The sequence below is a fragment of the Oncorhynchus mykiss genome, chromosome 8, assembly GCF_057628025.1.
Source record: "Oncorhynchus mykiss isolate SJ-2025 chromosome 8, ASM5762802v1, whole genome shotgun sequence".
NCBI lineage: Eukaryota > Metazoa > Chordata > Actinopteri > Salmoniformes > Salmonidae > Oncorhynchus > Oncorhynchus mykiss.
The window spans coordinates 59,207,094-59,494,080 of NC_143029.1; the positions used below are offsets into that span (position 1 = coordinate 59,207,094).

Below are 286,987 nucleotides of genomic sequence, written 5' to 3' on the forward strand. Positions count from 1 at the left end.
CCACACAGTGTCAGAGCAGAAGTGTAACAAAGGGTTGAAGGACGATCAAAACGTAGACCAATGTTCTCCAGAAGTTCCACTACGGGAAGAACTAAAGCGAGAACAATTTGTGAAAAGGGTAAAAGATAAGTCACAAGGACTAGACAGGGAATTACCAGACACCAGGTCTGCAGGAATTAACACCCATAGCAAGGACGTTAAAGTTCAAATTTCTGCAGCTCTCAGTCAAGACCCTACAGGGACTGCTTGATAAAGAAACAAGCCCCCGGGCTTTGTCTATAGACTATGTTACAAAGGTTGTGAAGAAAAAGGTCAAACGCTTTGTTAAAGCCAAGCCCACTCAACATCGGAAAAGTCAATCTGCTTCCACCTTAAATAGAAATGGCACATCACGTCGTTGCGAACGACCACTCCACTTTGTGGGGAATATGTCCACTAACCACGAATCTAAACGGCCATACCTGGAAACAGTCCTGGGGGACTGCTTAACCTGTCATGCGCTAATTGATTCGGGTGCGACAATATCACTCATCTCTCAAACATTGTTTGATCTCAAAAGGGCTTTGAAGCCAACTAAACGTTGGTTAAAAGTGGAACGATGCGACACTACACTTCGAGGGGTACCTCGTCTCTCACATTGAGTCATGCTGAAACTACACTTCAAGAACGTATCGCTCGTTCACCCTGTGAATGTTACCAGCCTTGAAACTGTAACCCTGCTACTTGGAGCAGACTTGATGGATCGGTTACTCCCATTGATGGATTGGAAAACCAAGCAGGTATGGTCACAGGCCACCGTGCCTTCTCCACTGACCACACTGTCTTCCCCTAACGCTAGCTGCAACGCAGTCATTCACAAGGGGTATCTGTCGAAACCACCCCTTGGGAAAAATGTTTTAAAACCTCTTGGGGCAGAATCCGATCCAAGGAGATATTACGATATCTCGACACATTCCATCAGCCAACCTGATTGACCATTCTGTTTGTGATTTCGAGCCAGCTGTCTCTGTGAATAAGCAACTTCCCTCCTTGCAGTCGTGCAATACGGTAGTTGAGATGAACTCTTCTTGCCCTTCGGACACTTCCGCAAGCACTGCGGCCGTCTCGGCAAGAAAAACATTGATGCGCAGAGTATACTCTGCTTCCGATGATACGCCTTCTGCTTTGTTGGGGACTGTCACCCCTTACAATGATACTAATGGCGTCAGTCCAGCAACTGACCCAATGACTCCCACTGGCGAAACACTTTGCGATATAAGACCCATATCCTCATCTCAGTTCGCAGGTACTGAAGAGGTTTACACGCGGCCGCGGTGGTGAATGACATGCCTCGACGGCCACTGAGCGTTTTGAAGCACAAACACCAGGAGATTTGGTTGAAAGGTTACAGCCATTCTCATAACGCGGACGCTGACAACTCGTACATAGGGTCCGACCTTTTCGTTTGCACCTCGGACACCAACACCACCCACTAATGGGGGGGGTCCGGAGACACAAAGGGGGGGAATAGTAGCCCAGACCCATGATGAGCCTCATCGAGGCCGGTGGTGGGGTCGAGACTACGGACGACACCGTACAAGGCCGCCAGAGCATAAATTAAATCTAGTTAACTCCCCTATGAGAACAGGGAGGAGCAGACCGGCCCCTAGAGGGAGATTCTTAGAACACATCTAAGATAGTACTGAGGTGTACCACACTGGTCGTAAAGGAAGTCCAGTGGACTTGTCCACCTCCAAAACAAATGGCAACAATAATCATTCCTTGCCATGTGTAGGTTGAACTACAATACAACTAGTAAAATGCTCCAATCATGTGTTCCGGTAGTATAATATTTCAGAATAAATCTGTAGGATAACTGGTCCCTTTGAGCACCAGTACCAATACCAGCGACAGTCAGTCTAGCTACAATCAGTAAGAAGACCTAACCAATCAAATTACCCTTGACAATAGCGACATAGGAGTCACTCAGAGTGCAACCCGTGGAAGGGAATCTCCAGTGCACTCTTCCAATGGTTAACAGACATGTCACAAATAAATAGAATCCTCCATTCAGGAGGAAAATTATTAGAATCATTAACCACGATCGACTGGTCTAATACTTAGAGTACTTCCGTCGTGAGGTTAGCTCCTCCGTGGATAACATGGGTATGAAGTCTATTTCATAGCTATCACCACTACAATAGTGGAAGACAGTGACTTGTAGTAAAAAACTTTTACAGACTTCCTCGACACCAATTCTGACTGACCTCCAGGCATTGACCTGGAAATTACGTCAGACTCATTCTGAACAAGTTGTAATCTGCCAGGATACTTGGTTTTCTTTCCTTGACATGGGTGCTTGTGTAAGCATAAACGCAGATGCACAACGGAACATCCAATTAGGATTTGTGCTAGGATCACTTAAGGGTCCAAGCAAAATACCAGCCTTAGTAAAGTTGAACATTTACTTCTAGGCCTTTGACTCTACAGCACTCACCAGTTTCTTCCCGGAAGTCCATAGGTCAGCCCTGTAAACTGCCCAAAACTAGTGCCGTACAGCTGTAAACTTATCATATCGTTATCAACTTAGGATAGTGCCTAAGCAGCACACCAAGTAGGAAAACCACATATATGGCATTGGAGACAATGCCATGATAGTCATTTTGCCATAACATTGGACGTATATAGAACACAGTCCAATTAGATAATTTTTGTGTGAGAACTATATTTTGTATATATTTTATTTATGCTTTCATTCCTTTTCGGTTCAGTTCCTTTGACACTTCGGAAGTGAGATCCATAAACAAAGTCCCCATACAACACTTAGTGCCACAGCGCTGATCATTGGGGAATGAATGTAATTACATATATTTCATGAGTGTGTGTGCGTTGTTAACATCTGCCTAAGTTACTGCCCAGATCTTCCAGTCTGGACGACGACCAGATGACGGGTCCGGAATGGCGACGCCAAATCCGGACACCCACGGTCCATCCTTGTGGCGGCATGCCCCGCTGTCAGGGAGCCTACCAAGGTAAACCACCGGGGGGGGGGACGCAACGGCGATCACCAACCAGGACATCCCCTGGCCCTCCCTGGGGTACTTTGCAGCTTCCAAGGAACCTACCAAGGTACATCACTAGAAGGGACCGCAACGTCGATCACCAACCGGACATCAACTGCCATCCTTGTGGTGGACTGCTCCGCTTTCAGAGAAGCCTAACAAGTTCAACCACCAGAGGGGACTGCAACGATGATCTACAAACAGGACATCACGTGTTCATGATTTTATGTTGATTTGTAACTTGCAGGACAAACAAGACCCCCCCCCCCCTGGTGGTTTGGATATGTCATGACGTTGGCCTCTTTGGGTATAGCAAGCCCCATCCCCCTGTCCCTGCCTCCTCCTTCAACTAGGTTGCTGTGGTAAGAGAGACGTCGTAAATTCCTGAGGATCTCCTCATAGACACACAGTATAGAGTACATTTTCATAGAGGACAAAGGAAATCCTTCCACCTCACAGAACTTGAGGTACGAACAAATGTCATGTTCCGGAGAAAGTATAAAAGATCGGTGAAGAATCCAGCTACGAACTGGTCCGTTTGTCACAACTTGGGGAAGCTCATGGGAGACAGTGTGGCCACATTACCATAACTCTGTTTATATAACCGCCTAAGAAATGAGGTTTACATCTAATTGTTGTATAAGATGAATGAGTGAGTATGATACTGTTTGTATAATTGTGTAATATGACTTTGGACTGTTTACTGAAGAAAAATACAATTCTCTTTTGATTTGAACTAAATCAGAGGACCGCCCCTGAGCCCAGTTAGGGTAAGGCCTCCTGGGACAGCCCTTTTTCGGCCCTTCCAAATAAAACCCCCACCTGGGTTTTCGATCAGCAGACCGAGCTTACCTCAATTACGAGATGGCTAAAGGTTGCAGACCATGCTTTTCTCTATTAGGAGGAGACAAAGGTTGTAGACCATTGCTGAATCTTTTAACCATACCACGTGGTTAAACTCTTAGACTATCGATACCAACAGAATAAGAACAAGTCTTTATCAATTACTAGTCTGCAGCTAGGAATTCGGTATCATTGAACGCGAAGAACGACAACCGCCGAAACATCCACTCCAGTGGTTCTTAACCTGGGTTCGATCGAACCACAGGGGTTCGGTGAGTCAGTCTCGGGTTCGGCAGAGGTCAAGACACATATCCGACTCATGATTCGTGATGACACGCCCCGCTTGGCCATCATTGGCTGCAGGTGATCACGCTACATCGCTTGGCCTATCTGTGCTGCAGGGAATTTGGTGCGCTCAGTAGTCGACTTGTGACTGTCGTGATGGTACGTCTTGTGATTTCTTTCTTAATATTTTAATCCCTTCATACTTACTATGTCTAGCAAAAAAAGAAAGTGGTCGGACGAATATGTACAATATGGATTCACATGTATAACGGAACGTGATGGGAGTCAGCGTCCTAACTACATGATTTGCAATGCCAAGTTGAGAAATCCTAGTCTAGCACCGGCAAAACGAACACTTCCTTAAGCTGCATGGAGATGGAAAATACAAGACCACAACGCTCGCTGAATTCAAGGTGAAGAGAGCCAGATTTGATGAAAAGGCTACTCTGCCTGTTCTCGGCTTTGTACCCATCAACAAACCGATCCTCACAGCATCGTACGAAGTTGCTTACCTGATCGCAAAGCAGGGCAAACCACACACCATTGGTGAAACACTCATAAAACCAGCTGTGTTGAAGATGGCAAATATCATGCTGGGAAAAGAGGCTGAAGTTAAGTTATCCCAAATTCCTCTTTCAAATGACACCATCAGCGACAGAATAGAGGACATGAGCCAAGACATCTTGGCTCAAGTAGTTGCAGATCTGATTTCAAGCCCGGCAAAATTCAGCCTTCAACTCGAGGAGACCACAGACGTTTCCAATCTAAGCCAGCTTGCTGTATTCGTGCGCTATGTGAAAGACGACGTGATAAAGGAAGATTTTTTTTAATTTTGTAAGCCTCTTACAACAACTAAGGCAGCCGATGTGAAGAAACTTGTGGATGACTTCTTCAAAGACAACAATCTTTCGTGGGATATGGTTTCTGCAGTTTGTTCGGATGGAGCTCCAGTCATGCTGGGAAGAAAGTCTGGTTTTGGTGCGCTACTGAAAGCCGATGCACCACACATCATTGTTACGCATTGTATTCTGCACAGGCATGCGTTGGCAACAAAAACCTTGCCTCCAAAACTGGCAGAAGTATTAACAATTGTAGTGGAATGCGTGAACTATGTGCGAACTAGTGCTCTGAGGCACCGCATCTTCAGTGAGCTGTGTAAAGAAATGTGCTCTGAATTCGAAGTACCATTCTGTACCATTCTAACGTTCGGTGGTTATCCCGGGGACAGGTGCTGAATCGTGTCTTTGCCGTGCGTGTGGAATTAGCCCTGTTTTTGCAAGAGCACCAAAATTGTCATGCAAATTGCTTCAAAAATTATGAGTTCATTCTCATTTTAGCGTACATGTCTGATATCTTCGCAGCTCTCAATCATCTCAATCAAAAGATGCAGGGCGGTGGAGTCAACATCATCGAAGCGAAGGAAAACATGAAGGCTTTTCAAAAAAAGCTACCGTTATGGAAACGACGAACAGAGAACGATAACTTCGCAAACTTACCCCTGCTGGACGACTGTGTAAGTAAGATCGAAGATGTATCTGGAATCGGAGACATTTCTGTACCCGCGAAACTAAAGCAAGCAATTGCCACGCACTTAGATGAGCTTGCAAAGTCTCTCGACGGATACTTCCCTACAAGAGTCATATCCAGCAAGGGTGAGACAGCCGTTCACGTTTAGTGTTGAGACAACAGATGTCAATGATGAATACCTCGATGAAATCATTGAAATTTAGCTGAGCCAGGTTCAACGGCAACTCTTCAGAACAACAACGCTTTCAACATTTTGGTGTCAACAAATGGTAACGTACCCTGTTATTGCTAAGAAAGCTCTGGAGATTTTCATACCGTTTGTTACAACATATCTTTGCGAGCAATCCTTTTTGAGGATGCTGGACATAAAAAATAAGAAAAGGAACAGACTTTGTTGCGAAAATGACATGAGTGGCACTTGCCAAGGTGAAGCCGTGCATTTCTGAACTGGTCTCTGAAAGGCAACAGCAGAAGTCACTGATTTGCAGTAAATATTCATTATTATGTTTTTGTTTTTGTGTGAAAATCATGTTTTCGTGATTTTGTTCTTTGAACACAGTGATGTTGATGCACGGTTCATTTTGTGCACCAGTGAAATATATACCTATGTTTTGAATTTGAAAAAATCATATTTTATTTTTCCAATTAAGAAGGGTTCGGTGAATGCGCATATGAAACTGGTGGGGTTCAGTACCTCCAACAAGGTTACGAACCACTGATCCACTCCTATAATGAAACGAATGAATGTCACTGAACTATCCACTATAACCACGAGAGGGAGAGAGACGGACAATTCTACAAAATAAACTTTTCACCAGCGGTCAAGTCGACACACTGAGCGTAAATATATATACACTGCTCAAAAAAATAAAGGGAACACTTAAACAACACAATGTAACTCCAAGTCAATCACACTTCTGTGAAATCAAACTGTCCACTTAGAAAGCAACACTGATTGACAATACATTTCACATGCTGTTGTGCAGATGGAATAGACAACGGGTGGAAATTATAGGCAATTAGCAAGACACCCCCAATAAAGGAGTGGTTCTGCAGGTGGTGACCACAGACCACTAATCAGTTCCTATGCTTCCTGGCTGATGTTTTGGTCACTTTTGAATGCTGGCGGTGCTTTCACTCTAGTGGTAGCATGAGACGGAGTCTACAACCCACACAAGTGGCTCAGGTAGTGCAGCTCATCCAGGATGGCACATCAATGCAAGCTGTAGCAAGAAAGTTTGCTGTCTGTCAGCGTAGTGTCCAGAGCATGGAGACGCTACCAGGAGACAGGCCAGTACATCAAGAGACGTGGAGGAGGCTGTAGGAGGGCAACAACCCAGCAGCAGGACCGCTACCTCTGCCTTTGTGCAAGGAGGAGCACTGCCAGAGCCCTGCAAAATGACCTCCAGCAGGCCACAAATGTGCATGTGTCTGCTCAAACGGTCAGAAACAGACTCCATGAGGGTGGTATTGAGGGCCTGACGTCCACAGGTGGGGGTTGTGCTTACAGCCCAACACCGTGCAGGATGTTTGGCATTTGCCAGAGAACACCAAGATTAGCAAATTCGCCACTGGCGCCCTGTGCTCTTCACAGATGAAAGCAGGTTCACACTGAGCACGTGACAGTCTGGAGACGCCATGGAGAACGTTCTGCTGCCTGCAACGTCCTCCAGCATGACCGGTTTGGTGGTGGGTCAGTCATGGTGTGTGGTGGCATTTCTTTGGGGGGGCCGCACAGCCCTCCATGTGCTCGCCAGAGGTAGCCTGACTGCCATTAGGTACTGAGATGAGATCCTCAGACCCCTTGTGAGACCATATGCTAGTGCGGTTGGCCCTGGGTTCCTCCTAATGCAAGACAATGCTATAGGACCTCATGTGGCTGGAGTGTGTCGGCAGTTCCTGCAAGAGGAAGGCATTGATGCTATGGACTGGCCCGCCCGTTCCCCAGACCTGAATCCAATTGAGCACATCTGGGACATCATGTCTCGCTCCATCCACCAACGCCACGTTGCACCACAGACTGTCCAGGAGTTGGCGGATGCTTTAGTCCAGGTCTGGGAGGAGATCCCTCAGGAGACCATCCGCCACCTCATCAGGAGCATGCCCAGGCATTGTAGGGAGGTCATACAGGCACGTGGAGGCCACATACACTACTGAGCCTCATTTTGACTTGTTTTAAGGACATTACATCAAAGTTGGATCAGCCTATAGTGTGGTTTTCCACTTTAATTTTGAGTGTGACTCCAAATCCAGACCGCCATGGGTTGATAAATTTGATTTCCATTGATCATTTGTGTGATTTTGTTGTCAGCACGTTCAACTATGTAAAGAAAAAAGTATTTAATAAGAATATTTCATTAATTCAGATCTAGGATGTGTTATTTTAGTGTTCCCTTTATTTTTTTGAGCAGTGTATATTGATTGCAATTGTTCCCGAATGAGTGAGCGTTCAAGTGCAAAGGATTAGCATTTCAATTGTTATAATTATCACTCTGTAGTGACTTCTTAGTCGACCTCCATTTCCCCTTTTTGTCTAACAAGCCGCGATGCCGGTTTAGCCCACTAGGGCACATTCTCCTATCATTTCTTGTAACCATATTTACTGTTTATGCATTTCTGTGAATTACTTAGTTAGTAATAAATTATTTAAGACAATTGATGTATGGATGACTCATAGTGAAGACTGAGTTCGTGCAGATAACCAACAATTTACGACGTTTGGAATAAGACTAACGTGAGGTAAATAATTCATTAATCAGAAGACTATGGATCAGATATGAAAATATCTGAAAGGTTATATTAGGAAATTATAACCTTGTAAAATAAATATTTTTCTTTGGTGCCCCGACTTCCTAGTTAATTACATGTACATGATTAATCAGTTGATCGCGTAATACTAATTACAGAGAATCTTTAACCATGTCTTCAAATTAATGATAGTAAAGACACGACACAAAGTAGCTAGCAGCTCATACAAAGAAGTGTTCACAGAGCATGATGCATGATCTAAGTGGAAAGTATATTATGGTATCCATGTAATACACAGGGAGGATATTAAAGATTGATTCCACACATGCTCCAGAGAGTTTTGCCACTGTGTGGTTCTGACGGCACTACACTGAGTTTGGAGTAAAGTAGTCCCATTCACCAGCAGTGTGTCTGAAGAGGGCCTATAAAGCCTGGTACGCAGTGGAGGGGAATATTGTTTGGACAGTAAAGATCTGTGTCAAGATAACAAGAACAGCAGCGTCTCGGTCTCACTCCATGTACTTTACTTCATATGGAAAACCAGCCTCACACCCTGTTGTAAATTAAAACAGAGGAGATCTAGGGTCTCCCTCTTCAAATTCACAAAGGAATGCGCTCTGTCTCCAGAGATGTTCTAAAGCGAATACCGGAACAATATTTCTCACAGCAAATGTGGGGAATGGTTAGAGGCGAGCTATGGAAAACTATTGTTGGTTATTTTGGGATGTCATTACAAATATTATAGAGGAAATACTGTAACTTAAAGTATATACACTACATGTACGAAGTCTCCATCCATACGTTGTGCATGAAATATGAAAAACAATGAATGTGTTTTTGCTAGGATAGGGATGTGATTTTTGTAGCCATAAGAGAATTTGTTTTCAAAAACTTTGCACAGTAAGTAGCCACGCCCCGAGTGAGGTCAGAGTGTGTCAGCCTGACGGAACAGTCCCTTTCGACCAGAGTGCATAAAAGGATTGGTAAAGAAATTAACATTCAGAACAAAGAGGTGTGTAGCTACAGGTCACGTCCAAAGTGGTTTGAAATCTCAACACGAGGTAGAGACAATATCACTGGTACGGCTGATTAGCTGTCCTAAGTAAAGTTTCTAGAAAAGCGAATTGAAGTGGGACCATTCTACTACTCTTCAAACCATCCTCTTATACAACTCTTCTCACATCACCGTATTCTACTACTCTCATCCCTCAATGGGAACCATCGACACGGCTGGCTAGCCTATCTTCAAAGAAGGGGGGGGTGGGGGAGAAGAAAATCAGAGCATTACAAGCGTGCCGTGGAAAGGCCCAACCAAACCCTTTCCAAGAAGGCTTGGCTTACTCCAAAAGGGAGAAGGTTCATGTGCAAAGTATATGATTACTGTGAGAGTAGTTTATAAATCTACCAAAGTATTATGTCTCAGTCCCTCTCTCTCTCTCCCCCTCTCCATGTCTTTTATAAAAAGCCACCATATAGTGTCAGTCTGCTAGGGACCAGTTTCTAATGTATTAAGTGTGTTTGTTTATCCGGTGTTATCATTTAGTTAGCTAGTAAATAAATAACTAAACCAATATGTGTAGTGCTGTTTTTTTTTTGTTGCAGATGCAAGAGATTATGACTGTTCAGAATGATGATATGATACAAAGTTAGGATGAACTGTTTTGACTCTTTGATGGATGTGATTTAATTCAGGTAACTCTTTAAACAATCGCTCTCATGGTGCCCCAAATTCCTAATGAGTTAATTGTTACATGATTATTTCAATCTGGTAACAATTAAACAAACACAGTTGATTAGATAAATAACATTCATCAGATTAAGGAAAGGAAAGTCATGACACCTACTAGGGAAGTACATCAACTCATTGTTTTGAAAATATACACCATCCACCTATAGTATGTTTCTGGTTATGGATGACCTTCCCTTAAACACTCTATTCTTATTTTATTTATCTGCCCTTGTTGATGTGTATCCTCTTGTGCAGGTGTGATTGTGGCGTGCTGTTGTGCAGGAATATGTGTGATTGGCACCATCCTGTGGTCAAAAAGTGCAATTAAACTGCTCTTTGTGAAAGTGTCGCAGTTCTTATATTTTCCAGTTTAAACATTCATATTTGGTCTATTTTCGGGATTCAAATGTGATCTTGAATATCGCTAACAAACGGATAAATGTCTATTGTGGTCAGTGACGCACCCCTTCTGAAGGCAGAGCCCGCATCAAACATGCAGCCTCCTGATTGGCTGAGGAGATTGTCAATTAAAAAGGGAGAGTTATCGGAAACAAATATGGCTACCCTGTCTGTTGGAGAGCCTCAAGAGATGGAAGGTGAGTGACAATTTAAAATATTGCATCACAAATAGTTTTTCATGAGGGTGGTTAAATATATATTTAACTATTTATTATTGAACCCCCCCCCCTTGCAGGGGATGTTATTTTGTGCTACTTTGCCCTTCCCTCCGTGGACATGCTATCTAGCTAATGTTGTTAGCCACCAGTGGCAGTAGCTAGCTATGTCATTCAATAAGTTGTTTACGTTCGCTAGCATTTATCTAGCTACTAGTACTAGCCAACGTGGTTTTTCTGTACCTAGGTAAATGTCATCCTCCTATGTTGTTTTATAGTTAGCTAACATTAACTATATAACAAATAATGACCGACTCATCCACTTAAAGCAAGTTAGCCTAGCAACTGAGTGTAGTTGAAATGGGAACATCTCATGGTGATTGGTCTATCAAGCTACTCTAGCTAGCTGGTTGGTCGGCCCTTGCTGGCCAGTCACCTAGCGTGGAAATGTTGCTTTCAATATCTTCCAACATCTAATTCAAACTGTCAGACAGACACATACGAAAATAACCATACTAGCTAATGTATATAGTTAACTTCAAAACAAGGTTTAGCTAAGTATAAATACGTTTCTACTTCTACTGATCAGCTAGCAGTAGTTTGCAGACAGCGGGTCCGATCATGTGAGCCTGCTACATGGGCGCTTTAGTTTTCATGACTCATCCATGGCTACAACTGTGATAATGTTCAAACTACATTGAACTGACCCAGGCTGTTCCTTCCCATCTGTTCTGTGTGCAGTGGACCGGAAGGGAGAGTCAGAGGAGTCAGGAGATGATGAGACCAGGAGGAAGAGCATCAACGGGGAGGTAGACCTGAACCAGCCTCCTGCCACAGGTGGGGCCTACCTGTACATGTCAAGGAGGCCGCTTCAATTTCCTAATTTAAAACTTAACTGAGAACCTAGCTATTAATGTTTGATCACTTAATTTGCATAAAGTCTCTTTTGCATTAGTAGGTCATGTATTGATGTATTGTGACTTTTTTTCTACTTGTTGATGAATCAATGCTGTTTTTGTTTGCTACCTTATGTGAATTTAATTTGGGAAATGCGCTCTGCAAATTAAATATTATGTTATGCAAGTATACAGGGTAAGGTTATACACAAGTAAAGTGTCAAGTCATGCTCAGTTGGCACAAACTGAACAAAAATATTTTGATTTGAATCTGACTGAAAGCAGGAAGCACCAGTGACTAGATCAATAAAAAGTGGTCAGATGAAGCAGATGCTAAGCTACAGGACTGTTTTGCTAGCACAGACTGGAATATGTTCTGGGATTCCTCCAATGGCATTGAGGAGTACACCATATCAGTCATTGGCTTCATCAATAAGTGTAAGTGCATCGACGACATCCTCCCCACAGTGGCCGTACGTACATAGCCCAACCAGAAGCCATGGATTACAGGCCTCATCAGCACTGACCTAAAGACTAGAGCTGCCACTTTCAAGGAGCGGGACTCTAACCCATTGTGTTATTGACTGTACGTTTGTTTATTCCATGTGTAACTCTGTTGTTTGTGTCGCTTTGCTTTATCTTAGCCAGGTCACGGTTGTAAATGAGAACTTGTTCTCAACTGGCCTACCTGGTTAAATAAAGGTGAATTAAAAAAATTACCCGGAAGTTAATAGGAAATCCCGCTATGCCCTCAGACAAACCATCAAACAGGCAAAGCATCAATACAGGACTAAGATTGTCTCGTACTAAACCGGCTCTGACGCTCGTCGGATGTGGCAGGGCTTGCAAACCATTACAGACTACAAAGGGAAGCACAGTCGAGAGCTGCCCAGTGACACGAGCATACCAGACAAGCTAAACTATTTTTTAAACATTTTTTTCCCCACCTTTATTTAACTAGGTAGGCCAGTTGAGAACAACTGCGACCTGCCCAAGATTAACTTCGATGCTCGCTTCGAGGCAAATAACACTGCAACATGCATAAGAGCCCCATCTGTTCCGGACGACTGTGCGATTACACTCTCCGCAGCCGATGTGAGTAAGACCTTTAAACAGGTCAACATTCACAAGGCCGCAGGGCCAGGCGGATTACCAGGACGTGTACTCTAAGCATGCGCATTTCACTGGCAAGTTCAACTTCTCCCTGTCTGAGTCTGTAATACCAACATGTTTCAAGCAGACCACCATAGTGCCTGTGCCCAAGAACACTAAGTTAACCTCCCTAAATGACTACCGACCCGTAGCACTCACGTCTGTAGCCATGAAGTGCTTTGAAAGGCTGGTCATGGCTCACATCACTATTATCCCAGAAACCCTGGACCCACTCCAATTTGCATACCATCCCAACAGATCCACAGATGATGCAATCTCTATTGCACTCCACACTGCCCTTTCCCATCTGGGCAAAAGGAACAACTATGAATGCTATTCATTGACTAGAGCTCAGTGTTCAACACTAGTGCCCTCAAAGCTCATCAATAAGCTAAGGACCCTGGGACTAAACACCTCCCTATGCAACTGGATCCTGGACTTCCTGACGGGCGGCCCCCAGGTGGTAAGGGTAGGTAACACATCCTGCCACGCTGATCCGCAACACAGGGGCCCTTCAGGTGTGTGTTTTGTCCCCTCCTGTACTCCCTGTTCACTCATGACTGCACGACTCCAACACCATTCAATTTGCAGATGACACAACAGTGGGAGGCCCAAACAACGACGAGACGCCCTATAGGGAGGAGGTCAGAGACCTGGCCTCAATATGATCAAGACAACGGAGGTGATTGTGGACTACTGGAAAAAAGAGGACCGAACACGCCCCCATTCTCATCGACAGGGCTGTATTGAGGCAGGTTGAGCGCTTCAAGTTCCTTCCTTGGTGTCCACTTCACTAACAAACTAACATGGTCCAAGCACACCAAGACAGTCGTGAAGAGGGCACGACAGCACCTCTTCCCCCTCAGGAGACTGAAAAGATTTGGCATGGGTCCTCAGATCCTCAAAAGGTTCTACAGCTACACCATCGAGAGCATCACTGCCTAGTATGGCAACTGCTCGGCCTCTGACCACAAGGCACTACAGAGGGTAGTGCGTACGGCCCAGTACGTCAAGCTTCTTGCCATCCAGGACCTCTATACTAGGCGGTGTTGGAGGAAGGCCCTAAAAATTGTCAAAGACTCCAGCCACCCTAGTCGTCATAGACTGTTCTCTCTGCTACCGCATGGCAGCGGTACCGGAGCGCAAAGTCTCGGTCCAAGATGCTTTTAAACAGCTTCTACTCCCAAGCCATAAGTCTGCTGAACACCTAATCAAATGGCTACTCAGACTTTTTGCATTGCTCCCCCACCCCCCCTTTACACAGCTTCTACTCTGTTGCATCTATACATAGTCACTTCAATAACTATACCCACATGTACATACTACCTCAACTAACCGGTGCCACCGCACATTGACTCTGTACTGGTACCCCCTGTATATGGACTCGCTATTGTTTTACTGCTGCACTTTAATTAGTTGTTACTTTCATCTTAATCTTATCTGTATTTTTTTTTAAACTACAAAGTTGGTTGGGGGCTTGTAAGTAAACTGTTGTATTAGGCGCATGTGACGAATACAATTTGATTTGAGAACATTTTGTACTGTTGTAGCTAGTACATGCTACTCTAGTTAGGCCTAGATGCTGTGTTACAAATCACTTCTTGAAATGTCTTTTCTCTTTGTACACAGTTAAAGAGGAGTCTCCCGTTGATATGGATACCATAACCTTGGACCCAGAGGAAGAGGTGATGGAGGGATGGGAATTAGTGTTGCCATAACAATTATGAATGGTGTTCCAATTTAGTTCTCTACCTAACACACATACCTCTCTTCACAGGATGTTGATCTTGTCCACTGTAGGATTGGGAAGATTGAGGGATTGGAGGTGTTGAGGAAGGCTAAGGTCAGTAGGTTGACTACTGTCAGTCCTTCACCCATACAGTATGATTTCTAAAAACATCATATAGCTATTTATAGAAAACATATATGAAAATCACCCTTGGGTAAAGGAGACTGTCTGCACAAACAGAATGACTAGATTAACTAACGCTGAATGTTTGCGTGTCTCCAGACGCTCTCTCTAAGGCAGAACCTGATCAAAAACATTGAGAACCTGGAGACGTTAGTGACTCTGAAGGAGCTGGATCTCTACGACAACCAAATCCGCAAACTTGAGAACCTGCAGACCCTCACAGAACTGGAGTGAGTCTGACCCATACAGTACCAGTCAAAAGTGTGGACACACCTACTCATTCCAGGGTTTTTCTTTATTTGTACTATTTTCTACGTTGTAGAATAATACTGAAGAAATCAAAATGGCCACCCTTTGCCTTGATGACAGCTTTGCACCCTCTTGGCATTCTCTCAATCAGCTTAATGAGGTAGTCACCTGGAATGCATTTCAATTAACAGTTCCTTGTTAATTTGTCGAATTTCTTTCCTTAATGCGTTTGAGCCAATCGGTTGTGTTGTGACATGGTAGGGGGGGGTATACAGAAGATGGTTCTATTTGGTAAAATACCAAGTCTATATTATGCCAAGAACAGCTCAAATAAGCAAAGAGAAACGACAGTCCATTATTACTTTAAGACATGGTCGTTCAATCTTAAATTTCAAGAACTTTGACATTTTCTTCAGTTGCAGTCGCAAAAACCATCAAGCGCTATGATGAAGGACCGCCACAGGAAAGGAAGACTCAGAGTTACCTCTGCTGCAGAGGATAAGTTCCTCAGAAATTGCAGCCCAAATAAATTCTTCAGAGTTCAAGTAACAGACAGACTGCGTGAATCAGGCCTTCAGAGTCCAATTGATGCAAAGAAACCACTACTAAAGGACACCAAGAAGAAGAGACTTGCTTGGGCCAAGAAACAATGAGCAATGGACATTAGACCAGTGGAAATCTGTTCTTTGGTCTGATGAGTCCAAATTAGAGATTTTTGGTTCTAACCCCCATGTGAACGGATGATCTTGTGTGGTTCCCACCGTGAAACATCGAGGAGGTGTGATGGTGTGGGGTGATTTTTGTGGTGACACTGTCTGAGATTTATTTAGAATTCAAAGCACACTTAACCAGCATGGCTACCACAGCATTCTGCAGCGATTACATCCCATTTGGTTTGCGTTTAGTGAAACAATGACCCAAAATACACCTCCAGGGTGTGTACGGACTATTTGACCAAAAAGGACAGTGATGGAGTGCTGCATAAGATGACCTGACCTCAACCCAATTGAGATGGTTTGGGATGAGTTGGACTGCAGAGTGAAGGAAAATCAGCCAACAAGTGCTCAGCATATGTGGGAACTCCTTCAAGACAGTTGGAAAAGCATCCCTCATGAAGCTGGTTGAGAGAATGCAAAGATTATTTTAAAGCTGTCATCAAGGCAAAGGGTTTACTTTGAAGAATCTCAAATATATTCTGATTTGTTTAACACTTGTTAGGTTAGTACATGATTCAATATGTGTTATTTCATAGTTCTGGTGTCTTCACTATTATTCTACAATGTAGGTTTGTCCAAATTTGACTGGTACTGTACATAAATGCATGCATACACACCAGTGTTTACCTTCCTATCAGCTGACCTTGCGGTTGCCTCGATGACCAGCTTTTACTAACCATTAAGTGTCCTCTCCTCAGTTACACTGACAACTAAATTCACTTTGTTACTCCATGTGCTATTTTGCACAAAATGTTTCCTCTCAGTAAAGTTGAATTAAACCTGAATTTATTTTGACTCTGCTCTCCAGCCAGCTGGACGTGTCCTTCAATCTTCTGAGGAAGGTGGAGGGTCTGGAGCGTCTGACGGGGCTGAAGAAGCTATTCCTGCTGCACAACAAGATAAGCCACATCGCCAATTTGGACCATCTCACCGGCCTGGAGATGCTGGAGCTGGGCTCTAACCGCATCCGGGTGAGACAGAGGCCAAGGGTCAGGGGTTACAGGGCTTGTGCGACCAATTACATATGCTTAGAATTTGTATGCAGAGATGCAAACTCCTTGCTTTTTGGCGATATTCGCAGTTTTGAAGAAAAAAATACTGTTTGTTCTGTCAAAATCATTGACTAAGATATAATATCAAACACAGTGTGATGTCCTATCACAATGAGTGCCTCATCCAATAATCATGTGACAGCTGTGATCTTCCCGCCGCAACCGCTACCAGCCATTACTCACCTGCTTCTCTCTGTCCATTCTTTCTGCAACTGTAACTAGGCCACTCAGGAACATTCAATGTAGTCATTCAGTGTATATTTGGCCTTGTATTTTAGGTTGTCCTGCTGAAAGGTGAACTCATCTCCCAGTGTCTGTTGGAAAGCAGACTGAAGTTTGCCTGTGCTTAGCCCTATTGTTTATTTTATCATAAACTCCCTAGTCCTTGCCAATGACAAGCATACCCATAATGCAGCCACCACCATGCTTCAAAATATATCTTAAAATCTATATTTTTATTTGATTTAACCTTTTTATTTAAATAGGCAAGTCCGTTAAGAACAAATTCTAATTTACAATGACGGCCTACCCGGGAACAGTGGGTTAACTGCCTGGTTCAGGGGCAGAACGACAGATTTGTACCTTGTCAGCTCGGGGATTCGATCTAGCAAACTTTTGGTTACTGGCCCAATGCTCTAACCACTAGGCTACCTGCCACCCCAAAACAATTGACAGCGGTGGGATTGAATATGAAGCGTGGTACTCAGTGATGTGTTGTGGATTTGCCCCAAACATAGCGCTTTGTATTCAGGACATAAAGTTTAAAAAATTGCCACATTTTTTGCAGTTTTACTTTAGTGCCTTATTGCAAACAGAATGCATGTTTTTGAATGTTTTATTCTGCTTCATTCTTTTTACTCTGTCAATTAGGTTAGTATTGTGGAGTAAGTACAATGTTGTTGATCTGTCCTTCATTTTTCTCTTATCAAAGCCATTAAACTCTAACTGTTTTAAAGTGACCATTGGCCTCATGGTGAAATCCCTGAGCGGTTTCCTTCCTCTCCTGCAACTGAGTTAGGAAGGACACCTGTATCTTTGTAGTGACTGGGTGTATTGTTTCACAATCCAAAGTGTAATGAATAACTTCAACATGTTGAACGGGACGTTCAATGTGTGCAATGTTGTGAGTCATTGGAAAACCTCCCTGGTCTTTGGTTGAATTTCACTGCTCGACTGAGGGACCTTACCATTATTTGTATGTGTTTTGGGTACAGAGATGAGGTAGTCAAATCATGTAAAACACTTATTGCACACAGTCCATGCTACTTATTATGTGACTTGTTAAGCTTTTGCAAAAAAAGCATGTAAGTTATTAATTACACTTCGGATGGCATCCTTCCTAACTCAGTTGCCGGAACGGAAGGAAACTGCTCAGGGATTTCACCATGAGGCCAAAACAGAGTTTAATGGCTGTGATATGAAGCCTGTACAGAATAGAAATATTCTAAAACATGCATCCTTTTTACAGTAAGGCACTAAACTGCAAGAAATGTGGCAAAGAAATTAACTTCATGTCCTGAATACAAAGTGTCATGTTTGGGGTAAATCCCTTAGCTCCACTCTTAATGTTCAATCGTGGTGGCTGCATCATGTTATGGGTATGCATGTCATCGGCAAGGATTGGGGAGTGTTTTATGATAAAAAGCAATGGAATAGAGCTAAGCACAGGCAAAATCCTAGAGGAAAACCTTGGTTCAGTCTGCTTTCCAACAGACACTGGGCGATTAATTCACCTTTTCAGCAGGACAATAGCCTAAAACACATGGCCAAATTTACAATGTGGCCTGTTTTTATTCGGTACACCACCTTGTTCACGAAAATTGATTGCTCCTATAGTCACGTGGCCATGGCTTGCAATCGAACGTTAGAATTGGCAAAACATATGACCTAAGCGACTTTGAACGTGGTATGATCATCGGTGCCAGGCCTGCCGTATCCAGTATCTCAAACGGCCGCCCTCCTGGGCTTTTCATGCACGACAATGTCGAGGGTTTGCCGAGAATAGTGCAACACAAACATTCAGTCAGCGGCGGTCCTGTGGGCAAACAGTGGTGTGTAGAACGGCATCTCGGCTTGCACAACTTGTTGAACCTTGTCATGGATGGGCTGTTACGACCACACCGGGTTCAACTCCTGTCAGCTAAAAACAAGAAGAAACATCACGGCTCCAGTGGGTGCACGATCACCAACACTGGACAATTTGAGTGGAAAGACAAATCCCGGTTTGTTTTAGATGCGAGAGTCAAGTTTTGGCGTAAGCAGCATGAGTCCATGGACCCATCCTGCCTGTTGTCAACGGTACAGGCTCGTGGCTGTGGTGAATGGGTGTGTGGAATGTTTTCCTGGCACAAGTTAAGTCCCTTGATAGCAATTGAACAATGATTTGAACTCCGTGTCCCGACGTATTCCGAGCTGATCTGGCGGCAAAGGGTCCGACACGGTACTAAATGGGTGTACCTAATAAATTGGAGTTGCTTCCCAAACCAACATTGAATGTTCCTGAGTGCCCTAGTTAAAATGTTGACTTAAACCGGCTTAAATCTATGGCAAGACTTCAACAACCAACTTGACAGACCTTGAAGAATTGTAAAAAATAATCTGCAAATATTGTACAATCCAGGTGTGCAAAGCTTTAAGACTTACCCAGAAAGACTCGCAGCTGTCACCTCGCTGCCCAAGGTGATTCCATGTATTGACTCGGGGTTGAATACTTATCTAATCAAGATATTTTTATTTAGACTTTTATTTACATTTTATAAATCTTTCACTTTGACAGAGTATTTTGTAGATAATTTAATCCTACTTTGTTAAGTTACAATGTGGAAAAAGTCTCTAGGGGTGTCACTTATTAAATCCCCTTCCATCAGTGTAGACAAAGGGAGGAGATGGGTTGAAGAAGGATTTTTAAGCCTTGTGACAATTTGAGACATGAATTGTTTGTGTACAATTCGGAGGGTGAATGGGCAAGACCACAAGAGATAGGTGCCTTTGAATGGGGTATGGTAGTAGGTGCCCTGCGCACCAGTTTGTGTCAAGATCTGCAATGCTGTTGGGTTTCTCACTCTCAACAGTTTGCCGTGTGTATCAAGAATGGTCCACCACCTAAAGGACATTCAGCCAACTTGACACAATTGTGGGAAGCATTTGGAGTCAACATGTGCCAGCGTCCCTGTGGGACACTTTCGACACCTTGTACAGTCCATACCCAGATGCTTTGAGGCTGTTCTGAGGTGGTGTGCAGCTCAATATTAGGAAGGTGTTAATGTTTTTTACACTTATGCTCTGCTTACTCCAAGTCTGCACGTCTCTCAATTGGCAGCCACTTGGAACAGAAAGAGTCATTGTTGCCGCAAAGACTTGATTGATCTAACGTTTGTGTGTGTGGCTTTTTGCGTGTTTCCAGGTAATTGAGAATTTGGACTCGCTGTCCTCCTTGACAAGTCTGTTTCTGGGCACCAACAAGATCACGCAGTTTCAGCATCTGGAGGGCCTACACAATCTGACAGTCCTTAGCATCCAGGTACACACACACACACACGCAGTGGCTTAACAGTGTCTGCCACTTCCTCAGTCTTCAGTTTTGTGTTCAGTGGGACAACGAGTCATAGACTGCAGCATTTGTAACACGCAAATGCTTGTGTTTAGTGACCCTATTCAGTAGCAGTACATCTACTCGTGAAGACGGTACAATATTGAAGACAAGTGGATGTTGTGTTGTCGTCTTTCCTCCAGAGTAACCGCATCACCAAGATGGAGGGTCTGCAGGGTCTGGTCAACCTGAAGGAGCTCTACCTGAGTCACAATGGCATCGAGGTCATCGAGGGCCTGGAGAACAACGTGAGTCAACTGCAACCTGCACAACTGTAGGGCCATGCACGTTGCCATGGCGATCAATAAAATTAGAGCAGGAATGCAATATTTATGGATCCCTAATGAAGTAATGTGGTGGGAGTCTGCTAGATGACTTTATGTAAATGTTTAGCGGCTTCACTGCAGGTAGATTATACAATGTACTTTATAAAAGATATGTTTTATCTAAAAAAGAATCATGTCCGATTTACATGGGGGTGTCTAAGGCACTGCATCTCAGTGCTAGAGGGGTCATTATAGACACCCTGGTTTGAATCCAGGCTGTATCGCAAATGGGCGTGATTGTGCGCCGCCCTATGGGACACCCAATTGGCCCAGCGCAGTCTGTTTGGCCGTTGTAGGCGTCATTGTAAATAAGAATGTGTTCTTTACTCACTTGCCTAGTTCATTTATTTTTCTTTAACATGTTGAAGTCGGAAGTTTACATACATTTAGGTTGGAGTCATTAAAACTCGTTTTAACCACTTCACGCATTTCTTGTTAACAAACTATAGTTTTGGCAAGTCGGTTAGGACATCTACTTTGTGCATGACACAAGTCATTTTTACAAGAATTGTCTACAGACAGATTATTTCATTTATAATCCACTGTATAACAATTCCAGTGGGTCAGTAGTTAACATACACTAAGTTGACTGTATCTTTAAACAGCTTGGAAAATTCCAGAAAATGTCATGGCTTTAGAAGCTTCTGATAGGCTAATTGACATAATTTGAGTCCATTGGAGGTGTACCTGTGGATGTATTTCAAGACCTACCTTCAAACTCAGTGCCTCTTTGCTTGACATCATGTGAAAATCTAAAGAAATCAGCCAAGACCTCAGAAAACAAATGGTAGACCTCCACAAGCCTGGTTCATCCTTGGGAGCAATTTCCAAATGCCTGAAGGTACCACATTCATCTGTACAAACAATAGTACGTAAGTAAAAACACCATGGGACCACGCAGCCGTCACACCGCTCAGGAAGGAGACGCGTTCTGTCTCCTAGAGATGAACGTACTTTGGTGCGAAATGTGCAAATCAATCCCAGAACAACAGCAAAGGACGTTGTGAAGATGCTGGAGGAAACCACCATTTAAAAAAGCCAGACTACGGTTTGCAACTGCGCATGGGGACAAAGATCATAGTTTTTGGAGAAATGTCCTCTGGTCTGATGAAACAAAAATAGAACTGTTTGGCCATAATGACCATTGTTATGTTTGGAGGACAAAGGTGGAGGCTTACAAGCCGAAAAACACCATCCCAACCGTGAAGCACAGGGGTGGCAGCATCATGTTGTTGGGGTGCTTTGCTGCAGGAGGGACTGGTGCACTTCACAAAATAGATGGCATCATGAGGGATGGAAAATGTTGTGGATATGTTGAAGCAACATCTCAAGACATCAGTCAGGAAGTTAAAGCTTGGTTGCAAATGGGTCTTCCAAATGGACAATAACCCCAAGCATACTTCCAAAGTTCTGGCAAACTGGCTTAAGGACAACAAGGTCAAGGTATTGGAGTGGCCATCACAAAGCCCTGACCTCAATCCCATATTTTTGGGGGGTAGAACTGAAAAAGTGTGTGAGCAAGGAGGCCTATAAACCTGACTCAGTTACACCAGCTCTGTCAGGAGGAATGGGCCAAAATTCACCCAACTTATTGTGGGAAGCTTGTGGAAGGCTACCCAAAACATTTGACCCAAGTTCAACAATTTAAAGGCAATGCTACCAAATAGTAATTGAGTGTATGTATAAACTTCTGATCCACTGGGAATGTGACGAAATAAATAAAAGCTCAAATAACTCATTCTCTCTACCATTATTCTGACATTTCACATTCTTAAAATAAAGTGGTGATCCTAACTGACCTAAGACAGGGAATTTTTACTAGGATTTAATGTCAGGAATTGTGAGAAACTGAGTTTACATACACCTTAGCCAAATACATTTAAACTTCCGACTTCAACTGTAGTTATTGTAAAATTATGACTTAACATGTCTGCACACTAGTTTAATAGCAACTATTTGAAAATATTTAAAGTGGTGACTCAATTTATGCTGTTTGTCCACATACAGAAAAAGCTGACAACTCTGGACATCGCAGCCAACCGGGTGAAGAAAATTGAAAACATCAGCCATTTAACAGACCTACAGGAGTTCTGGGTAAGAGGGAAGGAGAGATTGAAAGGAGGGATGTAGCATGGATGAGTCATTTTTTAAAGTAGATCACTGTCAGTTGTTCGAGAAATAGATATGTCCAAGGCTGCAGATAACTTCTTTATGTCATATATGAAATCTCTAACACCCCCCCCCTCCCTCCCAGATGAATGATAATCAGATAGAGAACTGGTCAGATCTGGATGAGCTGAAGAGCTCCAAGGCCCTGGAGACGGTGTACCTGGAGAGGAACCCCTTACAGAAGGACCCCCAATACCGCAGGAAGATCATGCTGGCGCTGCCCACCGTACGCCAGATCGATGCCACCTTCATCCGCTTCTAACTGGCCCACGCCCACCGTGCCACATCTCGTACCCCCACCTCAGTGTCCCCCACCTTCCACTCACCGTCCTTCCCCTGCCACTGCAAAATGGATCTCCGCTCACTGCACTAATTCACCACAGACATACTGATACACACAGACAAGGGTTCCCTTTGTATAACATGTCTACCTAAATACACACATTCTGACCATCACTTTTCTCCTTAACGTCTCACACACAAACACGTGCACGCATGTACACACTCACTCACACTCACCACCTGACCGATGCTATTGTGTGACCGCTTATTAATTTATTCCCAGAATTGGACTGGAAATGGGCTGGTAGGAGTGGGGGCTGCAGGGATGTCAAAAAGACCCCATCTTTCCCCACTGTCCTCCCTCCCTCTTTTCTCCTTCTCTCCTCCCTTTTCCTTTTGCATGTGGAGTAGGGAACGATTGCCCTGCCTGATTGGCCTTTGTCTGGATGATAAAAAAAAAAGAAGGCAGGCTGTTTTCTCTTTGTTATTGAAATTGCACTGCACTTGGCAGAGAGGGGGGTGAGTGGTTTTTTAGGAAGGTCTACTACACTCAACAGATATCAAAGTCTTATTTTTTTTATATTAAAGAATTTAAAATGATCAAATGTGTTTAAAAAAATACAAATAATGTGGCCGTATGATACTTAGTTTGCCATAGGGATATTTAGAGCATCACAATGTTGGACTGCTTGCATATTGCAGCTGCATTACAGACACTGCCTCGTGCACGTGGTGTCTTGTTCAAAGTGAAGGCTTGAACTTAATTCACGCCCTGGCACATCAAAGAAGCGCACTCTTTGTGCTCTATCTGAAACTGGTCTGTCTCAGGCCAATAAGGCAAATGTTCTGAATGCATTGTCACCCGAAGGAACAGACCAGGGTTTTTTTTCATTGATTTCTTATAAAACATATTTGTTTTGAATGGTAATCATTCGGTAAACATCCCCAGGAGATCGTCTGCTTTTGATTGTAAATAATCTAATTCTTAGACTGACTCAACATCCTAATTCAAATGAATCTGCAGTCTGAGCTGTTAATCCATATGTCAATCTTGCTGCTGTGAAATGCAACTAACGTTCAGTGATGGTGGTATTCAGCGCTTCTTTCTTTTCAGGCCATGACCCTCAAATGTTTTAAGATAATGTAAAGACAAATATGACAATCTGTTATGATATTTCTAAGTCAATAGCCCATGCATGTATGGAGTCACCTACAGTTGAACACTTACAGGGAAAGTTTAACAGAAGTGAACTGTTTGTGAACAGAAATGGGCTCCTATGACCTATTAACCTGGATCAGTGGAGTGTGTCTGAGTTAAGGTATGTAGAAGGGAAGGAGTGTTTGTGGTGTAAACCACTTTTAACCACATTGCTCAGGACCTTACTATTGCCAATCAATGGACCAACGGGCTCAGAATTTGCCCCTAACCACAGATCTAGGATCAGTTAACCCTTCTGTACCCCCAATCAGATTTGAACTTTAATAGTGTAATGACCCCCCTATCAGTGGTTAGGGGAAAATGTATATTCCCACCTGCAGAGTGAAGGTGGCCCATACAACTGGGGCTTATTCAAGAGGGTGCAACATTTTAGAATGTTACAGATAAAAATGCAATGTATAGAATTTCAACTATTGACTCCCTTTGCCAAACAAGTTGGCAGTTCTATACATGACTTTTGTATCTGCCCCACTAGTCCCAGTCCCTCAGATGGGTTCATAAAACAATGCCACACAACTCACTTGTATTTTTTGCCTTGTTTTTAGTCAAGCTTGGTAGACTGTTCTTGAACTGAATGTATTATAAAATACTAAATAATAAAGTTACTTAAATTTACATGTCACCCTCACAAATGCTTACACCACTAAACTGACATTAGTAAAGAGATTGAAAGCTACTATTGCATGCACTGTATAAATTAGATTACATGTATTGACTAAAACTGCTGTACCATTGTGAATACTGTGAAGAGAAGAAAAGATAACTGTTTCACTTGAAAGGATATGGGCCATTGAGCTGTGGTAGGTGCGGCCTGCTACTCAGCCAACGTAGTCAAACCAGAGATAGGGTAATGAAATACATGACCCACAATCCAACACAAGTCTGTGTCACGCAGCCATCCAGGCAAAGCTCGCGAGTACAGAACGGCAGTACGCACGCGCATGATTTGTGTTGTTGTTGGTGGCGGTAAGATGGCGGCGCTCGGGGACGCATCAACTCCGGGGGTGAATGGGTTAATACAACAGTTCACATCTATTACAGGTAAAATGTGTTACCTTTTATTGTTACAATGTAAATTTTTCACGAGTTAGCTTCCGAAAACAATCATGTCGCCCCAGCATCACAGAACGCTGCGCAGGAAAATCAGACGGGGCATCAGTGCTTACTTACTGCCCCCTCTTGTCACACAAGGGGAAAAAATAACTGGAGATAGCTACGACCGTCAAGTGTGTGGTCACCAGAATGGAACATATCACTTTTAAACATAAAATTACCCCCAGGAAAGACTACTTAGAATTGTCTTGGGATGATGTCTGACACAAAATGGCTTTCTAGAGTTTCCCCAAAAGTCATTTTGAGTATCTAGAGGTGCAATAACTCGCCTTATTTTCTCTCATTTCTGTGGAATGGACGTTGGGTGCAACATTTTCCTCTTGTCGAGCTAACCTAGCCTAGGCTCCACCTTACAATGGCTGAAACATCTCCCGCCTGTCATGTTCAAGCGATCGGAACGGAAGCACCACACCAGCCTCCCTCTGCTAACGTTACCGTTACACAAAGTTTGCATTAAAATTGCAATTTAACGATGCTACGTTTAATGTTATATATATGTAGATGGCAGTTTGGCCGAATCATCCCATTTTTTTGTGTGATCGTATCATGTTCTGTCGAGAAGACATGAAAAGTGAAACAGACATGCGCAGTAAACATGACAAACTCTAACCATCTATATATGCAGACATTTTTGCATGCAAGTTTAGATTGCTTGTAAATTGCACATGTCACACAGTTCTTGATTACCATGCATGGAGATAAAACGTATACATAGTGAAAGTGCCATTATCTTTCTGCCAGTGCGTTCAGTTCAAACAAGAACCGCGCATGCGCATGAGTCCGTTTAAAAAAAAAAGCTTGATCCTAGTTGGTGTACAGATCTCGTGAAACAGTTAATAACATGGATTATGTCAACCAATTAAGAAATTATTCAATGCAACACAATATATTTCAGATGTAATACGTGTGTGTGTGTGTGTGTGTGTGTGTGTGTGTGTGATCCATGCTATTTGTTACATTTCCCCAGGTGCCACAGAGAGTGTGGGGAAGCATATGCTAGAAGCATGCAACAACAATCTAGAAATGGCAGTGACCATGTTCCTGGACGGAGGGGGGATCGCAGAGGAGCCCAGCACCAGCTCCAGTTCAGCAGGGGCATCCAGCAGCAAAGCTCCCCCCGCAGAGTAAGTCAATGGCCTGTTCCACCACACCAACAATTGCAGGGTCATACGAGATGGGGCCTGTGATGAAACAAACCCAAACTTCGAGAGATCGCCAATCCTGGTCTTGTTGTTTTTCATTTAAAGCACGTTCATGAGAAAAAGATCTGCACTCCTAGAATTAAAGTTGAATATTGTCTGTCTGTTTTGCAGTGACGAAGTGCGGGCGCCCATCCCTCAGAAGCAGGACATACTGGTGGAGCCAGAGCCTATGTTTGGAGGTACAGTACTGCAGAGCAACCCCATAATTTATCCTACCTCACTACAACTTGAAGCTCCCACTGTCTCCCCCAATCTCTGTCTCAGTCCATCTAACAGTCTCTCACTCTCTCTACATCTATCACTCTCGCAGCGCCAAAGCGACGAAGACCTGCCCGCTCCATATTTGACGGTTTTAGGGACTTCCAAACAGAAACCAGTAAGTTGCCCACATGTGTATGTGTTTGCATAGCAAATAGTGCCACCCAGCCTTCAGGCATCTGGCAAAGCACTACTTGTGTTGTGATCTTGGTCAGGTTGTGGTATATACGCTAAAGGCTTCTCTGCCCTCTTTAAGTCCGCCAGGAGCAGGAGCTGAGGAACGGCAGTGCGGCGGACAAAAAACTCAGCACCCTGGCGGATCTGTTCCGGCCCCCCGTCGAGCTCATGCACAAAGGCAGCTTTGAGACGGTGAGGATCCCCCTCCCCCTGGACACCCAAGCTCCCTTGACCCGGAGGACTGTCAGTCGACCCTCATCCAAACCATTATTAGCTGAAAGGATTGAATAGGCCTCTAAGCAAATTGTAACAATTCCACCTAGCCTACCAGAGGGCAAGGTGGAGCTATTACCATATTGCTTAATAGCTATCTGGCTCCTTTCTCTCTCTAGGCGAAGGACTGTGGTCAGCTGGAGAACAAGTGGCTGATGATCAACATCCAGAATGTGCAGGACTTTGCCTGCCAGTGTCTCAACAGAGACGTGTGGAGCAACGACGCGGTCCGGACCATCATCAGGGAGCACTTCATATTCTGGCAGGTACGAATGTGCACTCACACATGAAATGTCACCTTCCCATTCAGAAATAAATACTTTGTTTCAGTAGCTAGGTTTCCATCCAGTTTGCAGCAGATATTCATGCAAATGTTATCAAATCTGCATAAAACATTTTTTTCCCACCAGAGATGTTTTATATCAGACTTTTTGAGGATAAAAGGTTGTGCGTGATGATTTAGTTCACATTAAAAAAAACGTATATTCCCATGTACCGAATGAAAAATTCAAGTTAAACGGGTTTCAGCTCTTTTTCAACTCTACTGATGGTTTTGTCACAAACTGTTTTATAGCAAATGTGCCCATTCTGGTCTTGGTACATGTGCTCTGGCCAACAGCTCACAGATACTGTGTGGGTAGTCTACTTACATTATGTGATTATTATGGACAAGAGCAATATTATTTGTAGTTGTAAAACGGCAGCCAAGCATCGATCATCACCAGACTAAGAGCCTCTATATTTATTGGAAATGAGCGTCAAGCTTTTTACCGAGCACTTTCACCACCTTGAAGTTCATCATGACTTATCTGTAGCCTAACAAACTGCATGTTTATTAGGACCACACAACATATCTTGGCGTGACTCCCAAGTTTACTTGGATATGAAGGCTATTATATAAATATCTGCGCATAAAGTAGTTTCCACCGCCATTTATCTCATTTTATTTTACAGACACAAAAAGATTCCACCAAATTCCACAAACATTTTGTCTGTCGGGCATTTATAAAATTGTACCGCCATCAGCTTCCATCAGCCCGGTTGTGATTTTTTTATTCATGTGTCAGGTAATTAATCTGCATGAAATGGTCGGATGGAAATGTGGTTACTGTGACAATTTTTCTCCTTGCTATAAAATCAAATCAAAGTTTATTTGTCACGTGTGCCGAATACAGCCTTATAGTGAAATGCTTACTTACAGGCTCTAACCAATAGTGCAAAAAAGGTATTAGGTGAACAATAGGTAGGTAAAGAAATAAAACAACAGTAAAAAGACAAGCTATATACAGTAGCAAGGCTACATACAGACACCGGTTAGTCAGGCTGATTGAGGTAGTATGTAAATGTAGATATGGTTAAAGTGACTATGCATATGATGAACAGATAGTAGCAGTAGTGTAAAAGAGGGGTTGGTGGGTGGTGGGATACAATGCAGATAGCCCGGGTTAGCCAATGTGAGGGAACGCTGGTTGGTCGGCTCAATTGAGGTAGTATGAACATTAATTTATGGTGGTTTGCTTGAAACATGTTGGTATTACAGACTCAATCAGGGACACGTTGAAAATGTCAGTGAAGACACCTGCCAGTTGGTCTATCATGCATACACAGTACATACGCTGTCACTTCCACACACACACACACACACTGTGTGCCATAGAGGCGTGTTGAGGGGAGCTGACCTGCTGTGTGTGTGTGTTTGCGTTGACAGGTTTACCACGACAGTGAAGAGGGACAGAGATATATCCAGTTCTACAAGCTCAACAAGTTTCCCTATATCTCCATTTTGGACCCCCGGACTGGTGAGGCCTGCTCTGGGTTTCTGAGTGCTTGGTCAGTTACTAACACTAAAAAGGTTTTGGAAAGTCTTACTGACGATGTTTGACCGTTCTGCAGGTCAGAAGATGGTGGAGTGGAACCAGTTGGACGTGGCTTCGTTTCTTGAACAGGTGACGGGCTTCCTGACGGAACATGGCCAGCTAGACGGCCCGGCATCCAGCCACCCGCCACCTGCCAAACGCGCCCGCTCTGTGAGTCACTTCCTACTCTCTTTTTTCAGCTTTCTCTTTGTGTTTTCTTAAATAAGATCCATATTGCTAATTCCAGTCACAATGTAACTTTATTCTCTCAATCTGTTCACTCTTTCTCTCTTCATCACTTCTATCTCTCTTTCACACCTCTGTTTGATTTATTCTCCCCATCTCTCTCTCAGGAGAGTCTGATAGACGCCAGTGAGGACAGCCAGTTGGAGGCAGCCATCCGAGCCTCTCTCCAGGAGACCCATTATGAGTCGTCCTCCGCCCCCGACCTCCCTGACTCCCCCCACTCTGCAGATGCAGACTCGGATGGAGACTCCGAAGCAGAACCCTTCTCTGACAGCGAGGGCCTAATCTCTGTTGACGGCTCGGACAACGAGACAACAGAACCCCGGGAGGGCAGCTCCTACTCCATGGGCGGACACACCCCTCCAGGACCAGCCCCTCCCACTTCTGCAGCCGCAGCCCCCCAGCCCCCGCCACGGCCAGACAGTCCCCCGGCCCGTCACAGGAAGTCCCCCCACAAAGAGAACAGCCACAGGAAAGAGGAGAGCAAAAAGAACCACTTGGAGCCTCCGGCGGCCACCCCGGCCCGCTCCCAAGCCGACCCAGACTCAGAGCATCGTTCTGGGGAGAACCATCGCACCTCAGCTGGCCAAAGCTCCAGATCTGTTAAGACGGAAACCTCCGACCTCGACTGCCTTGATGACAATGGTATTAAAACTACTGTGTTATTGCGCATCATGTTTAAGTGTGTGGCTGTGACTGTTACTCTGAGATTGTAGTCTAGCAGGTAGCCTAGCAGTTAAGAGCATTGGGCCAGTAACAAAAGGTCGCTGGTTCGACTAGGTGAAAAATCAGTCAATGGGCCCTTGAGCAAAACACCTAACCCTAATTGCTCCTGTAAATCGCTCTGGATAAGAGCCTTTGCTAAATGACCAAATGTAAATTGTGTGTATCTATGACTACGTCTTCCTCCATCTCTACTCTGACTGCATTCTTCCTGTATTGTATCGTCAGGTCCCAAGGCCAGACTGATGCTGCGCTATCCAGATGGCCAGAGAGAGCAGATCGCCCTATCGTTCAAGGCTAAGCTTATGGTGAGACTGGACTCTTGTGTTAGGTCTTCGGTTCAATTCATGAGCTGAATTAAGTCCACGTAGAAAGTCCTGGTTAGTTTTCAGTTCAATAATTGATTTTCAATTAATCCTGAGTTGAAATGCAACTGACCCAAACTCCCTGGGACATATAGGACATTATAAAGGATCTTCCATGCCTATAACTACAGTGGCAACAAAAAGTATGTGAACCCTGTGGAATTACCTGGACTTCTGCATGAATTGGTCATACAATTTGATCTGATCTTCATCTAAGTCACAACAATAGACATGCACAGTTTGCTTGAACTAATAACACAAATGTATTGTATTCAATATAGACAAAAAAAAATGGAGAAATTTCAGCACTGTTGCTACTCTCCCTAGGAGTGGCCGACCTGCAAAGATGACTGCAAGAGCACAGCGCAGAATTCTCAATGAGGTTAAGAAGAATCCCAGAGTGTCAGCTAAAGACTTACAGAAATCTCTGGAACATGTTAACATCTCTGTTGACGAGTCTACGATAGGTAAAACACTAAATAAGAATGGTGTTCATGGGAGCACAACACGGAAGAAGCCACTGCTGTCCCCAAAAAATATTGCTGCATGTTTGAAGTTTGCAAAAGATTCTGTAGACAGATGAAACTACAGTTGAGGTGTTTGGAAGGAACATACAACACTACATGTGGAGAAAATAAGGCACAGCACACCAACATCAAAACCTCATCCCAACTGTAAAGTATGGTGGAGTGAGCATCATGGTTTGGAGCTGCTTTGCTGCCTCAGGGCCTGGACAGTTTGCTATCATGGACAGAAAAATTAATACCCAAGTTTATCAAGCCATTTTGCAGAAGAATGGAAGGCTATCTGTCGGCCAATTGAAGCTCAACAGAAGTTGGGTGATGCAACAAGACAACAACCCAAAACACAGAAGTAAATCAACAACCGAATGGCTTCAACAGAAGAAAATACGACTTCTGGAGTGGCCCAGTCAGAGTCCTGACCTCAACCCGATTGAGATGCTGTGGCATGACCTCAAGAGAACGGTTCACACCAGACATCCCAAGAATATTGCTGAACTGAAACAGTTTTGTAAAGAGGAATGGACCAAAATTCCTCCTAACCGTTGTGCAGGTCTGATCCGCAACTACAGAAAACGTCTGGTTGAGGTTATTGCGGCCAAAGGAGAGTCAACCAGTTACTAAATCCAAGAGTTCATATACTTTTTCCACTCTGCACTGTGAATGTTTACTCGGTGTGTTCAATAAAGACATGAAAACGTATAATTGTTTGTGTGTTATTAGTTTAAGCAGACTGTGTTTGTCTTTTGTTGTGACTTAGATGAAGATCAAATCAAATTTTATGACCAATTTATGCAGAAATCCAGGTAATTCTAAAGGGTTCACATACTTTTTCTTGCCACTGTAGTTATCAAGACGTTATTTAGTAAGCTGCTACCATGACTTGTTACTTACCTTCTTCCTCTGTGTCCTCCACCCCATCCAGGCTCTGGTGAGACACGTCCAGTCGAAGGGTTACCCCAATGAACGCTTCGAGCTCGTCACAAACTTCCCCCGGCGGAAGCTGGCCCACTTGGACTATGACATCACACTGCAGGAGGCGGGGCTATGTCCACAGGAGACTGTATTTGTGCAGGAGAGGAACTAAGCCCCTGTTTTTTCTATCTCTTCAGGCCACACCCATATCACCAATTCCCCAGGAGGACGTTACAGACTGCAACCTTTTTGTTCTTTTGGAACAGTGGATGGACTCCATTATCCATCATTCGACTGGGAGGAAGCTGCTGGCTGTGTACTTTGTTAGAGGGCATTTTGTTCATCGTCAATTACCGAAGGCATTCTATTCTGATTTTAGTTTTATTCTGAGGTAATAAACCAATCGGAGTAGAATACATTAGAGATACCGTTAGAAATAAGCTGAGGGCCCGGATAATGATCAGAGCTGGCATCAGAGTTAGCAGACAAAATACTTTTATCCCCTGAGTTGTTAATACTTATTTTTTGGAGTCATGGACACCTACAGCCAGGTAAAGGAGGGGCTTGAACTCTGACCCTGAGCGCCGATGGGTCCCAAATTTGCTCTTCTCCGCGTTGTTTGGGCGAGGAGCTTTTGCAGTAGTGACCGTGAGAAAGGGGGTGACTTTGAATATGGGAATCAATGAGGAGGGGAGGTGAGGGATTTTTGGGGAGAGGGTGAGGTGTCCTTAACTGTCAACCTGCACTGTACAGGGGTGGTGTAGCGATTGACATGTAGTCTAGTTTTTTTCTTATTTCATTCATTTTTTTTATATGCTGCCCCATTTCCAAGAAAAGATGCTGATGCTTAAATATAATCATCAAAACAAAGGGAACTTTGGCTTGTTTGTTCTATTCAATTTCTACCATGTTGTGTATCTGCAATCTGTCTAAATTGTGACCACGAGCTCAGAAGTATAGTTTTGGTGATGATGCATTGAAAATGGCCACAAAGAACCCCAAATTGACCCCTTGAATCTACAATATCACTCAGGTATTTCTTGGTACCCCCGCCCCAATGACCTGAAGGATCTTGTGTAAACAATGGGATGTGGTATTATCACTCTTTCTAGCCCAGAGCTGTTAATTGTTGGTCCTGGAGGGCCAAAACACTTCTGCTTTTCATCCTCTCCTTCTAATCAGGGACTAATTCAGACCTGGGACACCAGAGTGGTATACTTAAGCAATAAGGCACCTCGGGGGTTTGTGATGTATGGCAATATACCATGGCTAAGAGTTGTTCTCTGTCCGACACAACGCTGTGTGCCAGGACACAGCCCTTAGCCGTGGTATATTGGCCATATACCACATATCCCGGAGGTGCCTTATTGGTATTATAAACTGGTTACCAACACAACTAAAGCAGTAAAAATACATGTTTTGTCATACCCGTTGTATATGTCTGATATACCACTGCTGTCAGCCAGTCAGCATTCAGGGCTCAAACCACCCAGTTTATAGTACAAAGCAAGCTAGATCTACTCAGGCTTTTTAAAAGCTAGCCAGCTTCAGTTTGCTTCACATTCAAGGTCAGGCTTTATCCGTACTACAAAGGTGGATATTTCTCGTCAGCCTCGCACGTGGATAGTCGAACGCTGAACTCTTCATTGAGACAATGTTGAAACATCGATCCATCGGCGAGTCAGTGCCACATTTTACATTTTGTGGCGCAATGAAAGAAAAGTCATCTTGTGAATTCAGCAGGCTATGGTGTGAAATAGGCTTTTAGAAGTGACGTCTATATTTTATGGACATCTTTGGTGTGCTTATCAATGCACGAGCACCTTTTCCCCACTCCAATCGCTCCTTCTATCTGTGGAACAGCTTGTTGCATTGTGGCCATAGACAAATAATCCATAGAATGGTTTTTGAACCTCTAACCCTGCCAGTTTGACTGTTAAACTCATGGGTACACTAGCAATGGCTGCCAGTCTTGACTTGAATGGGTACTGCCATCCTATGGATTTTATGTCTATGGTTAGTTGTGGCTTTGGCAAATTTTTAAATCCAATTGGGCAGAAAAACGTACAGTTTGGAAACCAAATGCTGTCATTACTAAATGTGTAATGTGATAGGTATTTTAATATTACAATTTTTTTTAACACAACATTTGATTAATAAAATATTTAATCAGTTGTCTTTCTCAAAAGAAAGGGATGATCACACAATATTTGAGCGAGGGAGGGTATCTAATTTCATTGGTACTCAAGTTATGGCTCAGACACTATTAAGGATCGATTGAGTTAGCCTGCCCCAGAACAGGTTGGTTCTAAAAGGTTTGTTGCCTTTGAAATTTACCTGGCTAAAACGTGAGCCACTTTCCTGGTATCGGTTATCCCGAGTTGAATTTAGAATTGACCAAAGTTATCTGGCTATCTCCTCTAACCTGATTCATAGTATAGGACTCACCTATCTACCAGGTAGTATGATCTAGCCCAGCAGATGGTTGGCGAGGGGGAGCTGTTACAACAACTAATATCTATGTAGTCTAGTCAGATATTAGAGGGAGAGATAACAAGTAGTTTGGGATTGGGACCATGTACAATATTGCTAATCTAACTTTGACCCTTATTCATAGTTTGGATTTGTCTGTCACAGGGTTCCTCAACTTTGCAGTAAGCTAAGAATCTTAACAGTGGGGAGATATTAATCTGTTGAGTTCTGATCTGAGTCAGTAGTTCAACATGGGGTCTTGTTGCATACGACTGTCTTGAATAAATGTTGGCGTATTTGTATGGTGATTTCTAGATTCCCAGAACCAATGAATCCATTTAATTTCATCCAAATCGTCTGGAGCTTCATGAAATGGGTTTCCATGGCAGAGCAGCTGCCGACAACATAAGATCACCATGCGCAATGCCAAGCATCGGCTGGAGTGGTGTAAAGCTTTCAGCCATTGGACTCAAGCAGCGAAAACGCATTCTCTGGAGTGATGCTTCACACTTCTCCATCTGGCAGTCTGACAGACTAATCTGGGTTTGGCGGATGACGTGAGAACGCTACCTGCCCCAATGCATAGTGCCAACTGTAAAGTTTGGTGGATGGGGAATAATGGTCTGTGGCTGTTTTTCATGGTTCAGGCCCCTTAGTTCTAGTGAAGGGAAATCTTAACGCTACAGCCTACAATGACATTCTAGACGATTCTGTGCTTCCAACTTTGTGGCAACAGTTTGGGGAAGGCCCTTTCCTGTTTCAGCATGACAATGCCCCGTGCACAAAGCGTGGTCCAAACAGAAATGGTTTGTCGAGATCGGTGTGGAAGAACTTGACTTGCCTGCACAGAGCCCTGACCTCGACCCCATCGAACACCTTTGGGATGAATTGGAACGTCGACTGCGAGCCAGGCCTAATCGCCCAACATCAATGGCCGACCTCACTAATGCTAGTGGCTGAATGGAAGCAAGTCCCTGCAGCAATGTTCCGATATCTAGTGGAAAACCTTCCCAGAAGAGTGGAGACTGTTATAGCAGCAAAGGGGGGACCAACTCCAAATTATTGCCCATGATGTTCGAGGAGCAAGTGTCAACATACTTTTGGTCAGGTAGTGTATATACAGTGCCTTGCGAAAGTATTCGGCCCCCTTGAACTTTGCGACCTTTTGCCACATTTCAGGCTTCAAACATAAAGATATAAAACTGTATTTTTTTTGTGAAGAATCAACAACAAGTGGGACACAATCATGAAGTGGAACGACATTTATTGGATATTTCAAACTTTTTTAACAAATCAAAAACTGAAAAATTGGGCGTGCAAAATTATTTAGGCCCTTTACTTTCAGTGCAGCAAACTCTCTCCGGAAATTCAGTGAGGATCTCTGAATGATCCAATGTTGACCTAAATGACTAATGATGATAAATACAATCCACCTGTGTGTAATCAAGTCTCCGTATAAATGCACCTGCACTGTGATAGACTCAGAGGTCCGTTAAAAGCGCAGAGAGCATCATGAAGAACAAGGAACACACCAGGCAGGTCGAGATACTGTTGTGAGGAAGTTTAAAGCCTGATTTGGATACAAAAATATTTCCCAAGCTTTAAACATCCCAAGCAGCACTGTGCAAGCGATAATATTGAAATGGAAGGAGTATCAGACCACTGCAAATCTACCAAGACCTGGCCGTCCCTCTAAACTTTCAGCTCATACAAGGAGAAGACTGATCAGAGATGCAGCCAAGAGGCCCATGATCACTCTGGATGAACTGCAGAGATCTACAGCTGAGGTGGGAGACTGTCCATAGGACAACAATCAGTCGTATATTGCACAAATCTGGCCTTTATGGAAGAGTGGCAAGAAGAAAGCCATTTCTTAAAGATATCCATAAAAAGTGTAGTTTAAAGTTTGCCACAAGCCACCTGGGAGACACACCAAACATGTGGAAGAAGGTGCTCTGGTCAGATGAAACCAAAATTGAACTTTTTGGCAACAATGCAAAACGTTATGTTTGGCGTAAAAGCAACACAGCTGAACACACCATCCCCACTGTCAAACATGGTGGTGGCAGCATCATGGTTTGGGCCTGCTTTTCTTCAGCAAGGACAGGGAAGATGGTTAAAATTGATGGGAAGATGGATGGAGCCAAATACAGGACCATTCTGGAAGAAAACCTGATGGAGTCTGCAAAAGACCTGAGACTGGGACGGAGATTTGTCTTCCAACAAGACAATGATCCAAAACATAAAGCAAAATCTACAATGGAATGGTTCAAAAATAAACATATCCAGGTGTTAGAATGGCCAAGTCAAAGTCCAGACCTGAATCCAATCGAGAATCTGTGGAAAGAACTGAAAACTGCTGTTCACAAATGCTCTCCATCCAACCTCACTGAGCTCGAGCTGTTTTGCAAGGAAGAATGGGGGAAAAATTCAGTCTCTCGATGTGCAAAACTGATAGAGACATACCCCAAGCGACTTACAGCTGTAATCGCAGCAAAAGGTGGCGCTACAAAGTATTAACTTAAGGGGGCTGAATAATTTTGCACTCCCAGTTTTTCAGTTTTTGATTTGTTAAAAAAGTTTGAAATATCCAATAAATGTCGTTCCACTTCATGATTGTGTCCCACTTGTTGTTGATTCTTCACAAAAAAATACAGTTTTATATCTTTATGTTTGAAGCCTGAAATGTGGCAAAAGGTCGCAAAGTTCAAGGGGGCCGAATACTTTCGCAAGGCACTGTATATAGTGGGCTCTAAAATTACTGGCACCCCCGATTGGCAATGCACAAACAATACTTAAAAAAAATATAAACAATATAATTATAGAGAAACTCAGAATATAAACATGTGAGAAATACTGTACTTTCAATGTTTCGATGGAACCAACCAAAAGGATTTAATTAAAAATCAATGTCCTCCAAATCAAAGTTTCACAAGTAATGGCACCTTTAAAGGTTATTGTAAATAACATTCCAAAATGAAACCAGGAATTAAATACCACTTATTTAAGTTTATCTAAGTCTTAAGGAACTATATTGAGCCATTACATCACTGTTTCACTAGTGTATAAAAATGAGGTAACACGCATGCAATATCCCTTTGTCATTCAACACCATGAAGAAAACAAAAAAACTGGCAGTTCAAAAGAGACAGATGGTCGTAGACCTTCATAAATCTGGTAATGGCTACAAGAAGATCCACAAACGATTGAATATACCACTGAGCACTGTCAGGGCAATTATTAAAAAATGTAAAAGATATGGAACAGTTGAAAACCTCACGGGCAGAGAAAGCAAATGCATTTTACACCCCAGGATAGGAAGGAGGATGGTGAGAGAAGCAACCACATCCCCAAGAATCACTGAAGGAATTGCAGGCCACAACCACGGGCTCTTTTGATGGGTTGCCAGAAGAAAGCCCTTTCAGACCCCAAGACACAGACGCAAGCGCTTGGAGTTTGCCAAACGTCATTTAAATTATGACTGGTAGAAGGTGCTCTGGTCAGATGAGACACAAAGGGAATGTTTTGGTCAGATACAGCCTCGGAACAGAGATGCATACAAGGAGAGGCAGAGGTGGTTGCACTAAGTACTAAATGAGGAGTGCCAATAATTATCAAACCTTTATTTTGGTGAAATGTATTTTGTATTAAATGATTTTGGTTGGTTCCATCCTAACCTTACCCGTTAGGGGGATAGTATTCCACATCAGCGGCAAGGGGGCAATTTAGTTATACGTTCAGTGCAGGGCAATCAGAGTGATTTGCATGAAGTATGTAGAGGTTACAAACTCCGGTTTCAGTGTTGACAAGCCATGCACTACACTTGAGCAAAAGGCTAGCTTTTGGCTCGCACCTTCGGGAATCTCGTCTTTTGCTCCAGGTCCTCGCTGACGGGACATGCAGGTGTCTCCTCATGGACTTTCATCTGCAAACAGTCCCACATTTTTCTGAGAGAGAAATGGACAGGTGAACACTGCTGAATACACAGTATGGCTGGCATTTGCATTATCATAACATGCATACAGCACTCCCGACATCGATCACAATATATCTTTGCTGATAAGCATATACTGTTCTGCACAGTCAGAAAGGCCTAGTTGACCCATACTGTTAGACCCTCCTCTCCCACTCTGCCTAATAGTTAACCAGTGGGATGATGCAGAAATTACCCTTCATTATTTGCACATGGACATGAGCCAAAAGTTGGTGTAGATGAAGAATAAGAAGGAAGTCAGTGAATCCTTCAGTGAAACTCGAGTTCTGTATATGGTGAGGCTGTTCTCCATATTGACCCAGAGCACCAATTAATGCTGTGAACTTGTGCAACTTGGCCCAGTAACTAACATAAGTCTTTATTGCTGGATGTGTACCAGGAGCTGTCACTGCACTCTGACACTGCTGACTCAGAGGTCACAGGGTCAACGTTCACATGATACTGTGTGTGTGTTTGTGTGTGTGTTTGTGTTTGTGTGTGTCAGAGAGAGAGCAAGAGAGTGTGTGGATGTGTGTTTCCAGCTGTGATTATGCATTTGACCAGCCACTTGGTTCAAATCAATGGTCATGTCCTTGTCAGAATGTTTATAGTTTCCGAGTGTTTCTTTCTCAGCGTGCACTGCGGACAATGTCATCCCAACCCCTGAGACACACCCATGGAAAGGTTGGCGCACAAGGTCAGTTGCAGTGCAGCGCGCATAGTGCAGTTTTGGCCCTTCGCATTTAGGATTTAAACTGGCAAACCTCAGATTGCTTGCTCTAAATTTTAGGCTACCTACCTTGGACTAAAGAGCCCTGGATGTCTCTAATTTCATGGTAGATATAGGGAATGGGTAAATAAGTACAGTATCTGTGGCCACTGGCCACTTTTGAATATTGAGAAGCCAGAATGGAAAGCCCTGTCCCATTTCAGCTGCCCATAGGTTGCTGATCTAGGATCAGGTCCTGTCCATATAATCCTAAAATGCTAAACTGATTTTATATCAGCACTCCTACTCAGACTCTCTGAATACTGGGCCATAAGTTGTTTTGGTGAGGGGGTTGTTTGTTTTGTTGGATTTTTTGGCAGCAGACTTGGAGATTCCAAAATGTCACCACTTGCTGCTCATCCATCCCCTCCCAATACACTCCCACACTTTCTTATGATAAAGATCTATGAAATAACGGCACTTCCAGTCAGGGGAGGCTACAATAAAACTGACCTGTTGTGAAATAATGCTTGATTTTAATAAGTAATAAGTGATTTGACTGGTGCAGGCCGTCAAAACAAAGGCACTTATTACATATAGTAATTTTTTGACGAAAATGAAAACGTGTCAGTTTGTAACCTTCACGAGGTTGGAGTAATAACATGTTCAACTACTTAAGACATTGGCTCGAATCTAGATTGTGTCTTTAGGTTTCGAAAAAATTAACAGCAAAGGAAGAATTTTTCACTTTTCTCATTGACTTCTCAAACCCGAGCTTGTCTGTTTCGCAAGCTCTTCCGGAAGTCACACAAAGATGCGCCTCTGGGTTTAGGAACTCAATGGTAGGGGTCGGGGTTGTTAGGGTATGGAGGGTCCAAGTATTCCGGATAGGCCGACCATTTCTTTTGTCCTCGGCTACAGCGTAGGCTGCCGCAGCTGAAGGAAAGTTGAAATGGTGTTGAAAATTCGGACTACGAGCTGAAGACATGCAATGACTTTTGCAATAGCACGCGTGTTTCATTTATGCATTTCATAGTTGACATATTCTTTTGAGGGATACTTCCTTGGAGTTAGGGCAAAGGTTCCAATTAGCCACAGGAATAATTATTTTCAGCCCAGCACCAGTTGAGATGCTTGCTTAAAGTAAACGACAATGTGATGCGCACATCTAGCGTTCTTTCTCTCTCCCTCACTTTCTCACTCAACGTCTCTCTCTCTGTCAGGCAGGTGAGGCCGATGCCATCACTCGTGATGGAGGAGCCAAGACCGAGCTTAGCCACGAAAAATACTATTCAATTTGTTGATTTGGTTTGTAAGTGAAGTGCTCTGAACCTAGCTAGGATTTTGTTCCCCCTTTCTTGAACCGGCCAAGTGCCATTCTTTGAACGTTAAATATTTCATTTAGATTTTTAGAACGTAAAAAGCCGACTCGTCCTCCTACTCTTCAACCCCACGCTACCACATAGATTTGAACCCCTCTGAACCGATCACGTTTGTTTCTTTCTTCTCTTCCTTCCTTCCTTCCTTCCTTTGTCTATTTATATGTTGTTTCTCTCCTCCCCACAACGTAAGAGGCAGCTGCGATGGATAGTGGGGAGATGTTCACTGCTGGAAAATGTGGTCTGGTCCCTGCCAAGGTGGAACAGTATGACGCAGGTATCACACACACAAACAATACTTTCCTAGATTTTCTTCTCCCTTTCTATCCCTCTGCTCTGCCTCCACTGTTTACGTGCAGCATTCCTCTTTGTCTCCTCACAGGTCTGCGCAGCTTCCCTGGTGGTAAGTACACTTGTTTAAATCTACTCCCTCACAAAACATCCACCATGCTACAGTATTGCTAAGGTAACATAGTATAAAGTATAAATATACAATTTTAGTACTGCTGTCTTAAACCTCTTCCCTTTGTGTCTGTGTGTCCCCTCAGAGGTGTCATCGTACAATGTGGTGGCGGTAGTGAGGAAGGACTCTGGATCTGTTTTGTTACATCCCTTACCCAGCTCAACTGTTACCTTCTCAAAATGTTCAACGGCTTCTCCGGTCAGTGCTCACTACCCGTATATCGATGGGCGGTGGTGGACAGAACCCCTAGATAACGTTATAGTTCTGAAAACTCAGCTCACACATAACTGGTTGGGGTATTCATTCAGACACGCACCTCTTTCACACTGGAGCTAGTCCCCTGACAGCTCTCATTCACTCAGTAGTTAATAGTGATAATATCTCTTATCTAAATCCTCTTATTATCCAAATTTCAATCCTCAGCGTATTATCCACATTTCAAATCAGCTTAACATGTCCTTTCCACACTCACCCAGCTCTCACATCCCCATTCACTTAGTACTATTCCCAAACGCACTCAGTAATCCTCCTTATTACCATCTCTGTGTATTTTCAACGATTCTTGTCGTTACTTGCTATACATATAAAATAACATCACGTGCTCAATAACACCTTGTGCTATTTGTAGTGGCTGCAGACCACGTAGACACTTCAATAAAGGCCTACAGACAGCTGTCAGCGGGACTTTCCATGGTACCGTTACTCGCCCTCGCTCTAGTCTTCTCACCATAAGACTAGTTAATAGCCTTCTCATTAGACTATGGGTACCTTTTATTGTTCAATTTAGTTGGTTTTATGATATACGGTACCAGTAGAAAGTTTGGACACACCTACTCCTTCAAGGGTTTTTCTTTATCTTGACTATTTTCTACATTGTAGCATAATAGCATAATAATATTTTATATTCTTCAAAGCAGCCACCCTTTGCCTTGATGAAAGCTTTACACACTCTTGGCATTTTCAGCCAGCTTCATGATTAATTATTTTCCAACAGTTTGAAGGAGTTCCCACATATGCTGGGCACTTGTTGACTGCTTTTTCTTTACTCTGCGGTCCAACCCATCCCAAACCATCTCAATTGGGTTGAGGTTGGGTGATTGTGGATGCCAGGTCATCTAATGCAGAACTTCATCACTCTCCTTCTTGGTCAAATAGCCCGTATACAGCCTGGAGGTGTGTTAGGTCATTGTGCTGTTGAAAAACAAATGATAGTCCAACTAAGCACAAACCAGATGGGATGGCGTATCGCTGCAGAATGCTGTGGTAGACATGCTGGTTAAGTGTGCCTTGAATTTTAGTAAATCACTGACAGTGTCACCACCAAAGCACCCCCATCTTCATGCTTCACGGTGGGAACCACACGTGCGGAGATCATCCGTTCGTTCACCTACTCTGCATCTCACAAAGATATGGCGGTTGGAACCAAAAATCTCAGATTTGGACTCATCAGACCAAAGGACAGATTTCCACGATCTAATGTCCATTGCTTGGGTTTCTTTGCCCAAGCAAGTCACATCTTATTGGTGTCCTCTAGGGGTTTCTTTGCAGCAATTCGACCATGAAGGCCTGATTCACGCAGGCTCCTCTGAACAGTTGATGTTGAGATGTGTCTGTTACTTGAACTCTGAAGCATTTATTTGGGCTGCAATTTCTGAGGCTGGTAACTCTAATGAACTTCTGCAGCAGAGCTAACCCTGCGTCTTCATTTCCTGTGGCGACCCTCATGAGAGCCTGTTTCATCCTAGCGCTTGATTGTTTTTGAGACTGCTTTTGAAGAAACTTTCAAAGTTCTTGAAATTTTCCACATTGAATGACCTTCATATGTCTTGAAGTAATGGACTGATGTTTCTCTTTGCTTATTTGAGCTGTTCTTACCAAATAGGGCCATTTTCTGTATACCATCCCCACCGTCTCACAACACAACTGATTGGCTCAAACGCATTGAGGAAAGAAATTATACAAATGAACTTTTAACAGGCACACCTGTTAATTGAAATGGTTTCCAGGTGACTACCTCATGAAGCTGGTTGAGAGAATGCCAAGAGTGTGCAAAGCTGTCGTCAAGGCAAAGGGTGGCTGTAAAATAGACACTGGGAGTCAAGAAGCAGCTGGTACGTTTAATATAACAAGTACCATGGACCAATACAACATAGGAGTAGAGTCTAGACAAGAATAACAGAAAAATGACTGCCTGGGAAAGGAACCTAAGGGAGTGCCAGATAAAGGGGAGGTAATGGAGTCCAGGTGTGCTTAATGATGAAGCGCAGGTGCACGTAATGATGAAAGCCAGGTGCGCGTAAGGATTGGTCCCAGGACCCGAGGTTAGTAAACCAGCGGCGTCAAACGTCGGCGGGTAGTAGCGGGAGTACACATGACAGTGGCTGCTTTGAAGAATCGCAAATATATTTGTTTAACACATTTTTGGTCACTACATGATTCCATGTTCCATTTTATTTCATAGTTTTTATGTCTTCACTATTATTCTACAATAGTCAAAATAATGAAAAACCCTGGAATAAGTAGGTGTCAACTTTTGACTGGTACTGGATATTTATCAAGTAATATATTTTGTTTGTCAGACATGGTACCCAGCTATGGTTTCTCAATATTTAGTCTATTGCCATGATTCATTTAATTTTACACATTTGTGACCAAATAAATAGACTCATAACAAAATGCACATTTAAAGTTGTCCTAACTAGGGATGCTTCTACATTAATATCGTAATCATTTTTTACCTTGGTTTCATCTGGCTGTGAACACATTGGACAATATTGCATACAGAGTCATTGTGCCTTGATGTTTTTCAACTACTGCCAACCTCACTTGGATCCATTGTAACATTTGCCACCCACCCAACTGTCCACTGGCCTGTACAGGAAACTACATCCCCTCCAAGGTTCTTCTCTCCTGGCTGTCATACTGGTTATACAGCCTCCGCTGCCTTGCTGTTTTGATGGGCCCCTGCATTTCATCGCATTGAGTAAGTCACCGCCCTCTCCTTGCGGTTATGCTGGTGAGTTTGTGTGTCCTAGTGCTGGCTGGATTCTAGTCTGTGGTTTTGTCCTGCCTTGCTGCCAATAACTGTGGTGAGCCTACAAACTGTGATTCAATCTAACTGTCACACTGTGTGCATTGATTGACTTGTCTGATTCCTCGCCAACTTATTTTATTTGCGTGGATTTTAACAGAAAAATTAAAATGCTGTCTACCAATTTCCACCATAATGTCACGTTGTGTAATGATCGGAGACAAGTTTTTTTTTTATTACTCCACCCAAAAATACATGTCATGGAAAAGGCATGGGGACGAAGCCCAAAACGCGTATATATAATACACAGGAATGTATCCCCTAAAAAAGAGTGAGCTTTAAACCTCTAATAATTACACGGGACGAGACCAGTAATAACGAGTACACAATACACTCAGCACGAAAGCCGAAACAAAGCACAGGTACTCACAAGACCAACGGACATGGGAACAATAACCGACAATGGGGAACAGAGGGTACGTATATAACATACTAATCAGGGGGGAATGGGAATCAGCTGTGCATAATGAGACAAGACAGCCCGGGGATGGTGGTAATGAATCCAGCTCAGTGAGGCCTAGAAATCCGGTGAAGCAGACCTCCAGAGATGGTGAATGGAATGAGCAGCAGTACGGGGATCCGTGACACATAAGGTGAAACTGTCTTCTTCCAGATTGGCAGCAATGTGTCCTCTGTCCTCCATCTCTCTTTGGTCCCCAAGGAGGCTCAGAAAAGGCCATCCATCACCATTGGTAGTTCCATGGTGAGCCACATCTTGGTCCCTGGAGCAAATACCCTGCGCAACCCGGGGGCTACGGTGAAGGATATCACAGTGCTTTTAGTTCAAGTTTCAAGTTTTAATGTCATATGCACAAGTACAGTGAAATGCATTTCTTGCGAACTCAAAACCCAACAATTCCATAATCAATAACAATGTAATACTAGGGAAAATAACATGAGAAATATGAAGAAATATGAAGAACATAGTAAGTAAGCATACCGGTACTATATACAGGGTCAGTTCCAAAACCATATTTACAGTGTGCAGGGATACTGGAGTGACAGAGGTAGTGATGTAAGGGGTTTTAAGGTGACTAGGCAACAGGATATAAGATAAACAGAGTACCAGCAGCTTGTATGTGAGTGGGTGTGTGTAGAGTCAGTATACATGTATGTGCATATAATGTGTGAGTAACCAGATGATGGTGTGAGGTTGTGTGTATGAGTATGTAGGGCCCTATGAGTGTGCATAGACACAGTGCAAAATCAATAAAGATACAAGATTACCTCAGTCCATGTAGCTATTTTTTGTAGCTATTTATCAGTCTTATTGCTTGGGGATAGAAGCTGTTCAAGAGTCTGTTGGTGCCAGGCTTGATGCACGGGTACCGCTTGCCGTGCAGAAGCAGAGGGAGTAGTCTATGGCGTGGGTGGTTAGAGTCTTTAATGATTTTTCGGGCCATTCTACCACACCGCCTGATATAAATGTCCTGGATGGCAGGGAGCTCGGCCCCAGTGATGTACTGTGCTGTCCACACCACCATCTGTAGCGCCATGCGATCCAGAGCGGTGCTATTACCATACCAGGCAGTGATGCAGAAAGTCAAAATTCTCTCAATGGTACAGCTGTCGAACTTTTTGAGGATTTGAGGGCCAATGCCAATCAATGTCAACGACTGTGCGCCTGTGTTTGGACCCATTTAAGTATTTTTTGATTTGGACACCGAGGAACTTGAAGCTTTTGACCTGTCGATGTGGATGGGGGCGTGCTCTCCCCCTGTTTCCTGTAGTCCATGATCAGCTCCTTGCTCTTACTAATGTTGAGGGAGAGGTTGTGAATTCCAAAACCCCCTCGGATTTCAAATCACGTAGATGGATTGGGCTGTTGCACGATAGCAACCAAAGCCCATGCAAGTAAATGTATAGCATTCCATCATTGGTTACTCTGAAAGTTCCTCATATTGACATTGGCTGCGGCCTCAGGCCCTATGGTGCTAACCTTGGAAAAGTAATTCAATTTTCTTCTCCTTCCTTTATTGGGAGCTTACTTCCTAAACTGGATTGCATCAAGATCTGGGCTATGCAGATGAATCCGGATATTCTGGTATCGACTGAAACTTGGCTCTCTGGGGACGTTCTGGACTCTGATATTAATATTGAGGGCTATCATGTGTTCAGAACTGACAGACAGGGTAGAGGTGGTGGAGTGGCTATATTTATTTACAATAATTTCTCTATCTCTTTACTGAAATCCATTTCTCTTGCCCCCCCAAAAAATATAACTACTATCTTTAAGCTTTTCTCTGGGGAAACATTTATCCATAACTGTTACAGGGGTCTTACCATCCTCCATCGGCTAACCTTTTATGCACTCAAGGAGTTAACTAGCTTGTTGTCTTCTTTTACTAAGTCAGAAGTTATTATCCTGGGTGACCTAAATTATGATTGGGAAATGCAGGCTTCAGACAATATAAAATACATGTGTAAGGATCTAAACCTAACCCAGCTGGTGACTAAGCCTACATGGCCCAACCCTAGAGATCCTTCAATGTAATCTCTGATTGAACTTATTTTAACGAATAAACCAGAGAAATATGTTTCTACCGGTGTCTTCGCCCAAGATATTAGTGACCATTGCTGCCCAGTTGTTTGTGTTGGAGATGTGAGAATACAAAAATCGAAGCCTCTTGTCATCACAAAGATGATCTTTTATTTTAGTGACCCTGATTTGTATTTCAGTTATCCCTGAACCTGATTTATCTTTGACCCTTTTTACAGATGTCTTGAATACTATTGTGGATAAACACGCTCCCTTTAAAAAATGACGGGTAAAATGTAGATTGAATGCTTGGTACACTCCGGAATGATCTGAAGTCATTCACCAAAGAGATGATGCTTTGGTCAAGGCCAGGAACACAGACAGGCCCAGACTGGCAAGCTTTTAAGCAACTGAGGAATCATTGTAAAACAAATGAGAAAGGCTAAATCTGTTAATTATGTAACTGCTCTTTCAGATTGTAATGAGAACCTGACTAAATTCTGAAAAACTGTCAAATCCTTGAAGGGTTCTACTTCCTCCTCTCTGCCACAACAAATTAATTCAGACACTGGCCTCATTACGGGGAAAAATGCCATCATTGATGAATTTAATCACCATTTTATTTCTGAAGGCTATCTCTTTGAAATAACTTCTAAGCCTATTCACAATGATATTGGGCTGGATGCTGACACGGGAAACTTGATGAATGATCAGAGAAATAATAGTCAAAGCTTTTCTTTAAGGCTATTTACCGAAAAATAAGTCCTGGATGCTTGGCTAGCAATAGACAACAAGGGGCCAACAAATTGCATCCTGGTCTGCTTAAGTGTTCCGCGCCCATCATTGATGCCTCAATAACCCACATTTTTTTATTTAACATTGTTATCAGGAAATATTCCAAAAGTATGGAAATCATCTTGTGCTTCCTGCCACTCCTTAAGGACGGGGATAGTAGACATCTTGTCACGTTCTGACCTTAGTTCCTTTGTTTTGTTTTTTTGTTTTAGTATGGTCAGGGCATGAGTTGGGTGGGTTGTCTATGTTAGTTTTTCTATGATTTTCTATTTCTGTGTTTGGCCTGGTCTGGTTCTCAATCAGAGGCAGCCGTCAATCGTTGTCCCTGATTGAGAACCATATTTAGGTAGCCTGTTTTCGATTGTGTTTTGTGGGTGGTTGTTTTCAGTCTTTGTGTGTCTACACCAGACAGAACTGTTACGGTTGTGGCGGTGTTATTCAGTGTTCAGTTTTCATTAAATAAGATGAACACTTAAAACGCTGCGCTTTGGTCCTCACCTTCTTCCCACGACAGCCGTTACAGATCTTAATAACGATAGTCCCATTTCAAGGCTTCATTGTTTAGCTAGGCTTCTTGAATCCTTGGTAAATGTACAAATTTGCTCTGATTTTTTGTGTGTGAATCAATCAGGGTTTATGCCTGGGCATACCACTATTTCAGAAACCCCTTCAGTTGTTAATGATCTCGTCAATGCTTTAGACACTAAAATGAAATGTGCTGCTCTGTGGACCTGTCCAAAGCTTTTGATACTGTTGATCATGCTATTTTATTGATTAAGTTGTCCTCGATAGGCCTGAGTTCTAACACCTGTTCATGGTTTCATGATTATCTTCGTGACAGAACTCAGGCCGTCATGATGGATGGGGTTAAGTCTGGATTTCTTGAAGTACATAAATGTGTACCACAGGGGTCAATTTTGGGACCTGCTCTCTTCACTATTTATATAAACACCATTGGTCAATCTGTTAAATAAAAAATGTAATCTGTATTTGGATGATACTATTATGTATGCTATTGCCCTGACTGTTGATCTGGCTGTGTCAAAACTCTAGTCAGATTTTAGAGCAATGCAGGAATCCCTTGCTGATTTAAAACTTGTGCTTAATACAGGCTAAACGAAAGACATGTTTTTAAATTCTTGTAAGAATGTTTCCGATGAATTACATGTTCACTCATTAGATGGTTCTCCAATCTAACGTGTTCCCGCATATAAATACTTCAGCATTTGGATTGATATGGATTTGATGTTTAAAAAATATATTGATGAGCTGGTTAAGAAGGTAAGCTTTAAAGTTAGCTTTTTCTAACAGAAACTTCAGCATTTGGATTGATATGGATTTGATATTTAAAAAATATATTGATGAGCTGGTTAAGAAGGTAAGCTTTGAAGTTAGCTTTTTCTAACAGAAACTTCAGCATTTGGATTGATATGGATTTGATATTTAAAAAATATATTGATGAGCTGGTTAAGAAGGTAAGCTTTAAAGTTAGCTTTTTCTACAGAAACAGATTGTGCCTTTTCTCAAATCAGTAGGAAGCAGATTATTCAGTCAACCTTTTTATCTGCTCTTGATTATGGCGATATTATTCATCAAAGTGCAGCTGCTACTACTCTTAAACCTTTGGTTCCCCTCTACCATAGTGCCCTTGGTTTTGTTACTCATCACTGTATCCTATATCAAAAGCTTGGCTGGACTTCGCTAAAGACCCACAGATCTCTACATTACTCCCTTTTTTTTCACGGCCGACTTCATAACCTTCCGTCTTATCTAACTTTGCTGTGGAAGTGAAAACACCGGACATGCCTAACCCGTTCACAGGATTGGTTAACTCTTGAGGTTCCTAGGGTCTCCACTGAGCTAGGTAACTCTGCTTTTAGTTTTAATGCACGGTATTGCTGGAACAAAATTCTAAATACATTTCTTCTTGGTGTTCTGGTGCCGTTTGGGCAATTTATAGTATTGATTGGGGATTTATTTGTGAATGAATGTAACAGTTTTTCTGGGTAATTTGTGATGTTTTATTTGTGCTTACCATGACTGTGTTTTTGTATTCTAATGTGTATATATATTTATTTATTTTGTGTTTAATGTGTATTTTATATTGTATTATACAGGGCGTATTTGGAAAAGAGACCTAGGTCTCAATATGTCTTCCCTGTCAAAATAAATAATACCAATCTGACTCATCTCTGAACGTTGAACAAGTTCCTCTGAAGATGATGAATGTGATTGTGACTGTAGAACCAAACCTGTATGGGTGTCTCAAGAACTGTTGTGTGTGCTCTGGGGCCATATTTATCAAGCCTGTCAACGAAGGAATGCCTTTTAGATTCATCCACAATTAATAAGATTACATGGACAAGGGGATACCTGATCCTAGATCAGTGCTCCTATTCTGAGACACTTTGATACATACAGCTTCTGGTGTTTCTCACGTGTTTGAAGCACAATGCTCCAATCCACTGAGCCATTTGAGAGCACAGTATGAGAGGAAATCATTTTAAAATCTTCAGGTCCAAAGCAACTAGGCAAGTGCTACTTATTTTGTTCTCCAGAAGCTAAGTAAGAGCAGTCAAGTTAAATGACATTTATTATATCAATACTGCAGTTGGAAATCCATTTGGCTTCACAGGTTTGTGTGACCCCTGAGAAAGATTGAAGGATATACATCAACCACCATTCATTGACACATTCTTATCACTATTTACTTCTGCATTGTGCCACCTCTTCATTGAAAAACTCCTGTATTATATAAATTAATAACGTATTGACTAAATTACATATTCTTATATGTGTAGGCCTACCACAGACATGTCAAGTTATTGGCCTTGATCAATTACAAACAAATGTCTACTCTTGAGATTGTCATTTCCTTGTTTACTCACAATAATCTAGGGAGTGTAAGTGACAAAAGAATACAACATTATGCAATAATAGCTCTTAAAAATAATTTATACAACACGCAACACGAAGTTTGTGTACAGAAGCGGAAAAACGCAAATGTTCGTGTCCACTGTCACATGACGGAGGATGCGTCATCAAATAATGATTTTCCCGGAAGTACCCATGCGACTTACCAGGCGCACGGTCCGGCCGGCTCCAGCGGACGAGAATGCATCGCAACATGGCCTCGCTGTAAACCGAACGAAACCCCAGTAGATTGTGTATTTGACCGGCAATCCGTCACCATCGGCGCCTTGATCATGGACCTCCGGTCCAGAGGCTTTTTCCGGAGGCATTGGAGTTGTGAATAATAATCTTCAAGTGCTATATTAATACATTTTATGCCCTACTCACTTTTGCACGCTCCATGGATTTAAAGAACAAGTGACAGCAATAGCACTCACCCCAATAAGGGCACCACTTTCCATTTGGAGGAGAGGACAAGAAACTACACTACAATTTTTAAGTAACGGACGATCGGGTGTAATATATATTTTCCACTGTTGATTCCAGTCTTCGCTCATATCCCTCACAGACACAATTCATAACCGGTAAGAATCCAGTGTGCGCTACCTGCTATCGATCTTTGAAAGACAATTGGATGAAGGCCCTGCTCTTGTCGGTCCATTTACAAGGTTAGCTAACCTAGCTAGCTAGTTTAGAAGAGTAGCTAATGTTAGCTAGCTACATGTAAAACCGCTGGCTAGCTAAAATTGAATATTGGCTTTGGCTGTCTGTGCTGATCAAAACGAGCTTGATAAGCTAACCTTTTGAGTTGAAACTAATGCCAGTTCATGTCGGTGTTTTAAGTGGGTGAAGGTATTGGTAAATTAGTTAGCGAGCTAACGCTAGCCTGGAATGTTTCTAGCTTCCTAATCTTCCCTCTTTTGAACGTTCAATATGACAGTTCCCATCGAAACAAATTGACTAACTATCTAAACCATTTCGTTAGCCTGTGTTTTACTTCAATGCCGGTCTGGCGATTTACTCTTGAGTTTCTTAAATCACACTTTTAAAATATCTAACGTTGGTTAATCCGACCTGTCAACATAGCTAAATCTAGGTAAGGCAATTGTCATGCTGGTTTTTCTATGTGTGAGGCTTGGTTGGGCCTACAACGAATTAATTCTGATCGCAAGACTAGCATACCAATTAACATATGAAAGTGTATCAACTATTGGATACCAAGAAAGTAATGTCTTTAATATTGCGATGCACAAATGATGTGTCGACATGTCACTGCAGAATGTATCGGTCACTCGACATTACTACGAGAGACACGTAGAACTACCACACAGGCTAGCTAGCTAGCTAGCGCGCGGGTGGGGTGTGTTTGACATCCACCATCATTGGCATGCTAGAAGGCCTTCCCTGCAATTTGACCCATCAGTAATGTTAGTTGTACCGAATCGAGCCACAAACCGATCGTGTTATCATAGGGTTATTTCATGGTCTTTATTTGTATTTAGTGCCTAAAATGTGTTTACCAAATAATGAGCTAGCCACAGATGGGATAACATGGCTAACACCGGGTACTTGCTAGCTAGTAGTTAGCTAGCCATATGACACGTCTTCCTAATGTGGGATCGCCTCTTTAGACCATGTGATAACAGTTTGACACTACTTCTTTTCATGCTTGAATTAATGGCAACACTGTAGCAATAAGTAATGGGAATTTGCGAAACCTCTTACATGTCTCAGTAGACCCATGCCTGTCTACAACCCACACCACTCAAATGTGGAATATATTGCTTAACAGTAAAAGTATACAGAAAATATAGAGAATCTCAAACTTTGTAACCACTAACCAGCACATATATATATAAAAACAAATTGGGAAAATCTGTTACAATCAAATAGAGGGTACTGGCAAGTGAACTTTGACCAGAAACAATACATTCTCTGAAACTAGCTAACCAGTTAGTTCAATTGAGCGTGAGTGAATGTACCAGCTCAGGCCAGCGTGAGCCTAATCCCCAAGAACGGATGCAGAGAAATGAATATATATTTTAGATTTTTATTTAGCCCTTATTTAACAAGGCAAGTTAAGAACAAATTCTTATTTCACAATGACGGCCTACCCCGGCAAAACCCTTCCCGAACCCGGACGACGCTGGGCTAATTGTGTACCGCCCAATGGGACTCCCGATCACGTCCTCTAGCACTGAGATGCAGTGCCTTAGACCGCTGCGCCACTTGGACCCCATGACCCCATTAACTGGTTTTTCGCCATTTCTAATCCGCATCCATGTGTCATGTCAAATTCATCTCCCCATCATTATGTGAGTTGACAATAGTCATGGTGCAACGTAATTTTTTTATTGTTATCTGCCAGGAGGATCAATAGATGGTTCAACTGCCCCTAAAGTGGAGATATGGTAATTACTCGTAACCCAATTCAACCCCAGGAGGGATGTGATCTCTCTTGTTTCAGGCCTAAATAGCGGTTAAGAGGTATATGCAACTTTCCCCAGCTGAAATAGGCTAAACCTAGAAGATTAAGTGGAAAGTGAAGGAGGGATATAGGGAGGTGAAAATAAGTGTGTATTGGCGCAAGGGTACAGGGAGGAGGCATTACTGTTATCAGGGCAGGGTCAGTAAACACCACCCTTGCTGCTTGGCGGGACAACCTTTCTATAGCGCAGACAAACCCACTAACCGATTTCCAATTTTGGAACTCGCCTCAACAACAATGCTTTCACAAGTTCTGACATCCCTGTTAGTGGAAGCCCATGAACTTCATAGGGAGTTAACTTGAGGCTGATCGGTCAGTGGGCATGGTGTCCAGGTTATTATTGTATATCTAGTCTACTCACCATAGTCTGACCTACCCAGTATCAAAATGTAGATTGTAGTCTTCCATGGTTTTTTGTTGATTTTAGATTTTTTTTTTTTGTTTTGCTAACTCTTCCTCCTTCTCCTCAGATCGGCTGGCAAGTCAGCGCCACCCTAATGCAGAACCAAGTGAAATGAACAAACCACCGCAGCCTATAACGGGACCCACCTCTGTCCCACACCCCTCCCCCTCCCCTGGACTGACACAGGTGAGAGCCATTGACAAGACCCAGTGTGTGCTGACTGGTCAGGGTAGCATTCATTTGGACAAAAACACGTGAGAACGTTTTGAAACTGGGACATTGCTACCTGAACTTGTCCAATAAGGATGCACATTTTTGTTTTATTACATTGTACCCTATTGAACGCAACCCATCTCTGGCAGAAAATGATCTAACTAACGTAGTTGTGTTTCTCTCCCTCCCTTCTCTCCCAGGCTGCCTATGCCCCAGGTCAGCCCCCTTCTCTCGTCTTCGCCACCCCACCACCTCAACAAATGAACTCTTCACCGCAACCGCGACAGGTATTGCCCTCTCCATCTCTCTCATTCTATTTCCTGCTCTTTTGCTCACGCTCTCTAAATGTCCAAGCTTCTGTTACGCTGTTAACTCCAACTCTTGCTTAACTGTAACGCTTTGGTCCAACCTGTTTGTGTTTAAGTGTCCCTGGCTACCAACCTTGATCTCTTGCTCTCTTTTGCTGTCCTCCCTCCCAGTTCGCCGCAGGGCCTCGTGCTTTACACCAACAGGTACTAACTCCCCTCACCTTCCCCAAAATGTCTGTCATCTCGACCTGAAAGTAGACCGCTGTGCGTGAATGCAATTTAACTTCAGAGAAAGATGAGGCTAAACAGCCATTCTAGTTCTGATCAGACCCAGCTGTAACTAGATGTAAAACCACCTGATTTTGAGTGAAATATTTCAAAAAGTATCAATTCAGGCCATGAGTAGAGTGCCGTGCTATAATCCTCAGCCCTTTTGTGGCTCTCCAGGACCAAGGATTTCATTAGTGATGTGTTCAGGCTGCTAATTACATAGGTTGCCCTTGGTTACACCTGATTCCACCCACTGTAGGACTATACGGTAAAGTTCCTAGGCACCAGGGTTTATCGGTTTTTACATTTCACCTGTTCATGTATAAATTAGTTTCCCTAATCAGGCAAAGTGCCAGCCAACCCATCAGCCAGGCCTACGATCAACGGTAGTTCCTTGTGGATTTAACTCTCTAGCTTTATTTTTCCTTGATGGCTTCATATTTTCTGGTAGTCAGCAGCAAACTGTTAGTGGCTGAGTGATATACTGCTTCTTCTCATTCTCTCGTTCCTTCTGCTCTCTCTTCTCTTGTCCTCCTCCTCTCACCCCCCCCCCCCCCCCCCCCCCTCTCTCTTGCTCTCTGCTCGTGTGTTGTGCGGCTGAAGGGCGGATACAGGGCACTGCAGGTAACAGCTTCTTTTCCTTCTCACCCTCCTCTCGGTCCGTCGAACCTAGCCGTAGTTTAGTCTGAGTCTAAAGAACTAACGTCCAAAAGTTTACTCTCGACCCTTGCCCGAGGGCTGACAATAATCAGTGATCATCAACAAAATTATTTTGTTGAGTAGATGCTAGCTATGATCATTGTCGAAACTTGTAGCTGATCCTGCTTCAGTTTAATCCTGCTCCGTCCTATTATAGCCTAGTTCCCAGTTTGACCACCTTTTGAAATACTAACCAGAGCCTGTGTCCACAAAGTGTCTTTTGACTAGGAGTCCTGATCTAGGATTTGTCCATAGAATCGTATTCAATATTATCGAAAAAGCCAAACGGATCCTAGATCAGCACTCCTACTCTGAGACGCTTTGTAAATACTGGGCCAGGATGGATATAGCGCCTCCCTGTTAGTCATGGGGGATTCTCATACTCGCTACTCTATGAACATGCACCCATGAGGTGTCCAGTAATTCACAACACAGGCTTGTAAATCCCAAACTAAACCCCCCCCCATGGCAGTCATCGTGTGTGCAGTGTGTTCAGCTCTCTGGAGTCTCGACCGACCTCCACCATCTGACAGTTTCAACATGTGACATTTTAACACCGCAGTACACACAGCTCACCATTTGGCTCATACACACACTCAAATATACTGTAGAAATATACTGACAGTTTCTCTCTCCCCTCCATCTCTCTAGCCCTACTATGCCAACAGGGCCACCATGTCCACCAGTGCCCCCCGGGTCCAGACCAGCAGCGGGCCTCGTCCGGTGGGTCCCACCCACGTCTACCAGCCCAGCTCCCAGATGATGATGATCCCTGGGCAGCAGCTGTCCTTTGCTGGCTCCCCTCAGGGCTACTTCATCCCCCCTGGACAGGTGCCACAACCGGTCATGATGACTTTATGTTAATGGTTAACTTCACTTGAATATAGGGTTGCAAGATTCCATAAAATTCACAGCTTTCTGGAATGTCGTGGAAGTTTTGGGAATTTTAAAATGTAAATCGTATAACACCTCTCGTACAGTATTCCAGCACCAAAAAGTCTAAAATCAACATAGAGTTGTAGCTATACCGAAACGCAGCAAACAAGAAGCTTGACCCCTTTAGGACAGGTAACTCACAGTCCTATACCTTTAAACAGTTTTAAGTGTCCTGTCTGCCCCCCCCCTCTCTCTCTCTCTCTCTCTCTCTCTCTCTCTCTGTAGTACCGGGCTCCCTACATGCCACCCAGTCCACAATACCCTGTCACCAGTGGCACGGCAGGCTTCTACCCAGGAACCAGCCCGGCTGAATACCCCACCTATGGTAAGGGGCTCCACTCTGGGCCATGGCTCAACAGCCAAGCACAACCATGACCACAACCACAATCTGGATTTGAACCACAGGCACGACTGGATCAGCAGCTGGAACTCGAACCAAAACCTAGTGTTGAACTGCAATCAGATGCTCTTCGTCAGGGCATAAATGTAACTTTTTGGTCCACCAGCCACTGTGGCAGGTAGATAAAAAACAATACATTTTACCTGCCAAAATATTTTTGGCCTGCAAAAATTCCACCAGCAAAACACAAAAACGAACAGCATGCTTTGTAATGTTTCTAGAACAATACATACAACAATACAATACATTACTAGTAGGGATGCAACGGACAGTGGGCCCACGGTACAGTTTCGGTATCTTTATATTTAAGAAACATAACACAGCACCGTTTAAACAATGAACTCTTTTAGTTTGCCTATAGACAAATAGAACTTTCCATTCAGAAAAATGGCACCATGACTGACTAGGCCTGGTTTCTGTCTCTACTGTATGAAGTCAAGGGGAGAAAAACCTTCAAATGAAAATGGCTTCTTAGCTTTGACGACCTGTAGGTTCTTTGCCTTCTCCATTTTAAATAAACAGGGTACATACTTGTATAGGCAATATTTAAAAGTAAAAATAACAAAGTGCAACATCAAGTTGGTACCCTGAATGAGATATCTGTTCCTTTATGTTGAGGTTCTTTTTAGGTTCTTCTGTGAAAAGATAAGCACGTCCAACATTCTCTGAAGCAAGACGGGAACGGCTTGTACTGACGGCTTTCTCCCCTGCGGTGGAGAAAACGCTCTCACTTACAACAGAGGTTCCCGGGACACCGAGACTCTGTTGTGCAAGTTTTGTAACATGGGGGAACTTTGACTGGTTTGTTTTCCACCACACAAAAGGATCAGCATCCACATGAAGGAAATCTGCTGCCTTGTATGAGGTGACCACCTCAATCATTTTGGGAAAGGGCTTGGTCTGTTCCTCTGCTTTGAAAAGCTTCCCAGATAACGGCCATGGCGATCTTCTTTTGAGGAGGGGATAATGATGGCTGTTCTTCCTCTGTGGATGGCCCTGCTTGAAACTGCAAGAAAAATGGCTAGTAATAATAATACAATTTATTATTAAGTGACACACATCTCATCACATTAACGCACATGATAAAAGCAATATCATGAGAAATCGTTTAAAAATAGATAAAATACCTGATGTTTATGCGTCACAATTTCTTTGAGGTCCTTGTCGACTCTGTCGCAGCAGGCTGAGCAGGGGTTTAAACCTTGGATCAAGGGCTGTAGGTCTTTGAAGGTACTCCAGAGGATCCCGGTCTGTGTATCTTCTCTCCAAGTCCTGAGTGATGGCTGCCTTGGTCCTCCCTGATGGTTGCACTGTCCTCAGGACCCGGTGCCATGGATTTGATAATCATTGACTTTAGAGGGATCATTGATGAGGTTTCACTGCTCGTGAGAGTTGTCATTGTTTTCAGGGGGTTGAGTAGCCAAAATGAGTTCTTCTGCCAGCTTCAGTTCACTGTCAGTCAGCATGGTTCACAGTCGGTCTTTGACCGACTTCTTCACCGCCTACTCCAATACAGCAGAGTAGCTGGCCGGTTGCTGTTCCACAACGTTCCAGCATGTCATGAATGGTAGCGGTGGTGTTTTTGTGACCTTCCCCAGGAGGCGGGACACTGCCTTGAGAGAGCGAGACTGCCCTCTTGGCTGCAAGGTTCAGGATGTGTGCAAAACATCCAATGTGGGGGCCCAAACCCATCAGCTTCATGGATGGCATTCACTATCTTTTGTGCATTATCTGTAGTGGCTGGGATTGTGCTATTTGGTCTCTCTTGCTTCCACTCTGTCACAGCGTTCATTAGTTCAAGGGCTACCCCTTCGTCAACCCAATCCAGTACATAGTGAACCGTCACAGTGAGGTAGCCTTGAGTTGCTCTGGAAGTCCAACTATCAGTGGAGAGAGTTAGATAGGGTGTCTGTCAATTCCTATCCAATTTCTCTCTGATGATTCATGGAGTTTGGGAATTACTTTGCTGCTGAAAAATGTGTGGGAGGGGACATTTTTCATCAGGTGATGAAATCCCGAGTCAGTAACCACGAAATAGGGCTGCAAATCTTTGGCTGTGAATACTCCCACTGCTTTCGTTATTTCTTTATTTTTCTGAATTTGTCTCAAATTGTTGTTGGAAGGCAGCAGCAAGAGGTTGTTGTGTTTTTGCTAACGAGTGGACTCTCCTTGCTCCAGCTCCACCTGCAAGGGATACGGCCGGGTGATGGCGACTTAAATTACACATGTTAGAAGTGTTTCCACTCGAGTAGCCGACAGTGGCAAGGCAATGGTTGCGGACTGTACTTTTGTTTACGGTCTTCTTACCCTCATCATTGTATTGAACGCCAAAATGTTCCCACACAGCGGATTTGAAAGACTGCTGTGCCTCTTCAAATTTGCTTCTCTCTGTTTCGCTAGCGCTCGCCATTGTCACGTTGGAGCTGAGAGAATATTTGTTTTTAGTTTCCTCTCTTCATGGGGCCACTTTAGGGAGGTTTCCTACTGAGATGTCATTGCAAATCGTCCATTGGTTGTTTTAAGGGGGGGGGGGGGGTTGCAGTCACTGCGGTTGCCACATTTTGAGCCATTGCTGTGAGGTAAAGTTTGTCAGCCCTCAGGGGTCCCCTAATGTCCTGTGGCCCCAAGCAGTTGCCTGCCAAGCCTGTTCTCAAGTTGTGCGTCTGGTTCTGTGGATCCGAATGTACAACGTGCATGTAGTCTGCAGCGCAATAATTACATTTGGAAATCATAGGAAAATGGCAGGCATATCGTAATTCTGCGGTTCACGTGTGCGTATTGAACTGTAGGGGGCGTACTGAACGGTTCGACAACATACTGTCTCATTGCATCCCTAATTACTAGTAAGAAGTAACTAATGTGGTATATTAAATAATATTTTGTTGTCACCTGAGCCCATAATTTTTCCCCCGGAACGAACATGACCCGTCAAACCACACTTGTTAACCCCCGCTCGCTTGACCCGGAAGCCAGCAGCACCAATGTGTCGGTGGAAACCCCTTTCAACTGGTGACCGAAGTCAGCTTGCAGGCGCCTGGCCTGCCATAAGGAGCCGCTAGAGCATCTTGAGCCAAGTAAAGCCAAACACTCCCCTAACCCGGACGATGGTGAGCCAATTGTGTGCCACCCTATGGGACTTCAGGTGCCGCAACACTGCAATGCGGTGCATTAGACCGCTGTGCCACTCGGGAGCCTGTAACCTGAGTCTTTTAACCAAAATACTGTATCACAGATGAGACAAATGCTCACCTGCCCCTTTAAGGGCGGGAGGTTACTGTGGTAGCGCAACTTGTCATGTTTGTGCCTGTGAGATTGAGTCTGACTAGTAGAAGCGTTTTCTCTTCCCTAGCAGTTGAAACTCAAAGAGAGAGAAACAACCTAGCTTGTGAACAAAACAATGTAAATAGTGAAGAAACAAGGGCAGTCTCACTTCGGTGGACTTTAGTTTCAAGTAAATTAGACCAATTTATATGCCTGTGGGTAGGCATCTAAAAATGTTTTTTTTTTTGAATTTTTACCCCTTTTTCTCCCCAATTTCATGGTATCCAATTGTTGTAGTAGCTACTATCTTGTCTCATCGCTACAACTCCCGTACGGGCTCGGGAGAGACGAAGGTTGAATGTCATGCGTCCTCCGATACACAACCTAACCAGCTGCTAAAAATGAATCTTTGACTCAGATCTTCACATGCACAGAGGGCCACAGCAAGGCTGTGTTGCAGCGCAAGTGGAATGAGCTTCAGTTGACGTCAGAAGTTTACATACGCCATAGCCAAATACATTTAAACTCAGTTTTTCACAATTCCTGACATTTAATCCTAGTAAGAATTCCCTGTCTTAGGTCAGTTTGGATCACCACTTTATTTTAAGAATGTGAAATGTCAGAACAATAGTAGAGAGAATTATTTATTTCAGCTTTTTTATTTCTTTCATCACATTCCCAGTGGGTCAGAAGTTTACATACACTCAATTAGTATTTGGTAGCATTGCCTTTAAATTGCTTAACTTGGGTCAAACATTTCAGGTAGCCTTCCACAAGCTTCCCACAATAAGTTGGGGTAATTTTGGCACATTCCTCCTGACAGAGCTGGTGTAGTTGAGTCAGATTTGTAGGCCTCTCTGCTCACACACGCGTTTTCAGTTTTGCTCACAAATTTTCTATAGGATTGAGGTCAGGGCTTTGTGGTGGCCACTCCAATACCTTGACTTTGTTGTCCTTAAGGCATTTTGCAACAACTTTGGAAGTATGCTTGTGGTCATTGTTCATTTGGAAGACCCATTTGCGACCAAGCTTTAACTTGGTCGCAAGACTGATGTCTTGAGATGTTGCTTCAATATATCCACATAATTTCCCTGCCTTATGATGCCATCTATTTTGTGAAGTGCACCAGTCCCTCCTGCAGCAAAGCACCCCCACAACATGATGCTGCCACCCCCGTCCTTCACGATTGGGATGGTGTTCTTCGGCTTGCAAGCATCCCCCTTTTTCCTCCAAACATAACAATGGTCATTATGACCAAACAGTTATATTTTTGTTTCATCAGACCAGAGGACATTTCTCCAAAAAGTACGATCTTTGTCCCCATGTGCAGTTGCAAGCCGTAGTCTGGCTTTTTTATGGGGGTTTTGGAGCAGTGGCTTCTTCCTTGCTGAGTGGTTCAGGTTCTATCGACATAGGACTCGTGGATATAGATAGTTTTGTATCGGTTTCCTCCAGCATCTTCACAAGGTCCTTCGCTGTTGTTCTTGGATTGATTTGCACTTTTTGCACCAAAATACGTTCATTTCTAGGAGACGGTATGACGGCTGCATGGTCCCATGGTGTTTATTTGCATACAGATGACCGTTGTACCTTCAGGTGTTTGGAAATTGCTCCCAAGGATGAACCAGACTTGTGGAGGTCTACCATTATTTTCTGAGGTCTTGGCTGATTTCTTTTGATTTTCACATGATGTCAAGCAAAGAGGCACTGAGTATGAAGATAGGCTTTGAAATACATCCACAGGTACACCTCCATTGACTCAAATGATGTCAATTAGCCTATCAGAAGCTTCTAAATTCATTACATTTTTTGGAATTTCCCAAGCTGTTTATTAAATGCACAGTCAACTTAGTGTATGTAAACTTCTGACCCACTGGAGTTGTGATAGTGTGAATTAAGGGAAATAATCTGTCTGTAAACAATTGTTGGAACAATTACTTGTGTCATGCACAAAGTAGATGTCCCAACTGACTTGCCAAAACTATAGTTTGTTTACAAGAAATGTGTGGAGTGGTTGAAACACTTAGGTTGGAGTAATTAAAACTAGTTTATGTAAACTTCCGACTTCAACTGTATATAGGCTTCGTCGTTCTTTGACTGTGCGATTACATTTTCCAGCTATAGTTTGAAAACAGCTACAGCAGAATTAATTTAACTTTCAAAGTTTTCACACTTGACTATATTTGTTAACAAATGCGAGTGAAATGCTTGCACTGTTGAGCCCTGACCAACGTGGCTGGTGGAGTCTTACCTGCCAATGCCGAAATCTACCCGCATTTGGCAGGTGGCGGGTGTTAATTTTAGGGCCTGATCTTAGTTGATCTTACAGTTGGTCAGTCAGTTGATCTTAGGTTCTTTACCGTGTGGCTTTGCTGGTTGTTTGTTGTGGTTTTGCCTGGCAGGTGTTTGTGTGTATGGTGGTCTTTGTTTCTCTTAGGACCAAGGCTGTGTGTGTTTTTTCTGGCTTTGGTTCGGCTCTATCAGTCTGTGTTCTGTCTTCTCACCTGCTGCCTCTTACTGCCTTAACACCCTGCTTACCTCTGGTTCCCTTCTCATTCACTCACTCTGCATCTCTCTTCCTGTCCTCTTTCTCTCTCTCTCCTTTTTCTCTCTTCCCTTCCCTCGCTTCCTTCCTCTCCTCCCCCTGTCGTGTTCAGAGCCCTCTCTGGCTGCGAGGGAAAGGCGGGGGGGTGGGGGGAGAGGGGGCGGGCGAGAGAACGGGCGTCTCTCTCTCCACGGTGCTCCTCTCACCTCCCAGCGCTACCCCGGTGAGTAAGTGTGTGTTGCACGGTGTGTGCGGGGCTGCATCTTTATCTGCATGTTTGGTTTGTAGTTTTGTGTGTTTGTTTGGTTTGTAGCTGCCCCACCCCCCCACCCATATGTATACATAGTTTTATTTTGCTCCGGGTGCATGTGGGTCAGGGCTTAAAACAAACCTTTTGGTCCCCCAGCCACTTAACCCCCCCCCCCCCCCCCCCAAACCTGGAGGAGCATGCTTCTCAAACAAATGTATTACTAGTAATCAGTGATGTGGTATATTGCTCAATGCTATTTCATTATTTGTGACATCGGCTACATCTTCTAGCAGTTGAAGCAGACACATTGGAAACAACCTGGCTTGTGAACATTGAACAAAACATTGTAATAGCCAAGGAACACAGTCTCACTGTAGTAGACTTTAAGAGTGAATTAGACCAACATTTATGCCTGTGCTCCGCGCTTCTAAAATCAGTCTTACTTCAGCACTTCAATCCCAGTGCGCACAGCTCCCCAGCCAGGCAGTGTGGGAGCTGGCATGTTTTAGGGTTGGTCGTTTTTTGTGCGATTTTAGCTGCCAGCTCTTTATATTGCTGTAAATGTGCTCGTTCTTCACTTCTAACTCTCTTCTTATTCGCGAGTGAAGTGCTTGCACTGCCAACGTGGCTGGGGAAACAGACGTCTTACCCGCCAATCTACCCGCATCTGGCGGGGTTTTTATTTTAGGCCCCGTTGTGGTTATTTTAACATGTTCTATTTCAGTGTGTGGTTATTTCAATGCTTGTTTAGTCTGTATGGTATGTTTGTGGTCATTTTAGTGTGTGATTGTGTGTTGCTTTTTGTGCTGTGTTTGACTTGCCTCCCTCCTCTCCCCCCCCCTACAGCAGGTGCCTACTACCCGGCCCAGCCCCAGTACAGCCACACACCCCCTGTCCAAACGGCGCCTGTCATGTTAAGCCCCGCCCAGCCCCAGCAACAGGCCCTGCCCCCTCAGCCGCCGCCGAGCCAACCACTGGCACCCAAGAGGGAGCGCATAGCGGTACTGTACCACAAACTAATCTTGCTTTTCCACTTTAAGACTGTACCCCTGGTGTTTGGCCTGAAGACGCAGGCTTTTGACCCTGACATGGGGCCAGACTGGGACTTGGTGCGTGAACATGGCAAAGGTTAACTGTTAGCATATCAATTGGGCCTTTTCCTTATAAAAAGCAACTGTTCAGGGGATTCAGAAGTTGTTGATGCTGCTTTTAACATGTCGTTAGTGTCAGCCCACACTGAGAACACTTTCTCTAGTATAATACCAGGATATATATTAGGAGTGGAACAGCCCTATAAAGGTCAGAGGGCAGCTGGTATACTATGACCTCGCTGCTGAGGTCAATGCAGTGCAGGAGTAGTACATCTTGCCCCTTACCGCTTATACGGGGTCAGACACGGATACCTTCTCTCCCTCCCCCCTTATGGTTAAAGATAGAATCAGGGGGATGGTAATCTGTTCCTATATCAGAATTGGCCTCAGGGTAATGTGACCCTAGATATGTGATTAAAGGCAACTAACCTCATGACACAGATGGAGATTGAACAGCGGGAAAGAAGTATAGGTTAGTTTAGACGGTAGGAGGGATGACTGGAGAAGAGAAAAGGGGGCTATCATTTATTTAGGCCTATTTAACTAGGGTTGTATTCATCAGTGTATACCGTAGCAAAACGTTTTGCAATGGGGAAAAGAAAACGGATAGCCAGTCCCTCCCGGTTTCGGTGCATTTTTCATCTGTTGGCGTCTAGTGAATACTGCCCAGGCTAGTCGATTTTTAATGTGAAGTAGTCTGACTGTCGGCTGTTCAACTTTCTCCTCTTCAGATCAGAATACGAGACCCCAACCAGGGGGGCCGCGATATCACAGAGGAGATCATGTCCGGGGGAAGGGCCACCTCCACCCCCCCATCACAGGTATGCCTCGCTACCCACTGGGGCCTGCCTGTTCAGGACAATGTAACCTCACAGACCATTCAGAAACGTTGTTGTCCAATGATTAAAACTCTATTGCTGTTCACATCCTGAAACTTTGTGATTGGTATTTATCATATGAGGACATCAAATAAGCTATGGGGGGGAGCAGAAATGTATCATGTAGAACAGATATGAATGTTTCAGACAGAGCAGTGTCAGCTGTATACATTCTAGTTCTATACATTCAACTCTAAATGTTTCACATCCCTCAATACATCCCCTGGTTTTGCCACCTCCTTGGGATCATTCCCAGTGATGAGCTCACAATGCAAGTTTGGAATCTTGTGTCTTTGAGATGATTCCACAGAGATGATGTCATAGAGGAGACTAGGAAGTTTGGAATGGAAGCCAACTGTTCCAGAACGGTTCCATTTTGTTAGTGTTTACTTTTAGGTTGTTTCTCGTCTCCAACTCGACTTGTTTTGATCAAGGCAATAGGATAGCGTTAGAAAACACTGTACAACATATTTGTGTTTATTATTTTTTAAATCTAGTGTACGCTAGTTTTGACGGTGCTCCTCGTTTTCTGCCACTAGTCCTCCACTACAGAGGGAGAAGGTCCTTCCCAGACCAACGGAGAAGTTACAAAGCCCGTCACCATGATGACGAGAACAGGTGAGCGTCCTCCCAGGTCTTGTGGTACTACAATGTCTTTACATGGTGATATTTGCCACATTACATAGAGATTAGAAGAGCATGAAGTAAACGATGAACTTGATCTTCAATGATTGAATGATATTACGTAATAGTTCCAAAACGGTTCTGAACGGATTATGTATTTTTTCAGATGACAACACGGAACCTGCAGAAACAATGGCCGCCATGACCCCGCCTCCTGCGTTGGTGACCCCAGAGCCTGCCACCGCCACCGTCTCAACTGAGGCCAAGCAGGAAAAAGATAGCCAGGCAGCCCCACCTACCGAACAGGTCGTCAGCCAATCGGCTGTCCCAACGGCTGTGGGGAAGGCCGAGGAGGCCATTCCGCCAGAGGAAGACCAGGCCCCTCCCCCATCCCCCTCGCCCCCGGCAGCTCCTACCTCCGTTCCCCCTGCAGAGGTGCAGACACCACCCCCCATCACCACCATCGCTCAGGTCAGTGACACGGTGGATGCCGGTGTGACCCTGGCGGGAAAGGCAGTGACTCCTGAAGCTCCTCCCATTGAGGAAGAGCCTTCGGCCGCCCTAGCAGCCGTCGAGAAGCCTCCTGCTCTGGTAGCGGAGAAAGAGGAGGCAGAGAATAAAAAGGAAGAAGTAGTGGTGGAGGAGGAGGAGATTGTAGAGAAGGTAAAGGAGGAGCCTGTGCTTACCACCAAGCCAGAGGTAGTGGCGCCTGTTACGGTGGCGGTCGCTAAAGAACACACTAAGCCCGCTCCCCGACCTTTGACCCCCGTCGCCACAGCAACGATCAAACACTCTGCCCCGGCCGTGAAGCCGGTGGTGTCTGTGGAAGCTCCCACTAAAACTGAGAGCGTGGTCGAGCCGACAGCGCCGAAACAGGAAACTGCTGCTGCTGTGCCCGTGTCTGCCCCCGTTCCTGCCGTCACTCCCTCTGTCCCGGAGGCAGAGCCCGCCATGGCCCAGAAGAGGGAGGCGCAGACGCCCCTGTCCAACGGCCTCCCCCAGGAGTACCCCGACGAGGTAGACGCCCCCGTGCCCGCACAAGAGCGAACTGCAATGCCCAACACCGAGCCTGCCGTTCCCACACCTCAGGAAACTGCTACCCTTGCAGATGCTGCCGTGGCAGAGGAGGGGGAGAAAGGGGAAGATGCAGCCACGGTGCCCTTGGCCAGTAGCCCTTCAGAGGACACGTCTATGCAAGGTGAGAGGGGAAGGTTTTTACTGGTCGGGATCACTTGGTTAGGAAGTACTGTGGGCACCAAGGGTTTGGCTGGTGCAGACGGCTTCAGGTTTTGACGTAACAACTTCTGGATGTAACCCTCCTCTCCTAGCTGCTGTGTCTGTGCCAAAGAAGAAGAGGAACATGAAGGAGCTGAACAAGAAGGAGGCCATAGGAGACATGCTGGATGCCTTCAAAGAGGTGCGTTTCTATCTACTCATGTGCCTGCTTGCATAGAGCTGAGCGGCCTTCTAAAGTCATGAGCTATTCTGAACAGTTGTCCGTGACCACTTGAAGGTGCACCAGTGGTAAACCTTGAAAAACGTGTAAGATTGTTACTCCCAGCACTGCAGTCCAGCTGCTACTCCGGTTTGGTCAGTGCAAGAGCAACTTGGCATATGGCACCGTTGGTCTTTGTGCCTGGAGTCCTGGTATATCTGTCGACAATCATTTCACTTCCCAGCAAGTTTTCGTCAAACTTCCCGTATGCGAATTTGAAACTTGTATTCTCTCACAACAACAAAATAAAATGTATCAAAAAAGATTGTCACCCCAAATCCTGACGGCGTTGTAGGGGTCTCAAATTCATTCTACTCCGTCTTACCCCTCCAATTGTCCTGTCCCTTCTCCCAACTCTCTCATCCATACAGGAGAAGGAGGCGGCGGCTGCCCCCGAGCCCTTGTCCACTCTGGCGGAGCCCAGCCCTGTGGCCCCTCCCCCTTTGGCGACCGCCGACGCGCCAGATGAGACCTGGGAGGAGAAGGAGGACAAGCAGAACGCCGACACGCCCCCGCTCAAACCAGGCGACCTCAAGTACCAGTACAAAGGAGGTGGGTGGCCCCCTGGAAATAAATGTGTCTGTAGGTGACCCAATTTTCATCTTCGTTGACGCCCGACTATCTCTTATGTGAAATATCTCATCGTGAATGGTCAACGACCCCATTGTGCAGGTGTATGGCCAGCGTTATCCCTCCCGAAATGAATGTCTCTTCAGGAGCAGTCTGATAGATTTGGTTGAATGTGTCCCAGCAACGGTTAAGCAGTAGAAAGAGTCCGTCGCCCGTTCAAACTCTCCCACTCCTCCACCCTTTCCTCCCAACAGAGCAATGGAAGCCTATCGACCCGGAGGATAAGAAGAGGTACGACAGGGAGTTCCTGCTGGGCTTCCGGTACATTGGTGCCAGCATGAACAAGCCCGAGGGCCTGCCTCTTATCTGCGATGTGGTGTTGGATAAGGTAAACAATATCATTGAAGGAAAGAAATAACAATTTAATGAGCCAACATGGGTATATATTTGTTTTAATAGGCATCCAGTTTGAAGTGTATTATTCACAGCTAAGTGAAGTGATTATGCTCCCGTAGTTCATTCGTGTGCTTTTCGAGCCTGTCCCGAATACTAATTTCAATGTCAAATTCATAGGTTCTTAATCCTCTCCTCTCTGTAGGCCAATAAGACCCCCATGCGCCCAGCGGAGCCGGGTCGCAACATGATGAACGCCGGGCCAGACTTCACCCCCGCCTTCATGGGTAACCTGGGCAGACAGTCCTCTGGAGGTGGGGGAGGGGGACCACGGGGCCCTGGAAGGGACCATATGGGAGTGAGTATCGCAGTGTTTGTCCGTGTATGGAGTTATATAGTGGACACTTAAAAAAATATATATATTTATTTTTTTTATTTTTTTTTATGGGGTAGATCATATTTAATATTGCAGATGGATGGAGGCTTAAGTGGAAAAATTGGTCTCCATTTCCAATCCCCCATATTTTGTTCTTGTAAATATATATATTATTTTTAATACACAAAGGTATGTGGATTCGGCTATTTCAGCCACACCCATTGCTGACAGGTGTATAAAACCGACCACACATCTTTGGTAAAACGGGTTATATCCATCCAGATGCCTCTGTAAGTGCGTAGAGATCCTATAATTCAAGACCAAGATCGACCATTTTTTTTGGTCCCGTGTGGGCTGTTGTCTCTTGGAAAGCATTAGTCACAGTTCAAAGTATGTTATTACCTCACTCTCCACATGATATAAATCAATCATTTGTCACACGTTGCTTGAAAACAAATGGTTTAATTGGTTGACAAGCAGTAATTTATTGTGAGCATTTAAAGATGACCATTGAATAGTGTTCTAAGACTGCCAGTGAGTGGAACTGGTGCTGCTCTCTACCTTGTTTATGTCTAAAGCTGGGCTCAAGTTGTGAGTAGATTGACAGCCCAGTTTGTTTGAAGTTCATAGACATCATTTCCCTCTTATCTGCTCTACATGATGTTCTTTCTCTCTGTTTTATCCCTCTACCCCTCACCCATCTTGCTTTCCCCCCTTCGCTCTCTCTTCTCTCCCCCCCCAGCCCCCAGGACCCCGGCGCTCCCAGCAGGGCCAGCGCAAGGAGCCCCGCAAGATCATCATCTCCTCATCGCTAGGCGGTGACGTGGAGCTCAACAAGGCAGAGAAAGCCTGGAAGCCCGCGGTGAAGATGGCGGGGAGCCGCGGGACCGGCCCCGAGGAGGAGGAGAGCGACGACCCCGAGCAGGCCAAGACCCAGGAGCTCTTCAAGAGGGTCCGCTCCATCCTCAACAAGCTGACCCCTCAGATGTTCCAGCAACTGATGAAACAGGTCACAGAGCTGACCATCGACACGGAGGAGCGGCTGAAGGGAGTGATCGACCTCATCTTTGAGAAGGCCATCTCCGAGCCCAACTTCTCCGTGGCCTACGCCAACATGTGCCGCTGCCTTATGGGGGTGAGTGACGTGACTGACGACGTTTGGGAATTTTGTGTTTGTCTTTTTTTCTTTCGTTCTCTCTGCCTCTACTTTGAGCCATGTGTTTGGACCAGTGCAGTAGGGAGGTAACGTGTCACCGGTACGCGTTGGTACCCGATTCAAATGTTAAAGATACAAGTGCATCAGTCAGAAAGTTGATTGAACCATTACAAATCGCCGGTTAACTAAAATAAATGTTGCTCATTACATTCTGCCTTCTGAAAATACCTCATAGTTTGTGACAACCGAGTTGTGCTGTTCATTGGCTATGTCATACATTACTAGCTCAAACAGTTAATGTGCAAAAAATACATGACAAGTTCTTGTAGTGGGGTGGTAGATGCCTTATCTCCTTTATGGCTCAGATCAGGTGCCTACGTACATCATTACACACACACACAGAAGTCAGCTCAGACAGGTCCAGTTGAGAGAGGCCCAGCTCATGAGCTCCATCAGCAGCAGACTTTTACGTCCTCCGAAACATGACCCGCCTAGCCGCTCTTCTTAACACCCTCCTGCTTCACCCGGAAGCCAGCTGCACCAATGTGTTAGGAAACACCGTTCAACTGATTACCGAAGTCAGCCTGCAGGCACTCGGGCCCGCAGCAAGGAGTCGCCAGAGCGCTATGAGCCAAGTAAAGCCCCCCCCCCGGCCAAACACTCCCCTAACACGGACAACGCCGGGCCAATTGTATGCTGCCTTATGGGACGCCCGGTCATGGTCGGTTGTGTGACAGCCTGGGATCAAAGCCGGGTCTGTAGTGACACCTCAAGCACTATGATACATTGCCTTCCACCCTGCGCCACTCGGGAGGCCCTAGCAGATTTGAATTTAGAATGGAAAATTAATGTTTCTATTGCAACAAACGTTAGTGCATCAAACTGAATCACACCGAATCGTTTCAAACTAAAATGTATCATTTCGGGGCCCATGTATCTAGGTGTGTATGGTGTCGTCTTGAAAGGGAAAGATGCACATCCATACACTGCAGTATAGGGATGGAAATGAAGAACTCGAGGAGCTGAGAAGCCCTCTTTCGTTCCTTTTCTCCCCCTCTGTTTTAATTCTGTCTTCATCCATTTGTTTGAGTGTACTTTTCTAAGCCAGTCCCCCACTGAACATAAACAAAACTGACCTTGAACTAAACATGACTTGTTCCTTGTTTCCTTTCCTTGTGTCCTCCCAGTTGAAAGTGCCCACCACAGACAAGCCGGGAGTGACTGTGAACTTCCGTAAGCTGCTGCTGAACCGCTGTCAGAAGGAGTTTGAGAAGGACCAGGACGACGATGTGATCTTTGAGGCCAAACAGAAGGAGATGGAGGCCGCAAAAGAGGTACGACATCACATCCTGTCTACACAACAGATGCGTTCTGTTATATTCATATCCAACCCATGTTCATATTGCCAATATCACAAGATTGGTCTGTATTCCTCATAAATTCTAAATCCATTTATTTGACTATTCATTTGACTTGCTGTTTTTCACTTTTGCCGAGGTCTGTGGTTGAACTAGCAAAGATAGAATCACATTCTGTTCCGTCCCGAACCCTCAAAGAGCGGGTACATTTTGGGCAATACAGCTTTCTTTACTTTCAAATGACCTTTTGACCTCTCGCCTCCCAGGAGGAGAAAGCCGGTCTAAAGGCGGAGCTGGAGGAGGCGAAGGACAAGGCGCGCCGGCGGTCGCTGGGCAACATCAAGTTCATCGGCGAGCTGTTCAAGCTGAAGATGCTGACGGAGGCCATCATGCACGACTGCATCGTCAAGCTGCTGAAGAACCACGACGAGGAGTCGCTGGAGTGCCTCTGTAGACTGCTGTCCACCATCGGCAAGGACCTGGACTTTGAGAAGGCCAAGGTATGCAGAGAGAGAGATACAGACACATAAAGGCATGCCAATGCACAGGGACACACACACACATACTGATACCTGACATATTTCCTCTGCAGAAATATGAATGGCCACACACACACCAGTCTGAGTGTCCCTCTGTTTGTCCCTACAGCCCCGTATGGACCAGTACTTTGCCCAGATGGACAAGATCATCAAGGAGAAGAAGACCTCGTCCAGGATCCGCTTCATGCTGCAGGACGTCATTGACCTCAGACGGGTACAACTACACCTCCCTCCATCCCTCTCTGTGCAATGTTCTCTCCATTTCTCATTTTCTCTCCCTCTATCTTTCTGTATCTTCCTCCCTCTTTCTGTCCTTCACGCCATCCCCTCCTCTCTCGCTCTCCTCTTCAGCGCTCTCTTTCACTTCTTCTTTCCTCTCTGTCTTCTCTGCAATAGTATCATTACAGTCATGGCGTCACAGTAATGACCATACTCTAATTCATCCTATGGCTCTAAAGCCTTTGTGAATTCTTAGACTTTAAAAGAGTTCTCTCCCTCCACCAGAGTGGCTGGGTGCCCCGGCGAGGGGAACAAGGCCCGAAGACCATAGACCAGATCCACAAGGACGCTGAGCGAGAGGAGCAAATGCAGCTGGTCAAGGTCCAACAGCAGCTTATGTCAAGGAATGACAGTGGTGGTGGAGGAGGTGGTGGTGGAGGAGGTGGTGGAAGAGGAGGAGGAGGAGGTGGTGGTGGTGGAGGAAGAGACGGCAGGGGGGGAGACCGAGACAGAGGAGGAAGGGATCAGGGGGGCCGTGGGGGCCAGCACGGCGGCCAGGGGGCTAGGGGCAGCCAGCCCCAGGACGAAGGCTGGAACACAGTGCCCATCTCCACCAAGAACAGACCCATCGATACCAGCCGGCTCAGCAAGATCACCAAGGTGAGCGGTGGTTTTAAAGTTCGCAACTAATAAAGGACCGTGTTTTTAATTACTAAACCAACACAAATCGGGTTCCTAATTATGAGGGGGCAGGTAAGCAATAGTGTGTATTGATTGTATTTCAGTAGCTCATAAGGATGCTTTTTTGCGATCACATGACCAGGTGAAGAGTTTGTGTTCTCAGGGATTTCACTTGTCACTTAAGTAGCCATTTTTCGTCATTTTGTTTTACGAAGTCGAGTCCCCATTGAGATGGATATACTTATGTCATCACCTCTGTTCTCAACCTTTAACCTTTTGACCTCTCCCCCCACTAGCCTGGTGCTCTGGACTTCAACAACCAGCTCCTTGCGCCCCAGCTCGGGGGTAAGGGCATGTGGGGCAGCTGGGGCAAGGGCAGCAGTGGAGGCACCACAGGAGCCAAGCCTGCCGCCGGAGCTGAACCGGGTAGGGCCACATATGGGCGCGTGCCGAACACAGGGAGTCGGGTAGAAGCCTACTTCATACAAACACACACCGACATCCCTCACACAAGTGCAAAATACCCAACAAATGTGTCACACTGTACTATACACACTTATAGTACACACTGTACTATACACACTTATAGTGCACACTGTACAATACACATTTATAGTGCACACTGTACTATACACACTTATAGTGCACACTGGACTCTACACACTTATAGTGCACACTGGACTCTACACACTTACAGTGCACACTGGACTCTACACACTTATAGTGCACACTGTACTATACACACACAAATGCACGCATGCACACCTACATATACAGACTTGGCATTTGTGTGATATGCGTGTATTGATCTCTCTCTCGCTCATTCCTTCCTTCCTTTTGTTCTCTAGCAGCGGAGACTGGCCGTCCGGCCACTGGCAACCGTTTCTCTGCCCTGCAGCAGTCTGCTCCACCAGCGTTGTCCTCGGACGCTGACCGCAGGGTACCCCAGAGGTCAGTACCTCTGTTGCTGTTTTGCTTTCCGTTTCGCCTCATTCTTCCTGATCTTTCTCTCTGCCCCCCCGACTCTCGCTTACACGCCTTAATTTTCTACCCCCTCTTCGCTCTCCAATATCTCTCTCCTTCTCCGTAGGTCCAGCTCCAGTCGTGACCGCGGCGGGGACCGGGACAGGTTCGACCGCTTCGAGCGGCGCGACAGTAGTCGCGACGCCCGCCCGCCTGTCACCAAGCGCAGCTTCAGCCGCGAGACAGAGGAGCGTAGGAGCGATAGTCGCACCCCTACGGAACCCCCCGTCCGGCGCGTAGCCAGCATGTCTGACGACCGGAACAGAGGCAGCCGTGACCGGGGAGGCAGCGGTAGCCGGGACAGGGCTCCTAGCAAGGAGGCTGTTGGTAAGAGGCTATACACACACACACTGACTCACACACGCTTCTACTGCCAACACATACATCATTCACACACACGCTGGATACATGTGCACACACCGTAGTGTAATATATGTTTTTGTGTACAATAGTGTGTGTGTGTGTAACTGTGTTGTATCTGTACAGTGAAGCGTGAGACAGGCCCCACCCTTCCCCCCGCTGCTCCGGCCAAACCGGCCATGACCGAGGAGGAGCTGGACAAGAAGTCCAGCGCCATCATCGAGGAGTACCTCCATCTCAACGACATGAAGGTACACACACACACAGGCCACATCGACAACATGAAAATGCACACAAACACACACACACACACCATCAGTTTTGTGTCCATGACAAAGATGCACACACAGGCGATTGCATAGCTGACTGCTGTAATACTAAACCCTTGTCCTTCCCCGTCCGGCCCTGTAGGAGGCGCTGCAGTGTGTAGGGGAGCTGAACAGCGCCCCGCTGCTCTTTGTGTTTGTGCGGAACGGCCTGGAGGACACTCTGGAGCGCAGCGCCATCGCCAGGGAACGGATGGGCCTGCTGCTGCACCAACTCCTCAAGGCCGGCACCCTGCCCACAACACAGTACTACAAGGGGTGAGAGGCAGAGAGAGTAGTGCCCTAAAGACCAGGTTGTGTGCGTTTCTCAAATGGTGAAAGAAAGTGTGTGTGTTTTGAGGAAGCATGCAATCCTGTCCACAAGATAGTGATTACTTTGCCTTGTTTTGTGGGTGAGAGAGCACTGAATAATGTCTTTACCTGGTTATGTTTTAATCAAAGGCTCCAGGAGATCCTGGAGGTGGCTGAGGATATGGCCATAGACATCCCCCACATCTGGCAATACCTGGCTGAGCTCATCACCCCCATGCTCCATGACGGAGGCATCCCCATGGGACAGCTCTTCAGGTGAGGCCCAGGCTCTATATAGGTTGCAAAGGCCCCAACTCCCGGCAGTCACTTGCATGTATTAGTGTTGAATCCAGAAAGGCTTTGACTGATGCTTCACTTTGTGGATGAATAGTGAAGAAGTGTTAGGCAAGAAAATATACCGTTTGAGACGGGCGTAAAGAATGAATGAGAAGTTTAAAGGAACGCTCGGTAACCTATTGCTACTGTGTGTGTGTTTCTCCAGGGAGATCTCCAAGCCCCTGGTTCCCCTGGGTAAGGCTGGTCTGCTGCTGGTGCAGATTCTCCACTTACTCTGCAAAGGAATGGTAAGTGTCTCTGTGCAAGCAGCTCTGTGGGGTTTGTGTATGTCCATAAAATATTTTGTGTGTGTGTGTCAATTAATTGTGTATTAATGATTTTTTTTAAATAAATGATTTTCAGACCCATAAGAAGGTGGGTGGTCTGTGGACGGAAGCAGGGCTCAACTGGAGAGACTTCCTGCCAGAGGATGAGGATGTCAATAAGTTTGTGACTGAACAGGTCAGTGTGGGAGAAGGGGTTAAACTTTACAAAAAAATAATAATAATATTTTTTTTAGTGCCACTCGATCTGAATACCATGTAAGATTTAAGATCGGTGGACTGAACATGCATGCGACTGCCCTAAATAAATGAGAGGATTTTAGTTGTTTTGGTTAAGGGAAGTTGATATGGGTTTGCCTTGTCGTTCTAAAGGAGTGTTTAGCAACGAAACCGATGTGTGCAAAACGGACCTTGTTGGCTTTGAATCAAAGGATCATTGACAACAGCGTGAACTATATTTTGTCTCCAAATGTTTATTGAAAACATACAAAAAGATTGCACAATAAGCATTGGTTGACTCCAATTGCGTTGTCACAGTTGTTGGTTAGCTAGTTAATTTTTGCCATATTTGCATAGACGTGACATAAGTCCAAACACCTCGAGACGCGATCTCAAGAAGAAGACACAACTAACTGAAGCAAGCCACCTACGGTTCCCCACACGGCCGCTTCTTATCATTGTAGATGGCTGTTTGACCTTTCAGAATCATAACACGCTGCCTCTGCATTGAGCGCGTATCAATTTTCGTGACGTGGTCAGACAACCTGAGGGATCGGAGTGTGCCTTCCGTAGAGTTCCTAATGTAATTCTATGGTGTGTTCGCTCTTTCCAGAAAATTGAGTTTACCCTGGGGGAGGAGTCGGGTGAGACCAATCAGAAGAAGCCCATGAGCGGGGAGGAGCTTAGCAAACATCTGGACAGACTGATCCAGGACAGGGCTAACAACCAGCGCATCAGAGACTGGGTCGAGGTGTGTGTGTGATGTGATGTGCATATGCAACTTTGTGTATCAGCCGGTCAATTGAAAGTTTAAACACGCTATCTACATGTAACTTTTGGGAAAGCAGGCTCTGTGGTAACTACTTATTTATTTACCCTCACTTACAGGCCAACCTGGACGAACAGCAGGCGGCTGCCAACCAGTTTGTGCGCGCTCTGATGACCTCCATTTGCCAGTCAGCTGTTATATGTGAGTACCGCGAAGCCCATATATCTGGCCCTTCTGTTTACATACCTTAAAGATGCTTCCAACCTCCTTTCTTGGCATGCTGTTGCCCTGTATATTGTGTGTGTGATGGAGAGAAACCAAGGACAGTGCTATGTATTCGGTGCCTGAATGTTCCCGACTTCTGGTTCTATGCCCAATCGCTGGTACATTCTGATATCTGTCTGATTGGCAATGGGGGCATCAAGTTGGGTGTAGAATGAGTGTTGGTCGTTTGGTGCTACTCTAGGTTTATGGATCTGGGTTAATTTTCCTATGAATCGGGTTGACTGGTTGGAGACTACGTTGTAAGAAGAATGGGGGTGGAACATGCATCCATCCTTTCTCCCTCTCTCTCCGCCTTCACTCACTCTAACACGCTCTCCCTCCGTCCAGGTGAGAACCCGTACAAGGTGGACGTGGAGCAGATTACCCAGAGGGCCAAGCTGCTGCAGCGGTACCTGAGTGACGAGCATAGGGAGCTGCAGGCCCTTTACGCCCTCCAGGCCCTCATGGTGCACATGGAGCAACCGGCCAGTGAGTACAAGTACTGTGGTGTGTGTGTGTTTCGCCTCAGTTCTGTGAGGTTGTGTATGATTGTGGGTAGCGAGGCTAGAGTCACGCCTTTACAACCTCATTGTCCTGGTGTGCTAGAGTGCTCGCAGAGTAAACCTCTTTGCCTATTCATTGGCTGTAGTCTCTTGTGGCCCAGCCAATCACCAGCTCAGATACAGAACCTCCGTTTTGATGTTTCTTTTTGTCGTGAATATCCACAGCACTGCAGTTGCTTCCCATTCCGTGTAGATTTTGTGATTGTCGTTCACATTCTGCCCCACTGGCATTGTCTTCTGTCTCGCAAAAATATTTTTATGTAAGATGAACTTTGATTGTGTGAATTAAAATGTTTGCTGAAGGCGTATGTATTTATCCACATTTCTCTATCAGATGGTGTTGTGGCTAGATTCATAGTTCAGGAATCATGATTATGGCTGTGCATCTTAACTACCCTCTCTGACTGTGGCATCCTCCCTTCGCCAGATCTGCTGCGGATGTTCTTTGACGCGCTGTACGACGAGGACGTGATCAAAGAGGAGGCCTTCTACAGGTGGGAGTCCAGCAAAGACCCCGCAGAGCAGACCGGCAAGGGCGTGGCCCTTAAGTCGGTCACCGCCTTCTTCACCTGGCTCCGCGAGGCCGAAGAGGAGTCCGACAAGGACTAAATGTCCTCTCTAATACCACCACCTATGGCTAGGGAGGTGTATTGCAAGGGGAGCCCGAGGAGAGAATTGGACTCTGTGGCCCTTTTTTTTTAATGTGGCGGACTGATATCGATCCTCAACAAGGCTTTTTAGAGAGGGACCTGACATGCAATCACTTTCTCTCTTCTCTCTCACTCTCGCTCACTTCCTCATTCTCTTTTCCCTCTTTTGTGATGGCGTGTGTCCGCCGAAAATGAAATAAATGATTGAGACGGATTTTGCTTGTGTAAACGCGTGGAATAACTACTACGGTCACTGCGTATAAAACCCTTTTGACTTGTTGTTCTCGAGAAAACAATGACAAACCAACACGCTGCTCTTTGTGGTTGTAGACAAAATTATATTATGCAACATACTATATGACACGCAAACGCATAGAGACAATGGTAGAGGTGTCATGTAGCATGTTTTTCCCTTGGAGTGGGGTATCATGCCATGCGTGTGTGTGACGTCCGATCGAACACAGAGCTCTGTCTTCTCTTTTTTTTTGTGTGTGTGTGTGCCCAGCATGGTTGAAGTGTGTTTCTTTTAATGATGTAGACGAGGTATGTTTGCTGATCAGCTGACATCAAGCGTATGTTGCCGACCTATAGAGGCTCTGAATGGCTTTCTGAGCGACGGTTCTTTTCCTTTTTTCAACTTCCTGTTTACCGCAGTACTGGGACTTTGAGGACAGAAACAAGATGGGGGATGGATTGTGACCTTTGACCATTAGCCTCTGACCTTGGCTACTGGAGGACGGTGGGGGTCTTCTATATGCTTCCTTAAAGCCTACCTTTCACTTCCTCCCCCAGTAGTCAATCCTGACTGAGATACTGCGTCTTTTACCTCTCCTGTAGTTACATGATGAACTGTTGGGTGCGTTCTCTCTCGACCCCTGTCGAATGAGAAAACAAACCCCATAACTAGAGGACTCCTTAATGACAAAAATCACCATTAAAACTTGAAACCTACAGAAATCAACTTGATGAAATAAGAAAAACAGAAATGATCCGAAAGCCTTTTCTACTCTAAGTGGAATCACATTTCAGGAGCGTTCTGTACATATATATTAAAGTTGTTTTTTTTGTCAGTTTTATTTTTCAGAAATAATAAAAATAAATTACTGATGTAATGTAAACTATAAAATGCTGTATCATTTTCCAACAGAAGTGGCAGTTTGTCCAGATGCAGAGAGGGGTGCTTTAGGTCATCCATTGATTAGTTTTATTGGACTTTTGTAAATATTTTGTTGCTTTCTTTATTATTTAAGGAATTACTGCTTCTTTTTGCATCATAAACTGGAAAAGATGAGGAAACCGAAAATTGCAAATAAAAGACTTATCAAGTTGCTGAGCGGAGTTTGTACATGCATGTCCCAGGTCTTGCGTTAAGGGTACTGTAGTCCAGGGCTTTTCAAACTTTTCTTGCCCTGGTAAAGTCGGCAACCCAGGGACCCCCATCATATGATAGCAACAAAAATAATGACTTGTATTATCAGGGGAATGAGAATGGCAGGTAGAAGTAATCCATTTCAAAATGAATAGATTTGATAGACTGTTTCATTATTTTCGCCTTCTCACAGTTCATTGGAAGAGGAAGTGTTAGCTAAAAGGGTATATTGGTGGTGAAGAGAATGTTGCTGTTGTAAATAAAATTTTCAGCAATGAAAGATTGTTGAGCTGAGAGAAGTTTGCAGTTTTGAAGCAAGTGATCCGCAATTCTATGCATGTTGTCATGGCTGTTATTTGAGTGTTAGTCCTCAAAGATGGTATCGTTTTAAAATATGTAGTTCAATATTGTTTCGGCATGCTTTTCTTCTGGTGTTGGTCGTTTCAGTTCACACAAACTGTTTATCTATCCTGAACATTACCACCGCCTTATACAGAAAAAAAAATGTAATTAGTTCCAATTACTAATTTCCTCCATATTAATTTCTAACATGTTGGTGCCTATAGGCTTTATTACACCTACAACCCTTATGAAGTCCTTATGTCACGTGAACATTTATGAATTTAAACAGGTGTCCATGTGCAATTCAGGCACTGTGTTTGGATGAGGATTTTTACTTTTAATGAGACGGACATACTGCTCATCCCCGGACCAGGCACAAAGCCTTGACACACGAAAAGGGAAGAGGCCGGCGTGTAGAATACCGGATGAGATTACGTCGGCGAGTGGATAAACCGCCTCTACCCTCCGTTCTATTGGCGGACGTGCAATCACTGGAGAATAAACGGGACAATCTCTGTTCAAGACTATCCTAACAATGTGATCATGGAAAATGTAAATCTAGCTCTGTTTTTCTATACATCGGCAGGACAGAACGGTAGCGTCGGGTAAACTCGAGGGGGTGGTGTGTCTCTGCGCACCAGCTATTAACAATCTCTAATATTAAGGAAGTCTTGAGGTTCTGCTTGCCTGAGTTAAAATACCTCATGATAAGCTGAAGACCGTACTATTTACCAAGAGGGTTTTCATCTATGATTTTCGTAGCTGTCTATAGAACCCCACAGTGGAGGTGTCATAATACCCATAAAACTTAGCGGTCAAAGGGAAATGATTCCAATCATTTTTCCACCATAAATGTTTCCCTTGGAATTTTAGATACACTTAAATAAGGGTTATATTTTGTGCAAGCTTACCCTGGGGTGATGTTTTGGTAACCATGTAAATCTCTCTCAGACAAGGACTTTTAGTTAATTGACTACAGGTCAGTGATCAACTCCAAAGTGCCCTCCAAGCTCATCACAAAGCTAAGGAGCCTGGGACTGAACACCTCCCTCTGCAACTGGATCCTGAACTTCCTGACGGGCCTCCCGAGATGGTGAGGTTAGGCAACAACACATCTGCCACGCTGACACAAAACACGGGGGCCCCTCAGGGGTGCGTACTTAGTCCCCTTCTGTACTCCCTGTTCACCCATGATTGCGTGCCACGTACGACTCCCAACACCATCATAAAGTTGGCCAACGACATGACGGTGGTAGGCCTGATGACGATGAGACAGCCTATAGGGAGGAGGTCAGAGACCTGGCAGCAATGTCAACGAGACAAAATAACTTATCGTGGACTCTAGGAAACTGTTGGCTGAGCACGCCCCCATTCGCATCGAAGGGGCTGAAGTGGAGAGTGTCGAGTGACACTCCCAACATTCGCACATAGACACACTTTCACACTCTTTGCATACGCTGCTGCTACTCTGTTTATTGTACATCCTGAGCGAACCAAGCCTATGGGTTCGTAGCTTCAACCCCGCAGCACACACACACACTTACGCACACCAACTGATTAATGGACTGCTGAATGTATAGCTTTGTTTGCTGTTTTCTATATTATGTCCATCTCTGATAAGCTACCCAGGAAAGGGCTGAAAATAGCCCATATTAATATACAATATGTAGCCTTATAAGGTTCATGAAATCAATAACTTGCTAACGTCAGTTAACATTCATAGCTAGCTATTTCTGAGACTCAATTTATCATTAATTTGATGATACATCAGTAGCAATACAAGGATATAACATTTATAGAAGAGACAGAAATGCTTATGGGGGAGGTGTTGCTGTATATATTCAGAGCCATATCCCTGTAATGCTTAGAAGATCTTATGTCAAGTGTTGTGGTTGCAGGTTCACCTGGCACATCTAAAGCCTTTTCTTTTGGAGTGTTGCTATAGGCCACCAAGTGTTAACAGTCAGTATCTAAATAATATGTGTGAAATGCTTGATAGTGTATGTGATGGGGACCTGAATATTGACTGGTTTTCATCAAGCTGTCCGCTCAAGAGAAAGCTTCTCACTGTAACCAGTGCCTGTAATCTGGTTTAGGTTATTAATCAACCTACCAGGGTGTTTACAAACATTACAGGAAGAAGATCATCCACATGTATCGATCACGTTTACTAATGCTGTAAAACTTTGTTCTAAAGCTGTATCTGTAACCATTGGATGCAGTGATCACAGTATAGTGGCTATATCCAGGAAAGTCAAAATTCCAAATTCCTGCACTTGATTAATTTATGAAATTGCTTCTACCAATTATTGATAAACATACACATTTTAAGAAACTGACTGTTAGAACTGTTAAGGCTCCATGGATTGATGAGGAATTGAACAACTATATGGTTGTAAGAGACAGGGCAAAAGGAGTAGCTAATGAGTCTGGCTGCACATCTGACTGGCTGATTTACTGCAAATTGAGAAATTATGTGTCTGAACTCAACAAAAAGAAGAAGAAACTGTATCATGAAGCCAAGATCAATGATATAAACTTTGGAGTACTTTAAATTATGGGCAGAAACACAAATTCATCTCCATCTTTCATTGAATCCGATGGCTTATTCAATTCAAAACTATTTGATGTTGGCAATTATTGGCAAACTTACACAGGAAATGCCAACAATGAACAGTGAGCCAGTGAGCATTCATGCATTAAAAAACAAATAATGAAAGAATAGCATTGAAAGTTTGAATTTTGTAAAATTAGTGTGGGAGAGGTTGAAAAATGATTATTGATCTATAATGACAAACCTGGCATTGACAACTTAGATGGAAAGCTACTGAGGATGGTGGCTGACTATAGCCACTCCTATCTGTCATATCTTTAATCTGAACCTAGAGGAAAGTCTTTGTCCTCATGCCTGGAGGGAAGCCAAAGTCATTCCACTACCCAAGAGTGGTAAAGTGGCCTTTACTGGTTCTAACAGCAGACCTATCAGCTGGCTGTCAGCTCTAAGCAAACTGTTGGGAAAAATTGGGTTCGACCAAATACAATTTCTCTGTATATAAATGAACAACACACTTTCAGCATGCTTATAGAGAAGGGCACTCAACATGTACTGATCGGTGCAGCCTTGATATGTTTGACCATTTATTTTTATTTAACTAGGCAAGTCAGTTTAAGAACAAATTCTTATTTACAATGACGGCCTATCCCAGCCAAATCCGGACGACACTGGGCCAATTGTGCACTGCCCTATGGGACTCCCAATCACAACCAGATGTGATGCACCCTGGATTCAAACCAGGGACTGCAGTGGCATCTCTTGTACTGAGCTGCAGTTTCTTAGACCGCTGCGCCACTCGGGAGCCCAACAACCTGTTATTGAGAAAATGTATGTGTTATGTGCTTTTCAACCTCTGTCTATCTAATAGAACTTGAAGTTTTTTTAAAATGGAAGCTTCTCTAATATCAAACATGTAAAGTGTGGTGTACCCCAGGGCAGCTCTCTAGGCCCTCTGCTCTTTTCTATTTTTACCAATGACCTGCCACTGGCATTAAACAAAACACGTGTGTCCATGTATGCTGATGATTCAACCATATCATATAATCAGCAACCAGTGCTAATGAAGTTACTAAAACCCTTATCTTATCATATCATATAATCAGCAACCAGTGCTAATGAAGTCACTAAAACCCTTATCAAATATTTGCAGTCTGTTAAGAAATGGTTGGCCAGTAAAAAACTGGCCTGAACATCTCTAAAACTAAGAGCATTGTATTTGGTACAAATCATTCCCTAAGTTCTAGACCTGAATCCGGTAATGAATGGTGTGGCTGTTGAACATGTCGAGGAGACTAAATTACTTGGTGTTAACTTAGTGTAAACTGTCATGATCAACACATATAGATTCAAAGGTTATGAAGATGGGGTGAGGTCTGTCTGTAATAAAGAGATGCTCTGCTTTTTTGACACCACACTCCACAAAGCCTGCAGGCTCTAGTTTGATCTTATATTGATTATTGTTCAGTCATAATGTATGGTCAAGTGCTGCAAAGACAATTCTAGTTAAGTTGCAGCTGGCCCAGAACAGAGCGGCACGTCTTGCTCTTCATTGTAATCAGAGGGATATAATTAACACTATGCATGCCAGTCTCTCTTGGCTAAGAGTTGAGGAAAGACTGACTGTGTCACTTCTTGTTTTTATAAGAAACAATGTGTTAGGAATTCGAAATTGTTTGCATAGTCAACTTACGCACAGCCCTGACACACACACACACTTACCACAACAGACATGCTACCAGGGGTCTTTTCACAGTCCCCAGGTCCAGAACAAAGTCAAGGAAACGTACAGTATTATACAGAACCATGAGAACATAGAACTCCCTTCCATCTTACATAGTGCAAGTGAACAGCAAACCTGTTTTTTTTAGAACAAATAAAGCAACACCTCACGGCACAACACCTCTCCCCTATGTCACCTACTTGTTGTGTGTACAGTTGAAGTCGGAAGTTTACATACACTTAGGTTGGAGTCATTAAAACTCGTTTTTCAACCACTCCACAAATTTCTTGTTAACAAACTATTGTTTTGTCAAGTCGGTTAGGACATCTACTTTGTGCATGACACAAGTAATTTTTCCAACAATTGTTTACAGACAGATTATTTCACTGTATTACAATTCCAGTGGTTCAGAAGTTTACATACACTAAGTCGACTGTGCCTTTAAACAGCTTGGAAAATTCCTGAAAATTATGTTATGGCTTTAGAAGCTTCTGATAGGCTAATTGGCATAATTTGAGTCAATTTGAGGTGTACCTGTGGATGTATTTCAAGGCCTACCTTCAAATTCAGTGCCTCTTTGCTTGATATCATGGATAAATCAAAAGAAATCAGCCAAGACCTCAGAAAAAAATGGTAGACCTCCACAAGTCTGGTTCATCCTTGGAAGCAATTTCCAAACGCCTGAAGGTACCACGTTCATGTGTACAAACAATAGTACGCAAGTATAAACACCATGGGACCACACAGCTGTCATACCGCTCAGGAATTAGATGCGTTCTGTCTCCTAGAGATGAACGTACTTTGGTGCAAAATGTGCAAATCAATCACCTTGTGAAGATGCTGGAGGAAACAGGTACAAAAGTATCTATATCCACAGTAAAACGAGTCCTATATTGACATAACCTGAAAGGCCGCTCAGCAAGGAAGAAGCCACTGCTCCAAAAAAGCCAGACTACGGTTTGCAACTGCACATGGGGACAAAGATCGTACTTTTTGGAGAAATGTCCTCTGGTCTGATGAAACCAAAATAGAACTGTTTGGCCATAATGACCATTGTTATGTTTGGACAAAAAAAGGGGGATGCTTGCAAGCCGAAGAACACCATCCCAAACGTGAAGCACGGGGGTGGGAGCAGCATGTTGTGGGGGTGCTTTGTTGCAGGAGGGACTGGTGCACTTCACAAAATAGATGGCATCATGAGGTAGGAAGATTATGTGGATATATTGACGCAACTTCTCAAGACACCAGTCAGGAAGTTAAAGCTTGGTCGCAAATGGGTCTTCCAAATGGACAATGACCTCAAGCATACTTCCAAAGGTGTGGCAAAATGGCTGAAGGACAACAAAGTCAAGGTACTGGAGTGGCCATCACAAAGCCCTGACCTCAATCCCATAGAAAATTTGTGGGCAGAACTGAAAAAGCGTGTGCGAGCATTGAGGCCTACAAACCTGACTCAGTTACACCAGCTCTGTCAGGAGGAATGGGCCAAAATTCACCCAATTTAATGTGGGCAGCTTGTGGAAGGCTACCCCAAACGTTTGACCCAAGTTAAACAATTTAAAGGCAATGCTACCAAATACAAATTGAGTGTATGTAAACTTCTGACCCACTGGGAATGTGATGAAATAAATAAAAGCTGAAATGAATCATTCTCTCTACTATTATTCTGACATTTCACATTCTTAAAATAAAGTGGTGATCCGAACTGACCTAAAACAGAGAAGTTTTACTAGGATTAAATGCCAGGAATTGTGAAAAACTGAGTTTAAATGTATTTGGCCAAGGTGTATGTAAACTTCCAACTTCAACTGTATGTACTGCCATGTATGTGTAACTGATATATGCACACACACACTACATGTTAATGTTTTTAAATGTATGTCAGTTGTAATGCCTTTTTCGTTATGTGTTGGACCACAGTAAGACTAGCTGTCGCCATTGGCATCGGCTCATGGGGATCCTCTTAAATCTAAAACACATACATACACAAAACACACCCACACATGCATATTGACTCTACACACACACACTCACATATAGACACACGTTCACACTCTTCAGATACGCTGCTGTTCCTCTGTTAATTATCTATCCTGATTTCCTAGTCACTATTACCCCTACCTACATGTGCATATTACCTCGATTACCTCAACTTCCTCGTACCCTTGCACATTGACTTGGTACCTGCTTTGTTACCCCTCTGTGATCATCAGGGTCCCGGTGAAGGGATTTTAAAAAATTGATTAACCACCAGATGTACAGGTTTGTTGGTTATAAAAGCGATAGCCTACAATTAGTGCTCATTTTAGTCTCCAATTAGATTTGGTCAAATACGTAATCTACATTAACAGACAACAGAACAGTAATAGTTTCCAAAAAATATTTCGCAACATGTTTTAAAAGGAGGGAAGAGAATTGTATGGAGGGGGACAGATTTGGTTATGACGCCGCCTTTCCCCGATGACGCGTGCCAACAATTTGGACAGAGCGCATATAGGTAGGCTGTAGCAGCCCATATCGCGGGGCGACAACCTGAGGCTTGTAGTGTGAAAGACGGGCGTGTTGTGCAAGGCTACAAGATAAATCATTTAAAAACCGTGGGAAATAACAACACGGGGCACCACGTTAGCATCTGTTAATGGGATTTGAGACAAGCTCATTGTGATCATGTGCGACGCTCGACGGTGCCGCAACCTCTATTCGGTTTACAGGTAGGTGCTAATGTGTGTGACCGACATTTATTTGCATGCCTTTATTCCCTAAGTAAAGTCCTATATTTTGTTTACCGATCGACATGCTTGCTATCCCTTTTAATTGGCTTTTTTTATGACAATGCGGCAGTCTCTGTAACGTTAACCGGGGCCCGTTACTAAGCCCTCTCCCGAGTCAGGGTCATTGATATGCAGATGTTGTTTCCCGTTGCTTGGAGACATGCCGCATCCTCTGCTCGAGCCACACGGTGTACAGCAACACCGGTACCGGCGTTATTTATTTCTCCTGGCAATTACCGTGCCATCAATCACAGTATGATGTCAGCTGTCGGCCTCGTTCTTTGTTAATAGCCATGTCACTTCACCCGTGAACAGGCAGGGGCCTCACGGTAAATCAATTCTACTCAGAGACGGCATGCTTATTTATTTATCCCTTTCTATAGTAGGCCTACGGTAGATTAAACACCCCACGAGGTGTCAAAAATAAAAGTAGTCCATAGGTCCTATATAGCCTATCTATCCCCTATTCCATACTATGGGATTATTGTAATAGCACTATAACGACCGTGTTTGCTAGTATGGTTTCCAAACACAACAGAATACATGACATATTACCTATTGAGCTATAGGCATTTGGGTTCTAGGCCTACCCTACAATAGGTCGTTATTGTAAATGTGTTCTCAATGATTGTCCTGCATGGTTAAATAAAGCAAGACAGTCTTTAGCACAATCGAACCCAAGGAAACAATAGCATGGATGGAATTAGCCTACATTGATCTGTCCCTGTGCTGAAAAGACGCGTGGGTGCTGAATAGGCGCGTGGGAGCTCGCATATCACCATCTTTCCTTGCTGCTTACACTATGCCAAGTCGAACATATGGCTGGGCTCATGTTTATCCAAGAATACATGTAATCCCATTTACAGAGTGGTGCTGTTGCCTATCAACAAGGACAGTCATGCATGTTTTTCTATTAGGTTATTTGTTTGAATGCTCCATTTCTTCATGTTGTGTTGAAGTTCTATATTTCTGCCCTATATAGGCCCATACACACGTACACACATACACACTTACTATTTTTTTTATTTTACCTTTATTTAACTAGGCAAGTCAGTTAAGAACCCATTCTTATTTTCAATGAAGGCCTAGGAACAGTGGTTTAACTGCCTTGTTCAGGGGCAGAACGACAGATGCTATACTTGTAAGGACTTTTTGAGGACCAATCATTTATTACTTTTTAAAATCCTATTTTCCTTAACCCCTAACACTAACCTTAACCCCTAACCCTAAACATAACTCAAAACCTAAACCCTAACACTAACCTTAACCCCTAATCCTAAACATAACTCAAAACCTAAACCCTAACCCTAACCTTAACCCCTAACCCTAAACATCACTCAAAACCTTAACCCTAACCTTAACCCCTAACCCTAAACATAACTCAAAACCTAAACCCTAACCCTAACCTTAACCCCTAACCCTAAACATAACTCAAAACCTTAACCCTAACCTTAACCCCTAACCCTAAACATAACTCAAAACCTAAACCCTAACCCTAACCTTAACCCCTAACCCTAAATATAACTCAAAACCTAAATCCTAACCCTAACCTTAACCCCTAACCCTAAACATAACTCAAAACCTTAACCCTAATTGTAACCCTAAATCAACACTAACTAAAATAGCCTTTTTATTTGGTTTACTATCCTTGTGAAGAATTCTGGTACTCACAAGTATAGTAAAACGTGTACACACATACACACTTTAGTTTTACTATCCTTGTGGGGACCAAGAAATGTATTTCCAATCAAAATCCTATTTTCCCTAACTCCTAACCTTAACTCTTAACCCCTAACCATAACCTTAATTCTAGCCCTAAATCTAACACTTTAGCCTATAATAGCCCTTTTCCTTGTGAGGACCTGCGAAATGTCCCCACTTGTCGTAATTGTCCTTGTTTTACCATTCTTGTGACGACTTCTGGTCCCCACAAGGATAGTAAATCCAAACAACACACACACACACACATAGGCAGAGCGAGAGAGATATTGAAAAACATAAACATGGTCATGGTGGTCTTGGTCCACTTTGTATTTGACCCACATATTGTCTGCATGGATGTCATTATACAGCGCATCTGTGCGTGCTATGGTCTCAAAAGTGGCAGCTTTCCTGTTAGCTGTTTAAGCGCAAATCTGCTTAGGAATGTCTGGTATTAGCGTGGTCATGTCAACCACGTGTAGCCTAGTTTAGCGTGTAGCCGACTGATTTCCAGCCAATTCCTAGTCTTCTTTGTCCCCCAGGGCCACTAAAGCTCGCCATCATTGTCGGTGACCTTGTCTCATTTTCAACCTGTTGCATCTAGAGCTAGAGGGCCAAAGAATTATACACGTGTGTATACCAGAGCCCTCTGTTTTGTATTGGACTGTGCACCAAATAACAACTTTGTTATTGAAGTATAAATAAAGGAGGCTAAAATCGCTGACCCCCTGACTCCAGACGCACACGTGCATCTCTATTTTAATGGGGATCGTAGCCTTTCACAGCAGGTTGAGCAGATCGGGGTTTCGAGCTGCTTACACAGCAGTAGCCTATTGAGCTTGCCTCGGGCCATATGTTTGTCCGGTCTCTTGGACTCCCTCAAGTTTAACCGCTTGAGCCAAATGGTTTCACCGGCTTACCATTTCTTTGGCATCTGTCGCGGCAGTATAGTCATTAGCAGCGTTAAAACTCGCAGAGACAAGCGGTGGGGTTGATTAATGCGTTGTCTTGTTCCGCGGTGATTCGTCGTCTCTTCGTGTCCAATATGTGGTTGACTTTTCGTGGAGGAGAAAGAGGGGGGCGACAACGAGAGGAGGTAGGGTGGAGTCGTCCTTTGCAGACTTCGTACCAACGATTCCATGGTTCCTTCATGGAAAAGGGCAGCGCTTTTTCATAGGTGTTACTGTTAGTTGACCCACAAATTATGATGGACCCTACTTTCTTACAACATGCAACAACGTGCGTAGCCTACTGCTTGCTTGTAAAATACACTATCATAGAGGCAATATGTAAATATATTTGAACTGTTTTAAATGGTTAGTGCAAAGTCATGGAACTCCTGCGCCATCATACGCTCTGAGGAGCGGTTGCTGTCCACGTGCTGAAACGCACACAGGATTGTCTCTGGTCTTTTCGCCGTTCTCACGCACGTGATGCGCCATTGTCCGATGTTTCATAAAATACACAATTGAATAATCGATGTCATGATATCTTACTGGGCTCTGAGCAACATTTGAGTCCATGAACCTGCAACAGGGATGGGCAACTGGCTGCCCCGTGTCCAACCTTTTGTAGGCTCATGGATACATTTCCAAAGACAAAATATATATACAGATCAAATCAAACTTTATTTGTCTCGTGCGCCGAATACAGCAACTGTAGATCTTACCTTGAAATGCTTACTTACAAGTGTAGACCTTACAGTGAAATGCTTACTTTCAAGTGTAGACCTTACAGTGAAATGCTTACTTACAAGTGTAGACCTTACCTTGAAATGCTTACTTTCAAGTGTAGACCTTACAGTGAAATGCTTACTTTCAAGTGTAGACCTCACAGTGAAATGCTTACTTACAAGTGTAGACCTTACCTTGAAATGCTTACTTTCAAGTGTAGACCTTACAGTGAAATGCTTACTTACAAGTGTAGACCTTACCTTGAAATGCTTACTTTCAAGTGTAGACCTTACAGTGAAATGCTTACTTTCAAGTGTAGACCTCACAGTGAAATGCTTACTTTCAAGTGTAGACCTTACCGTGAAATGCTTACTTTCAAGTGTAGACCTTACAGTGAAATGCTTACTTTCAAGTGTAGACCTCACAGTGAAATGCTTACTTACAAGTGTAGACCTCAAAGTGAAATGCTTACTTACAAGTGTAGACCTTACGTGCAATGCTTACTTACAAGTGTAGACCTTACCGTGAAATGCTTACTTACAAGCCCTTAACCAACAGTGCAGTTCAAGAAGAGTTAAGAAAATATTTACAAAAAAATACCAAAGCATAACAGAATAAAAAGTAACACAATAACATAACAATAAATAGGCTATATATGGGTACCAGTACTGAGTCAGTGTGCGGGGATACAGGTTAGAGGTCATTTGTACATGTAGGTAGGGGTGAAGTGACTATGCATAGATAATAAACAGCGAGTAGCACCAGCGTACAAAACAAATGGGGGGTGGGGGGGTCAATGTAAATAGTCCGGTGGTCATTTGATTAATTGTTCAGCAGTCTTATGGCTTGCGGGTAAAAGCTGCTTAGGAGTCTTTTGGTCTTAGACTGGATGCTCCAGTACTGCTTGCCATGCGGTAGCAGAGAAAAGAGTGTATGACTTGGGTGACTGGAGTCTCTGACAATTTTATGGGCTTTCCTCTGACACCGCCTATTGTATAGGTCCTGGATTGCAGGAGGCTTGGCCTCAGTGATGTACTGGGCCATTCACACTACCCTTTGTAGTGCAGAGCAGTTGCCATTCCAGGAAACATGCTTTTTATGGGGCAGCTGTATAACTTTTTGAGGATCTGGGGAACCATGCCAAATCTTTTTAGTCTCTTAAGGGGGAAAAGGTTTTGTTGTGCCCTCTTCACGACTGTCTTGGTATGTTTGATATATCGTGATAGATCGTTGGTGATGTGGACACCAATGAACTTGAAACTCTCGACCCACTCTACTACAGCCCCATTAATGTTAATGGGGGCGTGTGTGGCCCACCTTTTCCTGTGGTCCATAATCTGCTCCTTTGTCTTGCTTACATTGAGTGAGAGGTTGTTGTCTTGGCACCACACTGCCAGTTCTCTGACCTCCTCCCTATAGGCTGTCTCATCGTTGTCAGTGATCAGGCCTACCCCTGTTGTGTTGTCAGCAAACTTAATGATGGTGTTGGAGTCATGTTTGGCCACCCAGTCGTGGGTGAACAGGGAGTACAGGAGGGGACTAAGTACACACCCCTGAGGGGCCCCAGTGTTGAGGATCAGCGTAGCAGACGTGTTGTTGCCTACCCTCACCACCTGAGGGAGGCCCGTCAAGAAGTCCAGGATCCAGTTCCAGGAACAGTTTTGAAGCCCTGCCACATCCGTCGAGCATCAGAGTAGTAGGATACAATCTTAATCTTGTATTGACGCTTTGCTTGTTTGATGGTTTGTCTGAGGGCAAAGTGGGATTTCTTGTATGCGTCCGGATTAGTGTCCCGCTCCTTGAAAGCGGCAGCTCTAGCCTCGTTGCGGATGTTTCCTTTAATCCATGGCTTCTGGTTGGGAAATGTACGTACGGTCACTGTGGGGGGGACGTCGTCGATGCACTTATTGATGAAGCCGATGACTGTCGTGGTATACTCCTCAATACCATTGGATGAATCCCGGAACATATTCCAGTCTGTGCAAGCAAAACAGTCCTGTAGTGTAGCATCCGCGTCATCTGACCACTTCCGTATTGAGCGAGTCACTGGTACTTCCTGCTTTAGTTTTTGCTTGCAAGCAGGAATCAGGAGGATAGAATTATGGTCAGATTTGCCGAATGGAGGGCGGGGGAGAGCTTTGTATGCATCTCTGTGTGTGGAGTAAAGGTGGTCGAGTTTTTTGTTAGTCACTCTCACTCTGATATCCTATTAAAAACTGCTAACATTTCTCTCCGCCCCATGGCAAAATGTGTAGAATTGTATGAAATTAGTTATAACATTTCAAAATCTTCCAAAGACAAATGGAAAAATGTATAGATTTCCAGGAAATAAGCTGTAAAACTGAAAAATATCTTCGCCCCATGGTAAAATAAGTACAATTGCATGAAATTAGTTATAACATTTCACAATTTTCCAAAGACAAATGGCAACATGTGTAGATTTGAAAAAAATGTGTAGATTTGCAGGAAATGAACTCTAAAACGTCTATTTTTTTCTCTTCACTGTCAACAGAGAAGCCCCTAAAATGTTTTGCTCACAAGGTGGGGGCATGGATGTGGGTGGGTACGCAGGATCACGAGCCCCTGCCTCCCACCCCCATTTTGTGGCCCCCCACCCCCATCTAACTTGTCCATCCCTGGCCTACAACATTACTATAGAAAACACTTTGTGCTGTGGTGTACGTGACATACTGAACATGACTGCTTTTTTTCCCAGGTAAAATTTCAGGAAGCTGAAATGATCCCCAAGTCAAGAAAATCTTCAGACACGAGAAAGGCAGTCAGCATCCAGGAGATTGCTGCTCTGGCCAGATCCTCTTTAAATGGTAAGGGACAGAAAGACAGACACACACACTAATTCACTTTCATCTCACACATACAAATCCTGCGCAACGATTCAATCCATAGCGCTGAAGACCTGCACTGGAGCACAATATAAATTTATAGGCAAATGTTCCCGCGTTCACGGAGACTGCATTCGCGGTAAAGGCTGTATATGTCGGCACAATCAGAAATTAACTTTACATTTCAATGGCGCTATAGTGCTGATCTTCAGCACTACAGATTGAAGGACCCAGGACCCATCATTTTTAGAGGTCACACTCTCTTTAACCCAGGCCTCATACTTCTCTCTCTCCAGGCATATCCCAGGCGATGAAGGACCATGTGACCAAGCCCACGTCCCTGCAGGGTGGCAGGGTTGCCCACCTCATAGAGTGGAAGGGTTGGCCCAAACCCACAGACTCCCCCACGGACCCCCTCCACACACACTTCAACTCCTACTGCCACCTCACTGAGGGGGAACAGGAGGCGCGCTTCGCTGCAGGTGTGTGTCCCTCCACCAACTTAGCCAGTAAAGTAGAGCCGCTGATATACACCAATTTATAGCAATTTAATGTTGTCCTCTTTTAATATATTTGAATGAATCTTATCTCAGCTTATCTCTCTGTTTCTATTATCCAACTAAATCTGCAGTCAATGGTGTTTAATAACCAATGGCTCAGAAAGGATCGTATCAGGGATGTGTCCTCTGTACAGTACTTTACTCTGTGGATTTCAGCCCTTAGCATATGACGTCCACACTGACGATTTGTGGGTCAATTGGATCAAAAGTAAAGTGGACCACCACCATGTGTTTGTGTGCGTACGTTCGTACGTACTTGTGTGTGGTCTTGACACAAGACCTTGACACCCCCCCCGTCATCCTTACACCTGTCCCACAGCTCCTCTCTAACCCCTGCATATGTCACAGCTCAGATCTGTGCCCCTCCTGTGTCACCTAAGCGATGACGGCCTGTCCTATGAGAGCCTAACAGATGGTAGCCAATTAGACTCTCTTCCAACTGTCACTTCACTGTCCCCTAGTGTTCCCATGGTGATACAGCCTCTCCCCTGTTCACTTTCTAATGATTTCGGAGACAACTCTGTCTGTCTGTCTGTGTCCCACTTTCTCCCGTGCTTGATGTGTGCTGTAAGGTTTTTGGGTGAAAATAAACAGTCCTGTTTTTAGCCTGTGTGTGTTTATATTTGTCCTATTTGTTTGTGTGTCCATTTCCAGGAGTGGCAGAGCAGTTTGCTATCGCTGAGGCAAAGCTGAAAGCCTGGGCTTCTGTGGATGATGATGATGAGGAGGAAGCTGGCAAAGAGTTTCTCCAGAACAACAGAAACACACTCACACGCTCTACCCGCTCAGGTAATCACATACACCCACTTTGCGCAGAAGTACACCCAATATCTATGTCATGCATCTCATCATGTGTGTTTTGATCATAATTTCCAGCTAGGGCTCTATTCAATCCGCATCGTGGAATTTCAGCGTTACAGCGCGATTGAAATTTAAAGGCAGTGTTCCTGCTTTAGTGGAGACTGTGTTCACGGTAAACACTGTATATGCCGCTTAATCGGAAATGACCTTTACATTTCTATTGCAGGATCTGTAACGCATCAGTTTTACAGATTGAATAGAGCCCCTAGACTCGGTGCTATGCCCCAATATCCCTCACTCTCTTCTTTCTTTCCTTCCCTGTCCCTCACTCGTCCTCTTCTCATCCCTCCATCTCTCTCTTCTCATCCATCTCCAGGTGTTCTGACTCTTTGCTCCTCCCTCAGACACCGCAACGTCCAATCACGAGCCCCGAGTGTCATTCCAGGCTGAGATTGGCAGCATTAAAGTTCCACCCTCTATCAGCTCAACCATTCCCGTTGGCTCTAGCAGCAACAGCCTGCACTGTGATAGGCCCACATCTAAGAATGACCCAGCTCCACAGCAAAATGACCGGCCTATTCTAGAGAGTGACCGGGCTAGCCCATTCCCCAGAGAGGGGGAACTAGTGGATGGTGAGGATCAGCCTGTACCACAGCTAGAGACCGGTGGGGGTGTCTGTATCGTCCACAAACCTGACTGGAGGCCAAGGATCAGAAGCAGTAGGTTTGACTCCTGCTATTCAACCTCTCACTCTGAGTCTCTTGGAGAGGAGGAAGCGGAAGAGGAAGACGAAGAAGGGAGTGTGTTTCAGGAAGGTAGAGAGTGGCACTCCTGCCAGAGCCAGAGAAGCTTCTTCTCCGACAGAGGCTCGTCGGGAGTGGCGTCATTCGATGAGGAAGAGTAGGAGGTAGAGAAAGAGGTTGGAGGAGGAGGAGGAGAAAAGAGGGAGCATTAGATGTTGTGGATGTTGTGTTTTTCATCTTGTAGGTGTTCCCCTTGGATAGTCTGTCGACTCTTAGATATGTAACTTAGTGATGGCTAGCCTTTATTCATCTTCCATCCTTCCTTTCCTTCCTTCCTCCTGTTTCTCTTTCTTTCCTCCAATTCTTCCTTCCTTCCTTTTCTCGGCTTGTCTCTCCCTGCTTCCTCTGCACCCTGTTTCTTTTCTCTTTCTCTTCTTTTTCACTTCCTTGCCACTTCTTTGCTGATGTTACGCTGTATTTGAGAGTTGAAACTCGATTCCCGAATACTGTGTTCAAACGGAGAGGTTTTATGTTGTTATTTCACTGGTTTTCTATGGATTGTTATTGTCGTGTTTTCCCAGGACCATGATGTGAAGTCAAGTAATGGGGTTTGTCCTGGATGAATAAAACATGATTTAAAAAAAGAAGAGATTTTCACCGTTTGATCATTTTACCCATCTCTGATATGAGACAAGAAGGAAAATGCCCCCCCCCCCCCCCCCCCCCCACACACACACACACAGAGAATAAACTAGTTTTGAAAAACAGATTTACATCTCAAAGTTTTGTTGAAATTTAATGTACAAAAAAACAATTAGTATGTTTTCTGAAAAATAACAATGGCTGTTGATCTGAAATGCATATTCTCCTATGTACAATGCGTAGATTTCCGTCATAATGTATTTTCATATGTACAAACCATTTACAGGCCGGGGCTATATAAAGGGAGAAACTACAGTCTTATTGCTTAACTAGCGCTGTTAATTACCTTATACACTCTATACATTAGACTCAGTTTACATTATATCTTGTATGGCGAGCACTACTTCACATTCTATGTGCATACAAAAGTAAGACGACAATAAATGGTTTGCGCAACTGACTTTTTTTTTACAGAAGAAAATGAACCGTTAAATTGTAGTTGTTATGGCAGGGTTTTTACATAGAATTGAAATATATATATAATGGCTCAAATCTGTCAACAGAGCTAAGAGAAATGATTGAAGAGACAAATTACATAACATCTGTTTGATGAACTCATTTTATAATGAGACTGTGGAGAACAGTCACACACTCTCTCTACAACAGTTGTTTCAGTCCTTTATAGAGGCTTCTATTGCTCACCAGTACACTTGGAGACTTATAACTGTGCTTCTAAGCTGGTAGTACATATTTCTAAACTGGTTTCAAGGCCAGGCAGGCTGTATTAATCATTTTCAATGTGTGTGTGGTGTGTATTTTCTAGGAGATTATTTTCTATGTGTAGATTTATGAATGTGTACGGTGTTCATTTACTTAGTGCTCGATTCAATTTGTGTTACAGAAGATCCACAGCACAATTGAAATGTGCAGCACTTACCGTGAACGTAGTGTCCGCTAATGCGGGAACATTGCCTTCAAAATGTCAATCGCACGGCAACGCGGATCTTCAGCGCCACGGATTGAATCGAGCCCTTGTGCGTGTACTATTGGCCTATGTGCATATGTGTGCTCACAACAACTGATGTTGTCTCTCTCTCCACATAACCAACTTTTCCTGTGCAATGTAACGTGTCATTAACACTCACATCATTCCAGAAACATGCGGAACACGGTACAGTAGATAGGATACGATATTCACATAACATCCTATCTCAAGAAATGTAAGATACAAAATGACACTGTGACCAAAACACCCTGTTACAAGACAAGAAACTCTCTAACGTCCGTCCGCCCTCCTACCTTAATGCCAGACAAGGCTATATGTACTTTGAGTTAAATTCATGTTAATTACAATGTGCTTCACAAATGCTCTTAACCCTGTGGGATGCCATTTTATGACTGAGCAATGTCAACGTGTTGGCCTTTTCTCAGCTGCCTTAGGGTAGTAACTTATTGTCTTTCTCTTAATATCCCATTTCAGATATGACTGTACATGCACTTATACTGCAATTACAGAATGTCCTTTAGAATGTAGCTGTGAAAATATGTAGATTTTATAGGCCACTTAATCTAAAGTGAGACCCTCCCTTCTCTTTCCTCTCTCTCCTTTCCTTTATCCCTCTGATCTGCTTTCTCTCTCTATGTGTGTTATTTGTAGCTATATTTAGGGGGGGAAATGTAGTTTGGCTCTGATAATCAAACTGAGAATAGAAGTGTCAGCACCAGATGGGTGCATGGGCAAGGTTCCACCAAGTCTCACACACACACACGCGCACGCACAAACACACACACACACACACACACACACACACACCCCAAAACACTTTGTTAAACACAGAACCATGTTGTCACATTCACTCAGTTACTCTATCACTCACACAGGAATACGAGCTCATTTACACCAACACACGCGCACACAATACATTGTGGACACAGACAGATCCAGGTGAACGTGACCTCTAAGGTTGTAGAAACCTCAACGAACCACGAAGCAACTCCTAACTGTCCCTCGCCCCTTCTGTCATTCCGATTGGTCCTCAGTGCGGTTGGGACTTCGCTTACACTGCAGTTCTGATTGGTCCATTTGCTCTATGTTCTGGGGTGTGGTTCCATGTGGTGGGGTTCCATGTTCCTTCGCCGGCTCCAATTGGTCAGTCTCAGGGAGGTGGGAGGGGTCAAAATCACAGGCCAGCTCTGATTCATCAGTGTGGGAAGGGCTGCACTCTAAGATAAACTCCTCTGTTTGGTCCTCTGTTATTGAGAGGCTTTCCTGAAGAACCAATTCCGATGGCGGGTCCATATTGTCAGTGGGGATGGTTTCAAACTCCATATCTGATTGGTCCTGTATGAAGTGGACAGGGGTCTCCTCATCCATAACGTCCAATTGGTCCTCCATGTCGGGCGGGGTGGGTTCCCGTGGTAACGAGAGGCCTCTGTGGCGGTTCCAAAGCTTGTGCAGCTCTGTCACCTCGGAAACACTGGTAGTGTTGCCGCTGTCACGGAAACTGGCCAAAGGGGGGCGAACTTTCACCCCTGTCACCGTCACTGAACCCTCTATGGCCTTACGCAGCTAGAGGTTAGACAGAGAGAGGAGAGGTAGAGCGATTGGAGGGCGAGGGAAAATAATCAAATAGGGAGCAAGGATGAAAAGAGACGGAGGAGAGGATGGAAAGAAACGGGGGAGAGGATGGAAAGAAGATTGGAGAGAGAGAGAGACAGAGATATAGAATTGAACATTATGATGTGATTTTGGATTACACGGAGTAGTGATTCATATTACGCTTTTGATTCCATCTCCAAGCGCACTGGGTTGTTAATCTGCATCAACTTTTGTAAAGAGCAGATTGATTAGCCTTGATTGCTTCTGATTCATGAAGCACAACATTGTCCTTAGGACTGATCTGAGGTGGTGACACTATTCAAACAACCGCAGCCAAAACGTAAAGAGGACATGTTCCTGTGATGTCATATCATGTGTTTGCAGTGATTTTGATGTGAAGTGCACTCAAATCAAACATAGTATGATGACATCCGTGTTGAAAATACAAATAACTACATGACCGTGACATAAGGGTTCTTCTAATGCACGGGAACACCCACCTCCCTGAGGGAGACCACGCCCACCAGCCGCCCTGTACTGGTCACATAGGCATGGTCCAGTCCCAGCAGGGAGAAGATGGTGTGAGTCTGGAGAGAGAGAGAGAGAGAGGGGATGGAGTGAGAGAGGGGGGATGGAGAGAGAGAGAGAGGGGATAGAGAGAGAGGGGGTGGAGAGAGAGGGGATGGAGAGAGAGAGAGAGAGAGTGAGAGGAGATGGAGTGAAAGAGAGGGAGAGAGAGGGGGGATGGAGAGAGAGAGAGAGAGAGAGGGGATGGAGAGAGAGAGGGGATGGAGAGAGAGAGGTGATGGAGAGAGAGAGAGGGGATGGAGAGAGAGAGAGGGGGGATGGAGAGAGAGAGACAGAGAGAGAGGGGGGATGGAGAGAGAGGGGGGTAGAGAGAGAGAGAGGGGGGGTGGAGAGACAGGGGGGTGGAGAGAGAGAGAGAGAGAGAGAGAGAGAGAGAGAGAGAGAGAGAGAGAGAGAGAGAGAGGGAATGAGAGAGAGAGGGTAAAACATAATTGAGAACAAATTGTCTATTAGAAAAATGCCATGGTTTTAGTGCAGAGACTTCTATTTGTAATAAAAGGCTCCTGACTAGTGGAGCTGTGTGTTATCATATCTCTGTCACCAACCCCATCAATCAAAGGGGTCATCAAGGGCAGAGGGAAGAGAACCATTTTATGGGATAGAACTCAGATTTTGTCGGACACCTGTAGCCTGGTTATATTTCTAGATTTTAGTCATTTAGCAGATGCTCTGCTCATGTCTGCCTTGGCAGTGAAACAACGACAACAAGTATCACAAGAAAAACCTTCACAACTAAGACGTATCAGTTGGGTTACTATGTAGACCAGTAAGAGATCGGTAGATTGAGTGACAGGTGAACTGATGACGACACACCTTATGCAGAGATGTCCGCTCCACAAGCTGAAAAGGGGCGGGGTCTATCTTGCAGTTGTTGAAATCCACTGGCTCGTCCAGCTGTTGCTCCTCCCACTCTGCTATCTGTGAGAGTGGATTCAAAACTCAGCCAATAAAAGAACATCTATAAAGATCTCACATCAGTCACTGCATTTTCATTTAGCTTTTGACTGACATGCAAGTTTACCAATGAGAGAGTTCAGTCTTACTTCGTTTGTGGTCATGTCATCCTCTACTTCAGGGGACTCCTGAAAACAAAGAGAGACAGTGGTTACACCCACATACACACAAACACAAATATACAATGAATCCATACCACCATTGCATATGAGCGCAAAAGACTAACAACACATACCAAACAATGAGACTAACACATAACCACAATCAAAAGTGCATGTTTCTGCCCCTGCAGCTACGCTGTTACTCGGCTGGCTTTGTGAGTCACTGCTGATTTAGCTTTTGTTGGCTAAATAATCAGCTGAATCACTAAAATTACTTAACTCAGATTTGGTCAATTGTGCCTTCCTCTCTCCTTCTCATTTCTCTCTCTCTACAAAGTGTTACAAAGCCGCAGTATATTTTGGGTTGGTAGAAGTACCCAAAGCGATTATGGTCGGTCACTTGCTCTATGCTAGGTCGCTAGGCAACGGTTACTTAGCAACGGGCTCTAATGCGGGCGGCAGTCTTACCGCCGCCATGGAGATCCTGACTCGTTTGGGCCCCCTGCTCTCAGGAGCCTCTGGCTCTGCCGGGCTCTTAAAGCCAGGGAGAGAAGGGAGTAACATAGCAGAACGTTAGCACAACGTTAACACAACCTAAAAACAACGTTACAGCAACGTTATACTCTATAATGGTCTTACCAGCTGATAAGGAGAGAGGAGACGGATAGTGGGTGATGTAAATATGAATGCAATGTTACTGCAACGCAGAACGCTTGTTAAGCTTCTCTTACTAAGGAGAGGGAGGAGAGGTGCAATGGCGTAACATCAGCGCAATGTTACGTGACAGCAAAGCTGGGGCTTAAAGTTACCAAAGATTCTCTGAGGACAGAGTGGACGTAAAGGAAGGAGGCATATGAGGATACAAGCATACACACAAAAACATAAACACATGCACGTACACACACTTACACTCACACTCACCTCGAGTAGCTCTCTCTCAGGGTCACCACAGGAAAGGGTCTGCTGAGAGCCTGACAGAGGAGAGGGAGTCGGCGTGTCTCTATTAATTGAGAGAGTATGTATACTGTTCGGTGTCTCTGTGTTGTGAATAGTAGGGACAGTTTTCATTGCAGATTTGAGTGGCAGCTGAGAGTTGGACACAGCTGCACTGAAAGAGGACTCCTCTGTTGAGATCTAGATAGAGACACACAATACACACACACACACACACACACACACACACACACACACACACACACACACACACACACACACACCCTGTAAGTCAAACTTCACAGACGTCCCCTACCAGACACACCAAACCAGCCCCACACCTACTGTACATACACACACACCTATCCTAACACACACCTTTCCAAACACACACCCTGACTCACACATTTTCTGTAAGCAATATCTGTCCATCCACATACATACATTATGTATGGATAACTACCCCCCACTCTTGACGGTAACAGTGACTTTAAGTCGCACGCAGGGCTACCTCCTCACGTGAGCGGGAGTCCGACTCACCTCCGCTACACTCACCAGGAAGCGAACCCCATGGCGTGCGCTGGTATTGGAGGAGTTGGAGGTGTAGGAGTGTGTGTGTGTGCAGGGTGGGCTGGGGGGACTGTCCATGGTGTCCAGGCTGGTCAGGTGTGTGTGCGCGCCCAGTGTGTGTGTGTGTGTGCCGTTGTCCTGGGCGTGCCTCCGGAGGTGGTCGAGCCTGCGCGTTGGACCCAGCTGGAGGGACAGGAGTGACTGGAGCTGGGAGCGCTCTATAGAACCCAACAGGATCATAGAGTCTGAGGGACAGAGAGAGAGAGAGAGGGAGGGAGAGAGGGGAAGAGTGGGATAGGAAGATAGGGAAAGTGACGAAATAGGGGAGAAAAGAGTAAAGGAGAATAAGGGAGAGGAGATAGAGGAAGAGAAAAGGGGTGCAGGGAATAGGGGAGAAAGGAGAGGAGAGAAAGAGGGAACAGTAAGGGAGAGTAATAAGCAGAGTACGGAATAGATGGAATAGGACACAAAAACAAAAGGCTGGAAGAAGTGAAAGACACGGGAGAGAAGAAGGAAAGCGGTAGAGAGGGAGACATGTGTCATGGTGTCATGGAGGAAGGATGCATCTTGGATTCATAGCTGACTACAGATGTGCAGTTGCACACGTACCCTTACCTGTGGACTCAACCAGGGCCAGTGTTTTCAGCTGTCCAGTCATCAGGACCTCCTGTACCTCTCGGTAGGAGGAGGAGAGAGTGATGTAACGCACGTCTCTAACCATGATGTCCTCCACACGGATGTTATACTTCCTGAAGGAGGAGACGAGGAGAAGAGAGCAGGAGAAGGGGTAAGAATGAAAGAGGAGATAGACGAAGAGAGGACAAGAAATTATGTTAAGAAGAGAGAATCAGTCAAGAAGACAGTTGAAAACAGAAGAGAATAAAGAAAAGGGAGTAACAGAAAGCAAGGGAGATAGAGACATGAACAAAGGAAAGATGGACAGACAGACTTACTCGTGGTGCCCCATGCCCAGTTCAGGGAGATAGGGTAGTTTCTTGATCCTGATGATAGAGTCGTATAGCGAGGGCTGGAGGGACTGGGCTACGGCGTTGGCCAGGATCACCGCTATCATCACCGGCAGGATGTGGCTGATCTGACCCGTCAGCTCAAACACGATGACTGCTGTCGACACCGTGTGAGTCACTGCCCCCGACAACGCCGCTGCACCTGGGGGAGGAGGGAAACACAGTATGGATGATGATGAATATGACTTGGCCCAAAGTGGTGGAACGTTTTTTTTTACAACTACAGAGAGTACAGAAAGGCTGTTAGCAGCACAGGGTCAGTAGTGTGTGTGTCCACATTTCATTCATTACATCTCTCCACAAAAAAAACTTGTTTCATAAGCAATAGGTGAACAGGTTCTCAATGCTACTGTACGTTTATTTGTTAGCTTTACTGTTTTAGACAACAAAACAAATGAAAGCTCAAGCTAGCGATGTGATTGTAATAGTTACATTTACATGTTGGTCCTGGTCAGTCCCTGGATGGGACACCAGATGCTGCTGGAAGTGGTGTTGGAGGGCCAGTAGGAGGCATTCTTTCCTCTGGTCTAAAAAATATTGCAATGCCCCAGGGCACTGCCCTGTGTAGGGTGCCGTCTTTCGGATGGGACGTTAAACGGGTGTCCTGACTCTGAGGTCATTAAAGATCCCATGGCAATTATCGTGAGAGTAGGGGTGTTAACCCCGGTGTCCTGGCTAAATTCCCAATCTGGCCCTCAAACCATCACGGTCACCTAATAATCCCCAGTTTACAATTGGCTCATTCATCCCCCTTCTCTCCCCTGTAACTATTCCCCAGGTCGATGCTGCAATTGAGAACATGTTCTCAGTCAACTTACCTGGTAAAATAACGGATAAATAAAAAAATTCTACTAATCTATTTTTTATTTTATTTAAATTTTACCTTTATTTAACTAGGCAAGTCAGTTAAGAAAAATTCTTATTTTCAATGACGGCCTAGGAACAGTGGGTTAACTGCCTGTTCAGGGGCAGAACGACAGATTTGTACCTTGTACCTTCCGGTTATTAGTCCAACGCTCTAACCACTAGGCTACCCTGCCGCCCCAATAATCTATCAGATCAACAAAGAGCAGAAAATGATTTAACTTTTTATTTCAATCCTTAATCCGCTTGTCTGCTTTATCGTAGCATAATATATTTTCACCAGTCACATTCAATAAGGTAGCACAATTGACGAAAATAGCTTCGGCATCACACCCTCCTGCATTTTTCAATCATGTTAGAGAACAGAAAGATCCAAGATGGCTCCCATAAGTAGATACAAAATAGCTGTAATGAGACCTTGAAGATGAAAAAACGGGTTGGTTTTAGTGCAACTGGTGGAGTTCCGCCTGCAGTTTCAATCACATCAGAGAACAGAAACGGCCAAGATAGACCCTATGGTGAAGTATCAGGTTTTGTTTTAAGCATAAGTGGACATGTAAGAGCCGTAATGGTGCCTAGTCGTGCAACTAGTCGTGCACCGCCTGCCGATTCAATCACATCAGAGAGAGCCAAAATGGAGGGGCCTATGGTAAATTCAGTCGTCTCAGGTTCGGATTCAGCCATAAGTGAACACGTTAGAACTGTAATGGGGCCTTGAAAGCAAAAAACAGGTTTGTTTTAATGCAACTGGTGATGTACTCACCCACTACAGCATAGCCGCCAGGCACTATAGGATAGACACTACCATCAGCATGGATGCCATCAGGGAACATGATAGCCATGGTCTCGCCTACCAAACGTCCAAATGCCGCACCTGCACATCCCATACATAAAGTGTTAGTGTACATACAGGTGTTTTTAGTGTGTATGGCTAAATACACAAATTCGCACACACAGCAAGTGTCTTACCAATGAGGAAAACTGGCATGAAGGCCCCACATGGGACAGGCATGGTGGTAGCTACTGCAGACATCCAGAACTGAGGAGAGATAAAGATAGAGACGTAATAGAGGAAACTGAAAACAGACACACTGGGGCAGAACATTTGACATCAACACAATCACAGATTCACACCGAGACAGGCCATCACTGTAAGTAAGAATGTGTTCTTAATTGACTCACCTGGATGAATAAAGGTTCAATAAAAATGATTAAAAACAAACAACATCAGCCTCACCTATCCCAAAACCACACAGAAACCCACTCTCTCGATCTCAAATCAATGAACACGTACCTTCATGACGATGAAGAGGATGAGAGTGATGAAGACGTTAACCTGGGGGTGTTTCCAGGCGTGGGAGTGGCTGATGTAGTCAAACTCCTCGGCAACGCCCTGCCGACACCATGTTCTGTTGTCCAACAACGCCACCAGAGACTCATGCTGCGTCAGCTGAGGAGACAAGGAGCGACAGAACTGTTAGGCATGGGATATACTGTATCAATCGTAATAGTCTAAAATGGTTTCCTTTCCTTGTCTCCTTCCATTATCTGATCTAACAGAATAGGATCGGTGAAGACAACACAGAACTGATCCTTCATATCAAATACTATGAAGGGGACAAGGAAGGAAGGTGTTTTAGACAAATGAAATGCATCCTTGGTCTAATATTTTGAAAAATGTATCATACACATTGTGGTTGACAGATACACAGACACAGATATTTTTTTTAAAGTGTAACTTCTGACCTGTCCAGCCATGAACTGTCCAAACCCAGGGGGGAAGGTGAGGGTTGAGATGATCAAGGTGACCATAGCAGGATACACCAGACGTCTGACATGGAGAGAGGAGCTGTGGGTCATTAGAGTGAGTGAGTGAGTGAGTGTCCCGCTATGATAAATTAATAATACGTTTGCAATATTATTTTTATGTGAACTCAAGTTTGCATTTTCAAGTTGACAGTTCTTGTTCAAAGCCCTATATATATTGCCAGGTCAAACGTTTGGACACACCTACTCATTCCAGGGCTTTTCTTTATTTTTTACTATTTTCTACATTGTAGAATAATAGTGAAGACATCAAAACTATGAAAAAAACACATATGGAATCATGTAGTCCCCTAAAAAGTGTTATATAAAATACATTTTTATTTGTCATTGTGATTCTTCAAAGTAGCCACCCTTTGCCTTGATGGAAGCTTTGAACACTCTTGACATCTCTCAACCAGCTAAATGAGGTGGTCACCTGGAATGCATTTCAATTAACAGGTGTGTCTGTTAATTTGTGGATTTTCATTCCTTCTTAATGCGTTTGAGCCAATCAGTTGTGGTGTGACAAGGTAGGGGTGGTATACAGAAGATAGCCCTATTTGGTAAAAGACCAATTCCATATTATGGCAAGAACAGCTCAAATTAGCAAAGAGAAATGACAGTGCATCATTACTTTAATTAAAAAGGCAACATTCTCAAGACTACTGCAGAATGGTTTCTGTTCAAATTGTGTGGTTTTAAGAACCAAAACGCAATTACATTATGCATGTGGTGCTGTTCTTTGTTTCTATTGATTGAATTAGAACTACACAATAACAAAATATGCAGGCTGTACATGAGTAGCTTTTTGTGTGAAGTAGCCTTTATGAAATAAATGGTTGGAGACCACTGCTCTAGCTCAAACTGTTCAAATATTACCCAGCTTCACCTGGAATGCTTTCCCAACAGTCTTGAAGGAGTTCTCACATATGCTGTGCACTTGTTGGCTGCTTTTCCTTCACTCTGCGGTCCAACTCATCACAAACATATCTCAATTGGATTGAGGTCGGGTGATTGTGGAGGCCAGGTCATCTGATGCAGCACTCCATCAATCTCCTTCTTGGTTAAATAGCCCTTACACAGCCTGGATATTTGTTTTTGGTCATTGTCCTGTTGAGCATTATCCCACTAAGCACAAACCAGATGGGATGGCGTAGCGCTGCAGAATGCTGTGGTAGCCATGCTGGTTAGGTGTGCCTTGATTTCAAGAATAAATCACTGACAGTGTCACCAGCAAAGCACACCCACACCATCACACCTCCTCCTCCATGCTTCACGGTGGGAACCACACATGCAGAGATCATCCATTCACCTACTATGCGTCTCACAATGGCACGGCGGTTGGAATCAAAAATCTTTGGGTCTTCCTTTCCTGTGGCGGTCCTCATGAGAGCCAGTTTCATTATAGCGCTTGATGGTTTTTGCGACTGGACTTGAAGAAACTTTCAAAGTTGACTGACCTTCATGTCTATATGGGATCGGTGTCCTTATACCGGGACGGTTGATGCTAACATGCGCTAACATGCGGTAATGTGACTAGGATGACATTATAAGTAACAACAAACTTTCCAGGACATAGTCTACCCATATACAAAGTGCACAACAACCAAGAACTATTATATAATGACAAGTGATTTGATGCATTCACCTCTGAAGGTAAATAATGTACTTGCATTCAATAATCTTGCTCTGATTTGTCATCCTGAAGGTCCCAGAGATAGAATGTAGTATAGTTTGTTTGATAAAATCTATTTTTATATTCAAATGTAGGAACTGGGTTCTACAGTTTGAACCCCTGCTGTCTCTGGCGCCACACCCTCCCTGCCCGGCCATCTAGATGTGTATAAGCTAATAATCCATCATGTACAGTATGACATTCATGGGAGTGTGTAAACCTTAATTTTGTATTATCATATCATTTTTGCATGTTCTCTATAGTTATGTACTTGAAAATGTATCAGTTGACCAATTTGGCACATTTGGGTAGACGTAATACAAAATACTGTGCAGTATTGCAATGCTTTACTGGATCAATCTGAAACTTTGCACACACACTGCTGCCATCTAGTGGCCAACATCTAAATTGAGCCTAAACTGCAATATTATATTACGGCCTTTCTCATGCATTTCAAATATCATAAAAATAAAAAATATAGAAAACGCATGTTTTTTTGTTTGTATTATCTTTTAACAGATTGAGTGTGTTATATTCTCCTACACATTTCCACAAACTTCAGTGTTTCCTTTCAAATGGTATCAAGAATATGCATATCCTTGCTTCAGGTCCTGATCTACAGGCAGTTAGATTTGGGTATGTCATTGTATGTGGAAAATGAAAAAAAAAGGGTTAGATCCTTAAGAGGTGTAAGAGAAAAAAGGGTTTTACATTTGAACCAATCTGTAGCCTGCAGTTACAGGACTAGGCTGCTAACATTTTTTTTGAACAACAACCACAGTGAGTAGGCTACATATTTGCCAACAAATCGTGAAGAAAAAGTATGAGGAATAGAAAAATTGGATTCCCAGCAAGCACATTCATATTTTTTGGGGCGCGCTGAAGCAATGTCACCATGAAAATGTTTAAAATGAACTTGCTTTAGCAGCATACATATTAGAAATTGCTTATTTTGTACATATTACTTAGGGACAGATCAAAATGTACTGTGGGGGAAGTGTGGTCCAAAATAGGGGAGGGTTGTCAAACGTTTTGTTGTTGCTTTGGTGTGGGGGGGGTGGGGGGTTCCTGATTTACATTCTCTCTTCTTCTGAAGGCAATGCTCCCTGGGCGCTCCAACTGACTCCGACAGTTGAACTTGAGGTGAGGAAGACTGTTTCAGGCCTATAAAATAACAATAGAAATATTTGGATGTAAAATGTACAAATTACCCTCCTTCTGTACGTCTATATCTGTAGAGTAGTAGCCATCTGACATGAAGAAATGCATGTCGGTGTCGTAGCATGCTCTCTATCTCTCTGGGGTTAGGCCTAAGCTTCTCATCCTTTATATATTTATACTCTACCGTTCAAAAGTTTGGGGTCACTTGGAAATGCCCTTGTTTTTGAAAGAAAAGCACATTTCCTCAACTGGCAGCTTCATTAAATTGTACCCGCAAAACACCAGTCTCCACGTCAACAGTGAAGACATATATAGCCTATTAAACTATGATCATACCGTGGACACCTAAGCCTTTGCATGCAATGCCCTAATACATTTAGTGCTCAAATATCTGACAGCTGAACCGGGAGGTGGACAATTATTGTTTTCGAAAAGTACCTAAAGAAAAAAAAAAAATTGGATAAAAAAGTTGCATATTCTACACATAGAAACACAAGGAATAGTGTTTTTTCGTAATTTGATAAAGGCTGTTTTAAAGGACACTTAAATGTGGCCAACAGCCCTCGTTTATTGATGGCGCTGTCTGCGCCAGGTTGGATCTGAATGCAGATGGATGTCCAAGGAATTTCTCAAAGGTCCGGTACATTAAAATGTTGCCTGTCATGTGGTCCAGCGCTGAAATTGCATATTGTTTTTGTGAAGATTTTAGAACATTCACGTGAAATCTGTCGCCAACTGGATGGGAACCTAGCTATATACACCCTAAAGACTATGGCAAGTGCACTAGTCCAGTGTCACTATGATTATGCCTGCACATCATGGTTCACCAGCAGTTCCTAACATCTAAAAAATTATCTACCGGCCAAACAAGCTTTTAAGAATTTTATTTTAAACTCCCCCCTCATACTGATCTGGAGGTTGAGCATGTTTTAGTCGCCATCTTTGGGATGTGTCTGTATCTATGTCATTGCCACAATAGAAATACATCCCCAAACTTTATTGTGCAATGCCTGTCACTTGAAAAAATCTTTGTGTATAAATCTTTGTGTACAAATAAAAGCAATCAATCCAAACTGTGCAGCGGCCAATTGATGAATGGAAAGAGACATCTGTTACAAAACATCAAAAAGTTGAATGACCCTCGGAGATTGTCAAGCCAAGCCTTCTGTCACGGTCGTCATATGGAGGAGACCAAGGTGCAGCGTGGTGGGCGTACATACTTCTTTATTATAAGATGTCGCCAACAAAACAATAAACATCAAACAAAACCGTGACACCAACGTAGTGCTCACAGGCAACTATACATGGAAAACTACCCACAAATACAGGTGGAGAAAAAGGCTACCTAAGTATGGTTCTCAATCAGAGACAACGATAGACAGCTGCCTCTGATTGAGAACCACACCCGGCCAAACACACAGAAATACAAATCATAGAAAAAGGGACATAGAGGGATGTGTTTTCTGTATGTCAAGATTGAAATAGTCTATTTATTGTGTTGTTGAAAACGCAAGCTATGATATTGAAGTGCCGAAGTCAGTACGCTTTGTTTATTGGTTGTGTGGTGCATTGGCACAGAAACCTGTTGGTGGAGAATTTGTTGCATATATTTTATAGAATTATAAATATGGCATCCAAATGTAAAAAATCTGATTTCCCCCTAGCTGATCATTGTCTGCAGCCGGCTGATCATAGTGTAATGAAACAAGCAGGGAGAGTGAGCTCATAGCCCTGCGACTGTACCCATAAAAATATCCATATTTATAAACACAGGGTCGCTACAGTTATTGTTATTTGTGGTCATAAACATTATTTTGAGTTCATTCTATGGAGGGGGGAGGGTGTTACATTTATTTATATGTGGAAATATTTTACTTTGGGAAGGGGGTGCATCATTTTTTTATGACATCTTGAGTTGGGCCAGCCCCTCCCCCCCAGTGAATTTCGATCTGTTCCTTACCAAGCCAAGCAGAGCTGTTTGTTTTTATCGACATTTAGCGCACACATATTGGCTACATTGTAACCTCAAAGCGGCCACGGTGGGCTCACCCAGGACTGTTACTTTTGTAACTGAATGAAAATGTTTTAACAATGTCATTTAACCGATTGATGTTGGGAAATGGATGGCAAAGTGCAGAATGGTGTTAAATGCCTCTACACAGTTTGGGGAGGATTCTCCCCCCCCCCCCCATGCTCATCATGGCTCTTACAGGAAAAGTTAAATTACAAATTGAATTTGTTCGCGGTGCGCACTTCTCAAATGATATGTAACAACACCATGTGACCAACACCGTCGGACATGAAACAACATAAAAAAAACAACAACAAAATAGATTAAAAAATATATATTTTGCAGGTGCCTTTTCATTTTATACACCAGTGGTGCAACTACGGTAGTGCTTTCTAACGGGACTGAACTAAAACAGTGGTGCAACTACGGTAGTGTTTTCTAACGGGACTGAACTAAAACAGTGGTGCAACTACGGTAGTGCTTTCTAACAGCACTGAACTAAAACAGTGGTGCAACTACGGTAGTGCTTTCTAACGGGACTGAACTAAAACAGTGGTGCAACTACGGTAGTGCTTTCTAACAGCACTGAACTAAAACAGTGGTGTGCGGAAGGAAGTAAAACATTCCAGTGGTCAAAACCATTCATCTTGAGGTGACCTGAACGCAAAATGCAATCTGTTCATTATTATATCATATATAACATGGACACACCTACTAGCTCAAAACATTACTAATCATTGAAAATAACAAATTACCCAAAGGATCATGATCATTTTCTGGTTGAAAAAAGTGGGTGTTTGGGTTGTTGAGGGTGCAACAGTGCTGACCTGTTGCAGCCTCGACAACCACTGTGATTATTATTATTTGACCATGCTGGTCATTTATGAACATTTTGAACATCGTGGCCATGTTCTGTTATAATCTCCACCTGGCACAGCCAGAAGAGGACTGGCCACCCCTCATAGCCTGGTTCCTCTCTAGGTTTCTTCCTAGGTTTTGGCCTTTCTCGGGAGTTTTTCCTAGCCACCGTGCTTCTACAACTGCATTGCTTGCTGTTTGGGGTTTTAGGCTGGGTTTCTGTACAGCACTTTGAGATATCAGCTGATGTGAGAAGGGCTTTATAAATAAATGTTTTTAATATAATAATATAATAATAATATAATATGTGTTGCTCAGGTGCTCCCATCCTGTTTTACAGTGTTTATCTTCACTATAATACACTGCTGTTCATGTACGAAAGAACTCAGGGCTTTAGCCTTTTGGGGGCCCAAAGTGAGATATGGTTGGGGGCCTCACACCTCATAACCCTTGGGTCCAAAACATGACTTGAGAGAATGTTAGTTTATTTGTAGTCATGCTGCACTTTGTGTATTATAGAATTCCAACTCTCAAAAGTGTTTTCTTTCAAACTCTCTCAAATTTGTAAAAATATTTTTTATTTTTGTCTGGGCCGCAAACGCGCAGTGTGTGGTCCACGTAAAGGGTGAGCCGGCGCTGTGTGTGTGTGTTTGGTGTGTGTAGCAGTGTATGAAGTTGTGTGTGTGTGTGTGTGTGTGCGCGTGTGTGTGTTAGACTCACTTCCTGAGCAGGAACTTGTTGATTGTCTTCTGTTTCCTCATACATTCTACTATCAGTCTGTTCAGGTAGACAAAGAGAGCCCCACCAAAACCACACGCAATCCTGAGGAGGAGAGGGGACAGTGTCACACACCATTCTAGTTCAATAGCCATTGAAGCCAATAGCCATTGAAGCCAATAGGCAATAGCCATTGAAGCCAACAGCCATTGAAGCCAATAGTCAATAGCCAATAGTCATTGAAGCCAATAGCCATTGAAGTGATCAGAATGAGGAGGAGTCAGACCTGGGCGTGTTGGACACAAAAGACAAACAAGAAACCGTACCCCAGGATGGCGAAGGCTGGCAGCTCCTGGAGGTCAAAGGGGAAGTCCAGGCGGAAACGTGTCTTAAAGAGGGCTGTGATGGTCTCTGAGTGAAAGACAGACATAGAGAGAAGAGAAAGAAATAGGGAGGAATAACATGAGTCACCACCGACTAACTATTGACTCAGTGACGTAGACCCAAAGCCCTTCCCCTTACACACACTCACACACACCTCCTCACCTTCGTCCTGGTTCCACACAGCCAATACTCTGAAGATGAAGGCGCTGAAGGTGGCAGCGAAGAAGCCCCTCCAGTAGTTCCTCACCGCAAAGAACGTAGACGTTACCTCAATGCTGAAGAGCACACCTGCAACACACACACACACACACACACACACACACACACACACACACACACACACACACACACACACACACACACACACACACACACACACACACACACACTTTTGCAGTAACACAATTCTTTCACTTATTGTAATTCTCACCCAAAGTATATTCTAATTACCTCCAATGGGGGCAGCGAAGCAGCAGCCTACCCCCACTGCACACGCTGCTGATAGCATCTCAGTGTTCCTCAGCTCATTCTGTAGGAATAGGAACACACACACACGTATGTGCAAGCACCCATAGTACATACACACACACACACATGTAAACACACATACACATATACACATTTCTGGTAAAGAGGGAAGGCCTAGGGCATTGGAATACAATGGAGTCACAGAGAGGAACTCTAGAATGAACAGACTAACATGAAGTCAAGGGAGATGTCATGTGTCATTCACATAGAATATAATAGGAACCCTTGATTAGAAATGGAATGATGCTCACATGACGCTCCAACATGTGTACATGAAACGTGGAAACTCTGAGATGTGCACATACTCAGACACACGTGCACTCGTACCTTGTTTCCCTCAAAGGGCTCTTCCTTAAGCAGTAAGTGGGAAAAGACAGAAATCTGAGTGAGTACCTAAGAGTTCAAAAGAAGAAAAGCAGAGACCAAAATCTTCTGGGATATTCTCTTTGATGCGTCATTGCGTTGGTTTTTTTTGGACCGAAAGTATATGCAATCTCTTATAGTGACTGGGTTCAAATGGATTGAGCGCTGACACTGATCAATATGGAAGCCCAATAAAGTAGACAGTCTTATTTGACTCTTGCTGACTTGACACTTTCTTCCTTCATCTCCCTTTCCCTCCCTCTCCTTGTTCTCCTCCTCCTCCTTTTCCTCCTCTTCCTCCAAGTCTTGGGTGGTGTATGGCAGAGAAAGTAATCTCTTGGCAGACTGAGAACCATAGACCGGAGCCAGACTGGAGCCCAGGATTGGACTCAGGTGAGTGGAGGTGAGAGTGGGTCCTGGAGGGGTGGCAGGCTGGTCAGACAGGTACCACACAGATACTAAACCAAATTGAGTGGGAGTAAGCGTGTGTGAAGGGTTAAAGGTTAGGTGTGTGTGTGTGTGTGTGTGTGTGTGTGTGTGTGTGTGTGTGTATGTGTATGTGTGTGTGTGAGGGGGGGTCTCTCACCTTGTAGAGTCCACCAAACAAGGCAGCCAAGAACTTGCTCAGGAGGGCTGCACAGAGACTGGCCACATGAACGAACGGGCCCTGAGAGAGTGATCGGAGGAGAGAGAGAGAGAGAGAGAGAGAGAGAGAGAGAGAGAGAGAGAGAGAGAGAGAAAGAGAAAGAGAGAGATGGAGGGGTAGGGGTTTATAGGATGAGGGAGGGGGAAAGGGAGAAAAAAAAGCCAGAACTAAACCAATTTCAGATCAGGGCCCGTATTCATAAAGCCTCTCAGAGTAGGACTTCTGATCTAGGATCAGGTCGCCCCCTGTCCATAACCTTATTCATTATGATCTAAAGGCAAAACTGTTCCTAGATCAGAACTTCTACTCTGAGATTCTTGATAAACACGAACGCAGGAATTTCAAACATATCCCTTTCATTCTGTAACAGTCCACTAGGGGTTTCCCACCTCCTTTCCCAGGGGCATGCCACTGCCCAGAGCACAGGTCAGCCCAATAACTTTGGCCACAAAGGTTTTAAAGGTGAGATATTCCTTCAGCACTACGCCTCTCAGAATGGTCTTCATCTCTGGGATACCCGAACCTGAGAAAGAAGAGGAGAGAAAGGAGAAAGAGCAGAGGTGGGAGAGGAGAGGGCCGGAGGAGGGGGAGGGAGGAGGGAGAGAGAAGGAAGGGGAGTAAAAGGTATATTCATGCATCAACTTCAAGATTATGTATTCAAGGCTGTCAGTACTAGCGGTTTCAAGGATATAGTCAATGATGTCCTGAAGTTGTATAACCTTTGCCAACTACTCTTGTGAACGGAGTCCACTCCATACATCTGTGACCTTTAAACAATCATGCACAGTGTTTCATTCTGTATGTAAATGAGGTATTTACATATATGAGTGTGCATGATTAGCAATGAATTTAGGTGTGAGGTGAAATTGAATGAGAGAGTACATGTGTGTGTGTGTGTGTGTGTGTGTGTGTGTGTGTGTGTGTGTGTGTGTGTGTGTGCGCGCCCATTCATGTAATTGCGTGTGTGTGTATGTGTATGTGTCACACTTGAGCGTGGGTGTGTCTCTTACCCACAGCCTGCGGGGACAGTATCTGTGTGAACCCTGCTGAGAAAGTGATGAGCACCACTGGGTAGGTGACCCATGCCAGGTACTGCAGGAGCATGTTACTGTCCAGTCCCCCGTACATCCACTTCTGAGCTGCACAGACACACAGAGATACATTAAATCGATGAAATAAACTTTTTTTTACACTAGGGGGGCTCGGAATATCTCTCTCACTCTCACGCCAGCTACCTTTCTCTCTTTCTCCCTCCCTCCGTCCCGTTCTCTCTCTCTCCCTCCCTCCGTCCCGTTCTCTCTTTCTCCCTCCCTCTGTCCCGTTCTCTCTCTCTCTCTCCCTCTGTCCTGTTCTCCCTTTCTCCATCCCTCTGTCCCGTTCTCTCTTTCTCCCTCCCTCTGATCCGTTCTCTCTCTCTCTCTCCCTCTGTTCCGGTCTCTCTCTCTCCCTCCCTCTGTTCCGTTCTCTCTCTCTCCCTCCCTCTGTTCCGTTCTCTCTTTCGCCCTCCCTCTGTTCCGTTCTCTATTTCTCTCTCCCTCTGTTCCGTTCTCTCTTTCGCCCTCCCTCTGTTCCGTTCTCTCTTTCGCCCTCCCTCTGTTCCGTTCTCTCTTTCGCCCTCCCTCTGTTCCGTTCTCTCTTTCTCTCTCCCTCTGTTCCGTTCTCTCTTTCTCTCTCCCTCTGTTCCGTTCTCTCTTTCTCTCTCCCTCTGTTCCGTTCTCTCTTTCTCTCTCCCTCTGTTCCGTTCTCTCTTTCTCTCTCCCTCTGTTCCGTTCTCTCTTTCTCCCTGCCTCTGTTCTGTTCTCTCTCTCTCTCTCCCTCCGTTCCGTTCTCTCTTTCGCCCTCCCTCCGTTCCTTTCTCTCTCTCTCCCTCCCTCCGTTCCGTTCTCTCTCTCTCCCTCCGTTCCTTTCTCTCTTTCTCCCTCCCTCTGTTCCGTTCTCTCTTTCTCGCTCCCTCTGTTCCGTTCTCTCTTTCGCCCTCCCTCCGTTCCGTTCTCTCTTTCGCCCTCCCTCCGTTCTGTTCTCTTTTTCGCCCTCCCTCCGTTCCGTTCTCTCGTTCTCCCTCCCTCTGTCCCGTTCTCTTTTTCTCCCTCCCTCTGTTCCCTTATCTCTTTCTCCCTCCCTCTGTTCCGTTCTCTCTTTCTCTCTCCCTCTGTTCCGTTCTCTCTTTCGCCCTCCCTCTGTTCCGTTCTCTCTTTCGCCCTCCCTCTGTTCCGTTCTCTCTTTCTCCCTCCCTCTGTTCCGTTCTCTCTTTCTCCCTCCCTCTGTTCCGTTCTCTCTTTCTCTTTCCCTCTGTTCCGTTCTCTCTTTCGCCCTCCCTCTGTTCCGTTCTCTCTTTCGCCCTCCCTCTGTTCCGTTCTCTCTTTCTCCCTCCCTCTGTTCCGTTCTCTCTTTCGCCCTCCCTCTGTTCCGTTCTCTCTTTCGCCCTCCCTCTGTTCCGTTCTCTCTTTCTCTCTCCCTCTGTTCCGTTCTCTCTTTCGCCCTCCCTCCGTTCCGTTCTCTCTTTCGCCCTCCCTCCGTTCCGTTCTCTCTCTTTCCCTCCCTCCATCCCGTTCTCTCTCTCTCTCCCTCCCTCTGTTCCGTTCTCTCTCTCTCCCTCCCTCTGTTCCGTTCTCTCTTTCGCCCTCCCTCCGTTCCGTTCTCTCTTTCGCCCTCCCTCCGTTCCGTTCTCTCTTTCCCTCCCTCCATCCCGTTCTCTCTCTCTCTCTCCCTCCCTCCGTTCCGTTCTCTCTCTCTCCCTCCCTCCGTTCTGTTCTCTCTTTCTCCCTCCCTCTGTCCCGTTCTCTCTTTCTCCCTCCCTCTGTCCCGTTCTCTTTTTCTCCCTCCATCTGTTCCGTTCTCTCTTTCTCCCTCAATCTGTTCCGTTCTCTCTTTCTCTCTCCCTCCGTTCCGTTCTCTCTTTCGCCCTCCCTCCGTTCTCTCTCTCTCCCTCCCAACGTTCCGTTCTCTCTCTCCCTCCCAACGTTCCGTTCTCTCTTTCTCCCTCCCTCTGTCCCGTTCTCTCTTTCTCCCTCCCTCTGTCCCGTTCTCTCTCTCTCTCTCCCTCTGTCCTGTTCTCCCTTTCTCCATACCTCTGTCCCGTTCTCTCTTTCTCCCTCCCTCTGATCCGTTCTCTCTCTCTCTCTCCCTCTGTTCCGGTCTCTCTCTCTCCCTCCCTCTGTTCCGTTCTCTCTCTCTCCCTCCCTCTGTTCCGTTCTCTTTCTCCCTCCCTCTGTTCCGTTCTCTCTTTCTCTCTCCCTCTGTTCCGTTCTCTCTTTCGCCCTCCCTCTGTTCCGTTCTCTCTTTCGCCCTCCCTCTGTTCCGTTCTCTCTTTCGCCCTCCGTTCCGTTCTCTCTTTCTCTCTCCCTCTGTTCCGTTCTCTCTTTCTCTCTCCCTCTGTTCCGTTCTCTCTTTCTCTCTCCCTCTGTTCCGTTCTCTCTTTCTCTCTCCCTCTGTTCCGTTCTCTCTTTCTCTCTCCCTCTGTTCCGTTCTCTCTTTCTCCCTGCCTCTGTTCTGTTCTCTCTCTCTCTCTCCCTCCGTTCCGTTCTCTCTTTCGCCCTCCCTCCGTTCCTTTCTCTCTCTCTCCCTCCCTCCGTTCCGTTCTCTCTCTCTCTCTCCCTCCGTTCCGTTCTCTCTTTCTCCCTCCCTCTGTTCCGTTCTCTCTTTCTCGCTCCCTCTGTTCCGTTCTCTCTTTCGCCCTCCCTCCGTTCCGTTCTCTCTTTCGCCCTCCCTCCGTTCTGTTCTCTTTTTCGCCCTCCCTCCGTTCCGTTCTCTCGTTCTCCCTCCCTCTGTCCCGTTCTCTTTTTCTCCCTCCCTCTGTTCCCTTATCTCTTTCTCTCTCCCTCTGTTCCGTTCTCTCTTTCGCCCTCCCTCTGTTCCGTTCTCTTTCGCCCTCCCTCTGTTCCGTTCTCTCTTTCTCCCTCCCTCTGTTCCGTTCTCTCTTTCTCCCTCCCTCTGTTCCGTTCTCTCTTTCTCTTTCCCTCTGTTCCGTTCTCTCTTTCTCTCTCCCTCTGTTCCGTTCTCTCTTTCGCCCTCCCTCTGTTCCGTTCTCTCTTTCGCCCTCCCTCTGTTCCGTTCTCTCTTTCGCCCTCCCTCTGTTCCGTTCTCTCTTTCGCCCTCCCTCTGTTCCGTTCTCTCTTTCGCCCTCCCTCTGTTCCTTTATCTCTTTCTCTCTCCCTCTGTTCCGTTCTCTCTTTCGCCCTCCCTCCGTTCCGTTCTCTCTTTCGCCCTCCCTCCGTTCCGTTCTCTCTCTTTCCCTCCCTCCATCCCGTTCTCTCTCTCTCTCCCTCCCTCTGTTCCGTTCTCTCTCTCTCCCTCCCTCTGTTCCGTTCTCTCTTTCGCCCTCCCTCCGTTCCGTTCTCTCTTTCGCCCTCCCTCCGTTCCGTTCTCTCTTTCCCTCCCTCCATCCCGTTCTCTCTCTCTCTCTCCCTCCCTCCGTTCCGTTCTCTCTCTCTCCCTCCCTCCGTTCTGTTCTCTCTTTCTCCCTCCCTCTGTCCCGTTCTCTCTTTCTCCCTCCCTCTGTCCCGTTCTCTTTTTCTCCCTCCATCTGTTCCGTTCTCTCTTTCTCCCTCAATCTGTTCCGTTCTCTCTTTCTCTCTCCCTCCGTTCCGTTCTCTCTTTCGCCCTCCCTCCGTTCTCTCTCTCTCCCTCCCAACGTTCCGTTCTCTCTCTCCCTCCCAACGTTCCGTTCTCTCTTTCTCCCTCCCTCTGTCCCGTTCTCTCTTTCTCCCTCCCTCTGTCCCGTTCTCTCTTTCTCCCTACCTCTGTCCCGTTCTCTTTTTCTCCCTCCATCTGTTCCGTTCTCTCTTTCTCCCTCCGTCTGTTCCGTTCTCTTTTTTTCTCTCTCCCTCCGTTCCGTTCTCTCTTTCGCCCTCCCTCCGTTCCGTTCTCTCTCTCTCCCTCCCAACGTTCCGTTCTCTCTCTCCCTCCCTCCGTTCCGTTCTCTCTCTCTCCCTCCCTCTGTCCCGTTCTCTCTTTCTCCCTCCCTCTGTCCCGTTCTCTCTTTCTCCCTCCCTCTGTCCCGTTCTCTCTTTCGCCCTCCCTCTGTTCCGTTCTCTCTCTCCCTCCCTCCGTTCCGTTCTCTCATTCTCCCTCCCTCTGTCACGTTCTCTCTCTCTCTCTCTCCCTCTGTTCCGTTCTCTCTCTCTCTCTCCCTCTGTTCCGTTCTCTCTTTCTCCCTCCCTCTGTTCCGTTCTCTCTTTCGCCCTCCCTCTGTTCCGTTCTCTCTTTTGCCCTCCCTCTGTTCCGTTCTCTCTTTCGCCCTCTCTCTGTTCCGTTCTCTCTCTCTCCCTCCCTCTGTCCCGTTCTCTTTTTCTCCCTCCCTCTGTTCCGTTCTCTCTCTCTCCCTCCCTGCGTTCCGTTCTCTCTTTCTCCCTCCCTCTGTCCTGTTCTCTCTCTCTCCCTCCCTCTGTCCTGTTCTCACTTTCTCCCTCCCTCTGTTCCGTTCTCTCTTTCGCCCTCCCTCTGTTCCGTTCTCTATTTCTCTCTCCCTCTGTTCCGTTCTCTCTTTCTCTCTCCCTCTGTTCCGTTCTCTCTATCTCCCTCCCTCTGTTCCGTTCTCTCTCTCTCTCCCTCCCTCTCTCCTTCCGTTACGTTCTCTCTTTCTCCCTCCCTCCGTTCCGTTCTCTCTTTCGCCCTCCCTCCGTTCCGTTCTCTCTTTCGCCCTCCCTCCGTTCCGTTCTCTCTTTCTCCCTCCCTCTGTTCCGTTCTCCCTTTCTCCCTCCCTCTGTTCCGTTCTCTCTTTCTCTCTCCCTCTGTTCCGTTCTCTCTTTCTCTCTCCCTCTGTTCCGTTCTCTCTTTCGCCCTCCCTCTGTTCCGTTCTCTCTTTCGCCCTCCCTCTGTTCCGTTCTCTCTTTCGCCCTCCCTCTGTTCCGTTCTCTCTTTCTCTCTCCCTCTGTTCCGTTCTCTCTTTCGCCCTCCCTCCGTTCCGTTCTCTCTTTCTCCCTCCCGCCGTTCCGTTCTCTCTCTTTCCCTCCCTCCATCCCGTTCTCTCTCTCTCTCCCTCCCTCCGTTCCGTTCTCTCTCTCTCCCTCCCTCTTTTCCGTTCTCTCTTTCGCCCTCCCTCCGTTCCGTTCTCTCTTTCGCCCTCCCTCCGTTCCGTTCTCTCTTTCCCTCCCTCCATCCCGTTCTCTCTCTCTCTCTCCCTCCCTCCGTTCCGTTCTCTCTCTCTCCCTCCCTCCGTTCTGTTCTCTCTTTCTCCCTCCCTCTGTCCCGTTCTCTCTTTCTCCCTCCCTCTGTCCCGTTCTCTTTTTCTCCCTCCATCTGTTCCGTTCTCTCTTTCTCCCTCCGTCTGTTCCGTTCTCTCTTTCTCTCTCCCTCCGTTCCGTTCTCTCTTTCGCCCTCCCTCCGTTCCGTTCTCTCTCTCTCCCTCCCAACGTTCCGTTCTCTCTCTCCCTCCCTCCGTTCCGTTCTCTCTCTCTCCCTCCCTCTGTCCCGTTCTCTCTTTCTCCCTCCCTCTGTCCCGTTCTCTCTTTCTCCCTCCCTCTGTCCCGTTCTCTCTTTCGCCCTCCCTCTGTTCCGTTCTCTCTCTCCCTCCCTCCGTTCCGTTCTCTCATTCTCCCTCCCTCTGTCACGTTCTCTCTCTCTCTCTCTCTCTCCCTCTGTTCCGTTCTCTCTCTCTCTCTCCCTCTGTTCCGTTCTCTCTTTCTCCCTCCCTCTGTTCCGTTCTCTCTTTCGCCCTCCCTCTGTTCCGTTCTCTCTTTTGCCCTCCCTCTGTTCCGTTCTCTCTTTCGCCCTCTCTCTGTTCCGTTCTCTCTCTCTCCCTCCCTCTGTCCCGTTCTCTTTTTCTCCCTCCCTCTGTTCCGTTCTCTCTCTCTCCCTCCCTCCGTTCCGTTCTCTCTTTCTCCCTCCCTCTGTCCTGTTCTCTCTCTCTCCCTCCCTCTGTCCTGTTCTCACTCTCTCCCTCCCTCTGTTCCGTTCTCTCTTTCTCCCTCCCTCTGTTCCATTCTCTCTTTCTCCCTCCCTCTGTTCCGTTCTCTCTTTCTCTCTCCCTCTGTTCCGTTCTCTCTTTCTCTCTCCCTCTGTTCCGTTCTCTCTTTCGCCCTCCCTCTGTTCCGTTCTCTCTTTCGCCCTCCCTCTGTTCCGTTCTCTCTTTCGCCCTCCCTCTGTTCCGTTCTCTCTTTCTCTCTCCCTCTGTTCCGTTCTCTCTTTCGCCCTCCCTCCGTTCCGTTCTCTCTTTCGCCCTCCCTCCGTTCCGTTCTCTCTCTTTCCCTCCCTCCATCCCGTTCTCTCTCTCTCTCCCTCCCTCCGTTCCGTTCTCTCTCTCTCCCTCCCTCTTTTCCGTTCTCTCTTTCACCATCCCTCCGTTCCGTTCTCTCTTTCGCCCTCCCTCCGTTCCGTTCTCTCTTTCCCTCCCTCCATCCCGTTCTCTCTCTCTCTCTCCCTCCCTCCGTTCCGTTCTCTCTCTCTCCCTCCCTCCGTTCTGTTCTCTCTTTCTCCCTCCCTCTGTCCCGTTCTCTCTTCCTCCCTCCCTCTGTCCCGTTCTCTTTTTCTCCCTCCATCTGTTCCGTTCTCTCTTTCTCCCTCCGTCTGTTCCGTTCTCTCTTTCTCTCTCCCTCCGTTCCGTTCTCTCTTTCGCCCTCCCTCCGTTCCGTTGTCTCTCTCTCCCTCCCAACGTTCCGTTCTCTCTCTCCCTCCCTCCGTTCCGTTCTCTCTCTCTCCCTCCCTCTGTCCCGTTCTCTCTTTCTCCCTCCCTCTGTCCCGTTCTCTCTTTCTCCCTCCCTCTGTCCCGTTCTCTCTTTCGCCCTCCCTCTGTTCCGTTCTCTCTCTCCCTCCCTCCGTTCCGTTCTCTCATTCTCCCTCCCTCTGTCACGTTCTCTCTCTCTCTCCCTCTGTTCCGTTCTCTCTCTCTCTCTCCCTCTGTTCCGTTCTCTCTTTCTCCCTCCCTCTGTTCTGTTCTCTCTCTCTCCTTCCCTCCGTTCCGTTCTCTCTTTCTCCCTCCCTCTGTCCTGTTCTCTCTCTCTCCCTCCCTCTGTCCTGTTCTCACTTTCTCCCTCCCTCTGTTCCGTTCTCTCTTTCGCCCTCCCTCTGTTCCGTTCTCTATTTCTCTCTCCCTCTGTTCCGTTCTCTCTTTCTCCCTCCCTCTGTTCCGTTCTCTCTTTCTCTCTCCCTCTGTTCCGTTCTCTCTTTCTCTCTCCCTCTGTTCCGTTCTCTCTTTCGCCCTCCCTCTGTTCCGTTCTCTCTTTCGCCCTCCCTCTGTTCCGTTCTCTCTTTCGCCCTCCCTCTGTTCCGTTCTCTCTTTCTCTCTCCCTCTGTTCCGTTCTCTCTTTCGCCCTCCCTCCGTTCCGTTCTCTCTTTCGCCCTCCCTCCGTTCCGTTCTCTCTCTTTCCCTCCCTCCATCCCGTTCTCTCTCTCTCTCCCTCCCTCCGTTCCGTTCTCTCTCTCTCCCTCCCTCTTTTCCGTTCTCTCTTTCACCATCCCTCCGTTCCGTTCTCTCTTTCGCCCTCCCTCCGTTCCGTTCTCTCTTTCCCTCCCTCCATCCCGTTCTCTCTCTCTCTCTCCCTCCCTCCGTTCCGTTCTCTCTCTCTCCCTCCCTCCGTTCTGTTCTCTCTTTCTCCCTCCCTCTGTCCCGTTCTCTCTTCCTCCCTCCCTCTGTCCCGTTCTCTTTTTCTCCCTCCATCTGTTCCGTTCTCTCTTTCTCCCTCCGTCTGTTCCGTTCTCTCTTTCTCTCTCCCTCCGTTCCGTTCTCTCTTTCGCCCTCCCTCCGTTCCGTTGTCTCTCTCTCCCTCCCAACGTTCCGTTCTCTCTCTCCCTCCCTCCGTTCCGTTCTCTCTCTCTCCCTCCCTCTGTCCCGTTCTCTCTTTCTCCCTCCCTCTGTCCCGTTCTCTCTTTCTCCCTCCCTCTGTCCCGTTCTCTCTTTCGCCCTCCCTCTGTTCCGTTCTCTCTCTCCCTCCCTCCGTTCCGTTCTCTCATTCTCCCTCCCTCTGTCACGTTCTCTCTCTCTCTCTCTCTCTCCCTCTGTTCCGTTCTCTCTCTCTCTCTCCCTCTGTTCCGTTCTCTCTTTCTCCCTCCCTCTGTTCCGTTCTCTCTCTCTCCTTCCCTCCGTTCCGTTCTCTCTTTCTCCCTCCCTCTGTCCTGTTCTCTCTCTCTCCCTCCCTCTGTCCTGTTCTCACTTTCTCCCTCCCTCTGTTCCGTTCTCTCTTTCGCCCTCCCTCTGTTCCGTTCTCTTTTTCTCTCTCCCTCTGTTCCGTTCTCTCTTTCTCTCTCCCTCTGTTCCGTTCTCTCTCTCTCTCCCTCCCTCTCTCCCTCCGTTCCGTTCTCTCTTTCTCCCTCCCTCCGTTCCGTTCTCTCTTTCGCCCTCCCTCCGTTCCGTTCTCTCTTTCGCCCTCCCTCCGTTCCGTTCTCTCTTTCTCCCTCCCTCTGTTCCGTTCTCTCTTTCTCCCTCCCTCTGTTCCGGTCTCTCTCTCTCCCTCCCTCTGTTCCGTTCTCTCTCTCTCTCCCTCCCTCTCTCCCTCCGTTCCGTTCTCTCTTTCTCCCTCCCTCCGTTCCGTTCTCTCTTTTGCCCTCCCTCCGTTTCGTTCTCTCTTTTGCCCTCTCTCCGTTCCGTTCTCTCTTTCGCCCTCCCTCCGTTCCGTTCTCTCTCTCTCCCTCCCTCTGTTCCGTTCTCTCTCTCTCCCTCCCTCTGTTCCGTTCTCTCTCTCTCTCCCTCCCTCCCTCTGTTCCGTTCTCTCTTTCTCCCTCCCTCTGTTCCGTTCTCTCTTTCTCCCTCCCTCCGTTCCGTTCTCTCTTTCGCCCTCCCTCCGTTCCGTTCTCTCTTTCGCCCTCCCTCTGTTCCGTTCTCTCTCTCTCTCTCCCTCTGTTCCGGTCTCTCTCTCTCCCTCCCCTTGTTCCGTTCTCTCTTTCTCCCTCCCTCTGTTCCGTTCTCTCTTTCTCCCTCCCTCTGTTCCGTTCTCTCTTTCTCTCTCCCTCTCTCTCTCCCTCTGTTCCGTTCTCTCTTTCTCTCTCCCTCTGTTCCGTTCTCTCTTTCTTCCTCCCTCTGTTCCGTTCTCTCTCTCTCTCCCTCCCTCTCTCCCTCCGTTCCGTTCTCTCTTTCTCCCTCCCTCCGTTCCGTTCTCTCTTTCGCCCTCCCTCCGTTCCGTTTTCTCTTTCGCCCTCCCTCCGTTCCGTTCTCTCTCTCTCCCTCCCTCCATTCCATTCTCTCTTTTGCCCTCCCTCTGTTCCGTTCTCTCTCTCTCCCTCCCTCCGTTCCGTTCTCTCTTTCTCCCTCCCTCTGTCACGTTCTCTCTCTCTCGCTCCCTCTGTTCCGTTCTCTCTCTCTCTTTCTCCCTCCCTCTGTTCCGTTCTCTCTTTCGCCCTCCCTCTATTCCGTTCTCTCTTTCGCCCTCCCTCTGTTCCGTTCTCTCTTTCTCCCTCCCTCTGTTCCGTTCTCTCTTTCGCCCTCCCTCTGTTCCGTTCTCTCTTTCTCTGTCCCCCTGTTCCCTTCTCTCTTTCTCTCTCCCTCTGTTCCGTTCTCTCTTTCTCCCTCCCTCTGTTCCGTTCTCTCTTTCTCCCTCCCTCTGTTCCGTTCTCTCTTTCGCCCTCCCTCTGTTCCGTTCTCTCTCTCTCCCTCCCTCTGTTCCGTTCTCTCTCCCTCTCTCCCTCTGTTCCGGTCTCTCTCTCTCCCTCCCCCTGTTCCGTTCTCTCTTTCTCCCTCCCTCTGTTCCGTTCTCTCTTTCTCCCTCCCTCTGTTCCGTTCTCTCTTTCTCTCTCCCTCTCTCTCTCCCTCTGTTCCGTTCTCTCTTTCTCCCTCCCCCTGTTCCGTTCTCTCTTTCTCCCTCCCTCTGTTCCGTTCTCTCTTTCTCCCTCCCTCTGTTCCGTTCTCTCTTTCTCTCTCCCTCTCTCTCTCCCTCTGTTCCGTTCTCTCTTTCTCCCTCCCTCCGTTCCGTTCTCTCTTTCGCCCTCCCTCCGTTCCGTTTTCTCTTTCTCCCTCCCTCCGTTCCGTTCTCTCTTTCGCCCTCCCTCTGTTCCGTTCTCTCTTTCGCCCTCCCTCTGTTCCGTTCTCTCTTTCGCCCTCCCTCTGTTCCGTTCTCTCTTTCTCTCTCCCTCTGTTCCCTTCTCTCTTTCTCTCTCCCTTTGTTCCGTTCTCTCTTTCTCCCTCCCTCTGTTCCGTTCTCTCTTTCTCCCTCCCTCTGTTCCGTTCTCTCTTTCGCCCTCCCTCTGTTCCGTTCTCTCTCTCTCCCTCCCTCTGTTCCGTTCTCTCTCTCTCTCTCCCCTGTTCCGGTCTCTCTCTCTCCCTCCCCCTGTTCCGTTCTCTCTTTCTCCCTCCCTCTGTTCCGTTCTCTCTTTCTCCCTCCCTCTGTTCCGTTCTCTCTTTCTCTCTCCCTCTCTCTCTCCCTCTGTTCCGTTCTCTCTTTCTCTCTCCCTCTGTTCCGTTCTCTTTTTTCCTTCCTCTGTTCCGTTCTCTCTCTCCCTCTCCCTCCCTCTCTCCCTCCGTTCCGTTCTCTCTTTCTCCCTCCCTCCGTTCCGTTCTCTCTTTCGCCCTCCCTCCGTTCCGTTTTCTCTTTCTCCCTCCCTCCGTTCCGTTCTCTCTTTCGCCCTCCCTCCGTTCCGTTTTCTCTTTCGCCCTCCCTCCGTTCCGTTCTCTCTCTCTCCCTCTCTCCATTCCATTCTCTCTTTCGCCCTCCCTCTGTTCCGTTCTCTCTTTCGCCCTCCCTCTGTTCCGTTCTCTCTCTCTCTCCCTCCCTCTCTCCCTCCGTTCCGTTCTCTCTTTCTCCCTCCCTCCGTTCCGTTCTCTCTTTTGCCCTCCCTCAGTTTCGTTCTCTCTTTTGCCCTCCCTCCATTCCGTTCTCTCTTTCGCCCTCCCTCCGTTCCGTTCTCTCTCTCCCTCCCTCCGTTCCGTTCTCTCTCTCTCCCTCCCTCCGTTCCGTTCTCTCTTTCTCCCTCCCTCTGTTCCGTTCTCTCTTTGGCCCTCCCTCTGTTCCGTTCTCTCTTTCTCTCTCCCTCTGTTCCGTTCTCTCTTTCTCTCTCCCTCTGTTCCGTTCTCTCTTTCGCCCTCCCTCTGTTCCGTTCTCTCTTTCGCCCTCCCTCTGTTCCGTTCTCTCTTTCGCCCTCCCTCTGTTCCGTTCTCTCTTTCTCTCTCCCTCTGTTCCGTTCTCTCTTTCGCCCTCCCTCCGTTCCGTTCTCTCTTTCGCCCTCCCTCCGTTCCGTTCTCTCTCTTTCCCTCCCTCCATCCCGTTCTCTCTCTCTCTCCCTCCCTCCGTTCCGTTCTCTCTCTCTCCCTCCCTCTTTTCCGTTCTCTCTTTCGCCCTCCCTCCGTTCCGTTCTCTCTTTAGCCCTCCCTCCGTTCCGTTCTCTCTTTCCCTCCCTTCATCCCGTTCTCTCTCTCTCTCTCCCTCCCTCCGTTCCGTTCTCTCTCTCTCCCTCCCTCCGTTCTGTTCTCTCTTTATCCCTCCATCTGTCCCGTTCTCTCTTTCTCCCTCCCTCTGTCCCGTTCTCTTTTTCTCCCTCCATCTGTTCCGTTCTCTCTTTCTCCCTCCGTCTGTTCCGTTCTCTCTTTCTCTCTCCCTCCGTTCCGTTCTCTCTTTCGCCCTCCCTCCGTTCCGTTCTCTCTCTCTCCCTCCCAACGTTCCGTTCTCTATCTCCCTCCCTCCGTTCCGTTCTCTCTCTCTCCCTCCCTCTGTCCCGTTCTCTCTTTCTCCCTCCCTCTGTCCCGTTCTCTCTCTCTCCCTCCCTCTGTCCCGTTCTCTCTTTCTCCCTCCCTCTGTCCCGTTCTCTCTTTCTCCCTCCCTCTGTCCCGTTCTCTCTTTCGCCCTCCCTCTGTTCCGTTCTCTCTCTCCCTCCCTCCGTTCCGTTCTCTCATTCTCCCTCCCTCTGTCACGTTCTCTCTCTTTCTCCCTCCCTCTGTTCCGTTCTCTCTTTCGCCCTCCCTCTGTTCCGTTCTCTCTTTTGCCCTCCCTCTGTTCCGTTCTCTCTTTCGCCCTCTCTCTGTTCCGTTCTCTCTCTCTCCCTCCCTCTGTTCCGTTCTCTCTCTCTCCCTCCCTCCGTTCCGTTCTCTCTTTCTCCCTCCCTCTGTCCTGTTCTCTCTCTCTCCCTCCCTCTGTACTGTTCTCACTTTCTCCCTCCCTCTGTTCCGTTCTCTCTATCTCCCTCCCTCTGTTCCGTTCTCTCTCTCTCTCCCTCCCTCTCTCCCTCCGTTCCGTTCTCTCTCTCTCCCTCCCTCCGTTCCGTTCTCTCTCTCTCCCTCCCTCCGTTCCGTTCTCTCTTTCTCCCTCCCTCTGTTCCCTTCTCTCTTTCTCCCTCCCTCTGTTCCGTTCTCTCTTTGGCCCTCCCTCTGTTCCGTTCTCTCTTTCTCTCTCCCTCTGTTCCGTTCTCTCTTTCTCTCTCCCTCTGTTCCGTTCTCTCTTTCGCCCTCCCTCTGTTCCGTTCTCTCTTTCGCCCTCCCTCTGTTCCGTTCTCTCTTTCGCCCTCCCTCTGTTCCGTTCTCTCTTTCTCTCTCCCTCTGTTCCGTTCTCTCTTTCGCCCTCCCTCCGTTCCGTTCTCTCTTTCGCCCTCCCTCCGTTCCGTTCTCTCTCTTTCCCTCCCTCCATCCCGTTCTCTCTCTCTCTCCCTCCCTCCGTTCCGTTCTCTCTTTCGCCCTCCCTCTTTTCCGTTCTCTCTTTCGCCCTCCCTCCGTTCCGTTCTCTCTTTAGCCCTCCCTCCGTTCCGTTCTCTCTTTCCCTCCCTCCATCCCGTTCTCTCTCTCTCTCCCTCCCTCCGTTCCGTTCTCTCTCTCTCCCTCCCTCCGTTCTGTTCTCTCTTTATCCCTCCATCTGTCCCGTTCTCTCTTTCTCCCTCCCTCTGTCCCGTTCTCTTTTTCTCCCTCCATCTGTTCCGTTCTCTCTTTCTCCCTCCGTCTGTTCCGTTCTCTCTTTCTCTCTCCCTCCGTTCCGTTCTCTCTTTCGCCCTCCCTCCGTTCCGTTCTCTCTCTCTCCCTCCCAACGTTCCGTTCTCTATCTCCCTCCCTCCGTTCCGTTCTCTCTCTCTCCCTCCCTCTGTCCCGTTCTCTCTTTCTCCCTCCCTCTGTCCCGTTCTCTCTCTCTCCCTCCCTCTGTCCCGTTCTCTCTTTCTCCCTCCCTCTGTCCCGTTCTCTCTTTCGCCCTCCCTCTGTTCCGTTCTCTCTCTCCCTCCCTCCGTTCCGTTCTCTCATTCTCCCTCCCTCTGTCACGTTCTCTCTCTCTCTCTCTCCCTCTGTTCCGTTCTCTCTCTCTCTCTCCCTCTGTTCCGTTCTCTCTTTCTCCCTCCCTCTGTTCCGTTCTCTCTTTCGCCCTCCCTCTGTTCCGTTCTCTCTTTTGCCCTCCCTCTGTTCCGTTCTCTCTTTCGCCCTCTCTCTGTTCCGTTCTCTCTCTCTCCCTCCCTCTGTTCCGTTCTCTCTCTCTCCCTCCCTCCGTTCCGTTCTCTCTTTCTCCCTCCCTCTGTCCTGTTCTCTCTCTCTCCCTCCCTCTGTCCTGTTCTCACTTTCTCCCTCCCTCTGTTCCGTTCTCTCTATCTCCCTCCCTCTGTTCCGTTCTCTCTCTCTCTCCCTCCCTCTCTCCCTCCGTTCCGTTCTCTCTTTCTCCCTCCCTCCGTTCCGTTCTCTCTTTCGCCCTCCCTCCGTTCCGTTCTCTCTTTCGCCCTCCCTCCGTTCCGTTCTCTCTTTCTCCCTCCCTCTGTTCCGTTCTCTCTTTCTCCCTCCCTCTGTTCCGGTCTCTCTCTCTCCCTCCCTCTGTTCCGTTCTCTCTCTCTCTCCCTCCCTCTCTCCCTCCGTTCCGTTCTCTCTTTCTCCCTCCCTCCGTTCCGTTCTCTCTTTTGCCCTCCCTCCGTTTCGTTCTCTCTTTTGCCCTCCCTCCGTTCCGTTCTCTCTTTCGCCCTCCCTCCGTTCCGTTCTCTCTCTCTCCCTCCCTCTGTTCCGTTCTCTCTCTCTCCCTCCCTCTGTTCCGTTCTCTCTCTCTCTCTCTCCCTCCCTCCCTCTGTTCCGTTCTCTCTTTCTCCCTCCCTCTGTTCCGTTCTCTCTTTCTCCCTCCCTCCGTTCCGTTCTCTCTTTCGCCCTCCCTCCGTTCCGTTCTCTCTTTCGCCCTCCCTCTGTTCCGTTCTCTCTCTCGCCCTCCCTCTGTTCCGTTCTCTCTCTCTCTCTCCCTCTGTTCCGGTCTCTCTCTCTCCCTCCCTCCGTTCCGTTCTCTCTTTCGCCCTCCCTCCGTTCCGTTCTCTCTTTCGCCCTCCCTCTGTTCCGTTCTCTCTCTCGCCCTCCCTCTGTTCCGTTCTCTCTCTCTCTCTCCCTCTGTTCCGGTCTCTCTCTCTCCCTCCCCCTGTTCCGTTCTCTCTTTCTCCCTCCCTCTGTTCCGTTCTCTCTTTCTCCCTCCCTCTGTTCCGTTCTCTCTTTCTCTCTCCCTCTCTCTCTCCCTCTGTTCCGTTCTCTCTTTCTCTCTCCCTCTGTTCCATTCTCTCTTTCTTCCTCCCTCTGTTCCGTTCTCTCTCTCTCTCCCTCCCTCTCTCCCTCCGTTCCGTTCTCTCTTTCTCCCTCCCTCCGTTCCGTTCTCTCTTTCGCCCTCCCTCCGTTCCGTTTTCTCTTTCGCCCTCCCTCCGTTCCGTTCTCTCTCTCTCCCTCCCTCCATTCCATTCTCTCTTTTGCCCTCCCTCTGTTCCGTTCTCTCTCTCTCCCTCCCTCCGTTCCGTTCTCTCTTTCTCCCTCCCTCTGTCACGTTCTCTCTCTCTCTCTCCCTCTGTTCCGTTCTCTCTCTCTCTTTCTCCCTCCCTCTGTTCTGTTCTCTCTTTCGCCCTCCCTCTATTCCGTTCTCTCTTTCGCCCTCCCTCTGTTCCGTTCTCTCTTTCTCCCTCCCTCTGTTCCGTTCTCTCTTTCGCCCTCCCTCTGTTCCGTTCTCTCTTTCTCTCTCCCTCTCTTCCCTTCTCTATTTCTCTCTCCCTCTGTTCCGTTCTCTCTTTCTCCCTCCCTCTGTTCCGTTCTCTCTTTCTCCCTCCCTCTGTTCCGTTTTCTCTTTCGCCCTCCCTCTGTTCCGTTCTCTCTCTCTCCCTCCCTCTGTTCCGTTCTCTCTCTCTCTCTCCCTCTGTTCCGGTCTCTCTCACTCCCTCCCCCTGTTCCGTTCTCTCTTTCTCCCTCCCTCTGTTCCGTTCTCTCTTTCTCTCTCCCTCTCTCTCTCCCTCTGTTCCGTTCTCTCTTTCTCTCTCCCTCTGTTCCGTTCTCTCTTTTTTCCTTCCTCTGTTCCGTTCTCTCTCTCCCTCTCCCTCCCTCTCTCCCTCCGTTCCGTTCTCTCTTTCTCCCTCCCTCCGTTCCGTTCTCTCTTTCGCCCTCCCTCCGTTCCGTTTTCTCTTTCTCCCTCCCTCCGTTCCGTTCTCTCTTTCGCCCTCCCTCCGTTCCGTTTTCTCTTTCGCCCTCCCTCCGTTCCGTTCTCTCTCTCTCCCTCCCTCCATTCCATTCTCTCTTTCGCCCTCCCTCCGTTCCGTTCTCTCTTTCGCCCTCCCTCCGTTCCGTTTTCTCTTTCGCCCTCCCTCCGTTCCGTTCTCTCTCTCTCCCTCCCTCCATTCCATTCTCTCTTTCGCCCTCCCTCTGTTCCGTTCTCTCTCTCTCTCCCTCCCTCTCTCCCTCCGTTCCGTTCTCTCTTTCTCCCTCCCTCCGTTCCGTTCTCTCTTTTGCCCTCCCTCAGTTTCGTTCTCTCTTTTGCCCTCCCTCCGTTCCGTTCTCTCTTTCGCCCTCCCTCCGTTCCGTTCTCTCTCTCCCTCCCTCCGTTCCGTTCTCTCTTTCGCCCTCCCTCTGTTCCGTTCTCTCTTTCTCTCTCCCTCTGTTCCGTTCTCTCTTTCTCTCTCCCTCTGTTCCGTTCTCTCTTTCTCCCTCCCTCTGTTCCGTTCTCTCTTTCGCCCTCCCTCTGTTCCGTTCTCTTTCTCTATCCCTCTGTTCCCTTCTCTCTTTCTCTCTCCCTCTGTTCCGTTCTCTTTCTCTCTCCCTCTGTTCCGTTCTCTCTTTCTCCCTCCCTCTGTTCCGTTCTCTCTTTCGCCCTCCCTCTGTTCCGTTCTCTCTCTCTCCCTCCCTCTGTTCCGTTCTCTCTCTCTCTCTCCCTCTGTTCCGGTCTCTCTCTCTCTCCCTCCCTCCCTCTGTTCCGTTCTCTCTTTCTCTCTCCCTCTCTCTCTCCCTCTGTTCCGTTCTCTCTTTCTTCCTCCCTCTGTTCCGTTCTCTCTCTCTCCCTCCCTCTCTCCCTCTGTCCGTTCTCTCTTTCTCCCTCCCTCCGTTCCGTTCTCTCTTTCGCCCTCCCTCCGTTCCGTTCTCTCTTTCGCCCTCCCTCCGTTCCGTTCTCTCTTTCGCCCTCCCTCCGTTCCGTTCTCTCTTTCGCCCTCCCTCCGTTCCGTGCTCTCTTTCGCCCTCCCTCCGTTCCGTTCTCTCTTTCGCCCTCCCTCCGTTCCGTTCTCTCTCTCTCCCTCCCTCCGTTCCGTTCTCTCTTTCGCCCTCCCTCCGTTCCGTTCTCTCTTTCGCCCTCCCTCCGTTCCGTTCTCTCTTTCGCCCTCCCTCCGTTCCGTTCTCTCTCTCTCCCTCCCTCCGTTCCGTTCTCTCTCTCTCCCTCCCTCCGTTCCGTTCTCTCTTTCTCCCTCCCTCTGTCACGTTCTCTCTCTCTCTCTCCCTCTGTTCCGTTCTCTCTCTCTCTTTCTCCCTCCCTCTGTTCCGTTCTCTCTTTCGCCCTCCCTCTATTCCGTTCTCTCTTTCGCCCTCCCTCTGTTCCGTTCTCTCTTTCTCCCTCCCTCTGTTCCGTTCTCTCTTTCGCCCTCCCTCTGTTCCGTTCTCTCTTTCTCTCTCCCTCTGTTCCCTTCTCTCTTTCTCTCTCCCTCTGTCCGTTCTCTCTTTCTCCCTCCCTCTGTTCCGTTCTCTCTTTCTCCCTCCCTCTGTTCCGTTCTCTCTTTCGCCCTCCCTCTGTTCCGTTCTCTCTCTCTCCCTCCCTCTGTTCCGTTCTCTCTCTCTCTCTCCCTCTGTTCCGGTCTCTCTCTCTCCCTCCCCCTGTTCCGTTCTCTCTTTCTCCCTCCCTCTGTTCCGTTCTCTCTTTCTCCCTCCCTCTGTTCCGTTCTCTCTTTCTCTCTCCCTCTCTCTCTCCCTCTGTTCCGTTCTCTCTTTCTCTCTCCCTCTGTTCCGTTCTCTCTTTTTTCCTTCCTCTGTTCCGTTCTCTCTCTCCCTCTCCCTTCCTCTCTCCCTCCGTTCCGTTCTCTCTTTCTCCCTCCCTCCGTTCCGATCTCTCTTTCGCCCTCCCTCCGTTCCGTTTTCTCTTTCTCCCTCCCTCCGTTCCGTTCTCTCTTTCGCCCTCCCTCCGTTCCGTTTTCTCTTTCGCCCTCCCTCCGTTCCGTTCTCTCTCTCTCCCTCCCTCCATTCCATTCTCTCTTTCGCCCTCCCTCTGTTCCGTTCTCTCTTTCGCCCTCCCTCTGTTCCGTTCTCTCTCTCTCTCCCTCCCTCTCTCCCTCCGTTCCGTTCTCTCTTTCTCCCTCCCTCCGTTCCGTTCTCTCTTTTGCCCTCCCTCAGTTTCGTTCTCTCTTTTGCCCTCCCTCCGTTCCGTTCTCTCTCTCTCCCTCCCTCCGTTCCGTTCTCTCTCTCTCCCTCCCTCCGTTCCGTTCTCTCTCTCTCCCTCCCTCCGTTCCGTTATCTCTTTCTCCCTCCCTCTGTTCCGTTCTCTCTTTCGCCCTCCCTCTGTTCCGTTCTCTCTTTCTCTCTCCCTCTGTTCCGTTCTCTCTTTCTCTCTCCCTCTGTTCCGTTCTCTCTTTCTCTCTCCCTCTGTTCCGTTCTCTCTTTCTCCCTCCCTCTGTTCCGTTCTCTCTTTCGCCCTCCCTCTGTTCCGTTCTCTTTCTCTATCCCTCTGTTCCCTTCTCTCTTTCTCTCTCCCTCTGTTCCGTTCTCTCTTTCTCCCTCCCTCTGTTCCGTTCTCTCTTTCTCCCTCCCTCTGTTCCGTTCTCTCTTTCGCCCTCCCTCTGTTCCGTTCTCTCTCTCTCCCTCCCTCTGTTCCGTTCTCTCTCTCTCTCTCTCCCTCTGTTCCGGTCTCTCTCTCTCTTTCTTCCTCCCTCTGTTCCGTTCTCTCTCTCTCTCCCTCCCTCTCTCCCTCTGTCCGTTCTCTCTTTCTCCCTCCCTCCGTTCCGTTCTCTCTTTTGCCCTCCCTCCGTTCCGTTCTCTCTTTCGCCCTCCCTCCGTTCCGTTCTCTCTTTCGCCCTCCCTCCGTTCCGTTCTCTCTTTCGCCCTCCCTCCGTTCCGTTCTCTCTTTCGCCCTCCCTCCGTTCCGTTCTCTCTCTCTCCCTCCCTCCGTTCCGTTCTCTCTTTCGCCCTCCCTCTGTTCCGTTCTCTCTCTCTCTCTCCCTCCCTCTCTCCCTTCGTTCCGTTCTCTCTTTCTCCCTACCTCCGTACCGTTCTCTCTTTTGCCCTCCTTCCGTTCCGTTCTCTCGTTTGCCCTCCCTCCGTTCCGTTCTCTCTTTTGCCCTCCCTCCGTTCCGTTCTCTCTTTTGCCCTCCCTCCGTTCCGTTCTCTCTTTTGCCCTCCCTCCGTTCCGTTCTCTCTTTCGCCCTCCCTCCGTTCCGTTCTCTCTTTTGCCCTCCCTCCGTTCCGTTCTCTCTTTCGCCCTCCCTCCGTTCCGTTCTCTCTTTCGCCCTCCCTCCGTTCCGTTCCCTCTCCCTCCCTCCGTTCCGTTCTCTCTCTCCCTCCCTCCGTTCCGTTCTCTCTTTCTCCCTCCCTCTGTCCCGTTCTCTCTTTTTCTCCCTCCCTCTGTTCCGTTCTCTCTCTCTCCCTCCCTCTGTTCCGTTCTCTCTCTCTCTCTCTCTCCCTCTGTTCTGTTCTCTCTCTCTCTCTCTCCCTCCGTTCCGTTCTCTCTTTTGCCCTCCCTCCGTTCCGTTCTCTCTTTTGCCCTCCCTCCGTTCCGTTCTCTCTTTCGCCCTCCCTACGTTCCGTTCTCTCTTTTGCCCTCCCTCCGTTCCGTTCTCTCTTTCGCCCTCCCTCCGTTCCGTTCTCTCTTTCGCCCTCCCTCCGTTCCGTTCCGTTCTCTCTCCCTCCCTCCGTTCCGTTCTCTCTCTCTCCCTCCGTTCCGTTCTCTCTCTCCCTCCCTCCGTTCCGTTCTCTCTTTCTCCCTCCCTCTGTCCCGTTCTCTCTTTTTCTCCCTCCCTCTGTTCCGTTCTCTCTCTCTCCCTCCCTCTGTTCCGTTCTCTCTCTCTCTCTCTCCCTCTGTTCCGTTCTCTCTCTCTCTCTCTCCCTCCGTTCCGTTCTCTGTCTCTCCCTCCCTCCGTTCCGTTCTCTCTCTCTCCCTCCCTCTGTCCCGTTCTCTCTCTCTCCCTCCCTCTGTCCCGTTCTCTCTTTCTCCCTCCCTCTGTCCCGTTCTCTCTTTCTCCCTCCCTCTGTCCCGTTCTCTCTCTCCTTCCATACCCTTAGAGCCTAGGCTATGGCCTAGTCCGTCACTTAGCTGACCACTCTGACCAGGGCCATGACTACACCCAAGAATATCTCTCTCTCTCTCTTTCTCTCTCTCCCTCCATCTCTCTCTCCCACTTCATCCCTCTCTCTCTCACCTTGCTGACAAAAGGCGATAGCATAGTCCATCACCCAGCTGACCAGGGCCATGACCAGACCCAGTAGGATGAGAAAGATCCAGTCCTCGCCCACACGCGAGATCAGGAACTTCTGACAGCGAGACGTACACACTGAACAGAGGGGGAGAGGAGAGAGGGAGGAAAGGGAGAGATGGGTGGGAGAGAAAGGAGAGAGGGAAAACCATAGGAAAATGAAGCACAAGATAAGCGAGGAATAGTCACAGTAACAGGCAGAGAGAGAGAGAGCACAAAAAATATAAGAAAAGAGAAATGTGTACAGAAGGAACAGTGTGAAAAGCCAGTGGGAAGGATGGATAGATGCATTCCAACATGTTGAGCTGAATGAATGAGAAAGGGAATGAGTGGACTTAGTGATGGGTGGAAAGAGAGAGACTTAGGCCTCCCGGGTGGTGCAGTGGCTAAGGGCGCTGTACTGCAGCGCCAGCTGTGCCATCAGAGACTGGGTTCGCGCCCAGGCTCTGTCGTAACCGGCCGTGACCGGGAGGTCCGTGGGGCGACGCACAATTGGCCTAGCATCGTCCGGGTTAGGGAGGGCTTGGCCGGTAGGGATGTCCTTGTCTCATCGCGCACCAGCGACTCCTGTGGCGGGCTGGGCGCAGTGCGAGCTAACCAAGGTTGCCAGGTGCACAGTGTTTTCTCAGCTGGCTTCCGTGTTGGATGCGTGCTGTGTTAAGAAGCAGTGCGGCTTGGCTTGGTTGGGTTGTGTATCGGAGGACGCATGACCTTCGTCTCTCCCGAGCCCATATGGGAGTTGTAGCGATGAGACAAGATAGTAGCTACTAAAAACAATTGGATACCACGAAATTGGGGAGAAAAAGGGGTCAAATTCAGAAAAGGAAAAAACCCTCATGAAAAAGGGATTAATTCCTACTAAAATGTAGATGAATCAAAATCCACATAATTATTCACATTTCCTGGATTATTTTCCTGCTGTGAGGAGGGTCAAATTAAAGGAAAGATTCACCCATTTTGAATGTTATATCGTATTTGTGCATCTCTATCGATTCCTGGGGTCATTTAATGTTTTCATGTGTATCTGAACTCTTGCCGTTCACACAGGCAGAAATACAGCCGGTATGACATAGCATTGCAGCCTGGTATCATAGACTGGATTTAACATAGTAAACGTAAATCCGAAACACTCAAATTAGTACGATGTGTTACGTTTGGTGTGGTTACATAAGACAGATGGTTACTTAAGTCAAAAACTCGTGTGGGTGGCTGGTTGGCATATAACGTGAACGTCTAGCAACCCAAAGGTCACTGACAAATGTAGCATTTTAGCACCTTTTCAACTACTTACTACTTTTTTCGCTACTTTGCAACTAAGCATGTTACCTTTCCCCTAAGCCTAACCCTTTCCAGCACCTGCAGATCGACGTCTTAAGTTCGTAACAGCGCTAAGCTAAACACCACGGACTGAATCAGAAAAATAGGAGAAATGAGGTGAACCTCTGTTAAATGACAAATTTCTCGAGGTCGGGATTATCGCAAAAAGACAATCAATGGCTTATTCGAGCGAGAATATAACATCATGAGTTATGACATCGGCCAGTCCTGACATCTGACGTGCGATAGACATTTTCACGATCTAAAAGTCATCTGCCTATGAATTATTATCACAATGCTCAATCTGGTCTCAAAGCATTCGTATTCATATTAGTCTGTACGTAAATCTGAGATTCTCCATTTAGTGTGATATGTTATGTATTCATTTGTTAGCTAACATGCTAAGTAGTTGACAAGTTGGTAGTGAGCTAAAATGCTAAAGTTGTCAGTGATAAGATTCAAACTCGCAACTTTTGGGTTGCTAGACATTCGCGTTGTAATACGACCAACCAGTGTAACCATACCAAACGTAACATATCATATCCATTTGAGTTTCTCGGATTTACATTTACTGTGTTGTTGTTTTGTCGCACTGCTTGGCTTTATCTTGGCCAGGTCGCAGTTGTAAATGAGAACTTGTTCTCAACTGGCCTACCTGGTTAAATAAAGGTGAAATAAAAAAAAATCAAAATAAATGTTACGTCTAGTCCTTAAGACCAGGTTTGCAGGTTGAATATGGTGAGATTGTAAACGCCTAAATTGATAGTGCAGTTTGTTAAGGAGATTTTACAGCTAACTAACTACTATAGCTACTTCACATGCTGATATTGTCTTTGGTATTATTGTTTGCTACCTTTGCTAGCTATTGCATTGTGGGTTTTGCAGTCGACTTAAGACTCCAGCCACCCAAGCCATAGAATGTTCTCTCTGCTTCCGCATGGCAACCGGTACCGTACCAACAACTCTGACACCAACTGGCTCCTGAACAGCTTCTATCCCCAAGCCATAACACTGCTACATAGCTAACAAAATGGCTACACAGACTATGTGCATTTACCCTTCTGTTTTATTTGTTTTTTTCCTCTGACTCTATGCACACTCTACATACTCACTCACACTGAAACACCAACACACACACACACTCAAACAAACACACAATTTGTTCACATTAACATAACACCCACACACATTCATGTTGACTCTAAACACACCACACACACACACACACACACAAGCTGCTGCTTCTCTGTTTATCATATATTCTGATGTCTAGTCACATTACCCCTATACAGTCAGGTCCATAAGTACTTGAACAGTGACACAATTTGCATCATTTTGGCTCTGTACGCCACCACAATAGATTTGAAACAGAACAATCAAGATGTGCTTTAAGTGTAGACTTTCATCTTTAATTTAAGGGTTTTGTCAAAATTATTGTATGAACCGTGCAGGAATTACAACCATTTTTATACAAAGCCCCCCAGTTCTAAGGGCTCAAAAGTAATTGGACAAACTAACATAATCATAAATTAAATTGTGAGTTTTAATACTTGGTTGCAAATCCTTTCCACTCAATGACTGCCTGAAGTCTGGAACCCATAGACATCACCAGATGCTGGGTTTCTTCCCAGGTGATGCTCTGCCAGGCCTTTACTGCAGCTGTCTTCAGTTCCTGCTTGATCTTGGGACGTTTTTTGCCTTCAGTTTTGCCTTCAGCAAGTGAAATGCACGCTCAATTGGATTCAGGTAAGGTGATTTACTTGGCCATTGCAGAACATTCTACTTATTTGCCTTAAAAAAGTATTGGGTTGTTTTCTCAATACGCTTCGGTGCATTGTCCATCTGCACTGTGAAGCGCCGTCCAATGAGTTTTGATGTATTTGGCTGAATCTGAGCAGATAATAATATAGCCCTAAACACTTCAGAATTCACTGTACAGGCTTTTTTAGATGTTTTTGTTGCCAAACTCTAATCTGGTCTTCCTGTTTTTGAGTCTTACTAATGGTTAATATCTTGTGGTAAACCCTCTGTATTTACTCTGGTGAAGTCTTCTCTTGATTGTTGACCTTTGACACAGATACGCCTGCCTCCTGGAGGGTGTTCCTGATCTGGCCAACTGTTGTGAAAAGGGCTTTTCTTCACCAGAAAGAAAGAATTATTCTGTCATCCACCACAGTTGTTTGGTGGCCTTGCGGGCCTTTTGGTGCTCCGGAGCTCACCAGTGCGCTCCTTCTTTTTAAGAATATACCAAATAGTTGATTTGGCCACACCTAATGTTTTTGCTATCGCTCTGATGGGTTTGTTTTGATTTTTCAGCCTAATGATGGCTAACAGCAACAGATTCCAAATGCAAATGCCACACTTGAAATCAACTCTAGACCGTTTATCTGCTTACTTGTACATTAACTAATGAGGGAATTAACACACACCTGGCCATGGAACAGTTGACCAGCCAATTGTCCAATTACTTTTGGTCCCTTAAAAAGGGGGGACATCACATGGAAAAGTGCTGTAATTTCTACACCGTTCACCCAATTTGGATGTCAATACCCTCAAACTAAAGCTGAAAGTCTGCACTTTCAGCTCATATTCAGTATTTCATTTCAACTCTAATATGCTGTGGTAGACAGCTAAAATAATAATAACTTGGTCAATGTCCAAATATTTATGGACCTGACTGTACAAACTGTATCTAGCCCTATCACTCCAGTATCCCTGCACATAGTATGCACATGTATGGTATTAATAATAATATGGTATTGTCAATATGGTATTGGCACTGACCCTGTACAGTTGAAGTCGGAAGTTTACAAACACTTAGGTTTTGCATGACACAAGTAATTTTCCCAATTGTTTACAGACAGATTATTTCACTGTATCACAATTCCAGTGGGTCAGAAGTTTACATACACTAAGTTGACTGTGCCTTTAAACAGCTTGGAAAATTCCAGAAAATTATGTCATGGCTTTATAAGCTTATATAGGCTTATATAGGCTAATTGACATCGTTTGAGTCCATTGGAGGTGTACCTGTGGATGTATTTCAAGGACTACCTTCCAACTCAGTGCCTCTTTGCTCTGGATCATGGGAAAATCAAAAGAAATCAGCCAAGACCTCAGAAACAAAATTGTAGACCTCCACAAGTTCATCCTTGAAAGCAATTTCCAAACGCCTGAAGGTACCACGTTCATCTGTACAAACAATAGTACGCAAGTATAAACACCATTGGACAATGCAGCCATCATCATCATCCTAGAGATGGAGGTACTTTGGTGCAAAAAGTGTAAATCAATCCCAGAACAACAGCAAAGGACCCTGTGAAGATGCTGGAGGAAACAGGTTCAAAAGTATCTATATCCACAGTAAAACGAGTTGTATATCGACATCACCTGAAAGGCCGCTCAGCAAGGAAGAAGCCACTGCTTCAAAACCACAAAAAAAGCCAGACTACGGTTTGCAACTGCACATGGGGACAAAGATGGTACTTTTTGGAGAAACGTCCTCTGGTCTGATGAAACAAAAATAGAACTCTTTGTCCATAATGACCATCATTATGTTTGGAGGAAAAAGGAGGCGGCTTGCAAGCCGGAGAACACCATCCCACCCGCGAAGCACGGGGGTGGCAGCATCACGTTGTGGGAGTGCTTTGCTGCAGGAGGGACTGGTGCACTTCACAAAATAGATGGCATCATGAGCAACATCTCAGGACATCAGTCAGGAAGTTAAAGCTTGGTCGCAAATGGGTCTTACAAATGGACAATGACCCCAAGCATACTTCCAAAGTTATGGCAAAATGGCGTAAGGACAACAAAATCAAGGTGTTGGAGTGGCCATCACAAAGCCCTGACCTCAATCCTATAGAAAATTTGGGGGCAGAACTGAAAAAGCGTGTGCGAGCAAGGAGGCCTTACAAACCTGACTCAGTTACACCAGCTCTGTCAGGAGGAATGGGACAAAATTCACCCAACTTATTGTGGGAAAGAAATAAAAGCTGAAATAAATCATTCTCTCTACTGTTATTCTGACATTTCCCATGCATAAAATAAAGTGGTGATCCTAACTGACCTAAGACATGGAATTTTTACTAGGATTAAAATGTCAGGAATTGTGAAAAACTGAGTTTAAATGTATTTGGCTAAGGAGTATGTAAACTTCCAACTTCAACTGTAGCTTACTTACTTTTGCGTGTTCTTATTAACATTTCTTGTGTGTTTTTGTTCTACTTAATTTTTTAAATAACAAAACATATAGTACTACTGATATTGATTGTTACTGCATTGTTGGGAAAGAGCAAGCAAGAAAGGCATTTCACTGTACTTGTGTATGTGATAATAAAAACTTGACTTGAAAAACAAAACGTGTTGTTCTCACATAGTGTTACTTAACACTGTAAATTATAGGAATTTGTGGTTTTGGGTGTATTTTTCCTTTAAAGGCATGCTCCGGAACTTTGGCGATTATTGAGTATTTTTTCAAACATCCCTCTTTGGGCTGGATGTATCATGTGTAATTCATACATGAATAATGTATTAGTAGAATTACTGTCTTACCTCGATTAGCCACGAAATCCCTAGTTTGAAAGCTCTGCTGCGCCATTTCCCCTACATTTTCCTCCACGTGGGCCAGCCCCCTAGCAATTCGAGTTCTAGCCAATGACAACTCAGTAATACCAAAGTCAATATCAGCATGTGAAATAGCTACAGTTGTTAACTGTAAAAATCATCCTTAAACTGCACTAATCAAACTGCACTATACAAATTGCATTATAGTATATGTTTTTGTAAGGTAAAGTAATATTAGTATCACTGTGGTAACGAAGGGACATTCATTAAATACCGAAAAAGCACAGCAAACTGTGTCAGCAGAACACAGAGTGTCTTGAGGGACAGTCTTTACATTCTCTAAATACTGAACCAGTAGAATTCCAGACGTTTGCCAGTTTACAGAAAAGGAGAATACATTGAGACCAATGAAGCCTCTTTTAGCTGACCTAACTATTTCATTCAAGTTTCTTTCAATTGCTCTATACGTCTGTCTTTGTCTTACTCCACAGACATATCAGCCCATAGCCTCTCAAAGGCCATGTGCCAAACGGCACCCTATTCCCTTTAAAGTGCACTACTTTTGACCAGAGCCCTATGGGCCCCAAAAGTAGTGCACTAGGGGATAGGGTCCCATTTGGGACAGAACCTTTGAGAGGCTATGGGCAGGTATGCAAAATATATATATAGATAAAGTTAGGTCAGTGAAAAGAGGCTCCATTGGACTCAAAGTATTCTCCTTTCTCTATGAACTGGCAGTCTGGTATTGTACGGGTTCCGTATCTAGAGCGTTCGTGGACTGTGTCCCTCTAGACACCCAACGTGCTCTACAGACACAGTCGCTGGACATCTTCTGTACTTAGCCAATGCCCCTTCACTGCCACAAGGACATAAATATGACTTTATCTTTCAATAAATGTGTACTACTGATTTGAAATCCAAACATGGTCTTATCTTTGTGAGAGATGGCGAGAGGAATATTGACGTGGGGAGGGAGAGATGGACAAGTGAGAGAGAAAGATGGAGGAAGAGGGGGAAAAGGAAAGAGATAAGAGGGAGAGGCATGATAAATCAAGAGAGAGACAGAACCGCAGTTAACAGCAGGCGGAGAGAGATATATTATTGTTTACTTCACTTTTGTTTATTATCTACTTCACTTGGCAATGAAAACATATGTTTCCCATGCCAATAAAGCCCCTTGAATTGAATTGAGAGCGAGAGCAAGAGCGAGAGCGGGAGAGAGAGAGAGAGAGAGAGAGAACAGCTGACAGACAGAGAGTGATGGGGCAGGTCACAGGGGGACATTGAGGTCCCCAAGGGAACAGTGGGGAAGCAGGGGCACAACTGTGTTCATGGCAACGTGATAGGCCCCGTTGACAACCGCCAGCCAGGGCACCTGCTGACTGGCACCTCACTTGCCCATGCGCACGGGCGTGCAGACACACTCAGGCGAGCATGCACACACACACATATGCACACAAACACATTGAGTTGGAATACGCGCACACAGGCACACATACATGTAATTTTCTAGGTCCGACAGTGCAGTAACATTGATTACATTGTTTATGACTACACTAGTGTAATAGGACACCTCGTGGTAGAGCCATAGTACTACAGGTTATGGTTGTCAGTCAACCACTGAACATGTGTGTGCCAACCATGCAACGCTTCTAGATAAACGACCATCAACTGAACTGTGTCTGGACATTACTTTATTATTCATGCATATGGAGTATTACCATGGCGACGAGGATTAAAAACGAGATGGATTACAGCAAGAAAACAAACATTCAACTGAATTTTACTTTCGGGCAAGTAAAGGATTTTCACTCGTGATTAGCAAGCTAGGCTAGCACGCTAACGCTTGCAAGCTAACAAGCTGGTAGCTAGCTAAAAGGACATTGAAATGGCGCCAGCAATCGCACAGTTTAAAACTGAAAGTGACCCCAGTTCTGTCGGGACACGTTGGAATAAATGGGTGCAGATATTCAAACTTTACACCATAGCGGCGATGCTAGGCTGAAAGCACTGCTGTTGCACTTAAAAAGGAGAACGAGCGCATGACATTTGCGACACGTTCGCGGTAGAGGCAGATAAGTATGCAGACACAAAACTGAAAAAGAACGTTCAGTATCAATATAGTAAGTAAAGCCACTCAGCAGCAGGGCAAGAAGTCCAATAATGGACTAAAGGAACCTAACGTTAATCCTTATAGTCCAAGGACCTGTTTGGCTCTAGAAGCCAAAACAGCCAAAAACTCCATATAAAAGTGAATCGATTCTCAATTGCGGTATGGTTCTGGAAACATAAATCTTCCTACTTTCACATTGACATTTTAGTAAACACTCTTATCCAGAGCGACTTACAATAGTGAGTGCATACATTTTCATGCGTTTTCATATTGGTCCCCAGTGGGAATTGAACCCCCTACCTTGATGTTGCAAGCACCATACTCTACCAACTGAGCAACATGATGGGACCCATCACATCAAAATATTTTCATAAGTGCAAAATTGACTTCATGTTAACTGGCCAGGTCGCAGTTGTAAATGAGAACCTGTTCTCAACTGGTCTACCTGGTTAAATAAAGGTGAAATAAAAAATAAAAAAATAAAATAAAAACTGGTTTTAAAAGAATTGCAGCCAACAGTATTTTGCAGTAGCAGCACATTTGAGGCATCCATCTTCCGTTCACACACACACAGGTGTTAGGAGACACAGATAGCTAATTAGCACAGGTAGTCGATTCTGTCTTCCGTCTGATTCTGTCTTCCGTAAACACGCGCTGTAACATGGAGATATTGTCGTGTGGGAACACTAACCCTATAAAGGTGTATCAATTGAACCTTTTGTTATTTGAAAATAATTTATCGCTGGTATGAAAGATCGGGTTCTTCCAAAACTGTACTGCAAGAAATGTGTGTTAATGTTCAGACCGAGCATCGGGGCTCTTAACAAACCTCCCCCTTACATAAGACGACTTTGTCCAATGACTCTGTGTATTGTAATGGAACGGTGAGTCAGGATCAAGAAGTAGGCGAGAGCCTAGATACTTACCAAACCAGACTTTGCATGTTAACAAATAACTTTGAGTTTGCAGACATTGACATGGAGATGAAAGAACAATTGATTCAGAGCTGTACCTCGTCCAGGCGGCGCTGTCGTGATTCCTCCTGGCACCAGAGGGCGGCAGAGACCACCCAAGAGACTTTTACTGGACTCAGGTGTGTCTTATTATTTTCGTGATTGTGCCCCTGTTAAGTAACCCTATTTTGAGATGTGAGATATCACAATCTTTTTCAATAATGACAGGAATGTTTAGTTTGGCCTAAACTAGATCGAGGCATGGACACAGTCTCAATGGGGATAACTGAATTAAGTGATAATGCATGAGAATTCAGTGTTTGGAGGAGATATTCATTGAGGGCCAGAAAACCGTGCCAATATATCCTCCAAACATCGCTTTCGAGGGCATTATCAATTTTATATAACGAGTTACCAACATATTCAAATCAAGATTGACATTTTCATTAAAAACTTTATTTTGATTAATTTCTGTCACGCCCTAACCTTAGTTACCTTTGTTTTATTTTGGTTAGGTCAGGGTGTGACGAGGGTGGTATGTGTGTTTTTGTATTGTCTAGGGTTTTTTGTACATCTTTGGGTTTTGGTTTGTCTAGGTATATATAGGTCTATGGTGGCCTGAATTGGTTCCCAATCAGAGGCAGCTGTTTGTCGTTGTCTCTTATTGGGGATCCTATTTAGGTTACCATTTTCCATGTTGGTTTTGTGGGTTATATTCTATGTTTAGTTGCCTGTTCTGCACTAGCCATATAGCTTCACAGTTGGTTTTGTTGTATAGTTTTGTTCAGTTTTATTCTCTCTTTCATTAAAGAGTTATGTACGCTTACCACGCTGCGCCTTGGTCTCCTCCATACAACGACCGCGACAGAATAACCCACCAAACCAGGACCAAGCAGCATGAAAAGAAGGAACAGCACTTAATGGGAAAATGGACCTGGGAGGAGATATTAGATGGAGCAGGACCCTGGACACAGCAGGGGGAGTATCGCTGTCCTAAGGAGGAGTTAGAGGCAGCGAAAGCGGAACGGCGATACTACGAGGAGAAATAAGGGAGAATAGAGGAACAGCGAAGATATGAAGGTACACGGCTAGCACGGAAGCCCGTGACGCAGCCCAAATATTTTTTTGGTGGGGGCACACGAGGAGATTGGCTGAGTCAGGTAGGAGACCTGAGCCAACTCCTCGTGCTTACCGTGGGGAGCATGTAACTGGTCAGGCACCGTGTTATGCAGAGATTGGCAAGGTGTCTCCAGTGCGCTATTCTAGCCCGGTTTGCTCTATTCCAGCTCCTCGCATTTGCCTGGCTAGAATGGGCATCCAGCCAGGACGTATTGAGCCAGCTCTATGTTCTGGATCTCCAATGCGTCTCCACGGTCCAGTACGCCCTGTTCCTCCTCCCCGCACTCGCCCTGAGGTGCGTGTCACCAGCCCGGTACCACCAGTGCCGGCACCAGGCCTCCAGTGCGTCTCGGGAGTCCAGAGCGTCCGGCGACAGTACCCAGTCCAGAGCGTCTGGCGACAGTACCCAGTCCAGAGCGTCTGGCGACAGTACCCAGTCCAGAGCGTCTGGCGACAGTACCCAGTCCAGAGCGTCTGGGGACAGTACCCAGTCCAGAGCGTCTGGCGACAGTACCCAGTCCAGAGCGTCTGGCGACAGTACCCAGTCCAGAGCGTCCGGCGACAGTACCCAGTCCAGAGCGTCCGGCGACAGTACCCAGTCCAGAGCGTCCGGCGACAGTACCCAGTCCAGAGCGTCCGGCGACAGTACCCAGTCCAGAGCGTCCGGCGACAGTACCCAGTCCAGAGCGTCCGGCGACAGTACCCAGTCCAGAGCGTCCGGCGACAGTACCCAGTCCAGAGCGTCCGGCGACAGTACCCAGTCCAGAGCGTCCGGCGACAGTACCCAGTCCAGAGCGTCCGGCGACAGTACCCAGTCCAGAGCGTCCGGCGACAGTACCCAGTCCAGAGCGTCTGGCGACAGTACCCAGTCCAGAGCGTCCGGCGACAGTACCCAGTCCAGAGCGTCCGGCGACAGTACCCAGTCCAGAGCGTCCGGCGACAGTACCCAGTCCAGAGCGTCCGGCGACAGTACCCAGTCCAGAGCGTCCGGCGACAGTACCCAGTCCCTAGCGTCCGGCGACAGTACCCAGTCCAGAGCGTCCGGCGACAGTACCCAGTCCAGAGCGTCCGGCAACAGTACCCAGTCCAGAGCGTCCGGCGACGGGCCACAGACCGGAACCTCCAACGACGGGCCACAGTCTGGAACCTCCAACGACGGGCATGTGACGTGGTAAGGTTGGACCCAGGTGCAGAGAAGAGACCAGACGAGGAACCAGTGGTTAAGGATAAACATACCACTTTACTGAGAAACGGTAGTCGCAGGATCACAGTGCACTTGAAAAACAACAAACACTATGTCTCAAACTCACTCAGGACACAAACGCACCTAGTAAACAATTTAAGCTTATGCAAAGGACCACAGAAAACACACCTCTTTTAATGGTAGATCCCTCACTTCCAAGGCAGTCATAGTCGATGAACTAATCACTGATCATAGTCATGATGTGATTGGTCTGACTGAAACATGGCTCAAGCCTGATACATTTACCGTGTTAAAGGAGGCATCTCCTCCTGGTTACACTAGTGACCATTTCTCCTCTGCAAAGGCAGAGGTGTTGCTAGCATTTCCGACAGTGTTTTCATATGTTGAGCTTCTAGTCATGAAATCTATGTAGCCTACTCAATCACTTTTTAAAGCTACTGTTTTACAGTCCTCCTGGGCCATATACAGCATTCATCACTGAGTTCCTTGAATTCCTATCGGACCTTGTAGTCATGGCAGATAATATTCACATTTTTGGTGACTTCAATATTCACATGGAAAAGTCCACAGACCCACTCCAAAAGACTTACGGAGGCATCATCGATTCAGTGGGTTTTGTCTAACATGTCTCCGGACCTACTCACTGCCACAGTCATACTCTGGACCTAGTTTTGTTAATTAGCTCCCTGGTATGCAGAAAATACCCGAGCCCTGAAGCAAGCCAAAATGGAAGTATTCTGACTAGCTTGGAAAGACAGTACTGTGCAATACTGAAGAACCCTCATTGCTGCTTGATCATCCTATTTTTAAAACCTAATTGAGGAGAATGAGAACAATCCAAAATGTATTTTTGATACTGTCTCAAAACTAACTAAAAAACAGCATTCCCCAAGAGAGGATGGCTTTCCCTTCAGCAGTGATGAATTCATAAACTTCTTTGATGAATAGATCATGATCATTAGAAAGCAAATTACGGACACCTTTTTAAATCTGCGTACTTCTCCAAAGCTCAGTTGTCCTGATTCTGCACAGAACTGCCAGGAACGAAGATCAATGGAGACACTCAAGAACTGGTGTCCTGTGTTCCTTTAAGTAGGGTCCCTCTAATTCTCTCTCTCCTCCTGGAGGACCTGAGCCCTAGGACCGAGCCCTAGGACCATGCCCCAGGACTACCTGGCCTGAAGACTCCTGGCTGTCCCCAGTCCACCTGGTTGTGCTGCTTCAGTTTCAACTGTTCTGCCTGCGGCTATGGAATCCTGACCCGTTCACCGGACATGCTACTTTGTCCCGGACCTGCTGTTTTCGACTCCAGAGCTGACCACTCTGACCAGGGCCATGACTACACCCAAGAATCTCTCTCTCTCTCTCTCCCTCTCTCTCTCTCTCTCAACCTCTCTCTCGACCTCTCTCTCTCTCTCTCAACCTCTCTCTCTCTCGACCTCTCTCTCTCTCTCGACCTCTCTCTCTCTCTCTCGACCTCTCTCTCTCTCTCTCGACCTCTGAATGGGCAACTGACGTTTACTCCTGAAGTACTGACCTGTTGCATTCTATATAACCACTGTGATTATTATTTGACCCTGCAGGTCATCTATGAACATTTGAACATCTTGAAGAACAATCTGGTCATGTACTCTTATAAATCTCCACCCGATACAGCCAGAAGAGGACTAGCCACCACTCAGAGCCTGGTTCCTCTCTCGGTTTCTTTATCGGTTCCTGCCTTTCTGGGGAGTTTTTTTCTAGCTATCGTGCTTCTACATCTGCAGTGGTTGCTGTTTGGGGTTTTAGGCTGGGTTTCTGTATAGCACTTTGTGACATCTGCTAATGTACAACAACACATTTGTCACTGTTCCAATACTTTTGGAGCTCACTGTATATTCTCATTGTTATCTTGATAGGCGAGTCCCCTACAAGACAGAATTTTGAATAAAATTCCATTTCAACTTCCTCGGTTGGTTGGTTGGGGGAATTTGTCTTTGTGCAGGTTGAATTTTCAGACAAAATGTTTAGTGTGCAGGTCCGGGATCAAGGGGTAACATTCTCCTCTCTCGACACACATGTGTTCCCGACGGAGACCGGGGTCTAATCCCTGCGTTGAACCCTCCCATTTTATATCCCCTAATCATGTATATGGCCTTGTAATTCACATTTTTTTCTGAATTTAATAAAAATATATGGGATCCAAAAGGTTCACTGGAAACTATTGTTGTACAGACTTTTCCACAATAGAGGTTGGTCCCAGTGCAGGATGACATTTTTGACTAAATGTTCACAGGAAAGTATTGTCGTACAGACTATTCCACGATATCCCATTGACTAGTGGCACCACTGCTAGTGGTACCTGTGTCATCTCAGGAAGACTTTCTGGCTAACAGATACACACACACACAAACACACACTAGTTTGGCACGTGGTGGGTGGCCCTCTGCCCGGTGCTTGCATGTGCGACTTGGCCCGTCCTTATATCCACAGCAGCGTGACAGACGTCTCCATCTCAATTCAAAACGCACACCGTCTGCCAGATGCACATTTTTATCCCCACGTAATGAATTGCTTATTCTGTTCGTAATATAAATCGTACAAAAATACATGATATAGTGACACGTGGGCCAAAGCAATCAAAACAAATGTGAGTGTAAAATCCCTCAGCGCAAGCATAGGCCACAACAATCACGAGCAACCAGTGACCGACATGGGAAAAGCCCGTTTCATCAGAGGCACTGGCGCATCTCAAAGGAATTCTGGACGAACCCCTGAAACAGGATAAATAAATACCGGAAACCACAACCTGTCATCTGGGCTCTTTCCCCCACAACCCCAGGTTGTAAAAAATAACGATTTCAACACGCGGCCTATGGAAGTTAATGCACGCAGACCGTCACAATAAAAGGCAGTAGAACTACATGTTCAACATAGAACACAGTAGACGGCCAATGGTGGCGAGCGCGAGGAGTCAGTCACGCTGGATTAAGTGTTAGCGTAGCATGTTAGCGCTCTCTCCATCTTCGCTAAGCCGCTTTCGCTCTCTAGAGCTAACCGTCACGATGAGCAGCTCAGCCTTTTTGACGGAGTGTGTAGGCAGGGCTCTCAAACCGTGGCTCTGGATGTGGAGTAGAACAGAGGCAGACACACATCCTCCTACTCCTCCGGTGGGGAGGATGGCTGGGCTCTGCTCTCCTCGAGTTATGCAACATGTACCAGAACGTGGCAAGATCTCGCCGGTACTCAAGAGTCTTAGTGAAGAGAGGCCGAGTTGTGTCCTTTTATTTTACAGACCCGTGAAATTTCACCCTTTGTTATGCCTTTTGCATCTCGGGCCTCATTGGGTTATTCCTCTTCAAGGTTTGAGTGCCAGTACCCTTTTAACTCTATTGATACGTTTTCTCCTAAGCGCCAGCTACCATTCATTCTAGCCTGAACGGAAACCAGGCTTCCTAGTACAAATATAAACACACATATACTGTCACTGTATATTCTCTCTCTCTCTCTCTCTCTCTCTCATAGACTGATAATAAATAAATTGGTCACTGAACACAACAATAGGTACTACACTTGATCAGCAACTACTTCTGATTGCTATCTTATTAACAGAGGAAAAAGTCCCTAAACCAACCACTCTGGCTACATATCTTTTCAGTAAGCTCTTTCCCAGTCAGCTAGAGTATTTACGATAATGCTTTCACCTATCCAATCGTAATCGGCTCAGTAGCCACAAGGGCATGGTGTGTAGGAGACACGGATAGAAAGCAGTTGGAACACAGCCATAAACTTCAGCCTACACAGTCACATGCATTCTAAATCACACCCACAAAGATAGTGATGCTACTTTATTTTTATTTCTCTTTCTACCTCTCTCTCTCTCTGTCACGCATGCACTCACATCCTCTCCTTGTTCCTGTCCCCCATCATGTCGTACTACTCTGGAGAGAAAAGCCAGGAGGTTGAAAGGCGTGACGCAGTAAAGATGAAGGTGACAGAGGAGCTATTGACATGCACAGCAGCAGCCCTCGTCATCACAGACACACTAAGTGACCATTCATTACCAGCAGAGGGGGCTGTTTTTTACATTGGCAGAAGAGCAGTGCCGTCACCCACGAGGCCATGGCACAGGATTGCTCATCGGTCATCATGCTGTGTCATAAGCGTCAACTTTACCCATCTCTCTCATTTAGAGGCTGATAGGATGCACCAGTAACATCAGAACCTCTCTTCAAATGTGTTCTGTGTTCAATAGGGCAGAGCGGTCAGGTCAGGTCAGGTTATGGTCTGGGTTATCTCTCGTGGAAAGACTGGGTGAACATATATGGTACAGCAGATCTGTCATGATATAGCGAGATGCGTGAGATCGCGAGCAACATTAGTTTCGGTGCTTGGGTTTTCCGTCACTGGTTATTTGGACAAATCACGAGTTCGCAGGTGTTATCATCTTTCGAATTTAAGAATGGGAGGGGACATTTGGCCCATAGACATGCCCGTAACTTGCAAAGAGAGAGGGTGGAGCTCTTCGTTCTGGTTCCGATCCCCGTTCTCTCTCTTCTCTTAATTAAAACATATGGACCCAGAACTTTTTAGAGCATCTGACCAATTACGCAAGACTTTAGTTCTGGGTTAACCGAGATTGTGGTCAGTGAGGTGGTTAGTGTAGCATAGGATGATGCTGTCAATTCAGTGGTTGTGGTGCAGTCATAGGAGCACAGTACTCGCTCACTCTGATACTTGGCACTGTAGTCTTTCTGTGGTCATTACACAGGTCAGTAAATATGAGTGGTCATGTTGAGTTCATTAGACATCTTAGTAAATATGAGTGGTCATGTTACCATCAGTCGGTCACTCACCATGACACTTAGCGCAAGGGTCTTTCTCATACTCCAGCAGCTCTGCCGACCGACTGCGAACACTGGTGACCCTCCGCAGCCCCCCGCCATCACGCAGGCGGGCCGCCTCCTCCTTGGCGTACACACCGAGCTCCTGTGTGTAACGCCCATACATCTACATGAGAGGGGGGAGGGAGAGGGGCAGGAAGGGAAGGGAAAAGAAAGAGAATATTAGATAATTTTTAAGTATTCATTATGACCCTCAGCTTACACAACCAGCTTCTGAGTTTTGCTTAATGAAATAAATTAATCACACATGGCAGAGAGAGAGGAGGACAGAGGGATGAGAAGGGGGAGGGCAAGAGAGAATTAGGGAGGGAGAGATAGAAGGGGAAGGAAGGAGAAATAGTGGCTGCATTTCAATAGTCTTAAGGACTAGCTAAAAGGTGTCCCTCATACGGAATCAATGGAATGGCATCAAACACATGGAAACCATTTGTCTGATGTATTTTGATACCATTCCACTTATACCGCTCCAGCCTTTACCACGAGCCTGTTCGCCCCCAATTAAGGTGCCACCAACCTCCTGTGATTAAACACGGGAGAGAGATGGAGAGAAGAAGGGGGGGACAAGAAAAAGATGAGAGAGAGAGAAAGTGAAGGAGACTAATAGAGGATGTATCTCAATAGTCAAAAATGGTGTCCTCCTTCCTCCGTTTGTGCTGAGAAGACTGGGGAAAGGACATTTTTGAATATTGGTTATTTTGTAGCCTATATTCTCAGATCAGTGAAAATGACAGAAGAAGAGGAAGCAACTTTCGACTACTGAGACGGACCCACACAATTGATCAATTTCACAGCATTTAAATTGGCCAGTTTGATAGACACAATCCCTAGGTAATGATCCCTCCCTAGAGCCAAATGAGCCGTCAATGAGCTGCACCTGCCAGGCCCTGACTGATTAACTACCCGGGGCTGGCGACGGCATGACTCTTAACGAGGAGGGGCTCCCGCCAAACCAACACACTCAATCAGGGGTATATTCAATACTCCGATTCCTTTGCAGAACTTTCCTTAAACGGAAGCAAACGGAATAAAACGAGGCGGACCTGCCTGAATTTGTCCAATAGAAACTCTTGTTTTGCTCTGTTTGTTGTCCGTTTGGTTCTTAAATGGTAAACGGTTTCCGTAATGAATACATCTCAGGCATAAAAGCCTCAGCAAGCTACAGAAGTACAGTGGAGTCAGTCCAATATTGTACAACAATGGCAGGGTGGGTTGAAGTTGCAATAGTGGTCGTGTGCTGCGCCAATGTACTTGGTGCACTAATGTGGGAAGTGGGTCCACAGCATCTGACTAGACCTGTAACTTATGCTGTGCAGCCTCAGCAGGTCATCCGGAGCCCAGTGGCTTCCACTCCTATAGAGAAATGCCAAGTAAAGGAGGAAGAGAGGATTACTTGTGGAACCCCTGCGATTACCATTGCTCAATGTGACGCGATCAACTGCTGCTTTGATGGGTGGCGGTGCTACTATGGGAAAGCAGGTGAGTCTACTGTAGTTTAGGTTTTTCCTAATGTATTTTTACAATGTTTGTATAATTTGTACTTCTCCCTGCCAAGCTCTAACTTGTAAGACTCATTTATGGAGTGTTAGTGTCTTCTCTCTGTGCCATCTCCTTCCCCAGTGACTGTTCAGTGTAGCAGAGATGGTCAGTTTGTGGTGGTGGTGGCCAGGGATTCCACTCGGCCCAACCTGGACCTTGATTCCATTAGTCTGCTTGGTGGGCAGGATGCCCCCTGTAAGCCTGTTGGCACCACTACAGTCTTTGCTGTATACCAGTTCCCTGTCACTGCATGTGGCACCACTCTGATGGTGGGTAGCTGTCTTGATGTGCCATGCACTGTGACTCTATGAATCCAATCCATTGTAGGGGGGGGGGGGGGTGTATAATCATATCTTGGTCTGAAACACTGCTTGGGTTCTATTCTCCCTGGTAGTTAACTGGCTAATTATGTAATTACCCAGTGTGCCTCATCTAATGTGAGGATAAAAATGAACACCTGTGTTGCTCTTCATTTAAAGCCTGGCTGTTATATACCCATTGGTGTACACCAACTAAATGCGTTTTGTACCTTTTCAGGAGGACAGTGGCTATGTGGTCTATGAGAACAGCATGACGTCTTCCTATGAAGTGGGGATTGGACCTCGTGGCTCAATCACCAGAGACAGCCATTTTGAGTGGGTCTTCTCTCCAGTGGCTTAATGTTCACCCAATTCCACCCGAGGCTCAATTAAATGCTCCAGCAATTTTTCTTTTGATATCTCTAAGATATTTCAAGGGGACTAATTAACTAAAGACGCTGACGCTAACTGGTATCCAATTTGACGCTCGACTTGTCATACCCAGCAAATGCTAGCTAGCCCACACAATCAATGTTGAGAAACCCGATACTGATGGTCCTAATGTACATCACATAACAGTAGGAATGTTTCTCTCCTAGGCTGCAGTTCCAGTGTAAGTACATTGGCACGGCAGTGGAGATACTGACTGTTGAGGTGAACACTGTTGCTCCACCTGCTCCGGTTGCTGCTCCTGGACCCATCAGCGTGACGCTGCGACTGGCCAGAGGACAATGTTACAACGAGGGATGTGTGGAAGGTAAGTTGGCAAAACGGTTGTGTAAAAGGAATAATAAAATTACTTCATTAATGGCTTGTAGTTGTGTCTGAGGGGAAATTGCTTTGTGGCGTAACATGCCTGGTTCCTTAACTTATCGTCTATCAAGACTTTCAAATGTGTTGCTTCCTGGGTGGAACCAGGGAGTTAACCCCCTCCCCCAAGATGTGTCTTCCAACATTCTTGGGGGAGGGGGTGGTGTAAGCTGGCCAGCACTGTTCTGAAATGTTTACACTTCAAGTGTTTGAATTCTAACCTTTGTCTCCACAGATGTGGAAGCCTACACCTCCTACTACAGCGAGGCAGACTACCCAGTTGTCAAGGTCCTAAAGGAGCCGGTTTATGTTGAGGTTTACATCGAGAGGAGGACTGACTCTAACCTGGTCCTGAATTTGGAGCACTGCTGGGCCACCTCCTCCCCCAGTCCTCTAAGCCTGCCCAAGTGGGACCTCCTGGTTGATGGGTAACTGGAGAACTAAGATGGTTGCCTTGCTGCTTTTTTTTCTCCATATATTGCGCCTTTCTTACTTTAATTTTAAATCTGTGCTTACATGTCAACTAACTGGGGCTCTTCCAACCAGAATGTTAACTTAGGAACTTTAGGAAGATCCTAGAGTTGTACAAACAATGACTTTTTTTCCCCCCCCTCCAGGTGTCCATCTCAGGATGACCGCTACCTGACCTCTGTGATCCCTGTGTCTGGCGTCATGTTCCTCACCCACTACAAACGCTTTGTGGTCAAGATGTTCACTTTTGTGGATGTGCACACCTTAGCCCCTCTGAAGGACAGGGTACTGCATCTTTACTTTACTTTACAGCAGGAGTGTTTCAATCAAGGCCTCGTGGTCTGCTGGGCTTTTCTCCCTGATGGTTGACTGATTGGCCAGGAAGTCCACTCCACTTCCGTCCAAGTCACTAGTTGAAAGCCAGCGGTGCTGTTGACGGCTTTTTAATGGCTTGCATAATTGTCGCTATTTGGGGCTGCCTAGCAGTTAAGGAGCGTTGGGCCAGTAACAGAGGTTGCTGGTTCGACTTGTTGAGTAGGTGAGAGCTGTGCCCTTAAGCAAGCTGCTTAACCTTAATTTCTCCTGTAAGTCACTCTGGAGCCTGTCTGCTAAATGATACCAAGCTAAAGGTTTGCTTTCCATCTGCAGGATGACATTCATTATCAATTATCAAGCATTTTGCACTAGATGGGATGGCTGTTAAGTCAAAATTGGTCATTGTAGAGATTCATAAGCAAATTGGCTGTAAAGGTCAGGTTTGACTCTGTTCCAGCTAGTGACCACTCTGCAGAGCTGCCTCTAGTACATGAATCATCCCAATTAATGCCAACATTCCTTCCATCCAGGTATTCATTCACTGTAGTACAGAGGTGTGCTACGCTACTGGAAACCACTCCTGTCAACAGAGCTGCAACAGGCAAAGTAAGGGCTTTAAAAAATAAATAAATCTAGGGATGGATTTAAATTTGATCATCTCGCTTTAGTAATTTTTAAGTGGTGGCCATCAATCCTGGTCCTAGAGCACTATGGGGTTTACATTTGCACAGACATCAATACATCCTAACCTTAATTTGACCAGGGTTTGAAAGTAGCTGGAAATACTAAACTGTTATGCCTTAGTTGGATTTAGTGCTTGAAGCATTGACTTAATCGTGTGTTCCTCCAGGGAGAGATGTGTCTTTGGATGGAGAGACTTCTGTGGTGTCCAGTGGAGAGCTGATTCTGACCAGAACCACCTGCCAGGCCTGAAATACTTCTGATCCACCTCTGCTTGGGATGAGGGCCTGACTACGACCTAGTAGCAGATACAAGATGCCTATTCACTTTTTATCCACTAGCTTGCTAAATAAAATGATTGATTTTCAATTTGCATGTTGATGTGTTTCTGTTTGACTCTACTGGAGAACTGATATTGCTTTCAACATTTTGGGCACATGGTGGTTCTGATTTCTGCCAATCACCTTGGATCCTTGTTTGGTTGTAGAGTTAAGCCATGCAAGATCACTATAGCAACGCATTGGCTTAATTTCTGAAGGGTTGTCCCTTGTTTTTTTTAAAACTGTATACTTGGATACTGACAGCCTTTCAAGGTAAGTGTAATTGGTCATGTGCCTTGACTACTTGAGGAATTCATTCCAAGCTAATGAATCAGGTGTTCTGGAAACAGTTTCTGGAAGGTAGCTTCACACAAGCGCTGCGTCTTGTCTGTAGATTGGCATAAGACTGAGCCAGAACAAGCAGAAGTAATAAGCTGCTGGAACAGTGCTTGTATTGGAAATGCCTCATGTGGCCATGTAGAGGAATGACATTTGTCTCGCAGATGTGAAAGTGGCACATGTTTCCAGGCGACTGCTTGACGGCAGCGTGTCTCTAATGAAAGTTAACTGGCATGTGTGCCATGTTCTAGGGAGTGTGATCCTACAAAGTGTGACATTAGGGTGATGTCTATGGCGGGGACCCTGTCTGCCAGCTGAGGACTCTTTCCCCCATATACCAACCTGTATGTCTGTCTGGATTTTACACAGGCCTGCACCCACCACTGAATACACATCTAGCGGCACAAGGGTCATCCTTTCAATTTCCTGGTTAAAATGTCTTTGGTAATCAAACATTTAGAGACATGCTCTCTGTATATACCAGTTTATAGGGTCAGTGCAGTGCCTTTCATCTCTGCTCTATTCTCCATCTCTGCTCTCCCTACGCTCTGTCCCCTTTTCTGTCTAAATACAGTGCTGTGATCAGAGCAGTGAGAAGCCAGAGACGCATTGAGATGAGCATCACGCCTCCAGACATTTTCTGCTCTCTACTTTCCCGCTCTCTTCAGCTACCAGCACTTACCTTTTTTCCCTCTATTTCCCCTCTCCCACTCATTGAGATGGGCATCACGATTCCTCCAGACTTGCTCTTTCCGCTTGCTTGAGCAGGTGAGGCACAGAAAGAAAGCTGCACAGCCGTGGCTTCTGTCTTGACAGAAGGATGTCCAATAGCCCACCTCCCATCACTTTACAGCCCATCAGCCTCTCCCTGTTCTACCCATTTAACTAGGGCAAGTCCACATATGACACTGCAACAAATGGAACCACTCTACTGTGTAGGCAGCCAGCTACATCCTGACGAAACGCACACACTGGCTGATAGTGGAAACACATACCTGGTGTGTACAGTACCAGTCAAAAATTTGGACACCTACTCATTCAAGGGTTTTTCTTAATTTTTTTTACTATTTGCTACATTGTGGAATACAAGGGAAGACAAAACTATGAAGTAACACATGGAATCATGTAGTAAGCAAAAAAGTGTTAAAACAAATCAAAATATATTAGATATTTGAGATGCTTCAAAGTAGCCACCCTTTGCCTTGACCGCTTTGCACAGTCTGTGTAGAAAATAGTGAAAAATAAAAACCCTGGAATGAGTAGCTGTGTCCAAACTTTTGACTGGTACAGTAAATCTGTAGGCTAAATGATAATGAACACAATCACGTGCAGGAGACCACACACACACAGTGGTATTAATGCTGCCTGTTAGTGGCCCCGTCCTGGGCTTGTGAGAAACCAATCACACACCATCTGGCGTGCGGTCCCCTGGTGTAGCAGCAGGTGGACTGAAGGACTGTGTGTTAAATGAGCTGTGGTCACCACTACGGTTACCGAAGATATTCCCTGCAACATTGTCAACAGATGAAAAAGCAACAATGACATAGCAACTTAAACAAGATGACTGGCAACACCACTGGAGTGCTTCCCCTACTGCTACTTACAACTAGGCCAGTGTTTTACAAACCGGGGTCCGTGGTGGTCCAAATGAAATGTTTAAATGTTTTACATTTGTTGTTCCAAAAACAATAACAGTTGGGAGTATTAATGTATTATAAGCAATGTAACATTACTTTTAACAATGCTAATTGTTTGTGCTAATAGGTCTTTCATTTGTTCCCTGCTCAAAGTAACTACATTTGCCCGCCAATATAAACTGTATATTATTTCTGGGAAAGAGCTAGAGCTTTTGATGGTGATTCGCTGGTCCCAGGAACGGAAAAGGTTGTGAACCGCTTACTTGTGCACACCTGGTTCAACTCCTCAACTCCTCATCAGGCTGCCTTGATCAGATCACAGTACTTATCTACCTCAGTTGAATCAGGAGTGTCAGAACTGGGCTTGAACAAAAACCCTGCGCGCACATAGAGTGCCCGTATTGCGTGAAAGAACAGAAACGACACTAAAATCTCATTCCACAAGCTGCTCTAGTATTATGATCAAAACACACACCTGCATATTACAAAGTACTGAAACTCAGAGCAGTGATAGAACAGCTTATCCAAAACCCCCAGGGCTCATGGGACAGGCTTGGGAAATTGAATTAGCTGGGAACGTGAGACTTCATCTGTCTGAAGATCTGCATTAATATACAGTAGGTCGGTCATGGAGGCTGGTGTTGGTGGAGTAGTTACCTATGCACACAATCATATCAAGAACACACGTTCACAAGCGACCCCCAAAAACATAACACAACCTCATAGAATTACCTAAGGCATTTGACCTCTAACCTATGTGGTGTGCCAGAAATGGCCATTCCAGTCATTTCAGGAATCAATGCCCTGTATCAAATTTAACTGACACTCAGTCAAACTGAAACGTATCGTTTAAACATGCTGATTTTGCAATACACTATCCTACATGTCCAAAGAGATTGTACCATTCTTTGTCCCTCCTTCACACCTGCAGTATTTCATCATAAACATCAGAGAGAGAGAGAGAGAGAGAGAGCGAGAGAGAGAGAGAGAGATAGAGAGAGAGAGAGAGAGAGAGAGAAGGTAGCTTTATTCTGTCAGAAGCTAAAGTGGAACCGAGCCCACCTCTGTGTGTGTGCAGAGACAGGAATGCTGACTATGACAAGCTACATCCCTGTGATGAGCAAAATAGTCTCTGTGTGTGTTGTGTGTGTGTGACATGGATTTAGAGGTGTTTCTCTCTAGGGCACATCTTCTGCTAATGCTCTAATCACACGCAAGAGTGCAATCACACACACACCTTGCACACACTTGCTCTTTCTCATACACCTATTAATGTACACACACACACCTTGCACACACAAACACAAACACAAACTCGCACGCACACGCGCACACACACCACACACACACACATACACACACACACACACACACACACACACACACACACACACACACACCTTGCACACACAAACACAAACACAAACTCGCACACACACACCACACACACACACACACACACACACACACACACACACACACACACACACACACACACACACGGTGTGAGGATGGATCATATTTGGTTGCATCTGCAGTTCTCCACGGGCTGCTTTTCCTGTTCAGGTTGATCATGACTTTGATCTGTGCAGCAGCCAAATCGTCCTGAACCCCCGCTGGCCATAAGGACATGAGCCTGCTGTGTCTAACATCTGTTCTGACAGAGGCTTACCACACACATATGCACCCCCCCCCCCCCCCCCCCCCCCCCCCCCCCACACACACACACAGTCATGCACATACACACACACTCTGAAGGAGGAGACATCAGTTGGAATGTTATAATACTTAAAGACACCCAAACACCTTCTGTCTAACCATCCCTCTATGCATTCATCCTATGAGTCATACCGGAGGCATACGGTGGCAGTAGCAGCCAGCTGTCCCATCATGCATTGCACCGGACAAGAGTTCCAAAACTCGCTGACCCAGACACCTGTCTGGAAACAGACCTTAACCCTACCATGTGGTGATGGGTAATAGGTGGATTTACATAGCACTTTTATCAGCAGGTGCACAATGGGAACTCACCTCATCTCAACTCACCTCATCCACTACCAAAATGTGCCATCAACCAATGCAACTACATTTAAATATTGTATTTGTTCGTGTGTATTGCGTTGGTTTATCATGAACACTGATGTCTTGCCAAGACTCGAAAAACGGATTCAAAGCTCGAGACTTCCTTCCTGGTAAAGGTTAATTGAAAATCACTAAAAATAGAAATCTGTTTAAGCCAATGCCTCAGCCGCAGTCGATCAGTCTTTATGGCTCTTTATGTTAAAGGCCCAGTGCAGTCCAAAATGGTTTTCCCCTGTGTTTTACAGTGGCAATAAAAAGTATGTGAACCCTGTGGAATTACCTGGATTTCTGCATAAATTGGTCATACAATTTGATCTGATCTTCATCTTAGTCACAACCCACTAATTAGTTAACAGACCAATAAGACAAATAATAATAATAATAACAATAATAACCTCTCTGCCAATAACACATTTTCTGTTTTTCCTTCCCACTCGGACCACTCCCAGACAGTCCTAGCAAAATTCATGATTGAGAAATTGCTTTTCGCTAAGAAGCTATTTTAGCTTATTTTTGACCATTTTAATTGAAAACAATCACAGTTAGGTACTTAATTACTACCCATGATTTAATATTGAGATAAAAACGGCTGAGTTAAAACATTTAAAACATATAAATGGAGAAATAACTTATGAGTACAATAGCTGAAGATGACAACACGACCTCAACCCTGAAGTCGAAGGAATTGTCCGTAGAGCTCCGAGACAGCATTGTGTCGAGGCACAGATCTGGGGAAGGGTACCAAAAAATGTCTGCAGCATTGAAGGACCCCAAGAACACAGTTGCCTCCATCATTCTTAAATGGAAGAAGTTTGGAAGCACCAAGACTCTTCCTAGACCTGGCCGCCCGGCCAAACTGAGCAATCAGGGGAGAAGGGCCTTGGTCAGGGAGGTGATCAAGAACCCGAGGGTCACTCTGACAGAGTTCCAGAGTTCCTCTATGGAGATGGGAGAACCTTTCAGAAGGACAACAATCTCTGAAGCACTCCACCAATCAGGGCTTTATGGTAGAGTGGCTAGACAGAAGCCACTCCTCAGTAAAAGGCACACGACAGCCCGCTTGGAGTTTGCTAAAAAGGCACCTATAGACTCTCAGACCACGAGAAACAAGATTCTCTGGTTTTATGAAACCAAGATGGAACTCTTTGGTCTGAATGCCAAGCATCACATCTGGAGGAAACCTAGCACCATCCATATGGTGAAGAGTGGTGGTGGCAGCATCACGCTGTGGGGATGTTTTTCAGCGGGATGTTTTTACACGTGAACATTTATTTCACTACATCACTAGTTGACACAAGCCCAGAAAGGGTAAATTAGCCAACCCTTGAATGAGTAAAACAAGGCCTATTTTCAGTTTCAGACCCATCTGTAGCTTCGAGTCCTAGGCTATGTCTAAACACCAATACATAGCAGAGTCATATTACATTTCTAACTGGGAGAGCAGAAGGTACAGGGCCCTCTGGCCCCACAGTACATGTCAACTAGCTCTCACATGTTTGGTTAAAATCTGGAGTATGAGCCATCTGTCAGTAGTTTCTCCCTGAGGGGAAAAAGGCCTACCTCCATTTCAGATGATGAAGGGAGTTTCATGTATCACATACCATCACACACATACATACATGCAGGCACACACACACACACACACACACACACACAGACACACAGACACACACACACACACACACACACACACACACACACACACACACACACACACACACACACACACACACACACACACACACGTGCACACACACACAGGCGCACACACACACACAGGCGCACACACACACAGGCGCACACACATACACACACACACACGCAATTGTATAGGCCATGTATTTATTTGCAATGAACTGGAGGTACATAGCCAGAGGGGAATTCACACCCGAGATATGCACCTATAAATGGAACTTCACCTATAAATTGAACTTTTTTCATACACTTTTCTCTCTGCATGCATTCTGACCATGAATTTAAGTATGGGGAAACGTATGAGCCAGCTATGTGCTTGGGGTGGAGATCACAGAAATGGAGGTGTGTCCACCGATGTGTACACTGACCTTGACTTATATCCACCACCTTTTCGTGCGAGGAAACCATGAATAATGTCGGGCAAACCTGTCTGTTCCATGTGGAAAAACATCTACTTTCTTTTTTCCCGCTGGAAATAACAGCATTGTCCACAAGCTGTAATTTATAAATTGATAAGAGCTACAGAGAAGACCTAGGTTTGTAAATTACAATTATTTTAGATATATTTTACCGCATTATCACTGGAGACAAATGTGAAACCAGTCACCAGGGCGGCAGGTAGTCTAGCAGTTAAGAGCTTTGGGATAGTAACCGTAAGGTCGCTGGATCAAATCCCTTAGGTCAAAAATATGTTGATGTGACCTTGAGCAAAGGATTTAACCATAATTGCTCCTTTAAGTCACTCTGAATAAAAGCATCTGCTAAATGACTTAAATCTAAAATATGGCAGGAAACTGAAAAGCATATCAACATTACAGGAGTTCCTGCCCCTTTCCCACAGTGAAGTATGAAAGACTGTGCCGTTTAAAGCCTGGCTGATGAATCGGACTCACTGATATGGTCGGAGAAATATTTGAATCAGTCTTTATTCCACAGATAAAGCACTGAAATGATATACATAGAATGAAAAAAATATGTCTGCTCAATTGCTGTAATATATATATTTTTAAATGGAATGGTTGCCTAAAGAGGGCACTCTACGAGCTGCTCACTGAACATCACTCACCACTAAGTCAAGACGTGAGAGTAGGCATGGTGGTTTGACGGTGAGTAGCTTGCCGCAGTCAGTGACAGCATATTTGAATAAGTAAATCATCAAAAGTACACTTCACCAAGCAAAACAGCCCTATCCTCATCACATTCTCACTTAGTTAACGTTAGCTGGCTAGCTAGCCAGCAATTGAGTTAGTTTCTATCTAGCCAGCAAGGTAGTTAGCCTAGCTAACACTGGTGCCAAAGTGAACACTTATCCTTGATACAAAAATAACACCGCTACTGTCTGGGTATATTATGTTAACGAGTTTATTTAGTTTCCCGAAATATGCAAGCTAAACTAGAACGTGTGTGACTAAAACCAGAGCGGCAAGGATTTTCCTGCACGAACATTCTCAGTCATTTCAAATCATCAGGACATTGTATTTGCAGTTGAAATACGTTTTTCCAATACGTTTTGTATAGATTTTGAATTGAATAACAGTGTTATTTACACGAATGTTTCAGTAAGAAAACATTGTCCTAATGAACAGCAAGTGTGTGCTTGTCATAACAAGTTCTCGGCAGAGGCTATGCGGACACCCCTGGGGGGCGCAAATTGATGACGTACGTCACGGCAGCTTTGAAGATGAATGGATTCAGTTCAAATCAAATCAAATCATATTGTATTTGTCACATGCTCTGAATACAACAGACCTTACAGTGAAATGCTTACTTACAAGCCCTTAACCAAAAGTGCAGTTTTAAGAAATAAAAGTGTTCATAAAGTATTTACTAAAATAAACTAAAGTAAAAAAATAAATAAATAAAAATTTAAAAAATGAAGGAGCAACAACAAAATAACATAAGCGAGGCTATAGACAGGGGGTACCGGTACAGAGTCAATGTGCAGGGACACTGGTTAGTCAGTAGTCCTGATGAGCCCTTCCCACCTAGCTAGTTTATACTGGCTAACTGGCAACAATAGAAGCATGGTGCTAGTTAAAACTTAATTTCGATGGGCGAGTGGTCGAAAACATCTAATAGTGGTAGTAACCATCACCGTGGTACAATCTAATGCTCAATGAGGAGAGTTTGCGCTGCAAGCCGGCAACAAGGCACACTGTCCTTCACTCCCGATTGCCCCAGTAAGCAGAGGGAAGTAGCTAGAGAGTTTAGCCAATATCAGATCGTGACAGATAAAGCTAATTTATTGTAGTGATTTTCACTGAAAATGTACCACTACGGCGTTAACGTCACCGATTAAAACGGAATGATTCTGAACACTCTCCCTAGTCCCAACTTCGGCAGACAAGTTCCAAATTCATGCTGACGTTTCTAGCCACAAGCCTAAACTAGCTACCTGGGAAGGGCTCATCAGGACGACTGACTGAAGTGACTGAACCAAATCTGTTAGTTTCGACTCGGCTCTTGCTGTGCGACATATATCATCAATTTGGGCACCAGACGATGCCATAAAATGTTTCTTTACATGACCTTTGAATGTTATAAAGCACTGCAGTGAATCTACTCAATACAAATGCTGACATCTAGTGTAGACATTAAGAACTGCATGGTACTGCATTTCAGGTTGTGAACAGTGCAGTTTCAGATTTACTTTGAGACAAAGTTGAATTAATTCATCCCTTCTCATTTATTAGTGTGCTTGTGGTGCTTCAGCACAAACACTTCTGCATTCTTAACCACTGTCATAGACAGACAACTCTTTATGTTGTATCTAAGAAGGTAAACTGAAAAAGTGTTTGTGTTTAATTTCGTATTTATAGAGGATATAGTTAGATATAGGATGTAGCTTTTTGGTGGTATCAGTAATCAGTGACTTTTGCCTCCCTAAAATCGGTATCGCACTGGACCCAAAAATCCCATATCAAATCAAATCAAATTGTATTAGTCACATGCGCCGAATACCACAGGTGTAGACCTTACCGTGAAGTGGTTACTTACGAGCCCTTAAGAAAAATAACAATAGCGAGACTATATACAGAGGAGTACCGGTACAGAGTCAATGTGTGGGGGCACCGGTTAGTTGCGGTAATATGTACATGTTGGTAGAGTTATTAAAGTGACAGAGAGTAGCAGCGGTGTAAAAGAGAAAAGGGGGGGGGGTGCAAATAGTCTGGGTAGCCATTTGATTAGATGTTCAGTAGTCTTATGGTTTGGGGGTAGAAGCTGTTAAGAAGCCTCTTGGACCTAGACTTAGCGCTCCGGTACCGCTTGCCGTGTGGTAGCAGAGAGAGCAGTCTATGACTAGGGTGGCTGGAGTCCTTGACCATTTTTAGGGCCTTCCTCTGACACCGCCTGGTAAAGAGGTCGTGGATGGCAGGAAGCTTGGCCCCAGTGATGTACTGGGCCGTTCACACTACCCTCTGTAGTGCCTTGCGTTTGGAGGCTGAGCAGTTGCCATACCAGGCAGTGATGCAACCAGTCAGGATGCTCTCGATGGTGTAGCTGTAGAACCTTAAGGGAATCTTTTCATTCAAATATTTTTATTCTCCTGAGGCGGAATATGTTCTGTTGTGCCCTCTTCACGACTGTCTTGGTGTGCTTGGACCCTGTTGGTTTGTTGGTGATGTGGACACCAAGGAACTTGAATCTCTCAACCTGCTCCACTGCAGCACCGTCGATGAGAATGGGGGTGTGCTCGGTCGGGCTCTAGTGTGGGTGTACAGAATTGTAATTGTATGGCCTTATAACTTGCAAGGATTACATTTGGAGATGCAAGCCAAATTGGATGACAAGGCAAAGAGTCACACCAAATGTAACGGTTTGTGCTTTGTAGAACGTTTTAATCATATACCCGACTTTTCCTGTTTCCTTCAATTTGTAGGCTATATGTTAAATATACCCACTGGGCACACACTGGTTGAATCAACGTTGTAGCCACATCATTTCAATGAAATAATGTTGAGCCAACGTGGGATAGACGTTAAATTGACGTCTGTGCCCAGTGGGTAGCCTCTATCGGTAGCGACCGTGAGTAATTACTACACATATTTAACTGCCAATGAAGTGTTAGTTCCCTTCAATTGGTACTCTACATTTGTATCATTCCATTAGGCCTACATCGTTTGATTTAGTCTACTGTTATGCGTTTCCCCTGTAAACGCTGTCACGTCCTCGTGGCTGTTGCTGAGGGTCATGTAATAGTGGATGCTATTTAAAGAAGGCAAAATACAAATTGCAGTTCAAATAAAATCGGGACATTTAGGCTCATTATGGAGCGCAAAAAGTTAGTTTGAACTTGACGCACACACACACACACATATATGCACACACACACACATGAGTGAATGCATACACTCTTGAACATTGATGTGCACCAAAATAAATGAGACACAGAAGCAACAAAAATATGCACAAAAATATGCACAAAAATACACACAGTTTCTCTCACATGTCCACCGGACCCTCCCACAAATACACCACTAGCATATTGTCCGGGTGTGTTGTTGCCACGTGATGCCTTCCTGAAGAGCATAAATAGCACAAATCTCCTAAAAATGCCCGAGAGCCCCCTCCTCCCTCTCTTTCCACTAATGCATGCTTATAGGAGGCACAGAGACAGACAACTACTGCAGTCTGATATTGACATGGAACGCAGTCTGATAAAGCAGATAGAGAAACAGATCGCAGTCATTCTACCCCCCCCCCCCCCCCTCTCTCTCAGATACACACTAAAAGCTGGACTTCAGTCAAAGAAACACACAGTTATGGAGGAACACATTTATCTCAGTATATCTCTCTTCTTCCTGGTATGATCACTCTCTCTCTCTATCAATCAATCTCTCAAGTAGTCCATCTCTCTGCATCCTGTTCTGATCTCTCTCTCTCTCTCTATCTCTCTCTCTCTCTCTCTCCCTCCATCTGTCCCCATCTATAGATATCCCTATGAAGTGCTCCAGGCTACATCTGTCAATCACACAGTGACATGAGTGGGAAAAACTGGTGCATGAAGCAATTATTATTCAGATCGGATCCACTTTTAGTTCATGTGTAGATTGGCAGATTTAGCAGGGAAATATGGAGGAGGGAGGGAAAGGGGGAAGGAGAGGGAAAGGGGCAGTGGAGATATTGGTTGCTTTGAGTATAGATAGGTGGAGGAATAGAGGGGCAGTGTGAGCAAGGAAGGAGTGAGGGGAAGAGGGGGATGAAGTGGAAAAGAGAATGGAGGTGCAGTGGGAGATGTTGGTTGAGACAGGTGGAGGAGAAGAGAAAATGTGGTAGATGGGGAGAGGAAGGTGGGGGAAATAGGTTGGAGAGAGTGAGAAGGTGGTGGAAAATGAGAAGAGAGAGAAACAGTGGAAAAGAATGATGGGAAAAGGAGAGTAGGCCTCTGCAGTGATATAGCTGTGCCCACACTGCCTATTTGGGAGTCCTACTTTTTTTTAACGTCAACCAGTCCATACTTTTATAAATCTGTGAAACAGGTGCATAGCTTTGACGCAGTGTCATAAGGCAGACACCTGAGGATATTTGAAGATGGGGTGACGTAATCTACAGTAGAGACCTGACCTGGCACACACCTTTCACGCTCCGCTCCAGAGCCCGCAGGCCTCAGAATAGCGCCCTAAACGGTGGACGGTCACGACGGAGTGCGTAATCGATAAACGGACGGCAACCTTTAAATCCAGGCAGCCACTATAACTGTGCCTTGACAACAGTTCACACTGGTATACAAACCACGAATCACTGTCACACGCGCACGCATGCACGCACACGCGCACACACACACACAATGCCGGTGCCCAGCTTTTGAAATGGATGTTTGTCTTGAATCGATTTTCTCGCTGCCACATATTTTCGCAAGCAGCGCAGCAGCCCAGTCACAGCAATAATGCGGAGAAAAAAAGCAGCCAGAGATTCTGGTGTTATCTAATGTTCTGTAAATGACATCTAAAAAATCTGACAGTCACTTAAAAATCTATCAAGCCTACAAAAAAGGCACTGCTCAGTGACTGTGTCTCGGGATTTCAAATGAATGACGCATGTCCCCAAGTGATTTGCACTCATAACTTTTACATGAGCATGACCGGTTAGGGATTATCCCACTAAAAACTCACCAAAGTTTGCTGATACTGGAGCGACCGATTCTCGGCCTTGTCCTTTGCCGGCATCGTCTCAATATCCTCATCCATATGATTTATCCACGGTCCGCATTAATTTGTCACTCAATTTCCTTGCTTTTATACAGCTATAGCCTTCTACACATGTGTAATGTAGCAAGTTATTATCATAGCCTAAGCCGCCGCTGCTACTGAAGAACTAGTGCGATCTATTCCAGATGAGTAGCCGCATATGCGGGTTGTTTCAACGCCGCCTCCCTCCTCCACGCGTTGGTACAGTCGGTCCCAGCGGAGTTCGAAGGGAGCGGAGTTGATGTTTTGTGTTTTGCGGGGGTGGTGCAGTGTCCAAGCACAATGAGCTTACACTTATGTTTTGTATTCGTTCCAATAGCTCTTATCTGTTTCTCCTTGAATCTATCCGTCGGCGCACCGGTGTTATTTTGTCTACAGGTGAGAACTGATGAGTCATAATTTGGTAATAATAGTCTACCCACACTTGTTTAAAGTAAAATAAACTAAAGCAGCATAGGCTACAGTTTATAAGGGCCAGTTTCACATAACTCATGAGCACTCTGGGTGCAAAATTCCCTATGGCACAGATCCAGGATAATCTTAACCAAATACTATAACCATACATCATGTGCTGAAGAAAAACACTAAACTGAGCTTAAATCATAGTCAAAAAGCAATATCGTCCTACCTCAGGTCAAGAGTGCCTAATTTTGGCTCAGTTAATTAAGATGAAATTGATTTCATGATCAACTAACCATGTATTAGGGACTCCTGAATACATGTAACTGTGACTTCCTGGATAAAGATTAGTCCAATATTTTACAGCATTAGACATGCCCATTAAAAGCAAATTATTATTAGCCGTGATAGAGCAAATTAATCCAGAATAGACTTAATCATGCATGGACAATCAAACTGCCTGATGGAACTACTAACTACAGTATCTGGGAAAAGTCACAAAGACATCTAAACTGGCCTACGGTAATACATTTTTGTGCCCTTCACTATTAGAAACATTGGTTCTGGATAGGACCAAACAGGGTTCTATTGCTTGCTTCATATATGGCACTCCTAAAGGTTTTTGTAGGGTTATTTGATCAGAACCCCAGGGGTTCTTGTTCACTGAACCAAAATTGGTTCTACATAAGGTTCTACATGGAACCAATGTTGGTTCTATACATAACCTTAAGGGATGCTGTAACCCTTTTTGGTTCTATCCAGAACAAATGTTTCTAAGAATGTAATACAGCACAGACATTCAGCACCATGGACAGCACCATGGTCTAAGCGTTCCAAACAGAAGACAGTTGATTGCTGATTTCAGCACCACAGCCACTGAACCACGCCCAGCACAAAGTTCACAGCTCATGATGAAGATTCATGACAACTGAGGCTAGTTTTGTGAGGCTGGGTACAGTAGACATGCTATTGTTCCCATGCCCCTTTCCCTTGAACTTAGATAGGCAATATAATGTAAGACTGTTGTAATTCTGCTCTCAAGACTACAACATCCACAGACAGTACAGCATCCATGGAGCAGATTAAAGTCGAGTGCCTTGCTCAAGGGCACAATGGAAGAAGATAACACAGAGGATGCCCACCACATTTTCCCCGTTGCTAGCCCGTCTCTCTAACCTCTAGGCTAAATTCAGTGCTCCCCTGTATGGAAGAGCTCTCACAGAAAACATGAACCACTTATCTCTCTGGAGAACGGCAGAAAGAATGGAACATGCTCTCTCTTCTGGACAGTTGTCCTTGCTGAGAACGGCTTCCACACATACAGTGCATTCAGAAAGTATTCACACCCCTTTACTTTTTCCACATTTTGTTACATTACAGCCTTATTCAATAATATATATATATATATATATATATATATATATATATATATATATATATATATTCCTCATCAATCTACACACAATAACCCATAATGACGAAGCAAAAACTGTTTTTTAAACATTCCTGCAAATTTATTTAAAGTAAAAAACTGAAATATCACATTGACATAAGTATTCAGACCCTTTACTCAGTACTTTGTTGAAACACCTTTGGCAGCGATTACAGCCTTGAGACTTCTTGGGTATGACTGAAAAGACTTGGCATGGGTCCTCAGATCCTCAAAAGGTTCTACAGCTGCACCATCGAGAGCATCTTGACTGGTTGCATCACTGCCTGGTATGGCAACTACTCAGCATCCGACCGCAAGGCAATACAGAGGGTAGTGCGAACGGCCCAGTACATCACTGGGGCCAAGCTTCCTGCCATCCAGGACCTCTATACCAGGCGGTGTCAGAGGAAGGCCCTAAAAATTGCCATAGACTCCAGCAACCCTAGTCATAGACTGTTCTCTCTGCTACCACACGGCAAGCGGTACCGGAGCGCTAAGTCTAGGTCCAAGAGGCTTCTATATACAGCTTCTACCCCCAAGCCATAAGACTCCTGAACATCTAGTCAAATAGCTACCCAGACTATTCACATTGCCCCCCTCCCCTCTCCACACCACTGCCACTCTCTGTTGTAATCTAGGCATAGTCTCTTTAATTAACTCTACCTACATGTACATACTACCTCAAATAACCGGTGCCACCGCACACTGACTCTGTACTGGCACCCCTTGTATATATTGTTATTTCTTACCGCTGCTTTTTAATTACTTGTTACTTTTATCTCTTATTTTTATCCGTATTTATTAAAACTGCAGTCGATTAGGGGCTCGTAAGTAAGCATTTCACTGTAAGGTCTTCCTGTTGTATTCGGCACATGTGACTAATAACATTTGATTTGATTTGATGACGCTACAAGCTTGGCACACCTGTATTTGGGGAGTTTGTCCCATTCTTCTCTGCACTATCAGGTTGGATGGGGAGCGTCGCTGCACAGCTATTTTCAGGTCTCTCCAGATATGTTCGATCGGGTTTCCAGTCCTGGCTCTGGCTGGGCCACTCAAGGACATTCAGAGACTTGTCCCGAAGCCACTACTGTGTTGTCTTGGCTGTGTGCTTAGGGTCGTTGTCCTGTTGGAAGGAGAACCTTCTCCCTAGTCTGAGATCCTGAGCGCTCTGGAGTAGGTTTTCATCAAAGATCTCTCTGTACTTTTCTCCGTTCATCTTTCCCTTGATCCTGACTAGTCTCCCAGTCCCTGCCACTGAATAACCTCCCCACAGCATGATGCTGCCACCACCATACTTCACCGTAGGGATGGTGCCAGGTTTCCTCCAGACGAGTTCAATCTTGGTTTCATCAGACCTGAGAATCTTGTTTTTCTTGGTCTGAGAGTCCTTTTGGCAAACTCCAAGCGGGCTGTCATGTGCCGTTTACTGAGGAGTTGCTTCCGTCCATTTAAGAATGATGTCATTATGGGGTATTGTGTGTAGACTGATGAGAGAAAATAGTCATTTAATCCATTTCAGAATAAGGCTGTAAAGTAACACAATGTGGAAAAAGGGAAGGGATCTGAATACTTTGCGAATGCACTGTGTACTCATTACTCATTGTAAGCCTATGATATACACTGGAGGCTGTATAGCTGCATTCAAGTGACATGCACAGCCCATGGCTTCCCCTGATACTTAAAGCTACACTTTAGCCGGTATACACTGCATGTGTGGTATAGATTTTTATCTCACCTCAGATGAGCAATGTTCGGGTCTCAAAGGACTGACTAACCATGGCCTGTAAACAAAAGCATCACTCAGATGCATAACAGCCATTCAGATCACACAGCTATGCTTTTGAGTGATCAGGGTAAAGAAGACAGTGCAACCCCAATCACAGCATATGGAAGCAGTGTCTTTACACAGTGGATTTCTGGGGAATAGGGATAGAGAAATTGCCTGGCTACCCAGACTTCTTGCTCCACCCAAACGCTCCGCCATGCCCACGGATGTTAGTTTCTTCTCCGCATTGAGTCTGGATCTGAGTGCCTCCCCGAGCCTTCAACGAATGTGAACACATTCAGGGTCGTCTGATTGGTCCAGAAACTGATGGGTTGGGCCGGAGCCAGAACACATCTGGTTAAAGCCACTGTTTTAAAACTCGTAACTGGCTTTCATACTCTGATTGGTTAGAGACGATCCAATTGCTGATGACTTTGTTTAGTACAACACCCCTCTTGCCCTCGTCACCACAAACGACTTCAACGATGGCGGTCTCAGACTAAAGTATGTGGTGAACGACAGAGCAGCGGAAGAATTTAGTGTGAGTCGTCAGGCTAATAGAGAGCTGCTTGGGGGACCATGGGTGGAACAAGAGCCCTCAGCTCTGTTACACCTAATAAAGGCACTGTAATTAAAAGGGATTGTAGACTAGAGCTGCAAATGCTAGTTGCTATGCAGGGACATAAAGTACTAGCCCATTGAGTCCATACACTGTTTTGAATCACAGAGTAAAGCTACAGCATCGATTTACAGTACCGCTTTGCATAAGTCATCCTCCATCATCACACAGTCAGTGAGTATATCAGAGGGAAAAGAGACTGCAAGACAGATCATCGAACGGAGCTCCATGACATGGGGACATTGAGAAGAGACAATTGCTAATTTAGTGGCAAGTTTCAAGACATTCAACAATGTTCATATGAGCTTCCCTTACTGAATCTTCTTCTGAGGCCAGCTGTGCCCCAAGGGCAGAAATGTGATGTGATTGGTTAAGTTTAAGCAAGACATGCGATTGGTTAAGGTTAGGGTTAGGGGTTGGGTTATGTTTAGGGAAGAAATGTGGGGAGAGGGAAGGGGTACTAAGCTAACATATGGAATTGTTTCAGGGTGATCATACCATGGATCATTTAGCTATTTAGAATTTAGAATTGTAGGACCATATATAAAAAATAATTGATAAAATATTGAATTTGGCCTTTACTACCAAAGCCCATAGAAACACATTGAATAACACATTCATAAATGGCAAAAAAAAGGAGTCAAATTATAAATCATAAGAAATGTGGTTCTGAAGTATCTGTCCTATATCTGGGAGATATAAGAAAGCTCAAGAAATATTTGTGTTTTTTTTGGACACATATTTAACCCCTTATTTTTGTTGGCACAAAACGACCTCCATGCTTCCATTCGTTTGAATGGGTTACCTTCAGACGTGTCCTGTGACTTTTGTGGGGGTCGTAGAAGAAAAACGGAGAACACAGTTCGGACTCTACAGATGCTTTCGTGAGAAGGCTGATTTTCGGACGTCTGATGTTCTGACAAACACAGCTGTAGCTTGACCACCTTCCATCGCAGATGTGGAAGGCCGACATAGGCGGATGTGGTAAATTGAGACGCAGCCCATGATATCGCTAGCCTAAACGGACACATTTTGATGGGGATTCTTTTTATTATGTTACTTAGATTGACGCACGGGTGCTCTTAAGGATTTCAGACCTGGGTTCATGTGTATTTGAATATCTGATACACAGCCCCAAATAAATACTTTTATTTTAGTTTTTGAATGGTTAAATAGTTGTAATTGTATTTACAATTGTATTTGAGTTTTTTCTAATACTTATTTCAAATACTATTTTCAAATGCCTGGGTTAAATGCATGGCCGTGTATTTGAGTCAGTGCATTTGAGTATTGCCAAATATATTTAAATATTCAACTACTTGTCTTTTCAAATAAAATATATCTAAACGCTTACTTTGACTATACTGTATAGGTCTGTGCGAAAGTTCAGCCACGAAATGTGATTGGTTAAATTTAGGCAAGTAATTCCAAATTATTAAGTTTAGGGTCAGTGTAAGAGTTGGGGTGGTGCCCAGCACCACATCCACCACCAACCTTCCCACCTATGAGCTCTGCCCACTGGCTGTTGAGCTTTCAACCAATCACATTTGTTTTGCCCTGGAGGCAGAACTGCCCTTAGAACAAGATAGAATACAGAAAACTACAATCTGCTTCACGCACTCCCCATAATCAAAACCGACTTTGGAAACTTTTGAAGATACTCAACAATGACCTTTCCCTCACCCACTGTGTAGCCTACAAAACTGGGCAATTGATCACTGAATGTGTTTCCATATGAATATTACATGTTGTGGTTTATGTGTTGTGCTGTGCTAATTTGCCATTTCGCTCCAGGCCTTTAGGGCCTTGGAGTATCAGTGGCTCTCATCGTACACAGGATGAAAAGACTTAATTCCCCTGAGAGAAAGAGCCTCTGATTGGCTGACAGAAGAATTCCGCTGCAGTGATGAGGCTGTTGATAGGCTGTTGGCATGGTAATGGAACTGGCTCATGGTAATGGAACAACAAAATCATAGGCCAACACACACACACACACACACACACACACACACACACACACACACACACACACAAACACACATTCACAAATATGCAGAAACGTGCACACATAATCCAAGCCATATTTATTTTGACAAAGGCTCAAACTGTGGCAACACAAACATATAATTTTCTTCTCAGTGAGAAAGAGGAGTTATTACGTATGTTTTGTCTCTCTCTGCAATATCTATTGCTGTAGGTGTGCTTCTGCTTTGAATACCATGCAGGTACTACTGTGGCTGTGTCTTTGAGCAGCTGTATTGTCGTTCCTACAGTAGTGAAACTAGGTGCTCTGCAGTCCCAAGCACCAACACACTGACCCAGTTCAACCTTCAGTCTCAACAGGAACAATCCGGAATAAATACACACCTGTGGAGTTTATTTTGGCACCCCACTATGGGAACAAATTATTCATAAATGGTACGACCTACAGAGATGAATCTGAGAGTAGAGTGTGTGTGTGTGTGTGTGTGTGTGTGTGTGTGTGTTTGTGTGTGTCCATCAGGTGTGTGTGTGTGTGTGTGTGTGTGTGTGTGTGTGTGTGTGTGTGTGTGTGTGTGTGTGTGTAAACACATGTACATGCACGTGGAGGAGGAGGGTGGACAAGTACCAGTCAGGGAACTGAAGAGAGTCATTTTAGGATTTCCAAGTGGGTCAAACCATTTAAAGAAACCTAAATAAAATCTGCAGACTGGATCATACTCTCTCGATGACGTCATCGCAATTTTTGCATGTCAATGAGTGGATTCAATGTCAAAATATGACATACAGGTCTTAGAAGTAGAAACACTTTATTATTATTAAACGTCACAGAAACGACAAGAAAGGAAAGTCCTCTGAGCGAATAAAATAGCCGTTCGCCGTGCGCGTAAATTTCAAGATGAACCGCAGCAATGAGGGACCTTATAAGGACCTTGAGCCCCGACGACGACTTGATGCGGAAAGTGGAATAGGATACATAACCACCTGTACCTCTTCTCCTAACAAGTTTCGGTGTCTAGATAAAGGATGCCAATATATATATAGCCCAATGTCACTACATTGAACATGATTTCATTTTTGCAATAAAAACATGTTATAGCCTACAGGCTATAGACAATTCAATGTGACTATAGACAATTCAATGTTACTCTGACTCAATAACCGATTTATTTGCCCTCGAGCATGAACACATTACCGAAGTTCAATTGATACTCTTTTGATAGGCTACCTGATGAAAACAAGAGGGGAATAATGACAAAATAATTTGACCCATTGTTTTCGTCGTCACCGGGGAAAGACAGGATACCGGAGGCGGTATGGGTGCATGATGGACTTGAGGTTGCCGGACTCATTCATACTCACATTTCCCTCGTCCGGCAGTTCGGTTCCTTCGGTGTGTTTATCCTCTTCGAGGCTACGATCCCTAACCGTCAGCTGCGCCCCTCCATCCTTCGTGTAACAGAGTGAATAAAAATGAGGAATATCTCTGCGCGTTTCGTGCATAAACTCCAACTTCCAAGCTTACTTTCCCTCTTGATCAGTGGTCCATCCACAAGCAGAGGCGCTCCACTCCAATCTCCTGTCTCATTCACTCTTCTGCACCTCGGGTAAACGTGAAAACTGGTGGCCTGTTGCTGGTACCTTGATTGGTTGTGCGCACACAGCACCTCAAACTTCTGAACACTGCTGCGTTCATCCGCGTCGATGCGCATGCATTCAGACAGCAGCTGGCCCCGGAGCGACAGCAGAGCTACCCCGTCAAATGTGAGTGTGTGACTGTGAACGTCATTTTTTGCCAAATGATGTATTATATAAATAATGTATTATATAAATAAGCTCGAGCTGTATCGGCAGCGGGGTAGGCTACCGGGTGTTCGTGATGCAATGCGGGTTCTGTCAGTGCCACGTGTCCCCCTTATCTCCTTGTGAAGAAAGTCCAGACGTGGTTGCCATTATCGGGAGCTGGTGGCGCATTCGTCTTAATTAACGAGCGCCGTTCGAGGTGTCTGCAGATAGATAAAGGCATGGAGGGAGTATCACTATCACTGTCTGGCCGTGTGCAACCTGTGACGGGTGTGCACTCAACACTCTCTCAACACTTCACACAAAGCCGGGCATACAGCCTACTCATTCTCTCTCTCTCTCTCTCTCTCTCTCTCACACACACACACACACACACACACACACACACACACACACACACACACACACACACACATGATTTCAGTTAATATGGGGTGCAATACGTCTCGAAGTATCATTCTACTGGCTGGCTTGATTGTCCACAAATACGGGGATCAATCAACGTCCACCCTGAGATTTTGCTCTTCCCTCCTATCGAATTGTATCGTCACTGCCTCTCACAGCTGCGACCCGTGGGCATTCGAGTAGCACCCGGTGGAAGATTGAATCCGAGGTGATGACTAACACTTGTTGTTCTCTTCTGTTCCTGAAATATAAATACACAGAGTAGACCTAATGGTTGGCTACTGAGCTATAAAAGCTTCAGCAGGACCGCCACCAGTGTGTGTGTAATTCATGAAATCTTGAATTCACCTTGGCATGAAGAACACTGGAACAGTCAAAGTATTCTCGAGAAAAGACTTAACATTATTCTAATGATAATCCAGATAATTAGCCCTACACCCTTTTCAAACACATATAGCCTAGTGGGATGAATATTCATCACATTTTTATTAGTTGCCCATTCTTTATGATAGGCCTTGCAGGTCAAAATGTTCACCGTTAGCCTATCAATGTCATCCTGTAAGTCCCATTCAGTGGCGACCCGTCATTCAGAGCAGGTGGGGCAGAGCCCGTTTTGAGCAAAAAAAAATGGGGCTTGCCTGTTTTGCATATGTATATATATATATATATATATATATATATATATATATATAATTGAGTTGATAAAACATGGTCTTTTAATTTGTTTTCTTGAGTGAGGCAGCTCCAAAATGAGGGTGTTTCAGCCTAGCTCAGTGCTTTCTGTGGTGGTGGGGCAAGCCAGCAGAAATACGGCGTGTTGGGCTGTGATTGGCTCAGTGTTCTGTTACTCATGGGGACACTACGTCACCGCCAAGTCTAAGGGTATACCTCGAAAATTCAAGGCCCTTGGGTGCTGCGATAGAGTTACATTAGAAGAGCCCATCCAAGAAGGCTCAAGATCATTGGCCACAGATAAAATGACGTCAAATCACATTATATCTACATTATATCTATAGTAGCATTGATTGGACTGAAAAACCTTAGCTAGCAGTCATCATCATGAATCAAGTCAACAATCTACTGGCAAATCCTTTTTATTCCTTGTCATATGAAGATAAATAATGAAGAGAAATTATAGATAAAATGTATCAGTGTTCATCGGATATAAACATTACACAACATGTTGGAAATTACACATTTTTATTTTACCTTTTTTTTAAACTAGGCAAGTCAGTTAAGAACAAATTCTTATTTTCAATGACGGCCTAGGAACAGTGGGTTAACTGCCTTGTTCAGGGGCAGAACAACAGATTTTTACCTTGTTAGCTCAGGTATTTGATCTTGCAACCTTTCAGTTACTAGTCCAACGCTCTAACCAGTAGGCTACCTACCACCCCAATGTGTGGTTAGAACGAGAATTAGTGGCTAATTATTGCAAAGGAATCATTAGCCTGCTATTCAGTGGAGTGGCTGTGTGGTACAAAGTCTAAGCTTAAGGGTCTCCTTTCCTAGTTTAAAATTAACATTCAACGTTGGCCATGCTGTTGATGAAGCATGATTTGTGCTGCGCTTAAAACAACTGTCAACCCGGAACTGCAAAATCTGACTTTAGTTAGTTCAAGACAACTGGGAACTCGGGAAAATACGTTTTGAACTTTCATCCAACTCGGAATTGTAAATCCGGAACTCGGGCCTCTTTCTAGAGCTATGACCTGAAGATCAATGATGTCATCATGAGTTTTCCTTTTTGTTTTTTGAGTTCTCAATTGTCTTGAAAGCACCATAAATCCAGAGAATGGCAGACTTTGATGACAAAGTTTGATGACAAAATTTGCCCACGAAGGACCGCCGCATCATCTTCCTGTTCATGAGCACAGCACAACAAGGTGAGTCCAAAAATGTATTGTATGCTACTGCATAAATGATGTAATATGCCAGGGAGATATGTATACTGTAGCTCAGAAAGTAATACTAAGTGTATGTTGTGTAGTAATCTTTTAGTAGCCCATGTGCCTCACCCTAATAATTTAGCCTATTTTCACCTCTAATTTTGCCTACTGACCTGGTGGTGCACATGTAGCCTATAACCTATTTTAGAAAAATGTAATCATCGAATATTGTAAGATCTTTCATTGTCTGCTTAAATGCCCCCTTTATTTCTCCTCTGGTTCTGACTTGATGTACAGGGAGAACACTGTAAGAACGGCCCATATTCTGAATACTCAGGCTGTACATTTCAAAAGTGCTGAACAAATAGTTATATTCACTACGTCCATCCTAGCTCACTCATTAATGTCTTAATCGAAATTACGGATTGCCTCTTATCCACTTGTTGTCCCCTTATGGCATAGTTTGTGCATCCCAATTGTCATTAGAAACTACATTTGTTTAAGCAAGTCATCCATATCAGCCATGTTTTTTTAAAGGCAGTAAATGAGGCAGAATTAACTGTTTCGCTGCCAGACAAGGCTCTGCTGATAGCCAGTTGTAGCAGTGGTAATTTGTTGGGACTCTGCTGCTGGGACAGCTTTATGGAGGCCATAACAGTTTGTGGGCACTGTTTGTCAACATTATAGTGCAATTAATGTATTGTTTAGTGTTGTGTAGTGGCTTTGTTGGCATGCATCCCACTTCTTTTTTTTTTTTTCCCCCACCAAGTTTTACATGCTAAAATTGCCACTGGTCCTGTTGGTGACCCGCCTGATGGCACGCTGTCTAAACAGCCCCCACTGTGTGATACCTCTGCAGTTAGCTCAGCTCAGGACTATGACTGAAATATATTTTTAACGAGGCTTCTTAAAGCAATTTCCTCTCCTGGCGAATTGCACAGTAGCCGGGCCTTGGTGTCTATTCAGTTTGGCTAGGGCTGCAGTGATTATGATGATGGTGTAACCTAGAGGCTAACACTGGGACTCAGTCTCCCGAGTGGTGCAGTGGTCTAAGGTACTGCATCTCAGTGTAAGAGGTGTCATTACAGTCCCTGGTTCAAATCCAGGCTGTATCATATCTGTCCGTGATTGGCCCAGCGTCGTCCGGGTTTGGCCAGGGTAGGCCATCATTGTAAATAAGAATTTGTTCTTAACTGACTTGCCTAGTCCCTTCTGGGACTGGAAGAGTTTGCGCTGACATCCAGTGTTCGATCAGGTTCAATTCTAGCCTCTGGTTGAGCCACTCAAGGACATTCACAGGTTTGTCCCGAAGCCACTCCTGCGTTGTCTTGGCTGTGTGCTCTATACTTTTCTCTGTTCATCTTTCCTTCGATCCTGACTTGTTTCCCAGTCCCTGCCGCTGTAAAAAATCCCCACAGCATGATGCTGCCACCACCATGCTTCACCGTAGGGATGGTGCTAGGTTTCCTCCAGATACTTGGCATTCAGGCCAAAGAATTCAGACCAGAGAATCTTGTTTCTCATGGTCTGAGAGTCCTTTAGGTGCCTTTTGCCAAACTCCAAGCGGGCTGTCATGTGCCTTTTACTGAGGAGTGGCTTCCGTCTGGCCACTCTACTATAAAGGCCTGATTGGTGGAGTGCTGCAGAGATGGTTGTCCTTCTGGAAGGTTCTCCCATCTCCACAAAGGAACTCTGGAGCACTGTTAGAGTGACCATTGGGTTCTTGGTCACCTCCCTGACCTGTCTCTTGGTCACCTCCCTGACCAAGGCCCTTCTCCCCCAATTGCTCAGTTTGGCCGGGTGGCCAGCTCTAGGAAGAGTCTTGGTGATTCGAAACTTCATCCATTTAAGAATGATGGAGGCCACTGTGTTCTTGGGGACCTTCAATGCTGCAGACATTTTTTGATACCCTTCTCCAGATCTGTGCCTCGACACAATCCTGTCTCGGAACTCTAAGGACAATTCCTTCGAACTCATGGCTTGGATTTTGCTCTGACAACTGTGGGACCTTATATAGACAGATATGTGCCTTTCCAAATAAAGTCCTTTCGCTTGATTTTACCACAGGTGGACTCTAATCAAGTTGTAGAAACATCTCAAGGATAATCAATGGAAACAGGATGCACCTGAGCTCAATTTCGAGTCTCATAGCAAAGGGTCTGAATACTTATGTAAATAAGGTATTTCTGTTTTTTATTTTTAATACAGTTTAAACAATTCTAAAACCCTGTTTTAGCTTTGTCATTTTGGGTTATTGTGTTGTGTTGAAGAGCCGTTGTGTTGAAACACCATGCGATGTTTAACAGTGAGAATGGCAGAATGGTGAACTTACTAAATGACTGAGAGTTTGACTGTGTTATATTAGGTTGCTTCTTGTGTAAATATTTTCCGTTTGGATTTTGCGCTGGACATTTTTTTATTGAATCAATTCTAGAATAAGGCTGTAAGTCAATGGGTCTGAATACTTTACGAATGTACTGTACCTCTCTGGATGGTCGCACATGGGATGTCTCCTAAGCATGTAGTTAAAACAACAACAAAACACCGGTCCTAGACAGGGAGTGAGTGAGTAAGAGAGACAGAGAGAGATAGAGAGGGGGGAGTGTCTGTGTGTGTGTGTGTGAGAGTGAGAGTGAGAGTGAGAGACATTTTTGGGAGGGAAATTCTTTGAAAGTGAAAGTGCTTTACATGGTTTGCGTACTTGAGTGACTATGTAAATTGTAGATTAGAAGATTATGTTGTCAGTGATAAAAAAATATAGAAAGTTGATACAATAGAATCCTAAGCTTCAGGCCTACCATTTCCTCTATACTCCATGCCTAAAGCAGATACGTGCTAACAGCTATTGAATAATTCCAATTGCTTGATTGATCAGCTGTGCACACCAAAGATTGAATCATTTCACAATAATAAACCCTTAACTCTGGTGGAAGTAGGCTAGGTAGCCCATCAACATATTATCCTCTGAACATTGGATGATATTTCTGTTGATGAGCCAATGTCATTGAGAGAGAGAGAGAGTGAGAGAAAGTTACTAAATGACAGGGGACAGACGTAAGAATAGGAGATCCTTGATATTCGTTCTCGTGACCCTTTGGCATATGGAAATGACGTGCAACAGGAAAGTTGAGTGCGCTCTGGGACTTGATAATGCGCGCCCTTCCGGCCATGAAAATGTAGGAAGGGCGCGAGGACGATAGAGGGGACACAACGTACTTCAGACATGCAGAAGGTAATTCGGAGTGGCAAGGATATATTGCGACTGAAGACAGTAAACCAGATTTGTTTTAAATGGACCACATGAATGGACATCAGAAGCAACCGAGAGGGGCATGGCGTTAAGCAGTGAGTATTCAGAGAGTGACCATTCACAGGGGTTTCATAATTAACTGAACTAATGGGTAAAATCAAACTATCATGAGCCTGTGTCTTTGGGTACAAATACAAGTTGACTGAAGTTGACTGAAATGAATTGCCCAGCCAGGGCCACTGACCAACAGCAAAGATTTTCTTAAATGGGTTTAATATGTATGTACAGTTGAAGTCGGAAGTTCACATACACCTTAGCCAACTACATTTAAACTCAGTTTTTCACAATTCCTGACATTTCATCCTAGTAAAAATTCCCTGTCTTAGGTCAGTTAGGATCACCACTTTATTTTAAGAATGTGAAATGTCAGAATAATAGTAGAGAGAGTGATTGATTTCAGCTTTTATTTCTTTCATCACATTCCCAGTGGGTCAGAAGTTTACATACACTCAATTCGTATTTGGTAGCATTGCCTTTAAATTGTTGAACTTGGGTCAAACATTTCAGGTAGCCTTCCACAAGCTTCCCACAATAAGTTGGGTGAATTTTGTCCCATTCCTCCTGACAGAGCTTGTGTAACTGAATCAATTTTGTAGGCCTCCTTACTCGCACACGCTTTTTCGGTTCTGCCCACAAATGTTCTATAGGATTGAGGTCAGAGCTTTGTGATGGCCACTCCAATACCTTAACTTTGTGGTCCTTAAGCCATTTTGCAACAACTTTGGAAGTATGCTTGTGGTCATTGTTCATTTGGAAGACCCATTTGCGACCAAGCTTGAGATGTTGCTTCAATATATCCACATAATCTTCCTACCTCATGATGCCATCTATTTTGTGAAGTGCACCAGTCCCTCCTGCAGCAAAGCACCCCCACAACATGATGCTGCCACCCCCGTGCTTCACGGTTGGGATGGTGTTCTTCGGCTTGCAAGCCTCCCCCTTTTTCCTCCAAAGATAACGATGGTCATTATGGCCAAACATTTCTATTTTTGTTTCATCAGACCAGAGGACATTTCTCCAAAAAGTACAATCTTTGTCCCCATGTGCAGTTGCAAACCGTAGTCTGGCTTTTTTATGGCGGTTTTGGAGCAGTGGCTTCTTCTTTGCTGAGCGCTATTCCAGGTTATGTCGATATAGGACTCGTTTTACTGTGGACATAGATACCTTTGTACCTGTTTCTTCCTGCATCTTCACAAGGTCCTTTGTTCTGGGATTGATTTGCACTTTTGCACCAAAGTCTCCTTTCTGAGCGGTATGACGACTGTGTGGTCCCATTGTGTTTATATTTGCGTACTATTGTTTGTACAGATGATCGTGGTACCTTCAGGCGTTTGGAAATTGCTCCCAAGGAGGAACCAGACTTGTGGAGGTCTACAATTTTTTTCTGAGGTCTTGGCTGATTTCTTTTGATTTTCCCAAGTAAAGAGGCACTGTTTGAAGGTAGGCCTTGAAATACATCCACAGGTACACCTCCAATTGACTCAAATTATGTCAATTAGCCTATCGCAAGCTTCTAAAGCCATGACATAATTTTCTGGAATTTTCCAAGCTGTTTAAAGGCACAGTCAACTTCGTGTATGTACACTTCTGACCTACTGGAATTGTGATACAGTGAATTATAAGTGAAATAATCTGTCTGTAAACAGTTGTTGGAAAAATTGCTCGTGTCATGCACAAAGTAGATGTCCTAACCGACTTGCCAAAACTACAGTTTGTTACAAGAAATTTGTGCAGTGGTTGAAAAACGAGTTTTAATGACTCCAACCTAAGGGTATGTAAACTTCTGACTTCAACTGTATGTGTCCAGGACTGCTGCTGCTGTGCATGGTAGCCTCTGAGGTGTGGGATGCTGAGACCAGGCCCATAGACTTTGTGTGTGACAGAGTGTCCCGGAGGGACCTAAACACTGTGGCAGACATGGAGGCTGCATTGGTGAGGCTAAACCTGTATGTTTTAAACAATCTGCCATATACGTTACCTTTAACACAGAGAGTAGCTGTGTCTGTCTGTCTGTCTGTCTGTCTGTCTGTCTGTCTGTCTGTCTGTCTGTCTGTCTGTCTGTCTGTCTGTCTGTCCGTCTTACCTCTCTCCTTTAATGTCTGTATGCTTCTCTCCTCTCTTCAGGCTGATTGTGATGTCTTGAAGACCCTGCCGTCCCCCATTCAGCTCCCCTGCATCAAGGTTCACAAGGCTTCCTGGGAGAGGAAATCGGTACGCTATCAAACACTTCAACTTCTACTTCTCAAGGCAGATGATTTGTTTTCCTCGGTTCAGTAGCATCCAATTGTGGCAATAATTTGATGTTTGTATCTCTCTCTCTGCATGTGTGTGTGTGTGTGTGTGTGTGTGTGTGTGTGTGTGTGTGTGTGTGTGTGTGTGTGTGTGTGTGTGTGTGTGTGTGTGTGTGTGTGTGTGTGTGTTTGCATGTGTTATCTATGTGTGTGTGTTTATACCACAGGCTCAGGAGAAGAGGAGGGACATAGCTGTGTCTCTGGGTGCTCTGACTGGGAGTGTGAGGGTGGTTAGGACACTGAGCCAGCCTGGCTGTGCCTCAACTCTTCTGGAGAGGCTGGAGCATACTGTCAACAACTACCTACACATAGTCACACACCTAGACATCACGGTAAGAGATAATAATAAATACATACACAGACATATATATATATATATATATACACATATATACACAGTGCATTCAGAAAGTATTCAGACCCCTTCACTTTTTTTCAAATTTTGTTACATTACAGCCTTATTCTAAAATTAATTACATGTTTTTTTTCTCATCAATCTACCCACAATACCCCATAATGACAAAGCAAAACAGGTTAATTTTTTTTTGCAAATGTATTAAAAATTAAAAACAGAAATACCTTATTCACATAAGTATTCAGACCCTTTTTATGAGACTCTAAATTGAGCTCAGGTGCATCCTGTTTCCATTGATCATCCTTGAGATGTTTCTACAACTTGTGGTAAACTTGTGGTAATTTACCTGTGGTAAATTCAATTGATTGGACATGATTTGGAAAGGCACACACCTGTCTATATAAAAGTCCCACAGTTGACAGAGCATGTCAGAGCAAAAACCAAGCCATGAGGTCAAAGGAATTGTCCGTAAAGCTCAGAGACAGGATTGTGTCAAGGCACACATCTGGGGAAGGGTACCAAAACATTTCTGTACCATTGAAGGTCCCCAAGAACACAATGGCCTCCATCATTCTTAAATGGAAGAAGACTCTTCCTCGAGCCGGCCACCGGCCAAACTGAGCAATTGGGTCAGGTCAGGGAGGTGATCAAGAACCTGATGGTCACTCTGACAGAGCTCCAGAGTTCCTCTGTGGAGATGGGAGAACATTCCAGAAGGACAACCATCTCTGCAACTCCACCAATAAGGTCTTTATGGTAGGGTGGCCAGACGGTAGCCACTCCTCAGTAAAAGGCACTTGACAGCCCACTTAGTTTGCCAAAAGGCACCTAAAAACTCTCAGACCATGAGAAACAAGATACTCCGGTCTGATGAAACCAAGACTGAACTCTTTGGCCTGAATGCTAAGCACCATGTCTGGAGGAAACCTGGCACCATCCCTACAGTGAAGTATGGTGGTGGCAGCATCATGCTGTAGAGATGTTTTCAGCGGCAGGGACTGGGAGACTAGTCAGGATCGAGGGAAAGACGAACGGAGCAAAGTACAGAGAGATCTTTGAAGAAAACCTGCTCCAGAGCACTCGGGACCTCAGACTGGGGCGAAGGTTCACCTTCCAACAGGACAATGATCCTAAGAACACAGCCAAGACAATGCAGGAGTGGCTTCGGGACAAGCCGGTGAATGTCCTTGAGTGGCCCAGCCAGAGCCGGATTGAACCCGATCGAACATGTCAGGAGACCTGAAAATAGCTGTGCAGCGATGCTCCCCATCCAACCTGACAGAGCTTGAGAGGATCTGCAGAGAAGAATGGGAGAAACTCCCCAAATACAGGTGTGCCAAGCTTGTAGGGTCATACCCAAGAAGACTCTACGCTGTAATCACTGCCGAAGGAGTAAAGGGTCTGATATTTCCATTTTTTTTTTTATACATTACTAAAAATGTTAAGAAAACTGTTTTTGCTTTGTCATTATGGGGAATTGTGTGTAGATTGATGAGGGGATAAAAAATAAAAAAATGTTTAGAATAAGGCTGTAACAAAACAAAATGTAAGTCAAGTCAAGCAGTCTGAATGCTTTCAGAATGCACTGTGTGTGTGTGTACAAACACACCCACATGCAATTTTATTCATTTTGTAAACAAACACATCCATTTCGCCGCCCACACGTAGTTAGCCTATCAGTGTTGCTAAGTCACTATCGTTTCCATATGAAAAAGGCAGTATCCTGTCTTTTTCCAGGAATCTCTCATTGACTCCCTCTCATTTCATATGTAGCTGTGACCCCGACGACCCCTGCTCTTCCTTCCCCAGGAAGAAAAGCAGATAGCAGGGCATACCTTCCCCATGACAGAGGCACAGCCACGTAGGCCGAGCATGGAGTGCTTATGCAAGGGACAGGCCATTCACCAGCAACATTTGTCATAAGACTAGCTAGAAACGAGCAAAACAGAACAGTTGTTTCTTTCCAATTGGCATTCACAATGTGTGTCTTGAGTGTGTCTCCTTCTCATCACACAATGTCAACAAAAGGCTTTCATGTGTATTATCAAATTACCAATGCAGACTCCAGCTCTAAATCAACAAATGCTTAGGCAAAGTTAATAGCGTTTGTAATGGAAACTGTTGGGAATGTACATTTCCTCAAAATGTAAACCCATAGAAGGAAGAAGGATTGTTTAGGCTATATGTGACGTCTGTATCTTAAAGCATAATTGAGAAATAGTATACACTGAACAAAAATATAAAAGAAGCATGTAAAGTGTCGGTCCCATGTTTCTCGAGCTGAAATAAAAGATCCCAAATATTTTTTTAGATGCACAAAAAGCTTATTTCTCTCCAATTTTGTGCACATATTTGTTTACATCACTGTTAGTGAGCATTTTTGTCCATTGCCAAGAAACGCCACACCTGTCAGGTGGATGGATTATCAAGAAGCTGATTCAACAGCATGATCATTACACAGGTGCACCTTGTGCTGGGGACAATAAAAGGCCGCTCTAAACTGTGCAGTTTTATCACACAACACAATTCCACAGATATCTCAAGTGTTGAGGAAGCCATAAGCCGTCTCCTACATTGTTTCAGGGAATTTGGCAGTATGTCCAACCGGTCTCACAACCAACCGGTCTCGCAAGACCATGTGTAATCACACCACCCCAGGATTTCCACTTCCGTTTTTTTCACCTGCGGGATCGTCTGAGACCAGTCACCCAGACAGATGATGAAACTGTGGGTTTACACAACCGAAGAATTTCTGCACAAACTGTCAGACACCTTCTCAGGGAAGCTCATCTAGGTGCTCGTCATCATTGACCTGGCTGCAGTTCGGCATCATAACCGACTTCAGTGGGCAAATGCTCACCTTCGATGGCCACTGGCACTCTGGAGTAGTGTGCTCTTAACGGATGAATCCCAGTTTCAACTGTATAGGGCAGATGCAATCGTTCCTCTTAAGAAGTGAAAGGACCCTTCTATGGATTACATTTAGTGAAAATCTAAAGTATTAAGGTCTTTTTAGTTCTCGTTTAGTGAGGAATCACCCAGGTGTGTTATATTTTTGTTATACTGACTATCTCTCTTCCTCCATTCCCCCCCCCCCCCCCCCCCCCGTTCTCCCGCTCTTTCCATCCTACCTATACCCCACCTTGTCCCTCTTCCCTCTGGTCCTACAGGGGTCTGTGGAGAGCCCAGTGTTGTCCTGTACCCCTCAGAGTACCCACAGCCTGAGCACTGTTCTGTGGACTTTCAGCAGACTGCTCACTGGCAAGCTGGAGTGGCTTATGGCTGATCTGACCCACAGGTGCCCCAGAAGATGATGCAGAGGAAACAAGGAGAGGAAGCTGCTTAAGGGTATTGAGATGCAGCCACATAGAGAGATCTGCTTTAGAGTATTGACAGGGTCCAAAGAGCAAAGTAGACGAAAAGAGGGAGCTGCTTTAGAGTATTGAGATGCCCCCAGAGAGGAGAGGAGACGAGGAGAGGGGAGCTGCTCAGAGAGGAGAGGGGAAATGAAACAACCCCCTGCCACACAGCAAGCAGCCTTTTGTCTGGCTGATAATGAAAACATGTTTGATGAAACATGGAGATACGTTGCCCTCTTCTGGTCATTATTTGGAACTAGAGTTCACTCTTTCAGGCTTCAGCGTGGACTGCAGGATGTTTCTGCAGTACTACTACTACTGCAAGGACAAAATGAATAAGAAGAATGTATGTGTTGACACAATGACATCATGATTGATGAAATGAAAGACTATTTGATGGCTTGCAATGTATGGCACCTACCAACAGAGCATTTGGAACAAGTGTGAAGCAATTCCTTATTTGGATGCGATCATATACTAGTCCGCTTTTAGTATTTTTATATATTGTTCACTGTACATAACATTGGTTTTAAAACTGTATTTTCATTAATTAATTAATCAGGCTATATAAATATTTCCTTATACTTGTGTGAAATTATTCTAATTAAACCCACTAATGAAATTGTAGCCTGCCTACACTCAAAAAATCCTGTCTCATAAAATGCCAAATTTTACGCATAATGTTTTAATTAAACTTCTGTGAAAGTAATACAAATACTCGCTGAAACCAACCAGCTGTTGTACAATTTTGGGGTCATGAGGTGATCAAGGAGGGACCATCACTAATTGGATAAACAACAAAATGTTACAAATGGGCGTGGTCAATAAAATACTGACCGATAGGAAGAGCTTCTGCAGGGATGGTGGCAAGTAGTGTGGATGAAATGGAAGAAATGGAGAGAAGGTCGGAGAAGCTTGGAGAAGCAACAGCTGTGCTGGAGTGCGATCACTATGGGTGATTATTCTGATGATACAGAGTGGAATGATGATGTTCAAGAATCTGAATGGTCTGTAATGGAAAGACATAGGAAGAAGAGAGATCATGATACTGAAAGGTAGGAAATTTCTCGCATGAGTAGCCTCGTTTCACTGCCAAAAATGATCTGAAGGATCTGAATGTAGGATAACAGGGACTCTCAGCAACTATATTCAATGTGCCGGACAAATTTGAGGCTATGATTAAGGAGTTGGAGCTCTTCTCTGTCTGCATTAACAAGGACAACACACAGGTCTTTCCATTTATTGTATGATTTTTTTTTGTGTGCAAATGAACTCAAGCTTACGGACAATGTCAAATGTGATATAACGAAGCACCCGAGTGAGTTGAGTGCGCAATTACGCAGGTACTTTCCCGAAACGGATGGCACAAACAACTGGATTCGTTATCCCTTTCATGCCCTGCCTCCAGTCCACTTACTGATATCTGAAAAAGAGAGCCTCGAAATTGCAACAAGCGGTTCTGTGAAAATGTTATTTAATCAGAAGACACTGCCAGATTTCTGGATTGGGCTGTGCTCAGAATATTCTGCCTTTAAGACCCTGATTCTCTTTAGAACCATGTACCTATGTGAGAGTGGATTCTCGGCCCTCACTAGCATGAAAACTAAATACAGGCACAGACTGTGTGTGCAAAAAGACTGCGACTCTCTCCAATACAACCCAACATTGCAGAGTTACTGTATGTGCATCCTTTCAAGCACACCCTTCTCATTAACCTGTCGTGAGTGATTCACCATTTTTGATGAACAAATAAGGTTTTATATGAAAGATGGTTAAATAAAGAGCAAAATGATTTATTATTAAATTGTTATTTGTGCCCTGGTCCTATAAGAGCTCTTTGTCACTTCCTACGAGCCGGGTTGTGACGACAACTCACACTCATTCCTATGTTTAATAAATGTATCGTATTGTGTGTGTGTGTGTGTGTGTGTGTGTGTGTGTGTGTGTGGCAGGCTTACAATGGTGGGAAAAAAAACAACATTTGAGGGTGCGCTGACCCTGGTGCTAGAGAGGGTACAGCTGGAGGTTGAATGTTTGAAGGGGTACGGGACTATAAAAAGTCTGGAAACCACTGTGATAGGTTAAGGGGAGTCATCACTGGAGTCTCAATATCTATGTCCACAGATGATATTAAAGAAAATGTGAAGGGAGGCAGAGTGATTGAGGCCAAAAAGTTGATCAGTAGGAAAGAGGGTCAAAGTAGTGAAAGCTTATCAGTGATGCTGAGGTTTGAGAAAGTCTTGCCGGGACATGTACAGATAGGATTCCTTAGTTTCAATGTTGGAGATTTTTTGTCCATATGCACTGCAGTGTTTTAAATGCCAAAGAATGGGACATGAAGCTGTTCAGTGTAAAGGAATGTGTGGTGTCAAAGGACACTTTGATAATGAATAAAGTTGACTTCATGGCTTTTATTGGGAAGGTTATCAATACGACTCAGGTTGTGTAAAGCAGAAATGTCAGGTTGAAGGTTATTGTGGAGACGGCAAAGGAGAAATTGGGGGTAACAGATGTGTTACCGTTGAAATGGTTGTTGACATGCTGTGGACAGCTGGTTGTTTCAGCATGATATAGATAACGTTTAATGGGGTTGGGGAGGGGGTTTTGGGGAGGAGGAAGGGTGTGGTAGAAGTTAGGGATTTATTTGGTTTTGAATTTTATTTTCATGGTAGTACAGAATTTGGAAGATCATGATTGATCATACAATCCAGCACAGTAGGTGGCAGCATGCACTTTAAACGTTTGATTGCGGACCGCCATGTTATCATAGAAGAAGATGAAGAGCTTTTGCTGCAGTGCTTAAAGTTGACAATCTAGGTGATGAATGTAAGGAAGAAAATCTAAGAATGCATGAAGATGTATAGTGTAAGAAGTGGGATTCTGGAGAATGACTGGATGCTGGATTAACCATGTTTGAAATGAGGGGTGTGGTTGTACTGCTCCAGGTGAGGATACATTATGTTTAAACATCTGCCTACAGAAGTTTTGGGAACGATTTGCGTTTATTTAACAAAATATCGAGGACAGGAGAGCTACCATCAGGATGGAAACGTGCTGTGGATTTGCCTTTTGTGAAGCCTGGTAAAGATCCATCCTGTCCTGCTCGTTATAGACCTATTGCACTTACATCAAATCTCTGTAAATTAGTGGAACAGGTTATTGTAGGCATATTGGTGTATTTATCTTGAACATGAATATTTATCGTACTTTGATGATTGTCCACATCTTATGGGTGCTTTTTATTTTTTAATTTCTATTTATTTTTATTTCACCTTTATTTGTATATGGTTCTGCGGCTTTTACATCGCTGTTGTGCCATCATAGGATGCAAGCTAGGGCACTCAGGATGTGTGATGGTGCATTTAAAACTACACCGGTTCAGGCTTTACAGTACATCACTGGGGCTAAGCTGCCTGTCATCCAGGACCTCTACACCAGGTGGTGTCAGAGGAAGGCCCTAAAAATTGTCAAAGACCCCAGACACCCCAGTCAGAGACTGTTCTCTCTATTACCGCATGGCAAGTGGTACCGGAGTGCCAAGTCTAGGACAAAAAAAAAAAATGTTTTTACCCCCAAGCCATAAGACTCCTGAACAGGTAACCAAATGGCTACCTGGACTATTTGCATTGTGTGCCCCACCAACCCCTCTTTTTACACTGCCTCTACTCTCTGATTATCATATATGCATAGTCACTTTAACTATACATTCATGTACATACTACGTCAATTGGGCTGACCAACCAGTGCTCCCACACATTGGCTAACCGGGCTATCTGCATTGTGTCCCACCCACCACCCGCCCACCCCACCCCTCTTTTACGCTACTGTTGCTCTGTTCATCATATACAGTGCCTTGCGAAAGTATTCGGCCCCCTTGAACTTTGCGACCTTTTGCCACATTTCATGCTTCAAACATAAAGATATAAAACTGTATTTTTTGTGAAGAATCAACAACAAGTGGGACACAATCATGAAGTGGAATGACATTTATTGGATATTTCAAACTTTTTTAACAAATCAAAAACTGAAAAATTGGGCGTGCAAAATTATTCAGCCCCCTTAAGTTAATACTTTGTAGCGCCACCTTTTGCTGCGATTACAGCTGTAAGTCGCTTGGGGTATGTCTCTATCAGTTTTGCACATCGAGAGACTGACATTTTTTCCCATTCCTCCTTGCAAAACAGCTCGAGCTCAGTGAGGTTGGATGGAGAGCATTTGTGAATAGCAGTTTTCAGTTCTTTCCACAGATTCTCGATTGGATTCAGGTCTGGACTTTGACTTGGCCATTCTAACACCTGGATATGTTTATTTTTGAACCATTCCATTGTAGATTTTGCTTTATGTTTTGGATCATTGTCTTGTTGGAAGACAAATCTCCGTCCCAGTCTCAGGTCTTTTGCAGACTCCATCAGGTTTTCTTCCAGAATGGTCCTGTATTTGGCTCCATCCATCTTCCCATCAATTTTAACCATCTTCCCTGTCCCTGCTGAAGAAAAGCAGGCCCAAACCATGATGCTGCCACCACCATGTTTGACAGTGGGGATGGTGTGTTCAGCTGTGTTGCTTTTACGCCGAACATAACGTTTTGCATTGTTGCCAAAAAGTTCAATTTTGGTTTCATCTGACCAAAGCACCTTCCTCCACATGTTTGGTGTGTCTCCCAGGTGGCTTGTGGCAAACTTTAAACAACACTTTTTATGGATATCTTTAAGAAATGGCTTTCTTCTTGCCACTCTTCCATAAAGGCCAGATTTGTGCAATATACGACTGATTGTTGTCCTATGGACATAGTCTCCCACCTCAGCTGTAGATCTCTGCAGTTCATCCAGAGTGATCATGGGCCTCTTGGCTGCATCTCTGATCAGTCTTCTCCTTGTATGAGCTGAAAGTTTAGAGGGACGGCCAGGTCTTGGTAGATTTGCAGTGGTCTGATACTCCTTCCATTTCAATATTATCGCTTGCACAGTGCTCCTTGGGATGTTTAAAGCTTGGGAAATCTTTTTGTATCCAAATCTGGCTTTAAACTTCTTCACAACAGTATCTCGGACCTGCCTGGTGTGTTCCTTGTTCTTCATGATGCTCTTTGCGCTTCTAACGGACCTCTGAGACTATCACAGTGCAGGTGCATTTATACGGAGACTTGATTACACACAGGTGGATTGTATTTATCATCATTAGTCATTTAGGTCAACATTGGATCATTCAGAGATCCTCACTGAACTTCTGGAGAGAGTTTGCTGCACTGAAAGTAAAGGGGCTGAATAATTTTGCACGCCCAATTTTTCAGTTTTTGATTTGTTAAAAAAGTTTGAAATATCCAATAAATGTCGTTCCACTTCATGATTGTGTCCCACTTGTTGTTGATTCTTCACAAAAAAATACAGTTTTATATCTTTATGTTTGAAGCCTGAAATGTGGCAAAAGGTCGCAAAGTTCAAGGGGGCCGAATACTTTCGCAAGGCACTGTATGCATAGTCACTTTAACCATATCTACATTTACATACTACCTCAATCAGCCTGACTAACCGGTGTCTGTATGTAGCCTTGCTACTGTATATAGCCTGTCTTTTTACTGTTGTTTTATTTCTTTACCTACCTATTGTTCACCTAATACATTTTTTGCACAATTGGTTAGAGCCTGTAAGTAAGCATTTCACTGTAAGGTTGTACTCTGCTCACGTGACAAATAAACTTTGATTTGAGATACTGGGGAAATGCCACTATCCCTTAGAGTTAAGGTAACCCTGCATACTGGGCAAGACTGAAGGGTAGCACGGTAGATCATTCTACGCTAACAGTATTGGAAGACTGCTGGAAATATGCACAATATCAAAAGAGGGGTTCTGGCCCAGAGATTGGAAAAGGGATTGATGAATTATGGACTGAGAGATATTGTAATAAGGCCATCTGTGCATTTATTCAAGACCACGTGTTGATCTTAGCCTGACCGAAGAAAATAAACAGTGGTGTGAAGAAGATAATGTAGGAGCACTAGTGAATCAATATATTAGTAATCAGTTGTATTATTGTCTTGCAGTGTATACAGACGGTTCAAAGGATCCCATGAATGGGAAGACGGGAGCAGGTGTATTTATGCAGGTGTATTTCCTGAGTTCGATGTTAATCTATGCAACAGACTGACAAATGATTTATCTGTACATTCAACAGAAATGGTTGCGATTGTTGTTGGATTGCAATGGACAGAGGAGGTGCAACCAAGAAGAGTAGTAATGGTGCAGACTCTGCATCAGTTTTGTGTAGTTGAAGATCTGGAAAGTTGGAACGTAAGGATGTATGGTTGCAAAAAGTGATGCTGTTGTTGGGGTTACCAAGAAATGCTATTGAAATTCAGTTCTGTTGGATTCCGGCGTGGTAATTCCAACAATGTTTGGTGCTGTTGACTACATCCAAATAGGGGAATATGGGGGACTTTACATGCTGGCACACACACACACACACACACACACACACACACACACACACACACACACACACACACACACACACACACACACAGACAGACCTACAGTATTTGACTATTTTCTCCGGTCTGTTTGTGTAGCGGTCATTGTGGGCCAGTGTGGGATGTACCAGTCCATAGCCATGTTCATAGTGGCATACCTCATCAGTTTGACTGTTCTGTCGGTCAGTGCCATCGCCAGCGGGGCTCGGGATGCTGGCTGCGCCTACTGTGTCCTTAGCACCACTGATCTTGGACCAGGTGTTGCCTGCTGAATACTGGCGGTCTCTGCTCTATGGCACGGCCATTCTTCTCTGCCTCTTCTGTCGGGTAAGATAGTTTTCTCTCTCTCCTCTGCTTCCTTAGAGGCATGCTGGAAACTCCCTAGCCCGTACACACTGGGAGAAAGGAAAGAGAAATGTGATGCAGTGTGTCTCTTCCTGGGGATGCATTATACCCTATTTACTATATAATGTACTAGGTTTTGTTTGCAAACTATACATGATGACATCTACATATACTGTCATTTCAGATTAGTGCTCACATCTATGCCAAGGCCGTCTTCCTAATTTTCAGTAATCGTCATGTTGGTCCTGGCCACCTTCATCCTCAGTTTCTTCGCTGTGGGCCCGCGGGACATCACGCTGCCCTACGCTCCTGGTGCCAACGCTACCACAGGTCTGGGCACTGCCAACTTCACTGATCATTGCCTGGCAACCCTGAGGGACAACCTGTGGGGGGGGGGATAGGATGTCTTGTTGGTGTGGTTGCATTCCAGGGGTTGGGCTATGTAGAGGTCTGGTGGACATCTTTTGAGCATATCCATCAAAAGTACCTAAACACCATTTTCACTAGGGCTGCATCCCAAACCACCCTTTTGCCTCCTCCTCCATATGCACAAGTTAACCATCACTAGCTGGCTTCCACCCGGTTACGCAACCCTGCACCTTAGAGGCTGCTGCCCTATAGACTTGGGAGTCACTGGCCACTTTAATACTGTTTAAATCATGTTTACATATTGCTTTATAGTGTATACTCTTCTATTCTACTGTATTTTAGTCAATGACACTCTGACATTGCTCATTCTAACATTTATATATTTCTTAATTCCATTCTTTTACTTTGAGATGTGTGTGTATTGTTGTGAATTGTTAGATACTACTGCCCTGTTGGCGCAATTTCGCTGCACCCACAATAACATCTGCTAAATATGTGTATGTGACAAATAAAATTTGATTTGATGCACAAGTTGCCCAAATTAGAGGGTGTAGGGGCGAACTAGACTGAGACAGCAAGGCTGCAGGCTCCAGAGCGAAGTGCTATCCCAACACGCACTGCAATATGTTTTTTTTCATACAAAATAACACAAAAATGACAAATACCTCCCAAATAATGTTTATCTGTTACTGAGGTTTAGATCTTGTAAAACGACAGCAGGAAATTGTTCATTTGAATCTTCATTTGTGTTTTATTATGAAACAGATGAGGGCTGGTTTGGTATTCACCGTAGACCTGTAATCCTATACGCTTTGTTTACACGAGCAGCCCTATTCTGATCTTTTGCCCAATTATTGACAAATGGGTTGATCTGATTGTTCAAGAGTTGATATGATTGGTCATAACACCAATTATTGGATGAAGATCAGGGCAACGTTCAGATGCCAAACATTCTTGAACATTGCAGATAGAAATGCCATGAATAGAGCTGACATGATTCCTTATTTTAAATATGAGGCATGTTTTGATCTACAAAGCCTATTTCTATCTGAACGTTCCAAATTGTTCCAATTCTACAGAACACCCCACGAATTGGGCTGCCTGTGTAAACGCAGCCATAATAGTTCAGAATTCCAAATTGGCAATATCTTGGCTTTGGAGATTGTCTTGATAGATGTTCATGTATTCTGTGATCTCTTCTCCCCTCCCAGCTGGCTACACAGGAGACTATACCACAGGCACCATGATGACATTTACACCGTGTTTGCTGTCATGTTCAACGGCTGTACAGGCATCATAGTTCTAGTTCCAACATGTCAGGTGAGACTAAGGGCAGATATTGGCAGAAGTTCAGCGTGTTTGTGAGTGTTTTAGCAGACCTGAGTTCAAATGCTTTTTAGGGTATTTCAACTACTTTCAAAGACATTTGGAAGTTGTTATTTAGAAATGCTTTTTTTTATTTGAGAAGTAGTTGAGTATATGAATGTTTTTGGAAATGCACTTGGAAAGTATTTTTAAAATACTCCAATACACTAATTCAAATACTCCCTTGCATTTAACCAGGTATTGCATTTAACCAGGCCCGGGGCCACATTATTTGAAAGTACTTAAATACACAGAAAATAAGTATTTAAATAACAAATACTCAAATATCATAAAAAAAAAAAAAAAAACAGGTCTGGTGTTTAGACATAATATTTTGTCACTGAAGCCATTTTTATTATATACTGAGTGTACAAAACATTAGGAACACCTGCTCTTTAGACTGACCAGGTGAATCCAGGAGAAAGCTATGATCCCTTATTGATGTCACTTGTTAAATTCACTTCAATCAGTGTAGATGAAGGGGGAAGACAGGTGAAATAAGGATTTTCAAGCACTGAGACATGGATTGTGTATGTGTGCCATTCAGAGGGTGAATGGGCAAGACAAAAGATTCAGTGGCTTTGAACGGCATATGGTAGTAGGTGCCAGGCGCAATGGTTTGTGGCAAGAGTTTCCCGTGTGTATGAAGAAGGGTTCATCACCCAAAGGACATCCAGCCAACTTGACACAACTGTGGGCCAGCATCCCTGTCGCACGCATTCAAATCGATGTAGAGTCCATGCCCCAACGAATTGAGGCTGTTCTGAGGGCAAAATGGGTGCAACTCAGTATTAGAAAGGTGTTCCTAATGTTTTGTGTGTGTGTGTCTCTCGCTCTCTCATTTAGCAATGTTTTTTCCAAAATAACTTATTAATGCGTGGACTCTCTCCTCTCTCTCTTACTTTACTCCAGGGGACCTGGAGAGCCCAAGCTACTCTATCCTCAGGGGAACCCTGGCAGCAGTCATCTTAACCTTCATCTCCTACAGTATTCCTGCTCAGCCTGCTGGTGGCCTACTCCTGTGACCGGTCAGCACAAATGCGCACACACAGGCTTACACACAAGCACATACAGTGGCAAGAACAAGTATGTGAATCCTTTTGAAATATCTGGATTTCCTCTTAAATTGGTCATCAAATTTGATCTGATCTTCATCTAGGTCACAACAATTGACAAACGGTCTGCTTCAACTATTAACACAAACAATTATACGTTTTCATGTCTTTAATGAACACACCGAGTAAACATTCACAGTGCAGGGTGGGAAAAGCATGTGAGCCTTTGGATTTAATAACTGGTTGACTCTCCTTTGGCAGCATTAACCTCAGCCAAACGTTTTTTGTAGTTGCGGATCAAACCTGCACAACGGTTAGGAGGAATTTTGGTCCATTCCTCTTTACAAAACTGTTTCAGATCAGCAATATTCTTGGGATGTCTGGTGTGAACCGTTCTCTTGAGGTCATGCCACAGCATCTCAATCGGGTTGAGGTCAGGACTCTGACATGGCCACTCCAGAAGGCGTATTTTCTTCTGTTGAAGCCATTCTGTTGATTTACTTCTGTGTTTTGGGTCATTGTCCTGTTGCATCACCCAACTTCTGTTGAGCTTCAATTTGCGGACAGAAAGCCTCCTGCAAAATGTATTGATAAACTTGGGACTTCATTTTTCTGTCCATGATAGCAAGCTGTCCATGCCCTGAGGCAGCAAAGCAGCCCCAAACCACTATGCTCCCTCCACCATACTTTAAAGTTAGCATGTGGTTTTGATGTTGGTGTGCTGTGCCTTTTTTTCTCCACACATAGTGTTGTGTGTTCCTTCCAAACAACTCAACTGTAGTTTCATCTGTCAACAGAATATTTTGCCAGTAGTGCTGTGGAACATCCAGGTGCACCTTTGGCTTCTTCCGTGGTGTCCTCCCATGAACACCATTCTTGTTTAGTGTTTTACGCATCGTAAACTCGTCAACAGAGATGTTAGCATGTTCCAGAGATTTCTGTAGGTCTTTAGCTGACACTCTAGGATTCTTCTTAACCTCAATGAGCATTCTGCGCTATGCTCTTGCAGTCATCTTTGCAGGACGTCCACTCCTAGGGAGAGTAGCAACAGTGCTGAACTTTCTCAATTTATAGACAATTTGTCTTACCATGGACTGATGAACATCAAGGCTTTTAGAGATACTTTTGTAACCCTTTCCAGCTTTATGCAAGTCAACAATTCTTCACCTTAGGTCTTCTGAGATCTCTTTTGTCAGAGGTATGGTTCATATCAGGCGACGCGTCTTGTGAATAGCAAACTCAAATTTTGTGAGTTTTTATGGGTCAATGCAGCTCTAACCAACATCTCCAATCTCGTCTCATTGACTGGACTCCAGGTTAGCTGACTCCTGACTTCAATTAGCTTATGGAGAAGTCATTAGTCTAGGGGTTCACATACTTTCCCAACCTACACTGTGAATGTTTAAAGGATGTATTCAAAATAGAGAAAAATATACTAATGTTTGTGTTATTAGTTTAAGCACACTATTTGTCTATTGTGACCTAGATGAAGATCAGATCAAATTTGATGACCAATTTAAGAGGAAATTCAGGTATTGCAAAAGGGTTCACATACTTTTTCTTGCCACTGTATGTATGTATGTACATACATACATATGCAGACACCTGTTCACACACAACTGCATCTTTGTTTACTTGGCAGTGGTAATTACATTATCCGGTAACACGATTATGGCAAGCCACACAGACTTGAGATGGTTAACCATGGGTAAAGAAACCAAAGGCATCCTTCCAAAGGTTTATACAGTGATTCGGAAAGTATTCAGACCCCTTGCCTTTTTCCACATTTTGTTACGTTACAGCCTTATTCTAAAATTGATTGAATAAATTGTTTTCCTCATCAATCTACACACAATAGCCCATAAGGACGAAGCAAAAACAGGTTTCTAGACATTTTTGCAACAAAAAAAAACAGATACCTTATTTACACAAGTATTCAGACCCTTGGTTATGAGACTCGAAATTAAGCTCAGGTGCATCCTGTTAACATTGATCATCCTTAAGATGTTTCTACAACTTGAATGAAGTCCACCTGTGGTAAATTCAATTGATTGGACATGATTTGGAAAGGCACACACCTGTCTATATAAAAGTCCCACAGTTGACAGTGCATTTCAGAGCAAAAACCAAGCCATGAGGTCAAACAAATTGTCCGTAGAGCTCAGAGACAGGATTGTGTCGAGGCACAGATCTGGGGAAGGGTACCAAAATGTTTCCGTGCCATTGACGGTCCCCAAGAACACAGTGGCCTCCATCACCAAGACTCATCCTAGAGCTGGCCAACCGGCCAAACTGAGCAATCAGGGGAGAAGAGCATTGGTCAGGGAGGTGACCAAGAACCTCATGGTCACTCTGACAGAGCTCCAAAGTTCCTATGTGGAGACGCGAGAACCTTCCAGAAGGAAAACCATCTCTGCAACTACACCAATCAGGAACTTATGGTAGAGTAGCCAGACGGAAGACATTCCTCAGTAAAAGACACTTGACAGCCCGCTTGGAGTTTGTCAAAGTGCACCTAAAGGACTGTCAGACAATGAGAAACAAGATTCTCTGATCTGATGAAACCAAGATATAACTCTTTGGCCTGAATGCCAACCGTCACATCTGGAGGAAACCTGGCATCATCCCTACAGTGAAGCTTGGTGGTGGCAGCATCATGCTGTGGGGATGTTTTTCAGCGTCAGGGACTGGGAGACTAGCCAGGATTGTGGGAAAGATGAACCAAGTAAAGTACAGAGGGATCCTTGATGAAAACCTGCTCCAGAGGGCTCAGGAACTCAAAGACTTGGGCAAGGTTCTGACACATGGGTGTGTCTTGGTGGTGGCAACGATAAACCAAAGAAACCCACATCAAACCACACCCCCAAGTCAACTCATATTTGGCTTTGGGGCAAGTCTCTTAATGTCCTTGAGTGGCCCAGCCAGAGCCCGGACTTTAATCCGATCGAACACCTCTGGAGAGACCTCAAAATAGATGTGCATTAACACTCGCCATCCAACCTGACGGAGCTTGAGAGCATCTGCAGAGAAGAATGTCAAAAACTCCCCAAATACAGGTGTGCCAATCTTGTAGCGTCATACCCAAGAAGACTCGAGGCTGTAATTGCTGCCAAAAGTGCTTCAAAAAAGTACTGAATAAAGGGTCTGAATACTTATGTAAATGGGATATTTCAGTTTTTTTGTGTTTGCTTTATCATTATGGGGTGGTGTGTGTAGATAGATGGAAACGATTTAATACATTTTTTAATAAGGCTGTAACATACCAAAAAGTCAAGTGGTCTGAAAACTTCTCGAATGCACTGTATCTGTGGTGCAGTGATAATGTACCCCTTTCTCCCAGTCATCTTCTCCAGAGAGACTAGTTTCCTGGGGGACATCAATGTGAGGGGCCTCCCACATCCTCTGAGTACTCCCCATGGACAACCTGGCGAGTGGTAAGGCTGAAATAACCCCAAGTCTGCACATCTTGATTGACACCATCTCCCTCAAAGGTTCTTATATCATTCTATTCTGGTATTCTACACAATGTGTCTCAGCTGTTTGGTGCTTTGCATGTCCACATAGGTGAAAAACCATTCCTAAATCTCAGTTTAGGAAGTTACTAACTTAATGACCAAAGTTATCCTATTTACACTTTTCAGTCAATTTTGGCACTAGAATTTATGTTTAGGACTACTATCGATGCCACATTGGCCGTTTTCAACCAGATAATCAGCTTCTCTTTATGTGTGGTTAACCAGACAGGATCAGTCCAGTTGGGGTTAAAGGGAGAGTTCTCCCTGAAATTCACCTCAACTTAAGTTCGTCATGATTTTAACTTCTTAAATGGGGGTCTTAAGCTGATGAGTTTATTCCACACAATCTGTAGTATGTAGATGAAGTAGGATCTATATGTGTACGCAGAAATGGGCCTTTACCTGGCACACGTGTGCTCGGGGCATAGTGGGCTGCCTGGTGGTGATGTTCCAGATTAAAATGCAGAATTGCAAGTGGCCATGACTGAAGGCAAACGAGTTGTCTTTGGGGTGTGGTTTCATGTGGGTGTTTTTTGGGGTATGTCTTTGCCATGCAATCACACCAAATGAGGGCTGATTCAGTTCTATGTGTGGGTTAAAGTAGAGGGAAGGTTCTACAACACCTTGTTACTCACGAGCATTATCAAGTAATGTAGCTAGCAAGCTAGTGTAACCAAATCACTGTCACTAACAACACCAGGCACAGTCTCAAGTTTGACGGTTGACAGCATGCAGAACATGCTGCTAGCATTGGATGTAATCTATATCTTGGCCATCTGAACTTTAAGGAAGCCCCTTTTCACTAGAGTAGCTATGTCCCAATCAATGTGTGCATTGCATATCAAGCTGATACTGTGTTGTCTGGGGAATTCATTTTGCATGGACCAGTGCGCTGGGTGGAGGGAGTTTACTCATTTTCAACCATTCCATCGGTCCTCCTAAAGAGAGGTCTCCACCCGCCTGCGGCACCAGGCCATGAAAAGTGAACTCACCCAGTCTTTTCCCAAAAACACAGTACCACCACCAAGAAAGATCTGGGAGAGAAATAGCTCTGGATGAGATGATAGACACAGTTCAAGTCAAGATAAACTTTGACCAACCCCAGCCCAGCTCCAAGATCCATTTGCAGCCCTTGAGCAGAGCTGCCAACCATCAAACACTTCAAGCCGTCATGGCTGGGGGAAAGTGAGTGCCATAAGAACAGAACTGTGGACAAAGTGGAATAAGAAGGCCAAATCTCTATGGGCACATAAAACAAGAAGGCCAGTAACCTAGTGTCCTTTTCACACACTCAGCCCACTAAAGGAATCAGGGAGGTAATAAGAGTGGTGCCCTGACATTTTAAAACAGACACTTCACTGACCGAGAGTCCATTTCAAAGGCCACTTGGCTTGCAAAAAAAGGAATGGTTTGTTGACTGAAGTTATAGAGGTTTTCTAGAGAAGCCATTATGTTATTTGGGAAATCTGTGTTTAATTGAGCCAAAGACTCACTTTGTTCCATTCTGCTTTATTGGTATGGATATGCTCAGGGTATTATGCAGCCCCATTGTCATCCATTTATTCCTTTAAGTGCTTGATTGGTTCAATGCTCTTATTTGTACATGTCATGTAGAAGACAGAGCACCTTACATGAGCAATTAAGGTTAAGTGCCTTGTCACCAATAATTAAAACCAGCAACCTTTTGTTTACCAGACCAACGCTCTTAACCACTAGGCTTTTACTGCACAGTACAGTAAGATCTGGAAAACTGCGCCCGCTGATATGGCCTTGTTTTTTTGGCTTCTCGAGAAATGCTGGAGGCCATGACAGAAGCCAAACATGAGTTGGCTTGGGGGTGTGGTTTGATATGGGTTCTTGGGTGTGTCCTTGCCACCACCCAGACACACCCATCTGCCAGAACCTTGCCCGCAGCTGTTTCCTCCCACTCAGTCACAACAAACAAACCTCCTGCAGGTTGAGTTCAATAACTACAGGCAGATAATGTGAATGTAGTGCTATGTATATTTATTTGTTATGGTGCAAGTAACATTTTTATGCCAAGTGTGTGTTTCCACCAAACTGACTTGTTGAGAGCCTCCCGAGTGGCGCAGTAGTCTAAGACACTGCATCACAGTGCTAGCTGTGCCACTAGAGATCCTGGTTTGTGTCCAGGCTCTGTCACAGCCAGCCGCGACCGGGAGACCCATGGCGCACAATTGGACATGTGTCATCTGGGTTAGGGGAGGGTTTGGCCGGCAGGGATGTTCCTGTACCATCGCACAGTAGCGACTCGTGTGGCGGGCTGGGGGCAATGCACACTGACATGGTCCCAGGTGTACGGTGTTTCCTCCGACACACTGGTGTGGCTGGCTTCTGGGTTAAGCGGGCGTTGTGTCAAGAAGCAGCGCGGCTGGGTTGTGTTTCGGGGGACACGAGGCTCTCGACCTTCGCCTCTCCTGAGTCCGTACAGGAGTTGAAGAAGGGAAAAATGACTTGTTGCAGATGCGTGATTTCCCCTCATCAATCTACATGCATTGCCCCATAATGACAAAGCAAAAACAGGTTTTTAGATATTTTGGCAAATTTATCAGCAAAAAAAAACATATCACATTTACATAAGTATTCAGACCCTCGACTCCGTACTTTGTTGAAGCACCTTTTGCAGCAATTACAGCCTTGAGTCTTCTTGGGTATGACGCTACTAGCTTGGCATACCTGTATTTGGGGAGTTTCTCCCATTCTTTTCTGCAGATGCTCTCAAGCTCTGTCAGGTTGGATGGGGCGCAATGCTGCACAGCTATTTTGAGGTTTCTCCAGAGATGTTCGATCGGGTTCAAGTCCGGGCTCTGGCTGGGCCACTCAAGGACATTTAGAGACTTGTCCCGAAGCCACTCCTGCAATGTCTTGGCTGTGTGGTTAGGGTCGTTGTCCTGTTGGAAGGTGAACTTTTTTATTTTTATTTTACCTTTATTTAACTAGGCAAGTCAGTTAAGAACAGATTCTTATGTTCAATGACTGCCTAGGAACGGTGGGTTAACTGCCTGTTCAGGGGCAGAATGACAGATTTGCACCTTGTCAGGTCGGGGATTTTAACTTGCAACCTTTCGGTTACTAGTCCAACACTCTAACCACTAGGCTACTCTGCCGCCCCAAACTTGCGCCCCAGTCTGAAATAGTGAGCGCTCTGGAGCAGATTTTCATTAAGGATCTCTCTGTACTTTCTTTGGATAATTTTTGTCCTGGGTCCTGGCTAGTCTCCCAGTCCCTGCCGATGAAAAACACCCCCACAGCATGATGCCTCACCGTAGAGATGATGCCAGGTTTCTTCCAGACGTGACACTTGGCATTCAAGCCAAAGTGTTCAGTCTTGATTTCATCAGACCAGAGAATCTTCTTTCTCATGGTCAGAGTCTTTAGGTGCCTTTTGGCAAACTCCAAGCGGGCTGTCATGTGCCTTTTACTGAGGATTGGCTTCCGTCTAGCCACTCTACCATAAAGGCCTGATTGGTGAAGTGCTGCAGAGATGGTTGTCCTTCTGAAAGTTTCTCCCATCTCCACAGAGGAACTCTAGAGCTCTGTCAGAGTGACCATCAAGGTTCTTGGTCACCTCCATGACCAATGCCCTTCTCTCTCAATTACTCAGTTGGCCAGGTGGCCAGCTCTAGGAAGAACCATTGAAGAATGATGGAGGCCACTGTTCTTGGAAACTTTCAATACTGCAGAAGTTTTTGGTACCCTTCCCTAGATCTGTGACTTGACACAATCCTGTCATGGAGCTCTACAGATAATTCCTTTGGCCTCAGCTTGGCTTTGGCGCCTAGTCAAGGGTCTGAATACTTACATGAATATGTTATTTCCAGAACATGCATGCATACATACATACATACATACATACATACATACATACATGCATACATACATACTCATTCAAGGGTTTTTCTTTATTTTTAATATTTCTACATTGTAGAGTAATAGTGAAGTCATCAAAACTATGAAATAACACATTGAATCATGTAGTAACCGAAAAGTGTTAAACAAATCAAAATATATTTTATATTTGAGATTCTTCAAAGTAGCCACCCTTTGCCTTGATGACAGCTTTGCACACTCTTGGCATTCTCTCAACCAGCTTCATGAGGTAGTCACAGTCAATTAACAGGTGTGCCTTGTTAAAAGTTAATTTGTGGAATTTATTTCCATCTTTATGTGTTTGAGCCAATCAGTTGTGCTGTGGCAAGGTAGGGGTGGTATACAGAAGATAGCCCTATTTGGTAAAAGACCAAGTTAATCTTATGGCAAGAACAGCTCAAATAAGCAAAGCCAAACAACAGTCCATCATTACTTTAAGATTTGAAGGTCAGTCAATGCGGAACATTTCAAGAACTTTGAAAGTTTCTTCAATTGCAGTCGCAAAAACCATCAAGCGCTATGATGAAACTGGCTCTCCCGAGGACCGCCACAGGAAAGGAAGACCCAGAGTTACCTCTGCTGCAGAGGATAAGTTCATTAGAGTTAACTGTACCTCAGATTGCAGCCCAAATAAATGCTTCACGGAGTTCAAGTAACCGAAACATCTCAACATCAACTGTTCAGAGGAGACTCTGTGAATTAGGCCTTCATGGTCGATTTGCTGCAAAGAAACCACTACTAAAGGACACCAATAATAAGAAGAGACTTGCTTGGGCCAAGAAACACAAGCTGGGCATTAGACTGTTGGAAATCTGTCCTTTGGTCTGATGAGTCCAAATTTGAGATTTTTGGTTCCAACAGCTGTGTCTTTTGTGAGACGCAGAGTAGGTGAACGGATGATCTCTGCAAGTGTGGTTCCCCACATGAAGCATGGAAGAGGAGATGTGATGGTGCGGGGGTGCTTTGCTGGTGACTGTCTGTGATTTATTTCAAATTCAAGTCACACTTAACCAGCATGGCTACCACCGTATTCTGCAGCGATGCACCATCCCATCTTGCGCTTAGTGGGATTATCATTTGTGTTTCAACAGGACAATGAACCAAAACACACCTCCAGGCTGTGTAAGGGCCATTTGACCAGGGAGAGTGATGGAGTGCTGCATCAGATTACCTGGCCTCCACAATCACCTGACCTCAACCCAATTGAAATGGTTTGGGATGAGTTGGTTTGGGATAAGAGTGAAGGAAAATCAGCCAACAAGTGCTCAGCCTATATGGGAACTCCTTCAAGACAGTTGGAAAAGCATTCCTCATGAAGCTGGTTGAGAGAATGCCAAGAGTGTGAAAGCTGTCATCAAGACAAAGGGTGGTTACTTTGAAGAATGTAAAACATATTATGATTGATTTAACACTTGGTTAGTACACGATTCCATATGTGTTATTTCATAGTTTTGATGTCTTCACTATTATTCTACAATGTAGAAAATAAAGAAGATTTTTATTTATTTTACAAGGCAAGACAGTTAAGAACACATTTTTATTTTCAATGACAGCCTAGGAACAGTGAGTTAACTGCCTTGTTCAGGGGCAGAACGACAGATTTTTACCTTGTCCTCTCTGTTATTCAAACTTGCAACCTTTCGCTTACTAGTCCAACTTTCTAACCACTAGGCTACCTGAGTAGGTGTTTCCAAACTTTTGACGAATGCCAGAAGATCCCCAGTAACGCCGCTCAACTGACAGACGACTACCTCTGTGCTGTGAACAATCTGATTCGCCAGCACAGAGACCCGCCCTCTGCCGTGCGTTTCCTGCATTTGCCCCGCCCATCGGCAGACATGCAGTGATACTCCTAACTGCCTAACTGCATCAGCTGGACCTGCTCAGTAGAGAGCTTGGCCCCACCCTGCTCATCCATGGGGTAATGCCAGTTGTCACCACTGACCTCTAACCCCTGAGCCTTCACTTGTATCCCCCTTCACCTTATCCCTCACCTGGCTCTGACCCCTTCACCAGCTGGACCTGCTTCGTAGAGACCTGGGCTTGACCCCACCCAGCCATGGGGGTACACCTGTTACAGAGAGGAAGAGACAAAGCCAGAGGATTTACTCCACCCAAAATCTGTCTGTGTGAGAAGCTGTTTTTTGTATCAACTTCTATGAGAGTGTTGCATTATTATGTGAGGCTTATTTGATCTAATAGAAGCTTTGTAATGTTTAGGCTGTTACAACTGTACTCGTATAAGTGGTTGCACGTGGCATTCTGGCAACTTTGACAAAAACAACTTAGTTGTTCTGCCTGTTGGTTACATGTGTATCTGCTCTCTCATAGGCTAGAATGGCCCAACCTGATCTTTTCCTCCTGCCTGTCTTCCATAGTTGAGAACATGTATTTCCATTGTTAGAGCAGTCCGGTAAATATCTTGTCAATATAATAGATCATCTTTGCATCTTTAACCCCTCACCCCTGACCCTTTCCCATATCCAGTGAGTTATGTTCTTATATACATTCTTTGTGAATGACACCAGTCACTTTAATAGTGTAAGCTGAGGGGCAAGAGGATGTGTGTATGTTTGTCTGATTTTACATGGATCTTGGTTGATCTTGGTGTGGATGTTCTGATTACTACACACTAGGTTTTACTAGAGGTGTGGGGCAGGTTTTAACACAACCGTCCAGGAGGTCACATCATCCCTTGGCATCATTGGCACAATTCTAGTTTTTTTGTCTGTATCACTAAAGAAAAATAAATGTATATATGCTATTTTCAATAACAGAATCATTCTCTCTATCAATGTGCAGAGAATGCATTTCCAGACCAGAAGGGGGCGATATTTGCTTAGAAACCTCACCAGAGCTACAGTATGACAACTCTACTGTAGTGATTGAAGGGGAACAGCGGAGGCAGGGCTTGAACCAGTGACTTTACAGTTATAGGGCATGTGCGCTACATCATGCGCCGTCTATATCCTGACATTTTGACACAGGCTGACAGAGCCACACTGAAGAAGGCTGCAAAGCCAAAATGTCTGTGTACGCTATCCCTGATGCAATAAAAAAAATGTAGTAATGAAGTAAGCTTTATGCAACATTTTTTAGTGCCAACCCATTACACCTCTTTGTCTGTCTGAATTTGCAGGTTTTACGCACCAGCCGGGCTTTTTGGAGAGCCCAATTGTTCTCTTTTGATTAGCTACAAATGTCACAATATATTTTCTGTTCTCACCAGACTCCCCCTAATAATTATTCATCTATTGGGATCATTTTTGAGCATAAACAGCTTTGTCTCCAGTCGAGTGATTAACAGGGAAGTTTCTAGTCTACAAACTAATAATCCAGTGTTTATGCCATACGGTGGACACTGTAAACCAGTTGATATTCCACAGACTGACTCAACCAGCACTGCTGTGAAGTTAACCATAAGTGATATTCACCTCCACATCCCATCTGACGTTTCCATTGGTTTACAACCCACAGTCATTGTACACATGATGGCGAGGATCAGAAATATCCAGACGATCCACGTCACTGGTTAACACATGGTGGGTGACTTGGCAGTGGGCATCGACGCCTCCAGCAGGCAGTAATGGGACCAGGCCTGGTTGCCAGTGAGACGTGCAACCCAACTGCGTCACGTTTGCTACAGAAAATCTCCATGAATTCACATATGTGGGTGTCCTGATAACAATGGGGTATGTGGGCGTAGACATAACCAAGCCAATACAGGAAAATGATTCCATTTCTATGGCTTCCGCTTTACAGGACTTGAATAGCACGAAGTGCAGCTTGGTTTTAATTCATGATTTTATTTTATTTCACCTTTATTTAACCAGGTAAGCCAGTTGAGAACAAGTTCTCATTTACAATTGCGACCTGGCCAAGATAAAGCAAATCAGTGCGACAAAAACAACAACACAGAGATACACATGGGATAAAATGGCAAGGATGATGATGATGTAAAAATACTGAACTTGATAAATGTTTCCATTGTTATGATCTGTGTAGCCCTCGGATCGGAGATACATTAAATTGTTCCAATTTAGTTCTACGCCTGGGATTACCTTTTTGAGAATGAAATGGATAGACTCCCATTGTATCAAACGATTACATTCTCTCTGGTTATATCAGCCAGGGTTATGAAAATTAAATATGATTATGAATGCATATACACTATTCGTTCAAAAGTTTGGGGTCACTTAGAAATGTCCTTGTTTTTGAAAGAAAATGACATTTTTCATCCATTAAAATAACATCAAATTGATCCGGAATACAGTGTAAACATGGTTAATGTTGTAAATGACTATTGTAGCTGGAAACGGCACATATTTAATGGAATATCTACATAGGTGTACAGAGGCCCATTATCAGCAACTGTCACTCCTGTGTTCCAATGGCACGTTGTGTTAGCTAATCCAAGTTTATACTTTTAATAGGCTAATTGATCATTAGAAAACCCTTTTGCAATTATGTTAGCACAGCTGAAAATTGTTGTTCTGATTAAAGAAGCAATAAAACTGGCCTTCTTTAGACTAGTTGAGTATCTGGAGCATCAGCATTTGTGCGTTCGATTACAGACTCAAAATGGCTAGAAACAAATAACTTTCTTCTGAAACTCGTCAGTCTATTCTTGTTCTGAGAAATGAAAGCTATTACATGCGAGAAATTGACAAGAAACTGAAGATCTCGTATAACGCTCTGTACTACTCCCTTCACAGAACAGTGCAAACTGGCTCTAACCAGAATAGAAAGAGGAGTGGGAGGCCCCAGTGCACAAACTGAGCAAGAGGACAAGTACATTAGAGTGTCTAGTTTGAGAAACAGATGCCTCTCAAGTCCTCAACTGGCAGCTTCATTAAATAGTACCCACAAAACACCAGTCTCAACGTCAACAGTGACAAGGTGAATCCGGGATGCTGGCATTCTAGTCAGAGTTGCAAACCTCGTCTTAGGGCCTCACGCGTCTTAGGGCCTCACGCTAACCTTATATAGCCATGGAAGTCATTGGCAGAGGGAGAGAGAGTGCACTTAAACTTGCCCTGATGAGTGTACCCACCTAAACCGACGAGAAGATCCGCTGATGTTTCAGGGTGATCCCTCCATCCCTCCATTGCGGAGGAGGAGACAACTGTGAGTCACTTCCGACAACGGCCGTTGCATCGTAGGAGGGTGTGGAACATTAGTGTGGAAATGTACCGTAAAACATATCTGCACGGATTTCACGGAAACCTTTTCTTTCTCTTCAATCTCTATTCATTACTTTATTTCAGGTTAGGGGCACTCAGACAGTGATACGCTGGGGAGTTATTTTCCATAATGGAAGAGAAGGTCAGGAGGTCTACTCTTGGACCATGTCTGAAAAGGAAGAAAACAACTCGTTTTTTTAGTAGTGCAGACCACCAATTTTCTTTATAACTATTTCAGATCCACATACCACCACTTAGCATTTCTACAAGGACACTGTTTTTTCCCCCTTACGTCATTACTATAAAGCAACCTTTAGAGGTATTGTTTGTTGAACAGCTTCATCATTCATTGGGAATAACAGTTACTCTATGCTGTTATTTAATTCAATCTTAGTTATCAAACCATCCATCCGCCATACAACCACCCTGAACCAGTTAGAGGGAGACACGTCAAAAAAAATAAGAAGGGAAAGTATGTTTGTAGGCCAGCTCTGTTTACACTACATGTTATACCATTATAATAAGGATACACTATTACATGGTTATGAAATTAGAGGAAATTCTTACATAAAGAGATGCTGAAGTTCGACTGTGAAAAATTAAGTTATTCTATTCTGTGCTGCTACTTAATTTGTTATCAGACCATCTATTCTTGTCCCTGTGCTCTGTTATCTAAGACCTAGCACCGGGACATCACACAAGGTCAAGAGACATGACAGCAAAACACTAGGGAGTCCAGTAGGGCAGCAGTGATAATGAGTCCATTTATAGCCAGAAAGAAGGAGGAGAGATCGCAGGGTAGCACAGCAGGGTGGATGGAGAGTGGGCCCTGCATCCAGCTGTGTGTTTTGATCTACAGGTAACTGGCAAAATAAAGGAAACCCCAGCATAACGCGTGTTAATAAGGCGTTGGGCCACCGGCCTGAAAAGCTTCAAAGCATCTTGGCAAAGATTCTACAAATGTCTGGAACTCTATTTTGTGTTTTGTTCATGACGGTGGAAAACACCGTCTCAGGCGCCACTATAGAATATCGAATAAGTGGTCAATTGGATTGAGATCTGGGCTTTGCAGTCTGTACGGGACGGTATGGGGAGCCAGTTGAGAGAGGCAAGAATTGGGATAATGTGTTAAGACTTGATGGTTCCTGTTAGGACTCTAGCAACATGTTATACAATTTGTATATTTTTCAGATTGGAGGCGGTACAGCCTGATAAAACGGTGTTACAGTAATCTAGACGTGGTGTGATGAAACCATGGATGCTTTTTTTTCTGCATCAGTAAATTCAAGTGGATTTTTGATTTTAGCTATGTTCCCACTGTGAAGTTCCATTGGATAGCATTTGTTTAATCTTTCTTTACACAGTTCTCAAACCAGCCATACTCCTTCCAGCAATCAGCCAATCAGTTGATCAATGGATTTATTTTGATTTATCAATCTGTGGAGAGGTCAGTAGACATCCACAGGACCAGGTCATGTTCATAGCTCATCACCTTTGACCCCAAGCCCAAAGACAAGGGGTGAAGTTGATCAATTATTTTTATAGCCTATAACAGACAGATTAGTCTTCTCTTTTCATCAGGAGCCATTTGGTTTCCAACCTGTGCTTTCCCGCAATTGTATTTGAAATATTACGAAGGGCCTGTATTGTCTATGTCCTCCAGACACTTATGAGTACAATGAATGAATGAAAGAAACCACAGCAATCAGTGGAGTGAAGATGCAATGGCTGGCTGTCTAGTTGATATCCCCTACCACACCCATACTGAATGCTGATGAGAAACCAGTTAGATCCCTGACCTCTGACTTCCTTATTCCACCCACAGCTACCTGGAACACATGAGGGGAGATGTAGACTGATTCCAGATCTGTTGCTATGTGCTTTAGCCAACGCCTAAGTCAGACCTGTTCAGTGACTAAATCAAATCAAAGTTTATTTGTCACGAAACGTACACAGTTACAGCAGGAATAAACGTTGAAGAGAAATGCTTACTTACAAGCTCCCTCAACAGTGCAGTTCAAATATCGATATCAATATCAATAACAATAAAAAATCTATAAAAAAAGAAGTGGAAGATATCAGTTTTGTAAAGTACATACTACTATGTACACAATAGGAGAAACAGTATACATTATGAATGTGCAATGTCAAGTACAGTATGACTGCATTTACAAATATAAAGTGGATAGTGTCTTGGTCGCACAGTTGAGTAAATGGTATATATAAGTGTTTTGTGTGTGTGGGTGGGTGTGTGTGCTTGTATATAAGAGTTGGATGTGTGCAGAGAGTCGATGCAAATAATCTCTACGGTGCAGGTCTGAGCAGGTAGACAGCTAGATTACCTCCTTGGTCAGAGGAGTTGGCTAAAGCACGAATAAATGTTTTACCGGGATATAAAGGACGTGATTGGGAGAAGTGACATGGATATAGCCAGGATGTTGCTCTCAAATCAACACCCTTATTTGAGTTTCTGCAATGTAATACTCTCCGGATGCCATGACAATTCCCATTTAGTTGAATATAATCAATGTTGACATTGGGGAATTAAAAGAAGCTCAATTACAGCATATGACGGTTGAAACATGATAGTAAAACAGAGCATCTGTTTATGTCAGTCACCTTCTCACCCTTTTTTTTCACACACTTCCTTTCCGAACGCACACACACAGACGCGCACACAGGCCAGACGTACACTTCCAACAATTCCCATGAATCATAGATGCGTTTCTAGATACTTCTTAATTTCCATCCATCATTCTACACCTATCTTCTCATACGGATAGGGATAACAGTGGAGCCCGTCCCTGACTTGCAGTGCTCTAGAAGGCCCATAGAGGGCAACATACTCCAAGCAGCTCTCAATTTACAAGTTACACTCGACAACAAACGGGGTTTTCCAAACTGGGTCCATGATTGGTTGACGGTAGGTGAGGGCGGGAGGTCCTGTATAAACACAAACTCACTTCCTTGACTTCTTCCTTCACAGCAGCTCTGCGCTGCTCCCCCGCGAAGCATAAACGCCCGGACTTCTGCAGAGGCCGTGTCACCGTAAATTCATCTTCATTCATCTTTCTTTCATTCATCTTCTGCACACCCTACCATTCCAGTGTTTAATTGCTATATTGTAATTACTTCGCCACCATGGCCTATTTATTGCCTTACCTCTCTTATCCTACCTCATTTGCACATGCTGTATATAGACTTTTCTACTGTATTATTGACTGTATGTTTGTTTATTCCATGTGTAACTCTTTGATGTTGTACGTATCGAACTGCTTTGCTTTATCTTGGCCAGGTCACAGTTGCAAATGAGAACTTGTTCTCAACTACCCTACCTGGTGAAATAAAGGTGAAATAAAACATCTTAAAATGCTGCAAGGCCAATGCAGATGTCGGATTGACCATGCAGCACCTTTGAGTATTCACACACACAAATACCTACATTAAAATAGATTGAAGGGACTAAACCTCATGGTGAGGATGGGTGGATGAGTCTTTGACTCTTCACTGCTGTGGCCCTCTGAAGGTTTTCAAAATGTGTCTGAGAGCATGTGATTGTATGTGTTCTTTTGAAATCCAAGAGATTACATTGAAATGGATGACAAACACACCATTTTGGCACAGACTATTACAAATGACTGGACTCCATGTGGATCGTATGACCGGTACTTTCTACAGTCAGGTGTACTGTCACTTCTTTTTGTCAAGGGTTTTACAGGCTTAAGGTTGGGAATTGCGAATTCCTTGTTGGAGTCTGTCTAAACAGACCATTTTACTCAGACTTAAAACAAACTGTTAAGTTCAGTATCACTTCATGACAGTTCATGGAGGGAGACTGTCTATTTCCATCTTAAAAGAGAGGAGGGAGTGGGCAGAGGCAACTTTACAAAGGAAGTCTCCCAGCAGACGGCAAACATTCCATCCTAGAATTCCGCAGTGTTGTAGGATTGGCTAATGTCTGTCTGCGGCTGCAAAAACGGCCCGCATGTGATGTAACACTGGAAGAAGACTATGGCGCTTGAAATGTGACGTATAGCAACCCTCTGTCACTAAGAAAATGGCCACATCCGTGCAAATGGAGGAGTGAAGTCTGAGGGATGAGAAAGGAGTGTCCCGCCTAAAACGGAAAACCGAAACATGAATATTATGGGGTTGTGATGTAAGATTGTTGGAGCCCTGAATGTGAGAGAATTAACGGTTGAGTCATGTTTGGTCTCTATTTTGAAGTACTTTCATTTGAAGAGTATAGTTATTATAGGAAATAGCAGTATTCCTAGACCAAGGTGCATATGTGTTCGGCAGATTTGATCAAGGCACTACCTGGGTCCACTAATAATATGGTGTCAACTGCTGCAAATGATCATGGGTACATTCGATTTGTTACTTATTTATACATAGATACACTTCTGACTGTCTTCTGCTGCACAGAGAGAGGGGTCACCATAAAGCTTCTGAGCCAGAGCATGAGGCCGACCTGCGTCATTCTCACACTTCCACAGACACACACAAGGGAGACAATAATGAACACTTCATCATCATCACATTGCCCTACATACAGAGATAGAGACAGCAGCATCTGAGTACCAACAACTTTTGTTGGGGAGACTGGTGCAATTTGGGTTGGCGAGTCACTAGGACTTCTGCGAATGTGCCGATTCGAAGCTGCTTCCGTGTAGATCTGGGATCTTTCCCAAAACTCCCACGTTTCAAACACTTCCAGAACGTTCTATTTGGAAAGAGATTAGCTCGTAGTTGTAATTGTCCACGAGTAACTTTGGTCCAACCGTTTCAATGAGGTCAAATGTAATGGTAAACCTTTCGAGGAAAAAGACAAGTGAGACCCATTATTGGAAGCCAGTGATGTGTGTCTCTCTCTGTGCATGTGTGGATGTATGCTCTTGACCTCAGACTGGGCTTCTCTCTCACATTTGACTGCATTGATGGGACTGACGCATAGCAACAGCCAGTGATAAGCTACCGGTTAAGACGGACTAGTCTTGACCAGCTGCTGTTATTCTGTTGATCTGGTAAACATGTGTTTGTGGCCATACTCCAGACTCTATCCCATCTGCAGCCTTAGATATCACTGAAATATAGGGATGTGAATTATTCTCTTTCAATACGATTCGAAACGTATCTATATACATGGGCTCTGATACGATACAGGGATGCTAAGTTTTAGTGTGTGCGTGCGTGCGGATGGTGTCATGTAGTCAGGTAAGCTGAGCCATAAGGGAGACAAGTGGTCATCTACCACTTCACTATCAGATTAGGGGGGCAATGTATGCTTTTTTTCTCCTAATACCTTTCTTCTGAAATCACCATCACCCACTTGTAATTTTTCAAAAATGAAAAGTGTTTAAACTAGTAATGTACCAATATTTATCATAAAACAAATGTGCCATGCCAATGAATACATAGCACAATTTAGACGTTCACCCGTCTCAAAATGGAGTGCTTTTGACAGTTTGCATTTTTTTATGGAGTGAGCTTCTCCTTCCATTTCGACAATACAGTGCTGCTTCGTTAGCAAAAGTGATTGCTCTCCTCATTATGAAATACTAAACTTTACCCTGTAGATCTCAAAAATGACCATATATGTATATACAGTTGAAGTCAGAAGTTTACATACACTTAGGTTGGAGTCATTAAAACTAGTTTTTCAACCACTCCACAAATGTTTTGTTAACAAACTGTAGTTTTGGCAAGTTGGTTAGGACATCTACTTTGTGCATGACACAAGTAATTTTTCCAACAACTGTTTACAGACAGATTATTTCACTTATAATTCACTGTATCACAATTCCAGTGGATCAGAAGTTTACATACACTAAGTTGTCTGTGCCTTTAAACAGCTTGGAAAATTCCAGAAAATTATGTCATGGCTTTAGACTCTTCTGATAGGCTAATTGACATCATTTGAGTAAATTGGAGGTGTACCTGCTTGACATTATGGGAAAATCAAAAGAAATCAGCCAAGACCTCAGAAAAAAATTGTAGACCTCCACAAGTCTGGTTCAGCCTTGGGAGCAATTTCCAAACACTTGAAGGTACCATGTTCATCTGTACAAACAATAGTACACAAGTATAAACACCATGGGACCACGCAGCCGTCATCTCCAAGAGATAAACGTACTTTGGTGCAAAAAGTGATAATTAATCCCAGAACAACAACAAAAGGACCTTGTGAAGATGCTGGAGGAAACAGGTACATAAGTAACTATATCCACAGTAAAACGAGTCCTATATTGACATAACCTGAAAGGCCGCTCAGCAAGGAAAAAGCCACAGCTTCAAAACCGCCATTAAAAAGCCAGACTACGGTTTGCAAATGCACATAGGGACAAAGATTGTACCTTTTGGAGAAATGTCCTCTGGTCTGATGAAACAAAAATAAAACTGTTTGGCCATAATGACCATCGTTATCTTTGGAGGAAAAAGGGGGAGGCTTGCAATCCGAAGAACACCATCCCAACCGTGAAGCACGGGGGTGGCAGCATCATGTTGTGGGGGCGCTTTGCTGCAGGAGGGACTGGTGCACTTCACAAAATAGATGGCATCATGAGGTAGGAAAATTATGTGGATATATTGAAGCAACATCTCAAGACATCAGTCAGGAAGTTAAAGCTTAGTCACAAATGGGTCTTCCAAATGGACAATGACCACAAGCATACTTGTGGCAAAATGTTGTTGTGGCAAAATGGCTTATGGACAACAAAGTAAAGGTATTGGAGTGGCCATCACAAAGCCCTGACCTCAATCTTATAGAAAATTTGTGGGCAGAACTGAAAAAGTGTGTGCGAGCAAGGAGGCCTATAAACCTGACTCAGTTACACCAGCTCTGTCAGGGGGAATGGGCCAAAATTCACCCAATTTATTTTGAGAAGCTTGAGGAAGGCTACCCGAAACATTTGACCCAAGTTAAACAATTTAAAGGCAATGCTATCAAATACTAATTGAGTGTATGTCAACTTCTGACCCACTGGGAATGTGATGAAAGAAAGAAAAGCTGAAATAAATAATTATTTCTACTATTATTCTGACATTTCACATTCTTAAAATAAAGTGGTGATCCTAACTGACCTAAGACAGGGAATTTTTGCAAGGATTAAATGTCAGGAATTGTGAAAAACTGAGTTTAAATGTATTTGGCTAAGGTGTATGTAAACATTGAAGGAGAGGACACATCAGTTGTCAGAAAAGATGAGAGCTATTTTATGGAGGTATTTTCGGTTCACTATCTTAAACATTTAAATCGGGGACCTTTGCCTGTCGGTGAATCGCTACATCCCTACTGAAATATAAATGATGAAACCTATACATTTTCTCTGGCATGTTTTGGGTGAAGAAAACAACATTTAAATCGTATCATTCTGTTAATAACTGAGTTAATTTAAAATGAGTTGACAATGATTTATTGTAATGACCAAACTGTATCAACAGCATTAGTGTTGTAGTTGAGTTACTAACATGTTCTATTTATTATACTATATTCATTTGGTTCATAGTAGGCCTAAATTAGGGGCCCTAATGACTATAGTAGTTACTAAGTTACTACACATTTGTATTTAAAAATATATATATACTTAACCTTTATTTAACTAGGCATGTCAGTTAAGAACAAATTCTTATTTACAATGATGGCCTATCAAAATGCATTGGGCATCCTGCGGGGACTGGGGCTGGGATAAAAAAAAATATATATATATAGGACAAAACACACATCACAACAAGAGAGACACCACTACATAAAGCGAGACCTAAGACAACAACATAGCATGGCAGCAACACATGACAACACAGCATGGCAGCAACATAACATGGTACAAACATTATTGGGCACAGACAGCAGCACAAAGGGCTAGAAGAAAGAGGCAACAATACATCACGCAAAGCAGCCACAACTGTCAGTAAGTGTCCATGATTGAGTCTTTGAAAAAGAGATTGAGATAAAACTGTCCAGTTTGAGTGTTTGTTGCAGCTCGTTCCAGTCGCTAGCTGCAGCGAACTCAAAAGACGAGCAACCCAAGTATGTGTGTGCTTTGGGGACCTTTAACAGAATGTGACGGGTGTTGTATGTGGACGATGAGGGCTGCAGTAGATATCTCAGTTAGGGGGGAGTGAGGCCAAAGAGGGTTTTATAAATAAGCATCAACCAGTGGATCTTGCTACGGGTATACAGAGATGACCAGTTTACAGAGGAGTATAGAGTGCAGTGTGTCCTATAAGGAGCATTGGTGGCAAATCTGATGGCCGAATGGTAACGAGCATCTAGCCGCTCGAGAGCACCCTTACTTGCTGATCTAAGAATTATGTCTCCGTAATCTAGCATGGGTAGGATGGTCATCCTAATCAGGGTTAGTTTGGCAGCTGGGGTGAAAGAGGAGCAATTAGAGGAAACCAAGTCTAGATTGATCTTCAGCCTGCAGCTTTGATATGTGCTGAGAGAAGGATAGTGTACCGTCTAGCCATACTCCCAAGTACTTGTATGAGGTGACTACCTCAAGCTCTAAACCATCAGAGGTAGTAATCACACCTGTGGGGAGAAGGGCATTCTTCCTACTAAACCACATGACCTTTGCTTTGGCGGTGTTCAGAACAAGGTTAAGGGTAGAGAAAGCTTGTTGGACACTAAGAAAGCTTTGTTGTAGAGCGTTTAACACAAAATCCGAGGAGGTGCCAGCTGAGTATAAGACTGTATCATCTGCATATGAATGGATGAGAGAGCTTCCTACTGCCTGAGCTATGTTGTTGATGTAAATTGAGAAGAGTGTGGGGCCTAGGATCGAGCCTTGGGGCACTCCCTTGGTGACAGGCAGTGGTCGAGACAGTAGATGTTCTGACTTTATACACTGCACTCTTTGAGAGAGGTAGTTAGCAAACCAGGCCAAAGACCCCTCAGAGACGCCAATACTACTTAGGCGGCCCACAAGAATGGAATGGTCTACCGTATCAAAAGCGTTGGCCAAGTCAATAAAAATAGCAGCACAACATTGCTTAGATTCAAAGGTAATGGTGACATCATTGAGTACCTTTAAGATTTCAGTGACACATCCATAACCTGAGCGGAAACCAGATTGCATACCAGAGAGAATACTATAGACATCAAGAAAGCCAGGCAGTTGATTAATGACAAGTTTTTCCAACACTTTTGATAAACAGGGCAAAATAGAAATAGGCCTATAACATTTAGGATCAGCTTGATCTCCCTCTTTAAATAAAGGACGCACCGGGAGCAGCCCTCTATCCACATCGAAGGGACAGTAGTGGAGAAAGTGGAAAGTTTTAAGTTCCTCAGCATAGACAAACTGAAATGGTCCACCCACACAGATAGTGTGGTGAAGAAGGCGTAACAGCACCTCTTCAACCTTAGGAGGCTGAAGAAATTTGGCTTGTCACCCAAAACCCTGACAAACTTTTACAGATGCACAATCGAGAGCATCCTGTCTGGCTGTATCACAGCCTGGTAAGGCAACTGCACTGCCCTCAACCGCAAGGCTCTCCAGAGGGTTGTGCGGTCTGCACAACGCATCACCGCGGGCAAACTACCTGCCCCCCATGACACATACAGCACCTGATGTCACAGGAAGGCAAAAAAGATCATCAAGGACAACAACCACCCGAGCCACTACCTGTTCACACCGCTACCATCCAGAAGGTGAGGTCAGTACAAGTGCATCAAAGCTGGGACCGAGAGACTGAAAAACAGCTTCTATCTCAAGGCCATCAGACTGCTAAACAGCAATCACTAACTCAGATAGCCTGTTGCCTACATTGAGACCCAATCCCTGGACACTTTAATAATGGATCACTAGTCACTTTAAATAATGCCACTTTAATAATATTTACATATCTTACACTACTCATATCATATGTATATACTGTATTTTATACCATCTATACCTTGCCTATTGCCGCTCGGCCATCGCTCATCCATATATTTATGTAAATGTCATTCACCCCTTTAGATTTGTGTTTATAAGGTAGTTGTTTGGAAATTGTTAAGATTACTTGTTAGATATTACTACTCTGTCGAAACTAGAAGCACAAGCATTTCACTAGACTTGCATTAACATCTGCTAACCATGTGTATGTGACCAATAACGTTTTGATTTGATTTATATTGTGCATATGACAAACTTGACTTGAGACTTTTATGCATGTTGCACTGCTCTCCCTCAGTGCAGTCAAAAACAAAACATTTCTGTGTTTTGTATATATTTCCACACTATGAGGTTGGAATAACACTGTGAAATTGTTAAAATCATGATAATGTCCTTTTAGTGTAAGAGCTGTTTGAAAAAATGGCCTGAAAATTCAGCCTGTGTTGGTGGGAGGGAGTTTTGGCCTGCCTGATGACATCACCAGGCGGCACATTAGTTAATAGATCACTAAGAAAGAGTTCCAAAACTCTCTGCCAATAACAGCTGGTTTTCAGTTTCCCCCTCCCCACTCAGACCACTCCCAGACAGTCCTAGCAAAATTCTTGTTTGAGAAATTGCTCTTTGCTAAGATGCTAAGAAGCATTTTTTTTTCGTGGACAATTTTTTCTTGAAAACAATCACAGTAAGATACTTAATTGTTACCCAGAAATGATTTGATATTGAGATAAAAAAAAAACAGCTGCATTGGACCTTTAAAGAGCTTGATGGTTTCTGATTCCCATGTCTCGTCTAAAGCAGATGGAGAGACAACCTGTGATTGTGGCTCTGCATGTTTTTAACACTGGTCAATCTGTTGTCTCAATAGCATCCAAGTGACCTGCTAGAATATTGTTGAGAAGTATGGAGACAGACTAGATGCTGAGGGACGTTTTAATAAGTGTTGAGGGGAGATGAGAGAGGGAAATGCACTTGATACATGTTCTAATAGCAAGTCTTTTTCCAATTCACGTGAGCATTGTGGAATATTTTCATTGCAATCCTTTAGTTTATCTTGACTTTCCTCTGGGTCAAACTGATGACTGAGTAACCAGGTGCATGATAGGAGCTGCCAAGTGCCGACTCACTCTCTCCCCTTTCTTTCTTGCATGTAGTAGAGGGAGGAATGATTACAGGAAATGTGACGTCTTTCGTCATCTATATTCCATAGAATATTCCAAATTCCATATTCCCTGAGCTTCTTCACATTGCTAAACAAATTATGCAATGGAAATGGTCATGCTATCCTGATGGCTAGACTTGTAGAACCACAGTGTGTAAACAGCTCATTGTGATCCATGCCTTCCTCCTCTTATCCTGGCATCTGCTGGCTCATTGTTGCACTTTTACATAAGGATGAGATTGAAACACACTGCATTATGTACACAACACATGCTCCTTAATCAATGCCAAGTCTACTATGTTTTACCATAAACTTGTGCTGACATATGCCCATAGGAAAATATTAAATTTGTAATGACGAACACGGTACTTCTTACTGACAAAGAGCAGGATTGTCTCCCGTTTGTGCAATAGTAGTAGGCCCATATTCCAGAGACAATTTTCATCATCGCATGATAAATGGACCAACAACTTTCTAGGAACGCTTTGCTTGCTCTGCGTCTGGATAAATGTTCACTGTTTCAAGTGCAATGCATACTCAGGGAGAGAAAGGTGTAGATTCACGAGCAGGTGGTTATTTCGTTGTCACAGGCAAGCAATACACAGGTTGGAAAACAGGCAGTGAATCAAAACTAGGACTGAAGGCTATACCTGGTTCTCACAAACCAGCTAGGAAAAGGCTTAGTAGAGTCAAAAAGAACAATACCTCACAAAGGCACAAACAGAATGAACTGAAGTAAATAAGGAGCTGATGAGACCAGGTGAGTAACTAACACTGGTGAAATCAATGAGCAAAAATGAAAGACAGGGCTACATTCAAGAACACAGCGAAACAGAACTCAAGGTTGACTACAAAAATAAATACAGAACCTTACATCAACAGCCTAAAAAAGACATGGAGATTTATTTCAAATTCCAACATGCTTTCGTATAATGTTTGTATCTTGTTTGTTTTTTTACCCTATGCTGAAATATGATAAAATAGCGTATTATTACGCATTAACAGTCATGCATAATTGCAACTTGTCTAAAACAAAGCATTGTCTAATAATGTTTATGAACATGTATCATTTTCTAACGGGATAGTTCATACTGCCAAACACACGTCTAATGCTGGAAAACACCTATGTTTGGTTAAGTATGGTTAAGTAATTCACCCACATTGACAGTACACACACTTGTATAACCGTTTAGATAACAGCCAGCCGTTTGAGCCCCTGTGAACCAACCACTGACGCCGCTCCATTCATTTTCCAGTCTTTTGTAGTGATTCGACCACTCCGTGTTCCGCTGGTTATGGCGATGACGTCCTTATATAAAGAGACTGTCGTCGTTTTTCACCAATGGTCGCGGGTCTCGGGCTGTTTCCATATTCTTGCCCTGGAAAAAACAATTATCTAAGCCAAGGACCTCATGGTATAGGGTGGGGCTAACTGGTGCTAAGGGCGGAGCTCCAAATAAAGTTATTGCAAAGAGGTCTATAAGAAAACGAATTAGTCGGAGACAAATGCATTGTGTTAAACAAAAGCCTGCTGGCATTTTGCACTGCTCCAGCAAGATACAACTATTCCTTTTGAAAACCAACATAAGTCTTTGGAATCAAAGAAAAGAGACGAGGAACTACTTTAACTGACAGGTTGGTGAATTTGTCATGGTTCTACATAGTTTGGTGTTTGCGGGTGCGTTATGGAACGATGCTGTATAACGCATTGGATCATATTCACTATAATGTGACTTGGCTAGATCTTGATTTTCCACTGTATAGCAAAAGCCTAAATCGTCGAAACTCTGTGGTGGGAGCACATATACATCTTTATTATAACACGGTTTGGTGGGTTTTTACCGAGCTTTGAAATGGTTTAAAATGAGTCTGTCTGAACGTTGCATTGTATAACTGTGTCAGTGTGCGGTTCATAATAGGTCAGTAGTCTTCGGTCAGCCCGGCCCACATGACAGCAGTGTTTGTTTTAACGATCCTATGTGGTCATGTCTAGATTGATTACAGCTTGTCCAATTGACGTCAAAGGTTGAATTTTTGCAAACCCTTTTCCTAACATGCTACGTTAATTATCCTTACCAGCTGCGTAAGTTGTCATAACCTGCTACGAAAAGTCCATTTTGACAAAAGCTATATTCTTATAATTTTCCTGCCTGTGCCATAGACATAGAAACAATGATGCAATCATTGCATGAGTCAGATCTGTCCAAAACTGCTTAGTGTATTGAAAGGGGAGTCTATTGTGGTGTTTACTGTCATTGAAACGTTTTTAGAAAAAGAGGATAAACTGAGCAAGCGGCTGTTTTCATTGTATCAAGTCAGGCAGTGGCTGGGTGCCTTGCGGTGCGGTGCGGTTTTATAACACATTCGTTACATAAAAAAAGCCCAGCACGTGGAACTGGTGTTGTTTCCTCCAATAGTCCTCTTGTAAAAGGGCCGTTATGCCTTTCTCTAGTGATGCTTAGGTTAAGTTGATTTGCCTTGCTTTATTTACTATTGCCATGAAGACTTTGACATCTGCATGGTCATGTGCAGTAGGCTACGTAGCAGTGGGCTATAGTAGTCCTCAAAGATCCATTGTTGTGTTTCAATGTATTCCAATGACTTGTTGAAAAATGGAGCATCTCTTGCCCTTTTGCCAGATTGTTAACACACTGTTATTGTTAGAGTAATACAAATGAATGTAATTATTCAGCTTCAGGCATGATACAATGATTCGAATTAACTGTTGTGAAAATAAACTTTTCGTTTTTGCCATTCATTATACTCTCTGTCAAATACTCAAACTAGATAATTTCATAATCAAGCTGCATCCGACATGACACTCCTATCTTCAATCTGACAAAGAATGCATCTGTAAAGAGAGGCATCATCCATTTATATACAATGACAGGTCACATGCTCCCGTTAACTCTTCCTTCACCATAGGTTGCGTTAGAACACATTACATGTAACCTGATACCCATTGCTAGTTCTCAGAGCGAGAGATGAGCTGGGTAGAGCTTCTTTCACTTTGTGCTGTGCAGTTTTGTGGCGGCATCTTTTAAAACACATGCTTCGGCCAGGAGTTTTCCAATGGGACACGACCAGGGGGGAAACTCTGGGGCCCTGTGAAGATCGAGGGCCCTGAGTAGTTCTTGCATGGTCAGAAAATCAAACTCCTGGTCCTAGCTATTAGCCTACTGCTGTATATCTGGCCTAGTCCTAATATGGACTGTACCAAATACCTTCATTTAATTTAGTCATGTAGAGTTCAATGCTGCTGTGTCTACATTTGGAAATGTCACTTTAGCCCTCAGCTCACCTGTTTATTTTGTATTAGATATAATATGATGTATACATAATCTAATCTCTTGGTAGCCTAGTGGTTAGAGTGTTGGACTGGTAACCAAAAGGTTGCAAGATCGAATCCCCGAGTTGACAAGGTACAAATGTCGTTCTGCCCCTGAATAAAGCACTGTTCCTAGGCTGTCATTGAAAATAAGAAATTGTTCTTAACTGACTTACATTTTATTTAACCAGGCATGTGAAAGGCATGCAGTAAACCCATATTAGGCCACTATTATAGGTCACACATGTGCACAGGGAGTCCTTCCTGCTAGTTTTCCCTACTTCTGCTTCACAATACTCAGTATTCTACATGATGGTTCTCCAAGAAGAACATTCTAACTTGAATATTCAGTGGCAACACTTAACATCGCATAAGTATCAATTATTTGTTACTAAATGGTTATAATACTTACCAGTGTTTCATTCTGTTCCCATGAATATTCAAATTATGGAGTGCACCAGTGGAAATTATTGCGTAAGTACATTTGTTAATTAATACCTTATAACAGGGATATTGCATAACTCCTTATGTAAATTTAGCAGGTACTACTAGCGTAGCATCGTAACACTGCTGCTTAAATATAATAAACAAAAATAGTAACACATGTAAAATATTGTTCCCATGTTTCATGAGATTAAATAAAAGATCCCATAAATTTTCCACACACACAAAAAGCTTATTTCTCTCATATTTTGTGCACACAATTGTTTACTTTCCTGTTAGTGAGCATTTACCATTTGCCACGATAATCCATCCACCTGACAGGTGTGTCATATCAAGACCCTGATTAAACATCATGGTCATTACACAGGTGCACCTTGTGCTGGGGACAGTAAAAGGCCACTTTAAAATGTGCAGTTTTGTCATACAACACCATGCCACAGATGTCTCAAGTTTTTAGGGAGTGTGCAATTGGCATGACTGCAGGAATGTCCACCAGAGCTGTTGCCAGAGAATTTAATGTTCATTTCTCTACCATAAGCCACCTCCAAAGTTGTTTTAGAGAATTTGGCAGTACGTCCAACCACAGACCAAGTGTAACCACGCCAGCCCAGGACCTCCACATCCTGCGGGATCGTCTGAGACCTGCCACCCGGACAGCTGATGAAACTGTGGGTTTGCACAACCGAAGAATTAATGCACAAACTGATAGAAACCGTCTCAGGGAAGCTCATCTATGTGCTCGTTGTCTTCGCCGGGATCTTGACCTGACTGCATTTTGGCGACATAACCGACTTCAGTGGGCAAATGCTCACCTTCGATGGCCACTTGCGAACCACATTGTTTTATACTTTTGTTCAGTGTAGATAGCAGAATCCCATGTCACTGTTAGCCTTGCAAAGAGGGCCTGAGGGAAGGACCATTGTCCTTGAGGAGAACACCGGAAACCCATAATGTATCTCTTTCCTTCCTGTTCAAGTTCCACTTGATAATGTTGTCACTCGACACAATGTCCCACACCCAAGGCGCAGGACAGAGTTTAGTTTTTTTTAGCGAAGGGAAGTAGCTAAGAAAGATGCTAAAGGCTGTGAGATGACACAGTAATCAAATCAAATTTTATTTGTCACATACACATGGTTAGCAGATGTTAATGCGAGTGTAGCGAAATGCTTGTGCTTCTAGTTCTGACATTGCAGTGATAACCAACGAGTAATCTAACCTAACAATTTCACAACAACTACCTTTACACTTGTGTGTATAAGGGATGAAGAATATGTACATAAAGATATATGAATGAGTGATGGTACAGAACGGCATAGGCAAGATGCAGTAGATTGTATCGAGTACAGTATATACATGAGATGAGTAATGTAGGGTATGTAAACATATTAAGTGGCATTTTTTAAACTGGCTAGTGATACATGTATTACATAAAGATGGCAAGATGCAGTAGATGGTATAGAGTACATATGAGTACATATACATAGTCACGTTCTGACCTTAGTTATTTTATTATGTCTTTGTTTTAGTATGGTCAGGGCACTAGACAGGACTGTCTCGTTTGTTCGTTCTTCCTAGTTGTTATTTTGTTTAGTATTCAGTTTTGATTATATTAAAAATCATGAACACTTACCACGCTGCACTTTGGTCCTCACCTTCTTCCACCGACGACGGCCGTTACACATATGAGATGAGTAATGTAGGGTATATAAACATATTAAGTGGCATTGTTTAAAGTGGCTAGTGATACATTTTTTACATACATTTTTCCAATTTTAAAGTGGCTGGAGTTGAGTAAAATATATTGTGAAGAAAATGGGTCTGAGTGTTGGGTATTTCAGTAAACATACAACCTTGTTCTATAACAATTGTCCTATGATGACAACAGCACTTGTCCTGTTCCCAACACAGAGGAATTGAATCCAGTATGTTTAATTGACTTCTAATCCAATACCATTAAATTATGCTGAGTTGTATTTGAGTATTCAAATTAGAAGTCAGACAATGAGTCCTGACTTCTGTTACATAACTAATAGCCGGTTAAAGTCAGTCGTTAAATGACTTGACATTTCATAGACTCCTGGCTGGCAACGTGCCAGTTCCTCCATAGAGCAGGAGCAGCCGCTTCGACTACTACCTGTTTGAGCCGGTCTCTGCACTAACAGACAGACGGTCCATAGTGAATTCATGCCAGTCTCTCTCTGGGTCACTAGGTTATTCTGGCTCTCTGCCAGGTCAATTACAGTTAGGGAAGTGTGGTGTGGGAAGGTATGTGAACTTTAATGCAGCAAATAGGTACTTTTCAATCACGGGCCATGCCAACAGCCAAGGACCAGGTCAGGTGGTGTAACAAGATGAGATGATAGGCCAGTTAGCTCTTTTAGGTTTACTGCATGGTGCCCTTGATGTCTCCGTAACAGTTTCCTTAACGGGGAAATAAATGCAATTGATACAAAATAAGAAGTTTTCAAGATAAACTGAATACACAAGGAACATACTAAATAGTCGGGCCCTGATTTTTGTAGTTGCTCAGGTTATACAGGACAGCCACTCAACATCCAGTCCATGACGGTTCTTTCTAATAGTTTGCTGACTTAGATTTAGATGTATAAAAAAACGGAAATATTGCATTTACATAAGTATTCAGACCCTTTACTCAGCACTTTGTTGAAGCACCTTTGGCAGCAATTACAGCCTCAAGGCTTCTTGGGTATGACGCTACAAGGACTTGAGGACATTCAGAGACTTATCTAGAAGCCACTCCTGCGTTGTCTTGGCTGTGCTTAGGGTCGTTGTTCTGTTGGAAGGTGAAACCTCTCCCTAGTCTGAGATCCTGAGTGCTCTGGAGTAGGTTTTCATCAAGGATCTCTCTCTGTACTTTGCTCCGTTCATCTTTGCCTCGATCCTGACTAGTGTCCCAGTACCTGCCAGTGAAAAACATCCCGACAGCATGATGCTGCCACCATAATGCTTCACTGTAGGGATGGTGCCAGGTTTTCTCCAGACGTAACGCTTGGCATTCAGGCCAAAGAGTTCAATCTTGGTTTCATCAAACCAGAGAATCTTGTTTCTTATGGTCTGAAAGTCTTGTGCCTTTTACTGAGGAGTGGCTTCCATCTGACCACTCTACCATAAAGGCCTGATTAGTGGAGTGCTAAAGAGCTGGTTGTCCTTCTGGAAGGTTCTCCCATCTCCACAGAGGAACTCTGAAGCACTGACAGAGTGACCATTGGGTTCTTTGTCACCTCCTTGCCCCCTTCTCCCCTGATTGCTCCGGGCAGCCATTTCTAGAAAGAGTCTTGGTGGTTCCAAACTTCTTCCATTTAAGAATGATGGAGGCTACTGTGTTCTTGGGAACCTTCAACGCTGCAGACATTTTTTGGTACCCTTCCCCTGATCTGTACCTCGGCACAATCCTGTCTCGGAGCTCTATGGACAATTCCTTCGACCTCATGACTTAGTTTTTGCTCTGACATGCACTGTCAACTGTGAGACCTTACATAGACAAGTGTGTGCCTTTCCAAATCATGTCCAATCAATTGAATTTACCACAGGTAGACAGACTCCAATCAAGTTGTAGAAATACAGTGCCTTGCGAAAGTATTCGGCCCCCTTGAACTTTGCAACCTTTTGCCACATTTCAGGCTTCAAACATAAAGATATAAAACTGTATTTTTTTGTGAAGAATCAACAACAAGTGGGACACAATCATGAAGTGGAACGACATTTATTGGATATTTCAAACTTTTTTAACAAATCAAAAACTGAAAAATTGGGCGTGCAAAATTATTCAGCCCCTTTACTTTCAGTGCAGCAAACTCTCTCCAGAAGTTCAGTGAGGATCTCTGAATGATCCAATGTTGACCTAAATGACTAATGATGATAAATACAATCCACCTGTGTGTAATCAAGTCTCCGTATAAATGCACCTGCACTGTGATAGTCTCAGAGGTCTGTTAAAAGCGCAGAGAGCATCATGAAGAACAAGGAACACACCAGGCAGGTCCGAGATACTGTTGTGAAGAAGTTTAAAGCCAGATTTGGATACAAAAAGATTTCCCAAGCTTTAAACATCCCAAGGAGCACTGTGCAAGCGATAATATTGAAATGGAAGGAGTATCAGACCACTGCAAATCTACCAAGACCTGGCCGTCCCTCTAAACTTTCAGCTCATACAAGGAGAAGACTGATCAGAGATGCAGCCAAGAGGCCCATGATCACTCTGGATGAACTACAGAGATCTACAGCTGAGGTGGGAGACTCTGTCCATAGGACAACAATCAGTCGTATATTGCACAAATCTGGCCTTTATGGAAGAGTGGCAAGAAGAAAGCCATTTCTTAAAAATATCCATAAAAAGTGTTGTTTAAAGTTTGCCACAAGCCACCTGGGAGACACACCAAACATGTGGAAGAAGGTGCTCTGGTCAGATGAAACCAAAATGGAACTTTTTGGCAACAATGCAAAACGTTATGTTTGGCGTAAAAGCAACACAGCTGAACACACCATCCCCACTGTCAAACATGGTGGTGGCAGCATCATGGTTTGGGCCTGCTTTTCTTCAGCAGGGACAGGGAAGATGGTTAAAATTGATGGGAAGATGGATGGAGCCAAATACAGGACCATTCTGGAAGAAAACCTGATGGAGTCTGCAAAAGACCTGAGACTGGGACGGAGATTTGTCTTCCAACAAGACAATGATCCAAAACATAAAGCAAAATCTACAATGGAATGGTTCAAAAATAAACATATCCAGGTGTTAGAATGGCCAAGTCAAAGTCCAGACCTGAATCCAATCGAGAATCTGTGGAAAGAACTGAAAACTGCTGTTCACAAATTCTCTCCATCCAACCTCACTGAGCTCGAGTTGTTTTGCAAGGAGGAATGGGAAAAAATGTCAGTCTCTCGATGTGCAAAACTGATAGAGACATACCCCAAGCGACTTACAGCTGTAATCACAGCAAAAGGTGGCGCTACAAAGTATTAACTTAAGGGGGCTGAATAATTTTGCACGCCCAATTTTTCAGTTTTTGATTTGTTAAAAAAGTTTGAGATATCCAATAAATGTCGTTCCACTTCATGATTGTGTCCCACTTGTTGTTGATTCTTCACAAAAAAATACAGTTTTATATCTTTATGTTTGAAGCCTGAAATGTGGCAAAAGGTCGCAAAGTTCAAGGGGGCCGAATACTTTCGCAAGGCACTGTATCTCAAGAATGATCAATGGAAACAGGATGCACCTGAGCTCATTTTAGTGTCTCCTAGCAAAGAGTCTGAACTTATATAAATAAGGTAACTGTTTTTTATTTTAAATACATTTGCCAACAATTCAAAATCCTGTTTTCGCTTTGTCGTTCTGGGGTATTGTGTGTAGATTGAGGAGGAAAAAATATGATCGATTTTAGAATAAGGCTGTAACGTAACAAAATATGGAAAAAGTCAAGGTGTCTGAATACTTTCCGAATGCACTGTACACTGAGCTGGGCTGACTCTAGCACTGTCTAGACAAGATAAAGCTTCAACCTTTTGAAGGGGACTTAGCCCCCCAGAGATGGGAGAAAGGGCAGGCGGCGATCCCAGTAGGGAGCACTGTTGGGTGGATCCACTTTGATGGACCATCCGCTGGCCTGGTCCTCACCTGGGTGGATTTCAAAGGTCATGTACTACAGCTTTGATGTCTAAAAAAAAGCTAGCACTTTTGTGGGAAGGGCAGCAGACAGGGGCAAGTGTCACCCTTTGGGGGGTCTTGTCTGTGTTTTTTGTCTCACAGCTTCAAAGGGAAATCGACTGTATCTAATAATATTTTTGTTCCAGGGATTTATTTCATTTTACAAGGTTTTCCTAAAAGGTTTTATTATTGTTTGAAGTCGTAACTGACCCTCTTTTTCCTCTCTTCATTTACAGAAAACTCTCAGCCTCTAATCCACCCATTCTCTCCAGCGTCTTGCAGATGGTGTGATTGGGTTTGGCTTCTTCCATTCTCTACCCAGCACATCTCTGGTTTCAAACCCTCAACACACCACACCTCCCTAATGTCAGAGGATTCAGACCCGGGGTGCAGCTCCATGCCCAGGGGGGCCCCCTCGTGCAGCTCCATGGCCCAGCTCCATCGTATGAGCAGTTATGGCCAGGGTGGTCCAGACCTGGGTCTTGCCTCAGAGGGCAGTGACAGCATCCGGTGTAAGAACGTCTGCTCACGTTCCTGCCACGACGACGTGGAGATGAAGAGCAGTGGATCCAGCGGGAGCGAGACCGAGTCACACGGCAACGAGAGCCACGGAAGCCATGGAAACGAGAGTCATGGCAACGAGAGTCATGGTAACGAGTCGACAGGTAGCTCCAACGGCAACAGCAAGGACTCCGCCCTCCTGGAGTCGTCTGGGAGTAGCAAGAGGTCAGTGGAGGGGGTTTAAGTGGTTTGTGGGTGGGGTTGGTTTAGAGTAGATCACGTTTCTTCATGGGTACCTTTTTACCATTCCTACATTTTATCATTACTAAGTTTTACCAGTCCAGTCGTAGGTCCTATTTCCTAAATCGATGGCAGCCCGGTAGAATATACCATCGACCGTATTAGTTGATCAGACAACGTAGGTTATCACATATCCCACATATGCGTGTACAAAACCATGTGTCCTCTGTTGTGTGTCCCCGTTCTCTCCTTAGGACGTATGGTAAGTTGGCATCAATATGACTGTCACTAGCAGCACATTCTGAAGCTCTAGAGACCCATCCCTCTTTCTTCCTCTCTGTTGACACCTGCTGGCCCACATCCCTACTCTGAACCTCCACTTGTCCCGGCCTCAGAGAGTTGACATGCCCTAGATAATAGATGTATGTGATGCACAGCGGCGCCCTGTCTCTCACCCACCACTCACCTCTTTTCCTGTGGTGTCTTTTCCCGTGGTGCCCATGCAGCCTGCTCCATAGTGAAGTGAGGCCCTCACAGAGAGCAGTGAAAAGCCCATAGAAAGTAATGATGGACCCCAGTGAGAAACTAAAGAAGCTGTCAATGGAGTGGCTCCAATTAGGACCCTGAATGGCAACACTTCATCCTGATGACACTCTTCTCACCCCCTTTCTCTCCTTGTTCCTCAGCAACTGGGCTGAAATCACCTTGAACACTCTTTTCAGAGGACTGGAGCACATCTTGATTGCGTAAAATTGGCGATGAAAGCAAACAGCTTATCGGGGTCATTCTTTGCTGAGACGTCTCAGTTCTTATCTGCCATATATGGTGAAGTTGTCCCCCGCTTCCTCCTTCCCATCCACCTCCCACCTCTGTGACAATACAGTATGTTCCTATGGGCTCCACTTTAACAGTGAGGAGGCCTATTCTTACTATCATTAACAACCTCTATAATTCACCATTAACTTGCCACTCTAATGCCAAACCAATCTGTTGATCCCAATAGCAGATGCCGTTGATACTATCAACAGCTCTTTTATGCAATTGGAACTATTCGATATAATTAGATCTGTATTGGCACTTAGAGAGGCTATTTCTGAAGCCGCTTTATATTCTCAGCTACTTAAGCTAGTTATTTAAACACACCTGAGTTATATACAAAGAGTTGGCTGCCTTAGGGGGCAGTTTATAGCCTTTGGATGTAGTAGCGCTCTCGCTAAGCCTGTAAGCTAATGCTCGTGGCCCAAAAACGCACAATGGCTCCTACTTACTGCAAATTCTCACAAACACAATAAACGCACGTGGCATGGGCCACTCTGTGCCCCGAAGACACAATATGGCACCAATCTAAACACTTCTAAACATGCCATTCCACCTGCCCTCCTGGAGCAGGAAGTGAAAAGCCCTCCTTAACGTATAACCTCTTATAGACCGTCTATGAACCGTTTTAGACAGGAGAACAACAGAGCTACATCACACATGCACAAAAGGCATAGCGTAGGATGGAAAAAGAGAACATGCTTGTTTACCCATTAAACTTGGCTATAAGAGTGGTCCGCCTGTCCCATTTTAAATATATAGCGTTTCTCGAGACACTCTTCAGTCAAATCCCATGTAGTTATAATGATCAGAAAAGTCATCCATTTCAAACAGCACAAGCGAAGCCGTTGCTGGTAAAACATGAATGTACCTGTATAAGAGTCTAGTCGTCCCCACCCTAATCAAATCAATTACAGATTCCTACGAAAGTGCTCTGGTGTCCATGTACCATTGTAGCATTGCACTCTCCTGAACACAAAAAGAGTAGAGAACTCCAAGCCATTGTAGCAGCTGTGCAAATAAATTAACTCATTAATTTCATGCAAAACTCAGACTTTGTTTTGAAATGTAATTTCAGTGTTCAATGGATGTATTTCAATCGGATATTGTGAAAGAGAAACTTTTAGCCTGCAATGAACGCAATTCACCTGTTTGTTGTCCAAGAGGAATAGCATTTTAATGAATGGCCTCAGTGTCGTTTGAAAACAAAAACAATATGATTGAAAGTAGACCTTTTCTTGTTAACCTCAGTCAAGGCTACCTTTCAAGAAAAAGACATTGTAGCTGAAACATCAACAATAACAAGCCTACCTTCAGTCCCTTTTATTGTTTTTCAAAAGTATACAGCTAGCAGCTCGGTATAAGACTTGTTACAGTGTAGCTTCGGCTTGCAACAATGTAATTCTAGTGGTGTGAAACAGTGCCTCTAATAGAAATGTGTTATTAATAATCTCTCTTGCTTGTCGCTCTAACTCCCACAGCCCCTCTCCTCCCAGTAGTTCCAATGCCTTCAGCCTGCTGAATTCTGAGCAGGACAACCCCTCCACCAGCGGCTGCAGTAGTGAGGAGTCCGCTAAGACCAAGACCCAGAAGGAGCTGCTCAGGACCGCCAAGCAGCTCAGACATCTCCTGCCTGCTGACAAGAGGAACAAAGGCAACAAGTCCAGCTCCCTAAACACCCTGAAATACGCACTGCGCTGCGTCAAACAGGTGGAAGGTAAGAGACAACCAAACCGCACATCATTCTGGGTGGTAGTCCTGAACATATGAGAAGATTAGGAATTTAGCATCATTACATTATAGTTTATTGTATTAGGAATGTGTCTTAAAAGTCCAACAAGGAAACCAATGTGTGTTTGTGTTGTTTCAGCCAATGAGGAGTACTACCAGCTGCTGATGACCAATGACAGTCAGCCATCAGGCCTGGAAGTGTCCTCTTACACCATCGAGGAGATAGCCAGCATCACCTCAGAGTACACCCTCAAAAACAATGTAAATTCCTTAGTATTACTTCTGAATACACACAAAAAAACATTTCCTTGAATACATCCTCAAAAACAAATGGAACCCAACAGTAATGCTTAGTTAACACTATTAACAGCCACGAGTTTATGCCTACCACATCCATGCCATCCGTCCCGATTTGACATGGTGTCTGACCAACAACAGATCAGATATCCCAGTGATGTAATAACGTATGAGTAATCCAAACTTGCAGCTGTCCATGTACTGTATATGCCAGTTTCTCACATGTGCCTCTGTTTCCTTCCAGGACACCTTTGCTGTAGCTGTATCTCTGATCACGGGGAAGATCGTTTACATCTCAGACCAGGCCGCCTCCATCCTCAACTGTAAACGGGGCATCTTCAAGGACGCCAAGTTTGTGGAGTTCCTGACTCCCCAGGACGTTAGTGTTTTCTACAGCTTCACCACGCGCTACCGCCTGCCCTCCTGGAGCATGTGCACCGGAGCAGGTAATGACCCCTCTACGAGCGCGTATAACCACTTATAGACAATCTAAACATGCCATACCACCTGCCCTCCTGGAGCAGGTAGCGAAAACCCCTCCTTAACTTCTAACCTCTTATAGTTTTAGACTGGTGAACAACAGAGCTACATCACACATGCACTAAAGGCATATGGTAGGATGGAAAAAGAGAACATGCTTGTTTACCCATTAAATCTGGCTATAAGAGTCCCATTTTAAATATATAGCATTTCTCGAGACACTCTTCAGTCAAATCCCATGTAGTTATAATGATCAGAAAAGTCATCCATTTCAAACAGCACAAGCGAAGCCGTTGCTGGTAAAACATGAATGTACCTGTATAAGAGTCCAGTTGTCCCCACCCTAATCAAAACAATGACAGATTCCAGCGAAACCAGTCAATACAGGGGGTTAACCAGAGCTTGGAAAACATACATAGTGTATGCATTGAAGCAAGGGCACCAGATAAGACACCGATCTTCTCTCCTACTCTAAATGGAGCGTATCTTTGTCCTGTATTCATCTTGTACATTTCTCTGAATAGGTGTGTTGTTGAAAGCTGATGTGACTCGTGAAATAGTATCTCAGTTGAATGAAGAGGGTCGGCATTGAGCCAATAAAGTAGACATATTTTGAATTAAAACCATTTTCATCCTCCCCTCCTCCCCTTTCAGAGTCATCCCGGTCGGACTGCATGCAGGAAAAATCGTTCTTCTGTCGGATCAGGTGTGTGTGTGTGTGGCTGCGTCCGTGAGTCAGCTGCTCTCCATGTTTCTATTCATTCCCTCTTTCCAGTTTAAATTTGTTTGATTCTCGGCTGGTTTCATAAACAGGAAGCTCTCGCTTTTTTCTCTGACACACACGTACACATTTACATGCACACACACACACACACACACACACACACACACACACACTATTCACAGTTGCTGTTAAAGTAGATCTACAGCTCAACTCTGCCCCCAAGAGGCAGAAAAACACCCAAGCAGCAACTCAATCTGTGAAATAGATGCTAATGAAGTGAGTCACTGACACAGCTGACAATCATAAGGACACTATATTTTCATGGTTTTGTTGCTGCTTTAGTGACTTGCTGACTTTGTCCTCTCTCTCCTGTGTTCTGTAGTGGGGGTAAGGAGTGTGAGGGGGACCTGCAGTACTACCCATTCTGTATGACCCCCTACCTGATGAAGGTGCAGGATAAGGTCCATTCTGAGGACCAGTTCTGCTGCCTCCTACTGGCTGAGAAGGTGCACTCCGGATACGAGGGTAAGGACCAATGATAATGTCGTCACAATGCCGGAGTCGTGACTGTTTGAATACTTTTGAAACTGCATCCTCAGTAGTGTATATTAGTGAAATAGGTATATGTGAAATATAGTGTGTGGGAACAGTAGCGTTTTCATTTTGCCTACAGCTCCCAGAATCCCTAGTGACAAGCGCATCTTCACCACCACACACACTCCTAGCTGTGTGTTCCAGGATGTGGATGAGAGGTGAGACACATTTGCACTTTTTTTTCCCATACACTTTTGTTTTTATCCGACAGAAGAGTACAGTGCTTTTATGAAACCTATAGGCTGACTCACAAAGTTATTGTTTTTTGCCTTTCAGAGCTGTTCCACTTCTTGGGTACTTCCCCCAGGATCTGATTGGCACCCCAGTCCTTCTTCTCATGCATCCCGATGACAGGCCTGTCATGTTGGCCATTCACAAGAAGAGTAAGAGAAACTAGAACACACTTTCTAACATACTACTATAATAATAGAATATATTCCATTTTAGCTTTACTCCGTCTTTTGCTGACGTCTATGTCCTCTCTCCTACCCATAGTCCTTCAGTACGCTGGCCAGCCGTTCGACCACTCCCCCATCAGGTTCTGCACGCGGAACGGAGAGTACGTAATCGTCGACACCAGCTGGTCCAGCTTCGTCAACCCCTGGAGCCGCAAGGTCTCCTTCGTTATCGGGAGGCACAAAGTCCGCATGTGAGTGTCTGCACAGCACAATGTTTTCTATCTTGACACTACTCTCTGCCCAGCACTATTTTGTGTTATCTTGGCACAATTTTTTTGAAATAGACAGAAAAAAATCTCTAATATAAGAAGCCTGTATGACTGAATAAGGATAATGTAGTTGTTCCCACTTCTAGAGGCCCGGTGAATGAGGATGTGTTTGTGTCCCCGCTCCCTGCCCTCATGGAGACTATGGACTCTGAAGTCCAGGAGATCACTGAGCAGATCCACAGATTGCTACTACAGCCGGTGCACAACACTAGCTCCAGTGGCTACGGTAGTGTGGAAAGCAACGACCACCTTGCAGCATCTCAGGTGATGACCAGCGAGGGCAGCCCAAGCAGGACACACATCGAGGAGGAGGGGGAGAGCAGCTGGGCCAAACCTGTAAGTACCCTCTCTGTCACACTCTTTTCCCTGTCTTATCACTCGCTCTCACTCTCTCTTTTACCTCTCTCTCCCTCTCTGTGATAGTGAACATGTCTCTTCTCTCCTCCCCAGCAGAGGTCATTCCAGGAGATCTGTAAAGGTATCCACCTCCAGAAGAGTCAGGAACAGCAGATCTACCAAGCCTCCTCCTCAGCCATGCCTGAGACCAAGAAGAGCCCTGGCAGTAAGTCAAACAAGCAAACCAGCACAGAAATATTTACAGTCTGCAGGAAGCATAGAGATATGTTCGCATGTGCATTGGATAATGTGAACTGGGGAGTGTACATGTGTGTGAATGTACAGATATGAATGCACTTCTGTGTGTTGGAAGAGATGTAGAAAACACACATATCCATGGGTGTAGTTCATGGGTGTAGTTTGGCGTATACAGAACGTACAAATCCATGCCCATCCCAGTCTTGACACACTCCCTTTTCCCCAGCAGAGTTACTCCAGAAGAGTCCAGCAGGGGTGCGTTCCAAGGAATCTGCAGCCCCTGTGGCCCCTCTGAATTGGAGGGACAGTGGGGTCAGTGCTGGGGTCAGTGGGCTGAGCCTGGAGGACAGCAGCAGCAGGACTGCAGTACAGGAGGAGCAGCTGGCCTTCAACGACCAGACGGTCTACTCCTACCAACAGATCAGCTGTCTGGACAGTGTCATCAGGTCAGAACAACTACTAACTAGTCACCTATTCATCTTGCTAATCACGTATCTGTACATCTCTCTGGTCATCTAGCCTATTTATAGTCTTGGATCTTTTGTCTATTAATCTAGTTGTCCTCTTATGGGCATTGTTTCTGGGTAGGTAGTTACTGCTACCCAATGTACTTACTGCTACCCAATTACATGATAGTAGTTACATCATGGGCTATTGTTTTTGATTAAGATATAAAGTTAATCAGTCTTTCATCCTTCTGTGTGCATCTCTCTCCCTCTCTGGGCAGATATCTAGAGGGCTGTAATGTTCCCATCACTATGAAGAGGAGGTGCCACTCTTCTGACAACACTATGTCCTCAGATGAGGACAAGCAGAAAGGAGGGGACAATCCCATGCAATTATCTGAAGGTACGTTCTACCACTGGTCGTAATCTATTTTTACTTTATCACTCCATTAATAAAAGATGTTCAACAATTGACTTCGGTATTATTGCTAGAGTATGATGTTTAATGTATCCTATATTGCAAGTGAACTCTTCTACGCCACTATTATTTTTTACCAGTCGGAATTAGAATGCAAGGTAGTGAGTGGGAGAACAGACGGACCGGACCGCGCGTTAAATTAGAAAGCAAATCTATTTTTCTCACGTCTACACAAAGTATTGCTAGTAAAATGAGCCGATAAATTGCCAGAAAATAAACTTGTTTGTGCATTGTTACGTCTGGATTTGTGACATGTATATTTAAGTGTTGATAATGGGTCGTTACTATAACAACAATACTGCCAGTGCCAAAAATACATATTTGAAAACAATAACGTTATACCTACTTGTGTTGATTTTGATCACAGGCATAAAGCCTAGGCAGGCTAAGAGAGAATACTGCCATGTAGAAAGAACGAGACTAGCTAAATTCTTTATAAACTCATCGGGTGTATTAGCTAGTTCTTGACCAAACATAACAACTGATTAGAGCAGGCAGGTACGGTGGCTCCCGTAGCACATGTAAGGTGAGTCATAAGGAACATAACAATAATTCACAAGGGCTACATAGCAAACGTAACAAATACGACTGTTTGTTATGGATTATTGTGACAATTAAATTGGCATACGCGTTAATGTGTATTGACGCTCTCTACTCTCACACAAACATTTTGACGCCTTTGGCTCCGGTGTGATTTGTACTTAAATTAGATGTCTCATTCTAGATGGAACCTGCAAACTTCTAATTCAAATTAAAGATACCTGTGGGATGAATTGAATTTAAAACAAATAATACTGCTAGATTAATAGTCACAGATACACTGATTTGTTATAGTGTGACAATGTTGAAAATGTGTTGGTTGGAAAACACCCTGCAGATTCTGTCTGGCTCCACATACACATACCAATTTATCAAAATATCAGTATTTATATTTAAACTCCTTTATACTGAACAAAATATAAACGCAACATGTAAAGTGTTGGCCCCATGTTTCATGAAATAAACGATCACAGAAATGTTCCATATGCACAAAAAGCTTATTTCTCTCAACATTGTTTTAGAGAATTTGGCTACAAGTCCAACTGGCCTCACACCACAGACCACGTGTATGGCGTCGTGTGGGCGAGCGGTTTGCTTATGTCAACGTTGTGAACAGAGTGCCCCATGGCGAACAGAGTGCCCCATAGCATAAGCTACAGATAACGAACACAAATGCATTTTATCGATGGCAATTTGAATGCACAGAGATACCGTGACAAGATCCTGAGGCCCATTGTGTCATTCATCCTCTGCCATTACCTCATGTTTCAGCATGATAATGCACGGCCCCATATTGCAAGGATTTGTACACAATTCCTGGAAGCTGAAAATGCCCCATTTATTCCATGGCCTGCACACTCACCAGACATGTCACCCATTGAGCAGGTTTGGGATGCTCTGGATCGACGTGTACGACAGTGTGTTCCAGTTCCCGCTAATATCCAGCAACTCCGCACAGCCATTGAAGAGGAGTGGGACAACTTTTCACAGGCCACAATAAACAGCATGATCAGCTGTTTGCATGAGGCAAATGGTGGTCACTCCACATACTGACTGGTTAACCAAACAGATGCATATCTGTACTCCCAGTCATAGATTAGAGCCTAATTAATTAATTTCAACTGACTGATTTCCTTATATGAACTGTAACTTAGTATAATCTTAAGTTTTTGCATGTTGCGTTTTATATTTTGTCCACTGTAGTTTAAAGACTAATTTATTTGTAAAGACTCATTGAGTTTAAATACTCATGTAGTTTAAAGACTCATTCAGTTGAAAGACTATCAGTCTCACCAAGGCTCTGTTGGACAGGTCACCAACTGAATCAGACACAGCCAAACTCTCTCTTTTGTCTATCTCTCTATAATCTGCATTTATGGGACTTTACATGTGACTCTCCAAGTCACCCTCCCTCAGTCTCTCCCTGTCACCCTGGCAGACCCTGCACTGTTTAAGCATCAGCCTGGTCTAACCCCTGTGCGTGACGTCATCGCAGACATAACAACAGACGCTACGACCTCAGCCACAGGGGCAGTGGGCTCCTCCCTGGCGGCCCTCGCTGGGCCACCGTGCGGCAAAGCCGAGAGCGTGGTGTCAGTAGCAAGCCAGTGTAGCTACAGCAGCACCGTCGTGCATGTAGGAGATAAGAAACTGCAGCCCGGGTCAGGTATACACTACGGGGACATTGACATGTCTCATTCTACTCTTCTGTTCTACTCTTTTTGGTCTTCAGTTTGTGGTGGTGGGGTTGTGTTTGGGAGTGGGGACTGTGTGGGTCCGTGCGTGCGTAGGTACATGGGTGTGTGTGTTGTATGGATGTAGCTTGATGTTGTGTAATGTATCAGATTTATTTGACAATATTCAGAGATTCACAGTCGTCTGGTTCCTCAAGACTATACCATGATGTATGTTATACCAAAGCTATGTGTCTAAATGCGCTGTGCATTATACCATTCTCTCTGCATCTCTGCTTCCCTGTAATGAATATTAATGTATATATGTTTATCAATGTTGCTAAGGGTATTACACCGTCTCATCTCTGTATGTCCTGAGCAGTTGGGTGTTTCATGTATATGTTGTATAATTGCTTCTCTGTCTGTTTTTCCCTGTACAGAGATCGTAGATGTATCTGTGGCTCGGGTTGAGGTGGAGGGGGGCAGCCAGACTCCTGGGCCTCCCCCCAATGCTGTTTCACCTCCCAGCCTGGAGAGGGAGCCCTATAAGAAGCTCGGTCTGACCAAACAGGTCCTAGTAGCCCACACCGTGAAGGAGGAGCAGACCTTCCTGTGTCGCTTCAGGGAACAGAGGGGAGTCCAGGCCTTCCAGGCCAACTGTTCCCAATACCTGGAGCGCCAGAAGGGACAGGGTGCCGCTGATGGTACAGTAGCAAACATGTTCTACACACATTACAATACAAACTCAGTATAGGTTGTTAGACTTGGGCTAGTACAATTCAACACAGACACACACAGTACCTTAATAATGTTCTCATACACTCAACCTCTCACAGTCAAATACATAATGTAATCACACCCTCTTTTTGTCCCTTTCCCCTCGCTGTCCCCTTCTCTAGCTCTGCCCGCTGTGCGCCCATGCACGCAGGCCGAGCCCGCTGCCCGCCGAAGTGGGCGCAACAAGAAGACCAAGTCTAAACGGGTGAAACAGAACGAGTCGTCCGACAGTTCCGTGTCTCATAGGAGAAGACAGCCGCAGCCCCGACCCCACCTCCTCAACCAGGGCCTCAACCAGACCTCCTGGTCCCCCTCCAACACTTCCCAGTCCACTTTGCTGCCCCTGGCTTACCCCACCGTGGTGCCAGTCTACCCCCTCCAGGTCTACACTGGGGCGGGCACCATGGCTGGCACCATGCCTACCCGCCCAGAGAATTCATTGGCAGGCTTTGGTGACTGCCAGGGCAACCAGGATCCCCAGTGCCCGCCACCAAACATCCAGCCCTCGCCCTTCTCTACTCCCATGGTGACCCCCGTGGTGGCTCTGGTTCTCCCCAGCTGCATGTTCCCTCAAATGGGAAGCGGGGCTCCAGGACAACAGCCTTTCTACCAGGCCGAGAAAGCCGGCTACCCCTCTCAGTCACAGCCCTTCCACCCACAGACATCCCTCACCTTACCTGCTCATGTTCCTTTCCCGGCTCAGCCACAGGCCTTTCCCCTACTGACGGCCTTCCCGATCCCCGCCCAGCCTTTCTCACTCTCCATGCCCATGGAGGCTCCCAAGCCACCTGGGGAAACCACCCAGTCTCGCTGCTCCCCGCATGGGACCATGGGCGGCAGGGACCAAGCGTCCTCCCCTCCACTGGTCCAATCATGGTGCAGCTCGCCCCTGCAGCTGGAGGAGATGTGGTGCTCCCTGGAGAGACAGGACCGCATGGTGGTGGTGCCCTCCGTTGGCACACAAAGGAATAACACCGTCAACATGAAGGGAGGGAGCATGGTCTGCCAAGCCATGGAGAAGGTCAAGGAGCTTCAGCAGGTATGATACTCATTTTCAAGTCGTACGGGATACACATGGTATGCGCAATCCAACAAAATTCTTACTTGCAGGTTATTTCTCCACAACGCAAGAAATAGTAAAAGATAAGAATACGAACATAAAGTAAATAGTTCAGTAGAATATAATCATTTTTTTTAGCATAAGTATAATACAGGAAGGCACAATTTATAGTCCAATATTTACATGTGTATTGGGGATGTGTGGATTGGGGGGCAAATGTTTAAATTGTTCAGTATTTAGTAAAAATAATTAGTGGCAGCAGTAGGTGTGTGTGAGTGTTTATCTGTGTGGGTGTGTATCTGTTCGGGTGTGAGTGTACAGTACCAGTAAAAAGTTTGTATTCTTCTTTATTTTTTTGTATTTTTTTGGGGGGGGGGTCTTTATTTGTACTTTTTGGGGGGGGCGTGGGGTTCTTTATTTTGACTATTCTGCATTTTTTTTTATTACTTAATGAAGACATCAAAACTATGAAATGCCACATATGGAATCATGTAGTAACCACAACCTCATCTAGTTTATGCAAATTGTATTGAATCATTAAAAAGGTGTACAATTCCGACATCCTGTGTGAAGTAACTGTGCTGTCACGCCCTGGTCTTAGTATTGTGTGTTTTCTTTATTTATTTGGTCAGGCCAGGGTGTGACGGGTTTTTTATGTGGTGTGTTTTGTCTTGGGGTTTTTCGTACGTATTGGGATTGTGGCTTAGTGGGGTTTTCTAGCATAGTCTATGGCTGCCTGGAGTGGTTCTCAATCAGAGGCAGGTGTTTATCGTTGTCTCTGATTGGGAACCATATTTAGGCAACCATATTCTTTGAGTGTTTCGTGGGTGATTGTTCCTGTCTCTGTGTTTGGTTTGCACCAGTATAGGCTGTTAGGGTTTCGTGGTACGTTTCTTGTTTTTGTATTGTTTTTGTATTGTTTGTTTTTCATCGTCATTAAATATGTATCAAGAATACCACGCTGCATTTTTGTCCGACTCTCCTTCGACGGAAGAAAACCGTAACATGTGCTGCCATGTCAAAGTGCAAAAATCCAAAAGTCTCCTGGCTAAAATGTTACGTCTAAAGCATTGTGTCTCCAACTACTATCATGGAATATAGTGTGCTCTAGGCTGAAGTGTTGCAGTGACGAGGTAGGATAACATCGCAACTCTCCACAAAATATAACTTACTGTAGTTACTGTAATTACAGACCTCTGTCTATCCATCTCTCGTAGTGGGACAATATCTTCTCTGGTTCAGGCTGTTGAAGAGCTCCAGACTGCTTTTCAGTCACTGCAGGCCTCCCTATATGGTCTCAAACTGGTCTTGAATATACAAAACACTAAATTCATGACCTAGAACTCTGCCAGAGAACGTTAGCATTTTCACATCTGGTGGCTTTATCCATTGAAGAAGGGTCATCCCACAAATACCTAGGTATTTGGTTGGATGACCAGTTGTCCTTTAAAGTTAATGTGGATTATCTTGTGACAAAGCTTGAATTGAAATTGGGTTTTTATTTTCGTAATAAGGCTTGCTTCCCGCTTATGACTAGAAAGAAGCTTGTTCAGGCCACTTTTCTCTCTGTAATTGATTATGGTGTCTTGTTGTATGTGCATTCAACCTCCTCCGTCTTACAGAGACTGCACTCTGTTTACCATGCAACCTCCTCCGTCTTAGAGACTGCACTCTGTTTACCATGCAACCTCCTCCGTCTTACAGAGACTGCACTCTATTTACCATGCAACCTCCTCCGTCTTAGAGACTGCACTCTGTTTACCATGCAACCTCTTCCGTCTTACAGAGACTGCACTCTGTTTACCATGCAACCTCCTCCGTCTTACAGAGACTGCACTCTGTTTACCATGCAACCTCCTCCGTCTTACAGAGACTGGACTCTGTTTACCATGCAACCTCCACCGTCTTACAGAGACTGGACTCTGTTTACCATGCAACCTCCTCCGTCTTACAGAGACTGCACTCTGTTTACCATGCAACCTTGCGCTTTATTACAAATGCCAAGTCACTCACTCACCATTGTACCAAATGGTGGGTTGGACCTCACTTTATATGAGCATAAAGATACATTTGTATGTGTTCATCTACAAAGCCCTTGTTGGTAAACTCCCTCTTTACCTCTATACTCTGGTCTCCTTCACCAACAGCAGTTACCACACCCGGTCTGCTAGGTGATTGTGTCATGCGGTGGGTAACTGGTGCAGTGAGATCAGGCGCAGGAAAGCAGAGGTGAGTGTACAAGGTATTTCATCCCACGACAGCACCAGTACACAGACAATACTTAAGGTGCGGAGAAATACCGGTCACTCGAAAATAACGGGCGTAAATACATAACCCAGCAATCAATAACCAGCCGTCAAGAACCGACATGAACAATCAATAAACACGCACACTAACATGTGGGAAACAGAGGGTTAAATAATGAACATGTCATTGGGGAATAGAAACCAGGTGTGTAGAAGACAAAACAAATGGAAAATGAAAAGTGGATCGGCGATGGCTAAAAGACCGGTGACGTCGACCACCGAACGCCGCCCGAACAAGGAGAGGGACCGTCTTCTGCGGAAGTCGTGACAGGTTGCTACTTAAAGTCCCCAGGACATTCACAGTATGAGGCAAGACTGCCTTCTCTTCTTGTGCCCCAGACGCATGGAATAGTCTACAATTCATGCTTCATCTAGATATGTTAGTGCCACTGAATTAATTAAAAATATTGATGGGAGACTGTTACAGAGGCGTGTAAATGCTTTTTTTTAGGCTGGATCACATTGTTGTATGTTTTAATTATGTAATGTATTGATTGTTGCTGACATCTTGGCCAGGTCTCCCTTGAAAATGAGACTCTGGGTCTCAATGGGCTTTTCCTGGTTAAATAAATATGACTGAGTCGCTTCTAAACCTTGAGGGAGAAGTGAAAGAGGAGAGTCGCAAAAAAACAAAGGATGGGACTGATGACCGAAGAAAGGGAGCAATACGACTTGAAAGTGGAGCTTCTGTTTGTTGACCTTATCCTTTGGCTTCTGTCTTGCAGGTGGGCTCGCCGGGCAACGGTAACCATAGCGACGTCAATTCATCATCGAGTGACCTGCTGGACATCCTGCTCCATTCAGACTCTCGTTCAGGCATCAGCTCAGGCACTTCCGGGTCCATGGGTTTCAGCTCTAATGGCTGCGGAACCTCAGCTAGAACGTCTAACAGCAGAATGTCTAATAACAGCCGAACGTTGGGATGTGGAACGTCAGCTAGCGGAGTATCTGGCAGTGGCACAGGTCTGTACACACACCTACCCTAGCCTTATTGTACATTTGTTAGAATTATTTTCCTATTATATACCAGTCACTTCCACTGTACCAAACCTCACTCCTGTAACTGTCTTGGGGGTTTACATATTTGATCAACAAGGTTGGCAGAACAAGAACGAACACAAGATAGAAGGACATTAACATGGCAGCATGACATTACATCCAGCAGTTTGTTGCTTCATGTATGAAGCACTTGAGACCAGAACGCTGGTGCTTCTGAGGTAAGAGATCCTAACTCTGTTTTGTGCGTTCATTCACCCCCACAGTAAGCAGCAGCCACACAAGCAACAACAGCAGCAACTACTTTGGCACCGTGGACTCCTCCCAGAACAGCTGCCAGCAGGTCAAAGTGCGCTCCAGCGGCGGGAGTGGTGGTAGCGCTAGCGAGGGGCGGCCAATGGAGGTAGAGGAAAGCCAATATGACAAGTATGTACTGCAGGATCCGCCGTGGTTAGTCACCGCCAACGCTGACGACAAGGTCATGCTGACCTATCAGATGCCCTCCCGGTGAGTGGGAGGAGACAGGAGAGAGGCGGCACGCAATGTGCCTTGGAATATGAGAAAGTTGTCTGTGAATGCATATCTGGGTCAGTTTGGGATTTTTGAAGGGGTGGGCTTAGGGGAAGGATAAGGGGAGGGTAAACTGATCCTAGATCTGTGACCACAGACAACTTCTACCCAGAGCATGAGTCCTAGTGCAATGTTTCCCAAAATGATGAGTGCCCATGAATGCTGGGGTTAGAAATATTTGTTGGTTTTGATTTGGTTTATTTATTTACACATTTTTCAGATGGAACACAGCATCTTTGGGAAATACATTGCACAGCACACATTGCACAGCATAGATACTACCCACTCCCTTCCACTCCCACCTACTCCGTCCCTGTATTTATGTCCACAATGGATCCCAAAAATCTATGTATGTTTGTGTGATGCATCTTATGATGATGAAAGCGTATGAGGTCTTTTGTTGCTGGCTTGCAGTTCTAATGTATGCCTATAAGATGGGGCACTTGCACAAGTTGTCAGGCAAAGTGGGTTGAGAGAAAATGTGTGATTTCTTCAAGGCTAGTTTTGAATTATTCCAGATATCATATCTAGTGGACCCTGGAGATCAGTTCAACATCAGCTACACTACCGTTCAAAAGTTTGGGGTCACTTAGAAATGTCCTTGTTTTTGAAAGAAAAGCTTATTTTTTTTGCCCATTACAATAACATCACATTTTGATCAGAAATACAGTGTAGACATTGTTAGTGTGTTAAATGACTATTGTAGCTGGAAACGGAGGATTTTTTAAAATGGAATATCTACAGAGGCCCATTGTCAGCAACCATCACTCCTGTGTTCCAATAGCACGTTGTGTTAGCTAATCCAAGTTTATCATTTTAAAAAGGCTAATTGATCATTAGAAAACCCTTTTGCAATTGCTAGCACAGCTTAAAACTGTTGTGTTGATTTAAAAAAGCAATAAAACTGGCCTTCTTTGGACTAGTTGAGTATCTGGAGCATCAGCATTTGTGGGCTTGATTACAGGCTCAAAATGGCCAGAAACAAATAACTTTCTTCTGAAACTCATCAATCTATTCTTGTTCTGAGAAATGAAGGCGAGAAGTTGCCAAGAAACTGAAGATCTCGTACAACGCTGTTTACTTCTCCCTTCACAGAACAGTGCAAACTGTCTCTAACTAGAAAAGAAAGAGGAGTGAGGCTGGTAACTCTAATGAACTTATCCTCTGCAGCAGAGTTAACTCTGGGTCTCCCTTTCCTGTGGTGGACCTCATGAGAGCCAGTTTCATCAAAGAGCTTGATGTTTTTTGCGACTGCACTGAAAGAAACTTTCAAAGTTCTTGAAATGTTCCGCATTGAGTGACCTTCATGTCTTAAAGTAATGATGGACTGTCGTTTCTCTTTGCTTATTTGAGCTGTTCTTGCCATAATATAGACTTTGTATTTTACCAAATAGGGCTATCTTCTGTATTCCACCCCTACCTTCTCACAACACAACTGATTGGCTCATATACATTAAGAAGGAAAGAAATTCCACAAATTAACTTTTAACAAGGCACACCTGTTAATTGAAATGCATTCCATATGACCTCATGAAGCTGGTTGAGAGAATGCCAAGAGTGTGAAAAGCTGTCATCAAGGCAAAGGGTGGCTACTTTGAAGAATCTCAAATATAAAATATATTTTGATTTGTTTAACACTTTTTTTGGTTACTACATGATTTCAGATGTGTTATTTCATAGTGTTGATGTCTTCACTATTATTCTACAATGTAGAAAAGAGTTTTAAAAAATCAAGAAAAACCCTTGAATGAGTAGGTGTGTCCAAACTTTTGACTGGCACTGTATGTCTTTCACCTGGTCATATAAGTCACATAGTTCAGTATACCGAGTGTGTATGTTCCTTGGTCTACTCAGGGGCATCGACTGTGTGCTTAGGGAAGACCGAGAGAAGCTACGTGTGATGCAGAAGAGCCAGCCGTGCTTCACCGGGGAGCAGCAGATAGAACTGGGGGAGGTCCACCCCTGGATGAGGAGAAGAGGGCTGCCCAAGGTCATGGACGCCAAGGTGAGCTCTCTTTCTCTATCTCTTTCCCCCCTCTCTCGTTCTCACAATCACGATCTTCCTTTCTCTCTCTCTCTTTTACACTACAGGCAGCCATTCACATTTGTCAAAAGCAAGTCTGAAAGTAACTAACAGAAATGTGTTGTTTTTTGTTAAGTGTGGGCTGTGAGGAGGACACTCCAGAGGTGGTGTTGTCTGAGGAGCAGCCTGGCCTGGATATGGGAGACACAGAGACTGAGGAGGTCAGCCCCTACAGGAAGCCCGGCGAGGAGCCCTTTAACATGGACACCTGTCCCTCTTCTGGCCTTGGATCATAACAGCCACATCCATTCTGCCCCTGTTAATTGTAGCAGCATCACCTCCGCAAAAGGCTCATTCTCAAGCGACATCAATTATTCACCAAGTCCCACCCTCAGCTGTTCCATACAAGACCATTTTTTTTATTTTACCAGGCAAGTCAGTTAAGAACAAGTTATTATTTACAATGACAGCCTACCGGGTGAACAGTGGGTTAACTGCCTTGTTCAGGGACAGAACGACAAGATTTTTACATTGTCAGCTTGAGGATTCGATCCAGCAACCTTTCGGTTACTGGCCCAACGCTCTAACCACTAGGCTACCTGCCACCCCATATTAGACTGCCTAGTACCGCTTGCACCCTGCGGGTACAAACCTTTTCTACAACAAACTAAACTGTATTGAAATTCTGCTACAGCCTGAGAGACCAGGGAACATACAGACTGTTACATCCCACCTGGTCAATTCATTTTCAGTGTGTGTGTGTGTGAGAGAGAGAGAGGAGAAAAAGAAGAGTGAGTTAGTGTGTCCACAACACAGTTCATGTTCTATCAATTGTTTTTTCACTTATTGAAATTAATGTTTTCATTGAAAACGTTTTGACTGTAGTAGTCTTCTATTTGTTTTAATTTAGAGCCCTGGGGCTAGCGTCAACATTTTAACACTGATGCTCCCAATTTAAAGAAGTTAGGAGCACCACATGAAATGTAGGAGCACCAGAATATATTGTGTTTTATTGTAATACAGCCTATATTGGGCCTATACGAATTCAATGTACTTTTGAGGGACATGGTTTTCCCTAAAAACTAATGTAACATGTAAGAAATGAATTTATTGTAAAAGCTAAAAATATATAACCTTTATTTAACCAGGTAGGCCAGTTGAGAACAAGTTCTCATTTATCAACTGCACCCTGGCAAAATGTTGAAAGGAATAACTGTCATTGAAATTACAAAGTAATGTGTGGAATATTAGGTTTCTACATTGTGTAAAAGCACTATTGAGATGCATTACATTGAAAATTGTATACTGTCTCTTCAAAAACGGCAGAAGATCTGACATTCATGATTTTCTACTGTCCCTGATCTCCTGAAGAAGCTATCCCTTTTCCTTTCTTTCTATGCCCCCAAATGTTTGGATATACTGGTAACGTTCCCAGGTTGTTAGCTAGCTAACCAATGAGGTAACATGACTGAAGTGTAAACAAATGGATAACGACATGGTTTATGAATGTAAAATGCGGTCCCAGCGACCCCGCTATATGAAGATAAAAATGCTGCGCCGGTATTATGGTTCAGATCTTTTGACGTAGGCCCGGTTTTCCAAAAGAATCTTAAGACTTAAGTTCATTGTTAGCACCATGGTGCTTAATGGTTCTAACGATGAATTCAACGTTAAGATGCTTTTGGGGAAACCCGAGGCACTGATTGAAATGGAAGCTTTCGCTGTGGTAATGGTGCAACCATGACTCTAAGGGCACTCGGGGAAAATACGTTAGAGCGAAGCATTATTACATCCCTTTATTTTCTTTCTTTTTTCCTAGGCCCACAGTGCTCCCAAAATAAAACTCCGGGTCACACAGCAAAATATTTTGTTGCATATCCAATATATAACATGATGATGATGTTATCTGTTTGTTGTTGAAAACACTTACAGGATTTCTAGTCTATTATGTTGGCTGACTAAAAGGTGTGGCAGAAGAGGCTTGTAGAGAAGTTGCTTTCTAGCTTGTGGTTGAATGTTCTCATAGAGCCCTTTCCAGTACACCACACACTGACAGATGTGCGTGACTCTTGACTGCAGTAAGAAAGCCATCACCATCTGTGCCCATTCAACATAGCCATGGTTGACCTTTTTAGTACTTATAACTTTATTGGGTTCTCATACACTTACAATTGATGTTTTAATTCTAAATGAAAAGTCGCTAAGATTTATATTTGGTTGTGATCTTTGCAAAATAAACATTTTGGATGCAGCAGTTGTTAGCCTGAATGCTAAAGCTCATTGACATAGGCTGTAGCAAAAGCTAAGCAAAGAGCCATTTTACTGGTGGTGTTTGTTTTTTTTTAACATTTAATGCAGTTGATTTGCGATGAGGACGCAAACATAATATTAAACAGGACATTCATACGAGCCTTAAAATCCAAACGTAGTGTGAAATGCACTCATAAGCAACATGTAAATAGTATTTTTTTTGCTGGCATTCTATAAGACGTCCCCCGTTTTTCTGTCATAAACTTACGCGCATCGCTCTCATGCGGCAATGTTTGCGCATTTGAGGAAAGAGTGTCCTAGGATCAGCTTTCCCAAACACAACACTAATAATTTTCCCAGTCGGTATTAGATAGGTGGTTACCTGGGATATAGGTTACCCTATTGGCTCAGAGGGAAAACTTGACATTTTTCAAACGCAATTTTCTTGTCTACTTGTTTTAGTCAATTACAAAACTACATTTAAGGAAAGTACAACATGTCTATTACTTTTCAACATTGCCTGCTCCCGAGCAGTCTCACTACTTAGAAAGACGTAAAATTGTAAGGGCTTCCCTCAAGCCTCTTTTCATGACGGTGCTAGCTAGCAGTCACATGAGTGAGTGCTACAGCTAGCTCGCCAAGACCAACAACCCAAACAAACAGACTATACAGCTACAAGTAGTGAGTGGAGTTAAGCAGACTACACTAAACAGGTTAAATGGCTTACCTGTGATGAAATGTTTGCCACACATATAGCTACGTGTACCTACTTGCAGGGGTGCAACTTTCACTGGGGACGGGGGGGGCATGACCCCACTTTCTGAAATTGCATTTTTGTCCCCTCCCCAGTTTTATCATTGCACTGTGATACAAAAAGCAGCATGGGTGTGCTTTAAGACCATGCGCACACCTCAGAGCGGTCGGGCAGGCTGTTTGGCAGTTTAATTTAGGACCACAGGACACCATAGAGCATGTAGAAACAGCTGTTGTCTGTGTGTGTTGTGGATACTCTTTATTTGACTGATGTAGCTGGAAAGGCAACTGCTGTTACATTTTTTTTTTAGTTTGTGTGACTGACATGCAGCCTTAGCTAATGCATTAATGTTACATGTTTCATCCCCTCTCGACTGAAATTGTGTCTGAAGGGATTGAACTACCTAGCAAGCTAATAGCTACCACAGACAGTTCAGCTCTAGCCTCTATCTATTGTATCTGTCAGGTAGCAGTATCTAACAGCTGAGGTGTGTTTGGAAAGGTTTTGAACCCTTTGTTTTGTCCTGTTTCAACAGAAATAAATTGACTTTGGTAGTTTTCGGCAGCTGATGTACCACCTGAGCTAGCCAAAAGTTGGCTAACGTTCGCTAGCTAACGAGCTCACTAACTTTAGCTATTATTTTTGCCTCAATCACACTAGACCTGAATCAAACGATGAAACCAGCAGCCAAACAATTGAAGACCGATATTCTGATGTTTTTTGAAAGTGCAATGTGAGCTTTTGTTAGTCAGAGCAATGTTACGTTATTTATGTCAGTTTCCTTAGCTAATTCCCTACTTTTCTATCTGGCCTGGTACAGCTCTAATGTTACAGGCTTCACTGTCATGGTGCACAGTCAGTACACAACACTATGCTCATCATGTCTTAGCAGGATCAGATGGTGACAGGTGGCCCTGCAGGGTCAGACAGCCAGGGAATACCAGTCTATGGAGCTCAGGTGATTTTTTTTTTTGCAGTATATTATAACAACCAGTGAATGGATACAACATTCCATCTTGAGTTGATGGCTAGGCTACAGTCTGGGACCTGGGAATAATGGTAATTTCAATGATTGAACCATTGATTCTATTCTTGGACAATATAATGTATAAAGGTATACCAAGGTAATTCTTTGTCATGCCTCATCTGAGCAGGATCAGGTGGTGACAGGGGTCTCAGCAGGGTCAGGCAACCAGAGAAGGCCGGTCTGTGACGGCGCTAAGGTGAACTTTTGCAGATGCAACACTTTAAAGGTGCAGCACGGTCATTCTGATGTCTGCATTGGCCATGCAGCATTTACGGTGACACGGCCTCTGCAGAAGTCCAGGCGTTCATACTTCTTGCGCTTCGCAGAGCAGCGCAGAGCTGTTGTGAAGGAAGTTGTCAAGGAAGTGAGTTTGTGTTTATACAGGACCTCCCGCCCTCACCTACCGTCAACAATCATGTCAATGCAGAGCTATACGGAGCCATCCGCATTGTTACAACATTTGAGAGGTGAACAGTGATGCAGTGCAGAGTGCAATTTGGCCTCTGCGTGCCTTCGGAGGCTTCGCAATTGTGTCACACCATCCATTCGGAGCCTCCGAACACATTTTCGGACCAAGCATAATATATTGGCTCTTATTCTCTCTGTGCAGCAAACACTGGACAATCCAGAAGCTTGAAACTATTTTAAGGGAGTCTGACAAACCTCTAAAATTGATAGAGGTTTTTCCAATGACACTAAACATGTCAAACAAAAATGTGAGGAAGACCTGAGAGACACTATTGATGATGATGAATTGATACAGATATGTTTGAATGCCCCAGTCTATAATTTTCTTACTCGTCATTATTCACTCATCATTCAGGATGATCCGTAATCATTGTAGAATCCACATTCATGTAGAAGTGTTTAGAAACATATTCTATTCTTATTTACAATAAAAGTGACCCCTGAAGGGTCATATTAGATTGTGTAGAAATGCCCCCCCCCCCCCCCCACACACACACCTATTTCTAAAACCAAAGTTGTGCCCCTGCCTACATGGACCCCGGGTCCCCACATTTCCCCGTCTCCCACACCGAATAGCCTGAAGCCACAGGGCTCTTCTCGTAGGCTTTAGTTCCTTACCTGGGAGCATTGCAAACCCTGGGTCAGGATTTTGTACCTGGTTACATGTACACTGAACAACACAGCATATTTTCAGCATTTTTGTTATTTAACAAAAGATCGACAACGATCTGTCTCTTTTACAATGAGGGTCTATATGAAAGTATGTTGGTTTTCCTCAGTTTGTTGCGGTGGTTGAGGGCAATTTCTTATTATTACCTGAATACCGACTGGGACTGTAGCGTTATCAGGCTTGCTGGCCTTGGAACTGTATTGCAATCAAAGCACTTTTTAATTTTTTTATTTCACCTTTATTCAACCAGGTAGGCCAGTTGAGAACAAGTTCTCATTTACAGCTGCGTAGTTTATTACATGGGCATAAAGCAATTGGAACAGATGTCGAAGGCATTTGTCAAGTCTATTCTTCAAAGATAAAGCATAACATTTAAAAAATGTGCGAACACTCTAAACACACAAATTGTCGACCTGCACTTTTCCTAAATTATTTCTGTACAGATTGTCTTGTATTTCTCTATATTTCTGTATTTATTGTGTTGTTGGATAGTCACTCTAAAATGTGGACATTTAAAAAAAAAGTGCTATTCTGTGTTGACAATGTTTAAAAATAAAAATGAAAGATTTCAATATATTTACACTTTTCTAGGCTACTCTTTGTGAAAACAAAAAAAATGCTATTCTGTGTTGACAATGTTTCAAAATAAAAATGAAAGATTTCAATATATTCACACTTTTCTATGCTACTTTATGAAATCACAATTTGAGGAATGTAATAAAATCAAGTAGGGGTTAATTTACATGTATTTATTTCATGCCAAATGTTAGGGTACATTTTTCGTGTTTGTGTTTATTCAGGAAGCAGGCCATTGTGGATATTAGGCCTAGTGGTTATTACCTTTCAGTGGAAATAGCCTATTGTCTATAAAGAAGGAGATCCGCTCCCAAGTGCTTATTTTGACGTTCACAACCTGCTATAACTTTAACCGAAAAGGCCCATTTTATGGTTTTCCTATCATTTCACTGCAACTCTTTCATCGTGGTTTTAGTTCTTTATTAATTAGGTTAATTTAGGTAGATGATTAATGGCACGCTCTTAATTTGAGAATTGAGAGGACCTCGGTAATAAGTAGGCCTACTTTGTGTGAACGACTTGAGCAGTTACAGAAATTGACCTTTGGTGAGATGATTGGCCATTTGAACCAGTATCTGTGCGTTAGAGACCTCTCTGACACCCAGAAAGCTCCGATTCAAACTCCCATTCAGCAGCTCTGCAAGCGTTATAATGTCAAAATACGTTCCTTGATCACCAAGTATGGATTTTCACTGAGCAACTATCTTCATTTACTCTCGTTACGACCAGTATGTACTTCCAAAAAGGTCTAAATATAAAATTGACAAGCAACCTAAAACGATGCCTATTCGGCACCTCCAAGCTCGGTATTTGGAAACGCACAGGTCGGAAGTCTACAACGGCTCCGAAGAGGCATTTTTTCGGTTGTATGTACATTTATCTTTGGACCTTTTTTGGATTTACTGGGAGTGAGTAAATGTAATGGGAGTGAGTAAATGGAAATAGTTTCTCAGCGAACCTCAATATTTGGTGTTCAAGGAACGTATTTTGACATTCTAACTTGCAGAGCTGCTGAATTGGAGTTTAAGTCGGAGCGTTCTGGGTTTATAGAGGTCTCTGACACAAAGATGGGCTACTGATTGAATTGGCCATATGCTCACTTCAGTAGCCTAGGCCTACACGTTCGAATGTGTGCCATTTCAAAATAGGCCTATCAACCACTGTAGGCTATTTTAGTATTTCCATTTCCCCCTGCAGTATAGAAAGAACACTTAATATTTGCCTAAAAATGCAAGAGGAGAGGGTCACATAAAATCCTCATGCTTGCAAATAAAAACCCATAGCATGGCTAGATTATCAGTGGAAACTGGACAGGAAGGCAGACAGGCGGACAGACGGTGGGGAAAATTCTCCCACGGCTATTAGCAGCGTGGATCAAAGCGACCACCGTAATTCACATCCCTCGCAGTTCGCACCTCTCCCAATTTGAGGATCAGGTGTGAAACTGGACAACTCCCCTCCTGCTGTGACGCCACCTCTGGGGTTCCGCTAATCCGGAGTCGGCTCCATCACAAACTGAAAACAGTCTGTGAATGTCTCCAAATAATGTGAATTTCAGGTACAGAATTAAAATACCATTTATCCAATCGTTATTGAGCCACCTTGGCTTGACTATGTTACAGAGTAGGCCTATTTGTTGAGTTGTCACAAACCAACACGCACGCTGCGTTGTGTATGGGGCAGCGACAAGTAAATATCGATGTGTCAGAAGTGACACTTGAGGACATCAGAGCAACATCCAAAATGTCACTTTACAGGCCGGGCACTGAACCGAGGAGAGGGGCTTTGATATTGATTTTAGGTGCCTTTGATGTGGTGTGCTGCTGCGACATCTTTCATGTTAAAACGGTCTACTTCTTAAAAGAGTGCCAGTTTTGTCTGAAAGGGATAGAAGAAAAGCTGTGAGCAGAGAGAAATATTAGTTTGGTGTCCATCTACCTGTTCGGCACTAAGCACATGTTCAATGGCTCCCGAGTGGCGCAGCGGTCTCCGGCACTGCAATGCAGTGCTAGAGGCGTCAATATAGACAGACCATGGTTCGATCCTGTTCTGTATCACAACCGGCTGTGATCGGAAGTCCCATAGGGCGGAGCACAATTGGTCCAGGTTAGGGGAGGGTTTGCCAAGGTACGCCATCATTGTAAATACGAATATGTTCTTTAATGACTTGCCTAGTTAAATGAAATAATACAAATGTCTGAGATCATGCAGCCCAAAAATATGAGAAGGCACAACATATGTGAGGGTGGTCACATATGCTGTGATCTGTAAGTCTCAGAATTTAAAAAAAAATTCAAATAGCTTTTCCTGCAATCTAGAGCCATAATCATTATGCTTAACTCTAAGCATACCTCTTGAGCTGTCTGTATCCCCCTGACTTGTGGTTCTTTTTTAAATAAACAAAATCATCTCTGCATTACTGCTAGCATTCTGGGAAGATTCAGTACATTTAGTTATTGCTTGTTTTTCTAAAGTCTAGCAACCTTGCCCACAGGCATGCCAGCTAAGATAGTTAGTCAAGCTGGCTACACTAACTTGATTGATAGCCTGAAATGCCTTCTTGGTAGCTAGTTATGAGGTTGGGTGATTGGGAACATATCCGGGGTATCTAAAGCCAACTTCATGAAATTGCTAAGTAGCTAGTAGTATTACTGCTTGTCAAATTTCAAGGAGGAATTTAACGCTGTCAGAATACCAATGAAGGCCATCAAATGAACCAGGTGCCAGATCTCACACTGCATTGTTGAGAAGAAGTTGCCTGACGACTCAAAATGAATTATTTCCACTGCTCTATGTTCCCTACATACTTCAGTCTAGACTGCCACCAGAAGTCGTTTGTGATGTCAAAATGAGATGTGTTGTACAAAACAAAGTAATCAGCGATTTAATAATTTCTAACCAATTAGAGAATTTAAAAACTCTGCTTTACCCACTGTTCTGGCTTGGCCCAACCCATCGGTTTCTGGGACTAATCAGAATGGTTTGAATGTGTGGGTTCTAGAACTCTAACCTAACATGGCAGGCGAAAATGGAAATGCCTAGCTGAGTTCTAAAACGTCTGAACGGAGTTCCGACATCCGTTTCTTAGTAGAAAAGGAAACTAGGTTGAATTAGCTGTATCCCTGAAAACCGGATACATCTGGTTGTTGGCAACTCCGCTAAGGGTGTTGAAATCATTGGGGAGGAACTCAGATCTAGACTCATTGAGGAGAAGAAACTAGCGTCCGTGGGCATGGCTTAGCGTTTGACCAGAGCAAGGAGTTTGGTTAGCCAGGCAAGACGGCCAAACCCAGACATTCTCACCTGATAAAGGCCCACTGGTCCAGCTGTGCTAAAGTAGTCCTATATTAAACTTCAAAGCCTACCTTCACACACACAAACGGCACAGTGTATTGCTGAGATGTGATTACTGTGGAATTACTGTTTGATGCTAGTTTAGCAGGAAAGCATTTAACCATTTCTGGTCCCTGTTTTTTGAAGTGTGCTACAGCAATATTTATTTTATTTAACTAGGCAAGTCAGTTAAGAACAAATTCTTATTTACAATGATGGCTTACCCCGGCCAAACCCTAACAACGTTGGGCCAATTGTGCACCGCCCTACAGGACTCCCAATGATACAGCCTGGAATTGAAACAACCTCTAGCACTGAGATGCAGTGCCTTAGACCACTGCGCCACCCAGGAGCCCCCTAATATATACTTCTCTGAAACAACAGACAGATTGTGCATTACTTCATGTGAAAATGTTCACAGCTGAGTAAATAGGATAAACTGAGTCCAATATGAAGAGAAAATCAATTTAATGAAATTAACTACGTCAGTGTATGACAATTTGTCTGAAAAACATTTGTTATTACAATGTTACAGATAACATAAAATATTTATTTGATTAAACCTACACAAATAAAATAATTTACACACAACACGGCATTACTGAGTGTGGTGTACTAGGACATGGTACTTTCTATACAGCCATACTATCAACAAATACATATTTACATCTGTACAACCTAGAATTCTGGCTAAGACACAAAAATTGCTTTTTAAAATGATGCCACCTCTAGCCTACTTGCAACCAGACTTTGCATTACCAAGTATAGTCATTGTAGTGATAATGTCCCACTTCTCATGCTATTCCTACTTCTGTCATCCAACAGTCTAACAAGATTACAAGGAATTGTATCTTCAAATATACAGAATAAAACACAATATACAATAACTTTTTTAGGCTATTCCTCTAGTAACTGACAGTTGTAGGTCTACAGTAATTTGGCTCTACCAAGGTCTCCACATGGACTTGGAATAGGCCACTCTGGGCATGTTCAGAACATCCTGGTTTTCAGCGTCCACAGAGATGTGGCTCTGCTCAGAGTCAGTCTCGTCCAGATCCGAGCACAGGTCATCGCTGGAGGTGGTGGAGGGCGCTGGGGAGAGGGTTGAGGAGCTTTCGCTGGGGATGCTCCTTCCTCCAGGGGAGACCAGTGCTGCGTAAATGCCCTCAGAACTGGGCCAAGTGCTGCTGCCATTAGTGGAGCAGTCCGCCATAATATCCTGGAGCATCACCTGGAGTCTGTCCTCGTCGTTCAGAGGCATACATTCCAGGAGGTGGTTCAAGAGCTCCGCCGCGAGAGTCGCGTCGATTCCCGGGCAGCTGGACACGAAGGTGTGCACCTCATGCATGCACTGGATGTAGCCAGCAGCGAACCTTTCACTCGCCTCCTGGTTCACTGGGTCTACCTCTGACAAAGCACAAACAGAAGCCCCGTTTATACCTGGCTCTAACATTCATTATTGGTCCTGATCCTGTCCACATTCTGATGTTTCCCACATTTTTTGACAGGTGTAGACGATTAAAAGACGCATTGTGATCTGATTGTGATCAAATCTTATAAGTGTAAACAGACAAGATCAGATCAAGATCAGGATCAAGGACGCATGTTAGAGGCAGGTATAAACAGAGCTAGAGAGATACACAAATGAGACACACTGAACATAGGCCTTACACAAACAACATTCTACCAGTTGGGTGAAAATGTCCAATGTGCATAAGTGCATAATCCTATAGTTTACCTTGTCCTTGGTTTTGAAGGATACTCTCCACTCGTTTTACAGTCATTTCCAGAACTTCGGCATTCTCCATCTTTGATTGTAACTGTGAATGGCATATTGATAGGCTACAATGTCAATAACTCGTTTACAATGCAACGACAATAGGCTACACAAAGAGAGGGGGCATGTGATATAAAGTGACATAAGATGTGCAAAAACATACATCTGTGTCTGCGAGAAGAACTCTGAGTTCCTGCAAACTTTCATTGATGCGAGCCCGTCTCTTTTTCTCAACCAACGGCTTTCTGATCTAGAAAAAAATAAAATAAATCACCGCCACATTAATATATTAGGCTACATTTAGTCAAATCAAAGACCACTCAATACACGACAATTATCGTCACTTTGGCCTACCTTTCTGTCCACTTTAATGCCATAGTATTCATCTTCGTCTCTACTCAGTTCTTTTTTGATATTGTGAGTGGGGGCCATGTTGTTGATGTTTAACCCAGACACTGCCAGAGGTTTGGTAAATCCACACGACCGTTACACTCCGTAAATGGGACAGATGGCCGCCGGTCCCTGCTGCAAACAAAGCAGAGCTGTACTTTTGCGCAGACGGGTACTAGATTTGTTATGCAGCCTCAAGCGCAACGATAGTGCCAGTAGTAGTAGGTATTTATAACGCCTCATTTACATGTGAATAGAGGGGCTGACTGCGCGAGCAAGAGATTGTTCAGCGCACTTGCGAATCAGCCAATCGCTGATCAAGCCTTTTGTCCTCTTTGCAGAGGGAGAGGATTTGGCTAGACCACAAGAGGGATATTATTTGGCGTCTGTCCCAGCCCGAAATAAGTTTTTATTTTATAACCCACAATTCTAGTCTGCTCCAGAGACCAATATGCTTTAAAAGATAGATGGAAATTAAATTATAACAAGAAATCGCAAAGAGACAATTAATCATAACTTAACACATAAAACCGATATTTATGGAATTATGAAATATAAAACAATAAGTAAACATTATTCCTAAAGGATCATTTTGAATGTGTCCTGTAAATGTTTGATTTTGTACTCATCATTGTACCTTCTGACTCAAACAAACACAACCAAATTGCAAAACCATTAGCAAACACCATTAGCCTATTGAATCGTTCAACATTAACAGACAATTCTCACATTGCGTAATTAGTCACCTTTACGTGTATTTCAAGTTTAGTTGTGGGCCATTGCACTTAATACATGTCATGTCCAAAGTTGAGGCCAATTCCAACCCATTTCAAGACAATTAACAGAATGGGACATTAGGCCAAATTTGAATCGGAAAATGTGTCACATATCGTCCGTCCTTAGTCTTGAATAGGCTAAAGAAAGTATTCTCAACACCATGTGGCTTAGTTGGTGGAGCGTGGCACTTGGAATGCCGGTGTTGTGGGTTCGATTCCCACTGGGGACCAGTACAAAAATAAATGCATGTACTCACGCCTGTACGTCCAGACAGAACATCTGCTGAAATGACAAAATCAAAATGTTTATATATATTATTGTAGGCCAACTCAACCTTTGGCACATGGGCTCCAATGCTTATCTTTATTGAGAGTTGTGAAATGAATTGAAGATGTTTCTCCATTTGCGCTCTATTGCTACGATCTGACAGACAGACAGCTAATACATTGCTATAGGGGTTGTTATCTCATATGAATAGTTTATTCATGCGTATGCATTATAGTATGGCCTTTAAAATAATTAAACAGCTAAATTAAACACAAAGTAAATTTCCCACTGTGTAGACTCAGACTCCGTAGTGATTATACATGTGTGGTTAACATTCACATAGCGTTCTCTCGCATATCAAATTTCACGTCATTAAAGAGATAATTTCAGTATCATTCCTGTATAGGCGTATCATTATAGACTTCCGGATGATCAGAGTTTATTCGGGCAAATCAGAAGAGAAAAAGCGCTAAAAATAAGATGAGGAAGGTATACCCATATCTGGTGCAAACTTTCAAAATAAAGGTCCCCTAACGAATCTTGCAAATAAACACCATATTCGGAATCTAATTCATGCAGTGAAAAACGTCCATTTAGGTGCAAATTGTTATAAATACAGCAATAAATACAGCAATATCTATACAAACTCAATTATTATAAAACACAATAACATAAAGAACAGGCTAATAAAAGCAACATTTGAATCAACCTCATATGGATGTCGACTATTATTTTGAAAAGTGATAAGGGTATGATTTTTTTCGAGTCCCACATGCGGTTGTTCGTCACAGCTACGCTTATCTGAGGTCAGAAAGGATCTTGATAGGACGGGGGCGAGAGAACAGTGCAACTATATAATCAACCAGCATCGAATGAGGAAGTCAGTGTATTGAAAAAGATAGACAAAGTGAAGATGGTGAAGATTACTTTCCAGTCGGTCTCGGCGCAGAAAGCAGATAAGGAGCTCGATGGAGACAAAGCCGAGATTCTCATGCCCTATGAACACGTGAGTTCAGCATCTCTTTTCTATGTTGCGTGTTTTGACATACCGTTGTGGAGAAAGAGGGATTTTTTTTTTCTGACCAAGATGCAATAATTAGATTATATCAAGGCTATTTTTCCAAAACAGAACTAAAAGCAGCAGTAGGTCAATTTGCATATAGTACCACAACATCATTTATTGTTAGTATTATTTGTACTATTGTTACCAGCAATGATACACTGTTGCAGTGAAAGCGTTGGAAACACGGATCCAAAAGTAACATTTTAAAACCGATACAAGCTAGACAGCACAGCCGAAGGATGTTGACATTACGTCACCTTCTTAGGGGGGGGGGGGGTGCACGACCACGACACACTGCAGGGGTGTATTCATTCCGCTGATTTTGTTGCAAAACGTTTCTTAAACTGAACGAAATGGGCCGGGACTTACCTTAATTAGTCCAATAGAAACTCTCGTTTTGCTGTTTGCAGTTGCCGTAATGAATACACCACAGATGTAGCCACGAATCGTAGGCTCTCCTATACAATTTAAGTCGAATAATAGTTATGTTTATCGAAAGCTTTCAAGACAAAACGTTTATAGGTTGATATTGTGAAGTTACATCACATCAATAATTACGATGCAAATTGTGCATACAAATGGAGACGTTATTGCTGCGCTATGGTTACGTCACCGAAGTGGTTTCCCCGGCCAATCCAGAAGGTAGCGCGTGAGGGCCACCTGCGCAGTGGGGTTGTTGTATTATTATTATTTTTTTAATGTAAATGAGGACGCAATGCATTTATTTACATAGTGTAATGTGATTTGTTTTCCTTGTGTCATGATCACCCTAATACTGATAATACTTTACAGGTGCAATATGGTAGGTACAATATAGGTTTACTTCGGGTGGCTTTCATATGTTCTGTTCATTCAAGCCAGATGAAGGAAAGGAGATGAGGAAAGAAACGAAGTCACACTGTAGAGAGTCATAAGACATATGCATTTGGTTACATAACTGTCAGAGAGCTGCTAAAAGGGTGGCCATACTGGATTTGCATTAAAAAAAGCCTTTGCCAAGTGTTGACTCTTAGTGTTGTTTCTGTTAGCGTTGACACCACAGTTGTAGGTCTGTGTCGTTAGAGAACACCTGGATAGTATAGTGTTTTCCTGCCATTTGTGGCAAACATAGAATTGTATTTCTACAGGTGGCAGAATAAATGCATTGTGAGTTTTGCAGTTGGACTGTCAAACTCTGAGCAACTGTAGGTCTTTGAGCTAGATAACTCTACCCTCCATCAGATTTATAAATATCCTACATTGGGTGGGAGACAGGGGATTCTTGCAAAGGCTTCATAGGATTTGTGTATATACCAAATCTGTATAAAGCCTATGAATACCATCTCCGGCTTGAGATTCCTCTTCCACGCAATCGCTCTGATCTCCCTCCTACCGGAGGTGGTGATGTAACAGCTGTCACAGCTATAAATAAGGCACTTGGAAGTAGAGGTCTATGAATAGAGCTCCCAGACAACCGTGCCAGCCTCCTTTGCCGTCACTCGGCACACACAACACAATCCGTCTCATCCCGTTTGATCCTCCGTAGTCCCTAGCAACCGTGTGTGGGTACCGTCTCTAGCTAGCGACTAGCGTATCGCTAATAGCGAACAGACTGACGGTAGGGCTGATAGACTGTGGGTGGGCTGTTGGGATGAGGAGCCATCTTCAGCCTACAGTACGTCTTGGAGAATTCCTCCCTGACTAACCACTTGGCAAGGACAGAGTCATCTCATCACAGACTAAGCAAGCAAGATATGGCTTGGTAGGGTGTAGCACAGGAAAGTGTCGCTGTGTAAGGAGTTCACTCTTAAGATATTATATGACTGATTATTTCTGCTCAGATGAACTTGATGATTTCACAGTCCTGCTTTTCTTCTTGGGTGAAGATCACTGCTTAGCTACTTGAGTGAAGCGGAAACGGCAGTTTCATAGTGGAAGCATCCTGCCGATAATTCTTATCACTCTTATCTAACATTGGCCTGTAGGACTGACCTGTGTATTGTTTCTTCCACCAGGAGCTGGTTCTTCCTCTGAGGCCCAAGAAGTCTCATCTGAATGGACTGCTTTGTCCCACCTTTGGCCTGGTGGTGTTCATGTCAGGACTGGTGCTGGCCTCCATATATGTCTATCGCTATTACTTCATACCACAGGTACTATAATACAACTATACTACACAACTACCACTAGTCACTTATTTTTCATACTACAGGTCAAATAGTATTACTTTTACATACTGCCTCACACACCTTGCTAACCTATACTACTGTACAACTACCAGTAGTAGCTACTACTACCTGCTACATCATACCTCACATATTCAATCATACAGACAGATTGGTTCTGATTGAACCAATGATATAGATATACCACAGATAGATATCCCCCTAACTATCCTAACCCTATTCTGATCTGTTCTCCCTGTGTGTTCTAGATTCCTGAGGACAGTCTGTTCCACTGTAGGGTTCTGTATGAGGACTCTGTGCATGCCCCCATGCACGGCAGACAGGAGCTGGAGGAGAACGTGGGCATCTACCTGGACGACAACTACGAGCAGATCAGTGTGCCCGTACCCCATTTTGGAGGGAGCGACCCAGCAGACATCATCCACGACTTCCATAGGGTAAGAGCCAAGGGAACCTCAGTCATCCCTATGTCAATACACACAGCCAATGTGGAGTATGATACAAGGTAGCCATTTTGTACCAGAAGACTCACCCATTGCCAATTGGTATACATATGAGCATATGATTCTGAAGAATGTGTCTACAAGGCAATGAACGTTTTATGAGACCCTTTCTGTTAGGAAGTGTCAGACTGGACTGGAGTGCTGACACTTCCTTCCTCCAACTCTGCTGCAAGACGTGGTTAGCAAATACCTTTCTGCTACTCAAAGGTAAAAAGTTATTCAATACCTCGGAATTGATGATACAAATGTTGCTGTCATTTCTAATTCCAGGGTCTGACTGCGTACCATGACATTGCCCTGGACAAGTGTTACGTGATTGAGCTCAACACCACCCTGGTCATGCCACCGCGGAACCTGTGGGAGCTGCTGGTCAATGTCAAGGTATGCTGTTGTGTTATGTCTGTCAGAGGTATGTGAGTGTGTGTGTGTATCCTTCAGAGAGACATTTTGCTTGGGTGTTTGTTTGCGTGTGTATCCTGCAGTAGAACACTGCGGTCATATGACTTAATCTGTGTACGCCCTGTGATATAAAGTGTGTTTGTCTCCCTCTCCAACAGAGGGGGACATATCTGCCCCAGACCTACATCATCCAGGAGGAGATGGTGGTGACTGGGAGGGTGAGGAACATGAGACAGCTGGGGCCCTTCATACACCGGCTCTGCTACGGCAAAGACACCTACCGCCTCAAACGCCGACGCGACGCACGCCGACGTAAGTACTACACACACACACACACATATATTCTTTTTCCCTCTCTCACACACCCGTGTACAATTTCGCACTTACACCCACACTGATGTCCTTGTCAACGTGAGATGCATGTAAGTGCTATGCTATCAGTTAGACACTTCCTCTCCTGTACAGAGGAGAGGAGAACAGAAGAGTGTGTGTTTTCACAGTAGTCACTGAGTCAACAGAGAATCCGTGGGTTGATTGACTGTGTGGTGGGAGGAACACTGACCGTCAAGAAGCCTCCACGTGAAACCCATCATCGCAGAGGAAATGGAGATGGCCATGTCGATATCGGAGCTTCCTGTGTGGGCTCAGACAGGGAGTGCGTGTGTGTGTGAGAGCATGCACATACGTGTATGTGTGTGGGCTCCGCCAGGCGCTAGCCTCCCACAATATGAGTTGTTTGGCAAACTTCCACACACACACCCCTGTATGATTATCATGTCAGAGACATAGCGTGTGTGTTTGTGAGTCATTTCTCCAACACACCATCAGGCAGTGTGCGTGGGGAAGGAAGTGCTGCGCAGTAGGAATTAACTCCGTGTGGCTCTGTGATTGGCCAGTTATAGAACCAGAGCATTGATGTAACATGCTTCCTTGACACTGAACACATATGGACTGATAGGCGACTCCATTGATCCAAGATGAGGCTGGTACCGGTAGTCATGGTAACAGTGAGTGAGGTAGGCAGTGGGCTATAGCTATCTAGTGTTATGAGGATGCCTGTTCATAAACTGTATCATAATGGTTATTAGGCGCCTAATATGTGGATATATGAACACAAATGGGGAGTGGCCAGTACCTCTGTAAACCAGCACAGCAATAGCACAATAGATATCCCAAACCATATATCAAAAGTTTGTTATAGGTAAAACATAATTGAACATGATAACGCTGGATGTAAGCTTTTACCTATCTTCTCTTCTTCTCCATCCCTCTCTCCAGGCATCGACAAGCGCGAGGCGAGGAACTGCCACAGCATCCGTCACTTTGAGAACACCTTTGTTGTCGAGACGGTGATCTGTGACAGGGTCTAACTTTTCCGAGGGAGAAGATGGCAAGATGGCCTCCCTACACCACCAAGCCAACTCTTAAACCATACCTCGCACCTCCCTTAGGCGTTATATTGCACTTTAAAAAGATTTTGTTTGTCCAAATAGTTATTGGTTTTAATGTTTTCTTTTATTCCTTATTTTGTCCCAAGTTGAAGGGTTGTTTACTGCTCTGGTGTTGGTTTTATTTGTTTTTGTATTCCAATGGTCTGTATAGTTTGATAATGCCGGTAATGCAGTGAATCCTTAGCTTTTTTGTTCCTCGGGTTTTAATGTCATGTTGCACAGATGTTTCTTTGGGATTTGATATGTCTTAATTTGAGGTCGACGCCAGCATAATCAGATGAGTTGTCTCGGGCTTTTACTTCAATCTATTCAGATTGAGTTGGCATGTTTTATCCTTTCTGTATTTTACTTTTCTTCTCTTTGTAACCCTGTGCAGTGTGCGTAACAGTGAAGAGAAATGGGCATAATGCTGCTTCATGCGCTGTGCAGACAGACGTGTTTTTATTGGTCTCTCGGTTCAACCAAAGTGAACCCATGATGATTTCTTGTTGTCCAGAAATGCCCGAAACATACCTCGTATATTTAAACGTTTTTGCCTGTTATGTAAATCATGAATTGTGTATATGTATTATCCTATAAGCAATATATACTGTATATGCATAGATTTTTTTTATCTAAACTTGTTTTGTGATTGACTGATCATTTCTCTATGGTTTGTCCCTCTTCGTGGTATCTTCCACTCATTGACTCTGTCTGGCTCTCACATGGCTTAGACTGAAGTAGCAGTGCTTTCAATGGGCCAACGGAACCAAATATATATAGTCAGTAATGCTATGTGGAGTTGTGAGAGTGTTACTTAGGCATATTTGGGGATGGATCTAGCTTTATAAATTTACCTACGGTGGGACAGGTTTTAGAATTCAACTCTTTCTTTCTGCGTGTCTTTGGCTACTTCCTGATTCTGTGTGCAAGTGAACACTTCAGGAGAAGGGTGGAGCATTAGGACGTGGTTGTCCTCTTCCTTCTGTCTAGTGGGTTCAGCCTCTTGTCTGCAGTTGAATCCTTGTAGCCAGGTTCCATACCTGCTATCCTGATCTATCTCTGCATTGCTTGCCTGTCTTGCTCTCTTAACATTTTTTTTTACTATACTGGATGATATGAAGGAATTCTGTTGCTGTTTTAAAAAGGGACCTACCGTATGATGTATATTTTCATGATCTGTCCCCTTCTCTGACTCGCCATGCTGTACTGTCATTTGACTTGTAATAGCCTATCCTACCACAGTACCTAATGAATAAACAATTAAACTACACTGCTTATCTACATAATATCTATAACTACACTGCTTTTATCTTTTTCATGTTCATTGTCCTGTGTGCGTGTTTTAGAGAAACAGAATGACACATGAGAATACAAAGGCTAAATAAACATTGAATATATTTCTTATATAAAAATAAACATTCCCACAATCTGTCATTCAATTGCGGCAAATCCAAGCACAGAAGTCAGACCAATGACCAATAATCAGAGAAAATAACATTGCTACGTTTCAACTACATCCTCCCTTCAGAGGAAGACAATCAACAGGTTTATAAAACGGCTTTATAAAATCTCACAATAAAGGACGAAGCTACAATTTAACAGTCATATGCAACATTTGGTACATTAATTATGTATCTACGGTACTTCAAGGGCTATTAGTGACATCCCTTTCCTGCCACACGAACACACACACACAAGCACACACCACAACTGACATTTCGTTCCCCAGACAAATGAGGGTGCTTCTTAAGTCAACACCCTAACCAATCTAATTGCCTTCCATTTGTCATTTGACTTCTCACACGCACACATGAATACAGTATAGAAGATGTAAGAACAACAAAGTCCACCATTAACTTGTTTAAGACCATCTCTAGCATTCTCACCACTACTAATGCCAGTCCTCCACTACGAGGCAGAACTAGGCAGAACCATGGAATTAAACTCAAGTTCCTGTATTCCCTCTCCCTATCTTCAGAATCTTGGAGCTGAAGTAGTAGATGAGAGGATCCAGGAAGCTGTTTGCACAAGCCAAACAGATAGTTCCAATAAGGAAGTCAAAGAAGGGGAACTGGGATTGAAGGAATCGTAGCTTGTGGAGCCCATATAGGACTACTGCAACATGAAAGGGGATGAAACACACTGTGTAGATCAAAAGGTTGATCACAAGCAGCCACACCATCTGGCTCTTATCCATAGAGGATGAGGAGGCCTTCTGCACTCTCAGCTTAAGCACCACGACCACCGTACAGCCCACGATGACAGCGAACGGAATGACATTTCCCACGATAGCAGCCACGCAGATGATATTGAACCCAAAGTGCCACTCATTCTGAGTGTAGCCCTCGAAGCAACTCCACCCTAAGCACTGGTTCTGTCTGGCATGGTGAGTCAGTGCCACTGGCACCGCCATGGCACCAATCAACACCCATACGGCCGCACATGCCTTACAAGCCACACCGATCCTCCTCAGTGGGCGTGAGCGCAGAGGATAGACCACAGCCAGGAACCGGTCCACGCTAATAAACATGATGAAGAACGAGCTGGAGTAGAGGTTGACGTTAAACAGAGTCCCAGAGACGATGCAGGCCAGGTGTCCATAGGGCCAGTGGCGCCTGGCATAGTACAGGATCCGGAAGGGCATGGAGAGGGTGAAGAGGAGGTCTGAGAGGGCCAGGTTGGCCATGTAGATCAAGGGCACCGAGCGGACCCTCAAGCGGCATAACAGGAGCCAGAGAGAGAGGGTGTTGAGGGGAAGACCCAGGGCCAGCACGACACTGTAGGTGGCTGTGAAGAGAGGGTACCTGTAGTGGGTGATGTTGCAGGTGGCGTTAGTCATCTCTGGAGGACTAGCATGAACTGACACTAAACTGCTACAGCTGTCAGAGCTGGATGTTGAAAGATAAAGGCGTTTCTTTTTTTTTTGCAGTTTATGTCTGTGGTTTCTTCAGATGCAAGTTGCTGAACAGGAAACTCTGGGAAATCCACCCACGCTAGGTTTTCAGCCTTAGGTTCCTCTCTTATTTTTTAAAAGATTGGGTTTGATATTTTATATAAAATACAAAACATACACATACAAACGACGACATTATACAAGCATCACACTTGCCCAGACCCACAAGCCCCAACCCATATCTCCATTGTACATTGATTTTTTTCTCCCCGTCGTCAATGCTCTTTCCATTTTTAGATAATATAGTGGATATGGCTGACTTGATTAAACAAATGTGGTTCTATTGACAATTGAGATGTACAAACTATGGCATTAGGGGACGACGAGCGGATAAGAGGCAATCTGTAATTGAGATTAAGACAATGAGCGAGCTAGGATGGACGAAATCAATATGACTATTTGTTCAGCACTTTTGAAATATACAGCGACAGGATTCAGAACATGGGTCGTTCTGATAGTATTCTCCCTGTACACTAAGTCAGAACCGGAGGATAAATAAAGGGGGCATATAAGTAGACAATGAAAGCTCTTACAATATTACATTTCTCTAAAACAAGTTATAGGCTACATGTGCACCACCAAATCAGAACAGTAGGCTAAATTACGAGGGGAAAAGGGACCAGTGTGTGGCAGAATTCATGCTGGATTGACAACATGGCCAAATTTTGAATGGTTATAGCAAGACAGAGAGACAGTGTCTGTTTTTCTCTGAAACAAGCTTGCCAGAAGGGCATAACAGACACCTGTTATATTGAAGTCTGTAATTTAGAAGAAGTGGGTGTTGAGTGTTTCGCTGGTATGTAAAAGCACCACATCCCTCTTTGTAATTATAAAAACAAAGGAACCTAAAATGTGCATGTATAAGTCAATGAATGTGTGGTAATTGCTGTATGTCAATGTGTGTTATCTGTTACATGTATTAAGAACAGGCGATAACAGAATGACACCTGGAAGATAGAAATAATATGTTGTCTGTCCTTATGTGTTTGGTGTGAGTGCGCAGTGGGTGAGGAGATAAACAAATGTTTATTAATAGTACATTGTTAGTTTCATTTGTTTGTTTTGTTTGTGGATTAAAGTTCTTTTTTATTAGGTAATGGCCCAATGGTGGAATAAAAAGTTAGGAGTAGGACAGAAGTTATTTGGTTGAACATATTTGTTAGTGACACTTTCCTCCCATTGGACAGTATAGGAGATGTACAACCTTTAATATACCAGTACAATTATTACAAGGAAGTTGTGTTCCGTAGAGATTTTCATAGAAAATGACTTTGTGATGCTATCACCAGGGGGACACTGGTGAATAACATATTACTATTACTCTTCACCCTTAAGATATAATATTAGGAATTGAAGTCTATCATGGGGTTGTCTCTGTGAGGCCCGTATGTGAAATATATTTGAATTTAGTAGAACCATTTACTATAGCCTGGAATAAGTGAGTAGAATTAGGATTACAGTATCACCTACTGTTGTTTAACACACGCTGAAAGGGGATAGAGAAGAATTTATATGCACATATTCACACATATTACACCCACTTTAGGATAACCCTAACGAAATGGGAAAACACATTACATGCAGAGTATCTAAATAAAAAGCTGGAGCACCATGGCACAGTCAAACCAGAATGAGGAGATAGTCTACATAGTACAGGCTACATTGCTCCTATGTTGGATATAGTCAAGGAGATAATTCAGACAAGAAAAATTGACAAAAAGAAGGGCATAAAGAAGAATCCCCTGGTATCAGAAACTGTGATAGGAATGATGATGCTGGAAGGGCAGATCTTCATGAACAAGGCTACCGTGACCAAACTAAAGCTGGAGAGAGCAATATAATGCGGGAGGAAAGGAATTAGTCAGGACAGAGGCAGAACAGGAGTACTCCCCACTGCCCTGCGGCTGTATGAAAATCAACCCAGAGGACCCCCGGGCGACTATATACAGGTCTAACCTCTCATACCACTGACAGAAGAAAATGGAGAAGCGACCACAATTATCCTCAAGGGGACTCTGATGAAGGAGGTGGACGACACAACAGCAGCAACAAGCGACATGAGAGAACAATAGAATTGGATGGGAAAAGGAAGCACAGTTCCTAGAGGGAGGAATATTCCAAGTATGGTCCACCCAAACTCACTCCACAAGAAAGGAACAGACTGAAAGACCCTAGACATCTGGCCGACCTGAAGAAAATAAGAAAAAAACCCACAAACGACTAAAGAAGCAAAAGAAAAGTATGTGCCACTATCCAAGAGTGACCTATTCAGAGAGAAAGAAAGGGAGGGCTAGACACTGCACTGAAGGCCCAGCTTGCACAGATCGAGAAAGGAAGTGGTTTTACTCACAATATGATGGCTGCTCAAAGTTGTTTCTACAGGCTCACCACAACCATAGCCTGCAGCTTCACCACAGCTACATCAGTCACACCCATGAACCTGGTGCTTGCAGGGTATGTGATTTTCACCACTCAACCTTATGGGGATCCACAAACATGGACTGGAGGAAGAGGTGGGCCCAGCCAGAGACCTGAATGACTGGAACAACACTCAATGCTGGACCTGTGGGCAGTTGGGGCATGCGAGTTTGAAATGTGTGGGGGAAATGAAAGAGCGGCAGAGGAAACTTTGGGTCTAGCAGAGGAAGAGGAAACTCAGCCACAGTACCACTCGCCCAGAGCTGGAAATGCTCACCTGGGGCCACCTATGCCCTATGGACAAGGAGGACAATGTCACGGTCGTCCTCCTCTTCATCTGAAGAGGAGAGGCGAAACGGATCAGAGGACCAATATGCGGCGTGGTAAGTGTCCATGGTAAATCTTTAATAAAGAAAGTACTGACACTGCATACAAAACAATAAACAAATGACGACCGTGAAGCTAACAAACTAGACCTGTGCTGACACAAGCCACTGACATAGACAATCACCCACAAACAAACAGTGCAACCCAGGCTACCTAAGTATGATTCTCAATCAGAGACAACTAATGACACCTGCCTCTGATTGAGAACCATACTAGGCCGAAACATAGAAATAGACAAACTAGACATGTAACATAGAATGCCCACCCAGCTCACACCCTGACCAACCAAAACATAGAAACATACAAAGCAAACTATGGTCAGGGTGTGACAGAGTTAATGACAGAGGACAGCCATGGCCAATGGGAAATCAGAAAACCAACAGTTCTCCTTTCCCCCAGAATCAACAATGAAGGAACAATAACAGGGACATCGGGAACAGCCCAGGAATGTGTACTGGACGAAGACTTGTTTGATGAACCTCTGCTTGACTTTGACATGGTGCTGTTCGTTGACGGTTCTGCTTATATAGATCAAAGCACAGGGAAGAAACATGTAGGATTTGCTGTAGTAGATGTGGAAGGTGATATTGAGGTTATACAGCCCCTACCAGAACATTTATCAGCGCAACAGGCAGAATTATTAGTTCTGAAAACAGATTGTGAATTAGGGGCAAGAAAAGCACTTACTGTCTACTCAGACTCAGCATATGCTAGTGGGGTTTGGAGAGCAAGAGGGTTTACTAATAGGTCTGGCTTATGGCTACATCTTTTGTCTGGCATGCCCTTTTTACCATCAACCATGATCTTTAATATGTGCCGATTGGCTCATGGAGTGAGCCATTCGTCAAAGGGGGAATTTAGGAGAAGATTTAGGATGACCAGAAGATTTAGGAGGAGAAGATTTCGGCCCAATGGTTTTGCCAAAATTTGGATCAGCAAATGAGAACTTTATTGTTGCGTGACATGTTTGTTATATAACACAGACAAGGGAACTCCACTCCAACCAGGGAAGTTCCTCACTCCAAAAGGACCTTGTCCACTTTGCTATGGATTTCATAAACATGGTAGAGCGGAAAGAAAGAAAGAGATACTGCCTGGTGATAATTGACAGGTTCACCAGGTGGGTGGAAGCACTTCCCACCACCAACTGCGATGCGCAAACAGTTGCAAAATTGCTAGTCAGGGAAATTATACTCAGGTTCGGAGTGCCTGAGGTTTTGTCTGCAGACAATGGGACCCATCTCAAAAAAGATGTGGTTTCCCAAGTGGCCAAAATGATGGGTGTTGACCAGAAGTTTGTGTCCATCTATCACCCGTGGAGTAACGGGATTACAGAGGGGGTTAATTAAATTATCAAAGGGGGTGGGGGCTTGCAAAAGCCTGCCATTCCACAAAAATGAGTTTGGTGGAATGCTTGCCCCTTGTCCTCGTGAAAATGCTCAGCAGCCTTAACAAAGGTATTGGGTGTACACCTTATGAGATGTTAATAACAAGACGACCAATGAACAACCCAGGGGTGAGACCTATGACTGACCGACAGATAGACATAACAGACAGTGTGACCATCTTGAGTAGATGAAGGAACTAACTTCTGTTGTAAGTTTTCTCCACTCTAACACTAGGAAAGCAGCAGAACCAATCACCAGATGAGGATCCAGATGCTCTGATCATCTGCGTAGGAGACTGGGTGAAACTACGAGACCATAAGAGAAAATGGAACCAGCCAAGATGGATGGGACCCTTCCAGGTGACCATGGCAACAAAAGAGGCGGAGATCCACCGATGAGAGTGACCAGAGGAGAAACTGGGAAGACCACAGCCAGAGGGCCGAGACCAAAGGCCAGAAGAACCAACAGAGGGTTCAACCACAGAACCTGAAGAGTCATCAGATGTCGAGGAGAACATCATACACACACTCTATGGTTGTGAAACAAGAAAATCGCAACCATGGAAACACACATGCAGGGTATTTATTGCTCTCCAAATCCTACTCGTTCCTTTTGTGGACGGGGATGTGGAGAATAATAAATGGGTGAAAGCAGTGACATACATAGGATTACAGGAGAAGAGGAACACATCTGGCACACGGGTAATGATTTTCCAGAAACCCACCTCCACAGCCTCTCTGTGGGGAACCGAAGCAGCACCAATTGCTAAGAATGATTTTGGATGTGGATTACTTCCTTTTATGCAAAGGAACAATACAAGGGTTTGACAAAGAAACAGCAATGATACTATTCTGATGTTGGTCACTAGGGGGAAGGAAGCAGCATGGGAAGGTGGATTCTCCGATAAGACAATAGGTAATAGTTCAGATACAGCTAAGGAGTATCTGACGGGTAGTAGATGTTGTGTTGGCAGGATTAAAACCCACAATAACTCCCCCTGCTTGTATCTGCACCTCAGAGAATATGGAGGTAGGAAACATCACTAATTGCCTGTGTAGCCCTTATCAGGCCAAAAAATGGAAATCAGTAGTTTTGATGTACTGGATGGGCAACAATTGATAACGAGGGTAAATATTTCAAACATTGGCAAGGGCATGGGGACAACTCCAGATCATCTCTGGATCTGTGGGGGTAAGGGCTACATTTCCCTTGGGATGGAAAGGATGTTGTTATCTGGGGAAACTGAACTGACAGCAGCAACATTACCTGCCTCTGAGCTGCTGAACAGTTCACTGCAAATTAGTATCAGATCGAATAATAGAGCTAGAAGAGCTGTGGCTCAAAATAATGAGGCTTATGGACATGTGCTGTCTCAGGTAGAGATGGCAGCCATAGTCATCTTTCCAGGTGCAGGAGTTGTTGTAATGGGTAAGTGGATTAACAATTTGACATACTCCATGCAGGCCCTTACTAATTTGACCGTACAAGGTTTTACTCAGTTGTCACTAGATGTGCAGAATTTGAAGGCAGTAGTTACCAGACATGAAATGGCTCTTGATTACATATTGGCAGAAGAGGGTGGTGCCTGCACGGCCCTTGGAATAGACAATGATGATTACTGTGTCATGCTGCTCCCTGACTCCTCTGATAATATGACCATCATTAGTAACCTGGCTAAATTAGGAGGTACTCTGGGTAGAGCTGACAACACCATCTTTAACCAAATTGGAAACTGGTTCAATGGTGCATTTGGAAACATGATGGGTAAGGTAATGTTCCTGTCTGCCATGATTGTTCCGCTCCTGGTGGGATTATTGTGTTTTGCGGTCACTTTCTGTAGAATAAAGTGCTTGGCTAAAAGACTGAACATTTGAGGATCATGGTACTGCAAACTCAGAATGTTGATTTGAGTCTGTTGTAAATAATTGGAATGACCCTATCTGGAAATGACTCTGAGGGTGAGGGATATACTTTTGTCTGAGACTCTGGGTGAGTCTCAAAGGGGGGAATGGGGGAGTCTCTAAAGACCCCCACCATTGATTGTGTTGTTATTCATTTGGTTACATGCCATTGTACTTATGCTCACTGTATAGCTGACTCGAGGCCTTGGTCTGTGTTTGGCTCTCTGCCAAAACCCGCAGCCTCCCGTCTGTGAGAGAAGTTGAGAAAAGGGACTGAGGGTGATAGCAAGACAGTCGGTTTCTCTATGAAACAAGGGCAGATTTGCATGCCACTGAGACAGGTTCTCAGAAGCATGGTGTTAAAAATAACTTGTTCTTTGAGCTGCACATGCAGGGTTTGACAGGAGATCACACCGTAAGGTGGGTATATAAGATCCTGTCTTTTGTTCGGGGCAGAACTCAGGAGAGACATCAGTTGTATGTCTGATGTTTGACTTGTGTACAGCTGTATTCTAATGAAAATCTTAATTTTATATATGCAGAGTATTCCTTATTTAAGAAAATAATGGAGCTCAAAAGTTGAACCAACACTTGCTAGCTAAGATTTTGAAAGTATGATGTTGACATGATCAGTCCAATCAAAGCTACTGTAGATACAGTGGGGAGAACAAGTATGTGATAAGTAGGAAAACCTGCAGACTTTGCAGGTTTTCCTACTTACAAAGCATGTAGAGGTCTGTCATTTATCATAGGTACACTTCAACTGTGAGAGACGGAATCTAAAACAAAAATCCAGAAAAATCACTGATTTTTAAGTAATTAATTTGCATTTTATTGCACGGACATACATATTTGATACATCAGAAAAGCAGAACTTAATATTTGGTACAGAAACCTTTGTTTGCAATTACAGAGATCATGTTTCCTGTAGTTCTTGACCAGGTTTGCACACACTGCAGCAGGGATGTTGGCCCAGTCCTCCATACAGACCTTCTCCAGATCCTTCAGGTTTTGGGGCTGTCGCTGGGCAATACTGTAACGGGATTCTTCCTGAGAAGGAGAGGCGGACCAAAATGCAACGTGGTTGAAGTTGATGTTTTTTTCAATAAGAAACCTGAACATGAACATTATACAAAACAATAAACGTGGAAAAACAGCCCTATCTGGTGCAACAAACACAAAGACAGGAAACAGTCACCCATGAAATACCCAAAGAATATGGCTGCCTAAATATGGTTCCCAATCAGAGACAACGATAAACACCTGCCTCTGATTGAGAACCACTCGAGGCAACCATAGACTTACCTAGAATACTATACACAACCCCATCAATCTACAAAACCCCTAGACAAGACAAGCCTTAGCGTCGGTATCCCTGCCCCCTGGTAAACAGTGTATGATCGCTGGATGATTCGTTTCAAGTCTAGTACTATGGGTAATGGAGTTGCCAATGACTAGGGATTTGAAATTGTCAGAGCTAATGGTGGGAGCCTTCGGCGTTTCAGACCCCGTAACGGGAGGAGTAGAGACCAGAGAAGGCTCGGCCTCAGACTCCGACTAGCTGCTTAATGGGGAGAAAGTTTGTCGGTTGAATGAGCAACACCGGTTAAGCATTCCTACAGCATTTCCCTCCAGAAGCAATGAGGAAGTTGTCCAGCTGCGGGGACCGTGCGATGGGATTTATACTACTATCTGTACTTACTGGTGGCACAGACGCTGTTTCATCCTTTCCTACACTGAAAGTACCCTTGCCTAACAATGGCGTCTGAAGCTGGGCTTGCAGCACAGCTATCCGTGCCGTAAGGCGATCGTTCTCCTGTATATTATGAGTACAGCAACTGCAATTAGAAGGCATAATGTTAATGTTACTACTTAGCTTCGGCTGGTGGAGGTCCTGACGAACCATGTCCAGATAAAGCATAATGTTAATGTTACTACTTAGCTTCGGCTGGTGGAGGTCCTGACGAACCATGTCCAGATAAAGCATAATGTTAATTATGCTCTCTGCGCTTTTAACGGACCTCTGAGACTATCACAGTGCAGGTGCATTTATACGGAGACTTGATTACACACAGGTGGATTGTATTTATCATCATTAGTCATTTAGGTCAACATTGGATCATTCAGAGATCCTCACTGAACTTCTGGAGAGAGTTTGCTGCACTGAAAGTAAAGGGGCTGAATAATTTTGCACGCCCAATTTTTCAGTTTTTGATTTGTTAAAAAAGTTTGAAATATCCAATAAATGTCGTTCCACTTCATGATTGTGTCCCACTTGTTGTTGATTCTTCACAAAAACAGTTTTATATCTTTATGTTTGAAGCCTGAAATGTGGCAAAAGGTCGCAAAGTTCAAGGGGGCCGAATACTTTCGCAAGGCACTGTACTTCAACCAACGTCGTGAGAGTGCGACTCCCCCATAGTATGTTGTACCTCGTTTCCCTCCTTCAGGGAACAGTGGTTATAGTCATAAAGTTACATTAAGTAGACTGTGGAAAACTTTTCTGTAGCATTACTTTCTTCTTTATTACCTCTATTCTTGTAAAGATTCATGATAAACTGAACAAACTGGCGGCTAGGTACACCTCTCAATATTTTTTTATAAAAATGTTTCACTAATAATTAAACAGTGACTGCATACATGCAGACATACCAATAGACAACCATAACACATGACAATAACTAAACAAACAAAAAATACATAACAATTATAGCAGCCAAAAATATAGGTTTACGCATATCATCTCTCAAACTAGGAATGAGATGGAAAAAGTTCCGTATTTGGTCATGAGCTGACTGCTCTTCTTATTTGTGATGTTATGAAAGAGATGGCTCTCCTATAGGTGGATATTGTATTGGCTTTAGCTCTGTGGATTCTAGCGGTGGACCTCTCCAGAGTCAAGATATTAGTAGAGCATCCTGGCCATACCATGTTTCAAAATGTTCTTCTTTGCTGCAGTAAGCGCTGCCACATACAGTGCATTTGTATTTTATTCAGTCCCCTTAACTTTTTCCACATTTTGTTGTTACAGCCTTATTCTAAAGTCAATTCAAGTGTTTTTTTCCTCATCAGTCTACACACAATACCCCATAAAGATAAAGCAGAAATAGGTTTTTAGATTGTTTTGCAAATGTATTAAAAGAAATATCACATTGACATAAGTATTCAGATCCTTTACTTAAGTATTCAGATCCATAAGTAAATCAAATCAAATGTATTTATATAGCCCTTCGTACATCAGCTGATATCTCAAAGTGCTGTACAGAACCCAGCCTAAAACCCCAAACAGCAAGCAATGCAGGTGTAGAAGCATGGTGGTTAGGAAAAACTCCCTAGAAAGGCCAAAACCTAGGAAGAAACCTAGAGAGGAACCAGGCTATGTGGGGTGGCCAGTCCTCTTACATGGGAAGGCAGACCGTTCCATAAAAATGGAGCTCTATAGGAGAAAGCCCTGCCTCCAGCTGTTTGCTTAGAAATTCTAGGGACAATTAGGAGGCCTGCGTCTTGTGACCGTAGCGTACGTGTAGGTATGTACGGCAGGACCAAATCAGAGAGATAGATAGGAGCAAGCCCATGTAATGCTTTGTAGGTTAGCAGTAAAACCTTGAAATCAGCCCTTTCTTTGACAGGAAGCCAGTGTAGAGAGGCTAGCACTGGAGTGATATGATCACATTTTTTGGTTCTAGTCAGGATTCTAGCAGCCGTATTTAGCACTAACTGAAGTTTATTTAGTGCTTTATCCGAGTAGCCGGAAAGTAGAGCATTGCAGTAGTCTAACCTAGAAGTGACAAAAGCATGGATTAATTTTTCTGCATCATTTTTGGACAGAAAGTTTCTGATTTTTGCAATGTTACGTAGATGGAAAAAAGCTGTCCTTGAAATGGTCTTGATATGTTCTTCAAAAGAGAGATCAGGGTCCAGAGTAACGCCGAGGTCCTTCACAGTTCTATTTGAGACGACTGTACAACCATTAAGATTAATTGTCAGATTCAACAGAAGATATATCTTTGTTTCTTGGGACCTAGAACAAGCATCTCTGTTTTGTCCGAGTTTAAAAGTAGAACGTTTGCAGCCATCCACTTCCTTATGTCTGAAACACATGCTTCTACCGAGGGCAATTTTGGGGCTTCACCATGTTTCATTGAAATGTACAGCTGTGTGTCATCCGCATAGCAGTGAAAGTTAACATTATGTTTTCGAATGACATCCCCAAGAGGTAAATTATATAGTGAAAACAATAGTGGTCCCAAAACGGAACCTTGAGGAACACCGAAATTTACAGTTGATTTGTCAGAGGACAAACCATTCACAGAGACAAACTGATATCTTTCCGACAGATAAGATCTAAACCAGGCCAGAACTTGTCCGTGTAGACCAATTTGGGTTTCCAATCTCTCCAAAAGAATGTGGTGATCGATGGTATCAAAAGCAGCACTAAGGTCTAGGAGCACGAGGACAGATGCAGAGCCTCGGTCCGATGCCATTAAAATGTAATTTACCACCTTCACAAGTGCCGTCTCAGTGCTATGATGGGGTCTAAAACCAGACTGAAGCATTTCGTATACATTGTTTGTCTTCAGGAAGGCAATAAGTTGCTGCGCAACAGCCTTTTCTAAAATTTTTGAGAGGAATGGAAGATATAGCCCAATAGTTTTTTATATTTTCTGGGTCAAGGTTTGGCTTTTTCAAGAGAGGCTTTATTACTGCCACTTTTAGTGAGTTTGGTACACATCCGGTGGATAGAGAGCCGTTTATTATGTTCAACAGAGGAGGGCCAAGCACAGGAAGCAGCTCTTTCAGTAGTTTAGTTGGAATAGGGTCCAGTATGCAGCTTGAAGGTTTAGAGGCCATGATTATTTTCATCATTGTTTCAAGAGATATAGTACTAAAACACTTGAGCGTCTCTCTTGATCCTAGGTCCTGGCAGAGTTGTGCAGACTCAGGACAACTGAGCTTTGAAGGAATACGCAGATTTAAAGAGGAGTCCGTAATTTGCTTTCTAATAATCATAATCTTTTCCTCAAAGAAGTTCATGAATTTATCACTGCTAAAGTGAAAGTCATCCTCTCTTGGGGAATGCTGCTTTTCAGTTAGCTTTGCGACAGTATCAAAAAGGAATTTCGGATTGTTCTTATTTTCCTCAATTAAGTTAGAAAAATAGGATGATCGAGCAGCAGTAAGGGCTCTTCGGTACTGCACGGTACTGTCTTTCCAAGCTAGTCGGAAGACTTCCAGTTTGGTGTGGCGCAATTTCCGTTCCAGTTTTCTGGAAGCTTGCTTCAGAGCTCGGGTATTTTCTGTGTACCAGGGAGCTAGTTTCTTATGAGAAAGGTTTTTAGTTTTTAGGGGTGCAACTGCATCTAGGGTATTGCGCAAGGTTAAATTGAGTTCCTCAGTTAGGTGGTTAACTGATTTTTGTCCTCTGATGTCCTTAGGTAGGCAGAGGGAGTCTGGAAGGGCATCAATGAATCTTTGGGTTGTCTGAGAATTTATAGCACGAGTTTTGATGCTCCTTGGTTGGGGTCTGAGCAGATTATTTGTTGCAATTGCAAACGTAATAAATGGTGGTCCGATAGTCCAGGATTATGAGGAAAAACATTAAGATTCACAACATTTATTCCATGGGACAAATCTAGGTCCAGCGTATGACTGTGACAGTGAGTGGGTCCAGAGACATGTTGGACAAAACCCACTGAGTCGATGATGGCTCCGAAAGCCTTTTGGAGTGGGTCTGTGAACTTTTCCATGTGAATATTAAAGTCACCAAAGATTATAATATTATCTGCTATGACTACAAGGTCCGATAGGAATTCAGGGAACTCAGTGAGGAACGCTGTATATGGCCCAGGAGGCCTGTAAACAGTAGCTATAAAAAGTGATTGAGTAGGCAGCATAGATTTCATGACTAGAAGCTCAAAAGACGAAAACATCATTTTTTTTTTGTAAATTGAAATTTGCTATCGTAAATGTTAGCAACACATCCGCCTTTGCGGGATGCACGGGGGATATGTTCACTAGTGTAGCCAGGAGGTGAGGCCTCATTTAACACAGTAAATTCATCAGGCTTAAGCCATGTTTCAGTCAGGCCAATCACATCAAGATTATGATCAGTGATTAGTTCATTGACTATAATTGCCTTTGAAGTAAGGGATCTAACATTAAGTAGCCCTATTTGGAGATGTGAGGTATCATGATCTCTTTCAATGTTGACAGGAATGGAGGTGGTCTTTATCCTAGTGAGATTACTAAGGCGAACACCGCCATGTTAAGTTTTGCCCAACCTAGGTCGAGGCACAGACACGGTCTCAATGGTGATAGATGAGCTGACTACACTGACTGTGCTAGTGGCAGACTCTACTATGCTGGCAGGCTGGCTAACAGCCTGCTGCCTGGCCTGCACCCTATTTCATTGTGGAGCTAGAGGAGTTAGAGCCCTGTCTGTTGGTAGATAAGATGAGAGCACCCCTCCAGCTAGGATGGAGTCCGTCACTCCTCAGCAGATCAGGCTTGGTCCTGTTTGTGGGTGAGTCCCAGAAAGAGGGCCAATTATCTACAAATTCTATCTTTTGGGAGGGGCAGAAAACAGTTTTCAACCAGCGATTGAGTTGTGAGACTCTGCTGTAGAGCTCATCACTCCCCCTAGTATTCAGGTCCATAAGTATTCAGATCCTCAGTACTTTGTTGAAGCACCTTCGGCAGCGATTACAGCTTCGAGTCGTCTTGGGTATGACGCTACAAGCTTTGCAGACCTGCTTTTGGGGAGTTTCTCCCATTCTTTTCTGCAGATCCTCTCAAGCTCTGCCAGGTTGGATGGGGAGCGTTGCTGCACAGCTTTATTCAGATCTCTTCAGAGATGTTCGATCAGGCTCAAGTCTGGACTCTGGCTAGGCCACTCAAGGACATTCAGAGACTCGTCCCGAAACAACTCCTGCATAGTCTTGGCTGTGTGCTTAGGGTTGTTGTCCTGTTGGAAGGTGAACCTTCGCCCCAGTCGGAGGCCCTGAGTGCTCTGGAGCAGGTTTTCATCAAGGAACTCTCTGTACTTTGTGCCGTTCATCTTTCCCTCGATCCTGACTAGTCTCCCAGTCCCTGCCTCTGAAAAACATCCCCACAGCATGCTGTCACCACCATGCTTCACCGTAGGGATATTGCCAGGTTTCCTCCAGACGTGAAGCTTGGCATTCAGGCCAAAGAGTTCAACTTGATTTCATCAGACCAGAGAATCTTGTTTCTCATGGTCTGAGAGTCCTTTAGGTGCCTTTTGGCAAACTACAAGCGGGCTGTCATGTGCCCTTTACTGAGTGGCTTCCATCTGGCCACTCTACCATAAAGGCCTGCTTAATAGAGTGCTTCAGAGATGGTTGTCCTTCTGGAAAGTTCTCCCATCTCCACAGAGGAACTCTGGAGCTCTGTCAGAGTAACCATCGGGTTCTTGGTCACCTCTCTGACGAAGGCCCTTCTTCCCCGATTGCTCCGTTTTGCCGGGTGGCCAGCTCTAGGAAGAGTCATGGTGGTTCCAATCTTCCTCCATTCAAGAATGATGGAGGCCGCTGTGTTCTTGGGAACCTTTAATGCTGCAGAATTTTTTTTGGTACCCTTCCCCAGATTTTTAAGGGGCCCCGAGTGGCACAGTGGTCTTAGGAACTGTTTCTCTGTGCTAGAGGTGTCGCTACAGACCCTGGTTCGATTCCAGGCTGCATCACAACCGGCCTAGAATTGGGAGTCCCATAGGGCGGTGCACAATTGGCCCAGCGTCGCACGGGTTAGTATTTGGCCGGGGTAGGCCGTCATTGTAAATAAGAATTTGTTCTTAACTGACTTGCCTAGTTAAATAAAGGTTAAACAAATAAAAAATAAAGATCTGTTCATCGACGCAGTCCTGTCTCGAAGCTCTATGAACAATTATTTCGACCTCATGGCTTGGTATTTGCCCTGACATGCACTGTCAACTGTCAGACCTTATATAGACAACTTTGTGCTTTTCCAAATCATGTCAAATCAATTGAATTTACCACAGGTGGACTCCAATCAAGTTGTAGAAACATCTCAAGGATGATGAATCGAAACAGGATGCACCTGAGCTTAATTTCGAGTCTCATAGCAAAGAGTCTGAATACTTATGTAAATAAGGTATTTCTGTTTTTTTATTTTTTATTCATTTGCAAAATTGTCTAAAACCTGTTTTCGCTTTTTCATTGTGGGGTATTGTGTGTAGATTGATGAGGACAATTATTTTTATTTAATCATTTTTCGAATAAGGCTGTAATGACATAAATGTTGGAAAAAGTCAAGGAATCTGAATACTTTCCAAATGCACTGTAATATAGTGACAACAATGTAGGCTGTGTGTAGCGGTTAACGGTTATGATATGAAGGTTTGGCTTTGAAAAGTTATTTCACCTAGTCACAGGCAGCTGATGTGTTGTGCACTGAAGTCCACAAGTGAAGGAAAAAGGTGAGAGGGGAGGACAAGCCATAGATGTGAGAAGGAATTACAACAAGCAAAGTGATCATGCTGTTTGTTTGTGGCTATGAAAGTGAACTGTGTTTGCGTGTGATCAGGGGTGTATTCATTCCGCTGATTCTGTTGAAAAACATTTCTTAAGCAGAAGCAAACAGAACAAAACGAAACAGCGATAAAAATACCTGAATTTGTCCAGTAGAAACTCTAGTTTGCAACCATTAAACTAATGAATACACCCTGGATCAGCTACATGCAGGCAAGAGTGTGCAAAGTGGTATTGCATTTGTCACTGTCTGTCACCTTGATTACAGGACCGTGTGGTGGTAACAATATCGTCATCCCAGTGGCCTCAACATCTTTGTTTAGTAGTTTTACAGACACACACACCAGCACACAGTCACAACCACCCACCCCCAGTCCGTTTATTTTGTCTCATCTCTGCAGATCTTCCATGTCACCTGGCTATCTTTATCACTGTGATTCTGGTCAGGAAACGGGTGTGGACCATAGTGTGAGAGGTTCTACACCTTTTATCTCTATCATTCTTTCTTTCATCTGTCACTATATGCTAGGAGAAATGACAAAAAAGCTATTAATTACATTATGGACTAGTCGTTAATGGGGCGAAGATTGTCCACTCCTTGTTTAAGTATGTCCAGTCTTAAGTATTTTACATCATGTTTAACTGGCAGTATTCTATCATTATTTTGATATTTTTCATATTCCTCTCTCTTCACCCCTTTCCCACTTCGTTCACCCCTCCCCTCCATCTCTTGTCCTCCAGGGGGAGCAGTTGTGTTCTGACTGATGACAAGAGCCTTGCAAAGACCATCCAGACCATCTCCTTCCTCAACCTGTCCAACCTCACCTCCTGGCAGAGGGAGACCCACTTCCCTCACTCCAAAAGCAGAGAACTAACAATCATGAATCTAGAAAATCTGATTTTATTTTAATTTGGGAATTAATTATCAAGACATAATTCATAAATGACTTGTGTTTAAAAAACAAAACACTTGTATTGTTAAGTCTAAGTATTCCTTTATTTGCCAGTGTTGTTTATATGTGTAACAAGTTTCCAAAAGTGTCAACAATTTAACCTGACCTTATGGTGAGAGTGACTATTATTTACATTCTTTAATTCAAGTTCTCTCTGTACACATACAATGGCTTTAATAATGAAGAAAAGATCCACGGAAGGGTGATCTAAAGGGGAATGTTAGTTGGTTGTATCTACACGGTGAAAAACATATCCACATTTATAAATGTGGTTTTGTATTCACACACATCTACTCCCTGCTTTTAATAAGCAAGAGGGTTGAGCTAATTTCATCCTCCATGGTCTTAACTTAAATGGATGAAATTTTGACCAGTTCAAAGCCCGGCTGAAATTCTCCCCTAAAAGAGACTATCAACAGGATCGTATTGCCCCTTCAGATTAGAATGTTTTTTAAAACATCATGGAGTAAAACTATGGGTTAACTGAGACCTATTCTTTGTTCATTGCATCAGGTATGAAGGTAAGACCCAGATGCAAACCACGTCAAATAAACAATAGTTTAATATCTCAACAGGGGCAGGCAATAGACAGGTTAAGGCAGCCAGAGGTGGGGAAACAATACCGGATGGCAGGCAGGCTCAGGGTCAGGGGCAAGCAGAGTGCTCAGGCAGGTGGGCTCGGAGTCAGGACAGGCAAGGGTCAAAACCAAGAAGGCGAGAAACTGGAAAAGGCAGGAGCTGAGACACAAAACACTGGTTGGCTTGAACAAACAAGACGAACTGGCAACAGACAAACAGAGAACACAGGTAGAAATACACAGGGGATAATGGGGAAGATGGGTGACACCTGGAGGGGGGTGGGCTATACTCTGCCTTGTCTCAGGATGGTAAGTTGGTGGTTGAAGATATCCCTCTAGTGGTGTGGGCGCTGTGCTTTGGCAAAGTGGGTGGGGTTATATCCTTCCTGTTTGGCCATGTCCGGGGGTGTCCTCGGATGGGGCCACAGTGTCTCCTGACCCCTCCTGTCTCAGCCTCCAGTATTTATGCTGCAGTAGTTTATGTGTCGAGGGGCTAGGGTTAGTTTGTTATATCTGGAGTACTTCTCCTGTCCTATTCGGTGTCCTGTGTGAATTTAAGTGTGCTCTCTCTAATTCTCTCTTTCTCTCTTTCTTTCTCTCTCTTGGAGGACCTGAGCCCTAGGACCATGCCTCAGGACTACCTGACATGATGACTCCTTGCTGTCCCCAGTCCACCTGGCCGTGCTGCTGCTCCAGTTTCAACTGTTCTGCCTTATTATTATTGGACCATGCTGGTCATTTATGAACATTTGAACATCTTGGCCATGTTCTGTTATAATCTCCACCCGGCACAGCCAGAAGAGGACTGGCCACCCCACATAGCCTGGTTCCTCTCTAGGTTTCTTCCTAGGTTTTGGCCTTTCTAGGGAGTTTTTCCTAGCCACCGTGCTTCTACACCTGCATTGCTTGCTGTTTGGGGTTTTAGGCTGGGTTTCTGTACATCACGTTGAGATATCAGCTGATGTACGAAGGGCTATATAAATACATTTGATTTCATTTGATTTGGAGACAATCCCAAAGACAGGTGAAACAGATCAGGGTGTGACACAACGAGGAACGGCCCTGCATGTAAGTCCATCTCTCGTGAGGTATTAGTTACACTATCTGTTGTACAGAAATGATTCCACAATGGGTGGTACCACATACATATGCATGAGGATCTGTCTACCTGTCCTCTGATCGTGCAGGTTACGTATGTGAATCAATCCTTTCTATGTTGTCAAGTGGGAAGGATAATGACAATAAAAAACATGTACAGAAATACAGAGATGAAAATGGCAGACCTTCATTAAAACACTGTCCAAGCTCTGTCCCAAAATAATATCACCCAGTATTAGGGGCTACCTAGTCAGTTGCACAACTTAATGCATTCAATGGAAATGTGTCTTCCGCATTTAACTCACTCCCCCTGAATCAGAGAGGTGCTGATGGCTGCCTTAATCGACGTCATCGGCAACCAGGGAGCAGTTGTTGGGGGTTAACTGCCTTTCTCAAAGGTAGAACGGCAGATTTTTGCATCTTGATGGCTCAGGGATTCGAACCAGCGACCTTTCAATTACCAATGCTCTCAACCGCTAGGATACCTGCCACCCTGGGTACGTATGACACCGCTCATTCAGCCTTCCTCTCCTTTCCTTTCCTCTCCTCATCCTTCACTCTCCCCAATCTAGTTCAAGTGACCTTCTCTGTTGGCATCATCGATTCCCTCTTCCCTCCTCCCCACCATTGACCTGTGTATTCTTTAGCCTCAGCCAGCAGCAGGTGGCTTCTACAGGGGCTGGGCAGGGTGGTCTGGCTGGGAGCCACCTGGAGAAGCCTCGTAACGGACCACAGCTGTGGCATTAAATGCTTGCTGCAGGACCAAACACATTCCCATCAGAGACATACAAATATATAAATTATTAATTACCCATGAATAAACTATTTAGAAACCCTCTAGAAACCAGTTGTAAAGGGACCCTCACTGTAAAATACCATTGTGGACAATAAAGGTCACAAAATGTTACATGAAGTTAGAATAGTTGATAGCAGAAGAATGCAGGAAAAGTAACCCACCTGTCACGACTTCCTCCGAAGTCGGTCCCTCTCCTTGTTCGCGCGACGTTCGCCGTCACCGGTCTTCTAGCCATCGCCGATCCACTTTTCATGTCACGTTTCTTCAAAGTCGAACCCAGAAGCAGACCAGGACAAGGAGAGTAGGAAAAAGGTGAGTATTTATTTACAAGTGAATGGGTAGATATATCCAGGTGGTGTAGCGGGTAGCGGTGATGAGTTGATGGGAGGAAATAGGTGGATCCAATGGGGAAGCGGAATCTTCTGACGACCAGGCGGGAATGGGGTAAATGATCCGGGTGAGTAACTGAAAACAGAACAAACAGAGGTAAGTTCAAGGCAAGCAATACGTAACAAACAACAAAACAACTTCTATCCAACTTGAGGCTGATACTCTGGCACAACATACTGTTCATGGCTAACGATCCGGCAGGGAATGGATGTCAGGTCCGGGCTTATGAAGAGGAAAGATGATGATCAGGACCAGGTGTGCAGATAACTGATGGGATACAGGTGCGGGTAATCAGAAACCCCAACTGGCTACATTGCCCGGCAACCAGACAGGGTGCGTTCCAGGACGCCGGAAAAACTCTCCAGGACAGAACATAGGCAAAAAACAGACTCAGGAAACGGGATTCGTGACAGTACCCCCCCTCAGACGAACGCCACCGGGCGGACTACCCGGAGCGCCAGGGTGGAGGCGGTAAAAGTCACGAAGTAGGTCATCGTCAAGGATCTGGCGCCGAGGAATCCAACTCCTCTCCTCAGGACCATATCCTTCCCAATCCACTAAATACTGGAACCCTCGACCCCGCCGTCTGGAGTCCATGATGCGGCGCACCGTGTAGACAGGACCACCTCCGATCATCCGAGGAGGAGGAGGACGAGGAGGAGGGGGCAACAGAGGACTGAGGTGAACCGGCTTGAGGCAGGAGACATGAAAGGTGGGGTGTACTCGAAGCGTTGCCGGCAATTTTAGTCGGACCACAGCAGGGTTAATGATTCTCGCCACCACGAACGGACCAATGAACTTTGGTGACAGTTTCCTCGACTCAGTCCGTAGAGGAAGATCCCGTGTAGCCAACCACACCTTATCTCCGATGGTATAAGCGGGAGCAGGAATACGGCGACGATTCGCCTGGATCTGATACTGGTCAGAAACTCTAAGGAGAACCTTCCTGGCCCGATGCCAGGTCCGGTGGCAACGACGAATGTGGGCCTGGACAGAAGGGACCGAAAGATCCCTCTCCTGAGAAGGAAACAAGGGAGGTTGGTATCCGTACAGGCATTGGAAGGGGGACATCCCAGTGGCAGATGAAGGAAGGGTATTATGGGCATACTCGACCCAGGGTAATTGAGATGACCAAGAGGTGGGATCAGAGGAGACAAGACAACGCAGCGTGGACTCCATCTTCTGGTTGGCTCTCTCCGCCTGACCATTAGATTGGGGGTGAAATCCAGATGTGAGACTGACTGTAGCTCCAATGGCCAAACAGAAGGATTTCCAGACAGCAGAGGTAAACTGAGGACCACGGTCAGAAACAAGGTCACAGGGCAACCCGTGGACCCTGAACACCTCCCTAACCAGTATCTCGGACGTCTCAGTGGCAGAAGGCAGCTTGGAGAGGGGAACAAAGTGGGCAAACTTGCTGAATCTATCCACAATGGTCAGAATAACCGTGTTACCAACAGAAGAGGGCAACCCCGTGACAAAATCCAGGGCCAGATGCGACCAAGGTCGTCGGGGAATAGGTAGGGGGTGAAGAAGCCCAGAGCTGGCCCGATTGGTACTCTTATTCTGCGCACAAACAGGACAAGCGGCAACAAACCTCCGGGTATCTTCTCCCATGGCAGGCCACCAAAATCGTCTGCGCAGTAGCGCCATAGTCCGAGCAACACCAGGGTGACAAGCTATCTTGCTGGCGTGGGACCACTGAAGGACAGCAGAACGAACCGACTCAGGCACGAACAACCGACCGGGTGGACCGTTACCGGGCCCGGGCTGTGTCCGAAGAGCCGCCATCACCTCCTCCTCAATCCTCCATGTAACGGCTCCCACGACAACGTTCTGGGGAAGAATCGTCTCAGTCTTGGCCTCACTCTCCTCCGCCTTGGAGAACATCCGGGACAGGGCGTCCGCCTTCCCGTTCTTCGACCTAGGTCGGAACGTCAGGGAAAAATTGAAGCGTCCAAAAAACAAAGCCCACCGGGCCTGACGAGAGTTGAGACGTTTAGCCGATTGCACGTAAGCCAGATTCTTGTGGTCAGTCCAGACCACAAACGGTTGCTCCGCTCCCTCCAACCAGTGACGCCACTCCTCCAAGGCAAGCTTCACAGCGAGAAGCTCCCGGTTACCCACATCGTAGTTTCTTTCAGCTGGAGAAAGACGACAAGAGTAGAAGGCGCAGGGATGGAGTTTACCGTCAGTGGAGCTACGCTGGGACAGGATGGCGCCCACCCCCACATCAGACGCATCCACCTCCACAACGAACTGACGGGAAGTGTCAGGTTGAGAGAGAATCGGGGCGTTGGTGAATCGGCTCTTCAAATCTAGAAATGCTCGGTCTGCCTCAGGAGACCAACAGAATTTTCTGGTGCAAGACGTCAGTACAGTTAAAGGGGCGGCCACCCGGCTGTAATCACGGATAAACCTCAGATAAAAATTTGCAAACCCCAGGAATCTCTGGAGCTGCAATCTCGAACCGCCCGAACCTTCTCTTGGTCCATCTTGATCTCTCCCCTGGAGATGATGTAACCGAGGAAGGACGTCGTGTGGGCGTGAAAATCACACTTCTCAGCCTTCACGAACAGACGGTTCTCCAATAACCGCTGCAGGACCTGCTTGACATGCTGAACGTGGCTAGAAAGCTCCTTCGAGAAGATGAGGATATCATCCAGGTAAACAAACACAAAAATACCAATCATATCTCTCAGAACGTCATTCACCATACTTTGGAACACAGCAGGAGCGTTGGTCAGTCCAAACGGCATCACCTGGTACTCGAAATGTCCCATCGGAGTATTGAACCCAGTCAACCACTCGTCTCCCTCCTTGATCCGAACCAAATGATAAGCATTACGTAAATCAAGCTTCGTAAAAACCGTAGCACCCTGTAAAGAATCGAAAG

The 286,987-nt window shown here is 44.5% G+C and overlaps 11 protein-coding genes, 1 non-coding gene and 1 pseudogene across 37 annotated transcripts; 10 read left to right on the top strand and 3 right to left on the bottom strand.

Moving 5' to 3' along the window:
• Positions 1-10,638: 10,638 nt before the first annotated feature.
• On the top strand, positions 10,639-24,964 carry LOC110530217 (protein phosphatase 1 regulatory subunit 7). Its single transcript, XM_036985772.2, has 10 exons — positions 10,639-10,769; positions 11,529-11,624; positions 14,465-14,520; positions 14,613-14,678; positions 14,847-14,977; positions 16,521-16,683; positions 20,168-20,284; positions 20,497-20,601; positions 22,687-22,773; positions 22,934-24,964. The coding sequence occupies exons 1-10, from the start codon at positions 10,667-10,669 to the stop codon at positions 23,108-23,110; spliced, it is 1,101 nt and encodes a 366-aa protein (XP_036841667.1). The 5' UTR covers positions 10,639-10,666; the 3' UTR covers positions 23,111-24,964.
• Positions 24,965-25,151: 187 nt separating this feature from the next.
• Positions 25,152-32,868, top strand: LOC110530216 (UBX domain-containing protein 7). Of its 2 annotated transcripts, none has more exons than XM_090182117.1 (11): positions 25,152-25,390; positions 26,430-26,586; positions 26,776-26,843; positions 26,975-27,040; positions 27,179-27,291; positions 27,492-27,638; positions 29,081-29,171; positions 29,266-29,399; positions 29,582-30,119; positions 30,426-30,505; positions 30,890-32,868. In XM_090182117.1, exons 1-11 carry the CDS (start codon positions 25,291-25,293, stop codon positions 30,941-30,943), a joined length of 1,548 nt encoding a protein of 515 aa, XP_090038243.1. In that variant the 5' UTR covers positions 25,152-25,290; the 3' UTR covers positions 30,944-32,868. The 2 variants fall into 2 exon arrangements, with proteins under 2 accessions (XP_090038243.1, XP_021468779.2); XM_021613104.3 differs by having other exon boundaries at positions 32,009-32,868.
• Positions 32,869-50,443: 17,575 nt separating this feature from the next.
• Positions 50,444-77,838, top strand: eif4g1a (eukaryotic translation initiation factor 4 gamma, 1a). 12 transcript variants are annotated; one of them, XM_036985774.2, is made up of 33 exons: positions 50,444-50,940; positions 53,231-53,349; positions 53,577-53,663; positions 53,856-53,888; positions 54,558-54,578; positions 55,305-55,484; positions 55,815-55,914; positions 61,908-62,018; positions 62,892-63,046; positions 63,868-63,957; positions 64,554-64,632; positions 64,805-65,836; positions 65,967-66,055; positions 66,505-66,685; positions 66,958-67,091; positions 67,302-67,454; positions 68,215-68,607; positions 69,816-69,962; positions 70,253-70,486; positions 70,635-70,739; positions 71,030-71,404; positions 71,722-71,851; positions 72,274-72,376; positions 72,516-72,775; positions 72,935-73,059; positions 73,220-73,392; positions 73,576-73,701; positions 73,928-74,009; positions 74,125-74,223; positions 74,878-75,015; positions 75,153-75,234; positions 75,646-75,786; positions 76,288-77,838. In XM_036985774.2, exons 1-33 carry the CDS (start codon positions 50,907-50,909, stop codon positions 76,467-76,469), a joined length of 5,493 nt encoding a protein of 1,830 aa, XP_036841669.1. In that variant the 5' UTR covers positions 50,444-50,906; the 3' UTR covers positions 76,470-77,838. The 12 variants fall into 12 exon arrangements, with proteins under 12 accessions (XP_036841669.1, XP_021468781.2, XP_090038244.1 ...); XM_021613106.3 differs by lacking the exon at positions 61,908-62,018; XM_090182118.1 differs by lacking the exon at positions 61,908-62,018 and having other exon boundaries at positions 72,277-72,376.
• On the top strand, positions 75,297-75,424 carry LOC118965660 (small nucleolar RNA SNORA57; annotated as a pseudogene).
• LOC118965680 (small nucleolar RNA SNORA3/SNORA45 family) lies at positions 75,855-75,985 on the top strand. The gene has a single exon (XR_005053058.1). It is a non-coding gene; the product is annotated as a small nucleolar RNA SNORA3/SNORA45 family (small nucleolar RNA).
• A 7,100-nt stretch (positions 77,839-84,938) lies between the features above and the next one.
• On the top strand, positions 84,939-94,369 carry fam131aa (family with sequence similarity 131 member Aa). Of its 2 annotated transcripts, none has more exons than XM_021613115.3 (5): positions 84,939-85,206; positions 91,357-91,465; positions 91,780-91,965; positions 92,698-92,832; positions 93,249-94,246. In XM_021613115.3, the coding sequence occupies exons 2-5, from the start codon at positions 91,378-91,380 to the stop codon at positions 93,746-93,748; spliced, it is 909 nt and encodes a 302-aa protein (XP_021468790.2). In that variant the 5' UTR covers positions 84,939-85,206; positions 91,357-91,377; the 3' UTR covers positions 93,749-94,246. The 2 variants fall into 2 exon arrangements, with proteins under 2 accessions (XP_021468790.2, XP_036841677.1); XM_036985782.2 differs by having other exon boundaries at positions 84,968-85,206; positions 93,221-94,369.
• On the bottom strand, positions 94,357-173,324 carry LOC110530221 (chloride channel protein 2). 11 transcript variants are annotated; one of them, XM_090182130.1, is made up of 24 exons: positions 172,585-173,324; positions 148,604-148,757; positions 132,446-132,577; positions 113,023-113,151; positions 112,402-112,535; positions 111,953-112,033; positions 111,331-111,384; positions 110,926-111,004; positions 110,638-110,763; positions 110,418-110,502; positions 110,095-110,196; positions 103,610-103,712; positions 103,158-103,313; positions 102,833-102,902; positions 102,627-102,737; positions 100,928-101,141; positions 100,590-100,723; positions 99,945-100,219; positions 99,393-99,605; positions 98,940-99,005; positions 98,460-98,498; positions 98,230-98,334; positions 97,329-97,415; positions 94,362-96,798 (listed from the first exon to the last, which is right to left on the bottom strand). In XM_090182130.1, the coding sequence occupies exons 1-24, from the start codon at positions 172,723-172,725 to the stop codon at positions 96,250-96,252; spliced, it is 3,339 nt and encodes a 1,112-aa protein (XP_090038256.1). In that variant the 5' UTR covers positions 172,726-173,324; the 3' UTR covers positions 94,362-96,249. The 11 variants fall into 11 exon arrangements, 7 of the variants coding, with proteins under 7 accessions (XP_036841679.2, XP_090038255.1, XP_036841680.2 ...); XR_016482495.1 differs by lacking the exons at positions 111,953-112,033; positions 112,402-112,535; positions 113,023-113,151; ... (1 more) ...; positions 148,604-148,757; positions 172,585-173,324 and having other exon boundaries at positions 94,357-96,798; positions 99,945-100,454; positions 111,331-111,445; XM_036985784.2 differs by lacking the exons at positions 111,953-112,033; positions 112,402-112,535; positions 113,023-113,151; ... (1 more) ...; positions 148,604-148,757; positions 172,585-173,324 and having other exon boundaries at positions 94,357-96,798; positions 99,960-100,219; positions 111,331-111,445.
• LOC110530222 (zona pellucida sperm-binding protein 4) lies at positions 149,681-153,132 on the top strand. The gene is made up of 8 exons (XM_021613117.3): positions 149,681-150,127; positions 150,269-150,456; positions 150,725-150,822; positions 151,086-151,243; positions 151,532-151,724; positions 151,914-152,052; positions 152,613-152,688; positions 152,933-153,132. Exons 1-8 carry the CDS (start codon positions 149,755-149,757, stop codon positions 153,013-153,015), a joined length of 1,308 nt encoding a protein of 435 aa, XP_021468792.2. The 5' UTR covers positions 149,681-149,754; the 3' UTR covers positions 153,016-153,132.
• A 5,094-nt stretch (positions 173,325-178,418) lies between the features above and the next one.
• Positions 178,419-186,433, top strand: LOC149982044 (uncharacterized). The gene is made up of 5 exons (XM_090182131.1): positions 178,419-178,664; positions 180,437-180,561; positions 180,754-180,840; positions 181,088-181,252; positions 184,446-186,433. Exons 1-5 carry the CDS (start codon positions 178,652-178,654, stop codon positions 184,587-184,589), a joined length of 534 nt encoding a protein of 177 aa, XP_090038257.1. The 5' UTR covers positions 178,419-178,651; the 3' UTR covers positions 184,590-186,433.
• Positions 186,434-219,139: 32,706 nt separating this feature from the next.
• Positions 219,140-247,124, top strand: per2 (period circadian clock 2). Of its 3 annotated transcripts, none has more exons than XM_021613118.3 (20): positions 219,187-219,498; positions 227,537-228,026; positions 230,339-230,574; positions 230,728-230,849; positions 231,130-231,331; positions 232,020-232,071; positions 232,472-232,614; positions 232,763-232,841; positions 232,960-233,066; positions 233,179-233,332; positions 233,497-233,746; positions 233,861-233,972; positions 234,234-234,450; positions 234,732-234,853; positions 237,582-237,845; positions 238,041-238,957; positions 242,010-242,247; positions 242,547-242,787; positions 244,705-244,855; positions 245,010-247,124. In XM_021613118.3, the coding sequence occupies exons 2-20, from the start codon at positions 227,665-227,667 to the stop codon at positions 245,019-245,021; spliced, it is 3,981 nt and encodes a 1,326-aa protein (XP_021468793.2). In that variant the 5' UTR covers positions 219,187-219,498; positions 227,537-227,664; the 3' UTR covers positions 245,022-247,124. The 3 variants fall into 3 exon arrangements, with proteins under 3 accessions (XP_090038259.1, XP_021468793.2, XP_021468795.2); XM_021613120.3 differs by having other exon boundaries at positions 242,547-242,706; XM_090182133.1 differs by lacking the exons at positions 237,582-237,845; positions 238,041-238,957; positions 242,010-242,247; ... (1 more) ...; positions 244,705-244,855; positions 245,010-247,124 and adding an exon at positions 236,907-237,400 and having other exon boundaries at positions 219,140-219,498.
• Positions 247,125-254,402: 7,278 nt separating this feature from the next.
• Positions 254,403-257,183, bottom strand: LOC110530224 (transcription cofactor HES-6). Its single transcript, XM_021613121.3, has 4 exons — positions 256,083-257,183; positions 255,892-255,978; positions 255,690-255,771; positions 254,403-255,358 (listed from the first exon to the last, which is right to left on the bottom strand). Exons 1-4 carry the CDS (start codon positions 256,158-256,160, stop codon positions 254,895-254,897), a joined length of 711 nt encoding a protein of 236 aa, XP_021468796.2. The 5' UTR covers positions 256,161-257,183; the 3' UTR covers positions 254,403-254,894.
• A 714-nt stretch (positions 257,184-257,897) lies between these two features.
• LOC110530227 (integral membrane protein 2C) lies at positions 257,898-263,992 on the top strand. Its single transcript, XM_021613123.3, has 6 exons — positions 257,898-258,168; positions 260,220-260,354; positions 260,636-260,824; positions 261,161-261,271; positions 261,448-261,601; positions 262,568-263,992. Exons 1-6 carry the CDS (start codon positions 258,076-258,078, stop codon positions 262,657-262,659), a joined length of 774 nt encoding a protein of 257 aa, XP_021468798.1. The 5' UTR covers positions 257,898-258,075; the 3' UTR covers positions 262,660-263,992.
• On the bottom strand, positions 263,518-265,561 carry lpar5a (lysophosphatidic acid receptor 5a). Its single transcript, XM_021613122.3, has one exon. It carries the CDS (start codon positions 265,559-265,561, stop codon positions 264,668-264,670), a length of 894 nt encoding a protein of 297 aa, XP_021468797.2. The 3' UTR covers positions 263,518-264,667.
• Between the last annotated feature and the right edge of the window lie 21,426 nt (positions 265,562-286,987).

Excerpts from the sequence above, each read along its gene's own strand:
- LOC110530216 (XM_021613104.3), top strand. The coding sequence starts at position 25,291 with ATGATTTGTGTTGTTGTTGGTGGCGGTAAGATGGCGGCGCTCGGGGAC. Across the intron at positions 26,587-26,775 it reads AGCAAAGCTCCCCCCGCAGA|TGACGAAGTGCGGGCGCCCA; the intron begins GTAAGTCAATGG and ends TCTGTTTTGCAG. Across the intron at positions 30,506-32,008 it reads CGTTCAAGGCTAAGCTTATG|GCTCTGGTGAGACACGTCCA; the intron begins GTGAGACTGGAC and ends CACCCCATCCAG.
- LOC110530224 (XM_021613121.3), bottom strand. The coding sequence starts at position 256,160 with ATGGCCCCCACTCACAATATCAAAAAAGAACTGAGTAGAGACGAAGAT. Across the intron at positions 255,772-255,891 it reads TTCTTCTCGCAGACACAGAT|TTACAATCAAAGATGGAGAA; the intron begins GTATGTTTTTGC and ends TGCCATTCACAG. Across the intron at positions 255,359-255,689 it reads CCTTCAAAACCAAGGACAAG|AGGTAGACCCAGTGAACCAG; the intron begins GTAAACTATAGG and ends GTGCTTTGTCAG.
- LOC149982044 (XM_090182131.1), top strand. Across the intron at positions 180,841-181,087 it reads CTTCCTGGGAGAGGAAATCG|GCTCAGGAGAAGAGGAGGGA; the intron begins GTACGCTATCAA and ends TTTATACCACAG. Across the intron at positions 181,253-184,445 it reads TCACACACCTAGACATCACG|GGGTCTGTGGAGAGCCCAGT; the intron begins GTAAGAGATAAT and ends CTGGTCCTACAG.
- LOC110530222 (XM_021613117.3), top strand. The coding sequence starts at position 149,755 with ATGGTAAACGGTTTCCGTAATGAATACATCTCAGGCATAAAAGCCTCA. Across the intron at positions 150,457-150,724 it reads CATGTGGCACCACTCTGATG|GAGGACAGTGGCTATGTGGT; the intron begins GTGGGTAGCTGT and ends GTACCTTTTCAG. Across the intron at positions 151,244-151,531 it reads CAACGAGGGATGTGTGGAAG|ATGTGGAAGCCTACACCTCC; the intron begins GTAAGTTGGCAA and ends TTGTCTCCACAG.
- LOC110530217 (XM_036985772.2), top strand. The coding sequence starts at position 10,667 with ATGCAGCCTCCTGATTGGCTGAGGAGATTGTCAATTAAAAAGGGAGAG. Across the intron at positions 14,521-14,612 it reads CCTTGGACCCAGAGGAAGAG|GATGTTGATCTTGTCCACTG; the intron begins GTGATGGAGGGA and ends CTCTCTTCACAG. Across the intron at positions 16,684-20,167 it reads TGGGCTCTAACCGCATCCGG|GTAATTGAGAATTTGGACTC; the intron begins GTGAGACAGAGG and ends GCGTGTTTCCAG.
- eif4g1a (XM_036985774.2), top strand. The coding sequence starts at position 50,907 with ATGAAGGCCCTGCTCTTGTCGGTCCATTTACAAG. Across the intron at positions 55,485-55,814 it reads ACTTCATCCCCCCTGGACAG|TACCGGGCTCCCTACATGCC; the intron begins GTGCCACAACCG and ends CTCTCTCTGTAG. Across the intron at positions 64,633-64,804 it reads CACCATGATGACGAGAACAG|ATGACAACACGGAACCTGCA; the intron begins GTGAGCGTCCTC and ends GTATTTTTTCAG.
- fam131aa (XM_021613115.3), top strand. The coding sequence starts at position 91,378 with ATGATCCCCAAGTCAAGAAAATCTTCAGACACGAGAAAGGCAGTCAGC. Across the intron at positions 91,466-91,779 it reads GGCCAGATCCTCTTTAAATG|GCATATCCCAGGCGATGAAG; the intron begins GTAAGGGACAGA and ends CTCTCTCTCCAG. Across the intron at positions 92,833-93,248 it reads CACACGCTCTACCCGCTCAG|ACACCGCAACGTCCAATCAC; the intron begins GTAATCACATAC and ends CTCCTCCCTCAG.
- LOC110530221 (XM_090182130.1), bottom strand. The coding sequence starts at position 172,725 with ATGCACGAAACGCGCAGAGATATTCCTCATTTTTATTCACTCTGTTAC. Across the intron at positions 148,758-172,584 it reads AACTGCCGGACGAGGGAAAT|ATGTATGGGCGTTACACACA; the intron begins GTGAGTATGAAT and ends CCTCTCATGTAG. Across the intron at positions 132,578-148,603 it reads CCCTTGCGCTAAGTGTCATG|TGTGTACGTCTCGCTGTCAG; the intron begins GTGAGTGACCGA and ends CCCTCTGTTCAG.
- LOC110530227 (XM_021613123.3), top strand. The coding sequence starts at position 258,076 with ATGGTGAAGATTACTTTCCAGTCGGTCTCGGCGCAGAAAGCAGATAAG. Across the intron at positions 260,355-260,635 it reads GCTATTACTTCATACCACAG|ATTCCTGAGGACAGTCTGTT; the intron begins GTACTATAATAC and ends TGTGTGTTCTAG. Across the intron at positions 260,825-261,160 it reads TCATCCACGACTTCCATAGG|GGTCTGACTGCGTACCATGA; the intron begins GTAAGAGCCAAG and ends TTCTAATTCCAG.
- per2 (XM_021613118.3), top strand. The coding sequence starts at position 227,665 with ATGTCAGAGGATTCAGACCCGGGGTGCAGCTCCATGCCCAGGGGGGCC. Across the intron at positions 230,850-231,129 it reads AGTACACCCTCAAAAACAAT|GACACCTTTGCTGTAGCTGT; the intron begins GTAAATTCCTTA and ends GTTTCCTTCCAG. Across the intron at positions 233,333-233,496 it reads GGGAGGCACAAAGTCCGCAT|AGGCCCGGTGAATGAGGATG; the intron begins GTGAGTGTCTGC and ends TCCCACTTCTAG.
- lpar5a (XM_021613122.3), bottom strand. The coding sequence starts at position 265,561 with ATGACTAACGCCACCTGCAACATCACCCACTACAGGTACCCTCTCTTC.